Source organism: Dermacentor andersoni, chromosome 6, assembly GCF_023375885.2.
Source record: "Dermacentor andersoni chromosome 6, qqDerAnde1_hic_scaffold, whole genome shotgun sequence".
Classification (NCBI taxonomy): Eukaryota; Metazoa; Arthropoda; class Arachnida; order Ixodida; family Ixodidae; genus Dermacentor; species Dermacentor andersoni.
In genome coordinates this window covers 45914435-46202792 of record NC_092819.1, presented here as the reverse complement: position 1 = coordinate 46202792, position 288358 = coordinate 45914435, and the positions used below count along the sequence as shown (strand labels likewise).

At 45.9% G+C, this 288358-nt stretch overlaps 3 protein-coding genes and 1 long non-coding RNA gene across 6 annotated transcripts; 3 read left to right on the top strand and 1 right to left on the bottom strand.

The window, feature by feature from the left end:
• Window positions 1-12975: 12975 nt before the first annotated feature.
• On the top strand, window positions 12976-17131 carry LOC126522018 (uncharacterized). Of its 2 annotated transcripts, XM_050170791.3 has the most exons (3): window positions 12976-13442; window positions 13859-15893; window positions 16958-17131. In XM_050170791.3, coding segments are annotated over exons 1-3 (2046 nt in total). In that variant the 5' UTR covers window positions 12976-13433; the 3' UTR covers window positions 16960-17131. The 2 variants fall into 2 exon arrangements, with proteins under 2 accessions (XP_050026748.1, XP_054922191.1); XM_055066216.2 differs by lacking the exon at window positions 12976-13442 and having other exon boundaries at window positions 13717-15893.
• An 11623-nt stretch (window positions 17132-28754) lies between these two features.
• On the top strand, window positions 28755-30379 carry LOC126521797 (uncharacterized). Its single transcript, XR_007597289.2, has 3 exons — window positions 28755-28808; window positions 29117-29170; window positions 29979-30379. It is a non-coding gene; the product is annotated as an uncharacterized lncRNA (long non-coding RNA).
• An 11171-nt stretch (window positions 30380-41550) lies between these two features.
• LOC126522117 (uncharacterized) lies at window positions 41551-82504 on the bottom strand. Its single transcript, XM_050170899.2, has 3 exons — window positions 82472-82504; window positions 69523-70068; window positions 41551-46895 (listed from the first exon to the last, which is right to left on the bottom strand). Exons 1-3 carry the CDS (start codon window positions 82502-82504, stop codon window positions 46530-46532), a joined length of 945 nt encoding a protein of 314 aa, XP_050026856.1. The 3' UTR covers window positions 41551-46529.
• Window positions 82505-95119: 12615 nt separating this feature from the next.
• On the top strand, window positions 95120-251404 carry LOC126521796 (voltage-dependent calcium channel subunit alpha-2/delta-1-like). 2 transcript variants are annotated; one of them, XM_055066215.2, is made up of 38 exons: window positions 95120-95269; window positions 197118-197199; window positions 198123-198236; window positions 199407-199466; window positions 203910-204045; window positions 208034-208165; window positions 213933-213993; window positions 214230-214280; window positions 220817-220916; window positions 221441-221509; window positions 222872-222961; window positions 223602-223721; window positions 223976-224054; window positions 225062-225111; window positions 225418-225501; window positions 225585-225641; window positions 226360-226434; window positions 226540-226614; window positions 226695-226766; window positions 226851-226922; window positions 227013-227074; window positions 227624-227691; window positions 228109-228157; window positions 229493-229581; window positions 230270-230363; window positions 230875-230937; window positions 231036-231139; window positions 231655-231747; window positions 232509-232606; window positions 233402-233476; window positions 233653-233723; window positions 233947-234022; window positions 234434-234492; window positions 234628-234654; window positions 235639-235812; window positions 239766-239881; window positions 241096-241172; window positions 242126-251404. In XM_055066215.2, exons 1-38 carry the CDS (start codon window positions 95178-95180, stop codon window positions 242234-242236), a joined length of 3177 nt encoding a protein of 1058 aa, XP_054922190.1. In that variant the 5' UTR covers window positions 95120-95177; the 3' UTR covers window positions 242237-251404. The 2 variants fall into 2 exon arrangements, with proteins under 2 accessions (XP_054922190.1, XP_050026451.2); XM_050170494.3 differs by having other exon boundaries at window positions 226357-226434.
• The last annotated feature ends 36954 nt before the right edge of the window (window positions 251405-288358 follow it).

Sequence of the window (288358 nt, the reverse complement as noted above, 5' to 3'; positions counted from 1 at the left end):
TAAAGTTGATAACGACCGATAAAGGTTGATAAGGGTTTATACTGGTCGTATCAAGTTTCATAACATTGCATAATGATACCGGGTTGCGTAGAGATGAGCAAGTGACACAATGCTTACGTATACTTAGAGAGCTCCTAGAGGAGTTTGTGCGTGAATTTTTATTTTTTAGGTAGCGGAAAGCCTTCCTGGCAGAAAGCGGGTAGAGACAATTGTGGAACGCCAATGTATGTCATGCGGCGTGGTGTGCGAGCCAATACATTAGCAAATGGTGCTACAGTCTCAGAATTTCACTAAGTGGACGTGCTTCGAACGCTGATTAGTTCTTATTTCGCAATTATAAATGAATCAAATTAACAGCTTATGATTATTAACACCAATTCGGCATTGAGATGTGCGTTACGAGTGATTCCAGCTTCCAAAGACCATACCACAATCAATGTTGTGCGTGTTAATATTGGGCGTATTTTCCCTATAAAAGCGATGGCAGAAGTAATATGCCGTGCGTCGCGCTATCTGCCACAGACGAGTTCTAAACGTTCTCCAAAGCCTACAAAAAAAAAAAAAAGACAGCAACACATAAAGAAAACATCCGGCGTATACGATTTCCAGCGGGCGAATACTGTCATAATTTTTTTACCTTTGGCGCAAAGTGCTCCCCACACTAGTTTCAGTTATTGTTTCGATATTCTGAGCACAGGAAGGTAAAATTTGTCAAGAACAGGAGCAGTGGAGGCAAGCGTAAAGAATAGTAAAATGATCAACCTGCTTGAAAAGAATGAGAAGACGCATCCAACAGAGGTGACCCGCCTTGAACGTATATTTTTTTTCAGGAAAAAGAAAATACCGCTTGGAGTCAGATCCGGTATCGTACAGTGTAATCCCTACTACGGTGCAAGTGGCATATAAAACTGCCAAACTGCCTCAGCGATAAATTTCTTTCCTCCCGAGTTAACGAGAAGCGGACGACGTGCTGTATAGACTAAACAGGGAGAAAGAAACATATTCGAATTCGTGGCGTATGTGTAACAAGGAAACGTGCAGTTCCTGATACCAGAAACGGGGCTTTCCTTCTTCTTTTTATTCTCTTCAATGCATCTGTATGGCAGCGCCGTTCTCGCTCGCAGAAGCTGATTTATTGCTTAGGAATTGGTAACGAGAAATCATCGGACGTTTTCAGAGTGTACCGGATACGCTTACTTCTCTGTTGCCCTCCCGAAGGGTGGCCGCAATATTAACGTAATAAAACATACGCACATACACATACATGTATGTATATACACAAATACAGCTATATGGTCAGTCAGATGTTAGACACTGTGCCAATGGAAGAAAAATGTGGTCCATACAAAGAGCTGGAAGATTGCAATTAATAATGAATTGAAACAGCGCGTATATAGCGTCTGAGCTGTACCCGCTGGCTGGCAAAATTGCTATGACGTTCTGTTGCTCACACAGAGAGGGTGCGTTCGGTTCCCGGCGGCAGAATCCGCATTCCGGTGAATTGAAAGGCCTAGGTGGCCAAATTAATGTGGATCTCTCCACTAGGCGTCTCTCACAGCCCCTGCATTATTGGGGCATTGAAATCACTCACTCAATCAATCAGTCAGCCTACCTGCCTGCATTTATTCAATCAATCAATCAATCAATCAATCAATCAATCAATCAATCAATCAATCAATCAATCAATCAATCAATCAATCAATCAATCAATCAATCAATCAATCAATCAATCAATCAATCAATCAATCAATCAATCAATCAATCAATCAATCAATCAATTAATTAATCAATCAGTCAGTCAGTCAGTCAGTCAGTCAATGCATATAATACATACTGCCAGTTGTGTGCTGAGAACGTGTAGGGCAACGACAAATAAAATGGCGGAAAGGCACAAGCTGAACGAAGATTTCTAAATTCTTGAGAAGTACTGTGATGTGATTAGTTTTACCAAGCAGCAGTAAAAAAATACGATTTCAGATTTGAAATTTCTTGGTAATATGCACCATGGGCGGAGAGTTATCATTAATTTTCCTTGTGGGAAGAGGGTGCCAGGACTCGACGAGCCTTTCAATCCCGCCCCCCCCCCCTTCTCGCTCACTCACTCGCTCCACCCATCTCTCTCTCTGTCTCTCTAGATATTATGTATATACAATTACCCCTGTCCTGCGCCAACCAATTCCAACTAGCGCCTGCGAATTTCTAAATTTCATCACCCCACCTAGTCTGCCGTCGTCGATTGCGCTTCCCTTCTATATATATGTGTGTGTGAGGACATTCATACGACATCATTATTTTCTGACGTCCTATAGGGAATCTCTATATTGTCAGACGTTTTTGCACGTACGTACTCTTCTATGTAACTATCTAGAAAAGCATTCTATGAATATGTATGTTTTCTTTATTCTGAGCCTTCGTCAAGTACTTAATCGCGATTATAATCAGTTGTGTCGATTGCACTGCAAGACATATGAATTCATAAAACGCTACATCTTAAACTACATAATTGTTTGAAAGATGCTGTGTAGTGAAAACTTAAGGGTTGTAAAACTTAAGGGTTAACAACCGCATAACCCATTTAACCCATTGGAGCACTCGATGAATTACATCGTCCGTAATTTATGAACACACATTTAACTACGCATGAACGTTGGTTAAGGAGTTGCTTAATGAGCTTTTTTTGCAAAGGCTGTAATTAACTGACGCTCTCGAAACTTTGCCCACGCATCACCCTTAATATGTCTCTTATTCCCTAAAAATGCCAACTGCCAACTCTGTGGCACGCTGAGTTCTCTCAGAAGATTCGGCAAAATTCCTGGGCGGCCCGTTAAAATGCGCTTGTGAAGCTTTCGGTACGCACAGAATTGGGGTCGTGTATACAAGTTCCCCTTTTTGCGTAAATGTAGAACTGCTACCACATTCGGTATTTTTTTTTCGGGGCAGCGGGGAAACGTCATGAAAGCTTTTATAACACTTATGCACAGGTGAAAAGCGAATTTTCAGTAATTGTCGTTTAGCTCTCAAATACCCAACACAGTTGAATATGTTTCTGGGCGTAGCTGCTAACATTTCCTCAAAATGTAACTTAGTTATAAGCAGCGAACTTGAAAAAAAAAAAAAATCATGGACACACAAGTAAATAAAGCACAGAAAACGTTCAGCGTTTCTTGTGTGCCTTCATATTTTGTGCACATCTCTTTTTTTTTTCAATTTCGCTGCTAAAGATCGTCATGAATTATCGACTAACCCATCAGTACGGCTTAAAGGGACACCAAAGAGAAAGGCTAAATCACTGTAGATTGATAAAATATTCTCGAAGGACTTGTGTTTCGTTTATGTCGTGGTAATATATATATATATATATATAGCTTGATTGTTAGAAAATGAAATAAAGGACAAAAAGACTTTTTTTTGTAATTTCGCGCCGGCACCCCAGCGCCGATACGTGAGTGTAACGTCACGTATTTCAATATGTCTGCTCTGATTTGAGCTATATTGGCGAAGTGAAAATTCTGCGGCTGTGGCAGTGATATCACGTACCACGAAAGAGTGATGGACTCTAACTGACGATGTGTGTGCTGTGCTATGTTCTCTCTCTCTCCCCCTTCTCCATCTTTCATCCCCCCATCCCGCTTCCATGTGTAGGGTAGCAAACTGGTCGAGCTAAACTGGTTAACCTCCCTGCCTTTCCTTCTCCACTTTTTGTTTCCTGCCTTCCTTCGTGGAAACTTGCTAAGTTAAGGTTTTGGCATATTTAGGATTCAGTGTAGTATCTACCAATAAAAGCTTATCTAGGCCTGAGCAGAAGTTGTCAAAATCACCGATTAAACTGGTTAACCTCCCTGCCTTTCCTTCTCCACTTTTTCTTTCCTGCCTTCCTTCCTGGAAACTTGCTAAGTGAAGTTTTTGGCACATTTAGGATTCAATGTAGTATCTACCAATAAAAGCTTATCTAGGCCTGAGCAGAAGTTGTCAAAATCACCGATTAAATTGGTTAACCTCCCTGCCTTTCCTTCTCCACTTTTTCTTTCCTGCCTTCCTTCCTGGAAACTTGCTAAGTTAAGTTTTTGGCACATTTAGGATTCAATGTAGTATCTACCAATAAAAGCTTATCTAGGCCTGAGCAGAAGTTGTCAAAATCACCGATGTCACGGGCCGGTTAGTGCGGGAACACAAAGCAGTGCCGCCATATGTGTTTCGTTTCCGAGTCTTTTTCTGGCTTACCGAAGGTCCTCTCGCAGTAAGAGTATTTTCAGTTGGGAAATTAAATTTACTAACGTCACTTAAATAGTCTTTATTTTTGTAGTGTCCCTTTAAGGTGCAGGTGTAAAAATAGTCCGTGAATTATCTGATTCTCTCAGGACACCGTTAGTACAGGCATATAACGTTTTCAAGCGCTTTTAGTCAAACTAAGAGCACCGCTATAGAAGCTTACGCAACAATGGCGAAAGCAATGTGAGCACATAGCAACATATTAATTCCTTACAGTTCGAAGATGCCCATACCAAGAGAAATAAATGGTAGTTTGCTGAATTCCTCTTCAATGCGCTTTTTCCTCATTATAAGGATTCGCAGAAATTAGTCGAATATACGAATTATTAAAAAAAGTAAAGCCCGCCCGAATTAACAATACCATAACAAGCTTTTAGTCAGTTGAAAGATTTAACGAGTGAAAATTTAGGCGCGGCTTAAAAGAAACCTCAGATGTGAGAAGCCTGGCAATGACTAATTGGGGTGCGGGAGGGGGGAGTGCTTCGTCATCACCGGGGGGTGGAGGTTATCTGCCCCCTCCGGGAACGGTGTGAACAGGGGATGGTGGGGCCTCGGGCACGCGATTCACTCCGCAGTTGGCGCCTATGATATGCATTAGGACGCCATAATGGCGGGTCATGTGTGCTCATCGATAGTTTTCTATGGCTCTCTACGTTTCCTTATTGCAGCCCTACGGTTTGGAACATAGGTAAGTGCATGTTTGTCGTGGTATGCTTTCGTGCCTTTTGCACGTGCTTTTATTTATTAGCTGTTAGCTTTGGCACGTCCTACATCGTTCCATATTCTCATCTTTCTAACATAAGCAGCGGTTTGTTGACACAAGGGGCGTTTGCTGTGAAAACCTGCATACAACGCTTTGTGCGAATTTAGTCTCTTTATCGTCGTGTGCCGAAGGAAACATTAAATCCTATCTAGAGCTAAAGAAATTACTGCTTTCTGTATTTCCTACCTAATGCACCAAGAAAGCCGTGAAAATTTGATTACCGTGACCTGAGGTGCCAAAATATAGAGAGAGAAAGAAAAGAAAGAAGAAAAAGCTATATATTATAGACTACAGGACTACCTCAACGCCATAGAAACCTGGTTAAACAAAATTCGCCTTTCAGTTAAGGTTAGAAAATGCTCGATATTGGTTTTCCCTCTTAACAATCACGTTAACATATCGATATCCTATCGCCTCGAGACTATACCTCAATGGGAGTCGGTGAAATATTTAGGTGTAGTGCATGACGGTTCCCTCAGCTGGCTCGGCCATATTGACCATATAGTTAAAACAGGAGTGCGAGCAGTTGGTATGTTACGTATGCTCTGCAAGAGTCGGTCCAGAATGCGGAGACATCCACTTCTAATGATTTACAAAATTTATGTGCGGCCCGTTTTAGAATTTGGATGTGTTTTATTTTCTGGTTCTCTAGCTTATAAATTACGTCCCCTTGTTCTACTTGAGCGGGAAGCCCTACGACTGTGTTGCGGATTACCGAAATGTGTTGCCAATAACATACTACACCAAGAAGTCAGGTTGCCCTCAATATTGTGTAGATTTCGTTTACTGATGGTGCAAACACTTTTAAAATTGTATGAATCCCCTATTACAAGATTGGAGTACATATTTATTTCCCAACCTGCACTATTTTCGGAGTACACTGGCATCGTTTTCATGCACCACAGGTGGTCTTCGTACAAACATCGATCAATCCCTTAAATGTACGTCTCTGGGAGGTAGCCACTATTTGTGATGTCCGAGAGAACCTACAAAATATATATGATGACATCTACCCAAATAATGCAAAACTTCTCTCTTATAATATATTAAACGGCTTATTACAGGACCATTTATTGAGTTTATCTATAAGCACGGTCATTGCGACAGACGCCTCACAGTCTGAAGAAAAATCTGGAATTGGCATTTTCTCTCCCGCTGTAGACTGGTCATTTGTAATCAGAATTCCGGACTTCTTTTCCGTATATTTGGCTGAATTTCTAGCTATAGTTCTAGCCTTACGCAAATTAAATTCGTCAATATCGGCGGTAGTAATAAAAACAAATTCTTTATCCTTATGTTCCTCGCTCACAGCAAATGGTGTCACTAACCTTTTACGTACATTTCATTTTCTAGTGCCTGCCCACATAAATTTAATTAGATTGCTTTGGGTGCCTGGACATAAAGGATTAGTCATGAACGAAATGGCTGACAGTCTCGCGAGAGCGGCCCTCAGTGGCCCTGTATTACCATTACTTCCTACAACAGCTTACACAACGACTACTAGATTCAGGAGATGGGCAATTATTCAAGACTTTTTGAACCCAGCTGTAGCTAATTTTTCAGAATATCGACACTTCCTATTCCCTTGGCCCAAAAATTCCCTTCACACCAGAAGAACTGAAGTCATCTTTACCCAATTACGTTGTCGAATACCAAAATTAAACTGCTATCGTCACAGGGCTGGTCTGGTGCCCTCCCCTCTGTGCCCAGTCTGTGGAGAAGATGAAACAATAGATCATTCTTTCATATTCTGCCGCCGTTTACTTTAAGAAAAAAATATTCTAGAATCAAGATTTACACAGCTTGGTTTAAGCTTTTCAATTATAAATATCCTTTCTCTAGGAGCCTCCTCTCTTGGAAAGTGCCACAGGGATATTTGCTCAATCGTGGAGGAATTTATAATTGCTACAAAGAGATTGTCTTGAATTCTTAAACATTTTATTTTTGTTCATTTCCGCCAGTTAGCTTTACCAATCTTAGTATTTAATAAAGATTGCCTAATTTCATCCAAATCTTGGCCAATCACCCACAGTGGGTGCGCCCTCGCATAAGGAATACCATACCATACAATACCCTGTTTACACAAACATCGGCAACATTAGAAATGCAGCCTATAGCAGCAGATGGCGTATACACGATAGTGCCGACACTCACAATAATTATAAATCACTGCAGAAAGGCCCACTGATTATTAGAAAAGTCTTAACCAAGCAAGCACCATGATCATTTCTTTAATTTGTCGACAGAATATCACCATATAGAGTGATGGTTGCTGTAAAATTGAAGGGCATACGTTACAAACACAACTGAATCGCGTTGAACTTCAGCACTGAGGCATCTCCGCCTCGATTTTCACTCAGCCGCAAGCAGTCGTCTGTGTTTTTTCCAGCAAGGCTTCCCTCACACACGAAGCCTCAATAATGCGCGTATAATGCGCCTATTGGCATGCTGCACGACACACACGCAACAAACAGGGCTGAATGAAATTCTATGTGGATGTGACTCAAAAGCGACGGCAGCAATGAACGCATTTCAAGGTTCGACTTAATTTAAACAACGCTGCAAGTTACCACCAAATGAAGCTCCATTGAGCTCCCATTGAATGACTGAATGGTTGAACGATTGATTGATCAATTTCTCTCCCGATTATAGTTAGGCATCGAAGATCGTGAAATCGAGGCAGCAAAAAAAAAAAAAAAAAAAAACAGAGAGAGAGAGAGAGAGAGAGAGAGAGAGAGAAAAGAATAGTTGCAGACGTTTTCCACAACGGTGCCAGAGAATCCTGGAACGCATCGCCGTATCGTACCGTAAAGAGCGGATGTAGTACGTTCTGAGGCCAGCCAGGAATGCCATTTTCCGAGAACGAGGTATCAGGGCTGAGGCGCCGGGGAAGTTCTTGAATAGAAATGGCCAATGACGGGAGGGAAAGTGACGACGCGTGCAGGCGGTGGCGGCAAATAGGTCAAGGAGGCGACAACTGTGCGGATCACACGTCTTGGCTTTAGTGTGGGGACCGGATTTACAAAGTCATTAGGCGACGCTCGAAACAAAGATGTCGCAAAGAGGCTGGAAAAGTCATATCTTGAGCGCCGGATACGGGAATACGGACCCAGCGACTGCATTTTGATAACAGTTTAAAACTAGAGTTCGCAGTGATGCGGCTCACATTTATATATACTTTGAATCCGTGGCAACAGTCTACGAAGTTTTGATCTTGCCCTAATCACGTATGCGTGGAGTCTCCGCAATGCCGGGTTGAGCGTTTGTAGGGGAATGTGCACTTCACATTGAATTTTTGTTGTAGAGAAAGACTGAGAGAGAGAGAGAGTAAGAAAGAAAATAAGAGAGAGAAAGCAGGGATGCTAACCAAACTAAATGTCCTGTTAACTATTCTGCACTGGGGAAAGGTGTAATAGTTATTAATGAGAAAGTGATAAAGAGAAACAGAGAGAAGTGCAACGTTTAATAATATGAGGTCACATGGAAGTTCTCTGTGAGAGTAGTTCTTACACCAGGACACCTGTTCGCCGCGCGATGTCTTGAGCTCGCCAGATCTATCAACGTTGTGTTTCGAGGTGCGAGTAGAACAGCGCAGCATCCCAGGAGGAATAAATGGGTGAGGAGGTTAGGACAATTGGTGGGAGGATTGGAACTTGCTCAGGAGATGTGGTAAAGGGTGGCGAGGTGGCTACCGAAGGCTCAGGTGGATGTGTATTCTTGTGGATAGAAGCAGCTGAGCGTGACAAAGTTAGGGGAATGGGTCCGTTTGAAGTTGACTTCACGCGGGATGCCTCAGGGGTGGGGAATCATTGTATAATAACATTAGAAGCCGGATGTCCAAAAGAATTCAGATATCTGCGCCGGAAATAGCTATATTTACGCCGCACCAAATCATTAGACAGACCAGTGAAATGTATCCATTGCATTTTCCAATGCAATTTTCCACGTGCCCCACTTTAATTGCACCGCAAGTCAGCCGTAGTGCTACCTGTTTTGCGACTGAGTCGCTAGATGACTCTGCGTTTCAAAAGTTTAATGAGTACTAGTATAGTTCGTCAGTACAATGACACTACATTAGATGAAGACATGTGGCGTTTTTGCATAAAGTTACGAGACCAGTGGTTGGGCTGTCCTGACGCGACATCTGTAGTTTTTCTGAAGATAGGCAGAACATTTCTACATATTTTTTCTATTTGCTTAACACTATCAAATTTTATAGACTTGCCACATAAATGTATAGACTGTAATTTAGAACATCTTGCCTGCATCAAGAGCAAGAAAAAAAAAGAATAGAAATGCAACGATTCTATACAGTACGTACCAGACAGCACATGCGAACACCCTTGCTGACGTCGCCGGAGAGTTGGTCGCAGCGTCACCTTCTGTTGCGCCCGAGGCAAATAATTCTGCAGGACTTGAAAACAACGAATGGGTTGGCAGACTCGGCACCTGACGTTGGTTTTCGCTACCTGGTTCAGTATAGCAAGAGGAGATGGTTGCGAACACATTGACACGCGTCATCTTTTTACTTTATGCCGGTGCTCGTTTTTATCGAATTATCACTGTTATCAAATTAACGCTCGATGTGAGACGCTCCTGCTGTATTCGAAATTTACTCAACGTTGTTGAGGTCTGGTCGAAGTCGGGAGAAGCAGACATGTCTATCAAGAGGCGCGCCGCAATCGGTCTTGTAAATTGTTGAATGAACTGTTGTCACTTGTCCCTGTGTGCTGCTAGGAAGTTCCTGCAACTTAATCTTGCTCGAACTGCGCTTAGTGATTGCTTGTTTCAATTCAATGTTAAGATCACAAAGCTGTCTCTGCTGGAATTCTGGTCAACCGCGAGACTAGATTCTCTTCTGCAGTGGTCGTGTATTCTGCGTTCACAGGATGCGCTGTGACGTAGTGTGCTTACCTCTTCCTTTTTTTCCTTTCTTTGTCCCCGTTTTCTTCACTTTCATAAACTTTTTTCTCTCCCCTTCGAGAGAGTGGACGAAGTGTCCCTATAAGCAGGCGATAGGTAGGCCGCTTCCCTTTCTTTCTTTGTGGCGCGCATATACTGCATTTATATGTTTACACGATTAAGAACAATAATAACAACGTTGTGGCCACTTTTATAGCGAAAAAGATGTGGTGTAATCAGAGGCGCGCGTCGTGATTGGTTTTGTAAATTGTTGAATGTACGCGAGCAACCGACGATTACTCTGGACTGCGTGGCGATACAAGTGTGAATAGCGGATGGCCTTCACCCGTGAAGATTGCACTCGACGACGAACGGCCGTGCCCACCGCTGACGTCGTGCTTTGAGTGTTGCTTGCACTTCTGGCCACAAGTTCATCCATCAACTAGGTAGCTAGATACCTAACCCAAACTCTCGGCGGTGTTTCAGATTCTTCACCGGCATTAGTTTTTGTGCTTCTTGAGGACGACGGGCTTGTGTGAACGTCTGTGACTATTAATGCAATTTTTATTGGACCAAACGCGTCAGCGAACTCGCCGCTAATTTCCTTCTTGCCTTCCCTCCTCTCTCTCCCTCTCATTTTTGTTTTCCCCTTTCCCATTCCCATGGTGTAGGGTAGCCAAACGGACGCTATTCTGGTTAACCTCCCTGCCTTCTGCTTTTCTCTTTCCTCCCCCCCCCCCCCCGGCATTACAACGGGACATATGTATTTACGCATGACGTGACATGTAAGCTAACCTTAGCGTCTCGCCTCCATATATTCTGCGGGAAGCAAGGACGCTCTCAGTACGCGGGACGATGTGTTCAAATAACGTGGATTTCCTCGATGTGTGAGACGTGATTTTAGAAAAGGAAACGGAAGAGATGAGTGCAGCGCCGTAACTGTCTCTCACAGGAGGACACCTTAACAGCACTGCACGGGGAAGGGGGGAATGGGAAGAAAAAGATGAAGGAGAGAAAGACAGGACGAACGTGGCAAGGGAAAAAAAAAAGTGAGTGCGGGGCTCAGAGCCGCGGTCTCAAGTGCGTCGTATTGCAGTAGTCTAGCAGTGCCGAAAGAGCGTGCTTCACGATGGACGAGTGGGCTGCAGGGAATAGCAGCGCGGTCGCCGTATCGCAAGTCAGTCCCAGTCGCCGATAGACTGTACACAAGTCCGTGCGCTCCACATCGAAGGCAGGGCAGCGAAGTAGCAAGTGGTCGAGCGTCTCCAAATCGGCGCAGTTGCTGCACGCGGGGTCGCGAATTCCCTGCAGCCTGTGTGTTCTAGCAGCCGTCTTGTAGCAGCCGACGCACAGGATTTCCTCGATGACAACGCGTGCTCGCTTGCCACGCGTAGGATCCGGGTGTAATGTTTCGAGCCCCCCCCATATTGAGGAAACTAGAAAATTACAGGAGCAGCATATAACATACTACTGAGTGAATCAGCTCACGCACATCGGACAAAGTCGAATCAAATCATGCGGTTGTTTGACGTACCACTGCAACGCACGGGTACGAGAGATGTCGTCACAGGAGAGGGAGGGGGTGGGGAGGGGCTACTTGTTTTATTTAAAACACATGGGTTTTTTTCAATGCGCATCTAAATATGAGTACGCGAGCCTCTTCGCATCCCGCCGCGTCGGAATGTGGCTGCCGGTGCTAGGCATCGAACCTGCGACCTACTTTCTGCTCAGCAGCAGAAACGAGTAGTCCATGATCTACCGCTGCGGGTAGCTATTGGACGCCCTCACACCATGAATGCCACCGATGTGATCGCATTGAGAAAGTTTATTAGCGCTGAACGTGCAGTATGTATGCTGCAGAATAAGTCAAAGCTGAGCTAGTTGACTCGTTCTTCTCGACAAGCAGACATATAACACTGCTCAACAACGAACTAATTTTAGTAATTACATCCGTTACGAAGAAAGTTCTTAATTTCTTTAAAGAAATAATTTATTGTCTTCAACATATATTTTTGTTAACGACGTTGCTGCGTATGACTAGAAACTTGCGCAGATTCTATAGGTCTGAGTCGAAATGACAAAATCTGGGTCGGTGTGGTTAATATGCACAGCTGCAGCGTTCAGGCGCACTATAAATAGCAGCACTCGATGTCTCAGCCGTCCTGCTCGCGTATGCCACGAGCACTGCGCGTTGCCTGCCGCTGGAATCTCTTTGCCTTCCTGCTTAACGTCGCGTCACCGCTGGAATGCGTAACGATGTTTGCAAGTAGATCACGGAGGACACAAGCTCCTGTGCGCTTCAAGGTTGCGCCAAGTGACGCGCACAAAACATAGCTCGACGTTTAGCACAAATGACGCACGCCGTACAGTCAGTTATCAACAAGTTTTAATTCGCCTCATCGCACAGTGTAGACAGGAACGCCGCAAAGGACACGCCTTCGAAATGAGCATGTGGCAATGATAGCGTGTACAACACGCCACTTATTCGAAGGAATGTGCTCAAAACAACTCGCTGTATAGTCCTGTCATGCAACTTGCAGTGCGCCCGAACTGAAGGTCTGGTCGCCTTCTTTTTTTATATATATAGCGAAAATATTTTGAAGGCCAAGCGGCACCGGGTACAAGATTGTCACCGGTTTGGTGTTTGGATTTCGACGATGACGCCAAGGCGATTAAAGCGGGCAGGTAGGGGGTAGGTGAGATATAGCTGTTAAGGACCGCAAAACAGACGCGCCCAATGCGACGCGGCACTTTTGCCGGCGCCGGTCAAGTCCTGCGACGAGAGAGAGAGGGGACAGGAGTCTCCTCATATAGACCGCAATCGCGGCCGCTTTTCCTCCTCCCCTATCACGCGAACTCGCCGATCGCATAAGACGGGATAGACGTGCTGTGCATCGTCAACGAGTGCGGAACGTGAATAGGAAGACGCAACAGGCCGCAGAGCAGCAGGCAGGGAAGAACGCGAAAGAGAGAAAGAGAGATAGAAAGCGGTAATGTAAAGCTCGGGAAGACGTCGCGAAGAAAGTGAAAAAGAACGGAATAGAAAAGAACAGAGTGAAGAAATCACATTAAACTCGTGTACGGCGCTGAATTTCTGATATCAGGGCACTGTAGCCAGATGGCGACGCCATGTGCCTTGTTCTTTTTTTTTTTCGCCGTAAGAAACCGTATCCCCAGCGAACAAGCTCTGCCCTCGGCCTTCAGAGGCAAGGTTAGGGAGGCGCAAGTCCAGCCCTTTCTTTCTTGCTTATTTTATTATTCCTTTTTTTGTGATCATTTGTGAGAGAAGCTTCGACGAGCGGAAGAAAGAAAGAATCTGTGCGAAGTAAAAGAAAGAATGAGAGAGAAGAGTCCGACGGAGCGATCAGGAGCGATAGACACTGGAGACCGCCTATAGGGTATCGGACCCCTCTCGCCCGAAGACTATATAAGGGTCTAACCAGCGTCGGCCACGTAGCCAGTCTGGTACCCTCGGTAGGCTGGCGCAGTGGTGCTCAAAATGATTGGAGTGAGTACGGAATCTCGCGCGAGGGTGCCTTTGGGAGCAATTGACGTTGAGTTACGGCCAAACGATTACAAGAAAATACATTAAACAGACAGCGCCGAGTGTATTTTCGCACCGCTGGTCGCCGTGACTGTAGTTTGCCACGTTACAAGAGCATTGCTTGCACTTCCGATTGGCAACGTTATACGAATAGCTCACTTTTCTCTCGGGAGAAACAGGAAACGCTGACAAATCTAGACAGCCTGAGAAATATTAGCTGCGGAAGAAAACGAACAGTAACAAACGAGAAAAGAAAAGTGACACTTTTAGTAGATCCTACGGGGATGAAATGTGGACATCATAGGCTGCGTGACGTGCAAAGTACGACAGCAGAACATAATCTTTTGTTTCACGTGGGTGTGTCTTCTACTTTTATGCAGATATCAGCCCTGTTCCTGCTGTCGCTGGCATCCAGCGTCCTGTGCGGGGATTACCACACTACCGTCACCGATACAGCTGCCCCGGTCGGCGTATCCCACGCTGGCACGACGGCTGCTGGTGCCACCGACCACGCTGCTCTGACCAGCGAGCACAGCGATGTACACGCTGACGTGCACGCCGTTACAACGGGTTCGGCTACAGTGGGTTCTGTCCAGGCGGCGCCAGCAGTTGGGGCTTTCCACGGGGACTCGACCACGACAGCTGTTCACGGTTATCCAGGTGTGACTTCCATCCACGACTCAGCGGCGGCACACGCCCTTTACGCTGCTCCGGTGGTCAATGCCGTGCACACTTCTATCTCCGGCGTACCGGGTGCAGTGAGCTCTGTTCACGAGTCCTCCGCAGCCGTCACTAACGTGCACGCTGCTCCAGCTGTAGCGACGCCAGCCATCGGGACACTGCACGCTCCAGTTGAAGGTGCGTCGGCTGTGGGCGCCGTTCACGCTTCGCCTACATCCACGACCACAGTCCCCGGCGCGCCAGCGGTGACGACGGTGCACAGCTCTCCAGCCGGTGTTTCTAAGGACGACACTACTTCGACCTATCCTGCCCCGGCGGTGACTGCGTACCAAGATGGCTCCGCCTACCCAGTCTACTACAACCCACAGTTTCCTTACGGTCCGTACTACCAACCCTTCCCATTTGCGAATGGTGGTGCTGCACCGAATTCGAAGATGACCTACCAGGTGCCGTATGGGCAGAGCGCGTACCAACCTGCTCCGGTTGACTCGAGCTACTACCAGCCCTCCCCTTACTTTGGCTATGTGCCTGGCTTTGGTAGGCCCTCTGCATACCCAACGGCCCCGGTGTTCCCTGCTTTCCCCGGATCCCAGGGTGCGAACGCTTACCAGGCTGGCTCCGCCATGACGCCTGTTCAGAACACGCCATCCGTTACCAATGCCACAACGGTCGGCAGCTACCCGAGTCCTCCCGTTGCTTCAACCGTGTTCCACGACGCCGCTGCAAGCGTCGCAGGTGGTCACGCTATGCCTGCTGTCGCCACCCCATCCACAACTTACCAAACTTACCAAACAGGTCCAGGCGTTGCCACAGTTCACTCCACTCCGGGCATTGCGACTGTGCACTCCACTCCAACCATGGGCACTACCTCAGCCACGTACCAGGCCACTCCTGAAGTGGGTTCCGTTCACATGGGTCCAGCTGCGGCCACCACTTACCAGGCGGCCGACCATGCTGTGTCCAATGTTCACCAGACACCAGCTGTGAGCCCCTTTCCAGGATTCGCCTTTTACCAGCATTCGCCTTTTACTGCTCCCCCAGCGTCTCAAATGACGAAAGTAGACTCGTATCAGACATCTCCAGCCGTTGGCGCAGTTCATACGTCCGCACCAGGTGTTACCTCTGTTCACGAGGCCGCCCCTGGAGCGGTCACTCTGCACTCAGCGGTGCCAGCCGTGGGTGTTCACGAATCGACACCTTCGTTTGCCACCTTTCACTCGGCCACTCCAGGCGTGACCACCGTTCACGAGACTGGCTCCGCAGGGCCTAGCCTGCACGCAGCGTCACCAGCCGTGGCGACCACAACCAGCGCCGTCCACGAGGCTGCTCCAGCTTTGACAAGCGTCCATGGCGCGCCAGCCGCGTCGGCTTCTCCAGCTGAAGTCACAAGTGTCGGGACCCATCACGTTCTTCCAGCCGTGACCGCTGTTCATGGCGCCGACACTGGACTCACCGTGCCCACGGCTGTCCATGCAGCTCCTGCGGCAGCCACGACGTATGGTGCTGACCCGACGGTGACGGGCGTCCAGGGGTACCCCTTCGGAGCAGGGTATGGCCTCGGGCCAGCCTTTGACTTCGTTCCTGCCTACGGTTACGGCGTGCAAGACCTCGGTTACGGCGTGGCTCCCTTCGGTGCTGAACTTAGCCACGCCTTCCCGCACTATGGGCTCAACTACGCTTATGGCATTGGTCCCATAAACTACAACGCACTCTACCTCCGCCGAAAGAAGAAATGTAAGTCATGAAAGGGCTATACACCGATTTCTTTGTAGTTTTTCGACTGTCAAGGTACCGATGAATATCGCTCGAAAGTTGCTCAGGAAGAAATAGGAGTGTACTTCGTTGTAGATTTGGTAGTTTCGCCGAAATGGCGGAGCATTGAGCGCGGTAGCAAGGCTTAGCGTTGCAGTTATCGAAGCCCCAACACGGAGGCGAGTGCCGGCTCGTAGCAGCACTCGACCGAACGAACACCGTCGGGATTCGTAGCGTGAAGTTACTGTCCATCCCGCTCAGATCACTGTGTGCACCATTGTGTATTATGAGCACAATCGTTCAGCAAGAACGCTTGAGTTTGTGCACGCAGCGATCATGCTAGAATCGGAAAGTATAACCCTGCCCTGATTCCACTGCAAAGCCGATTGGTAATTAGTGAGTGAGAGAGAAAGAGAGAGAGAAACCTTAAAAAAAACACGTTCCCCTGCCCTGCCCGGTGTTCAAGAGCCTAATGAGCAGAGTGTGACGGTGCGTCTACTTGGCATCGTCGCTTCTGCAGCCAAACGCACTGCGGATCTTTAACGCGTCTGGAACAAGAAGGTTAAAAAAAAAAAATTAAAGCCTTCCTCGTCTGGAAATCTCCTAAACGCCACGCACAGGCCGCGCATGCGCCGTTGGTACCGTTACAGCACGACGGCGGCGGCGCCGATGGCGCGAACGTGCTTTAACATTTTGTATCGTTACTATCGCAATGATATCGCTAAAGAGTATATGTGTCTGTATGTTATTGCTGTACTGTGGTCTCTGTTGTTATGAATTGGACAAGTCCACCGTAGTTAAGAAACGCACGTCCTGAAAGGAAGAAAAGGTTTCTCTCCCTAACCAAGGTTCAAGCATCTTACAAGAAGCATCTTAATGACTTACGGCTTGCTTTTTTGTCGTACTAAGTCTCGTAAACAAATAATGTAAACTAACGCTGAATCGCAGATTGACTGTTACTGCGCATTTCCGTGTTTCTCATCTATACATCGTAAAATACCTTGCTGACCTCCCACCTCTTTTCCTCCTTTATTACTTTTTTTCAGGAACCAAATATGACATCTATCATCAAAGTCATCCACATCACCCTGCATCTCACCGTCCAATAGACAAATCCGCCGAAGAAGCTCAACTACTGCCGGTTGTGAACAAAAATCTACCGAAAAGATCGACGCGTGCTACTGATGGCGGTCAATAAACTTTTTTCACTAACGTGTCAATGGTTAATTATTTCCCCGAGTGGTTTATTACGGAACCCTGCAACATTCGTGCGACTTTCATTATCCTCTGTTGTTTGTTGCCCAAAGATAAGTCATTTCTGTCTGCTCAGTTCCTGACAACACGGTTCTCTCAGCATTCTTCAAACCGGCACTAAAGATAAAGTAAACAATCCAGAGCTGCGACTCATGTTTTTTTTTCTAATGGTGCATTTCGGTTGGCGCTATAAATAAGTTGCTACGGCATTTGGCCGCTGGGTTCGATTCAGGGTTACGGGGGCATCGTTCAGGCGCACGACGTAATACAGAAGCGCCTACGTGCTGGTATTTCGGAGCTTGTTAAAGAAGCCCAAGTAATCAAAATTGCCATGAATAGATGGCAATTTTGACCACCTGGGCTTCTTCAAAAAGCTCCGAAATACCAGGATATTCAGCGACGCGGCGGCTCCCATACTCATAGGTGCACATGTAAAACACAAGACGTAGATAATAAATCAGAGGCCTTTAAGCAAGCGACTGCTGCCTGTAGTGTACGGAAAAGAAAAGTTGATAAATCACCGTCCTCGTAGCAGCGTGCTAGCTAATACTTACGCGTTCTCACTGAGCTCGCGACGTGTTCCTGAATCGAGGCTGAGCTGCCTACGGCGATCACCGATCGTACCTTCCCATACACGTTCTCAGCTGGTACGCTTCTGCGACGAGAGAAGCTGGCTTTTTCCGTGCGGGACGGATTGTACATGTCCGGACGCTTTTTCGCCCAGCTTGGTAACATTGAGGGAACTTGCTCTATTTTCACTAGCCCTAACGGCAACGGTAAGAATTCAAGCCCCAACGCGAGAAGTTTTGAAAGTAATACAACACGGTGGTAGTATGGGACACGGGAACAGAACGACGCACTGATGCGCCAGCGTTTTCACTTGAAGACCTGTCTTAATCCAATCCTGTTGGCACCCTTGGTAAAGACAAGCGCACTGGTCGAAACGTTGATACCGGACTGAGGCATCTCGTGCTCTTGGTTTCCCATATTTGCGAGCTATGGTACGATGACTTAGAGATAATCTCCTCAAAAATCAAAACTAAAAAAAAAGCAGGACACACTTTGCTGGACTCGTAGAGTGAACATGAAGCTCGTACGAAAGTGATCACGAGTTTTATATTCACCTTCGAAAGACATATACGTGCACCGTGCAGGAAAAAGAGGAATAAGTGCAAGACACGTAACACGAGCATGACATGGTAGTAAATGTCGCTCGCACCCGGGGAAATAAAAAAAAAAAAGAAACCCGACAGACTTGTGCGGCGTTGCAGAATTGCAAGCCGTATTCATGAGTAGCGGTGTTAAAGGCGAACATTCTTTTTTCTCCGGCAATGAAGAGTTTCCCGTCCCTTCGAAACGTACTAGTGGCATTCATGCGTCTTCCTCACCACTTACGCGGGTCGTGAGTCGATCCCGTGGTGTTGCGTAGATGTACAGATGGCGATGAGCGCGCGATCGCTTCCAATTAGCGCTCTCAGATTAATACCTATGAAGTATAAAACGATCTAATAATTGATATTAGGCGTATGATGTGTCTCGTATAAGTGTGCAAAGTTCCAAGCAAAAGTGGCGAGCCATTTGCTTACAGGAACGCTTGTTTCTGTAATGGAACTTTTGGAAATTTTCAAGACCCCATTGTACCTAGATTTTTAATTGTCTTGGGCACTTTCTTTCGCAATGCAAATTTTATGTCTACACATAGTTATCCCAGTACAATTATAGGAGTTCGCAAATGACAGATGTTTTAGTTTCCCAGCGAACATCGAGGATAACTACAATAACACAGTGCTCACTGTCTCCCACGGTTCTTACAAATTGGCTATAATATTGAAATTTTGCTAACTTGTTCCTTCTAATACAAAGTATCTTCCCGCTAATGTTTATATTGACACATCAGATACTTCAAAAAAAGCGTAGCTTTGAATACCCGAAAGAGTTCCAGAATACGAGTATAACATAAACTTCGTAATTTCTCAACAGCACGCCTAATTACCATCCACACTACTAATTTTCCCCACACATCATGCACCCGTGACATTCCCAACATTTCCTCCGAGTTTCATCGTGTTAGCTCAAGTATTTTTAAATACAAGTTTTCCTGTACATTCACACAGCGTACGTTTGGAGTGAACATCCTCTCTACCGCATCTACCGGACATGACCTCGCTCTAAATTCTAACCCTGTTTCCTCCATCCCTCTTTCCTTCTCCCCTCCCTTCCGCAGGACTGCTCCAACCGAATACATTGGCATCATGCGCCATGTTTCGTGTAGTATATAGGGACTCTAGTGCATGTTTTACATCAGATGGGTACTCTCCAAACCCGATGAACCACCTGACAAATTGTTACCAGCGCCAATGACTCTAACAAAGAGTAATTTGTTAGTTAATTTTACACATACATCTGTACCACACCTAGTCGCAATAACAGGTTCGCAGTAAAATCAGTAAGAAGTCTAATGCTTGTACGTGTAACATGCAAATGACTCAACAAAAATAGTGTGAGAAGAAATGTGGTGTGCCTCGGCATGGAGTCAATCACCTCGCGTCTAACGAAGATTTATAGGGCCACTAAAGCGAAACAATAAATCCGTTGAGACTCCAACTGATGAAGCATTGTTTGAAAACCCTGCAGGCAGTCTTTTCAAACTAATAGTTTGCTTATTAGATGAGAAAATGAAGGTCGAAGTATCAATATTTGAATTTCGCGCCGAAACCCCAACTCCGGTACGTCAGTGGGACGTCAGGGATTCCAAAGTATGTTTTTGCATTTGGGCTGCGTTGACTGAGTAGAGGTTCCCGAAACTTGCCATGTTTCATATTTCGTTCCTTTAGAACACAATGTAGTCTATCCGCAGCGCTATATACTTAAGTAGGCCCTAGAAGATGCCAGCAAAATCCATGACGTCACAGTGACCAGGTGCGGGAACTTCAAGGAGGCGTCGCCATCCGTCTTTCGTTCTTGCGCTTTTCCTGGTTTACCAAGCGTCCTATCGTAGTAAGGGTGGTGTTCTAGGTGTCCTAGAGAGGTAATTTACTGATGCAGAAGAAATCATTTTTCACTTTAGCGTCCCATTAAACTAAGCTAAATTGAATGTTTCTATCGAAGCAGATTGGTTTTCTTCGCACGTGTCACAGTTTCGACGCGAAGTCAGTGTAGAATTTGTAGAAGAACATAGCTGGAAAATAGATTCTTAAAAAGAAAGAACTGAAAAAAACAGACATGCAGATCCAACGCAATGTTGGAGGGATCTAAGTAACATGAGCCTTATTTGGTGTAGCCAAGTAGCAGCAGTAGTGTACGTCACCAGCACCGTCACGTCGCATGTAGTTGTTAGTTGCCTGCATCAGGAGAAGGAAGGCAAAAGTATAATGCTTGTCGTGGGAAGAATGTTGGTGAGAGGCGTATGCGCAGCACGACACACACGTGACTACACTTGAGGCTTCATACCTCTTGTGTCATGGTGGCACGTTTCTTCAGGGGGATTGGCCAATAATCGACGCGTACCTAACGCCGAGGCGTGGAACATGATGCGACATATATATCAGGAGAAGGTAGGAGATCAGTGGGCCAGTTGATATTTCGAGAAATGATGGCACTTGAAGTTTACTTATGCCAACAGTTTCGATAGTGGAACGCTCTCCCTCAAGGCAGTTTCAAATTTTGCGTCCACAGACTTTGAAACTGCCCTGAGGAGTGTTAGGTGGTGATGACTAACCCTCCCAGGGTTAGTTATAGTAGATGAACTTCCATTTCCACAATTCATCACTTCCTCAATTCAATTAATTGGTACAAGTAATTTCCCTATTGCTGTCCTCGGTGTCATTGCTTGTTGACTTATGATCACCTCGGTTTCCTTCCTTATATATATATATATATATATATATATATATATATATATATATATATATATATATATATATATATATATAGCTGAGCTATCTATCTATCTAGCTGAGCAATCGGGGTTGCTGCCACTGTGCTTCTAGGTGCCGCTTGACGAGTCCAATAAACCTCGTCAAAGTGGCTCGAGCGACCAGTCGCGTGTCAATTTCGCTTGTATTCACGGCCTTCTTGCACGCTCGGAAAAACACTTTTATGTAGCACATGTTTAGCAACAAAAAGCTGTGTGGGGAGTTCTTTCACGATGCTCAGCAATTTTCTCATTGACACTCTTAATCTAATTATAATATTTGTGAAGCTGAGTAACTCATCAAGACTAATTCTGTAATTAGGCGGGATGCAAATAATAATCTGAGTATCTACAAGCGCGGCAAACAACGTTACCTTGGTTGTGTCCAGCTATGTGGCATTCGCACATTCTTAAATCGTGGTTCATTATAGTGGGGACACCCTGCACACAGGTACATTTACAAGCGCATATGCATGTAAAACTGTTGTTGTTGTTGTTGTCCTAAGTGGCCGTGGCACATACCCTCAGTGGGGGATTGGCCAAGAATCGGGTGGTTCAATTAGGTGCATAAAAATAATAATGATAACAAGGGCGGTAACAATTTTAGCGTTGGAGTTTAAAAGTAAAATTGCCCAGAATGAGCAGCCCCCGCCAGGTTATAACTTCGTCGTACCCATCGTCCTTTCAATCATGTCCCACTCTGCTCTTGGTGATAGAAATAAGTCTTCCGTAAGAAAATATTCACAAATATATCCAGCCAAGAAACGATGACGAACTCCAAACCTGGAGAAGAGCCAAAAAAACAAAACAAAAAAAACAAGGAATTATATGGACGGGAGGGGGGGCTGCTTTAAGAAAAAAAAAGAAAGGACGCTGCAAGAAAGCACAAGAAAGAACATATAAAACTAGCATAGTCGGTGGCTGCATCATTAGAGCGAACATCACGGGTATAGTACACCGTGAAATAAATCACGTCAGCAAGCGCAGGCACAGAAAGGGCAAAGATGACCCTTGAAGCATCACGAAGGGTTGCAAAATGCTCCTTTATAGCGCACCATTGTGCATCATAACGCGATTGTTCGGCGTCATTGCAGAAATACTAATTTGTCAGTTTAAATTCTCTGAAGCACTCGGTTGTTACACTGTACGCGTAATTAATGATGTAAGGGTGAATTAAATTCAAGGGCGCAAGGTAACGAGGTCATGGATTCGATAACTTGCACAGCTTGTCCAGCTTCTCGAACTAGTAACTGCCACAACTGACCCCGTCGGTCGTGTCCTTGAGTAGGCGCACTTTTGACGGAATCCGCGGAAAGAGGCCAAGAGAGAAAAAAAATTAGGCGTGCGTTATGTTTCTGCGTTGTATAAATAATTGACCGCTTGATCCTGCGGCACCAGCCGCCTGTCGGGAATGTAAAGGCTTGTTCTAAAACCTGGTTGTACGGGCCTGAGAGACAGACGCGTCCCAGTTTTCTTTACACTTGGCTATAGTTTATTTTGAATAATATGACCTGCCGACTATTGCCGTGTAGTACCAGTTACGAAAGTTAGAGAGGCCGCGAAGTGGGAGGGGGGGGAGGGGGCAAATGTCATGGCGTGGAACACGATGCGACGATACGACTCATGTGAACGTCACAGAAGCCCAGCTAATCATGTTTCAAAAAAAAAAAAGAAAGGATAAGGAGTTTTGGTGGAAAAGATGAGGTAGCTGGCGAAACAACTAACAATGTCAAGCTAAATCTGTGGAGCTCATTAGCAGTTAGCGGTTAGGCGGTGGGTGGGAACAATTTATTGTACTTCAGGTTATTTTCATTATTGTGGTGAGAAAGGCGGTGGCCTACTTTTGGATTCTATATTAAATTTGCGCAAATCCAATACCGAAGCGTCAAACCACATTGACTGCAATACCCTTTCGTGGAACGCTAGTACTTACCGAAATAGGTAGGCTGCCGTTATATCATTTCACACAGAACGGGCATAAGCTTTCATAAAAGGCTCGCTAACGTCGAACTTACAGAGTTGAGAAAGAAAAAAAAGCGTTAAACATCGTAAGCCAGACTTGTTTCTGTCTCCTGCTGCTGTCCGTATTAACATGTTCTGCCCAACTTCACTTGCACGTCTCATTCTCAAGTAGAATATTATCTATTCGAGGCTGCTATTTAATTCATACTGTCTTCTTACTTTTTACTGTTATGTTAATATTCATATTTTCGTTTCCTTCGCTGGTTGTGCAGTGCAAGCTTAGTTAAGTCCGAAACCACACTGCAGCGATAAAGCCGGACCTTACGGGAAAATGCGGATTCCGTCATAGACACGCTCTAGTGACTCACGCTGCCTTGGCGAATATCCGAAATTTTGCGGTAGCGAACCTCATAAGTATCCACTAATGCCGGATACGGGGCAGTAGATCTTTTAGATGGCGCTTTTTTTTACGGTATGCAGGACAAACTACCTTCCGAACGCTCCGGCGAAGAAGAGTGCCAGGCAAATCATTATCAGGAGCGCGGCACGATAGACATGCCTTTGCAGCGACGTTCCTCGGACAAACCCACGGGTATTCCTCTTGGCAAATCAGGAAACGCGCCCAGTATAGGAGCCTGGAAAAAATGGAAGCCGAGCACGTTCGCAAGCGGAACAGAGCTGTGGCAGAAGAGGTCGTCCTGAAGACCTCTCGGTGACGCAACAACGGTGGCGCTTAGCGCATAATAAACCGTTGCTTTAATATACGCACGGCCAGACAAGTCTGGATGCCCCGACCACATTTTACAGGTTCCGGAGGAAAGATGGCACCACTGCCTATGCATATATGCTAATCGACTATCGTGTGAGAGTGTACACTTGCTACGTCAAGTGTTACACCTTTAAAAATGCCCACTTTTGCAAATCGTCGGAGGTTAACTAGTGGAGGCTATTGGTTAAGCGAGTGATTACTTGCGTCGATACTCAACGAAATTCGCAATGACTTACTGAATACTGCAGCGTCCTATGTTAAAGAACCTGTCGTGATGCCTATAGAAATAAATTAGTGTGCATACGAAGTAATTCATTTCCTACTTACACTCAATTTAGGAGACAAAGTATACCGGCCTATGTTTGTAGCAAGTGATACCTATATCAGACAAATCTAAACGAATGAAAACCGAAAGGCAGGTGTTAGCAGCATGTATGCAAGTGCTGTGACGTGACATCACTGCCGGCTAAAGCTCACTGGCGTCCTTATTGCGCTTAGAATGGACGCGTCTGTAAATATTGACCAGCATTTGCAAACTTAGTTCACATATGTTTATGTAAATGAGTGTTTAGGTTGTTCGTGCTAAAAGTTCGTTAACGCTTTTTTTCTACTTCTGCCAATGTTATTGTCCACGCTGTTGTGCGGACAACTGCGTTGTAGAAGATGGACAGCGTTGTAGAATGTATAATTTGTCCCCCTGTGTACAGCTTTTACATTTTAATTAAATTCATTTCAAATCGAATGTTTTATTTCATTCGCAACTTGAAGTTTGCCGTATAAAATTTGTTGATTTCCACAGGGTCCGATAGTTGAAATTTCGCATGGGTTTGGCAAAAAAGGATAACTTGGAGGGGTGATGTCACTTTATGTGTTCGCTACATACAGCAGGGCGCGTATAATAATTTTTCTTCTTTTTTTAAAGGCAGACCAGTTTGTTGCTTCTACTTTGAGCCACAGAAGACGGAGTTTGCAATCTACTTTCCAGCTCGCGGGCTGGGGGAATCGCCACTTGTTTTCCGAGAATTTCTGCCCCTGGACTTGAATAACAGTTTCATTGTGATTGGGCTGGCTCTTTGGCCTGTACTTGCGGGAAGTCTATACTTGCGGGTCTATACTTGCATCTAGTGGTGTTTATACAGCATGAACATATTCCAAGGCAAAAAATAAAATAAATGAATAATGAAGTCGGGACGCGATGTCCGTGCCCAAAAACCTGCTATGGCAATCTTTTATTTTATGAATGCGAAAGCCTATTGTCTATTTTCTTTTCTACTTCTCAAAAATCAATGTTGCCCAAGTTTTCCAACGTGCATACAACCGTCTTCTTGAGCAGACGTTTTCTTTGTCCCTACTTACGTGATCCACATTATTACTGTTCTTTCAATTGTAATGCCATCCGTGGACAGGCTACAAAACGTTGCTAATGTGAGGAATATGCTTTTGGCTGGAAAAATTTAGCAGATAGGAAAGCTTCGATTGTATGGAAATGCGGCGAACACGCTCTTTCCTGCCAAGGTCTGGCCGGAACGCGCTTTGTGAGTGAGATCTCGAAATCGACGCATTGGCTGGTTTGGAAAGTGGGGGCGGCAGCTTCTCGCTCAAACCCCGTCGCAATAATTCATTCATCGCACGTACATCTTCATAGCTGATGCAAGCTACACGCGACGAAGGAAAGACTGTCCGCAGAATAGCACCATATGCCACAGATGTAGCAATGAAAATTAAATATAAAGAAAGGAATCTTTTATCTATCTTGATGTTGGCAGTGAGAAAGAAAGTAAGGCACTGATGGGCTTCCGAAAATGAGCGTTACACTAGTGACAATTAAGGACTAGACAATTTATTGTTTAAGTTTATTATTACCCGAATATTAGGTTGAATTAGCACTACACTAGTGACAGTTAAGGACTAGACAATGAATTGATTAAGTTTATTAGTACCGTATATTTGTTGGCTAATGTTCATGCTTTGAACACAAAAATTACTTCTGGCAACCTATTCGAATAGAATCAAGTGTGTATTCTTAGACATTATGTATGCACTGTTTTGAGACAGCTTGCATGTTGAGATAATCTGGTTTACATCACAACAAAATTGTGAGGGCAGTTACAGTCTGTGTTCACTGGCCTCAATGTAGCAGAGCGCAGTAACGGAAGCGGAAAGCCCTAAAAGCCTGCATAATGTGGTGCTAGTGTGACATAGCGGACAAATTGAAAGGTAACATAACATTCCAAACACGGAGAAGAAGTGACAGAAGTGTGTCCATGTATTTCATGTAAGTGTGCAGTTAGTTTTCTCCAGAAAGGAACGATGAAACACATGGCAGAAGTTGTAATCAAGCTCTCAAACCCATCTCCAACTTCAAACACATTCACTTACGTTATTAATTTGATTTGAATTTTTAGTTTCGGACTTCACTTGCTCCTGGTAACACGTAGCTCTAAACAAGCGATGAACTTAGACCAACTCGCCCAAATCGCTATTCTTATCCAATGTTTTCTAAACATCTGTGAAACGTTTGCCAAACGTCAACAAGCCTAGCTTCAGAAAAGCAGCATACGTGCTTTCGCATGCAATATTCCTGCTTCATCTACGCCTCAGCACGATGTATGGTGGGCGAAGAAGAGGAAGAAGTTTCAGCTGACAGTTCCACGACGTGTTGTCATTGTTAAGGCTGCGACAACTGAAACGAAAACGACCTCAACAATCGAGGCGTTCGTCGGGGCAAGCGTCTACGGGCATGCGTCTATGGAGCAGAGCGACGGCTGTAATCCTGTTTTAACCACCGTCACGCTGTGCTTGGTAAGACCTACGATGGACTCGGGCCAAGGTGATTCTGTGCCGCTGTGGTGCAGTCACCACGCAACACAGAGATCTGGTTTTCGTCAAGGCTGGCTAGTTGCAGAGAGTTACCGGAATACGGAGATAAAAAGTAGCCAGCGCGCCTTTAGGACACTTTTTCCTTGTCCAGACCTGCATAGTAAATCGCATTGTGTGAAACTAAGCAAACCCTCCAGCTGGATACGAGCTGGACACGGACTAACCTGCTAAGCTTCTAGCCTCACGTGCCAGCTATAGTAATCATCTCTATTGATGCCATGTCACAACTCGGGTTATCTGTAAAAAATTTCAAGCATTGCCATTCCATTGTTTGTGCTACGGGATGGTACTCCAGTCCTAGACTCGAGCATGATGTGGATAAATGTCGTGATAGCTGCGCGGTCTTATGACTAGTCTAATTTTTGGCGAGATCGCCGCTTTCTTCTCGGTTCCTTGCATTGTGTCGATTTTGCAGTTTTATCACTGGATGGTAATCGGAGTCATCATGGGATTCGTGTTCACCCTCGCTTTGGAGCCCGAAAAGATAGGTGAGCTGTTGAAAGTGAGTTCTCTAATAGACTTTAGATTGACTCTTTAATGATCTCTTCAACAATGAAAGAAAATGAGTACCCCTAAAATATGTAGAAATTTTGCAATTTAGGGCATAGCACTTGTTCAACATTACACCAAAGAGCCCGCTATTTACTTCTTGCACGAGTCACTGAAACATTCGTGGTGAAACGCTGACATCATGCGTCTGAATTATTACAGAAAAGGAAGACTATTTCGTTTTGATTTTGGGTAAGTCAAAAGATCGAATACAGGGGTTGACAGCGTTTCTACTACGTACTAAGTTTCTTCAGTCGATATATTTTTGAGAATTTTAAATCTTTCGACACGTTTTAGCGCTTCTTCAATGGCAACAACATGGTCATGTGCTACAATTAGCTGGTACCTGCACACGTTTCACTCTAGACCGCCATTGAATTAAGCACTTTCTACTCAGGGAACCTCCGCCGAACAGAACATTTCAATGGCTGTAAGTAGTCAACCTGTTTTTAGACCTACTGAAAAAAAAATGCCTTCGTTTCAAACGTGCTCGAAATTTGCTCTTTTTCTCTTCTCGCAGTCTTGTGGGGCATAACAGTAATAGGCCTTTCCATTCAAGCAGTCAATGTTGCCGCCACCCTCAAGGTGTTCCGCGCTGTGTACCATGTGAGTTGCACTGATCACTATACGTCTTTTGCAACACCTCTACGTACAGGCAATATTTCTGTGCATCCTTTGTTATGTAGCTTAGCATCGCCATAGCTAGCACTTGTAAGCAACAGAATGGCAGCGTACACATGCTGTTCAAGCAACACAGCTACTCATCCAAACAGTGATTGTGTTCAAGCCACTCTTGCTCGAGCTCCGCGCTTGTATTAACACAATTGCTCTGTCATGGGTCACTACTCGTCACAGAACGTGCCGAGAAGCATGAGCAGCGGTGCTGTCCTCCTGGCCACATCGAACGCCATAGAAGCCATCTTTGGGCTGGCGTTTGTGTTCGTACCACCCTTCTTACCCAAATCGGCAAGTAACACTCATTTTTTCATCTGTTGAAGGAGTATAACGCCCAATTGTGCGGCATAAGAAAGTTCTTTTGAATGGCTTTTGTCTATACTGTCATCCTTGAAGTGAGCAAGCTAAAAAGAAAAGGAAAATGATTATCACGAAGGAGTCTCTGGTCGCCTTCTTTTTCTGCTCATCTTTCCCTCTTTCTTTTTTATCTTCTCAGTTATTTTAGAAATAAACAGGCCATCTTGCTCGAAAATAGCGTTCGCTGATGCATTGTGCCCATGATAGTAATATTATTATTATTAATAATCATAATAGTTTAAGAGACACCAATGAGGGCTTGCTTTAAGAAGGCTAACAATACTTTAAGGTGAATGTTCTTGTCATTGAATGACATCGTCGAAAAAGTTATAAAGGCTAATGTACATGCAAGCTAGGCCGTGATGTATACATTGTAAATATTCTCGCCTGAATTTGCGTCTTGTACAAGCAGTAAAAGTATGTCACTTACGTTTATGACTGAATAAATGCACTTGACTTCTGCTCCACTTACAAGGCCTTCTTTTCTTTACAGATAAAGATTCCCAGGCTAATATGGCTCGCGAAGCTTCTGATTTCTGTGAGTGAGTTTTTTGTGCAATGAAGGGTCTTTGTGGTAGAGTAAAATGGTGCAAGTCAAGGCTTCTGTGTGCGAGCAACCAGTACTGCATGTTTAGTTAATTACTACCAGAGTCCCTCAACAGTCTAAAGAGTAATAAATGAATCTGGTATTGCCCAGTGTGGGAGCTATGTTGTTACCTACTAAACATGTAATGCAGATGTTTCTGACGTGAGGAACGGTTTATGCTGAAAATATGTTTGAGGTCTGTCAAACCTCTAAAAAAAAAACTGCGTAATAATTGTTTGCTTTCTTTTCTTGCGCTACAGACACCCCTTGCAATCAACGTACTGTACTACGCTAATTCGAAGACGGAAGAAATCGTAAGCAAGAGGGCCGTACATTGCACGGTTCACATTTTCTTGCTATGTATGACTTGAGGCTTCTCCTCCATTTCTTCTTTTTCTTACCGGAACCTTCACTTTACCAAACAGTCACCTTGCAAGACAGCCATAATTTTGGACGCCTTTAGTGTGGCGCTTTCGAATAGGTGAACAGGAGAATTCGGTACTTCACTAAAATGATCTTGTGAGGACTTGTTCCTGTCACGCGCGTTATCGTGAGCGAGCTTTAGGAGCAGCTGCAAGTGAGCCTGTTCGCCCACTTCCATTGATCGCACGGCCATGTGCGTACGATCCACGCACTGGCTACGGTAAGCCAAGTTGACAGTCGGTGCTGTGCTGTGCTTGCTTTCTTCGTGGTATCCGTTCAAACTTTCAACTGCTTTGATCTTTAACAACTAACTTAGTTGTGTCTCATGGTAATCATCAAATAGGATGATCCTGATGATGACTGTGATGGTTATGATATGATTGTGACAGGACCGCGGCCACGTGGTCTGCCATATTGCAATAGGTGCTGCTTAGGGAGTATTTGGGTATTATCATCACCACAGTCATCGTCATGATCAATCTATTTGAGTATGATGGCCCTAATAATCATCATCGTCAACTTACGTGATGATTATGAAAAGACCCAATGGACCCCAATGCAGCCCCTGTGGCAATTTGGCCGATCACGTGGCCACGGTCGAGTTAATGGCTGTTGATACTGCGATCGGCCGCAACGAATACATCAGGTGCTTCTGACAAATAGTACTTTATTCGCATATTGTTGCCGTTTGTTCCACAGAGGGTGAAGGAAAAGGAGAGGCGACGTGCCGCGGCAACCGACTTTCCTCTGGTCTATGTTCATCCGGACGACGCACAGAAAGAGGCCAGGATGCTGGTTGCGCTTCCGGTTCAGACGGCTAGAACACCGGCTCTCGAGTCGACCCTGTTGGAAACCACCCGCTCGGCGTTGGAAAACAGCGCGGCGTCGGATGGACGCGACGAAAAGGCGGATCGGCACGGGCAGGCAAACGCGGAACCTGAGTCGAAGGCCGTCGAGGAAACGAAGGAAAAGAAGCTACGCGGCAAGACTACATTTACCGTTGCCTAGTTAGGAAAAGGGGTCGATTTTTTTTTTGGCACAGCACTGCCGAGAATTGTGTAAAAAGTACGAAGCGAATATTATAGCATTTTCGTTTATTTTTCGGCTTGCTTTACTGGTACTGTACACCCTCCAGCAGAATTTCCTGGAGAACAGGAGAGGTGTGCTGGATACGAATATTTTTGTCGTCCAGCTGAGTGTGCCCCTGGTTCGAGAAAGTTTCCTTTGAGCTTCCGTTAAGACAGGGGCTTGTGGCTGCTTGTGCTTCACACACTACCAATGCCTATCGCGGATTTCTTTTCGAACTGCTGCGATGCGAGCCTCAGCAGTCCTCATGTTTCCAAGCAAAAGCATCGACCGTATGGCTTCGAGGGGACCTCTCGCTCACTTCACGTGCGGTCTCCTCCGCGACAGAGGGATGTCTCGACCCCGCGACATCCAGCAGATTGCACGATGGCACCTGCATGCTGCACACAGTCCGCTCGCTCTAGGCACGCCTGCCACCTTAGCGTGCCACCGTAGCGTGCCACCGTAACTAATAACCTGACCTTGCGAACTAAGTGCGAAAGCAAATGTAACTAACAGTTCAATCGTTCCGTTTCCAATTAAGCGTTCAAGGAAGTCTTATCATTTTAATTGATTAGCCGAAGGAAGTGCTGATTTATGGTAAAATGTCGCAGATGCGCGTTTCTGTCAAGTTAAGCGGAATCTTCACTGAATTCACAAAAAAGAAAATCATGTTTTTGTCACACGAACCTCAAGGGTACAGCAGGCAGGCATATCGTTGCGAATGTGCCTGTAATGTCACTAAACCGCCCGTTGTTCGTACACGTTCCACAAGCAAGGCAGGGCCGCGACACTCGACACCAAATTGGCTGCAGCCATTCTTTCCCTTCGCAGCAGCGAGAGGCATGAACAGGCACGCGCCCGAAAGCGGGTCGTATGACAAAAGAAACATTCGTGCGACCTCACTAAACACTATAAAGAAAGTGACGAGAACCTCTTTCTTGGTCGGGATTCTTTTATTCACGTCAATTTTTCTGGCGCACAAGGACGAGCCGGCTGCACTAGTCCGCGGTGCATTTCTACGGCGGAAACGAATTTCCTGCTCGCAGGATGCAGACAGCGGTGCATTAATATCGTTCAGAGAGACGGCGTCCGCTCGGAACAGACCACCCCGCCCAGCTTGGATTCACGATGTCCGGCAGTATTCTGCCTGATAGATACGTCTTCTCTCTCTCTCTCTCTCTCTCTCTCTCTTTTTTTTTTTTTTTTTCCTGCGCAACCACGGCTCCACAGTCGGCGTGATTGAGGATGACGCAGCAAGGCATTAGTCTGCAAGGTGTCCGTGGGCAGGCGTACGCCCTACCCTCCTCCCCTCCCTCACCTTCCTCCTCCTCCCATCCCACCTACACCGGAGCAGTGTGGGTGTGTACTATGCACAGTGAGCATGTCATTAAGCTTACTTTATTGTTTCGTTCTCTTGCCAAGCTGGGCGCATTATTCAGGCAAGAATGTGGGTTAGGCCGGACTCGTCCTCGGGTCGGTTTCGTCGCCTGTTTCCTGGCGTGTAGGTGTGCCATTAATAAAGGACTCTGGGAGACAGTATAGTGCGCACTATGCAAACAATGCTGAACATGTGCAAGCGGGGTGTTCGTGATTAGGGTCAATTATCAATGAAGGCTGCTCGCGAGGTGCAGTGCTGCTCGCTTGTATTCTTTTTCAGTGGCATGAATGAAATATTTTTTTTTAAACATTCCCTCGAGGTACATACACGTACACAAGAAATTCTTTTCTTTTTCATTTACCTCTAGGAGACAAGATAGTTATGGATGACTTCTAGTTTTGGTGCGAGGAGAAGATTTACACGTAGATGCGAAATTAGTACCGTATCCGCCCAACGCCGCTTCTCAACATGCTTTTTAACCTAATGGAACAATGAATACTTAGCGCAGGAGGGGATTAACCGGAAGTACTCAGCGAATGGCAGCCATCTCAACAGGGCACGAGAAATGAGATTGAGTTTTCGCTTCTTTGTTCAAGGACTAATAATTAAAACAATTCGAACTATATGCAGGTTGTGAGGATAGGCTTGGAAACGCACGAAAGTTTTGGCAGTTACACCTGTTTATTACAAAGCCCAAAGCTTACGAAAGTGGACATCACGTATGTGTGCCAAGTTCGAAACCAAGGCTAGGGCACAACGATTTAATTTGCGCAAGAGTATGGGTTGTAAGGAGAGGGGGGTAGTCAATGGCTCCTAAGTACCAATACAGCTCTTCGCTAGTTATGCCACGTGGCAACCCAGGTAAAAAAAGATAGACGTTGGCCTTGCGGTTGGCTAAATAGGGGGTGAAGCTGGAATTTTCTTTATTATCATGCGATTCGTACAAGCTCGTATTAACGTTTGCAAACTCATTGTAGGTTAACAAGCTGGGCTTGTTGCTTTGAGTTCAAAGGACGAATTTTTCCAGCGGTATGTTTCAGCACGTAGAGAGAAACACAAAGTACAGACCAAACTGAAAAGTTTTCGCAATTATTTTGAACCTTGCAACAGAGCCACACCTTAAATCACGAGAAATGGTTTAATAATTGTTTCGCCGCATGCCATTTCACTCAATCAACCAATGGGAACTAATAAATTTGTAACAGCTAATTTATTACACCAGTGTGTGTGAGGTGATACATACACTGAACAGCATCTTTATGGAGGTTTGACGGTGGAGCTACATTTTTGGGCTCTTTTAAAGAGGCTTCTTTTTGTGATTGTTTCGTAGCGTTGTTTTTGTTAACTACTAAACTAACAAAAAATGATGCTATAAATATAGAGTCAAAGGGTACAGTATTTTTGGTTCCAAACACATTAAAGAGATTCTGCACAGTTAAGATGTGCTCATAGAAATGTTGCCCTAGGGATATTAAAATCAGTGTCTAATTTTTGCAGCAGCAACTATGAATCAACCTGAAGCCTTTATGTTGGCTAAATCAATGTGGCTCTTTGTCCAGGACTACTCATTTTACAGAAGTGTTCCTTCTCGCTCTCTACAGAATTTGTCTTCTTTTTCACCACGCCATCTTAGTCATCACACTAAGGCTGAGTTCGACGAACGAAAAACCGTCGATACGTCGAGTTACTTGGTGTTTTACCTTCGCAGTCAATTTACGTGTTCACTCGAAAAGCCACGCCTTTGCTCAGACCTTACACAAGTAAACAGGTCTTGGTTTCAGCCGTTCAGAATTGGCCGAGAAGCCGCAACATCGCCTCGGTGACAGACTAAGAAACCACAAGCTATGCATGCCAAGAAGCAAAGATGTGCGACACGTGGCCGCATTCGGTCCTACTCAATAAAACGGTGATGCAAAAGAGTGCCGGCTGCCTGTCCTCCGTCCCGCTGAAGGTGCGTGCCATGCGGCTCACAAAACGTTGAAAGCTGCCCTCCTGCACGTGCCGCATCTCAGCTGGGACGTGACGCGAATATCCTAACAACTGTTTCTTCGGGGCAAAGAAGATTAGCGGGAATATTCTGTCCGGAGCGGCTTGTTTTATCGCTTTTTCTGCCGGCCGCTGTGGCAGAGAGACGTAGGAACAGGCAGAAGCCAGAGGAAGCGCGCCTATTCAGTATATAAGGGCCACGGGACAGCCTTTCTGGCTGTTCCCGTGTTTAGTATAATGCGTCTTACAGCGTTGATGACGTTTCAGCTGGAGACAACAAATCAGAAGCCGCATTCACAGAGACGTCAAACAGAGGATCACCAACTATTGACCATCGCCAATGTGTCATAATATTCCATAGTAAAAAACGCCCAAAAGACATGGAAGAGTAAGAACACAATTTAAGCGCTGCTTTCTGTCTGACACCCAACCAGCAAGTCCCAGTCAACACGTGGCTTAACTATCAAGTTGTTGCCTAGTATCCATATTTCAATAATTTATATCAATACGCACAAACAGTAGACATGGTTATCTGTGAGTGAACGTAAGTGATTTCTACGTATCTTATTAACGCGTAGAATGTTCGTAGAAAACCTCGTAATTTAATAGGATGTGTAAGACTTCGCGTTTATAGACTGTCTAAAAACAACATGCGCGCCTGTGGCCCTAGGCTTTGTGTAACTGCTGTATGTAGATAATATATATGTCGACTGCGCATAAATACAATCTATACAAGAACGCCGTCTATAAGATTCCTAGAAAAGATCTTAAGACTGGCAGAACTACATTTACGAAGACTAATCTCGATCTTGTATGAATATTTCTGTGACCACGAACCCCGAATTCTTGACGCCAAGTAAAGCTTCTACGACAATGCACGGTTCATGTCACGGTGGTACAAGCGCGCAAGCAAAGCGAAGCTTGCAAAAAGCCATCAGCTGAAGCCTCTTCTTTTTAAAATTCTTACGAGTCAAGCGACACGCCATCCTATTTCTCGTTTTGCTGGTCTGTCTTTAAGCGTGTACCTCCCAGAATAAACCGTCACACTGTGTTGCTATGTCTGGATGTGCGTCATTGCCACCTTTTCCGAACTGGATTTACCATCGCGCCCAGTCAAGGCCGTCTGACTGAGATATAATCATTAAGAATTAATTTTCACTCGTAGTTCAGTGCATGCGCTTTTAAACGAGCTAATGTACATAAGTGTTCGAGGTCTGCATTTATACTCGACGAACCCCATCCCATACGAACCATGAAGCTATAAAAAGAGGAATCTCGTTCATGTTTATGGTGTTTTAAGGTTTCTTTTCTCGTTCTTTCGTAGCCAGTAAGTGACCGAGTAGCATGCTTTTTTGAGTACCTTGCAATGGTGGGGCGGACCGGCAAGATTTTCATGGTCATGGATAGGCATCAAAGATGGTATGTTTTGACGACTGAGCGAAGATTTGGATTGGATTGGCAAGACGTGCACTCGTCCTTTATGCCAAGTGTGTTCGCAAAATTGTTTTTGTGACTTAGAAGTGTATGCATTTTCAATAGTTTTTAGACGAGCAAACCTGCTAATGCCAATAGCCACTGTCTCTCGATGGAAGCAAACATAACCAATATTGTCAGAAACATGAGAGAAAAAAGACAGACGAATAAACGACATGATCGCAGGCGAGAAGAGAGGGGGCGCAGGCGTGTAATTTACAACTACCGCAATGCGGACTAGAATTAACAACTTCCTAGCCAAGACGCTATATTCAAAAGATGACAGAAATCGTCAATAACGCTTTCGATCATATAGCCTTAGAAGTTGAAAGAGAGAGAGAGAAAAACTGTAGTCGTTATTTTACACAAACCGTTAAAAACAGCCTGGAAGATCGTCTAGCATATTACCAAAAAGCAGTCGCGAAAGTTCCAAGGGAAATTATTGTCTGATGGGTGCACTGGTCATTGGCCTGGGATGTTCAACAGACGGCCAATCTCGCAGAGATCTCAAGAAGGGTATTCAGCTGATCTTGAAGGACGTTTTAACCCCTCAACTGCCTTTCCTTTCCAGAATCTGATTAGACCTCTCTCTGACTCACCGCACACACACGCGCAGCTCTCCTTCAGTGAACCCCACCAGGCTACGCTCAAGCAAGTCAGCATCGCAGCACGGTTCCCAACTAGGGGCTTTTATGACGTCCTCACTCCGTTTGCAGGTGCCCCACATGCCCTATGATTGAAAGCCACGGGCGAGACAGAGGGAAGCGGAAAGCCGTAGCCGAGCGGGCGAAGCGGTGGAACTAACGAGCTCGTAGCACGTATAGGGCGTACCTGCAGTAAATGAAATTGCGGAGATAATGCTCCGCCATGCTGGGGGCAATAAACCGAAGCGCTTTGGGAACTTTCAGAAAAAAAAAAAAACTATGGTGAGCGGTTTCCGAGCTTTGCCTGGCCTTTGCTGCTTTTGTGTGTGTGAGTGCATGATAATTACAGATACATCTTCGTTCGCTGCGTGTCATGGCTCCCTCGTGGCTGGCCACTATAGACCAGTGGCAAGTCTGTGACCCCATTACTTTAAGCCACCGCTGTTTCACCGCTTCTATTTCCTATTTCACCCGTGCGCGAGCTCTCCCCATTTCTGCAAGTTTGCAGGTGTTACTAGCCCGTTCGTCTTCTGCAGGATAGTGAATGAGAACCGAAAGGTGTGCATACGTTGTATTTCGAAAGCATCTGAACAAGTGCAGTGGTGTGCTGTGGTGTAATACTAGTGTCTCCTCTAATACTTACAACGTTGGCATCACAGGTGTTAGGTTTGGTGAAAGGCCCCATGTAATTGGTGCTATACGACACACAGTTTACATACTGAGTTCATACATTTACGGACTCTCTCGACAAGTTTTGTATTAATCGTGTTAATGCACGTTAAAGAAATAAAGTGGTGAACCAATGGCGGACTCAGATCGCAGCCAGCGTCTTGACTAGGAAACTTGTCTTCGACGAAGACAATGGCTTCAGATCGAGGCTGCCTGTTTCCCCACTGTTCATCACTTAAAGTGTATTCCACTTTCTGCGAGCTCCTAACTTATGTTACCGTTTGTTATTACTAGCTCTGCATTTTAGCTTGAGAACATTTCTTCATGAATCTCATCAATCCGTTAAAACATCGCAAATGGCAGTGTATTTTAGAAATATCTGTTAGAATAGTTCTTGACGAGCCAACTTTGTATTGCCTTGCTTTTAGGCAAGTAAGTCATGGCTCCCGTTAGTGCTGTAATTCTGTTCAGTTCAGAAGCTTATTAGGCCAGTGCGGACGAAAAAATAAGAATAAATAAATAAAAACAAAACTGCGTGAAGGGCTAACTCCTCAAAGATACTTGTTTTTTGCGTTTTCAAATGCTTCCAAAAACTTTGTAACCGTCATCGGAGCGATTGATCAATAAACTGAAACATTGCCTAATTGCATTTAATCATACTTTTGATCATTCACAGAGAAAATGTAAATACTATTCCGGTGCAAAACCTCGGCAAGAACACGGTCGAGTACACGCAACCATAATTACGCACTATTTTACAACGATAACTGTTTAGGGTTTTTTCAGCCCTTGGTGTCTACGTTTGCATAAGTTTGCGCAGCAACCATCAAGATTATCATGATGTATTGATGTCAAAAACAAAGAAAATAAGATATAGAAGGGAACCAGTGGTGTCCGCATCGCAGCCATCAGCGACAGCTCTCTTGGAACATTGAAAATTTATCTCAATGATCATGCTTCAACAACAACAAAAAATATCAAATTTTCTTCATAAGGGCGAAGCGATGATAACATGTTGGAATATTACGCGAAGTGTAAGACTCGTAGCTGTAGTGGCAGCACGAATGGAAGTAAACGTAGGCTGACTGAGAAAAAAACGAGCTGTTGCGCAAGGGGTCCTCTGTTTGAATCCTACCATCAGCCAATTTCCTTCACGTTTATTAGTTAAAACCGACGTCTGTCTTAGCGACTTTACCACAACTTTTCCCGTGTCGGGTATGTTTCAAACCTCTTTCCTGAGGCGATCCCGGAGATAGTGCCAGCCGCGCCGATAAAATTACGTCACTTTCAGGTTTGAGCTGTGTTATTATTTCGCACTTTTCATATTTAAGTCTCAGAAGAGTTAAGACAACAGGCGTGCACTGTCGGAGTTTTGTTTCATGACGCTTGTTTGTGGGCTGCCGTGCTCAAAATTCTGAGGAATAATCTTGTCAAGAATGTAAGACCAGGTATATGGGCAACTTTAGTGTTAGAGATAGTGCGGCAATGTAACCCGCATATACCCCATGTCACATAGCAAGGCTTGGCATATATCATACCTACACCTAAATTTAAACGGAGCCTCACGGCGACACCGACGCCGACGGCAAGAATTCGCTTGGGGTAGCCATTTTGCCCCCTATGGGGCTTATCTTGCACCAAACAATAATCGACATCTATATTGTACGCACTTAGTGCTGCGCTCATGGTACTTCTGGGAGACGAACGACGAGGTTGCATCACTGTGGCATAGCCTTCCTGACAGGACAGCGTTGGTCGTGCAGCATTAAAGAAAGAAGTGCATGCGCAACGTGAATGACAATTGTTGCTTGGGAACAAGATGCACCTCAAAGGGTGTAACACAGTGTTTTAGTGTGCAGGCTTTTAAGTAATGTAGGCGATGAAAACACGTCACCGCCGCCATGTATGGAACGCCACCGCTAGAGGCAGAAGATGGGGAAAAAGATAGACCCGAAAGTAGGGAGAAAAAGACGAAGGAAGAGAAACAAATAGAAACAAAGAAAAAGAAAAGCAGCAGGAGAAAACAAGAATGTTGAAATGCATTTTTGTAAATTTAGTGGTAATACAGTAGTTAGTCGCAGACCAAAGAAATTGTTCTTGAAGCATGTCTTTTTTTTTTTTTTGACACCACGGGGAGACCAAAATGACAACCATTGTGCGGCGATAAGCTATTCTAGCGGGAAACTTCATCCAACATCCGGATTTATCTGACACTGCATTCTCTGACTCCTGCTGCCGTTTGCCCTACTTACACTATTTGCCCATCTTGTCATCTCTGATTAGTCCAAAGAGCGGTTACGCCGCGCGTAATTGGCTCGAAACACCGACACAGCGGAACTTGACAACATGGCGGAATTGGGCAGTCCGAAATAGGAAGCGCGCCTCACGTGCCGTGTGCAGCATGTGCTTCATGGGCCATTGTCCCGACTCTATTCCTTCTGTTATACTTATTATACTTATTATTATCTGTCGCCGAGATTTGACAGTAACGCACTTACAGCGGCGGCGTGAGAAAAAATGGCGAATGGCGGGAAGAAAAGAAACTAATAATTGTGATAAATGCACGGACGGACGGAAAAAAAACTTTAATGGGAAAAGAACCTGCGAGGTTGCCAGCCCGGGCTCAGGCCACCCGGGCATTATGTGCGGTGAGGCATTGCCTTTCCACCGCTTCCCGGGCCCTCTGGATAGCCCATAATTGGTCGTGAACTTCCGAGCTAGTCAGAGCGCTTAGCCATCGCTCCTCGAGAAGGTCCGGTTCTATCTTGTCCTCTACATATACTAATCTCATCTGTGTGCACTTCCATAAGATGTGTGCCATGTCTGCGTATTCGTGTTTGCAGAGCTTGCAGCTCGCGTCTGGGTATTGTGATGAATTTATTCTGTTTAAGTGTACTGGGTTTCGGAATGTTCTGGTTTGCAACCTTCTCCAATCTGTTTCTTGAGACCTGTCGTGTTGTTTGTGGGGTTGTGGGTATGCTTCTCTTTGTTTCGTGTAGTGTGTCAGTATGTCGTGGTACGTGACCAGTCTGTCCCTGTCGTCTTTTATCGCTTCTTCGTCGTCGTCGCCTCCTCCGTCTTCTCCATCTTCTCCGCCGCAGTCCTTGCCCCTTCCCCGGAGCTTGCAGGGTGTTGGGCCGTCACTGTCCGTGCCGCGGTGGGTTGGCCTTCTTGTTGAGGTTGGGAGGAGCATTCATGGTTACGTCTCCCATATGTGCCGGGATCCATCTGAGGTATTTGCGTGTAATTTTGCTGTTTTTGAAGTCTTCTGCTCTGCGGTTCAGAATTTTGGCCACCTCGGTGGAGACCCAGCCCTTTGTGAAGTTCCTAATAGCCGTCTTCGAGTCGCTGATTACTGTTCTGTATTGCACTGCCCTGGGTGAAATTGCTTTAGTTCTGCGACATCTCCTTCTTGAGGAGAATGTTCTCCTTTGTAGAGTCTACTGTAAATAGGTGGGTGACAAAAACAGTTTGGTTAATTAATGTCGAAGGATTACTGATGGTAAGAGGGATGGATAGGATAATGGGCTGTAGAAGGACAACCTGAGTTTTCTCTGAATGCTACAGAGAAAAAAAATGACAGAAAGAAGACAACGACGACGATGAAGCAGTAGAAAAAGAACCCTCAGTTTTATTTTTTTTTTCTTTGTAATATGGTCTACTAATACGAAAGGCCACGAAGCTCGCCCTAGGACTACCGACAACTACCTCCACTGACCGATTGCTTCACATGGGAGTTCACAACTCTTGGGAAGAACTCGCGGAAGCGCAACTTATTAACCAGATCGAGAGACTCAAGCTCACAACCACAGGCCGAGCAATCCTCCGACGCACAGGATACGTAACCAATCAAGAACACGATGACGAACGTAAGGAAAAGATCACATCGAAACTGCGAGAATATCTACAAGTTCTTCAGATCCCTCAGAACATGCATATATGGATATATAGAACACCATTAAGGCAGACGGCTCGCCAGGGTAAATGCCATCAGACACAGGCACCGTAACGACCCGCAGGCACGCTACGTGGACGCAGTCAAGTATCCGGGCCGAAACGCCTTCGCCATCAGCGTCACAGACTACAGGGGGACGACCCTGGCATTGGCGACAATTCTCGCCAAACGCACGGACACGGCTGAGGAGGCCGCTATAGCACTCGCCACCCATACAAGCGAGGATGCCATAGTGGTCATCACCGACTCTCAAGCAGCGGAACGCAACTACATGAAGGGTAGGATCTGCACTAAAGCGATCAACTTACTGAAACGTGGCGATACTCCTCCCCCCTACACCTGCATCATGTGGGTTCCGGGACACGAGGGACTCGAGGGGAATGAAGCGGCACACACCGCGGCCCGCGCAAGCATCAACCGGGCTTCCCCGCACGGCATTCTAGACAGGTCCCACCCACACAAGTCAGCGGAGGAAACGGGAACAATACCGTTAACTTACCAAGCACTACTACAACACTATCGGCTTGGACGCAGGGTGTACCCTCCACCACATCCCAAACTAACAAGAAACGAAGGCACCGACTACAGGCGACTCCATAGCAATACCTTTACCCACGGAATCTTGCTGCATCATTTCCACCCGACGCTGTACAGCTACACCTGTCCACACTGCAACGTGCCAGACACTCTGGCGCACCTCCTCCTGCAATGCAAGAACACCCGTGCAAGCGTCACAGCACCGCAACTAATAGCAGCAGACGCAGACCCAAACCTCCTCGCTGAAGCGTGGGAGGCTGCGATCTCCAAGCCGGACCTGGTCGACCAGCGCGAACTCGTCGCCCGGGCCCGGAGGGCGATCCAAGCCAGAGATTTCCTGGAATAAGGGACCCTCCCACCTCGACTGAGAAGTCACTACTTCAAATAAAGGTTTCGTTCTCTCTCTCTCTCTCTTTGTAATATGGTTAAAGTGCTCGGTGCACTTACCTGGTTTTGGTTATCAATGCTTTGTCAACTTGCTGAACGATCGAGGAAAACGTCGAAGGCGCTTAATTCTCGTGATAATAAAAACAACATGCAGCGTGCCTCACGCAGGCAGCATTCTGTTTAGATATAACATTCATCTTTATTGCAGTACAAATCGTGGCGACACGGGACATTGCAGCAGTATGAAATATGAAGAAAACAGCGTCACAGCTCTGTACAGGTTTCACCCACCACACAAATATTTTTTTAAGATGTGTGTATGTATCGAGGTTTTGAGTATCACTCACAGGGTTCATCTGGGACACATGCTCGTAAGGCCATAACAGCAAACATTTCTGACGTTTCGGTGTACACTAATAACAAAGGTAAAAAACGTAAATTGGTTCGCAGTACCAAATATTTTTTGTTTGCACTACTATAACAAATGTGATCCCTATATGAGATAATATTATGGTGAGAAATGCTGAAAACTATTTTTTAAGTGAGATTACCCTTATCAGTCGAATAAAGAAATGATCTTGGTTTTGCTCAGCTAAATAACAAAGAAAGACAAAATTATCTTACGGCAGCAAATGTGACACCTGCCTTAAGTACCATTATAAGCACTTACTCGCACGAACCGAGAACCACGTAAATGTATACCTGTAGCCATTGCAAAATGCTTTTCAAAATGTTTTCGGTACTTTCTGCGTCGCAAGGACACGGCGATTTTCATAAAGCATATAAGAGGCTCTAAGCTATCGTTCCAAGCAGGAATTGCCCGCTATCCTGAGTAATTAATTAGAGCAGCCGGAGGCTGTCACATTGCAAGGGAACGGTTATACATTTCTGAAGAGTAAAACTACACGGGGTCACATACATGCTTGAGAGTGATACACTCCGTACGTCATTGAAGACACGCAAAATGACTAGATGCACCAAACTAGGCGCCTACCTGGGTAAAGACAAATCTTTCACAAAAACAACAAAAACAACAAAAACGAAAAATCCCTATAGTGGTATGCAGTCAGAATATTGCATCTACCCGAAAAAAAATGCAAGTTGCATGCCCACTTCTGCTGCAGATATTCAGCTTTGGGCTTTTACTTAACTGCGTACATTTTTGTGTATGCAGTGCCGTTCAATAGTGCTAGAAAAAAGAAATGTCTTAGGAGGCGCTATATCAACGCAATGTTGAAAAATGACTGCCCGGAACGTTGAAACCCGTTATAACTTATTGGAGCAGGTTCAACCTTGTAGGAACCTGCTGTAATGGGACAGGAACTCACTGGATGCGGTTATTGGTGCTATATAGATAAAGTCAGATCGCGCGCAGAATCGTATCATACGACTGCTGCGTCCTTGATCAACTTCCCGTAACACTAACCTCCTTCAGCGCCTTGTTAGTGAAGGCATGCAGTCTCAAGGCACGAAATAGTGAAGCACATCTCATTTGAGACAATGATTAAAAGTGAAGCAGAAACAGCGTTAAGGTTCAGGGACATTGGCATGTCTTTTTTTCTTTTACAGAACCGTGATAGCTAACAGCTGTCTTAACAAAATTAAATACTTCAGAGGCGTTTTCTCGAATGTACGAACTCTGAAAAGATTGTCTTCTGAAACGCGTCTCAACAGCAACTGTTCGAATGCGGCACTAAGTTCCAGTTGCTCATCACATGCATGTCGAGAGACGAACGAGGTAAGAATGAAGCAAAGGAATGTGTTAGCACTAAAACACGTTTATAAGCAAAGACAATACAGCCATTTAGATTAGTTTTAAAGGCGACGGATAGCAAAATAAGTGCTCATTTCTGACGAAAATGTGCGGCAAGTTATCCTTCGCGCAGTCGAATCGAGTAATCTCTCACGTTAAGATACGGGTAGAAAAATAGAAAAGAGGAGCGAGAGACAGAGAGAGATAAGTGTGGAAACCACGTGGATGGAATTTTACTACCTTTCAATATACTTTGTAGCGTCCTACGGCTATTATAGCCAATGCCACCCATTCTGTGCACGTTATCCGAAAAGGGTTGCACATTATCTCATTTCACGTGATTGTTTTTCACAAGAATAAAAATGATTCTCTTTAAGAACGCATAGGCAGTAATATTGCATGTTTTCTTTCTTTTATTATATATCTTTGCATATCTAAAATGCACAAAGTGGTTGGCATGACAGAAACAAAGGAGAAATAAAAAATTAAACATTGTATCCAAGATGCGTTATGCAGCCGAACATGTAATTAGTTGTGGAGAACACGATATGTTTTAGCTAACCACGAGTACATATATTTATTCTTTCAGATGACAGGCCTTACAGTTTAAGTATAATACATATAAAACACTATGTCGTCTGAGAATCCTCCATCGAAATAAAAAGGTGTAATTGTGGGCGTTAAGATGAATTCTTGCTTGTGCAACTTATTGATAACACAGTGTCACCCACGGAAATACTAATACTGCTAACTTCACGCAAACTCCCATGACATCACTGGGGAAATGACTACAGACGTGACTTCCAAAATGCCTCCCCCCCCGGCTATCTTATCGCTCAGAAAACAAAACTTCGTGATAGAATCCGAACTACAGTTTCACAAGGAAAAGTTCGGTAGATGTCGCCTTTTGTTACAGTCACAGCAGCAAAGAAAGGATATTACATCGATGGCGCTGCTTTCAGGCACCGAAAACAAGATATGGAAATGTTGATTTACGTGCTTGGTCCCTGTGTATGAAACATGTGTGACACATGCACCGGTTATTTGAGTAGATGTGTAAATACGATAGTCGAGCTGAATGACGACATTCAACAAGGTGACGATACGATAGCTAGGTTCCGTTTCTTCGAAGGTGAAACTGAAGGCTTAGCTATATTAAGCATACAGTCTAACCATTAGGACTTTTCGACTAAGATATTTCTCTAGGCATTCGATGAGGGCTGTTTTAGGGCACAAAAAGAATGCTGGTCGGACGCCATGAGTATTTTAAAGGTGAAAACATGGTTGACAGAGCTTGAGTTTTAACTGATTAGCACTCGGTCTTCCTAGCTGCATAAAGCGTGGTTATCTGCAATTTATTTAATTTTCAACGGCTGTTAAAAACGGATACCAAAGGTGTGAATTACATGTGTTGTTTTGCTTCCAAGGCGGTCAAAGTTGTTCACTTCTTATAGCGGAATTTATTCAGACTTCATAAATGCGCCGACTTCAGATGCATCTTCTTGCTACATTCGTGGGAAGCGCTGACATTCCAAGACTATAAAATGCGGCAATCCATTTACCTGATGCACTTACGTAAGCGGGCTTCACCGCGAAGGTACTTCCAAATGTTTTACCCACAACCAATCACTCGGCGAACGGTCTTGTCGTTGAATTCAGTTAACTTATCTGTTTGTCGGGAATGACAGCATTGCTTTAGCAATTATAAAGACCTTCTCCCAATGCACAAAACATTGTAGAAAGAAAGAAAGAAAGAAAGAAGGAAAGGAAGAAAGAAAGAAAGAAAGAAAGAAAGAAAGAAAGAAAGAAAGAAAGAAAACCGGCGTCTTTTGTTTTCTGCTAGTCAAGCAGGTGACTATATCCAAACCTAAAGGCATCTCATGGGCATCTGCTTAGGCAATGCAAGAGAACACTCGAGTCCGAAGGCTAATACACTATGGTGGTAATCGCAACGCAATGCCCTTAGCTTCACCTACGCTGAAGCAGAACACACATGGTAGGTACGAGACATGCTGGTCGCGCGCAGCACCGGACAGTCGACGCTCTTTTTGATGACAAATGTAGCGTCATTCAACAGGGCGAGGAACAGTTAATTAGCACGGAAGAGCTGAAACTGCAATCAAGTGGCTTACAATCGAGTACACTTTCAGCTTTGTTAAGTCAAGCTGGAGAACGCACCTCAATGTTAAAGGCGCAGCCAAAAACTTTTTGTCTAATCGAGCGCGGAGGGAGTACAACGAACCTCGCTTTCTGTAGCATTGTAATGGGACGAGAAACGGTTTGACAATGTCTCGTGGAGAGTGGGGGAGATGGGACCGGCACGAGCTTTGCTCGCCGTCTACCTCGCTACATTCGTGTACGAGGCGTATTAAAGAGGAAAAAACTTGTCGTTTCGACGTTACCACGTAAGAGCCAAGTTTAGAGGGAGTATGTATTGACGTTATCGTAGCCGCTACAATTTTGTACAGCTAACACGGGAAGAATCTGCCATCTATACTGATCCACTTGTCTCCAACTATGTTAGGAAAGCTATAGATAAGTCAAGACGTTCATGACGTCAGGTGGTGCCCGTAAAATTAAAATTACATTGTGAGGTTTTACGTGGCCAAATCGCGATTTGATTATGAGGCATGCCATAGTGGGCGACTCCAGACTAATTTAGACCACCCGGGGTTTTTTAGCGTGCACCCAATGCACGGGATGCGGTGCCGGTGATACTCCTCCGAATTGTACAAGGGAAGTAATCTTTGACCGACCGCCAACTCGCTGGTCCCTGTCACGTTCAACCGGGGCTTTAGTATAAGGATATGCTTCAAACGCGAACAATTCCGAAACTACTGCAATGCATTATTCTGTTTGAAATTTCACCTACATTTGTATCAGTGGCCCAATTCAAACTCGAAAACGTACAATTTGGACTTCTTCATGCATAGAAAGCGGCTACAGAGTGATTAGGCGTCGCACTTCCACGTAATTACGCGTAAGAGGCGTTCGTTACTGTTCGTGTTTAAAATTATGCTGACGGTACGTTAGCGTGACATCAACAGTTTTGTTAACCGTAGCATTACTGTATTATCGTTACCATTACCGATGTCGACTGCTATGACTCTGCCCGGTAAACTGTGTGCATGTGCATGCTGTGGGACTATAGCCTCGACGTGCGACTCAGGGGCCATTAAGCGAGCCGAGGAGGTGGCGGCGGCCGGGCACCGCCTGACCCCCATGCCTCCGTGATACTTGTTTTCACTTTAATAAAGTTGTTTCTCGCTCTCTCTCGATGTGGATGCGCAGTCGTCGCCGCCGGTACCGGTAACGGCAAGACCGTACAAACGCTGCGCTAAAACTGCCTATTATCGTCGCCCTGCCCAGCGCGCCGCGACCGGTGTCCACCGGCCCCAGACTAGATGGGCTCCATGTGGTGCCTGTCCCCGTTCTGGACGTGGTGCACGCGGATCCTGCTGAGCACCAGGCCCATCTCGTAGAAGCACGGCGCGCAGCACGACTCGAGGATGATGCGCATGTACTGGCGAACCACGTGGCAGTTGACGCGGCAGTGGCGGATGGCCGGCCCGATGCACCAGATGTGCTGGAAGGACAGGCACGCGAAGCTGATGCCCACGATCAGCGCCAGGGGCACGGCGCACAGGAGGCTCAGCGCCCGGTAGCAGATGTTCTTGGTGTGCGTGAAGGTGAGCGTGGCCGCCTTCCAGACGCCGTTCAGCGAGTACGTGCCCTCGGGCTCGGCGAACACGTCGTCGAACTCCACCTGCGCGTGGCGGCCACACACGTGCAGACACGCGTAAGGGAATCACCGTCACATCGCTCTTCCACTCGTGGTAGGCTTGAACGCACGCTGAGAAATTTGACCAACCTCGCATGATTCGTTATCGAAGGCTAGCAGTCGCTTTATCATCACCGTCATCATCATGGTTCACATAAGGTTGGGAATTTAATTAAAAAAACATAAATTATGAGTTTTACCATCCGTATTGTTAATTCCATTGTGTTTACGCGCTTAATTTAACCACACGAATCATGGCCAATCCACGACCACTCAGGCAAACAACAACAACAACAACAACAACAACAACAACAACAACAACACTCATATTCTATCTAATGTATAGTAGGAGAGGAAGAAACAAGCGGAATATAAAGAAAGATGTAGCTGTAACAAATGTATTACCATCAATTTCTGCAAAACGCCCAATTACTGGCCGTTCTCCCACGGTGGGTATGCGCCACTTGTGTAGAGGAACAACGACAACAATAATATTAGCGCGCAAGTGAATGAATGGTTGAAAACATTGTGCTCTGGCGCACAGCGGCGTCAGTTAGGGGTCGACGCGCTCCTAGAAAACAGCCCCTGGTAGGCCGATTTTCTTGAATATTTTTTTCTGAATGAGGCGTGTGTCATCGATGACGTTAGTGATTTTACCTAATGTAAGATACAGGCGGGAGACCAGGTGAGAAACGTTTGCCCACTAAAATTGAAACTTTACACACAAACGGTATTAGTGTAACAGCTTTAAAACCTAATTAAGGAGGGAATGATCAGCGAGTCATTGCTCCTAAGACGACGTTATCACCGTGATGAAGCAAACAAATAAACTCGTACAAAATACTCAGTGCCCTCTGGACCCTGCTTCTTTTACTTGACAGGGCCTTTCGAAGGAATCGTTCGTTCGTACATTGTTTTGTTCCAGTATCCCTTCCTTCAAACTAACATGAATGGTCTTGCCAGATACCGACAAAATGCGGGTTTGAATGTAATGCATTGTTGAATGTTAGGTTTCTGAAAACGGACATAAACAGCGAAAAATTTAAAACTCGAGTGTCGTTCGCGTTTCAAAAACACATCCGAACTATTGCATTACAATGTAAACTAAATTGCATTTGTCACACACACACACACACACACACACACACACACACACACACACACACACACACACACACACACACACACACACACACACACACACACACACGCGCGCGCGCACACGCACACGCACACGCACATGCACACACACACACACACGCACGCACGCACGCACGCACACGCACGTAGAAGAGGAAGGCAACTAAATTTGGCACTTCTTTATATTTCCATGTAACTGTAACAGATTGGTAATGAACAGGCGTGTTCTTCATACTTTATCGGTATTCAACATGAACATGAAATGAAAAACTAAAAGATAAAATAGATCCAGTCATCATTATCAGGCAAAGAAGAGTCTTTTGGAAGGACGTTGCGAAATAAGTAGCAAACAAAAAAGTTAGAAGTTTAAGGCGGCTAGTATGCATGCGAGTGAATCGTGTATTCATACTTTCCGATGGTGATGTGATAACAAAATATGAAGATGTCAAAATCTGTCCTTATAGACGCGCTGGAACATTGAAACTAAAACAACAGTGCATATCGCTGGGTGTGTTCTGCATTATGCTATACGTTTTCATGGAAACAACTGGCGCCTTCAGTCTCCCGCCAGATAAATATTCACAAGGTTGTCCTACATTATTCATTAAAGAAAATACTCGGCACAATCTGATACGAAGTACTTTATTGCGACCATTTATTGACGGGACGGCTGTCGACGACGAGTGCAGCTGCAGGACGAAGAAATCGTGACTCGAATGTTAGAAAAGATTCACGAGACGATTCCATTTCAAATGCAGTCTTGGCACGAAGCTCTAGCGACAGCGTGCATACGTACAGCATTGCCGTGAATAACATTTGCACCATCGTTACTTCGTAGCTCGTTCTTTCTGCTGGGTCTCGTCTTGAAAGATTTATGGAAACATGCGATGTGGGACTGTGTGCATTCCACTGCTGACATTCTTCAAATAGCCTCGACTATACGCGGTGACTTACCCGTAATCTTATTACTTATTCCGGTAATAACCCTGCAAAATAGCGCTGGCGGAATCACGTTTCGTGGGAAGACTTGTGAAAGACGACCGACTATGTACGGTGATTGCGAACGTCAAGACAGAGTACAATCCGGAAAAGGGCGTTGTCGCCTCGCATCAGCGGAAGCAACGTTCACGGGTTTGCGACACGAAAGCAACGGGAAAAAAAAAGTTGCCTACAGATCAGAGGGCCTGAGTCGTCAGAATATTGACTAAAATCGGCACGCAGCATCAAAGAATGATTTGCATATATTACAAAAGTAGGACTGTGATGAAAAGAAAAGAAGACGCACTGACGTCGTAATGAAACCGCATAGGCTTGCTTCACAAATCAAGGAACCGAAATATCTGGGCTGAATAGTCATGCCTAAGGCAACCTCTTCGCGTTACGGAATGCGAATATATATGTGGCATTAGTGGTGCAATAGTGTCAGCTCACAGAGGATTCACCGCAAGAGCAAGTCATCGCTACGTGTGGTGTCCTTTTGTCAAACGCCTGTCTAACAGGACCGACTGTGACGCCATAGAGTGGCGTATACGGCTCTGATGTGACCGACAGTAGGCTCAACGTTGCGTCACTCGTATTTTGGTTCCTGCGTGAAATTTTGGCCATTGAAGACCTCGGTGGGACAGCCCTACGTAAGACTCAAACTGGCGGCGAGGAAAGCATATGTCGGTATACATTCTGGACTTCAGCAATGAAACGCATTTGAAGTCTTCCTTTAATTCCTTGGCTTCTCTTGCACTCTCCAACAAGGCCATGGGCGACTCATTCCTATGATATGACGATTTGTTAAATAATAAGATCAAGGTCGATTGCTTATTAATTAGATCACAAATATTGCGTGGTGCCTATAATGGGTATCTGAAAGCAGATATTAGCTTAGAAATGAGCGATGCGCGCGAACGCGTTAAATGATTCTTACGCGGCTGCACTTGACAAAAGTCACTTTCGCTTAGCAGTGACACTTACTGCCCCAACCGTTTCTATTTTTGATGCAATTATGCAATAGGTGTAATAGCACAAATTACTTTCTGACCAGATTGTTCGAACAATCAGCGTATTTCAACACGAATCATACAGGAGCGTGGTCGCATCACATTACGCCACACGAACGGTAGGTGCCGCGAGCGAACTAACGACAATCAGCAAGAGACACCCCGTTATTTTGAATTTTTGAGATAATATTTAGACCAGAACACGGAGAACTTTAGGGAGAACACGTCATACGTAAACAGCTTACTGCACAAAGCAGAAATGTTGCGTCAATTTTTTGCCAATGAGGAAAGATTTTACTTTGTTTAAGAACGACTCACTTGGATTTGTGTTCTAAGACCTCAGTGACAGTTGGCTTCAACTTTGTTCAAGCAAAGTTCCGTGCCAAGACAAAAGAGCACGACCTACGTAAGACACTGCGCAACGGAATCCACCCTTGGTCCAATCTCGGGATCCTCTTAATATAGGATGCACGAATGCAAAGATAAACAAGATAAGGCTGACAGCTTTTTGTTCTTTCCCCCAGACAGAAGCCAAACAATTACTAAACCGCACTCGTCAAGGCTTCACGCAGAGGCTTATACGATCAGCGTGAATCCCCAAGACTGCCGAAGCCTCAAGTGCGCAAAATAGGCGTGTCTTATATATGTAGTCCATTTAGTTATTAAATTATTCAATGCGGAATAATTGCTGCTTAGCGCAACGCAGCACGACCTGTATTTTGCTAATGAGTGAAAAGAATGGAAAGGCTCAGCATTTTCGTTAGTTCAAACAAGGGAGGAGGAAAAGAGATAAGAAGAAGGCAGGGAGGTTAACCAGAATCATGTCCGGTTGGCTACCCTACACCGGGGGAAAGGGAAAGGGGGATAACAAAGATAACAGGGAGAGAGAGGAGGGAAGGAAAGAAGGAAATTGCAGTGAGTTCGCTGACGTGTGTGGCCTTACAGAAATTACATTAATAGTCACAGTTGGTCGCACAAGCTCGTCGTCCTTAAGAAGCACAAAAGTGCCTTCACCGCTTTATGGGCCGACGGGCGATGGGGGCGGTGTTCCAGCAGCACCTGCACAGAAAGCGGCCGATTGTCCAGTTTATGAAAAGCTTTGGCAAGTTCTTGTCTCTCAGGGGTGTATCGTGGACAGTGGCACAGCAGGTGGTCGATGTTTTCTTCCGTGCCACAGACCTCGCATGCTCCACTGTCAGTCTGTCCAATTAATGTAGAGTATGCCTTTGTGAAGGCAACTCCTAACCAAAGGCGACAGAGAAGTGTAGCTTCACGTCGAGGAAGTCCGAGTGGAGGCCGGAGTTGCAGGGAGGGGTTTAGTCGATGCAGTCGTGTGAGTCGTAAGTTTGGTGAGTTCCACTCGGTCAGTGTGAGACTGCGTGCCAGGTATCGAAGCTGCCTAGCGGCGTCTGTCCTCGAAAGCGGAATTGGAACGCTCTGCTCTTCCGGATGTGCTGTGCGAGCAGCGTTATCGGCGGAATCATTGCCACTGATTCCACAATGGCCAGGTACCCATTGAAAAACGACCTCGTGACCTTTTTGTTGGACATGATGGTAAAGTTTCGCGATTTCGTATGTCAGTTGGTCATGGCATCCGTGTCGGAGAACTGACTGCGTGCACTGTAATGCCGGTTTTGAATCACAGAACACAGCCCATTTTCTAGCTCTTTCAGATTCAATGAATTCCAGCGCTCGACGCAGGGCCGTTAGTTCTGCCGCCGTTGAGGTCGTGACATGCGATGTCTTGAAGCGCAGTGTCATTCCTCGCGTTGGTATCACCACGGCACCACCGGAACTGCACGACGTAGTTGATCCATCGGTATATATGTGGACGTGGTTGCTGTACTTTTCATGCAAAAGAAGTAAGGTCAACTGTTTTAGAGCAGAGGCCGGTAGATCTGTCTTCTTCTGTAGTCCTGGAATCATTAGATGTACTTGTGGACGGCTCAAACACCACGGAGGAAGCGCTGGCTTGGCCGCAGGTGCGTACCCTGAAGTAAACGACGCACGATGTGCACTGACAATGCCGCTAAATGTCGAGCAGGGCCTTGCAGCAGTGAGGCTCGCCAAGTGGTGGGAAGGGGTCCTAGCATAATGCCTGAGGTGCATGCGCATTGTCTCAACGGTAATGTGCGTCGTGATTGGGTAATCCTGCGCAAGGGCAATGGTTTCAGCCGTTGATGCACTGCGTGGTAAGCCAAGACATATCTTAAGGGCTTGGGCTTGAATACTCTGTATCGTACGTAGGTTAGACTTGCAGGTGTTGGATATTGCAGGCAGGCTGTATCGCAGGAATCCAACGAACAACGCCATGTACAGCTGTAACATAGCGTGTACAGATACTCCCCAACTTTTTCCTGCAAGGAACCTGAACAGGTGACAGATAGCAGTCAGCCGCTTTTTCACGTAATTGACGTGCGGAGTCCAAGACAGGTCTCTGTCAATTACGACTCCCAAGAACCTGTGACTTCTGCTGTATGATATAAGTTGTCCGTTAATAGATACGCCGTAACCAGACATTGGCTTCCTCGTGAATGCCACCATTGCGCACTTTCCGCATGAAATTTCGAGTCCTTGTTCACGAAGGTAGCAAGATGTCATTGTGGCAGCCTTCTGAAGCCGAGCGCGAAGCTGAAGTCGTGTCACACTTGATGTCCAAATGCAGATGTCGTCCGCATAGATCGAAAGTCGTACGGTGCTTGGCAGGTTGTCAACTAATCCACAGAGGGTGAGATTGAAAAGAGTCGGGCTAAGCACTCCGCCTTGAGGGACTCCTCGGCTACCGTAATGCTCGGATGTCGGGCCATTTTCTGTGTCTACATAGAATGGTCTCCTCTGTAAGTAGCTGCACACCCACATATACATCTTACCACCAAGTCCGACAGCTTCTAACGTGCTAAGGATGGCTTCATGGGTGACATTATCATAAGCCCCTTTAACGTCTAGAAACAGAGCAGCAGATAGTCGCTTACAGGCCTTTTGGTGTTGCACAAATGTTATCAAGTCAACAACGTTGTCTGTTGACGAACGACCGCGTCTGAATCCGGCCATAGCATCTGGGTAGATTTCATAGTACTCTAAGTACCATTCTAGACGTGTTAAAATCATTCTTTCCATTGTTTTTCCGACACAGCTGGCAAGTGCTATCGGACGGTATGAGGAAATGTCCAAGGGCGACTTGCCAGCTTTCAGAAGTGGAATGAGGCGAGTTGACTTCCATTCTTGCGGAACCGTACCCGTCTGCCAGGAGTCGTTGTACAGGAGCAAGAGTGCCTTCCGAGCTTGGTCTCCTAGCTTACACAGGGCACGGTATGTAATGCCGTCAGGTCCTGGCGCTGAAGAACGCCTGCACAAAGCCAGCGCAGCTTCTAGTTCTTCCATAGAAAAAGGGCATTCCATGCGGGGATCGCGTGAGAACGGTGGGTGGTCGAGCGTTCCCGTACCCGTTCCATCGGAATTTGTTTCGCCAGCAATCTTTCTGCAGAGAGATTCAGCGACATCAATATCTCTACATTGTAGATGGAGTGCCAGAGATTTAAACAGGTGGCGCTGACCAAAGGTTGTGCGAAGGCCACGAACAGTCTTCCATATAAGCGACAAAGGTTTTCGCGGATCCAGGGACTCGCAAAAGGATACCCATTGTCGCGAAGCCAGCTTGTTCATGTGACGCTGTATTTTCTTTTGTGTTCGTCTAGCCAATCTCAAAACATAATTGGACTTCGTGCGTCTATATCTTCGCTCCGCACGACGGCGAATTGCTCGAAGTTTCGCTAGTTCGATGTCGAAATCGGTGCGGGAAGAACTCTTCGAAAGCAAATGCGTGGTTGTATGTATGGCATCCTTTATCGCGCCCTGTAGGTTATAGGAGGTGCCGTCACGACAACAGTCTTCCATTATTATTTTGTATTTATGCCAATCGGTGCACTGTACGGTTCTGGAGGACTTGGAGCTAGTCAAACCTTCGATCTTCAAATAGGTTGGGATGTGGTCGCTACCCCGCGTTTCTAAATCCGAGAACCAGTGCACTCTTCTCGAAAGCGAACGTGAAACGAAGGTAAGGTCCAAGCAGCTACTATACGCTGATCCACGCAGAAAAATAGGGCTTCCATCATTTGACAAGCATAATTCGAGTTCATAGGCAAAGGACACCAACGTTCTGCCTCTAGAGTTCACTTTGGAGCTTCCCCATAGGTAATGGTGGGCGTTAAAGTCACCAGTGAGCACCCACGGCTGTGGAGTCGATGTCAAAATTCCCCGTAAGCGCTCACAATCCAGACGGCTTGTTGGAGATAAATAGGCTCCAAGAATTGTGAACGTGAGCTTTTTCTTCTTCACCGTTAAGCAAACGTATTGATTTGCTTCGTCAGGAGGCACTGTGTGATGTACATAAGTCAAGTCACGGCGTATAAACACAACGACCTTGCTGCACTCTCCGTGGGCAGAGGACATAAAGCACTCATACCCGGACAGTCTGATGGGAGCTGATAGGTTGGGTTCGCAAATCACGATAATGGGGAATTGGTGCGTAAATACAAACTGTCTGAAGTCGGACATGCGTGACTTAAGCCCTCTGGCGTTCCACTGAAAGACAGATGCCTTCTTGACCTCCTCTTGAAACGACGGCAATTTTCGGGCCGTGGTTTTACCCTAGAGCCGCAAGCACCGGACTCAAGGTGTCCAGCACCTGCAATGCGCTCTGTGCAGACGGGGTTTTCATGGTGCTCAGTAGAATACGCATGGCGTCCATAAGTGATTTTAGCATCACTATGACTTGGCGATCCTCAGTCGTCGTCGCATCCTCGGTTCGTGAGGTCATTGAGGGCGGCGCAATTTGATGTGACTCCGATGCAGGTTGTGCTCGTGGAAGTGTTGGCCACTCTTCAGGAGGTGCGAGTCTTGCCCCTTTCTTCGTTTTCGCAGTGTCTGTCTTTGTGGAAGTCGGCGTTGATACGGTAGCCGCTTTGCCGGAAGATGATGGTGTATATCTTTCAGTAGATGTTACTCTTCGTGATGCTCTTCGATGGCGATGTCGTCGTCGCCTGAGAGTAGCGGCAGCCTCTCTGTGTGTTGAATGGTCCCGTACCATACGTTTAAGCACTGCTCGCTCGTTCCTCACCCGCGGGCAATCATTGGATGAGGCCTCATGAGTACCATGGCAGTTAGGGCACTTCAACACAGTTGCGCGGCAGGCATCTGCTGAATGAGATTCAGCGCACCGTGGGCACACGAGTTTATTCCTACAGACTCCTTTTACGTGTCCCATCTTGCAGCATTTGTAGCACTGCAGGGGCTTCGGTACGTATGGGCGGACTGGCTGGCGGACGTGGCCAACTTTGACGTGTGAGGGAAGGCTGTCGCCCTCAAACCACAGCTTCAGGCAACGTGTGTTGCCAAGTCTGGTGATGTGCGTGATAAGAGTGCCTTCTGTAGTTGGCTTTATTAATATAGGTAAGTCGTCGGTTGGTATAGAAATATCGACATCATAAATGACGCCGACAGAGCCATTGCAGCCTGTAGGTATGATGGATCGCACTTGTATTTTGTCGATCTCCGTTACGTGCCGTAGGCTTTGCAGTGCACTACGGTGTAGAACATCTACTGCGAGGACATTCTTCCGCGAGTTTATTCTCACGTCCTTTATCTCGTTTGGCGCGATTCCCTCAAGAAACGCAGAAAGGACTTGCCTGTTTAGGAGTCGCAGATTGGACACTGGGTCCACAGGCATGAAGAGCATGGTGTACGGCCAGCGCTGTGGTGTTGTCTTCACGGTGGAGACACTTGGCGACGATGACCTCCGTAGCAGTCTTCTTTTTGTGGTTCGGCTCATGACAAGTGTGAAATCGTCGTCCGACGAGTCGACGCTGTCCGAGTACAACTCGGTTGCCTCGCTGTCCATGTCACTTGACGCATTTCCACGTTTCCTGGACGCGACATCACGTGATGGCTTGACTCCAGGAAGGTCTTCGAGGGCTTCTTCATCCATTGGCGCAACAAGGGAGCGGCAGCTCCAAGAGTTTGGAAATAAACAAAGCGAGACAAAGGTACAAGCGTTCTATGATAGAAACACTTCGTCGTCGTCCCCCTAGTTAAAACAATATGAAGCAAACAGACAACGAAGCCGGCGAAGGCATAGGGGAGAATTACTAGTTATATTTAACATGCTGCTAAAAGAAGAAAATCGACACACTTTCGTTAGAGCACGGGAAAGAATAATTTCTTCCTTTTAACTCTAGCCCCATATACTCCGTTCTCGTGTGGTCGCTTTATATACGCCTACACTACTTTTCCACTGCCTCGCTGATTTACTAAGTGAAATCTTGCATAATCACTTCAATTATTTCTTTCGCTTTAGGGGTCTAGTTTTCCGCTGTTAAACTACCTTAACGCATACCTAAAGAAGGCACTGCAATGCCCCTATTTCTGCGTATGATGTTTATTAACAGGAATGCATATGAATTAGCTAAAGGCTGACAGCATATGCTCGCAGAAAACTGACAACATTATTATGAAGCTCACATCCCAGGCAGCCCGTGATTTAATCAATGCCTCCGTAATCACAGCCGTCATTTGTGTATGCATGGTCAGAGTTTTTCGAATGCAGGTTTTATCTCGCTCCTGTTAGCGAAATGGTGGAGCTAGAGACGGTGTGCACTGCCCATTCGTTATCGATGTTTACAGTGACATGCTTCTTCGCAATGTGCCCGTGTGTCTGTTCCTCTGTCTTTCTCGGGCTATGTCCCCTGCGTTGGGTCAGCTAACAAGCATTTCACCAGGAAGCAAGAAAGGATCGTAACCGGCAACAAGCAGGTGCGGGTCAGGCTAGCTAAAACGCTTGCAGACCTCTGTAGCATATGTACATAGATCGCTGTAGTTAACCCTCACCATCACTGCCATCCGACGGTCTCTCTCCTTTCTATTTTCTCTCCCGTCAAGCTTTCCAGATGTTTCCCTCTTTCAAGATTTCTCTCTCTCCCTTATGCCCTTCTCGCATAACTGTTGTTCTCGCCACTCCGGCACAGTCATGCACAACCTCGCTCACAGAAAAAAGGAACAAAAAAAAAGTATGATCGGCCAATTTGTGGTGAGTGATGTCGACACCGCTTCCGTCAACAAACACGTCCTTGAGGCTGGCATCCAAACATTCCAAAGAAACACCTATGTAGTGCCCCTTTATAAGCACTGCAGTAAAGTCAGAAAGCTATCTCTAGGTCGTATCTTTCTCTCACTCTGTCTCTCTCTCTCTTGTACGTCCTATGATCACACTGTTTTCTCGTGACTGTGCACATGGTATTTTCCGCATGAACGAGATCTAGCCGATGGCGGCTACGATCACGCTGGCGAACACATGAGCACACGCTTGGTCACACTTTTGTGGATACATCTAATATTGGTGCATTATTTACGCACGCGTCTATTTTGTTGACTTACACGCAGCCTGCGGTTTTCCGCTATTTCCTGCGAGTCATAATCTGTTCGTGGCAAAATATCACCTCCTACATGCTCTTACCACACGGCTTATTGATTCGACCGCGCATGACGAAAACAAAGCCTCCAAGAACCATCCCAAGATTGTACCGAAACAAATGAAACCAGAAATGAAACAACAAACCTAAAGAAATAGAAGAATCACTCAAATAATGGTGAGTTTTTTTTTTTCGCTTTCTGTCCTACACTATCGCCGATACGCGCTACACAAGCCACTACGTGAGCTTCCGCCCCAGCGACGGCTACACACACCTCCGCAACACCACCGCAGATTATGAGCCGAGGATGGGCTAGAGCCCACTCGCTGAGCGCGACACCGCAAAAGAAAAAAAAGAAACCCCACAAACATTGCTATAAAGTGGGTCACGCGAGCTGCGAAATCATGCGCTCGCTGGGACTTTTTATACTCAGGTAAAGCGAGCAAAAACACTCTGCTGGCCTTTCACGTATGCGGAGTCTAATAGCACCTCTCCCCTTCCCACGGTCCCACCTACAAGCGGCTAAACCCCCATTCTCTTTCTCTCCTCTAGCTACCTTCTCTCAAATGAGGTACAAGGCTCCCCGCGGGCGGTTGGTTACGGGTCAGAAAGCCGCGGGTGTTCCACTCAAACAGCGGAAACCGCGAGTGCCAACAGCTATACGAACAGCCCAGGAAAGCGCTCGTCGCGTCGATCGATGGAACGGTACGGGTAGGCACGCGCACCGAGAACGACGCTATGAAGAGCGTCATTATGTGGAGAGTTGTCGCTTTTTTGGAAACGACGCCGGCCCGGTATTGTGGTTGCATGGCCTCGTGCACGAAATAGCAATATAGCGTAGAATCACCAGAAGAAAGTAACAGAGAAAATCTTGAACCAAATGTGCGGAAAAAAGAAAAACCTTTTGCTACCTTTGCTGTACAGCCTTTATCACGCCATAGGTTAGTTTCTGCGTTTTTTTCTTCTTGTTTGTTTTTTGCTTTAGCCTGGAGGCGTGTGACAGTGGTGTGTAATTTACGTAATTTTTTTTATATTTTTCTCGTTGTTTTGTCTTTTGGTGCTCGGCTGGCCGTCTCAAGCTGACGCTAGCACTGGCAGTAGGTAGGCGTCAGGTTCGTCCTTAATTACGTGGGCGCAGCCAGAAAGCTGTGCCATTACTTATGTCTTATCGGGAAGGTTCAGCGCAGCACGTTGTACCCGTCTGTCCCCCCGCCATCTCTTGCGCCTGCAGGGGCCTATATAGCAGGCACATAATACTTCTTGGCGTCCCACTTAAAGCGTACACATGCTTATCACTAGACTTTATACTGCAGTGAGAGTACGCTGGAAATATTATGGAATGTATATTTAAGCGAGTATGTAAACGCATAATAGAAGCGTGTCGTATCTCATTTTGCTACGCATTACGTATGTCGGGACAAACGTTACCACACGGATCGTGCGCTGATGCACCTGTACACGGCATCGACGGCACTTCAGACAACAACGTTAATCTGAGTGCAGGACGTGAGCTGAAGCTTTCTCCTTTCGTAATTTTCACACTGCTGTGCGTAACACTGGTGTTATCTTCCAAGCTTAGCTGTTCCAAAGAACCTAAACACTCGAATTACATCATCAGTGCTTTACTGTAGTCGCGTGCGTAGCGGAAAAGCAGTGTCTTGAACGTATGACCGGAGTTAGTGTTAGGAACGTGGTAATGTAACAGGGCAATGTTCACATAACAAGAAGAAGATCAAATAACCGGAAAATGCAGACAAAGTAAAATTAGGGGAAAACAGTCAGCGTTCCCTTCAGGTCGTATGAACGCATTGGGGTGTAACAAAGTTGACGCACGTGTTTTGAAATCGCTATTGCGGGCGCTCAGTACTCAATCTCGCCTAAGGGGGCGGGGTTCTGTGCGTTCAGTGGCCCGATGAGAAAAGAATTCCGTTAAAAGGTCTCATTCAGGAGAACGTAGCGCAGCTCGAAAAATAAAATACAAGAAAAAACTAACTAAATACGAAAACAAATAATCTACCTATGCGTCCAGTGCACACGTCGTCTTTGTGCCCACAGAAGCGCGGAATCGGCAGTTATTTGCTGAACGACTCGTTGTTCCAGACCTAATTGCAACAGCGGCGTTTCGAATTTCAGTACAGGCGGAAACCACGAAAGAGAGCCGCCGAAGAGGCTTCGCTTCATCATGGCTGAATTCGCGGTGGGGTTGTTGGGCGTGACGGATAGAATCACGCTTAGGTCTGTATCTGGAGCCAATTGAGAGGAAACTGGGGTTATGGGAAGTAGGAAGGGTAGGATGGATAGTACTGGCTCGTTAAGTGGAGACAACAGAAGGACCATCGTCTCCCTTTGAAAATAGTTGTTAACTAATGTTTCACATATAATGTTTAATAACACATTGCGTTCACTCGTTATGGCAGCTGAGGGATTCGCGCAGAATGGTTGAAAGCTAGCAGTGGATCCGATGTCGAATAATAATTCCAGACGTATAAAGTGCGAAAAAAAGTGGGGCGAAAATGAAAGCAGGCAACACATGGGACACGGTGTCTATAGCGAGAAACTGTGTTAATTTGAAGGAAAAAAGAAATAACGCTTACTAAGGAATCACATCATGTGCGAGTTAGAGAAACATTTATGTGGTTTTATTGCCGGGCTGTTTTCTTTTTCATATCACATTATCTTATCAATCTTTGCTGATTCGACAAACTATTGTTTGTGGAAAAGCCGGCGACACAATTCTTGCCAAGGTTTCCTAGTGTTCTCAGAACAAATCACTCAGAGTCACTAACCTCGTTCTCGTTCGCAGGGCTTCTTCAGAAGATTGTTCTTGCCGAAAATTGCACTGCCGTAGTTGTACGTACCACTCGAATTCCCCACAGGGCGATGAAGTAACTCTGCCAACCAATATCAGTTTCGGGCGCTCTTGCAATATGAATTAGGATATGAGGAAGCCAAGAAAAACGAGTTCCCCTATGCTGTCCCTGACGTCATTGTTGGTTGGCTTCTTATGATATTGCTAATAAAAATCGAGCCCCTCGCTTTCCTTTCATCGTACAATCATAAGATCATGTGAATGTTAACGATAACGGACCAGCCAATCATTGCCGGTAGAGGTAAATCCAGAACCGAGCTTACAGGCAGTTGTTCACTTGCGGGGTCGGTGCACTAACAGGCAGTACGTTTATCAAGTTATCTGTCGAATTGCAGCAACTTCAGTTACTTGCAATGCCTTACACTTAGCATGTCAGTAGAGAGATTCTCTATTAAATTTTTTTTTTTGTGCGTGTGAAAAGGTCGAGGAAATGGTACAAAATTATCTATGACCCGCACATGGCCGGTATAACTGCGAAAATAATTTTAATTATCGTGGTGTTGTTTGCACAATGCAAATTCAAATTATGGAGATCATTCCTGCTGGCATTTGGCGTTATCAGGAGCCTTCTGAATAGCTTGAGTTTACCTCCCCCTCCCCTCTCTCCCCAGCGTAGGGTAGCAAACCGGATCGCCTTTCCCTTTCCTTTGTCTCTCTCTCTTGATTAACCGTCCCGTTAATTACACCACCTGCACGGGACTTCACAAATATTCACTTTGGGCTCGGCGCAAGGCATGGAATATGGGCGTTCGCACAGCTTAGGGAGCTCGTCGCCGGCATTCCTCGAATGTCGATTCCCGAATGCCATTGTTGTTCATCCGAACTGTGCCTAACTTGAACGTGGCATAACTGGGGGTGTATCACGCATCTACGGTGATGTGCGACGTGCATATGTCTTAGTGCCTGTGATGTGTTTATGAATGCGTTATAAGCTTCTCGGTTATTTTGTTATCAGATTTGTTGATTTACCACAATCTGTACGCGTAAAAACGTGTGACTTTGCCACCAGAAAATATTGAAACGCGAATGGGAAACAGAATATGAGAACACGTATAATTACATAAAAGTGAGACATGAAATCACTCTGTAACCGGTTTCTAATTGTTGAACTTTCTTCCAGGCGCCCTGTTATCATGATCATCATCATCCTCACTTTGTTTTCAGTAAGTGCGACCATGTCCCTGAAGACCATCTCGTAGAAACCCGCGAAGGTCGACACAGGCAGAGCGGTTGATGTATAAACGTTTCGATATTATGGAACAACAATGATGATGAAAGCAGGTGAGCTAGGAAGAAGTTTCAGCGCACGGAGGTGTGCCAGTTATATCTTTTGGAGTCTGAATCAAGCCACTGTTACAAATGCAGGTAAACCTAGAAACCAAACAGCGCACCGGAGTAGTACTCGGAATTGTTCGCGTTTGCATATATTCTGATAGTACCTATCGCCCTGCGTAATGTGCTCGCGTGAATTTGCTATGAACTGCCCATGAAATCCAGAACGACGTCTTTCTGCATATATATTTTTTATGTATTTCTGCAACCTTCATTAATGCTAGCTGCTATTTCTTGCTCAGCTAGACTAAAATGACTTGCAGGCACCACATGATGCCAGTGTCTCATATCCATACACGTTTCATGATAATAATACTTAAAAAATAAATTCGCAGTGTACCAGCACAACCAACCATAGTTGCGGAGAAATGAGAAGCGGCATGTCCGAATGAAGAGCGCCACTGTTGGGTTAGATTATTATTATTATTATTATTATTATTATTATTATTATTACTATTATTATTAACCATGCAAACGTATATAAACATCACAAAGAGAGGAAGAGAAACGGGCTAGCAATTTTCTACCAAGAGCGACACCACGCCTACCCGCTTGAAGAGAAAAGAAAAATGAAGGGGAAAAAAAATTGGCTGGGGCTTTGCTAAGGTTAAGCCTGGATATCTCGAAGCGAAAAGGTTCGGTGATGCTTATGGTTTAGCTTATGGTTATGCTTTATGATTTAACCTATGGATATGCTTACAGTTTAGCTTATCGTTATGCTTTATGATTTAGCCTCTGGTTATGCTTACGGTTTCACTTATGGATATGCTTTGGTTAGCTTATGGTTATGCTATACGTGTGCCTTGTGTAGTTATGCAAATTGCTTATCAATGATATATACCATAAGTTATGCAGGATTGTTAAACTTCTTTATTCATCATTTCTGTACAGCCATAAACACAGCTCTCTGTATCGGTAGTATCACTCTCTTCTCCTTCCATGTTGAATGCGCACGCCTATTCTCTGGCAAGCGCTTATATAGTCGGCCTCCGCGATAAACACGCGCTTGCGGCGAACGTCAAACGATGACGCATAGCGCGCGGCAGTGGCCACCTGCACCGACTCCGAATACGCTTACGGAGCCAATTCCGACATACGCCGGCTCGCGCGAAGCGCGGTGTTGTCTAGCGTAGTGAAGTTTTTCGCTTCAAAAGAGGAAGGCACACAACAGTTACATATTACGGGCCGCATATGCGAGTATTAGAGACGAGAATCGAATCCCGTGGTTGGCAAGAATTCCATCCCAAGTTTGTGAACCTCACGTCGAGTTGTTGAAGCGCGATCTTTGGGAAGCGAAATGTCGTCAAGTGTTGCTCGAGCAAGATTAGGTTGTTCGAACTTGTTCAGCAGCACACAACGACAAGTGCGGAGAGTTCGCCGTGTTCTAACTTCGAGAACTGTTCAACCAGCAACGCGCTCACACAAATGCACGCGTTCGATGCCCTCCGTAGAGCGCGTTGCACCCGATCTGCGATGAGGCGCAGGTGAAAAGCGGCACCAGGTGCTGGTTCTTTTCAATGCACGGCACGATCATTAGCGGAATGCAATGAAGCCAATTAGCCTCCGCCCAACCCACCGCGTCTTCCCCCTTCGCTCTTTTCTGACTCGCGTCGCAAGCGTTCAATTAAGTGGCCGGACGCCCGAACCCTGGGGCAGCTGTTAATACATATAGGATACATATAGGGTGGAGTTTGTGGGGAGTTGTGGGAGGAACTTACGGCGCGGTCGTCAGCTGCGGCGTTGCGTACGTCGAAAACAAATGGGAGTTGTACACTTGCGCACTGTCTCGTCACTTCTTGAAATGTGGCGGAAAAGTTCGAGAACGAGCATAGTGACAGATAACGTGATATATAAACAAGCCGCGGTCGCTTAGCGGCTATGGTGTTGCGCTGCTAAGCACGAGGTCGCGGAATCGAATCCCGACCGCAGCGGCCGCATTTCGGTTCGGGGTGAAATGTAAGAACGCTCCTGTCCCGCACATTGGGGGCACGTTAAGGATTTCCTGGCGGCCAAAATTAATCCGGAGTCACTCATTACGGCGTGCCTCATAATGAAATCGTGGTTTTGGCACGTAAAATCCCAGAATTCAATTCAATTCAACGAGACTTATAAGGCCTTCGCATGCTGTCACATGTTTGCTTATTCGCCGTTTATTTCTTTATCTTGTTACACATAAAACAAACTATTTCCAAAACCACATGCTGACTAAAGTCGAGGTATATTCCTCAGTAGCAACGCACGACTGCCCAGCTGTCGTTAACTGCTTGATTATATATCGGGTGTTTTTCTTTTAGAAGCAGTAAATTTCAAAAAAATATCTGGGGCAGACAGCAAATTCTAACACTTGATCTAAATTACTCGCTGGGGCGGCCATTACTTCCAGCAGAAATCAAAATGGGTAATTTAATAATTAACATCATTGCCTCATTGAGTATGTCAAGGGTTAGAATTGTGTTATCTGCCACAGGCAATAGTTAAAAATTTGGTGGATCTAAAAAAATACCTTGTATAGCTAAGCAGAAATCGGAACATCCAATAGAAATGCTTATAAGTATTGTCTGACTTATCATCCGGTACTGAACCTATACACAAACGGCCGTTTCTTGACCTGATTTTTCTCAACGAATCTGATCTACGGTAATATTTAACTCTGCTTGCAAAGAGACTGTCACATATCAATATCCCCCCCCCCCCCCCCCCAACTCAAGAACTCTACATTCTAAACTTATTTCTTTGGTGCTTATTGCAAATTTCCTCTAATGCAATGTTTCTTTTCTTCTGTATTCTTTCTGAGACGTATCTTAAGGGAGTGTTTGTTTAAGAGACGCCAACAGCTTTCCTCGCGTTTTTCTACAGCTATTAAATAACAAACCGCTGTTCCTGTCTGACATGTGCCAGATGGCTAAGACTAGCAACAGACATTAGTACACTGCAATAAATGAGCTTATTGCAATGAATAGACAAACTTTATGCGCGCAATATACTTGGCATTTATTACCTACAACTTATATTGTGAATTATCGTCAAGGAACAGCAAGGGTAGAACGTCTGCGAGCTGCACGGGTTCAGCATTTCACCTCGATGACACTTCGAGCGGTTCGAACCGGCCACAGAGTTACTCGGATATGCGCAGCACTCCGCCGGTACCGAAAACGAGTGACCAGGCGTCTACAACTCTGAACGATCGGCAAATGACCCACAGTGGGCTTATAGTGCATTGGACCTTCTTCCGTTATCGACTGCTATAGGAGCGGGCCAATCCGAAGAAACCAGCCTGTTGCTGGAGGCCCCGTAATGCGAAGGCGATTAGGTTTCTTTATTGTTTTCTTTTTTTTCCCGTCTCGTACCTACGTACTCCGAGGAGGGGACACGCGAATAAAATTATTTAAAATAAAGGACGATGATTGGGAAAACTTTAGGAAAGACCCAAATGATATGACACAGCGTAAACACCGGAATATTAAAAAGAGCGAGAGAAAGATAGAACGAAGAAAAGAGGACACCTATTGTGTGCTTCGGCCTGCGCTTTGTTGGCACGAAGTTGTCCCATAGACACACACACAAAATAAACACTAAACAATAAACAAGGTAGAAGTAGGTTGATCGTGTGGAGAAAGTATGGTCGGCAACAAGAATAGGCGAAGATGGCGCATGCGCATTCGGGCTCGCCAGGTGGACGCTGGTCGATTTGTCAATGCGCGTGTTTGTGTGTGCCGAGACGTGGCTGGCTGCGTGGGACACGCGGTGCGCTTCCACGGCGTATACGCGGGCGTTCCACAAAATGGCGCGTGGCACGTGAGGGGCCAATCCCATTACAGGGAAAGCCTTGCACCGCAATCGCTCCCCTCTCGCTCTATCGTGAGCGAGCGTAGCGTCCTTCGCCACGTGCGGTTCGCGAAGCCCAGAGCGGTTAGTGCACTTCTCTGCGGGAGGCGGCCGAGTTACTTGCTGAGAGATAAAGTATATTGTTGCATCAAAGTGCATTCGCCCGGTTTGTTTCGATGACCTTCATGCAGAGGCTGTATAAACAACAATGGGCGGTCGAGGTGGAAGCAAGGGTGGACGTTTTATTTTTTTTTTTTCTGAGTGCGCACGTGAAAGGTAACTATGGTAATTGGGGGGTCGTGGCCGAACGACAGATGTCGAAAAACGTATATTTTGTTGCAAGTGTTTGTGATTTGGAAATAACTAGTCTGTGTTGGCTTCTCGCGGTAGTAGCAGCGACACGCTCGCTTCCGACTTTTATAAAGTCAAGTTGCACAATTGTGTAGGGGCCCCTTCGGCAAAGAACTCTAAATTTGACCCTCGGCGAAAGTTAACTAAATAAATAAAAATTATGGGCTTTTAGGTTCCAGAGAGAGAGAGAGAGAGAGAGAGAAGACATGGGTCTTGATCAGACTTTCAGGTGCACTAATCCAGGTACAGCCTATCTCAAGTATGCCGCTTTCAGCTAAAGCAGAGCTCGAGCGACTTTCTGGGCTGGTGAGCTGTGAGACCAGGCTCCCGGAACCTTTTCTTCTGTAAAAGGCCTATGATCCTCAAAACATGATCTGATTGTGATATGGGGCATGCCGTAGAGAGAGATTTCGAATTAAACATTAAGGGGCTTTACGTGCACAAAACCACTTTCTGATTATGAGGCACGCCGTAGTGGAGGACTCCCGAAATTTTGACCCCCTTGGGTTCTCTTACGTGAACCTAAATCTAAGTACACGGGTGTTTTCGCATTTCGCCCCCATCGAAATGCGGCCGCCGTGGCTGGGATTCGTTTCCGCGACCTCGTGCTCAGCAGCCCAACACCATAGCCACTGAGCATTCGCTGCGGGTAGATTTAGGAATAATTTTGACCACTTGCGGTTCTTGAATGTGCACCTAAACCTAAGTATACGCGCGTCTTGCAATGCGGCCGCCGTGACCTGCTATAGCGACGCTACGGCGAGTGAGCAAACCTGGCGGGTGACTCAGTAAAAAATGTGTATGTCAATTAAAATACTACTTGCGCACATCAGTAAGAGGAACGGGGTCTCGCTACACATTTGTTGTAAATTGTTGTGAAGTGAAAAATCCACTTAGATATCGTATTATCTAGTCTAGTACAAAGTCTGGTCCAAAGTCTATTCTGTCATCTAGTCTGTGTATATAATTGGTCTTACAGAATGTCGACATCATTATGGATGTTGTTAAAGAAGAACGTGGTAAACAGAAAACAATAAAATTAAGTGCAAGATATGGTTGACTGAAGATAACACCCTTACTTTGAATTTGCGGGCGGGAACATGGATCCAAGATGAAGGCGCAATATTTAGCTAGTTAGGAATAAGTGCTGGCAGGAGTAATAAGCTTGACATGAACGATTTGTTCATCAATGCTACTTATGAAGCATTTTTTTTATTGAAATGAGTATTAGGAGAGGTTGGCGCCTTTATGGTGGCACCGGCTACTCCTTGTCACTTGGAAAAGGAAACAAATTTGCGTAAAAAGGGGAGAATAGCGACACGAAATATGGCACTCAGTAGAACACTGGAGGAATAAAAAATATACAGTCCAAAAGTACATGAGTCGCAAAGCTCTGTGCATTAGTTCAGTCCACGTACGCATATATAAAGTCAGATATTTTGAACAGCCAAAACACACAACACATGTAATACACTGCAAGCACAGAACAGAATTATACATATTGCGTAAAAGTTGCGATCACAACATAAACCAGTTATGAAACACGAACAACGTTTATGTTACTCATTTAGCGTATTCGGATCATCTGATACTTAATGTTTTCCCAAAATGTTGGTGTCCTGTAAAAACTTTTTCAGAGCAAGAAGCGCTCTTTTTTGAAGGCCCGGAGTTGGCCATGGGCCAAGTATCTTTTTTAGAGTGAATGGTCTTCTGTCTAATATCAACAAATTTGCTTGCGGTACCCTTCTTTGTGGATCGTATTTCGTGCACGCGAGGAGAAGATGATGCACATCTTCGTCTGCATGACCACAAGAACACTGCGGACTAGAGACACGTTTTATCCTGTACAAGAAGTGTTTCGTAAATGCAGTACGAAGACGCAGGCGGTGTAGCAATGTTACAAACTTTTATGACGCATTGTTTGACTAGCGCTGGAACTAAGCAGAATCGAATTAGGTAAACGTCGATAATCGAAAAATAAATCAGACGCTGCGCTTCGTCAATTGCAATCTACTCAGCTAAAACAGAGAAGAATAAGAACTTTTAGTTACATTCACCAGGAAATCTGAAAACAAAGCACTGCGCTGTAACAAAGGTATGCAGATTATCATCATCATCATTATCATTTTTATGTCCACAGCAGGACAGAGGCCCTTTCCAGCGATCTCCAATTACCCCAGTCTTGTCAATTACCAATGTCCTATAGTTTCATCGGTCCATTTATACTCGCGGACAACTTTCAGTGGCTATCAAGGGAAAGCTACGGACGCAAAGCGACACAAGTGACAGCGCTTCTGAAAAATAGTCCCGCGTTTTAACTCATTTTAGTTCAGGCTGGGGAACAGAAAACATAAGCACCTTGTTAGCAGCAGTTAAATAACACAAAACACACCAATTAGCGTAAAGGTTTGCTTATTTCGCGGTTTTTCCTTTCCACGTCTGGGCAAACGCGAGACCGTCGCACGTGGAAGCTACGTCGATCCAGCGTCTGTTCCGAGGAACCTAAAGCACTGTCAACGTTGCCGGACTACTTGGGGCGGTAACACATGTGCATCAGCAACGCTCCCGTAGCTTTCCCTTCATAGCCACAGAAAGTTGTCCGCGAGTATGCATTCTCTGCCGTCCCCAACTAAGCTTCCCTTCTCTTGGCCACCCCTTTCGTAACTCTTATGAACCCCGGGTTACCTGTTCTGTGCATCATATGGGGTGGTGCGAAATTGTGGAATCGGGCAAGCTTCCTTATCGCTACTCGATTTCACATGTGAAAAGACATGAAAGTCCTAGTGCACGCTGAGACGACACACTCTTCTCCTTCGGCCTGTGAGCGCTTAAGCACTATACGAATGACCAAATCTATTCATCAAAGAACGTAACTCTATTGGAAGACGAGTTAAAGCACAATATATGAAGTGGCTAAAAAGTGTACAGCTTAAAAGCCCGAGCACATGAATGTGTAAGGTCATATTCTCATGCAATATACCCCCAGCTGTGGTTGAGTATTAGTAATTTGAGTTGTCAACCTTTTGATAAAGAGGTTTTTACTGAGGCTGGTTCAACAACTCGGGTCGGCCACACTGGCGGAGGCGATAAGAAATGGCACGGGAGGGTTGCGCAAGTATCTCACAAGAACCTGAAATGCCTCGTTGCCGCGGAAAAAATTGTGCTGCTCTGGGTGCTATGACCTGTCTCAGCCTCAGCTTTGCTGGAACCTGGGCACTAATTCTGGATGTCACAGATATCTGCCAGTCTTTTTTCTCGCGCTCTCTTTCTACCAACATCGTCGTTACGTCAGCGGCTAACGGTGTGACTTTGTACATCATACACCTACACTCACATGCACGCGCTTCGGTAGGAACGTGTTGCACCAGCTTGGCAACCAAACTTCCACACGAACGTCACCAATGCAAAACTCCCTGTTATAATGCTAAATTTGTTATATCGAGCATCCCCAGCATCACTTACCTGCAGAACGCTTACCTAAAGGTTCTTATTGACAATGTGGGTGCTGACAAAGAATGCGCACGACGCTTGCGCAGAAACCGTTCGTCCTATCTAAAGATAGCGAAGAGCGAGACAGTCCTTAGCACCACTGTCGTTGCAATACCGAGAAGACAGCGCACCCGCGAACATCCACCGCTCACCTGTAGGTACTCGCTGAGTACGTTCGGGTCCCTCTCGCTACCTCCCCGCATCATCGTCGTCGAGGGCCCCCCTGCGCCGGCGCGCCTGGCGCCCGCCGCGTCCACCACCATCACGCCTCCTCCGCCGGCGTTGGAAGAAGGCGGCGCGGGTGCCGTGCCGACCAGGGTGGCCGCGCTGCCCAGCATCACCTCGGGACGCACCGAGGCCGTGCGTTTCTTGCCCACCGCAGCCCCGACAAAGCCGGCGTCGAGCGGGAGCGTGGTCGCGTGCACCGCAGCCGAGAGCCGCTTCTTGTTGGAGCGAGCCGCGGCCGCTCCCACACCCGTCGGAGGTCCGGAGACCGAGTGGCGCGCTCTGGCTTCGGCCGCCGGTGCCACGGCCAACACTGCCGCCGCCGCGGCCGCCGTGGCCCGCGCGTCCTGACGACGCGACGCCGCCGCCAGCGCGGGCCCGCCGTGGGCCGACGCCCCTCGTTGGCCGTCAGTCACCCCGCCCTTACTTCCCCCTCCTTGCCTTTTCGTCTTCCTTTCAGCCGCCTCTTCTTCCTTTATTCATGTCCCCCGCCGCGGCCGATTAGGGATCACGCACGCGCTCCAAGACTGCCGACGCACACACGCACGCACGACCACGTGGGGCAAGGCGCAGGTGGAGCTGGGGGAGCAAGACGACGGCGGCGACGACGACGGAGAGCGGCGGGCGACGGCTGAGGGCGACCGTGGGGAAGCCCCTTTCCGGCGCTTCCCTCCTTTTTCAGACACACGCACACTACCTCTCTCTCGCTTCTGCTCGTGTTGATTCCTCCTTTCTTCCCCACCGCTTCCCCTAGACCGGCGTTTTCGCTGACCGGACGGTCGTCTCGCTGGCACACCGGGTGTCTCCTGGGGGAAAGCGACGCTTTATCTCCGGCCCTCCTCTGCTCACTCAATTCCTCCTCGCCGACGAATGTCGCCGGCTACAATCGTGACCAGGCGGCTAGCCGCGCAAGCCGCCTTTCGTCGTCGCTGGTTGTCAGGTTTCTTTCTGCCGGACCCACCCGTCTTCCTGCTCGCCACATCCGGCTTGTCTAGCCTAGCCACCCCCGCACCCGAGCGCAGAGCTACTGAGCTGCCGCCGCAGCGCGGGATTCGTGCTCGCGCACCGGGCCCGGGTTCTAACCTCGATTGAAACTGAAACAAGCCGGTGACCTGGTCGCAACGGCGACGCAGCCGCCACCGCCGCCACAGCAGCCATTTGCTAAACCTTTTCTCCCTTTATCATTTTTCATACGCACACGGGTGCAGTATATATTGAGGAAGGGGTCACCCGGGGTCCAGCTCGCTTGATATGTTGTTTCACTTGTTTTTATGTTTTATTCTTGCCTTTAGGTTTCACTGTCCCTGCCCCGACTGGTTTATCTTCGTTTCTTGTTAGATACGTGCTTTTTTGGCGACTGTCTACCTGCCCTCACGGGTTTATGGATGGTTCGCGGGCTCGGCGCCGAAACGCGTTCGGAAAGAAAACTATAACGGCGGTTCGCTTGCAAAAAAAAGAAACGAGGCCTTCCGCTCCTTTGCTTCGCACGTTAGGAACAGCTGGACTTTTTGTCGTTTCTCTTTGCCAATAATTGGCCGAAAACGGGAGAAAGATGAGACTCATCAAAATTCATTCCGCAAACAGAGGAGGTGGTGGGGGAAGGTGCCGCTGAGAACGAGTGGTGGGGCGCCGGTGAACGCTTTCATTTGTTTTTTTCGTTATTCATCTTCTCTCGCGCGACATGAAATTAGAAAAAGGCAAAAGTGAGGTAAGCTTGTTATAAATCAGCAATCAGCGCCGCTGTCATCAGTGTTATAAATTTATATTTTCGTTCGGAAATACCACTCCTCGCAGCGAAGTGACGGACCTTTTATAGGCAAAGGTTTTTGGGTGACCTACCCCGTGAATTAGGGAGGCGTGTCACAATCTGCTGTCATGGAAACAGGAAGATCATGGCTCTCGTCGTTGCTTCGCTTCTTTGTATGCATTTTCTTTTGCGCTTTCTGCATTCCGTGTCATTTTTGCATTGACTGGGAAGTGGAAAATTTAGAACCCTTTTCTGGCATATACGTATAAAATATTAGCATCACCATAGGCTGTTTTTCCGCGTCAAACGTGGCTTGAATAAATGTGAAAAATTGAATAAAAGAACGTGTCAGTGTGGAGTGTACTGCAAGATGGAAGGTATAATTTTTTCTTTTGTAGCGCAAACGCAATTCAGTAAAAGATCACGCATGCCGTACGTTTACATGCCTACGAGGTCAAGCTGAACTGAAGACGTGTGAGGTGTGGTAAAAAGGACTAGTCATGACTAAGACCAGAACGACACAACTTCGTATGTGCTAGTAAGATAGTTAGTAAGCAACGATGATCTTAAAGTACAGCTAGCGCAAGAAGCGAACAGTGAGAGACAAAAAAAAAAAGGAAAGAAAAAGACGAGAAGATTGACGATGTCAAAGTCATTTGGGCTTGGAAAATCGTTTACCATATTTGTATTCTCACTACAAGAAACACGTCTGATATAACGGAAAGGGGGGGGGGGGGGGGCATTACATATTCTGGTTATAAGGTTTGTGAGCTTTACAATGCAGCCATGCAAGCTGCGTGGCCGACAAAACTGTACCCGTATTCACAGAAGCCTTATATAATTGTTCTTAAGAGAAAATTTAGGCCAATCCTGACGGTGTTCATTTCATTAGAGAGGGTGGCCGGTCAATAGCTAACAGCATTTACGAACGAGAAGCTTGATCTGGAATCATTTAGGGACACAGGGTTTGATTCTTATCTGTATTGCTTTTTCAATCAATCAATGAATATTTATATCTCAGGAAGAACCTACCTGTCTTCGTACTGGCGGTGTTGGCAAAAAACGTCAATACGGGTTACCTGAATAGGAAACTATACGCAAGTTATTGAAAGACAAACTGAAGACAATGTGATTTCGTGACATAGAACAGTTTCACATATGTACGAGACATATGCACAGGTCGGACAATGCTTTCTATAATGTATATGAAGAGAAAGTAAGCGCAATCGCGGACGGCAGGGTGCTGTGTGCTTTGATGAAATTAAGAAATTTGCAGGCTGGTGTCAGCCGACACGAGACAGAGATAATTAGAGAAAGCTGAAGGAGGCCTTCGTCCTTATGGGGACATAACTATGACGCTTGTGGTGATGATGCTCTTGTTGTTTATGACGATGATGACAACGTAACGAACATGTTGTTCAACAAGAAACACTGAGACTGCTAAATGTACAGAACAAATATATAGACACGAAAGAAGATAAATGTGAAGTACGAACAATAGATACCGTGAAACTATTAACAAAAATTTAGCAGCTGCAACGATATTTGAAAGCAACTGGAATGAGTCAGCGTCTGTGATCCGGACTGAGTGACCGACTGATATCTCCAGTGGACTTTCTCTTTTTTTTAATCTTTCCGTCCCCCTTTCCCTTTCCCCAGTGTAGGGTAGCCAACCGGGCTCAGTCCTGGTTAACCTCCCTACCTTTCATTTATCATTTTCTCTCTTTCTCTCTCTCTCTAGCAGCTGCAACAAACAGAGAACGTATCAGACATTCAATGTTCCGTAAACCAGGCTCAAGCGCGCACAGTTTAATTTCTGCCTTATTCGCAGAAAGGGTTGAGGCTGGTCTAGTTAAACAGACGCCCTCATCTTACTCGTTACAAAACTACTGCACTGAGCTGTGGAAGATATTATACGTCAGAATGGTAAATAAAAGCTTTATAAATATGTCTTTTGTAACATCTTATTAGAGCATCGTGATATGGTGTAGAAGTGTCCGTGCACTCTTCTGTGTCTTTTTTTTCTGCAGTCCCAAATGCAATGTCAATGAGTAGCTCTGGGCAGTCGACGTAACTGAATAAGTTTGAGTAGGAACACTGCGTCAGCTTTTGTCCGTTGGCTGTCCAGAGACACTAAAACAAGTGAAGTGTGCTAGAACATGGCGCGTATTCTGACGTTGTTCTTTGCTGCAGTAGCGCTGGTTCGGGACAGAGATAACTTTGGTTGAATCCCCTCAATGCAATCTTTATTGGATTGCCATGTGCCATTCCCCACGGCAGATACATACTCCAAGATATGGCGGGACAGAAAGGTTGTAAGTTCTCTTGAGAAGCCACTTGCCTTGCGCGGGGAAAGTAGAGCACGCTTGGTTATGTAGTTTGTGTGAACAGCGAAATTGTGCTTCGAGTGACAAACAACCGCCAAGTAAGTCACACGCACTCCCAAAACAAAAATAAAATTAGAAGAAAGAAAGCCATAGGAGAGGTAGATAAGCAATAAGCATGTGCCTATTAGGACTGTAAGAGGTCAACAACGACCATAACTGCCTCACTGTGTTGCGGGCACCTGAACTATCTCGCACCCAAAAAATGGTAGAGTGAATGTGCAGTGTCGTTGCTTATTTGATCATAAGAAAGATGTCCTCTTTATTGCGTGTTGTTGCTGTTGTAGTAATAGTAGTACTAGTCAGAAGTATTAGTGAGCAGTAGTAGTAGTAGTAGTAGTAGTCATAGTAGTAGTAGTAGTATGAACGAGGCACGTGATACTCCTACCAAGAATATTGCACATCACACAGGACCTTAGTAAACCATTTGATATGATATATGATCTTATTGACTACACCTGAAACTCGGTCTCCAACCTCCTTTCGATATATAATCTCGAAACTCCAGAGCGCAAGTATCCATTATAATGCATAAGAAATACGTTTTCCATACTCAATTGACTATGCAAGGCATGACGCTTACGCGTTTCATTAATAGCAGAGAAAGTGGTGGGTAAAAACCACAGACACGAACGTTGTTACCAATTGGTATCAATTCGTTATCACTTGTCGTTTTCTCCCGTCGTAAGAGACAAGAGTCGACACTAATGCCTCGGTGCGGGGGGATCAGAAAAAAAAAAAAAAAAGGAAGAGAATCATAACCTAGCGCACAACTTGGTCGCTTTACTATTGAGCTCCGCCAGCCCGCCAAAGAACGGTTTGTCCTCGCAGACACACACCCCGCCAGCCTCTTTCCCGTACGGCTCTCGGGTTGGGCCATGAAGCACGTCCCACGCGACGAGGGTGGATAGGGAAAATTAATCTCGGGGGGATTCTTTCATGGTCCCCCTTCCCCTACAGCCTCCTTTCTACCTACCCATCAGGGGCAGGTGTTCGCACGGGGAAGTTAGCGCATTTTGACGAAGCTATTTTCACTATTATTTTTCTTTATTCCGAAACATCGGCTCAGCGTCACCGATCTTTTTGCTTTGTTGTGCGCCGATGTCTTGACAGCACGATGGGAAAACGTGAAGGACACGACCAAAGACCGCAACAGCGCGCGCAAGAAATATGTGCTGAATGAACACTCCCTACGCATATTTTTGCACGTGAGTTGAATCACGGCAGCATATTAGAAGGCTTCGTTGGCAAACTTTGGGACTGTCGAACCTGGAGATACGTGCAGTAGAATTTCGCGGGAAGCAGTATATTGCTCTTTTTTCTTGCGCCCAACAGTCGTCTATGAAATGATGTCAATACACTCATTGCAGGGTAGCAACTGCTTTCCTTTTTCCAGCATTTATACAGCTAAAGCACTGCCACCCGTAAAGGTAGGGAAGAACATGTAAGCTCCCCCTCCGCTCCTCACTCCTTCGCTACGTCATCCTTACCAACTTCCCTCCCCCTATACTCTAGGCAACCGCTTATTTTGTTGGAACCTCCGGTGTATCACATACTGGAACAGACTTGAAGCATGAACTCATAAAACGAGTACCAAGATGATCACCACACTACAGCAGAAATTCACAATATATCGCTGCGTGTCGTACCATCTGTATGTTCACCCTTTGTTTGCCGTGCTGTAGAGTGAATAACCTCACTTTACGAACGGGAGAATTTATTAACTTTACACATATGATCGCCAGCTACTGTTCTTTTCGCTTTGTTATTCATCGTGTTTTTTTTTTTTTCATCGCGTGTCAGAGGAACTGAGTACAGGCACCCTTAACAGGAGCAAAGTCTACTGACATACATTTATGAATGCAAAAAAAAAAAAAGTCTACAGATGCTTCAAACAAGTGTGGGATCCCGCACTATAGTGTCCCTTTAGGAGCGGCTCGATAAGGTAAGTGTTTTAAGCAATTAAGTTTAGAATTTGTCCTTGAATTTGAAATCGTTCTTCATAAAAACTTCATCGCAAACTACACTTTCAAAAACACAACGATTTATAGGTTACCTCATAATAAGCCTCCTGGCACCTGGGAGGGGTGGAACAAGTATGGCGGTCCTTTCCGGTGCCGTATATAAAGAATTTGCTGAAGGCGCCAGGAGGCCAGAGTACACTGAGAAAGGCAAGACGGGCGGGCATTCTCGGTGTTATTATTCTTAGGGGACTAATAGATGTTATTTAATATCCCTCCGCCTTTTCGTCGCAGTCTCCGGTGACACTGTATAGGCATCCTAATAATATAAAAAATATTTGGTTTCTTTTGTCGCGCACGAGCTTTTGATGACACACGCACCGCGAGGCACTCGAGGGCGCCACCCTGTTATTTTCGCATGCCGAGCTCGCTACGCCCATCAAATACGGAGGCTACGATAGAAAACTGGACCACTGAGGAGCCATTCGTTTTCCCTTTGCATTGTGTTATACACACCTAAAGAAAGGTCCAGTAGCTACTACCTAGTGTCACTACATTTGCTACCTTGGTAACCATAGAGTTAGTAACAATACTGACTAAGCAGAGAGAGAGAGAGAGAGATAGAGAGAGAGAGTTACAGGAAGGCAGAGAGGTCGGCTTGAGCTATAACTTGCTCTGGTCTGCTACTCTACACTGGGGAAAAGGGACGGGAAGGAAAAGGGCTGATGAATGATGATGACGGTAGGAGGAGGAGACGCGTATATACAAGTTCACAGAGTTGTGGCATCTCTAAAGCCGTACGTCCAGCCCAGTGGCTTGGAGAAATGCTATAGTGGCATTTGTTATCAGGGCTGCGCTGTTTGCATTAGGCCAAGGACCTTAAAGACACTCGTCTGATAGCGGCCTCTTATCGACGTTTGCAATGGAAGATACCAGTTGCTGTTGTTCTTGCGCGTACGCGGCACACACGCAAAATGTATGATCAAGTGTTTCTGGTACCTTAGAGTATTCACAGTTTGGGCTAGTATCAGTGCAACCTATCAGATGTCTATAACGGTTGGTGAATGCGACACCAAGGCGAATACGGTGCACCATGCTTGTTTGGCTTATCAGGGTAGTCACTGTTACTAATGGGTCTCAGCTACCGATTCCTAACACAATTAGAAACAGTGGATTCAAATCTTTTGTTTTATAACACACACATCGGGCCTACTCTGGAATACGTCACAGCTGGTCTGATACGTGCAGAAGAGGCCAGAATCGATGTATCAGGTGGTGATAACTGCGTCTGGTAATCTTTTTTATTTCTCGAGCGTGTAGAGGTATAATCAGTTTGAGGCTTTGGAAACAAGGTGTTTCTCGCCGTCGAAAGATTTGTACTACTGCGACAATAGTTAACATTTCGAAAGATGGTTTGCTGTGTCCGCTTTTTCTGTTGCTCCTCCAGCGAAAGCGGTCATATGTCACGTAGGTCACAGATCATCATCAAGTCACCGTCGTTATCGCGTCCTCACACAGGAAAGTACTTAATATGGCCCTCCCGCAAAGTTTTTTATTCTTTTTTAAATTGAGTTGCAGCATTGTCATTTTTTCGGCGCGTATTATCAACATTCCAGAGCACGCCGGGCCTTGTGAATTGTGCAACTATATTCTGCATGTCTGTCATTGCCAAACTAATTGATTTATTACCATCTGGACGCTTTTAGCCAAACTCTTCAAAAACCTTTCCAATTGCCATATTGAGAAAGCCTGCCTGAGGTAGTCCACATCTTTTGTTTTAGGAATCAAAATAGCGCGCCAAGTTAACGATGGTGTAAGGAGGTCAATGACATAGGCATTGCTAAATAAAAAAGTCAAAACTATAGCAATGTTATGTGTGATTACATTAAAAAACGCATTGCTTTTTTTTCTTTTAAATAAACGTTTTGATATATATTTGTGAAGCAAAGACACATGTCACGACATAGTTGGCGCAATGCAGAATTCGAGTCTGTAAAAAAACTAGTACGACATTCTTGCAGATAAAATTATTAGTCTGAGTGGAACCGCAGCTATTGCCGCATGCTAGGGAACCGACGATGGTACCATACGATCCAGCCGGGGGAGACCAAGTAGCTAACAGGGAGGAAATAAAAGAATTGCGTACCCCGTGGTGGAGATCAAACCTCGACCGATCTCTGAGCACAGGAACTCAATGCTTTAACCATTATGCCACAATGGTATCATACTTCTCTCGTGCCAACGCCAAGTCGCAAAGTTCCCAGAACATTGAGCAAACATCGTAAATGTATGTTCTGTTAGAAAATAGACAGCGGCCTGAAAAGTGTTATCATATTCACTGAAGAATATAGTGGGCAGGGGACAAGCTCAAAGAAATAAGCTACTGTGAATTCGATACTTCAGCCACCTGGTTGAGAGCCCGACAAAGAAAGTGACCGGCATCGTAACTTTTAATGCCTGTACAACCACAGAGCATCTACGAAACAAGAAGTGCGATTATATAGAAATATCCATTTAAAGTGCCTAATGTAAAACTAGTAATAACTTATGCATGACTGCCTCTGCCAGCGTTAGGTTTTGAAACGTGGCACTTGGTATTTGCGGTGCACCATGGCGCAGAATATTTTTACGCGATTTGAAACAGTTTAAAAATATCTATAAGGCACCGGTCTAACATGCTCGACCGAAAAATATGAGGTGCTGCTGTACAGACCAACGCTAAAGGGGAGACGACCCAAGAACTACAACACACAAACTTACAAAGACATATAACTCATGACCCAAGATGGACAACCCATGCCCAAAGTCGAAAAGATAAGGGTGTTGGGAATGATCATAGAAGCCAAGGGCATCAACGGGGAAACTATTCGAAAAATCGAAGCCAAAGTTTCTCAGACGATGCGATTGATCAAGAGAATCACCAACAGGCACGAGGAAATGAAAGAAGCAAGCGTCATGAGAATCATCCAGGCGTTCGTCATAAGTCAGATCACGTATGTGACGGCATACCACAGACGGGGCGCCGCAGAAAAGAAGAACCTAGACGGCCTAATTAGGAAGATATATAAACAAGCGATTGGACTCACGCTAAGCACGAGCACGGTGAAACTGCTAGAGCTGGGACTGCACAACACGCTGAGGAGCTAATAGAAGCGCTACGTATATAGCGCAATACGAACGCCTCTTCAAGACGACGGCGGGCAGACACATCCTAGATAAATTAGGGAGCCGCTACCACACACAACACGGAGACAAACGGGACATACTCAAGGAAGTAAGGGCCAAATTCACGGTACCCCCCTTACCCAAGAATATGCATCCTGTGCACCACGAGGGCAGGAGAAAACGCAGGGCAAAGAACATGGCGAGGAACTACGGAAGGAACAAGGACGCGGTCTTTGTAGACGCTGCACGTTACAAACAGAAATGCAACTTTGTCGCAGCAGTACTTAACCACAACAGACAATGTTGCACAAGCTTGACTATAAACCCGACACGCATCGAAACGGCGGAGTAAACGGCTATAGCGCTAGCCATATAGCACAAACCAACGCATACTATATAATCAGCGATTCCTAGATGGCAGTACGCAACTTCGCGAACGGCCGGATCTCAGCTGAGGCACTAAACATACTCAGCCAAGGCAAACCAGCAAGGGAAGACAGATGCGTCCAAATCCTATGGATACCAGCCCCCACCACCGACTCAACGGGAGAGGACAACCCTAACGCGGCGGCAGCACACAACGTAGCTCGAGGACCGACTTCCCGAGCTGCGACGAACGTAAGCCCCTCGACAGAGCCCTCCGAAGTATGGGAATGGGAAGACAGAATGACCAGGTTCAACGACATCACCAACCATTACAAGATGCAAAGATGCCCTTATCCACCACCCCATCCACAACTCACTAGATCGCAAGCTGTCCAGTGGCGACAACTACAAACCAAATCATACAAGAGGCCGATACAAATGCACGCTATTTATCCAGACATATACACAACGGATAGATGAAAAGTGTGTGGCACCGGAGCCAGAATACATGCTATGGGAATGCCAGGAACTAATACAGGGCAATGCGAGCGAAGCCTCCATCGACAGCCTCCGCGCGCGATGGCAGGCCGCGCTGCTCCGCTCGAACCTGGAAGACCAATTATGGGCCGTCCAGCGGGCCAAGGACGCCGCCGAGAGGCAAGAACTCTTGGCCGTAACCTCGGCGGGTGCGCCAGCCCACTAACTCGCCGGACGCGAATCGTTCTGATTCGAAATAAAGTTTTCTCACTCACTCACTCATTTCAAAGCAGAAGAAGAAGAAAGCAAGACTAAGAGAGAGAGAGAGAGAGAACGTAATGCTGCACTGTAACATGAGAATAAATATATAAATTTTGTTGAAAAATTAAACCATGAAGAATAGAAAGTATAGGTATACAGTGACCTGAGCCATGGTTTATGTTTTGCTTGACTGTTGACGAAAGATTATTTATGAAGACTGCGTAATCATTGCACAACATGAGATGTGCGCTGCCTTACGCCGAACACGGGGAACAATAACATTGTCATCAAACCAGAATCGTTTAAAGGGAACTTGAAAAGAAAAGCTGTTTCATTCCTATATATTGTAACATAACCGACGTGGTAACCAAGGTGCGCAAGTTCGGTTTTCTTAATAAGAAAATATATTGACATCTTTATCCCCCTTACGCCGCATCTTGGAGAGTAAATTTTAGTATATTTTTTTTACATTACCTTTCCAAAAAGGAGTCAATAAATAAAAAGTATATAAGATGCCTTCTACTTTCTTGTAGGGAAGGCAGAATGACAGGGGCATGGAAAGGCAAATTAGAGAAACACACAGCGCTAACTTTCGACAACCTATTTATTTCTAGTTCTCGCAGGCGTACTTACATTCCTCGAAACGTCATAAGAGACGCTTACAGTGCTAGGCAATGAACAAAACCGGGAAGACCACACGCAGACACTTTTGTGGCCACCCTTATTTTTTAGAAGGGTGTCCGTTCAACGAGAAAGGAGATAATCGAGCTCTTTTCTCTTATTGATAAAGAAGTACTTGCGCATGCGCTTGAATTTTGGGTGCCATAACGCCGGACGGTCAATTTTTTGAGCCGTGAGCCATCTAAGGTTTTCGCTTTAGGAATACGCGAGAGATTTCCGTCATGTCTCGGTGAAGTGAGAAGCCTACATCTGACGACACCACACGAAGTACTTGCTATCATTAACTGCTTGTGGCTCATTACGATAAGAAATCACGGTGCGTATCAATCAAGATAACATGTGTCGTGAGAGATGATAGAATTACAGCACCTCGTAGCAGATCCGAAATAACCTTTGGAACTATGAATAACCTTTGGAACGTTGGAAATTGGAACTATGCCCGAATCGTCCGCAGTTCCCTGAGCGCGACAGAGAAGTGTCGACGTCTCGTCGAAAAAAAAAAAAAAAAAGTGCCCCGAGACCTTTATGCCTCGATTACAGAAAATAATTGGAGTTTGTATTGGATGGAGCTCTAAGGACGAAGCATGTTAAGTTCACGAGATAACGGGGACGCGCAAGCGCGAAGTGATCCTTCGTCGAATATTCTTCAGCAAAGCGTATTGCTCGCATGTAGAACATTAATAAACTAACAAACATGGCCCAATTAAAAAAAGATTGCCTTAGGTCAGAAGTGTGGAACAACGACGAAGAGGGCCTCTATGAACCCCTTGAAGAATTCTTAAGAAAGAAATAACTTATTAGAAAGGGCAGATTGGCCGGAGTGAGTGTGCTCTGGCCTGATACTTAATTTGCGTAAGTTGGTCAAGGATTTTCCTGCACTGATTTTTACTTTCTAGGCCACTCTTGTTTCGCTATTGGATCCCGGCCATGGCGGCCGAATTTCAATGGGGGTGAAATCCGAAAACATCAGTGTACTTAGATTTCGGTGCACGTTAAAGAACCCCAGGTGGTCGAAATTTCCGGAGTCCTTCACTACGGCGTGCCTCATAATCAGAAAGTCGTTTTGGTACGTAAAACCCCATAATTTAATTCAATTTTTGTTTTGCTATTGGCCGAGTGCCTTTTTTTTTCACCGCATCTCAGAGGGTAAGAATAGCGGGCGCCTCCGAGAGGAGCGGCCATTCTCTTACATACATTTATTAATAATAAACAAAATACACAGATGGTTAAAGCTAATGCAGGACGCCGCATTACGGCGTCCCTAATTGAGAGTGGCTTGAGGGCGTAAATGCTATTAGCAATTTATTTCACGCATCTCGTTTCGTCGCTGCCTCGAAGTTGAATTTTCGAAAGCTAAGCTTTCTATGGCTGTTATTCCCACTTTTCAGAAAGGAGCTTGGCAGTCCTCACTCTGGCGTCACCATTGCATCGTCATCATTTTTGTGTCGCCTTTCGTATTGTCACATGCCGTATTCGTCACTTAGTCGTCGGCGCGCCATTATCATTCTGTCATCTTCATTCACTTCGCTGTGTGGTCGCCGCAATCACCTCGTCGCACCTCGTCGCAGTCATGATATCGTTGGCGTGCCGTCAACATCAGGCAGCTGACGTCGTTTCGTCGAGGTTCTCATGCATTCGTGGTTACATCGTCATTGTTCCACCGTCGTCCCTCATTCATCGTCCCTCAGTCGTCGTCATTCTATCGTCGTAATTGAATTGTCGTCGCTCAATTATTGTAACTCATACGACGTCATTCCTTGTTCACATGTCTGCACGACGCCTCCGCAATTAGGTAGTCGACGGCAAGCCAACGTCGCCATGCAACTGTGGTCACTCCGTACTCGTCATGCCGCTGTTGCTGGGCCATCGTGGCTATATCGTCATAAGTTTGTCGTCATTAGAGCGTTGCCCATGCCATTGCTCTCAATATCGACTACCCGTATTCACAGCCACGAAGTAAAGAAGAAATCGGCTACGTCATCCCCATAGTAATTGTTTGCATTTAATGTACTTTAAGACAAAACAGCGCTATAGAAAGACCCGGGATAAAAGAAAAACGTGTACGACGGACAGGCGCTGTCTGTCGTACATGTTTTTCTTTTAGTCCTTGTCCTTGTAGCGCTGTTTTTCCTTCAAGTACGTTACACCAACTCGCCCACATCAAGCTCCTGCTGCATTTAATTTGCATTTCCGGCACCGTTAAACAGAGGCCGTGGTGCGCCTGCGTCTTAAGATGCGTCTCATTACCTTACACTTGCCTGTCTGCATTGTGTTTGCTTAAACACCGAGTTTTCCTTGCGTCATTTATATTTTATTTGCGTAAAACAACACTTCATTTACGCAATTTACGCAAGGGGGGAGGGGTTCTACTCCAGGCTTCCCGAGCGGCCGCCTAATGAAACAACCTAATGGAAGTGTCATACTTCCAATAGGTTGTTTCAATCGGAGATATATTTTTTTTATAATTGGTTGCCCCGCTAGGCTGATGAGCGTTCTCGTCTGCTACGTTCTGCGCATGCTCTATTTGTCTATATATGGCCACGTGTTGCCGTGAATAAACCAGTTAAAAGTTACCGCCCGTGTCGTTCTTGTGTTCTCTTCCGCTGCCTCGTCTTTATTTGCGGTCAATATGATATGCAGTAAACACCAACTAGTCCAAACTGAAGTTCTTCTGAAGCCAGGTGTGTTCATGATTGCTTGTGCGCGCGTGACGCCAGGCTTGTTAATTTAGTTCGTATACCTATGCTTACAAGTTCATACGGCCGATAAAACTACTATCCCTACTTCGTAAAGCTATCCATTAATTTGCTATCGCAATGGATGCTTCGTCTTTCTGGTGAAACTGCAACTTTTAAAAAATAATTATATAAATTAAAATTTTTTTTATCCGCCACCATGCCGCATCTCCGAGACTAGATTTTAGTATACTGTGAACTTCAGGTTTCCAAAAAGGAGGTATGCAACCCGGCAAGCGTTCTTACATTGTGGAAGGGAGCCTACACGAAGCGCCAACTGGCGCAAGACGCATTGACAACTGGCGACGCATTCATAAAATTAGTGAGTATTCTTAAACATAACATTACATTCATGTCCACAATATGCTATAATAACTGGTTAATGCTTAGACTATCTCAACTATAACAGGATAGTAATACCTACGATAGTTGCGAACACGCTCCCAATACACTGCAATAAATTATGCGAAAGATTTTCACCGTCTATCACTGAAATGTGGCGATGGCGCCTCATGTCGCCTTACGAAATAGTATCACACAAATAAGTCAAATTATGGCGCATCCAAATCACACTCAGACGTGCCACAAGAGCTGATAGAATAACAGTACCTTGTGGCCTGAACCGAATTTGAACTATGCCAGAATTGTGAGCAGACCCGCAAATATAGTTCTGTAAGTGCCGACGTCACGCCAAAGAAAAGCTGCAGTCGCACAATTACATCACAACAACATTAAGTCGTTGTAGGTTAGATTGGATGGAGCTCTACTAAACGTGTTTTACGTTCACGAGATAACGAGACAAGGAAGTCTGAACCACAGCCTTATCCAATATTGTACAACCAAGCACATCGATCGTGTAAAGAACATTCAAAAATTAAGAAGCACCAACCGACTTTACAAATTTCCTTACCTCCGAGGTTAAAAAAAAAAGAAAAACGACAAGTTGCGCCCATATCGATCACCTAAAAGATGCTTAAATTACTGACGCGAATGCATGGACCGCTTGTACTCCGCAGGACTCCTTGCACGCTGCTGACACTGTTACGAACGAAACGGTGCAGGGGCGTATACTCATACGGGTGGCCAGTATGCAAAGCTGACAGTTGAAATATTTACTTCTATAGAACAATCGCAAGCAATCATACGCAATGTCAGAAGCATGTTATTGTCATATCTTTGCTTTCTTTTCATGATGATTCTTCAAAGGTGTGTTTTGTGGTCTGAGATTCCTTTGACATTCTGCGAACAATATTCGTTACAAAGGTTGTAACTGCGCATATCGCCTCTTCTGTTCATACCTCCTGCCGAACTGTAATTTTTGCATATTTTACTCAGCTTTCTCTGTTTCTCGCTGTGTCTTTCTTCTTTTTTTTTTGCCGCAACGTCGTTTTTAATTTTCGACATTTTTTTCTTCTTTAAGCTAAATGCAGGAGCAAGAACGATACAAGACGGCCTAACCTTTAGTAGTATCACCAGAGGCGTGACCGTGCTGGTAACTTGATCACAATGAACTTGATTGGTAGTTCGAGTTCGATAGGTAGCTCGGCATGGGCCACGATGCCACTGGTGGCATCGTGGCCCATGCCGACACCGATCTCTCGGAAGCGAAAGGTCCGGACATAGATTGAGCTCCAGCGGGGGTTCAGTTCCAAGCGATGCCACCTTTTTTCGTCACTGTTATTATAGTTCTTTAAATTTGTTGCTCAGTTTTACGGTATGTTGCGCTATCCTTAATTACAGCTACGAGAGATGTTGTGAAATACAGAAATTGAACAAAAATATTTCATAAAGATGCGTGACAGCAAAAAAGAAAAGAAAGAAAAGAAATGCGGTATTATACCCTTTCTGTATGTTCTCGTTAACTTAGTTTTTCTTATTGCTTTGTTGTTACTTTGTACTTTAATTTGATTCGTCGCTTCCTGACCAATCGCCCTTGTGGACACATGCTGTGTTTTTTAGGACTTAACATCTACAACTTCACAAAGCGAAGTATGGAATTGGATTATTTTCTCCTATTCTCGATTCGTCGTTCTCGCTTCACCTTCCAGACATTCTGCCTGTCTTTCTACCTGAATTTTTAGCTGTAGTTCTACCCTTCCATGAAATAAACTCATCAAGGGGTTCCGCAGGGTTCGTGACGGATTCAATTCCTTTGTGCTCCTCCCTCACTTCTCCTGGTGAGACACAAATTTCGAGAATTATTAGTGTGTCCTAATTTAGCTTTCATTAGATTTGTTTGGTTTCCTTGGCATAAAGGTCTATTTATAAAGGAAATGGCAGATTCGTTCGCGAGGGTGTGCATGAATAATCCCGTTGTTCAAATTACGTCATCAGCTTTCATCATAAGGGTTAGATTTCAGAGACAAGTGATGCTGCGCAAATGTCGCGCCCCATCTCTAACAAACTACTTAAATTTTCAGCACTTGTCACATCCTTAGAGCAGTAAGTTCTGTCATACGCGAATACTTGAAGTCAAAATCGCTAGACTACTTTGTCAAATACAGTTTCTAAATTTTTATTTGCGCAGTGCCTTTCTGGCCCAACTGTTCCTTTTGTGGGGAACATGAAACAATACATATTTTATTTTTAGAGCGCAGCTCTTGGGCGCCCACTCCTGCGTTGAGCGTCGGCGTCGGTGTAACCGAGCGAACTAGCACAGAGAAGGATGAAAGAGCGTACGCGGAGCGCAGTGGAGGATGAAAGACGGCGAAAGCGAATATAGCGCGAGGAGGAAAGTGGAGGAGGAGGGTGCAGCACGCTGTTGAGGCGCCCGCTCCAAGCGCTCTCTTCAAGTTACATACGAGTGTAATGTTACACTATCACAGCCCAGCACGCCACTTCCACAGCCCAGCACCTGCATTTTTGTCTCATAGGAAAGCAAGCACAGCACGTGCCATACGCACAAACTGTGAAACGCTGCCGCGAAGGCCCTGGCCGGCATGGATGAATGGATGCTATGAGCGTCCGCTTTTTAACGGGGTGGTAGGTTGCGGCACCAAGCTCTTGTTATTATATTGGCTAATAGCCTACGTATGTTATAAAACGAAAAGAAAGAGAACCATGAAGAGCTCCTATCACCAAACTTTCTGAACCCATACATTGAGAACTTCGTTTATGCACGCTCCGTTGTTTGTCGTTTCCCCACGTTTTTTTACCAATCTTGCAATCGCCTCTTGCTAACCTCTATTGCAGACATGTTTATTTTCCCGCTGCTCTCGCTGATCCCAAGGGCTTCAAGGAGGCCAGAGGTGCCCAAATCGACCGCTGGGCAGATATCTTCACATTCTGATAAAACATGCTTCATAGTTTCCCTAGCTTTACCATTGCAAGCACAGGCTTCTTCCTTGTTGTTACGCGGAGGCGAGCGCCACCTGGTGGGGTTGCAAGAACCCTAACGGCACGTGCGAGCAAGACTACAGCAGCATCATAAGCGCCCGGAAAGTCGGTAGAAGATGCACAGAAGCTTCGCTTTAAAGCAAAGACTGATAATAACGAGTGCAACTCCGCATCGTGATTAAGTCCAGTAAGATTTCTTTATGATCGTCATCCTGACTGCACTTGCTGAAGTCACCATGATGGTCACTGCGGAGGCCAGATCGTCTGAGCAAGGGCTCTCGGGTATGCGTTGTGTGTCCCGGCCAGTACACAACGCGTGTTACACATCGGTGTCTTGTGCCAGAATCGCACAGTTGGGGCAGGTGCCGTCATCCTAGATGAAGCCCTTCCACTTGCAGGTGACAGCAGGAGTGACGGCTACCCCAGCTCATATTCTTCTCATAGAAACTGCCTCCACCCTTTGTGGTGTTGGGGGGGAGGAAGCGCGCACCTGGAGGGACAAGAGCACGTGATGTGCCTGGTCGGAGGAAACTTTTTTTTTTCTATTTCCTGGCGGTGAAATAAAAAAATAGTAAAGTCCTGTAGTGTGCTTTGTTATCTGCCGCTTCATTGAAAGGTTTGCCTATCCTGTCTTCTGTATCGTAGGCCAGATAACCCGCTGGACATGGCAATGCACCAGTCTTGAACTTCCCCTGACGACCCAAGACTTCGCGCAACGCCACAAAATTCATCGTGCTCCGCCTTCCCGAGAGCCCACGCTGCAGGTATGTTTTACAAATATTTCTTTAACTGGCTTCTCTACTCTAGGACTGGTCATAACAATGCACTGTCTTAATATTCAGACTCTGCTTGCGCATGGCCTGCTCTTGATGCTCTTCGTATGTTAGTACTATAGCGGACGTGCGTCTCGGAGAAACGTGCGTCACGCCAGTTGCAGAAGGAAATGCCTCGTATGGTCTATTAGAAAGACCGCTACTCGGTCTCCCTCTAGGTAATCGATCTACGTAATCGATCTACGTAACGCACCAAAGCATCGACTGCAAACGGTTCCTCAGATGGAGCGATACTGCCGATTGGCGGCAACTTATTCACGCACGACTTCGACGCGTTCTTGGCCTCAGTAGGCGTAGCAGTTAAAGGAAAGCATTTGATTAACTGCGCACATTGCGTAGTTGCACCGGAATTTGAATGTAGGAATAGTTATCACTTAATTAATTAGGCGATGCTTACTAATAAAATGTAAAGTAAGAATAAACCATGGAAACTGCGGCTGGATATTCGTTCTGTAGAAATTTCCCCAGCCATCATTCTTGTATAATAAAACGGTCGACAGTGGTGCGCCCAAATCTGCACCGGCACCCTTTTCTCGTGCTAAGTTCAAGACAAGAGTGATGTGCTTGTTAAATAAGTAAATAATTTGTTTGCATGATCCTCAAGCAATATCTTGCGTCAGCCACGGGAGTTCCTGAAAACAATCATACCCAGGAACGTGCTATATCTATTCTATTGGAACTCAGTGTAGTGTATACCATGGCGCCATCTCGTACGCAGCAGGCGAGGAATAGCAAGATATCGATCACTGATGCAACTGGCTTCCTAGCATCCTAGCGCCCTCTCCTCGGCAGATTCACAAGCTCAAGCCATATTTCCTGAACCTGGCACTGAGGTAGGCAAACAACTTTAAGCAACGCATAAAAATTTAGTAAGATATTATTCTACATACCAGGCACTTTGATACAACCATAACCACGTGTACCATCAACAAACACAATTCGATTCACAGTAAACAATAAATATTAGTAGAAAAGTTACGTATTCTCAGCGGGAAGCCTTTATACACCATTTGTACTGATTTTACAGCTGTTCTGTTGCATTAGTATGTTCTTGTATATTTTCACTACACCCGCTTCACACCTTCCTCTCCCCATTTCTTTTTATACGCCCCTTATTTTCAGTTTTCTAATAAAATATATGACGAAAGCTGGAAAGAAATAAAGGTTTTAATATACTTTAGGGATAACATTAAAAGAATCTCTTCTATTTATGAAAGTACTCTGAGACACAAAGCGTGAAATTATTAAGCATAGAAGTTATCGAATTTTAGCATGAAAAGGCCCTGGCAAATGCCATTTGGTTAGAGCTCTGCGCGCGTACGATAACTTGAAGTGCGCTTGAATGTACGATACCTACGATACCACCAAAGCAGTTTCAGGACAAGAAAGCTGCCCACATTCACCAAGCACCTGCATGCAATCTAACGTTATTTATAAAGGTTCGTTATATTCGACTCGCTGCTACCTATTACATTTACAGTTTACACTCACGAAGTTCTATGGCTCGGAGATGTTCGGAGATGTCAAAAGTTCTCAGTGTCTCTAACGTCGTCAAAACTATGCACGTATTTGTGCTTCTTTTTTTTTTTTTTCGTGGTACACGGCGGTCAGGGGATCGTATGTTTATGGCATCCGAGATAACGGTAGGCTTGCAGCAGAAAGCCAGTGGGAAATCGTGTTAGCGCGCTGCGTCAACAGTCTTGGAGTCCTTAATGTAGCGGAGGGGATCTGTTTCCTGCCACCAGATGTCATGCCAGGCCTACTTGAAGGAGAACCCTCGGGAGCGGCCAATGCTCGCGGTATTTTTAACGTTGAAAAGCCAGAGGAGCAATGTCGCTAGATTGATTTTGCCACTGGCTCGCACGGAACGTCGTAGATCACGGAATGAGCGAAAAGGATGTAACGATGTGACGTACTCAGGCACGTCGACCAACGCCTAAGTATTGAGCTCTCTACCTTTGTAATTACGATGTAATTTATAATGAGACGGCCCAGCACTGTTCTTTGCTTGCTGAATGGAGGCTGTATTGAATTATGCGAACAGAAAGGTTCTGTAATAATTCTGTAATAATAATGTGACACGACCACCTAAGAAGCTGCGCCCGAATTTAGACAAATGCATTTTTTTATTGGGCTAAAATTGTTGGTAAGAGAAGATATTTATCAAAAGTGATATCGGGCATGCTATTAGCGCCAACTACCTACTAATTACCAATACCGCTTACGTACGAAAAGCTTTGTAAAATTGAACCCTGATTATTAAACATATGGAACCTCCTCAGCCCATTCGGTGATCCTTAAGATAACTCCTATGGCTACAGACAATGACCACTCTAAGGCAGAGTTCGAAGATGAAGGGACGCTCGTTATGATATTTGCAGCGTTCTACAATGCGAACACAGGAATCTACAGTTAAATGTGACAAGCATCTAGTAGAGCATTTCACGAATAAATAAATAATACTAAAATAACATGCCTATATAAAGACGTAGTTGCCACTCAAATCCTAAAGGGCCCACGAAAAATTTGTTTACGTGGCCAACAAACTATATATGCTCCATGCAGTTAGGTCATTTTGGTACAAACATCTGCCGCAAACGCCATCTTTTCTGAGCGCAGTACAAATTCAGGGCTTTAGAGTTGAGACGTTTGCTCGCGTTACCTAAGCTTTCCTGAAATCCCTGTCACTGTGAAGCTGCTCTTGGAGCGTCCTAGAAATAAATGGTTGTTGCTTATCCTTTTACAGAAGGAGGTCTCAGGTGGCCCGAGGCACGAATGCGTGCTTATCGAATTGGAAAGCGCCTCAGTGAGCAACAAAGCGCGGGGAATAGACACACGCTACGGGTGAGCAAGAATGTGCCGCCAATCACTCGTTTGTCAGTCAGTCACGCACTAAAAACCAGCTTCATTCGATGAGCCGTACCGAAAACGGACGAGATCCGGTACCGATTCGTCCATTGTAGGTCACGGAGCGACGGAAGCATAAACGCAATATCACCTTTGCTGTGCGCTGCCTTTTTTTTTTATTGCTGGTTCTTTTAATCAATAGGTGTCAAGAGTCGTAAGAATAATTCAATATGGTTTCTTTCTTTTGCGTCCATGTCATCATTACGCTATTAGTAGGACAATGCTCCGCCGACCAACAAGACAGTCGACTCTAGCTACATCCGACAGGACGCAACAACTTATTAAACGCACAGAAAGGAGAGAAGGAAGAGAGAGCGAAAAATAAGAATGCAAGAAAGAAAGAAAGAAAAAGAGAGAGAGAACAAACAAACAAACAAACAAGCAAACAAAAAGAACGTAATGTTCTTGATCCTGCGAAAGTGCTGCCCTGCAAGCGTGCCTTTACTGCGAGAAAAAAACCACTTACCCAGAAATATGGCAGCCTGTGTTATTAAACGAGTTCGGTGATTATGATTACCTAAAGAGCGGTTATACGTATAAACCAGAAGGTGTAAAGTCAATAAATGAGCAAATAAATAAATAAATAAATAAATAAATAAATAAATAAATAAATAGATCTTCTTGTTAGATGCCATGGCGAAATTAGAGCGCAATAACTTAAGCTGCATAACACGAAGGACAGAATCCTGAATGATCTCGACGTGCCATTCAAAATACTGTCCCTAATTTGTTTAAAATTAATTTACCTCGCTTGCTGAACGACTGTGATGCACTGGGTCTTGATATTTCACAAGTAGAAATGCCGGGCATTTTCAAATAATCTTTTTGAATACGTGAAATTTAGGAGTTGTTGGCGCCCTTAGGTGGCACCAGCAACTTCTTTGTTAATAGAACAAGAATATACTAAATATGACATAACAAGCCGGAATTTAACAAAAGAAAGGTAGCAAAGAACGAAAATAGATATTCAGGTGAGGTAAGTAACCTGAAACAATTCACCTCACAAATCACACCAAGAACAAATTTCAAAATAAGTTTGCCGCACATAAATGCAGAAGAGACAGCTCAAAACACATTAGAACGGTAAAGTTAGCTCACATAAAATAAGTACAAATAACATAAGACACCATAGAGCGTAAAGTCAGCTGTATGCATTAAACAAACAAAATACAAAGTCATGCCACAGCAATTCGAGTGATTATGGACACAGAAAGGGATAGAAACTGCAATAAATGATTTCCAACAATATTGCCCTCTGCCAAAAATCATCAGAGGCCCTATAGCGCTCGAATTTGTAATGCATTTGTTGGTCATGGGCTTAGGACCTTCTTAATGGCTATGGGCCTGTGGTCTACTTCCCCTAAGGGGCGTGCCAGATTAGCCCATCTATTTATTTTCTAATGGATTGTTGTGTACACTGTAGACTTGCATTTCCTGTTATTTTTGTCTCTATACGTTTCATGTATCACTGCGACTATTCTGGGGTGTACATGCTGTGTTACCTTTCTTTTCTTGCGGACATTTCGCACAACAGATTCTAGTTTAGACTCGTTGATTATAAGTTTTATCCTCATCGTCCATTTTTTTCTTCAAGGACATCTGAGGCTACTGATGTTGGTTTATATAAGATGTTTCTGGTTGCAATTAACCTCAGTATTCTTGTTGTAGTAACTCTTGCTTCTATCAGTTCTATAGACGTTTTATTTTTTTTCTTCAGTGTGCGATTTTCAAGTCTTCTTGTGGTGTGATGTTGCCAGAGCTGCTGTAGGAGGTTGAAAACTTCTCAAGTTGTTCATCGCGGCTTTTTTTTCTACCTCCTATATTTGCTTTGTGCCTCTGAAAAAATGAAATAATGTTTTATCTGATTTGATTTGATACAAAGAAAGAACTACTTTGGTGAAAGGTGATGCGGGATCCATTAAAAAGCTGCTGACGCAAGGATATTTTGTAGGGAACGAGGATGAACTATCCTCTAGAATTCTTATTTATTGTTTCAACGAAGGTGACGTTATTGCGAGTTGAGTAAGTGCCCAAACGCTAGACAGCATAGCAGCATGACACAGCAATGTTGAGATTCTCAGAGGCTCTTCTGTTTGTAATTGGCAAGGAGCGTACTTCCCGCCATGACGTGCGCTATAAACTGAAGCCTCTGAATAAACGTCGGAAGCTCGTGGTCCTCGAGATGTATACAACATGACCCCTGATGGGTTTGACCTATAAATATGGGTGGCGTGTCTCCTTAGGCTCCCAAGTTTTGCCGGCGCCTTATAGCCCCAAGCTTTGACGGTAGATTCTTTATTAAAGAAAGAAAAAAAAAAGAAGGCTACAGTGCACGCGACGCCTGGAAATAATACGCAGCGCGAAAGCACTGATGACCACACCAGTTTCTGAGAGAGAAATATTATGCAGGCCTCCATGAAGTTTTCGAAACCCGTTGTTTCGTTGTTGTGTCAGGTGACCAGTGGTTTATTTTTAAAATTATTATTAACTGATTGTAAGGTGATGGTGAGTGCCTGTCTGACGGCAAGAGCTACTTACTCCTCTTATGCCAACTTATGATGAGAAAAAAAAAAAATCTGTCATACGAAGAATAGAGAAAAAGGCTGTAGTAACAACATCTATAAAGTTCACATATACACAACAAAAAACAATTGTTTCTGAGCATTTCACAAGCGTTCGAGTGTTCATGTTGGTGGATATGGTAAAAAATATAAAAACATACATGAATCGCCTGGACAAAAATAACGTCGTGATCAAAGTTACAATAATATAATTTAGCAACTTTTTAGATATTCCCAAATTTTCAACAAACTGTACTAATGCGCGTGCTGCACTGTGTCGAAAGTTTTGTGGTGGCTTCTTAATATACCTTATTAATAAATTCTTTAAATAGGAATGAAGAAGCGATACGATATGGCCGAGTGCAGTCCATGCGTACAAGCCAGTAAATTTCTACGTATATGCTCAGAATACTAACGTGTAGAACACTCTCTATGTTACCTCACGCACTCTGATTCGTATAAACCTGTGGAATAAAAATAAATACAGATACAAACTAAAAAAAAAGGAAATGCACGACGTGCCATTTCTCTAAATGGCAGGAGTTATTGACTTGTCCAGGCGTCATATATAACTCTGCCATTATATCTCACTCACTCGTTGGCCTTTCAGCGTGACAAACAGGAGATGTCGGCCAGTTCAAGGAAATGCTCCAAGGATCTGGACGATTGGCCGTTGTCTGGCCAGGTGCTACTTGAAGACCGTCCCCATCGCTCATCGGCCCACAAAGCTATGAAGGCACTTTTGTCTTTCTTGAGGACGACTGGCCTATGTGAACGCCTTTGACTCGCTCAGGCCCTCCGCGTGGGTGCGCGAGCTCACCGCGGCCTTCCTCCCCCTCCCCTCCCTCTCTCTCTCTATCTTATCTTTCTATTCCCTCTTTCCCGTCCCCCAGAGTAGGGTAGCCAACCAGACGCACCTCTGGTTAACATCCCTTCCTTCTCTCTTTATTTTCTCCTCTTCCTCCTCCTCCTCCTTCTTCTAGGTATAGCCTAGAAGTTCAGTGCGAGCTCCGCCAATAAAGCCACACTGCGCTTTCACGCTGTGACTCCGCGCTTCAAGATAGTCCCCGAGAGACGACGATATTGAAATAAGTTCGCCTCCGCCGTGACGCTGCGTGACCAGGCGAACGCAATTGATTAACGCGGCTGGCTTGTCGATCAAGACAAGTTCTATGAGCTTCTCAGCGGTGTGCTTGCCGATTCATTCGTACGTTGTCACCCGCTATTTATAGGTGGTCAACAGTGACAGGTGATTTTCACTCGCGAAGTATAATTGGCGATTGCAGTAATATGCACTGAGATTGCGCAGCGTTTCGAGCTGCTGTTCGCAGCCCACGTCAATTGTACTATAGCTGGCTAACTTAGTCGTGCAGCATTAAAAGTTAAACTAATGCGTTTACCTTGGAACTCCCACTTTGCTGTCTGTTACATGAGCAGCGTAGGAATACTCCCTCACAGGTACGCTTATCTAAAAATTATTTTGCTGGATTCAAAAAGAACCGTTCAATCACGGTGTCCGATAGAAACAAAATTGCGGTCATTATGTCTATCCTAATTGCGCAGACCTTTTGATTAGGGAATACTGAGAGCTTCGAGAACTGCGATTAGAAAATGATAAGGTCGCACGCGTTTAGACTGCGTGGCTAAAACAGAAGCGTGCTCAACGTGGCAAAAATGGGGATTTAAGTGACCCTTTGCGTAAAAACAGCTAATGAAACATAGATATACGTTTTTCGGTTCAATACCATAGAGCAGCACAGAAAGAAGCCCGGCGGCCTGATTTTATGGTTTCCTCGCCTCATAATAAAATTTATACGCCACAGTGTAATCGGCTCGGCGGCTGTTAATGCGATTAATTTTACCATCCTCATGCGCATGGAGATAAAGAAAAAGTGCGGTAACGGGACCGAGGTTAACGATTTTTTTAGTTTGCGTCTCCTCTTCGTTGCCTTTGACTCGAGCCTGGTTAGTGCTGGCATCTGGTGGCGATCTCGAGAACCAGATTCGCGCCCAGCAGAAAAAAAGAACACGGCCGCTAGCGCCACGGCGCCGTCGCGGCCGGAGCGGGTGGCCGGCCTGCTGCTCGCGCGTCGAGAAGCCTGGCGTCGAGAGTGCGAGGTGCGCGCGCCTGGTGCCGAGAGTAAAAAGCGGCCGTCTGGTATGGCGAGATGGCGAGTCTCTCTGGACGACGGTTTGTTCTCTGGGCGATTTTCTGGAGCACGTCGACTCTGGCCGACTTGGATTTCCCCAAAAAAGATTTGTAAGTACACAGTACTCAACCTGTCCGCTTTTTGAAAAGCCTGTTACACGCGCATTGTGACGCATTCTCGTTTGTGCGGAGCAAAAGCTAGCACCTTTCGGTGCGTAGAGGTTGGGTTCCGTTCGTACGCCGTAAGTTTCCGCGCGGTACGGGCAGGCGAGCCGAGCCCCGTACGGTGGCGCTGTTGATACCGCGAAGTTCCAAACGCGTTATCGTCAAGGAAGACTCGAGAAATCACGAGGTGTTAGGTGTGACAGTCCGCCTCGGAAAGAGCTTGTTCGTTTATTGTGTGTAGTTTCGGAAGTGAGCTGCCAGACGTGAAGCGAAAGAAGATAGGATCCACGAACCGGCAACTTCGGGAAATTTTGCAGGTGCCAGTCACCTGCTATGATCCGTAACATTTGTTGTTTGTTGCTGCGTGTTTTGATGACTTGGCAAATTTCGCGCAATACTAAATGCAAAGCCCGATTGCAATTGTTCGGAAACAATACGTCAGTGAAAGCGCTATCTCTAAATATGAAGCGAATTTGCGTCCTTGAAGGCACCGGTAATTCCTTAGAGCACGAGCCATCACCTTCTTCGAAAGCGTTATTCAAACTACAGTGCCTTAAATTTTTCGTTCGCAGTAGATGAGTATGAAAATTGCGCTTCTTCGTTAGACTGAAGTCTAACGTGAAAAAACTGAAATCCGCATTAGGAATTGCCTCCTGTAAGGCGTGCTGCGCTGCAAGCACATACTTAGTGAGGGAAAGACAACTTACGCTGTGATACGGTGTTTGGGCTGCTGGACTGATTCAGTGATGACAATCGTGTGAAAGAGGCAATGACGTGAGCATATAAAAGGGGAAAGTGAATAATCTCAGACAGAGAAATGTACATATGTGAACGAAAACAGAGTCATTATGTAAAATGCAGTCACAGATGGGATCTGGTTTTGCAGAAAACATCGGCTAGTTTTCCGGCTTAGAACGGTGACAAGAATTCTTGTTAAACAACGCTTAAGGATTGTCGGCAGTTTTGAGTGCAATAAATGTTTCCTGTATCTGGTACGCTTTCTCTTTTCTATAACACGGTAGTTTGCGGGCTTCAATGGTTAAAATCAGCAGAACTAGACTGTCAAAACCGGTTTAGACGCGCTGTTTTCTTTTTTTCTTGCAGCGACCTCAGTAAGCTGTAGCAATACGCAGCGAGTAGACGAGTTTGGGGTACCTTCAATACACGTATCTGCACGTATATGATTCTGGAACGTTTCCAGTTCAGTAAAATATAACTCACCGATAAAGCAGTGCTGTCAGCATGGGCTATGTTGAACGAATATGGGAGTGTCGCTATTGCCTTTCGAATATCGGTGTTTTACATCCGTGAGATCGTCTGTTGACTTTCCTTGCAATTATTAGCAGGGAGTTTGTGGTTGTCTTACCTAAATAGACTTGCTCATCCAAGATTCTTTCTTTTAATTAAACATATTGCCCAGGTGGACAAGTGACTACGTCTATGCGCACACCTGTATTCGCATGGCATATCCTATGAGATGGTGGTGGGAGATGATATGAAGCCAGGAACTATGATCTGAACTATGTATGAAAGCTTCCTAGCATGGAGGAGCGCTGCGTTCAGGTGGTGACATCGAAGCACATCTGAGGGCAAAGCTTGATCGCGGCACCTCATATATAGCCGTTTTTGATACCTTCGTAGCATGGGATGTGCTCTACGCACTTGCTTCTTTTTCATTGTAGCCGAATGCAGGCAAATTGGCTCTGGTATTAGGCTTGCTGCAATTCTATAACTTCTATTTAGCGATTTTGCACCAGCTGTCAAAAAGCACAGATATAAGGCCTCTCATTGCTGCTAAATGAAACTTAACCTCTAAAACACTTCGGACCTTATGGCTTACTGCAAGTATTCGATATAGCTGATTTGTGCTTATTGAAAACGCTTACACGTGTCAGTATAAACGGCGGCTTTTTGACAGAAAAAAATTATAATATACCGTGTGCTCCTGGATACCACACTGTAATAAACATTGTACTCTCAATGACGTTATCGGCACGTCATCATGTTAGATGCAGGTGAGACGGCTCAGTAAGTGAAGAACGCGAATAATAGCTTTAGAGATTTACGAGGGAAAAATGAAAAAAAAAATGATTTTCCTTTTCTGACGACCCTGTTTCACAGAAGAGCCTCACCTTGAATTTGAAGCGGGTCACTGGTGCCTTGTTTGTAGTGCTCGTGCATTATCAGAGATACAGCCCACGTTAACCTTGTCCCAGGCAGAAAGCTGCGAAAAGAAATCATGAATAAGTGCACCAGAAACGGTGCGAAATAGCTCATGTATCAGTAAGTTTCAATATCAAGCTAGGCGCAGGTTGCAATCGAGCGTCAGAACCCGAATCACGACGTTACGGTACGCATTGGTGAAAGTGGACCGCAAACGTACACTGCAGCCCATTGGGACGTACGGCGCGTTCGAAGTTATGCTGAATGTACATCAGACTGTATCTTGTCTGAGCTGAGGCGAAACAATCCTAAGGGAAAGACAGAGAAAACATTTTCTGAAAACGCAATGTCCTCAACCGCGTCCGTCGGATATTGAGAGAAAGGCACAAATGACTTGCCGAGTTTACACGAATCGTGGCGTTCCCTTTCTGAATAATCACTTTTAGGAACGCTGTTAGAATTTCAGAATTTAGAGCAGCAACTGCTGAATGCACATGATTATGCCACAAATAACCACGGAAATACTAAATACTAATATTTGCTTACTAAATGTGCATGTCTTGCAACAGTTGCCAAACAAGAATAACTGGTGAGATTATTTTTTTACTCCTATTTGTGCGTAACGCGGTTTCACTGGCGTAAGCCACCGCTGATAATTAGTTGCCGAAGGAAAAAGAAAGACGCTTCTGAACTTTGTTTGCGCTATCTTAAAGAATTAATTCGTTTGAGTTGAGATATGAATGAAGACTAAATATGTTCTTGCTTTGATTCCACTGACTGTTTCTGTCGACAGTTATATCCCCTGTAGGATAGTAAAAAACATTGCAGAATACCTAAGCATTTATTATTAGTTGTGGATGCGAAAGCATTAATGTCCAATTGAACGCCGCTGAGCGATCCTTCGAGGTAGGAACTCCTCGCGGGCAAGCGAGCGCGTTGAGAAGCATGGCCGACGCCTCGTCGATAGCACAAGGCCGCAGCACTTCAATCCGTGACGTCATTATACCTAGCCCGAGCTCCATAGAATATAGTGGGGACACTCCCGCGTAAGCCGCGATGTGTTTGGCGTCACCGCTTTCGTCACGTCAGGTTTAGCAGCGGAAATTTCGGTCCAAGTCACATGATGTCATACAGCAGAGTAAGCAGGGCTGCTCTCTAGGAGGCGCTGGTCTAGACCAGTCGGCAAGACGCTCGGCTTTTGAGCGTGGGGTCGTAGGTTCGAAACTCCCTACCGCCAACGCATCTTTTAAAAAAATTATTCTGTTCTTTTTATACACTAATTTCTTTATAGCGATTACCAAGGAGAAATTAGAACGCAGGTGAGAGCTTGCGTCACAGGCGTCACCTGGCGCAGCACGCGGTAGGGCCCTGGGAGCTTTCCTGAAAGTCCGACGTGACGAGAGGGCGACCTCTCGACCTATATATATATATATGAGCGCAACAAGCGTCAAGACGATGGTCACATACACCGTATCCGGTTGTGTGAAATGTTTTGTGTTACCAAGGGCGACGGAAGGGCGTACAAGCAACAGGAAACTCCAATGCAAAACGTCGTCTACTCAAGGATATTTGTGTCATGCGTTTTCAATACATAAGCTGAATTTTGCCTCCATGACATTAGCACAACAATGTAAAACATATAGGATACAAAATGCACCATTTGAAAGTGTTTCGACTTTTTCTTCGCAAAATGATGAGAGTGCTGTTTTTAAAAGAAATGAAACTACGGTAGCGGAATTGTAATTATGGCAGTTAATTACACAAGCAAAATATGGCATGCAGTACTGTGCTTTCATCTGATTTCCCGTCTCTGGCGTAAGTTGCGGTAAAGTGAACGAAATTTTAAACATGTATTCGTAAACCTCAGCAATGAAGCGCGTTTCATGTGAGGAAGTGTTAGATAAGGAAATTCATAAATAATTATCAAACTAAGTACGCGGAAAATATTCAGCGTGAGATACTAGTGGTGTCTCCTCCGGTCCAGGCCAACCACCATATTAATTACATTGTCAGGCACGTCGAGTACCATAATGTTTGCATGCTAGGCAAACCACTTTTCAGCACAGTTATTATGATTTCCGTGTATTTATTACAAGTTTCAGTTCGCATTGTGTTTCCGTTATACGTTGGCATTTTGATGCCAAAGCATCAAATGACAGATTCAGCGAAGAAGCGGGTGTCTGTAGCAGCGAAACAGCACCTAAATTCCTTTTGGCTGTGATGCCATTTCACGTGCGCGCCTCGACGGAGCTGAACGGGATACCTGCTGCCGCGCTAGGTGTTGCGTAAGGGGAGAGGGCATCGAGGCGACGCCGCCACCCTCACTCTCGTAAGCCTGTGTTTTCCACGCCGAAATTGCTTCTGTGAGTTCAACCTCGTCCTCTACTCTGGCATCTAGTGACGTCGTGCACGTCAGTAGGCTCAAGGCCTACTACACTGCTTCCGAGTCCGGCCTTTAGTCGCTCCGGGACGGCGCTTTTGCCGCCGGGGGTAGTGCTACGGAACAGTATTTGCAATGACGAAGAGGCGAGCAGTGTGAAGACGACGACGACGATTGGAGTCTAGGGCGGGCTGTTGCCTCTTGGTCAAGTGCGGCGTATTTCCTTGTAAATCTACTTGTATATAGCTTTTCGTCTGCGTCTTCCTACGTAACAATTTATTATATATATATATATATATATATATATATATATATATATATATATATATATATATATATATATATATATATATATATATATATATATATATATATATATATTAATAAACACCAGCTCTATAAGCTACAGGGGCTACATAAGCTCTCTGCCAAGTGTCATCCATGTGACACCTGTTTATAAGCTTTCTTGGATGGTCGAATGGCGAAGAGACGAGAGCGCGGCATGAAAGTGAGTGATGTCAAAGGAGTCTAACAAGCTATATATGGAGAAATAGGTCTTCAAGGTCGGCTGACGAAAAAGAAGAAGGCAAAAAGAGGAATAGGTAAAAAAACTATAACCGCGCTTGTGGAGGCAGCCTACGAAGCCGACCTGCGTATTTGTCCGAGAGCAGGCCTTTGACTGGAATGTCCCCCTCGCGCGTCGTCTTTGATTACGTGGGGGCGTCTCTTCCTTGAAAGTGACCAGAGCTTCCACTTCTGAAGTCATGCTTCTAATTGGTTCTGGGGAGGAGCGGCTGTCTTTCATAAGCGTATGGGCGCATACGCGCGTTCTTGCGTATACAAAACGAGATAGTGGAGTCACGTTTCATGAGCTCGCGCGCGAGGACCATATAGTAGTGTATTTGGCAGCTTTAGTTGGAATAAGGTTCGGCGACTTTAGGCCACAATGAAAAGGCATAAGTGAGGAATGCCCGCAGCGGCTGCGGAAAGCTGAGCGAATGGCCAACGATTCTTGGTATTTAAAGGGAGGTGAGGGAAACAGAAACACTAGACGAACGAAAAGACCAGCATAAACGCTTACGCCGTCCTTTCCTTTCCTTTAGTGGTCTGCGTTTTCTACGCCTAACATTTCAAGTCGTGGCCCTAGTGGATATTATTTTGTTACATCAGAACTTCATTGAAGCGAACCTGATATAAATGCTTAGAGAAAATTTCTTGCTCCACGAACTATGGTCCGCACTCTTCAAATTTTGTATGCCGACATGAAGGTGTGATAAACAAAGGCGCCGGTGTTAATGTCTTTGTTTTCACCGGCGAAGCTTATCCGCACTACATTTCAAGCACATCATTTCAGTATTGCGGGTTCTAAACAAATACGACCCGCTGAACATGGCCATTAAACAAATGTCGTGCTGGATGTTCCAATGATGACAAGTAAGCTGCAAAATTGCGTTATTGTCAATCGCGATGTCGAGCGCCAGCATAGCAGGCAGGCCAGGGCCAGAAGATCTCGGTCTTGCGGAGTTGTCGATGAGACCAAAAGGCGCTGACCTCACGCGCGTTGAGCATCAACACGAGCATCAAAACGAGTTATGATAAGTTAGCCTACAAAGCTAGCATAAGTTATTGCTGCTACATGTAGAATATTCACAAGTATCTTGCATCATAATACAGTGATGAAACTACAGTGGAACTCAGATGCTTAGGAGCAATCAATGTGAAAAAAATTAACGTTCCTGTTTTCCCTAGCTATTGCAAACATTCATTGTTTCACTAACGTTTCCTTTTCTTTAAAAAAGCACCATCGTGAGTCGTAACAGTAACTGCAATTAGACATAGCTCTTGTTGGCGTTAAGTGAGCCGACATAAGTAAAAAACTGGCGTTGATCTGGCTGAAGCTGGGAGCACATTTTCGCGCACTCAAAACATATCCGTTGGAAGCCAGCTCTCGTATCCAAGACAAAGAGCTCTATCGAGTGCCATCTATGTCACATACGCAATATGAGAGGACATATAAAGTAAATTTGTCCGTATGAGATAACTAGATATGTGGAATATGTGTCATGATATTTTTCAATAGGGAGGTCTTTCAGAAAAACGGATACTTCAAGAGGGAAGTTCTTTATAGACATTCTCGCTAATTCGGTCTCCACGTTATACCACTATAGAAAACTTACTCAGGAAGTTTGATAGTGAGGTTGGTGACAAGGGTTTCACCTGAAACGGGGTTCTGGAAATTTGGGGGGCTGATAGAATATGAAGTACTCCCCTCCCCCCCTCTCCGCGTGCAGGGTAAGCAACCGGAACTGCCTCTGGTTAACCTCCTTGCCTTTCTATGCACCCTTCTCTCTCTCTCTCTCTAACAGTTCAGGTGATGCGGTACGTTTAAGAATACGAGATGCGAGTGGTGATATCCGAGTGACGTGGCTTCACCGACGACCCCCGCGTTTTAGGGCTGCGCTAAAAATAAAACTTTTAGCATCTATGCCCGTCGGTATTTGCATCGCAGAGACACGGAGCCATCACAGCCCATAATTTTCGAAGCTGGGGAAAAACGGTCTAGCGAAACGCTTTACTTGCAGCGAAAGCGAGCGAGAGAGAGAAACAGAAAACGAGACAAAAGAAAGATAGGGACATCGTGGACGGAGGTTGTGAAAGAGAGACGTTGGGAAAGGCACTATTCACACAGCGGCGAGAAGAACTCACGCAAACACGTAGGCGTACAGAAACAAATCTGCCCCTCCAGTGCAGTGCATCGCGAAAGCGGCGGCGAGCGCACAAACTGAGTTGCGAGAAACGCTCTGTTCTGTTCTGTCGTGATTTTTTTTTTCGTTTTGCTTTCCTGGCAGTGTTTCGCATCTCCCACGCGCAAACAAAGCCGACATTTAGACGTGCGAACTTTATTCGGCGTCCCGTAGGAAAGGCAGCAACGGGTCCACGTTCGGTGTCAAAAGCAGCGGAGACACTCGAAACATAACCGTCATCTCGGTGGACGCTTTGCTGGATGCAACTTAAAAGACGAAAAGAAATTGTATACTAAAAGGAATGTCGAAGGAAAAGCGACGCGACATCCGCTCGATGAAAGTACGGGTACGGATGGAAGCGGATATACGGTGGGCGTTTTTTGTCGTTCAGAATAAAAACAAAAGAAATGGAACGAAAAAGAAAATAGGAAAAATTACAATAAGCAGTCTGTCTTCAAATTTAGCTCACGGATGCGCGGGTTTCCGCAGGGCCTTACTTTTAGCATCCATTTTACACAGAAAAACAGAGTAATAAAGAAAGAAGAAAACCGAGAGCTTTTTGCGAGACACGGTAGAGTAAACGAGTACACGATTTTCGGGCGAAATGGAAGACGGCAATGGTGACAGGTGGCACCGCACACGTCGTTTCGTTTGTTTTGCTTGTTTTATCATAATGTTTTTTTTTTTTTTTTTTGCTGACGGACGCTGCGCTCGTCCACTTCTGGGTCGTTGGTTCCTGTCTGTTTGCACCTGTCACAACAACAGCCAAGAACAAAAGTATAAAAAAAAGCGGCGTCTTAAGTCTTGGTAAGTGGGAATAAAAAAGAAAAAAAAAAAGATACGTGTTTTCATCGGTCGAAGCAAGTGTGCGGAGATACACGACCGAGAGCTAACAAAATAAACATCGCAATAATGCTGCCGGGGGATCAATTACGACGGGCACGCGGTGAAGTACGAGGCCACTGGGGGCGAGTGCTTTTGGGAGACGTACAATCAACGTGAGGCGACACGGGCGCAGGCGAATATAATCGACAAGCCCGAAACAAACGATGCGTTGCAGGACGTTTGCGCGATCGAAACGAAGAGTTGCGAGGACGACAGCGAAAGCGCGCAACGGAAGTGCGCGTCTGGATGTGCACCTGTAGGCTGTAAAACGAGTGTCCCGTTTCAACGCACTTACCGCATGGCGGGGAAAACGCTGAAGACAGGACAATTTGATAAGTTTCCGCTTAATGGCGTTCGTTGAGAACTGTACCGAGACCCCAATTGGTTCGTAAAACGGGAGGAAGGGGTAATGACAGATGACAGTCTTGTTTCTGAAATGACAGAAGCGCGCGCGCGCACACACACACACGTACAGCAAGGAACACGCACAGCAAGGAACAGAAATAAGAGAGATAAAGAGAAATAACGTTACAGAGTCCTAAGGCCAAATAGAGGATAACTGATGTATACGCACTGGACATTCAAGAGATAAGCTAGTGTAAAGACAAGCAAAAGATAACGAAGACAATACAGAACTTAACATATCGCATTGCACGACCATAAAATTCGCGCAAATAAATTCGAAGACAACGAAAAAAAGGAACCCTGTGGTAACACATACACACACACACACACACACACACACACACACGCACACACACACACACACGCACACGCACGCGCACACGCACACGCACGCGCACGCGCACGCGCACGCGCACACGCACACGCACACGCACGCGCACGCGCACGCGCGCACACGCGCACACGCGCGCACGCACACGCACACGCACACGCACACACGCACACGCACACGCACACGCGCACACGCACACGCACACGCACGCACACGCACACGCACACGCACACGCACACACACACACACACACACACACACACACACACACACACACACCGAAGAAAACGTACTTGTTTGCTGCCGAAAATAGCAACTTAAGGCGCAGGGCACACTTTTGATTAAAAAAAGAAAAAAAAATGAAGAAAAAGAAAAGCGCACACAGCTTAGGGATACAAACCAGGGGCCAAGTCCACTAAGTTTCTAGTTCGTAAGAGCCGTTTGCCATTGATCAGCGGCTTACACTGATAATAAATATGGCATAAGAATTTGCTGCCACGGGTGCGTAATAACAGTTCCACCGTGATATCCTTTGTTAATGCGGTCTCACATATTTGGTTGATTCTTACTATTTGGATATCACTGCTTATCATGATCAAGCAGGTCGCGCTTGAATTTTGTAAAAGGGACAGCGTATTGTACCTCTTCGGTATTTTCGTTATCATATTATGTATTTTGGCGGCACTTGCTGCTTTTTGTCTGTTCTTATTTATATTTGAATGTTTTCCCTGCAGAATAAAACGTGTGAAGCGTGCATGCTATATGCACGTGTATTATTTATGTTCTGTGAAGTCCAACCGCGATCTATGGTGCGGACCAAAACGCAGTCACGAGGGTGGTTTGGGTGCAGCACTGCCTCTGACAGTTAGTGGCGTGTTGATGATGTAATCATCCGTGTTTATCTGGACGGACGGACAGACAGACAGGCAGAGACAGACAGAGGCAGGCAGAGACAGAGACAGAGACAGAGACAGAGACAGGCAGAGACAGAGACAGAGACAGAGACAGAGACAGAGACAGGCAGGCAGGCAAGGCAAGGCAAGGCAAGGCAAGGCAAGGCAAGGCAAGGCAAGGCAGGGCAGGGCAGGGCAGGGCAGGGCAGGGCAGGGCAGGGCAGGCAGGCAGGCAGGCAGGCAGATTTGAAGCAAGACGAATTTTTTATTTAACGAAGTTGTGGCGTGGTTGTACTATCAGCGTTAAATGAAACGTAAACAGCGGAGCGCGCGCTGTCCAACCATCACCACTGACAGGCGCACAAATCCGGTTTGGCTGCACCGCGCGACCCCCCTGTATAGAGAGATATTTTTGCTTCGGTTCTGGTTCTGGTATTTGAAAGGGAGAAAATAAAAGAGAACCAAAGCTAAAATATTCCTGTTTACGGCGAGCACATTGTCGCACAGTTTGCCGAAACCAGGGCCGGTATCTTGTAGCGATGCCTTTTCCGATTCTATGCTTTTTCAGCCTTTTCGCGCTTGGCCAGTGGTCAGAGTGACGGTCTGCCCACATTATCAACGGGATCAGGCGGCCGCGTGTGGTGGATGATAAGAATAGCATAGAATAAGGCATAAGGCTTCATGTGGTTTGCCGCTTGCGCGCCACAATCGTTATTTCAATCTGCCAACTTGCTGGCAGCCGCGACAGTGTCCGGCGCAGGCGTGCCGAGCGCGTTTGGCCGCTTGACTCCCACAAGAGTGCAGTGAGGCCAAATCGGATGTGCGCCCCTGTCAGTGGCCCCCAATGACTGGACGACACGCACTACACGTTCGCTTATGCTTTGGCCACGCGCTCCGCTGTTCAGGTTTCATTTGACGCCGACAGCGCGGTCGCCAAAGTGTAGGAAGGAAGGAAAAAGTGGAGAATGAAAGGCAGGCAGGTTAACCAGTTTAGCTCAACCGGTTTCCTACCCTACACATGGGAGCGGGATGGGGGGATGAAAGGGGGGAGGAGAGAGAGAGAGAGAGAGCACATAGCACAGCACACACATCGTCAGTTACAGTCCGTCACTCCTGTATGGTACGTGACACCGCTGTCAGGATGTTCTACAATGCTAAGTGGACCTTAACGGTAGCCTGACTTTCATTCGATTCTTACGGAAAGGTCAAGGGCTCGCTGTCCTGACAAGACGGGAAGATACCTGACAAGCGCACTTGCCTGATTAAAATGGGATACGTGACGCGAAAAACTGATAAGAACAAAAAAAAAATGTGACCGGTCGGTTGAAGGGACGGTTAACTTCTTGCCATTCTTGCGGGATAAGAAATTACCCGGAATGTGCAGGCACGTTACATCTGTGACCTTTATCTGCCCTAAGAAAAAAAAAAAAACATGTTGGGACGAACATAGCTGATCTGCATAACCGCATTTGTGCGACATTCGTGCCACGTTGCTGGGGGAGATATATAGCACATTGATTAATTTGTTTTAGCCTGTTTCCATGGAGATGAAGTTGAAGAAATGCATACCAACAGGGCTGTTTGGTGCGGGATATCGAACGTGAATAATTACTGCGGACTCGAGAGAAAGCGACGGGGACATATGCAGATGTTCTGAGTCCTCTCTTTTTTTTTTCCATATAACGTGACTGAAAGCTTAGCAGATCGGCCTGCCCCATTCGTTTCTCTCGATTGACTCATTTATTATTTAAATTTAGGTGTACGTTAAAGAACCTCAGGTGGTAGAAATATAATCCGCAGTCCCCTACTATGACGTGCCTCACAATCAGATTGGGGTTTTTGGCACCTAAAACCTCGCAATTTAAATGTAAAAATACCACGTGTGTTGCAATGCTGCACGTGAGGATGACGCCGCAACACTATGCGCACGATTTCGAAGTTCAGAGCTTCTAGCGTTTGTCGGTTGTCTTGTTACGCACCGCGATATGCCCGTTACACGGAGAATGTTTGCATAAGGAAATATTGGGAGAAGCGAGCGATCGGAATTCGAGCCAGGCACATGTGCATCTTACGTGGCTCTTCTTTTCTGTGCACTCAAGGAGAAACGATGAGCGAAGGCGGTGTCTTGAAAAGAGCGAGATGACATTTCGCTGTGCAAACGGCGACGCGTCCGCACCAATTTAGATGGCGGTTTCTTCTTACGAACGACTAAATGTCAGACGGGTTTTTCTTTTCTTTTTTTTTCCTGCGATAGTTATCCATGCTGTGAAACTGAAGGGGCAAAGAAGCGAGTATCGATGGCGAAATTTGCAGAAGTCGTACTGCGTGCTACCTGAAAAGAGAAAAACCTGACTATGTCCATTACGACCGAAAGCGCCTTTCAGAGTGATTACAAAGAGAAAGCGGGTCGTGTTGCAGTTATGCAACCTACTGTTTCGCCGCCGTCTTTCGCAGAAGACGCGGGCGGCAAGCATTCGTCGAAGGAAACTACGGCCTCATCGCAAACAAAAGGAACACCAATGGCAGCAACGCAAATAACTAACACATATTTTAGCGTGCGAAGGAATCAGAGTGAAAAAAGTCGAATATGTTCCAAATTCTTGGAAAGACGTATAAAGTTGGTGCATTACAGCGGGGCTAACGTATGGTGACATACGTTAACACCGACGATGACAATAAAACGTTATAGGAAAGTAAGGACCAACGAGCCATAGAACAAGAGATGGTTGGCGTAAAGTTTAAGCGACAAGTAACAGACAGTGTCGATAAGAGGACAAGTGGTTGTGTAGCTGGTACTCTAGTTGAGACGAAGAGAGACATGTAGCATATGTCGCGAGTAAAGGTCAGCCAAACCAAACGATGTCGAGCATTGCTTGGAGCAGATGACTAACTAGTGGTCTACTAAGGTGATAGAATGCTAGTCGCGGAAAGCACGATGCAGCAAATAAAAACAGAAAAGTGAGGGGTGTGATGTGTTCTAACAATTTTGTAAGTATGGGATAGAGACTGCTTACGTTGTAGATCGCCGGGAGCGCCTTTGTTCTGCAGTGAACATGAAATAGGATGAAGGTAATGAAGACGACGACGTAGAAAATTATGATGGCGATAATTATGAATAAGTGAACGGAACACGGCCTGAGGGTATCAAGAAACAGGTATGAGGCACAGTCTAACGGCAGGCATCTAATTGACCAAAATAAAATGCCAAGGAGCACCTCAAGCGGGACTATTGATCGTATTGGTTCCTCATGCCCGTTAAGTTAGCTTAAAATGCGTAGGATGTTGTTGCTATAAGGGGTCTGTAAGGAGAGCAGACAAAGCTTGTGGGGTTATTTCTTGTTTCCTTACATTAGTGCTTATGCCTAAACATCCTTGTGTCGCAAGGATTGAGAAGCATTAAATTGGTTCTAATGCATGCATGACACAATGAAAAAAATATTAAGCCAACATTTTCAATTATTGTTCACCAGAGTGAACCGGTGCATTGCTTGGCATGGTGAACTTGTTCGAGCCACGTGTTTTACAGTTGTTTAAGGGAGAACAGCACATACAATTTGACGGTTGTGTTAAAGCCTTGTTGTAACTAGCCCAATAACGACGTCACATTTCTGCTGAGCAAAAGCAGTTGAGTGGGTCCTATAAAATAATAACTGTAACATGTCACAAAGAGGTACTTCCGCCGTTGTTAGCAACCATCTTTGTCTAAAATGCAATTATTATTATTCTTTCTTTCTCGGAAATCTGACCCCTTACATAAGACCAAAGCTGCAATACTAACGGCGGAGTTGCTAGCGTCCACAGATGGCCCCTGATTACACAAAACTGCCTTTATTGATTTGTGTCTCACCTCTTACTAGCGCTTCCCTATAGTATCGGCCAGAAATTCACGACGAACCTTGCGAGACTTATTATGAAATAGCCCATCGGTATCGATTGAGGCGTCGCGCGCTCCCACCACCGGCCAAGCAACTCGACAAAACGCAAGCAGTCGCGTTTCGGCTACTTCAGACAAATACATACCCACACCCAAAATACATTAACAAAATCACAGGGGGCAGGGAAAGCGACAAATGTAGGCTCTGCTCAGAAACAGGAACACTCACACACATAATGTGGGAATGCACCTCGCTCCCGTTCTCTCATCCCCCCGTCAGCAGCGAGACTGACTGGACAGCCTGGCTCAGTTCCGGGGACGTCGACCGACAACTTGAACTGGTGGACTGGGCGGAAAAGGCCAAGCAGGCCCAGGGCTTTACTTGAGCCCTAACCCTCAGCCACGTCCCTCTTTACCCTTCTCCCTTTTCAATAAAGTTTATCACCAACACCACGACATAACGGCGGACAGTTTCTGTTACACCTTACGAGAGTGAGCACTTCCGAGACGCGACAGTAAGGGATGCATCACGTCCATTAATCTCGCTTTGGCCGTACAAGTCAGTGTCGGTGACCTTTAACGAGTTGCCGCTAATTATGCACGCAGCGTGTCGCCAGCGAAGCACGCGTCCACTACTGCCCTTCAAGTACACGGCGACAGTGCGCCGGGGCTTCGAACGGGGTCGCCGTATTTGCATATTGAGCACGCTCCGGTCGATCTGGAGTGCCGGTCGAACACGCAGACTGGAACCCTTTATCCAGGTTGTAGGCTCTCGGGGATCTCAATGACATCAATAGCACTGCTCAGTGCTATACAGCGGCTGTTGTATAGCGTCTCTCTTATTGCAATAGCATTATAGAGGGACCTCACAGACTTTGTAAGTGATCCGTCTGACGAAAAACGTGGGCCGATCCCGAAGGCAGTGCAATCTATGGCACAGCGTCCTAAAGCACTTAACTGTCACGATGGAAGAATGCGACAAACTCGAATATGATGCACGCGCCAGACGTCTCACAGAGCGACTTTGATGCGAGAGAAGCATGCCTGCGATGGTGGCCTAATGCTTAGTGCATTAGGCTGCCGTGCTGGTAGACAGAAGTTCGATATCCGACAACTGGTCACGCATTTGTTTATAGCATTATAGGCTGACGTCACCCACTTTCGATATGTCTAACAGCAAACTCGAGCATTGCTGAGCGTATGCCATCACGTCACAATGTGCGCGAAATCGCAAAAGAGACATGTGAGGTAATAGACACGTCGCATTTGATAAATGTGCTTGTGCAAAGTGGTCCGCTACACAGGCGCCCGCAGCTATCAAGTCGTCGCAATTATCACAATCTTAGTATGCTGTCGCATCGCTTACTTAGGGAGTTAGCGGTGCTAAGTTCAGGATTAGTTTTTTTTTTCTTTTTTTTCGTTCTCGTAACGATGGCGGCGACAAACTAGCCTGACAATAGCGCGTAGTGCAAGAAGGGACATGATTTCTTAATGATGTAGATCCTTCTTTTAGGATAAGTATTTCTCCAGTGCTCACCGGTCGCTTACGAACGGTGGCGTACGCCCTGCTTTGCACGACGTACTGTTAATATTGTTTATAATGAAAGCAGAAAAAAATTTTTTGGGGGGTTCGTGTATCACAACGCGGTGATCCTGGGCATGAGAGCAAGAGGCAAAAAAGGAAAGGGAAGAAAAGCAGGGAGTTCAACAAGGCGCACGATCGGTTTGCTACCCTACGCAAGGGGAAGAAGAGGTTCAACGGATTTGAATGAGGGAAAACACTGAGGATATCGCTTCGTGCTGAGGTGCGCATCGAAACTGCAGTAGTCCACTGAAGTCTGTCGACTTCAGGAATTCCATTACTGCATGTATTGCTTTTTAGACTAGTGAGGCATGCGACGACGATAAAAGTACGTTTGTCACTGTGAATGATCTTGATCATAAGTGATTTAGCGTCGTGCGGAGCAGAAGGCGTTTGTGATCACAGCGGGGACAGATGGCGAAGAGATGTCGGATAGTCTCTGACCACAAGGCTAGTTCCGCTGCCGTGGAACATTATTGTATCGCTCCGGCCTGGGTGTGACATTCACAAAGACGTATTCGTTTTTTCATTGAAACACACATAGTGACAAAACATAGCGCGACAGTTGCTCAGTGGAGGTGAAAGCTTCAGAAAGCATGCGAAGAGGCTATGGGGAGTTATCAGTCAATGTTATTTACTGTTCTTGATGGCAAGAACAAGAAAAAAAAAAGAATTAGAAGTCGACTGTAGCTCAGACCGTAAAAATTTAAGGATCGAGGCTGGATCGATGCATTAAATAAGAAAAGACAGGCAGCGTGCAGGCGGCACTGCCTCGTGCCAACACATTCACGCCGATAATTAAGCAAGTTCCTTGAACCACAGGTCATAGAAGAACGGTAACGTTATTTAGTTCAAGAGTAATTTAATTCTCTCGGTCAAAAAGAGAAATAGAATACTGTACTAGATATATATTATTTACGCTCGAGTCTTCATGACGTAGCTGAAGACTCGAGCTAGAGCAACGAGCTCTCTTGACAATGTCGGTATTTTTGCTCAACGTTCCTTCTCGGCCAGTATTTATGTTGAACTTTCGTTTCCATGCATTTTTATGCGCAGTTCGTGCTCCACTGAAATATGCAACACAGCCGACGGATGCGCAGCGTCGCCTTTTTCTGAGCGTGCACGAGTTAATGCGTAACCGAGTACTTAAAATTAAAGGAGCATAGGCTACGCTACTGCCAGCACATCTTAATTATTTGACGAAGTAACATAATAACAGATAGATAGAAGAAATCTCTAGTTTTCCAACTGTATATGGAAACAGGCAGTACGTTTCATAGGTGTCGCAAAAGTAGCAAGAGTGCCGGTTCATTCTCTCATTCACCATGTTTTCAATTCCAATACTCTTGACCTCTTTCCGCTTAAGTTTTATAAGTGGACCATTTTCGCAATGATGTTCCACTTAGTTGGTGAAACATGTGGGGTTGGATTAAGACGTTCTATACTTACTCAGTGAAACTTAGTTGGAACAATATTTAAGGGTGATATACAAAAACGATGGCACTAGGCTCTGCCAAAGAAGAGCGAACACTCAAGGAGACACGCGCTCCACATAAATTGCACGTATTAAGTGGAACGTTTTGCAAATATGTACCATTCACTCAGTGAAACCTACGTGGAACGGCATTAACCGCGAAGAGTGAGGTGCAGGAGTGACTCGATTTTCCTCCGTCGAAGAGTGAAGCATAGACGTGTTGCGGGAACGACGTAAGCGCAAAACGCACGGCTTTGGAGTTGGGTTATTTAATGCCGGGGAAGGCAACATTTAGCACAGTGCTACGGCGGATCTGCTCTGACTCAGGTCATCGTGTAAGGAAGGAAGGAAGGAAAAAGTGGAGAAGGAAGGCAGGGAGGTTAACCAGTTTAGCCTAACCGGTTTGCTACCCTACACATGGGAGCGGGATGGGGGGGATGAAAGATGGGGAGAAGAGATAGAGGGCACATAACACGGCACACACATCGTTGGTTACAGTCTGTCACTCTTGTGCGGTACGTGACATCACTGTCACAGCCGCTTGTCCAAGCCCGTATCCTTCATAAACCGAAGTAGTCCCTTCGTCGCCTTCAGTTGCGATGTCTTCAGTCGGCGATATGTGAAAAGGGTTGCAACTGACAATGGTCTATTGTCAAGGTGCGCTAGAACGGACGCCATGGACTGTCTCTGAACATTATATTCAGGACAGTCGCACAGAATGTGTTCCAGCGTCTCCTCGCAAAGACAGGCATTGCAGAGAGCGTTGTCAGCCATTCCAATGCGAAACGAGTAAGATTTCGTGAAGGCCACCCCTAGCCATAAGCGATAAAGCAGGGTGGCCTCACTTCGGCGGAGTCCAGTTGGCATACACAGATGCATCAAGGAGGGCAGGTCGTGTTGATGATTGCTGCGGTTGGTCTGGCTGCTTGGTGTGCACCATAGAGAGAGCGTGATCTCCCGTGCAAGCACTTGAAGTCTGCTGGCTGCGTCGGACCGTGAAAGTGGTATGGCCTCTTCCTGTGTGTCTTCAAGAGCTGTCCGAGCGGCTTTATCGGCGTCTTCATTTCCGATGACGCCGCAGTGACTTGGCAGCCACTGAAACGTCACGTGATGTCCTTTCTCATGTGATGTATGGAGTAGGCATCTAATATCGAATACGAGCTGTTCGAATGGCCCGCGACGCATAGCTGATAGTACAGATTGTAGGGCTGCCTTTGAGTCGCTGAAAATTGACCATTGTCGAGGTGGTTCCCGAATGACAAAACAAAGTGCAGCTCGAAGAGCAGCTAGTTCCGCAGATGTAGATGTCGTTGGGTGGTCAGTCCTAAAGCTGATGGTAATACCTCTTTCTGGGACGACTACAGCACCGGACGAACACTGGATGTTTGTGGAACCGTCAGTATAAATATGTGCACTGTCTGCGTACCTCTCGTGCAGAAGAAGCAGAGACAGTTGTTTCAGCACAGGCGACGACAGCTCAGACTTTTTCCCGATTCCTGGTACGCTGAGATGGACTGTGGGGCTGACAAGGCACCAAGGGGGTATCGATGGTTTAGATGCAGCGGGAAGTCCGAGGGAAGTTTGTCGTTGTACTTGACGATAGTTTTTGAGAATGATGCTTGGTGCCTGTCTGAAGGTAGTGTTGCAAGGTGGTGATAGGGGGCCCGTGCCAAATGTCTGATATGCGTTCTCAGGGTTTCCACCGTGATGTGAGTCTGCATTGGATGGTCCCGAGCAATCGCAATAGTTCCCTCAGTTGACGTGCATCTCGGCAAACCAAGACAAACTCTGAGTGCTTGAGCTTGCGCTGCTTGCAGAACACGAATGTTTGTCTTGCAGGTGTTGTTCAGTACAGGTAGACTATACTGGACATCGTGTATATCGTAAAGCACTGAACGACAAGAAAAGTAATGACCTTGCATTCTCTGTGGCGCGCGGAGCATGACGAGTTTGTACAAGGAGCTTAGCTCGAATACACAGTCACTTCAAAGCCCCACGTCTTAACAAAACAGCGCACCCTGCGAACGAGGGCGGTGGAGAGGGGAGGGTGCAAGAGAGGGCTGCCACGGCTGCGCTGGAGTTTGCCACCGGCAGGTCTGGCACAAGTAGTTTGTGACAGCTGAACGCTTAAGGAAAGAGATAAAAAAAATACCAAACTAAGAAAATGGCAGAGTGTGGAAGGACCGTCGCCACCAAGGTCTTGCTTAAAAAAAAAATTAACGATAACAAATTGAGCACAGGCTACTGTTTTTCGACGGCCCGTCCACATGGCCGAAGGAAAAACACTCGTGCCGAAGTTCATTTCCTACCGTTCAACAAAGCCCGACGAGAGGGGAACAAGCTGCGGGGCGTTGCCCTGTTATTTTTTAGTCTGCGTGTTCCGCCGGTGCTTGTGAGGTTATACTCTCAGTCCGTTTTTGTGCTTTGTCATCCGTGCTTGTCATGATACTCTAAACTGCAGTTGCTACTTATCAGACGATCCCTGAAGGATGCGTTGCACATGTACAGCGTCTCTACCTTGAAACCATGGGACCTTCTTGGCCCGTTAAGAGACATCGCTCGCACATTGCGTGCAGCGAAAGCTCGTCTAATTTTTTTTTAAACTACGGGCATTAATGAGGCTGTGAGCAGGTTGAGTGCCTATAGCTGCATGTGCCGTTTGTGTTTTCGTATTCACGTTGTGCGTATAACTTTCACTGAACAACTGAAGTAGAATGCCATGCCGTCAGCCAGACAAACATCTCCATGCTTTTCATTAAAGACAGCAACTCTCTCTCTCTCTCTCTCTCTCTCACTCTCATTTTTGTCGTCCATTTCATTGCAATAACAGTTGAAAGTCCAAAAACTGCGTTCGCTGTGTCCGTTTGTTCCTTCGCATCCTGATCGAAGACGTGTCATTTCTTTCGTCAGATAAACTTCTGCTGTCCTAGCCAATCAACACGTACAAAGTGTGACGTTACCGAACTTGTTTACCTGGTAATACCTTCATTTGGGAGGGTTGCTTGATCGTGAATATATGAAGCTGAGCGACGGGACGAGAACAAAGGCATACGCAACAGAACTAGCACTGCCTACCAACAAAATTTATTGAAAAAGGCACCAGCAATTTACATGTCATGGCGATAACAACAGAGAAAACCATTCGGTTTGACAGGCATCCGAACACGGGACAACACAGACGGACATGTTTATTCATAAATGACGTCTCTCGTTTAGATAAGCTAAACGACGCAGCACAGTGGTTCAGGGACGGCCGTCTTAGCCAACAAGCGAGAATACAGAAATCAGTTAAGATAAGAAAGAAGTCTTCTGGGGTACATCCTAATGCTTCTGCATGCAATCAGTTTATCCACAATTTCTCTTTGTTTCACACAAGCTTCGGAGAAATTGAAATCCAGAAAAGCGAAATAGGAAATAAAAGAGAACATGCCAAATTGAAGGCTAAGTGAGACAGGTGGAAATTTAATTAAACCAGGGTGTCTCCAAACAACATTGGCAGGTTTCCACGACAACGCTTACAAAAAAAAAAAAAAAAAAAGAAAGAAAGAAGAGAGCACCGCACCGCAAGACTCACACTGAAGGAATATATCCCAGGAGGGAAACCAAAAGAGTTCCTAGGCCTGGTACTATTACAGCTTCACGAACGACCCACGTGGGTGCGCTGATATTCCATGTATCTAAGCGCCCCAAAGCGTAGTTTTTTTTTGTCGCTGTTGAATTGAGAATTCGACGTCTTCGTCGTATACGTGCGCAGCCAGATGGTGAAAGAACCGAAAGGGCAGCGAAAGGTAATACGAATCCGCGTCGAAAGCTTTTCTAATAAGCCGACGGGCTCTTTCGCGGAGCTGCTTTCGAAAAATGCAGAAAACGGCAGGCGCGAAAATTAAATTGTGAACGAAAATATAAGCTAAATAATAGCGCATCGAAAAAGTGCGAGCTCTTTTCTTTGGAAGATGGCCTTGAGTGCAAATAATAGTAAAAAAAAAACGGCATTCACTCTGTTCCGCAAGAAGCAAGACGCGACGAAGCCCGTGCTTTTAGATGAAAAAAAGGGCAACGACTTCGAGAAATGCGCGGAAATCCGCAGATTATAGCTCGTAATCGGATCAAGTCTCGGTATTTCGCTTTCGTTGGTTTGCCCTCTGGCACGCACGAAGAAAACGACCTGAAGGTCGAGCGGTGATAAGTAAATACCTTCAAATAAAACGAACACAAATCTTTTCAAAATTGTCTTGTCCTATCATCCAAAAGACAACAAAAAAAGAACGAAAAAGAAAAAGAAAGACAGAAATTGAAAAGTATTCACGCCGTGCGGGTGGCGGTGTGAATAATGTTAGAGAAATTAAATTAAGATTGAAGGTACGGGACCATTCCAACATAATTTTTGGCACTGTAGGGTAAGCTTTGCTTGATCTAGCACACTGCGCTGTCACGTCGTTATGCATCTGTAAGTTTCGACATACCACGTAAATTATTACAAGATACAATGAAAATGATTATGATAGAATATTAGGACGAGCTAGGCCGACGCGCATGGCAAGGCGAAAGAAAGCACCTTGCATTATTCTGTGCAAGATCATATCTAAAGGTGTTGTTACTCAAAAGTAGCCACAATAGATTTGTACGCTCGTGGGAGTGCATTTTGTTTGCGACTGACACAAGAAAAAAAAACCCATAATAAAAAGAAAATGTTACTACGAGCGTTTTAGAATCTTAAATAAGAGTGCACGGCAAGCAGGTATTTGAAGATGGGAACAGCTCATCGGGAAATCAAAATTCAAAACATAATACGCACTCGAGCACGTGAGATATTGAAATGCGTACATAAAATGGGAATTTAGAAGCCCAGAGAGAACAACAAGAAAAATTACGATATCACAGAGTAACCTCGTCACAGGAAAACTCGACGACGAGGAGACTCAATTTATACGGGCGTTCAAGAGACAGTATTTAGAGTGGGTTTGTCTGAGTGACAAGAGAGATACCGAAAGTGCGCATTTCTTGCCGAGCTACGCTGCAATCTAAAAGGAAAGCACAAGTCAATATTTGACTTTCTCCGACTTTCTCTCCTTACTTCGCTTGAGAAAGTTGTCCTAAGTTTGTTGATAGAAAACGGCAGCCTCTGAAGGAGTTTTTATGAAAGGTGGCGAGGTAGTGAGGCTTGTAGCAAGAGCACAGTCAGTTTGATTCCTATGTGTTGCTACATACTCCAGAGACAGTTGGTTGCTTCCGCTGGTTTCAAAGGAAAACCTAAAGGTGGGTGGGCGAGTGGGTGGGTAAGTGGATGGGTGGATGGATGGATGGATGGATGGATGGATGGATGGATGGAAAAACGTCATTGAAGTCCATCTGAACGTGCATTAGCACGTAGCGGGCCGCTCCCACGTCGGGACAGAAAGGCCTGGCCTCTCCGTCACGTCGCGGGCCCGTTGGACTACCTATATTTGGGCTTCTACATCGGGACTGCGTATTTGTTGAATTAAACGAAGTTTTGTTGGGAGGAGTGCAATGCGTTTGTAAAACACGAAAAACGAGAAGTAATGTTCACATTGATGAAGTGAACGAACAAGAACGATTGGAACCATTGAGTACACTTTACGTACGTTGCTTTGGTGACGCGCGCATTTCTTGATGCACTGTCCCGCACATTGCAATGTAATACTTACGGTACATCACGCTTTATTTCAGTTTTACCAGCGCGCGATCACTCATGATAATCATGCAGCGATTTTAGCTGTGGCATATGACGACTATAGTGCTAATTTCGTTTTCGTCTCTGTCACCAAACGTGTGTTTTCCAGATGGTTTCCGGGCAGCGTCACATGAGTGACTATATTAAATATATCGAGTTGCTTTTGTTGGTAATACGATCTAAAAGCAGCACTATGTCAGAAATCAGAGCGTAAATGAAATTGGTCGTTGTCGTACACGGTAAACTTTGAGATGACAATACCAGCTTAGATAAGAAACCAGAATGCTCGAAGCTGAAGGTACGAGGCTTAGGCAGATCTACGGACTGCCCACCATTTACTCGTAGAATAAAGCGCTGTGCGTGCGAGGGCTGGGCGTAGACAATAACGACGCAAGATTTCTTTCCTGCAAGTTGAATACGAACCTCTACTCCAGCGGGAACGTTTCTCTCATTTCGGCGCTCGCTTGTGACTAAGCGAGACTAACAAACTAGGCATGAAAAAAAAAGAAATATTAGGAACGTCTAGGAGAGGGGGAAGCGTTTCCCTTATTGGAAAGCGAGCAGGGAACGCATGGAACACTAAGTGGGGAAAATGGGACCGGAACTAAAGGTCTGGCCTCCCTAATAAGCGCTCGCGCCTCGTTTCATCAACGGGCGGCTCGCGGGCCCGCATACGTATAGATCGGATTTCACCGATCGCGCTACAGATCTCGGGCAGCCTTCGATCGGGCCAAGCCGAGCCAGATTCAATTTGGCGAAACGCTGCGGGGCGTTTGCCTTGCGGGAGCGTTGCTAGCTGCTCGCGGCCACGTCGCACGAGAAGCGCGTGCCCGCGTTGAGGGACGGCAACGCACCACGTGCACATACACACACACACCGCGCGCACCGCGCTCGCTCGCTCACTCACACGCAAGGCTTGCGCGCACGCACGAACTTAACGTCTGGAGCAAATTGGTTCGATTCTCATTGTGCGCTTGCGTCGAGCTCGCCCATCGTCGCATTAGCTTTTAGCGACATTGTGCAACCTCTGCAGTAAGCCAAGGGTTATTGTTCGTCGGAAGCGCGGCGCATGGGGGGGGGGGGGGGGGGGGGGCTATTAGCTGAAGTTAACGCTATTCAGTGCTGGTTTAATTGCACGCGCAAGCGCGCTGTGATAGAGAGGTGTTTCTACCTGAATAGGAGGTTTGTGTTGGGCTCACTTGTGCAATATTCTAAAGGCGGTGGGCGTCCGACTAACGTTTCTGAGGCGGCGACTGGACAGCTGCATGCTCGTAGGTGTCAGATTTCACTTTTTGTATTCTCGACGTACGGTACTGCAATGCTGTTTGAGAGGCAACCATTATAACCAAGTCAGTGAAATGTGCTCTATTTAAGTCATACCGCTGTAACGAACTCGCCTGAAGGAAAAAAAGAAATTGCGGTGTCATTGTCAAGCTTCGTGTCTTCGATTTGACCTCGTATATATATATATATATATATATATATATATATATATAGAGAGAGAGAGAGAGAGAGAGAGAGAGAGAGAGATGCTATTTAATGAATCCCAGAGAGACCTCACCTTGGTGCTACTGCTCAGTTCGAGTTCTGCGCCACGCCAACGAGACAATTATGTAACGCAGCTAAAATAAAGACTTCCGCGAACTACTCATTTTTGGATCGGTAGAGGGATAGCGGAAATAGCCTCCGGTCGATTTTCTGTGAATTGTTTGTCTCGCCACCGAGTGGTCAATTCGCATCGATAACATTTCACAAGCTCGCCTAACAGCCAGTAAACGTGAAGCGTACCTAACCAAAATGTCGTAGCACATTTTTCCGATGCAGTATGCCTTCTTTTTTTTTAAATAGGACACCTTATGTGACACGTGTACGTTTGTTCTATAACTAGCGCGATTTGGGAACGGTTCACGTAGTCTAATGGTACGTGTAGACGACATTGACAAAACCATTATTTTGTGGGTAATATGTCAAGGAAATGAGAAATAAAATGGATTGAACGATAAACCGCAGAATTTCGGTGGTATGGTTGGCGTGGTTAGGAATCAAAGGCACGTGTATGAGAACTGGAGAGAGAAAGAGAGAGCAGGAATCGTAAGGAAAGGAAAAACGGTTAACAAAGCTTAATGTTGTTAGCGACCTTGCACTGGGGCAGGAGGAACGTGGAGTCATAGTTGAGAAGAACGAAATGTTCCTGGTATGGACACGCACACGTGCAAAAGCGTTCATCATTCACTCTGTCACAACCAGTTATATATATGCCAGTGGACCACAAGAAGCACATCAGCGCTTTCTCGACCTTGAACATCGCAGACTCACGAGGCCGGGATCCGAGGATCTTCTGTTCTGCAAAGAGCCTGTCATGACGGGACACGTGTACGATTTCATATTTGGGTTTTGGATGCAAATATGTATTTATTCTTTAGGGCGTGGCCTCGAGGCCTCCAAAAATGTCGACAAGATTGCTGCATAGTTAGTTCAAGGCGAAGATTTCGATTTCGGTTGACCATGCAATGTGTAGAACAGATAACCGGTGGATTAGATAGCGAATCAACTTAATGAATGTCGCGTACTGGAAGGAGCATGCAGCCGATAGTGACGGAAAATCAAGTTTAAATGACGAAAGTCGCAGTTTCGCCCGAAAGGCGAAGCATTGATTGCGATAGCAAATCATTAGACAGCCATGCGGAGGAAGGTTAGTAGTGTTATGCGTCGTACGAATTGCAGTAAACATTCGCTTACTGACTTGGTAAACAAGCCCAGTGTCACACACCCACAGGAAAACAAGAACATATCTCACTCGATGACCACGTTTCGTTCTTTGTCAGAAATGCTGGCGTGATGAAGAGCGGAAGCAGTGGCGAGCGAACCCTTCTTGCCTCTGACTTCAACGCGTCCCCGAAACATAAGGTTATGTGAGCTCTAACAGTAGGTATGCGAGGAGTAAGCGCACATGAAGCAGCAATGCATCTAGGCTCGCGTAATCTTTGTACCCGCCGCCGATTATATCGAGGATAAGGCTCACGCGAGGCCGCGCACAGCAATGACCGGTCTACTATAGAATTGTAGACGCGCGGTAACACACGAGCACGTCGTCAAACGCAATGTCAATGCACGTTGTCGCGAAGGCAAAGATGAAATGCGGTTCCAGACCAATGAACAGCGACAAACCAATGACTTTAAGTCAGTGAGCAGCGACATTAATTATAGTCGTGCGATTGAAGCGCGACTACATCTCGCGGGGGCAAGACACTAGTTGGCGAAAATTATCCATTCAATGTGTCACCGATCGAAACATTTCAAGAAGTACAAACAATGTCGTTAGAAGAGGAAAATGTGAAGTTACAGGCTGCTTGCTTCCATCCGCGAATAATTATAAGTACGGAACTGTGCAGGCTTTCTGAAGTTTGCTCGTAGCGATGCGTGTCGAGATATGCCGAGATTGTATTATCGTATTTAACACTGTAATGTCAAAAATCTGTTATGTGTAGCCATAAAACTATAGGCAATATATACAGTATTAACATTATAAGATATGATCAAAAATTTTATTTTTTTTTCCTGCCTTTTCGCTATATAATATGCTTTAGTTATGTCTTCAGTCCCAGGAAAAAAACGACAGGTGGCACGCGTACTGTGTTAGCGAAGATTAAAGTGGGGCTTTTTTGAAATATTTCAATCCAATGTTTATTTACTTTAACACCGAAATAACAGATGTGTGTTGGTACTAATGACACAAGCACGTGGTACTTAGTTCACCATCTGCGTGAACTAAGCCTTGAATGAATTCAGAGCCTTTGCTCTGAATTCGAGCAATACTCTCCTGGTTCACCGGTGTGACACCTGCCGTAAATAGAATGATGGCTATAAATGCAGATGGGTGCATTCGCAGTTCACTGTGACACGATGTACAGTTACGCTTCATTTTTACTGTTGTGTGCTCGGTGTATGCGATGTGATGTGAGCTGGCGCAGTAGACGTCTTGACACAACAAGCCTCGAACGGCAAACGCTAATTTTTTTCCAGCGAAAATTTGGCACCGCGAAATGTAGATGGCGCTGCCGTGCCTCCACAAGCCGCCATTTCACGACGTATGGGCTTCTCTGGGAGCATCACTACCATGTGTAACTAACTTGGTCAATCGTGCTTATTAATCGATAACCCACCGCTCTTGCAGGTACAGTTGCAAGACATGGGGTGCATTACCTGGTATCTTTTACGGGCAGTCAATCACTATTTTAAAGCAATAAATCTCCTCTCTCGCAACTATTTGCTGCTTGAATTTTGGTAGATTGCCTGCTATCTTGCATGGCCGGTATATTCCTCCCTAAAATACCTCGTAATGACATTACCTACTAAGATTAAATTAGCTACTAATGAGACCGTCCTACCTTCTCTACGAGCAGCTTCTTCCGGCTGACCACAAAGACCTAGATAAATCAACGAAGCACCAAGGATCTACCCAGGGTAGCACAGCGGTCGATTTCGCTCTCTTAATCACGTAGCAGGGCCCCTGCGCGAAAAATAAGCAAGAAAACACCAGAAAACGAATTAAAACATGGAGCCCGAGACGCGGAACGGACTATGCAACGTAGGCAATAAAGAACACAGTGACAAAAAGCCGCCACGAATAAACATAGACCGAACAGAGACCCTCACGCATTACACTGAGGCAGGAAAACGTCTCCGTCACTGAACGCAAGTAAAAGTGCCAGAAGAAGAAAAAAAAATAGAGAGAAAGGAGGGCGGGATAGGCAGAAAGCTGGTGCGCCAGAGCGGAAGGCAGAAGCGGCTATAGCGGATATAGCGCACCTGTTTTACGTTGGCCCGGGCTTCTCGGCATAGTTGTTTTGTTCCGTTACTGTTCATTTTTGGTTTTCCTCACACCCACCTTCCCTTCTTTTAGTTTCTTTTTTCTTTCTTCCTTTTTGGTGCCGGCAGGAACCTTCTTATATGCGCGCGCTTTCTGTGCGGGCGCCCCTCGGCAACAAGCGTACGACGAAACGCCGACAATGTCCGCGGGCCGTATTATAGGGCGATGTGCATCGCGCCAGCAGCGCCGCCTGGGCGGGAAAACAAGACAGCACCAAAAGAAAGCCCAGAAAACTGAAGACGGCTTGCTAGAAGACGGTTGGGAGGATAAAACAAACAAGGGTATGAGAAAAACCCGTGCAGAGAAGCCAGGCGTGTAATAGCGCGCATCGCTCACAAAGCAAAAAGAAATGATAGATAGATAGATAGATAGATAGATAGATAGATAGATAGATAGATAGATAGATAGATAGATAGATAGATAGATAGATAGATAGATAGATAGATAGAAACAAAAAGAAAGAGCGGTAGATAGCGAAGTAGAAAGAAAGAGAGAGTGAGAGAGAGAGAGAGAGAGAGAGAGAGAGAGAGAGAGAGAGAGAGAGAGAGAGAGAGAGAGAGAGAGAGAGAGAGAGAGAGAGAAACAAGAGTGCTGTTCACTTTCGATGCCAGCGTCAATAAAACGTTGCCATATCGGCCGGCAGCGGAGGACCGGAACGTACATAAACACGAGGGAACCGCACGAAGCCGGCAGCTACACAGGAGGCGGCCAGCTCGAAGCGTCGGTACCGTTCGCTCGAAGCGGGAGACGCCGAATGCTGCGGAAAGTCACGCCCGTTCCACGGTGGGAGGCGAGAAGGCGTATTACCGTTGCCGTGTACGATGGCATCACCCCCCCCCCATACCAAGAAAAGTTTTTTTCCACCAACTTTCGGCAAAGGCCGGGTGGAAATACGGTGGGCTCGACGGACTTCCTTTTATTTCGTCTACGGAAGCGATTGAGTTAACTGCGGGGGAGAGAGAGAACGTTCGGCAGACGGCCTCCCGTAGACGGAAGGTGGCCTATGTTGGCTCTGCATGGCCACAAACATCCCGGATCGAAAAGAATGTAGGAACACTGGTTGTACTTCAAGGCGAACCTTTTTTATTGCGTACCTTGCTCTCAGACACTGATGGTAGCGCGCCAGTAAATAATTGAAAGCCCGTGGCGATTTCTTTGCCACCCCTTTGTGACACTCATGGGGCAGAGAGAGAGAGAAAGAAAGGAAGGAGGCGCTTGGTTAGACGTCGCCGTCGAGCTGGTCACGTGCGGACGCGCGTTATAATACCGAAGAGGCCGCTATGAAGCTGTTGAGGCCTTGGGGTCTCGTAAATGGCAATTTCCTCCACGTAGATGATTTATTTGTGTGCTACGATACCGCGTACCTCAGGACCTAGATTAAGTTCTCTGTCTGTCTGTCTGTGCTGCGTAAGTCGTGTGTAGTCGAAACGGGGCTTACAAGTCATCGCCTTGGACTTATTCTTGCTATGAGATTCTCCGATTCCTGAGGTACAAACGGCAAAACGTCATAGAGAGAGAGAGAGAGAGAGAGAGAGAGCGAGAGCTTTAATATAAGAAAGGCAGATAGTTCAGCCGTAGAAGCTGGCTCCCTCATGCCAATTGTCGTAGAGGGAAGGATTTGAGGGCGAACGAAGCAAGCTGAAGTGATGGTCACGGCAGTGAATATCGAGAGCTGCGCAGAGGTGCATAGTACTAATTGCAACGATGCGTCCCATTGCGCTTTCGGCGCACGTTTCATTAACGCTGAGAAAGCCGAGACATCTAAATGGCTGCTGTAGCCTATAGCGGAGGCGAGTCTTGCACAAAAATGTGAGAGGCACTTAGGCGCACAACGCAATATTTTGATTGAATCAGCACAATACCACCGGTTTACCCTTATACGTGTAACCCTCGGCCAGCGTTGTTGGTTCCACTGGACATTGTGAACATTTTGCTATACCGTCTAGCTTCCCGTTCGGCTGATGTCTTGTGCCATGCATATTATCTTTTTCTTTTTTCTAAACGACCTGTACAAGTGAGCGAGAGGAGCTGTTAAAAGTTAAATAAAATCATTAGGATTTGGTGAATATTCGAAGTTTCGAATGCGAATAGAATATTACAGACTAACTGTTCGTACTCGTATTCGTGAAGGAACTATTCGTTATTCTTGATTATTCAAAACCAACGACGTATTTCTGAAAAACCGACTGTTCAGGTCTTGTTTCTATTCTCCATCTGTTAAGCAATGTATCGCAAAATATGAGAAGTATTAGGCAACCAGAAATGTTTTGACTGCATTGTGCAAATAAATGGTTAATGCAATCTTTGTTTTCTGTTTCGTGGCGGAAGCTTACGTGAAAAGGTCTGATTTTTGCATGCAGTTTGTCATTTAGTGTTTTTGCCAGTAAAGTCAATAAGGAGTTTTATCTTTTACGCTACAATCAGTGATTCTTTCTTAGCGAAGATCACTTTTGCACGTGTTGACGGCACGCAAGTCCTTCAGCGGAATTTTTTTTCCCCACACCTTCTGATCTTTGTCTCGGCAACCATTTATTTAGCGTTTTCGGAAAGCCTGTCACACAGCAGCCAATAATTCTTGGAGAGCTTGTTAGAAACCAAGCTCTAAAGATGTTGAGAGGCTATTCGTGCATTTCTTTAATTACAATTCGTAATGTTGTGTTTAAAACTGTTTCTTTGTCCTTGATAGTGAGCTGTCTATCTCGCTCTAGATAGTAGAGGCGTGGCGCCTAATTATACTGAAGTAAGTATTCTTGACTATTGCCTATGGCTTATTGTGTTTGTCTTTTGGATGTTCGATACGATATTTAATAGTTACTATTCGTATTCGATTTGTATTCGAAATAAATTTATATTCGCCCACCTTTGAGAATTATCTATCCCCATGGCTAAGATAAAGACAGAGAAACAGAAGTGATGAAAGATAGGCAGGTAGGATAACCAGGCTAAGTCCGATGGGCGTTCCTGCAATGGCGAAGGCGCAATGGGGACTGAAAAATGTGAAGAAAGAGAGAAGTTCACAGCATGCACGGACAGACAGAAACGCAACGAAGCGCGCATTGTTCAGAAGAGATGAGGCTGTTCTAATAGCGCTCACGCGGAATCCCGCTAGCTGTTCCTGCCAGCGGAGTTGCGAAATCTTTCTTTCAAGTGGTTTCCTTGTCCCGATATTTCTGCTTCTCCGTACACCTTTCCCTATTATTGCTGACTGGCAGATGGTTATGTGGAAGCGTCATTTGCAGTCTTTGTCAAGCTAGGCACGCCGCTCTCGCTAAACAAGAAAGAAGAGAAATTGACAGCGCGGAACATTGAGAAATAGACGAAATTACATATTAACTGTTCGTGAACGCGTGTGTTATGCGAAAATAATTGTGGATGCTGCCTTCGGCGTAGGTGCTCGCTTAAACTTTCCATAACGATGTTGCGACTGCGATGCTCTTGCTCCAACCACACAAAAAATATTATATAAGTAGACGGTAGTAAATCACCAAACAAAATTTCTACAGAGACTGCGTCATAGACTCGTCACGCATCTTGAAACACAGTGGCAATGCTAAACGAGAAGGAAGGGGTTTACCGAGGGGCCCGATATTATTAGCCATATCATAAGAAGTCAACAAACACTGACACCGAGGAGAACATAGGGGAAATTACGTGTGCCTAATAAATGAAATAAAGAAATGGCAAGTTGTTTTTTCATCCACTTTCAGTTCCATTAATTTATCGTTTCTTTATTTCACTTATTAAGCAGACGTAATTTCCCTTATGTTCTCCTCGGTGTCAGTGTTTGTTGGCTTCTTATGATATCACTAATAAAATCGGGCCCCTCGGTTAACCCCTTTCTTCTCGTTTACTACATAACGAGGGTCTCGAATCCGGCAACATTGATGCCTTCAGGTAGCATGTGTCGGTTTGTTGACCGGTGGCCTTCACCCAAAAAGATCACGTTCTCGCAACGCCTGCGCTAAAAAGGACGTTCCACGTCCACCGCCAAGTCTGTGAGTGGTGGCGCTGGCTAACACTCCCAGGGTTCGTTCTACAAGCAAATATAAATACCCAAGAAAGTGGACGGGGAAACGACTTCGCGGTAGCCCAACCGGTAGAGCATCGCACGCGAAATGCGAAGGTTGTGGGATCGTTCCCCACCTGCGGCAAGTTGTTTTTTCATCCACTTTCATTTGCATTAATTTATCGTTTCTTTGTTTCATTTATTAAGCACACGTAATTTCCCCTATGTTCTCCTCGCTAGTGTTTGTTGGCTTCTATTGGCAGTGCTAAGAACACATGTTTTGGTGTGCACAGCTTTTCACGCGACAAATGTAATAACACCGTTAGCGCCTACCAAATACACAACTGCGTTCTGTTAAATTCAGGCACCGATGCAGCTCGAGACCTAACAAGTATAAACTCGCATTTTGTGTGGCCGGGCGTGTAAATATTCTTTTGCTGTCAATTCTTTTCTCTCATGTACGCGTAAATATTAGGACAAAATATCTAAACCCGCGTAATGTTCGATATCAGGCTGGCTCTGCTTTATACGAGTCTAGCCTGAGAACCAAGAAATAACAGTAAGAGAAGGCGCGCCTATACAGCGGAGAGCGTAGCGATTCTGCTCCGCCTTGCCTTGCAGTCAGAAAGCCAGCAGGCCTGGGCACCGCTCGGTAGATTATTCAGGAACCGCCCAGGGTCCTACACTTCGTGCAACGCGCACCCGCGCAGCCAATATCTGCGGCCCCGCTGTTCGATATCTCAGGGCGCACGTGCGTTCGTGCCTATTGCGACGCGGTGCAGAGAAGGTACAAAGGGGCTGCAAAAAGGAATAGTAGCAGTACCAGTGCAAGGGTGTGGTGTGCGAGTGTGTACGTGTGTGTGTGTGAGGGGAGGTAAACGGGAAAGAAGGCGACACACACACACGCACGCGCACGCACGCACAGGCACACACACGCACACGCACGCACGCACGCACACGGCACACGCACACGCACGCACACGCACACACGCACACGCACACACACACACACACACACACACACACACACACACTTTCTCTTTCTTCACTGGTTTGTGCTCTGTCTCGGTAATTCTCTTACTCATCTTCGCGTGAATTAATAGGAAGGGCGATCGACCTCAGTAAATAAAGTAAGCGCAAAATAAAACGCCACGCAGGAACTGTAAACGACGCACAGGAATACGACAGACTCACTGCACGCGTAAAGGGTGGTTGTTATGCAACAATTCCTTCCATTTCTTTCTTTTCATTCTGTTGTCCTCAGTTACTGACTGGCGTAGCGCCACTCCTTCGTTATCGCCAGCATCCACCACTCGCTGCGACGGGCGATAAGAAACGAGCGGAATCGAACAAAAGGGAATCCTTACATAATGCAGGCGCCATTCAATAAATAAATAAAATGAAAGCAGACCATACGCCATCGAAGAGAGCGGTACACCTCACGAGACCGGCCAGGCGTTATCGCGACTAGTAATCGGTAGATGCGGTATTGTTGCGCGTAGTGGAGAGGAGGAAGCGAGAGGGAGGGACCTCAGCGCGAAGAACGCTGCAACGCTTGCCTCCAGTACGGAGCGGACCGATCGCCCGGAAAGGTTTCCGCTTAATTAGATTGCTTTCAGATGGGGGCGCCGCACTCGTAGGTCGTCTTCGCGTTCGTACGGAGCAGTACGGAGCAAGATCGGCCAGCGAGAAAGGAAGCGTGGTCACGGGCAACCCGGACCTCGCCGCGCGCAAATGCGATTCCCGCTCACGCTGTCAGTGGCGATCTCCGGACGAACGGAACGACTCGCTTGTTCCGGGAAAAAACGCACGCTGTCAACCAACGTTACCTCGTCTCATGCACCTCGCGGTGTGTACTCCGTTATGACGTTACGACGCGCGCTCGGAGAGATTGCGTGACAGAAAGTGTCGCGAGCAATTTCAGTTGTGTCAGCGTAGAGCACTCTTTGAGCGTCCGTCAGCGCACGTTATACCTATAATAACAGCCCCCTACCCCTCCCTCTCCACATCCCCCCTCCCTTGCCTCTCACATTTTTTTAGTACATTCTAGTGCGAAAGGAAGAATAGAAGGAGAGAGGCAAAGGTCTCCTATGCTGTTTTCACGTACACGTTAGCATTGAACGTAGTACAAATGCCGTACTACATTGAGCTGCAAGAGATTACACAGATTTAAAGAAATAATTTGCATGTATGATTAGATGGTTAGTAAAACTACGCTACTGCGCTGTATACGGTTGGTGCACGTCACCAAAATATTTCTGTATTGAACGCTTTATTAACTGCTGGAAGAAAGGTCACCCAAATTTTGCTTTTGACTGTTCTCTTCCTGTTTCTTTTCTATATACTTTTTTGCCGGTGGCATCTACAGCGGTGTGTGAAAATTCCTCACATTCACGGGGGCCCGCCACGGTTATACTCTCAAGAAAATCTGGGGTGCCGCAAAGGTGGAGTCTCAGACAAGAACAAATCATCATAATACGAGCTCAAGTAGATTACTTTTTTTTTCTCTTTGTAAGCATTCCTAAATTTTGCGATATCAATATTCTTCTTAATTTCTTTATTTTCGTGCGCGAAGGAATCTGCCGCAGTGCGGTCAAAACCAGGTATTGCTCCGCGCAGAATACAAAACCAGCAGGGTCCCAACTTTTTACTTTTATAATTTTCTTTCTTTAGGCAAGGCGAAACCCGGTGCTTCCATTTCAGGCTGTCACGAGATTTCGACAGGGGGGCACGAAATGACAGCCGCGGGAAAACTGATTGAACTGTCTTGCAAGTTCAGCCAATTGGAAACCGAGTTTTATGCAGGCACGTTTGTTTCCCTTTACCGACTTTCGTTTCCAATTCGTTACACTCCACCGTAGGACCAGTTTGCTGCTTAAGTCTCATTTCTATGCGACGTGTTTAGAAACAATAACATCGCAAGAAAAATTGAGCAAAAAGAAAGATTAAAAAGTTAAACGTATAAAAAACATTACTACGGAAAATCTTACGTCACGAGGAAGGCGATTTATCTTGGACCTGGAATCGTTTGCTCGTTTTCATCTTGAAGCAATAACAACGCGAGCAACAAAATATAACTTCTTCCTTATATGCATTTCTTTTTTTGTGAAATGAGGAAAAAAAAAAAGAGTGCGCGCAAGCAGCTCGAAGTCTAAATATTGCCGCAGAGCTGGAGAGCTTTCTAGCCACACACACAAAAAGAAAAGTGAACACGTTATTTAATCATTAAATCAATTTCAATAAGCCGGAAACAAAGCACTTGGGTTTTTATATAAGATGTCATTTAATCTGATCTGTCTTCAATTACCGTTTTCCTATGCACCTGCAATGTGGGCTAGTTTCGTAATATATTAATATTCTTTTTGTTTTCTTAGTCTACGGACCCTTCAGATAACGCTCCGGGTCCTGCCTATGCGCACCATTTTGTAAGTAATTATGTTTAATAAAGGTTTAATTAATAATAAAGATTTCCCACCAGAATATTTGGCTAAATTGATCGCTTTTCGACGTTCGCTGTTCTAAATTCTATGTATTTATTTCTGTAGTTTTTTATGTGAGACAGCGCCACTCTAGCTATATTTGCTATCTTTATAATGTATAGGCTGGTTACGTACCCTATGTCGTGGCTCGGTACTTTTGAAAAATAAAGCAAGGAGGAACCTTAAAGATATAAAAGAGGTAATGACGGGATTTGATTTTTTTATTTCGGATGATGCAATAGGCGGCATAAAGAATAACTTAAGCGAAAGTGAACTAGCAGACAGAGTCAAGCAAGCGCTAAGACTTGTGAAATCACAATAAATAAATCCGGCAGTAAGTGAAAATTTATATGTTCATAGACATGCATGAACATTAACACGAACGCAAATTGAAGGAAATACGCTGTAGAAGCATAAATGAGATAACATAGAAGTCATTATTTAGAAATAAAAGAAGGTGAAGTAAAAAAAAAAGAACGAGGAAAGAAAAGAAAAACCAGAAAGCAAGTTAGAAGTGGTCCGCAAGGGAACAACCACGTGGAGTTCTGTGTCATTAATTTCCGCTAAACTTAGCACGATCATGTCGCACGTATCCCATGCCCCATTGCGGCGCATTACATAAGCAGGTGAAAACACTGCCGCAAGCTATTCAAACTGCTCATTTTCACACCGGTGGATCAAGCGGTTTAAAAAAAAGAATTATGGTGTTTTACGTGCCAAAACCACTTTCTGATTATGAGGCACGCCGTATATAGTGGAAGACTCAGGAAATTTTGACCACCTGGGGTTCTTTAACGTGCACCTAAATCTAAGTACACGGGTGTTTTCGCATTTCGCCTCCATCGGAATGCGGCCGCCGTGGATCAAGCGGTTTGGTGAATAAAACCAACGTTATAGTTAAATTCTCATTCGTATAACTTCGACAGTCCATGTTTGTTTAGGTTGAGCGTGTGCGCTGTGGCTTTGTATTTTACACTAACACCTTGATTTAGAGCGTAGCACGCTCGGCGGACCACTCGACAAGCCTGGGTTTTGTTAGATAACTCTTTTTTCTTACGTTAAAGCCTCGTCCTGCGTGCGATACGCGAGGCAGAAGAGGAGTCAGTGCTGCGCTTCCTGGTAGTGATGACTCATAACTGTTTGTGTTTGCGCCTTGAAGCTACACAGTGTGCTGTTCAGACGCACTGCAGCGGCCAAATGTTGGCTATACTGGCGATTATTTAACGATCGCTTCGAGAGTTGTTGCTATTCATATTCCACCAGAATGAGGCCACCGTGGCTGAGGATCGAACCCGTAACTTGCAGGGCAACGAAATAGGTGTTTCGCAAACGTATAGGGTGACACCCCGTCGTGCTGAGCGGGGGCGGCAACGTGGCAGACATGGTTGATGCGACGAAGAAAAGCCCTGAGCGTTATGTTACACTCCTGCTTAAGGCCTTGTTGCTGTTCTCTTGCGATGTCTTTCTTCCGGAAAGCGCAGCCCGCAAGGCGCAATATTATCATTGTCGTCACCGTATATGGTCATCGTCGTTATCATATTCAAAAACAAGATATCAGCGAACAAGTTAATTGCTAAACACCGCAAGGTCTTCTTGGACTTTTGCGGCGTTCAAAATAATTCCCGGTGTAGCTGTTTCCTTGTTTCAATTTTGATAAAAAGGCAGCGTCGTAGAGTTGCTGGTTCATTTTTTTAGCACACTGATCTAAATTCGCTTTTTTCTGGGCGTACACTCGGAGTCGATGGCGAGACCCGCCCACTGGCACAAATATTCCAGGGTCTGCCTGCGGCTGCAAAGCAAGCCGAGCAAAAAGTCAGTCCCCATGCTGTGCTCTCGCACTGATTGTCGCAAAAGGGGGGGGGGGGCAGTGGAGAGAGAGAGAGAACGAGAAAGAGGATGAGAGAGAGAGAAAAGCAATTTGTCGCAGATTCCGCCTGCTGTTCGAGAGTCCCCCTCCCTCTTTATACGGCATCTTGGTTTCCTTGGTCTTCATTCTTTGTTTGGAGGAGAGGGGGGGACGTAACAGTGCCCTCATTTTGTGCTCCTTCGTCTTTGGGCCGTTTCTTTTTCCAGCTGCTCGCCTGAGAAGGCTGGAAAATGAAACTCTCGTTTCCAGAAGCACGGGCGCGGTTTCCGTTCTTTTGGATCCTCGCGATAACAGAGAACGGGATGGGAAACGGAATGAGAAAAACGAACAAAATAATAATAATAAAAACGACGGAGTGTGGAACGCAAGCGGAGACACTTGGTCGGGCGAAGAGCACGCGACCGATGCTCTTTGAAACTGCGCATCGATGCACAAACAACTGCGGTGCCAAGAGTCATGAGTTGGCTCAAATGGCTGCGAAGAAAAAAGAAAGAAAAAGGTGCTTGGTTGCAGTACATTATGCAATTGAAAACAAACAAACCAGCGGCCTCGCAGGCGGCGACTAGAGTAAAATGCGGGTGAATGTAACTGTGATCTGGAAATGCTTTGCCGCCAAGAAAACAGACTTTCCGTTGCTCGCTAAAGAATATTTGTGTTGGAAAGCGCAGCCGGGTGGCGATCATTTGAGGTTCTCCGCAATGTTGAATGGAAGATTCACGCCAGGCCACGATGCTTGAGAAGGAAATAAGATACAAATGCACGCAAATGAAAGCAGCCATGACGCTTTAATGCTGATAAGAAATGTCTTTCGGAACCATTTTGTGCATGTCTATCGTGGAGTACGGGTATCACTGCAGTAGGAAAGAAATGCTCGACATTAGGTTCCATTTCCTTTTTTTTGTGTCCTATATTGGCGGTACCATCCCTCGACTGCGTTTAGGGAGAGAAGAGACAAATTGCCTGAAGTTCGGAAACCTTTTGTTTTGTTTTAAAAGCGTCTGTGTGAATAGCGCGTGCAATAATTTCAAAATTAATTCTTATGGCGTGCACTTACCTTAACATTACAACTCGAGTTTGGAGTCGCATTTTAAAATGTTCTAAATTATTAGTTATGTTACGCTCATCATATTATTCTATAGATTCTTCCGCGCTGATTCCTCTTTCAGCAATCGCCTGTCGGCTGATGGCACGTAGAAGGAAAAATGTAATTGCTTATGAACATGAGTAAGGATAGCTAAAACCAAGAATAGCTAGGTCTAAGATTAGCATTAGAACTAACTAACTAACTAACTAACTAACTAACTAACTAACTAACTAACTAACTAACTAACTAACTAACTAACTAACTAACTAACTAACTAACTAACTAACTAACTAACTAACTAACTAACTAACTAACTAACTAACTAACTAACTAACTAACTAACTAACTAACTAACTAACTAACTAACTAACTAACTAACTAACTAGTGCGGCCAATCAACTGCGCTAAAGTCCTGGTGTTAGCGCCTGACCTAGGTTTCAGCGATTGCTTTTACTTTTACGTATGTGCCTGCTGCTCCAGGAGAGATTGGACATATTCTTCGAAAGCCAGCGAAGTGAAATAATGCGGACACGTGGGTACGCTTCCACTCTATAGAAACGGCTCCTCCCCGCACCACGGAGTACGCTTCTTTTACTAGCTGCCCTACCCAGTACACGAAAGTGAACGCTATGTCTGCATGGCCGCGCACCTAGCTCCCACAGCTAGATGCGCATGACTGGTTTTTCTGGAGCCAAAACTTGTCCAGAGGTGCGTTTTGCCACCTCTCGCACCCAAGAAAACTTTTTTGTCTTGCCCATTCAAACATTTGTTATTTCTCTGTCTCCCTTGTCGCCACCGACGACATAGCGCAAATAGACATTTCTTCTTCTATAGACAATTCTTCTTCTTCTTCTTCTTATTATTATTATATGTTAAAACATATATACATTGGATAGGAAAGGGAAAGCGAAGAGCAGGCTGGCAAGTGCCACGGGAAGGGCCACAACCATAACTTCCCCAAGCATATAGATTTCCCAAGCGTAGAAAAAAAATAATACAGAAGAAAAGCATAGAAACCACAGAGCAGTTAACTGAAAAAACAAAAAGTTATTCGGCATACCTTTTTTCCATTGACCAGACAACATTATTATCGTTCGTATAATATGGCATTACGTTATCTTGCGGTAGTTCCATTTTAATTGTTCGTTAACTATTTGCTCAGTACCCGCCGAAATAGAACGAAGCAAACGCCGATGGCGGTGCACGAGCGTGGCGTGGAACAAGCTTCTGCGTTTGTAACCTTTGCATGAGGAACTGAAGCCAAGCAGGTGCCACATCTCACTTCTTCCAAAGCGAAGTAGTGTTATATCGCAGGCTTTCGGGTGCTTCCTACTCAGCTATTTCTAGCTTCATATTTTACACCACAGCTCTTAGGCGCGCGTTCGTGCTTTGAGCGTCGGCGTCCTCGGTGTAAACGAGCGAACGAGCCCAGCGAAGTATGAAAGAGCGAAAGAGGAGCGCAGCGAAGGATGAAAGACGGCGATGGCGAAGACAGTGCGAAGAACAAAGCGGCGGAGTAGCGTATGGCGAAAGCGGGAGAAGAAAAGCCCAGTGCCGTGCAAGACGGGCTCTGCGGTGACGACCGCTACGAGATGGCGCCAGCGTAGCGTGCCGTGTCGTCTGTTCACCGATGACGCCGTCGATCAGGCAGACGGCGAGCGCGTCCAACGATATTTAAATAAAGCGCTGCATGAGCGGAGGTCTATCTGCGACGGCTGCTGTGAATAGCGCCCACGCGTCACCCACGCGCTGTCTCTCGGGATCTCCCGATTAGCGAGGCAGTCGTGCGGCACGAGACAGATTGTCCGCGTCAGCCACGCTTCAAACTGTGTTCTGTTCCTATACCTATTCCTATGTACCTATATAATCATAATACAAAATATTGACACGCATACTGCTTTCATGCCATGGAGCTGCGCTCAAATTTCACGTTAGGGAGTATCGTAATCGCCAGTGAATTTTTGTTTTCTTCTTCAGTTTTGCCGCGCAGGTAGACCTTCTCATTCAAGAGAGAAACGAACAGGCTCATTGCAGCGAAAGAGCAGTGTCGTTAGATCAACGTCGGCTTTCTGTACCCACTTCTTTAATCAGTGGTTTCTCATTAACGAGCGGCATTTCCCGGGCACTGAGCCGTTGCTGCGCGTCCCGACCGTAGCGTCTATGCGCCTACGCAGCGGCCTTCTTGCTGTTGCAACGCGCATAAAAGGGTGGCCACCGATGCGCGCAGAGGAGGCCTGTATACGTGACGTGAGCGTCGGCATCACAATGCGCGCCCACAACGAGCGGCTCTTATGCGCTTCTTCCACGCAATGTGTAGCGCGTACGTGGAAAGCTCGTCTTCTCCGTGATCTATACAGCCCCACAAATTGAGCAAACGTATCACTTGCATGCTGGTAGCTAAGCGGAGCTAGCTGTATTGAGAAGGTATCAGCGTGTACTGTGTTTTGGGCCAGTTATGATACGGTGACTACTTGGAGTCGTTTAAGCCCTTCTTCGCTTGTTTAGTCGTATACCTCTGCTCGCTTCCTTGTTCACAAGAGCCGGATGTAGTTGTGACTGCTACAGAGAGAGAGAGAGAGAGAGAGAGAGAGAGAGAGAGAGAGAGAGAGAGGATTCATATAGAAATGCAAGGATGTTAAATAGAGTTAGTTCAGGTTGGCTATACAGCACGGAGAGAGAGATAAAAGAATATAAAGGAATAGGCAGAGCAAGGCAAGTGAAATAAACCACGTGTGCAATGACGTGATAAGAATGATTGTAGTGTTCTCAAAGTCTGTGGCGTTGGCCGTGGACCTCAGGAGCTTGAGCGACGCAGATGTAGCCCTCTGCTCAGAGTCCCTTCGTGAGTTCTGAGGCAGCACTTTTTGTTTCGATAGCGGACGTAAGCGTAATGCTGATTCACAGTCGACAGCATTTAGAGGCGTCTTAATTTAAAAAAAACAATGCCTTGTTTTTTAATTAGCTTTGAAAGATAACAAGTTTGGCCAACAGGAGGGGGCAGCTGTCCCCAAATATTAGCCAACCAAAAGAGTTACTAGAGGAAAGAAGCAAGGATTAACAAAACGCCATAAAATTATGACAGCATATAATTTAAATTCTGCTAAATAGTGTCGCATTTTGCCGACTATGAACGCTACTTTTCATAAGCAGTCAAGTTGCTGGTCAATAAACAGTTTGAGACTTATATTATTTGAAGCACGTGGTCAGAATAATGGCCGGCAGGGTAACAAGGAACCCAAAGGAGACAGGTTACCTTAGGTGCGGCGCAGGAAAAAGCATAAATTAATCTCTTGCGTCTACAATAAACATAAGATGAACAAAAAGAAAGTATTAGATAAGATCAAGGAACAGTAATAGAAGCTGACGTTGCGAGACAGCCTTTAGAAAGATAATTACTAGGCATGGTGACCACTGCCTAACGACGAAACAAACTAATGGCCGTTTCAATGCAGAAAAACGGACATCTGGTCACAAGTTTTCTGGTTACGGTCGGGCCTTACAGTGAACACCACAGACACGCTTGTAATGTAGAATGAGTTAAGAAAAACAAAAACGGAATCAGCCACGAACACATGCAAAATGTAGCCACGCGGATTTCCTGACGGGCACAATATTGACACGTGTACTTATCTTTATCGGGCGACCACGCTTCGCCGCCTAACAAATGCTATCACACAGCGCGGGACGCGCCTGCATGTATCCGAAGTTTCTGGAAAGTTATCGATGCTTCTATCCGCGGTCTATTGTCGCCGAACCTTGTGTTATCTGATTTCATCGCCTGACGCGAATGGTGTAGAACTCTGTGGAAGGCACGCGGGTCCCAACGATTAGTCTGGAACATTCGATGACTGCTCTATAAAAGCCGACGCGCTTGACCCGCCGATCAGATTTCCGACGATCGCCGACTGTGTTCGCCGCTTTCGTTGTGCTATAAGTGTAGCCTGTTTTGTGGGCACAAGTTCGCCCAATAAAAGTTAGTTTTCTCGTTCACAGTATTGCTACTGTGTTCTTCTACGTCACCACCACGTGACATCTGGTGGAGGTGCTTTGCGTTCATGTACCGGACGCCCCCACAAAGCCGTGACCCAAGCCCTCACTCGGAAGACACCAACGTCGCCAAGAACCAGCGAGGTAGCCGCAGGCTGCAAGGACTGCCCACGGAGCACGGACTTTTGCCTGAGACGACTAGGAAGATGGCCACCACGTCCACCCCAATGGCAGCCCCAGTGTCACCCGTCATGCTGCAGCAGCCCAGGGAGCCTCCGACGTTCCGCGGTTCAACTTTCGAGGACCCGGAAAGCTGGCTCGAGACGTACGAGAGAGTCGCTACCTTTAACAACTGGAACAGCGACGACAAACTGCGATATGTCTTCTTCGCTTTGGAAGACGCGGCCAGGACGTGGTGCGAACTTGTGCCCACAAAACAGGCTACACTTATAGCACAACGAAAGCGGCGAACACAGTCGGCGATCGTCGGAAATCTGATCGGCGGGTCAAGCGCGTCGGCTTTTATAGAGCAGTCATCGAATGTTCCAGACTAATCGTTGGGACCCGCGTGCCTTCCACAGAGTTCTACACCATTCGCGTCAGGCGATGAAATCAGATAACACAAGGTTCGGCGACAATAGACCGCGGATAGAAGCATCGATAACTTTCCAGAAACTTCGGATACATGCAGGCGCGTCCCGCGCTGTGTGATAGCATTTGTTAGGCGGCGAAGCGTGGTCGCCCGATAAAGATAAGTACACGTGTCAATATTTAATTGGTTCAATATTACCTGCAAGCCTTAGCGGCCACGTAAAGAAAGAGTGCCATATTACGAGAAGCATAGCGTGCCGTGACTCATTAGCTTCCGATGTTGCAGCGGAACATTGAATATGAAGAATGAATGTCAACTGAAATAGTAAGATCGAATAGGCGCCTGCCGGGTTCCGGGATTCACAGTCCTCGTAAGCATGGCTCCCCCTCTCACGACTAGAGGGCTCTTCTGTCAGGAACGTCCCCGCATATATTATACATCAGGGCTAGGCAGTGTGGGACACAGGGAAACGCAACGTCTCTGCTCTCGCAGAAGAGCTATGGCGGCAGAAACAAGAAGAGAACATACAGACAGGGCAACAGGAAAAAATAACCGAGCGCGTAAGCACGCACGCTCAGAATATGGACCACGTAGGCGTGCCTCTGAGCGTGACAGGTGGAAATGCGCGGTCCGGCGGAGCTTTTAGACCGGCCAGGCGTGACCGAGCGTCGCCGCGAAGCCGCGGCTGTGCCTCGTGCGTCTACTCTCACGTGACGCCCGTTTTTGGTGATGCGGCTCGAAACTGGACGCTGGAGGTGCATGCGCCGTGCGTTAGATGCGAAACCGTTTCGTCCCTAGTAACCGGCTCGGTAAACAGCGTAGAAAATGAATTGCAAGTGGCAGGTCCTTTTGAACAACGTGTAGGGCCAGGAGACGCATAGCTAGGCTGAGAAGTCGGACCACGGATTCTTTGATTCTTGGGGGTGCTTCATAGGAAGGTCACTTAGATCGCATGGGTAACTTCTACATATACAGAAGTGGACTAAGGTAGCGGAGTTATATTTCTTAGAATGATTGTAAATTTAAACCATCCATTCATATCGGACCACAGAGGCAACAATTTCGCCCAGCCCAATGCAAGAAAAAGCGAGGTGATAAATAAAGTTTATATCCAAGTTGAAATGTATACAGTTTTATTTTAAATGTAACGCTTGTGTCGTTTAATGAGCGTGTCTTCCAATAAGTCGTACCTATTTATTGACTATATATAGAGATCGAAGTTGGTAAGGTTATTCATTAGCAACATTGCGCTTCTGCGAAAGGAGCACTCATGACACATTGAAGCCACTCCCCCCCCCCCCTTTTTTTTTTGCGCGTCACCTCCACACTGGCACGCACGCATGCGCACACAAGAAGGTGCTCGTTCAGCGCGTGACCTGTCTATACGAAGTTTCAGCGAGGCTTACTAGGCTGCTCATGCGAGCGTTGGGCCACTAGGTCACAAAAATCGATCTGCCAAGGTTATACCCTCAGCCACGACTGCTTTTCAATGCTCTTTATTCTGCACGAAGCTCGCTGACAATGCGCGAGCTATTTTTCAGCCAGGGCACTTAGGAACACTCGCCGCAGCGGACGCGACAATACATTGCAAATTATTTATGCTCTTAGTTTTTCCTGAGTTATCGTTTTTTGAACGCCCGATGCTGGCAGCGCCACGAAGGCCTCGCTTCGCCCAACGGAGGTAAACGGGTTGCTTTAATATTTCCGACAATTTTTTAGCAGCAGGATGAGGTCAAACTCGCGGAAAACTGCAAACAAGAAAGCATCCACATAGCATTCAAAGCTACTTGGAGCCTAAGCGTGTATCATACAACTAACGAAAATTTTTTAGACGGACGATAAGCTTTTAGCTTTTGGTAGCTTAGATGCAGTTGGCGGCTTTTATTATTATAGCGAAGCTTTAATCAATCTCAAACATGATATCATTTAAATGGAGTAGTAAAGCGTCCATAAGAAGTTCACGTATGTCTCGCGTACTTTAGGCAAATTCGCTAGCGGGTCCCCAAGTTTATTACAAGGTTGCATGTAGTTCTATTGCCTTCTTTGTGCCAATTCGTTGCTTTTGTTACACACTTCATCTCTCTCTCTCTCTCTTTTTATCATTACTGCCGTTAATCGCTGTGGTGGATAAGTGGCTATGACCTTCTCTTGCTCAGCAGAGGCGCGGGTATGAGTCTCAGCCGAGGTGAAATGCAAACACTCGTAAACAGACCACCGTGTACCTAAATTTAGGTGCGCGGTAAGAAAACCCGGGTGGCGTTCTTTAAATTGATTCGGAGCCCCTCACTTAGCAGTTCGTAATAACCCATGTGTGATTGAGGGTGTTAAACTGCATAATTTGTTTGGTTACTGAGGCCACTTTGTTTTTTTCGTAAACGGTAAGCAAAATAGAAGACCTAGTCTTTGAGGCCTACAAGTTGTCTTTTCCTCAGAAATTGTCTTGCAGTGGCAGAGCAGCCTTAACAGGATAAACAACACGCTGGAGATTGCAGTTGATGAATAAGCGAATAGCGCGCGCGCGCGCGCGCGCACGCACACACACACACACACACACGCGCACGCACACACACACACACACACACGCGCACGCGCACACACACACACACACACACACACACACACACACACACACACACACACACACACACGCACGCACGCACGCACGCACGCACGCACGCACGCACGCACGCACGCACGCACGCACACGCACGCACGCACGCACACGCACACACGCACACACGCACACGCACGCACACGCACGCACGCACACGCACACACACACGCACGCACGCACACGCACAGAGAGAGAGAAAGAGGGGGGGGCAGACAGACAGACAGAGTCATACAAGTGCTATGAGCATGGAAATTACCAGCTGATATGTGATGCTGCAAAAATAAAATGGACATTTACGAATTGCATTTATTGATGTGGAAGTCAAGCTGTATGAACAGAGCAATATAAAAATGGGCATACAAAATATATAGGTGATCACAAAGGAGGAGGAATACCGCTACATATTTGCGTATATAAGTATAGATATACTGCGAATGGCGATCAAAAGATGCTCATATCGTTGTTAACAAAGCTTTTATCGTCAAAGCATTGACGCCGGACGAAAATATTTTTTTTCGAGGAATATATCACCCCTTTTCAAGCTCTCGTTAACAGAATGAGACGTTGGTTCGAGTTAAATGAAGTAAAGCCCTGATGTTTGTTCGGAGAAGCTTCAACTATGAGAGATCGCCCTTTCTTGCTGTAGTAATGCAAACTAAAGAAGTCGAGCTTTAAGAAGGACCAATGCCCACTAATGAGCGTTTTTTGTCGTTATTCTAGTGCAACGTTACAAGAAATGTACAAATACAAACAAACAAACAAACTAACCAACCAACTAACTAACGAGTCAAGTACAGAAAACTACATGCGCTCTGCAACTACAGCAACGGCTAGTTAACTACTTAAGAAACAGTATACAGCTAGCAGATGTTCAAATTTTTGTTCTCGGGTACATGAATTGCGTTACACAATACCTGGTGTGAGCAGCGAAACAAAGAATAAAGAAAATTAAAAAAGGCGCACAACTGCTACATTTCTAATAAAATAACGCTATTGTGTTTCCTGAAGTTGAGCATGAAAGATCTGTAAAGTGCATAAACTTCGCCCACTCCCAACAAAAAGACGTGACCGCATTATTATTTACAGTCGCGAGCTCTGCTCGCTGCATTCTGGTCTTTAATGCAAATGCAAGAAAAGAGAGAGAGAGAAACGAAGAGGGAAAGGTAGGGAGGTTAACCAAGGACGTGCCCGGTTGTCTACCCTACATTTGGGGAGGGGAAAGGGGAAGAATAGATAAGGAGAGAAAAGAAAAATAATAGTCAGTCATTAACAGTCAGTCGCAGAGGAATCTCCACTGTCGTAAGCGTTCATACAATCCAGTATCCTTCACGAAGTGCAGAAGGGCTTTTGTGGCCTTCTGCACGCAAGAATACATAGGCTGACGGACGTGCAGAGCTCTGCCGTGTGCAGTTGCGACTGATCTGTCGTGTGCAATTGTTTAAAATTTAGTGAATTGTGTGAGTGGACAAAGCGTCTGCTCCAGCTGTTTTTGTTTACTGCGAAGTGCATGCAGAAGTCCAGTCTCCGTATCTAGAAAAAGAAAAGAACGAATAAGGCGTCACACGACTGTTATCTTTTTTTTCCGCTGTACGGAATGAGCTGACGTAAAGACCGTCATTTTCTGACAGCCTTCACATAGTTGGCCAACAGCGCACGCAGTGCCAGTCATGCCAGTAATAGCGCACGCTGCCTATACGAGTTGGCAACTTCTTCGTGTGTTTGCACCAGTTGCGACACAGTTCGGGCATGGTCAGCATCTTTTTCATCATTATTATGTTTCTGGTCTGTCGCAGCGTTAGTGAGTCTGGATACTCGGCGCACCACTCATGCAGCCTCATTTGCAAGCACCCATTTCTTTTTCTTTTTTTTTTGTACTCTCACTACTGAGCTTACTGACCTCGTTCGCCTAACGGCTCTCGCTTCTCCATACGCTCTTGTTGTTGTTCTTTTTGACAGCGACTGCCGCAAGCACTGGCGTTTCAGCTACAGCTAATCCAGTCTGGAGACGCGACGAACGCGTTAAGCCTACTACACTGCGAGGGTGCTACGACCTCTAAACTTTCAAAACCTTCCGCGCAAGTCGTCTTTGTTACTTTAGGAAAAAAGGCATACGGCTCAGTAATGTTCAGAATCCACGGGAATAATGTAGATAGCTAACTGGCCACATCCTTCGTAGCTTTATCTGGATTGGGGAACATTTGTTACTCCTCCTTGCAGGAGAAAAAATTTTGCTTAGTTTTCTTAAGGCGAAAGCGTTAGATGGCTCATGGGCCGAAAAATTCGTTGTCCGGCGTTATGGCACCAAAATTCAGGCGAACCGTCTTGGAGACACGGGCGAACCAGCCATATCTCCAAGTTGGATCCCAGTTGACATCTTGAAGGTCGAGAGTCCAACGCACGACCTTTGGTGGGAGTCGAACATTCGACCTTTGGTGGGAGTCAAGCTGACGACCTTTCGTGTTAAGGCGAAGTCAATTAAGGTACTCGAACTCCCGACTCAGCTTGGAGATACGGGCGAACCGGCCATATCTCCAAGTTGGATTCCGATTGACATCGTGAAGGTCGAGAGTCGAGCCCACTACCTTTGGTGTTAATTAAGGTGAATTTATTTAAGGCACAGTTAACCAAGAGAGAGTTCATTCAGGCACTCGAACCCTCAACATTTAGTGGGAGACAACAAGTAATAGGACGTAACAACGCGTTCGAATGAAAATGTCAAGTAATGTAATGAATATCTCGTGAGCGCGCAGACTTTCGCTTTCATCCTCTTAGGGTACGCTGAAGTGACTGTCAACTTTTTAAAGCACTTTTGAAGGCAAGGTTGTCCACAACGTCTAGTTGTTGTAGAACTTTTCCAAGTCACTACAATCAATGATGCAGAGGCTTCGCTATACGAATATGATACACAGTTTTCTCGGTATTTTACACATCGCTCGAGAATTGCGGAGCTGCGACGCAGATCCACGTTATCTTTTTGTTTGTGCACTCTACTGCATGGTTTTGCGGCTTTTTTTTTTCTCGTCGCGTGCTTCGTGCCGAAAGCCAAGCGAGTACCACTATATTCCACGTCTGGCGACGGCGTTGTAGCCATTCCGGCCTCCCGAACCCAAGGGCGTATTCCCCGGGAAGCAGTCGACGCAAGTTTCCGGACGACCAGGAGATGCGGCGGTACCCCGAGCGTCGTCATCGTTTCCTTCGCTAGTTTTTGTACTTGTTTGTCCCGCTTCGCTTGTTGTCATTGTCTGCACGGGCCGTTCTCTCCTTCTACTATCTTTATCGGCTTGCCCTTCGGGTCCTCTTATCTCCTGGCCCCTTTCCACTATCCACGCGCGGCGCGTGCCTGGTCTCTGAAATGGGCGTCCCGCAATAATGGCTCCGACATGGAACGAATGGCATAACCACGTCCGCTCTCTCGCAACAAAGCCATCGACGGGGTGGGGGGGAACAGGCCTACATCTTTTTTTTCTTGCTTTTTTTTACTTGTTAGGCGTAGTACTTCTTGCTTGCTCTGCTGTTCGTTACTGGCATACATTTTATTCTTTTTAGATCTCGTCTTGAGTTCGGCAACTCATCGCTGAATTTTTGCGCATTTTTTTTCCGTCCTAGAAGCAACTTGCCTCTGATCTGCTTACTTCCAACGGACGAATAGGAGAAGGAGGCGAAGAAGCAATGCCTGGCGTCTTTGGCGTTGTTCTTACTTTTCCCTTTGCGATTGGAACAGGGTATTGTTTTCAGTGCTAGTGCCGTTCAAAACAAGTGGGTTTAGTGGGTTTATGTCTGCCGTTGCATGGAGAAAAAGAATCAGATGGCGAACAACAACAACATATATATATATATATATAGATAGATAGATAGATAGATAGATAGATAGATAGATAGATAGATAGATAGATAGATAGATAGATAGATAGATAGATAGATAGATAGATAGATAGATAGATAGATAGATAGATAGATAGATAGATAGATAGATAGATAGATAGATAGATAGATAGATAGATAGATAGATAGATAGACAGATAGATAGATAGATAGAAAATTATGAACAGTCTTGAGTCGCAAAAATGCATTACAAAGTAAATCAGTGCTGATGTTCACGCGACATGGCAATGTGAGGCTTTCATGCTTGAGAAATCAGGAGACTGCTATAGTAGAGCGCTTGACTTATACGTGTAAATGCGTCGAGTATCGAGTCGAATATCTTGACTGCGCCACTGCAGTTTCATGGGGTGAGAATCGATTAAGAAATAATCTAAGCGGGCCCACGTTTCCAAAAACACTTATTATGCATAAAAGCGTCTTTCACTATTCACTTAAGGACTGAACAGAGAGCTTGAGAGAAAAAACGACCGAGGGGGCAAATCAGTGATAGAGGAAGAAAAAACAGCAGTGACAAATAGAGGGAAAACAACAGCAACGCAGTGCAGTGAGAGGGTGTCCGAAAATATTGTGCCTTCCTGGGGCCCTGTACGTTCAATGCAGCTACAGCAATCTTTTTCGGTTCTTTTTCTTGCGTGCAGATTCGATGTAATGTTTGTTATTAGTAGTCAGGTTCGCAAAAAATATAATAAATGCCCTTTAAAGGCCCTTTGCGCAGGTGTAGGTAGATGTGAATTTTGAATGAACTTTCCTGTGCTTTGAAGATGTGGTCTTAAACGAACGAGTTGCTATGGGTGCATTTCAATATAACAATTTCTTCACGTGATAAGCTGATGTTGACGTCCCCTACAACATAGATGCAGTCTAGCAGCCTATCGCACGCCCGAGGAGACAGACTGGCTCCCTCTGGGCTCGTCTTTAGAAACCAATGAAGACAAATTATAATTTTGCAAAATCGAGACCGCATGATTGGAATATGTTGACTACATAGAAGTTTTTCAAATGCTGACCGACAACGTATTTGCAAGTGAATATATTTCGACGATGTGAAATGAAAAGATATTGTTCTCCTCTCCTGAAGGGCAATAAATCGAAGTCTTGTCATCGTTACACGTGTTATAGGTTTTTGCCCGCGCCCAATTGGGCCACAGCGTTACAGCCTCCATACGTTGTAGAGTGCAAAACAAAAAGAAATAACAAGGCCCTTCCCAAACAAGGCGCAGAATGTATACATTTTGAATAAGAATAAAAAAAAAAGAAAACTGAAGAGCAGGATGGCAATATGATACCACATGCCACACGCCGCTGTACGCCTGCAGGGCATACGGCGCGAGGTTTGCATTCAATGTACGCGCGGCGTAGTACATGCGTAGCGTATGTAGCGTTTCAGCGTGCGGTGCGTTGCTCTAACTGTTGGTTCTGCTCCAGGCGCAGCAGCTCTGGCCGGGACTTGCAGAGGGCGTCTAGCGGAAGCCCAAGGTCAGGCGGCGACAGACCGCACGAGGCCTAAGCACGACTGCGTACACGCTTCGCTCGCTGCAGCTTGCCTCTTTATCACTACCACGCGCCCACGAGAGAATGCCAGCGTCTCGGTAGTTCATTGTTACAGCAGGGACAAAGAAATGTTGAACCTGTTGCCTTGTTTTCTTACGCGCTCATCTCGAAACATCAGGCCAGAAATGTGACATCTGCAAGTGGGAGGACGCTTTGTGACGAGGCGATACACACATCATATATATATAGCTAGATAGATAGATAGAGAGAGAGAGAGAAAGAGATAGACATACAGACAGATTAGATAGATAGATAGATAGATAGATAGATAGATAGATAGATAGATAGAGAGAGAGAGAGAGAGAGAGAGAGAGAGAGAAATGAGACAGAAGAAATCTTTATTTCAAGAACTCCAGTCCAAGTTCGCCCACTTTGTTCTGGTCTGCCAAACCGAGGTATGTTAGCAGCTCAGTGATAGGGCTTTTTTTTTACGACGTCGAGGGGAGGAAACCGCAAGCCACTCCTCAAAGTCTAGAAGGCCTACTGGGCGCGAGTTTGGTCAGGCTCTCCTGAAAAGCGGGACGGCTCCCCGGACAATCCCACAGAATGTGGACATTGTACGGGAACTCGCCGCGTGCCATGGAAGCGGTTTCGCTAGACAAACCCTGCATTTAGTGTTTGAACTCTTGGGGGCACGAGTGAGCACGCTTCGCACCTCTACTGCCCGCCCAGACGGCCAGGCTCGGTCAGCCTTAAGCAAACACCTTAACCAACCAGCCAGCACCAGACCGGAACAAACGCGCTGAAAAGAGGTCGCGAGACAGAAGTTGAACCCGTAATCCTTGCATGTGGGGTGCCTGCTCAGTTTTCAGTAGTGTATTATATATACAACCACTCATCTTGCAGGTAATACGTAACCTTATGTAAACGTGAGAAGAACATCGTGCTGTGTAAACGTCACGGAAAAAAGAAACCGACTCAGCTTAACGAATAGCTTTCATTCTCGGTCCTTGTAGTTGCTGCGAGTAAGACTACTGGAATAACTCCCGGCTGCACACACGTGGCGAAAGCACAGGTTCAGCTTAAATAAAAACATTCAATTTCAGCCCCTCTTAAGTTTCTTGCTGCTGAGTCACTAGGGGGCTGTGTGACTGGCGTTACTGCGCTCTAGCCTCAATAATATTAAAGTAAACATAAATGTTTATATAGGTAAGTACCTCTTGCCACGTTAAAAGAAGCTCGTGATAGCACTTCAAAGAGACATAAATACCGGTATTATTTTAGCTGTAGTTGGCGGGCTATATGAAAAGAACTTGCATTGAATTTAGCAGGGCAGAGTGGACAGATGGCAAAGCAAAAGACTGGGTTAAAAAAGATTTCACGCACACTTGAAGGGTAGACATGTTATGCCCGTTAACTTACATACAAAGCATATGTCCGTTCATATCGAATTTACGAATTGTGAAAGCCGGAGGCAAGGGAAACGCTATGTTCGTAATCTGGCTTAAGCACCCTTCCTTGCAATGATCCTGCTTTTTATCAAGCGTTAGAAGCTCTACCGAGAGATTATGAAACAAGGAACATAAATATAAGTCTCGATAATTGTAATTGTCAAAACGTGCCTCTCAGGATGAAACCAACGACGTAGCTAACCTGGGATAGCATAAGGAACCATTTTTATTTTTTTCAATGCGTAGAAGCTGGCATCCTCTGTGGCCGTTTAACAAAAGCCGCTGCCTGAATGAAGCTCGCGCTGTCACCTAGACTAGATATACGCGTGCACAAGCCATAGAACACCAAGTGTGCTTGCAAACCTGCTGCATCTTTTTTGGCCACTGCAAGCAAAAATCAGCCACGGAGCCAAGATACAACAGCTTATGCGGGCTGCTGTAGAAAGCAGTAGGGCGGGAATTCACGCTTTTAGAGTGCGCTTCGCGGTCTGTAGGACCGTTTTCTGCCATTTCAGCTAACTTCAAGAGCTCAGTTTACACTTTCTTAGTGTCTCCAACTTCAAGACATCGGGACGTGGTTTCGTTTACGTGGCCTAAGGTGAAAGTTCAACTTGTTTTTTTATGATCTAACGTCCTAAGCCTGCACAGTGGGTCCTGATAGATACCGAAATCGATGACTCCAGATTAATTTTGACTACTTGTCTTTTTGAAGGTTACCCAAAGCTAAGTAACCGAGCATTTTAAAATTTCGCCCCCACTGAACAATCAGTACCGAATTGACGTGCTGCCTACAGGAGCTTAAACTTAAATAAATAGGAAAAATAACTGCTCTCTGCCTGAAAGCCGATTGATTGATTGATTGATTGATTGATTTTAATGGCCAAAAGCAACATAAAGGCTGTAAAAGAAGGTGTAATCGAAAGCTCAGGGATATTTCTTTACGAGTTTGGTTTAGCTTATATCGGAATGCATCCCCCGCCTCCGGGTATCGGACACATGACTTACTGTTCGCAAGCAGAACGTCAAAGCTTCTCAGCCACCTCAGCGCTACAAGTCTGAAAGCAATAAATGAGAGAGAACTTACACACCTTAACACTGATGATTACTCGTGCGTCAGAGATCATATTTGTCGCTGTTAATGAGACGAGCAATATGTATAAATTCATACAGCATTTGTTATACATTGAGCACTTTCGCGTATCGTATGTTAGGTTATATATTTGCCACCATGTCATGTTTCAGGATGGGTAGACGTGTGGCACTTAAGAAATGTGGTCAAAAGTAGGTCCAAAGCGTCAGGTAGCAGATATTTCTTGAAACTCCGGGCATTTTTTAGTGGACCTTGTTCAGAAGCGTGCATTTATTAATTTACCGCTGAAGCTTGAAATCTATGCCCTGAGCATGAAGTTGCGGAATCAAATTCTGCTGAATACAGCGGCGGTGCTTTGATGAGAGAAAGCCTGTTACCTGAGACTTTGTCGGATGGTAAAGAACTTGAGCTGATCAAAATCAATCCCACGCCTTCCGCAAATACGTTTGTCATATCCAATGTGCAAGTTTAGGACGTAAAATGTTACCGATACCTATTATCACTATTCATGTTTTAACATTTTCTTGTTACTGTCTGTGTGTTACAAACATTCTCGAGCGACATCAAGTTCAAATGGCAAAAGAACACATGGATAAACATCAACACCATGGAAACAAGGAGTTGATAACCTGGCATATTTTAGTACAATACATGCTCTATTTCCAGTTGTTCGATTATTCGTGATTTCCTACACCAGCCCACTGTGAGGACACACCAAGAAGAAGCGTGCCATTTTGGCCATGCAGCATTCAGCATCAAGTATCTAAATTATAAGTTTGTAGATCAATCTGCTTGGGTTGCAGTGTGGTTGCCGTGTATAATCTAAAGTTCTCATGTAAATATGATATTTATACAATGTAATGAGACAACGCTATGGTTATATTAGTTAACATTTCCGAAGTGGAAAGAAAATACTATTCTTGTATTTCCTGGAGCAGAATTCGCATACAAGCAATGTGTTGTGGATTCGTGCTTGATGTACATTTCTCTACAGAAGTGTCCGTTTGATTTTGAAGACGTAAGCAGGTTTCAAATGTCCGCTCCTCTTCCACCAGGACTCCCGCGGAACCCATATAAAGAATCGCTCCACTCGTGCCAAAAAATTTTTTCACCGCCTTTCTAACGCGAAAATACGTAAAGGGAACGAATGCAGTTGCTGATGCAGACCTAAAATTCGCCATTTCCGCAGCTCAGTTTTTTAATTGCACCAGTTTTCTTCGCGTAATGAATTTTGTGAACTTCCTGTACTGAGCGTAACTGCATTAAACACTTTCGACTCATTAACCTTTACATGTAGCATTTCACGTAACATTTACGCTCATTCCACTGAAGTGAAGATGAACATTTCGAGGGCGTCATAATAGGACAGAGCCCATAGCGGAGATTGGTGAAATCAAAATAACAAAATTTCAATACTCCGCTAGTAATGTTCACCTAGCCTTTGAGAAACAAAATCCAACCGATGAACACGCTGAAAAGCACGTTGAAATGTGTGTTAGAAGAAAGCGAATAGTCACGGGAGTGACCATCGTCCGCGACGTGAATAAGTAGATTTAAATATCCAACGACTACGTTTTCTTTCTTTTTTTCTGTTTTTCGCTGCTGTCGTTGTATTTAGCGAGGTCGATCGGTGACACCTTGACAACGAGCGCCTAGCGTGCGAGCGGCAGGTGTTCCAAGAGGGGGTGAACGCAAACTGGTCTCCGCACTCGGTGAACATGCATCGACACGACGCTCTCTTAAACCCAAACTCTATATATGGAGCATCCTCGTTCGCCATTTGGCGCACAGAGCTATAAGCTAAGAAAAACAAAAAAGAAATGAAAAAGAAAGGGAAACGGACGCGTCAAACGCAGTGTTCGAATCTAAGTAACCCAAACCTTGTTTGAGTTAGCCAAGCAGCAGCAGTATAGCGTATTAGGTGAGCGCAGATTCGACGCCTTCGGTTGTTAGCTGTCTGCGTCAACATGACGGCGTCCGTACCCCTAATGCCACAGTGGCACGTACCCATTCGGAGGGATTGGCCAACTGAATGTTCACACACCGAGTTCCACATACACAGTGGTTCTTGTTGTCTTATCTTATCAGCTTGTCTGCTGCGCCACATACTTAGTTGCACATAGGAAGCGACCTGAGTTGTCTATTACTTGCGACCGCGGCACCCGCTAAGTTATGAGAAGGGGCGAGAAAAAAAAAACGCCACTCATTTAGTTTATGAAAGTACCTACACTCTAAAAAATGTTTACATCCTTTGGGTCGTATTTTGTCCCCAAACAATAATCGTCAGCTGTCTTCCCTGCATTTCTTTTCTTTAACGCTGCGAGCCCGGTACTTCCTAGTCACGAATGGCTTGCGCGTTATCAGCTTGACAAAGCATTCTCGACGGGAAAGTGGCGAGCGCGGAGTTTTCAAGAGAGGAAACGCAAGCAAGGCAGATGACGATTATTGTTTGGGGATAGGATAAGCCCCAAAGGGTGTAAACTTTTTTAGAGTGTAGAATCAGCGCACGAAAATGTGGCGAAGGTCACACGCAGCTTCTATTTGAAAAGCTGTTTGCTTTAAAAAACACCATCGCGCAATGTAGCGTTACTAAAGAGAAAATTGTCTTCGACACAAATGCAGCACCAACTTTCAACGCTCATTTAAGGTTTCCGCGCGCACTTGGAGTTGTCAATTGCTTATATCTCACCACATTACGAAGCGATTGATTCGTAAAGGCTTTGGTGCCACGTTCTATTCCCGCATAAGGGCGAATTTTTCTTCAGATGCGAAGCTTTCTATTTGAGAAACATGCATGAGTTTCCTTTGTATCTTCATAATACTTTATGGTGGATGAAGGCCTTTCCCTTCTGGAACCTTCTTCCACGTTGCATGTTTCTACAGAATTTATTTTCCTATTCGAAGTGGTATAAGAGACAAAGCCCTAAAGCGGAAATAGCGCCGCTATTACTTCGCACTGTTGCGTTCTTCTTTTGTTTTTCCACGTTACGACTCGTAGTTTTTTATCTTTCCCTCATTTTATTCGCCCCGATAGTTTAAATACAATACAACACACAGATGCAAAAGCCTGGAGAGCCAAAGGATAAAGACAGTCAGGCTCATCCATATCGCACACTGTTTGCTACTCTACACTGGGAAAGGAGGAAAGTGATGAGAAAGAATGACACTAGGGGAAAGGTACGACGCCCGCACCCACCCGAGTGTTCGATATGTCAGGCATCGAGATGTCACGCATCGAGATGTGCTCACACAAAACAGTGGTTTTTAGGAACCGTGGCAGTACATATTAGAATATAATTGTAGGCACCTGGCGAAAACCCATTCTTTCAGAGCCTAATCATATGGACTTTTTTTGTTTTGGGCTGTTGTGCGGTCGATACAATTTTTCGCTTACAAGGAAAGAAACATGCAGAAAAAAAAGGAAAGAGAACCAAGGGTGCCTTTTTGTTTTAGTTTTGCCTACTTTGTCCGCCACCCATTTAATACTTTCTTTCCCTTTTTTTATACTTTCTTCATATCAGAATTCTAATAATCTTCGTAGGGCGGAAGACTCCCCCCAACCTTCGTCAGCAATAGGTGCGATAGGCGTCCGGTATTTGTGTACACCCATCCGGTGATCCACGCACCTTTTTTTATCTTTTCTTTCCTTTGTCTGGTGCTGCGACCCCATACTATACCGCGGTGCATCGGGCGCATGTAACGGCTTGTGCGACGTTCAGATATTTTCCTGCCTCTAACGTCTCCCTATTTCCGTCGCCCAAGCTGTCCAGTCAGCATCTTGCGCCGACCAGAGAATCGTCCACGGGGTGCCATAAATCACCCGGCGCAAGCACTTCCCGTCTCAGCCGCTAATCTCGCCGACGCGCCCATTTTTGCCGCACGTATGGTCTCCAGGCCCGGCCGTGTGTTCGTTGCTGCTGAGATGGTCATCTCCTCTGTGAACGTGGTCTCCTCGCGGCCACAAGTCAGAAAACTGCTAACACTGCCGTAAGATCCCGCGTGTAACACAAACGCGCATATAATAGCGTGATAAATTTCAGGTCCGCAAAGTTGAGGGTGTATATATATATATATATATATATATATATATATATATATATATATATATATATATATATATATATATATATATATATATACATATATATATATATATATATATATACAACAAACAGAACAACGGTCACCAGGACATAATACGAGTAAAGAAGAGTTTAGGTGTGGTGATACTGTCACGTTGTAGTTATGGCGCAGAAGAACCAGTCAGTGCCTAAACGGCAAGCCACGAGTCTAGCTGTTAAATGGGCAAGCTTTTGCCCTTAAAGAGCAAGTAACACTCGCTGTACATAGATAGCGGCGAGCATAACAGTCGGTCGTCGAAATCTGATCCATGAACTAAACGCGTCAGCTATTTATGCATGCATCGTAGCAAACTTTACAATAATCGCTCAAATGCGCTTACATTCTACAATGTATAGCTGCATTCGTTATGCGCGCGCCATCTGATTAGAGAAGACTATTTCGCTACAAAATCCGCGACAACATTAAAGAACTTTCGGATAGAGTATAGCTGTGTCTTGCGACAATATCAGTCAAAAAAGAAAGTACATATAGTCTGTATACTCTGTAGTAATGTCGAAAAGACGCCCGCCTTCTTTCTGGAAAAATAAAACAAAGGCGGGATGCGCCTGCCCTTTTTTCCGTTCCACTCTATAAAAATAGTTCCCTGACAGAACCGGCGTGCTGAAAATATCACCCACTTTTTAGGAACAAACAGCCCACCGCACTTAAGCCCCACGCGAAACATCGCCAGCACAGTCGTTGCGCTTTAAACGTGATTAAAAAAATGGATTTCTCTTTAACTCATGTCAGGATTAAAACCCCGCTAATCGGACAAGCTTCCTTGTCTATCCACGTGAATGCCTACGATAATTTATACCAGTGCGATTTCTTTAGCATTTGAAGATAACTTCAAAATACGAAATGCTCTTGTCATCTGTATGCTGTCAAAGTAAAGGAAGGATGGAATGCCGACTTTCCGGTAAGAGCGCGGCAAGCATTAGCAACCTTTGTGTCTTCTTTAATTTGGACTTAAGATAGGCATATGTAGGATGAAAATTCGAGGTCAGACTCTTTCGAGGCAAGAGTGCAGATCCAAGCAGATGCTGGACTCGACCCCCAACGGAGTTCCTGACGCAAAAGGAGATTTACATGGCTGTAAGTAAGCGTTCGTACAGAGTACACATGCATTGGGTTGCCAGTGGCGTCTGTAAAAACAAGACCTTCACGACATGCCTATTTGAATTTACTTGAATGAACCGTGAAAGTACCAAAGTCGTGTGCGAATGAAAAAAAAATAATTTGTTCAGTGGCTTGCCTTGGTAGCTTAAGGTTTGAACCAAGAACTCGGGCCCATTTTTGTCATGGTTATGTTGAAGCACCTGCACTGTAAGACGGGCGAATTGGGCAGGAGAAAGAAGATGCCCATAAATCATACATGTCGCTTGTTCATATGACTGCCACGATCATTAACAAATCAACCGTGGCACGTAAACAAGATCCCAAACGTATGATTTATAAGTATATAAATCATTCTCAAGTAACTTTCAAGGTTTGTTGCATATACTTCCTTTTTTTTACCATCGTGAATCTATGCATCCCGACAACGAGCTGAACTATCGGCAGATACGGCGAAATGTGTTTTAGTGACGCTTTCCCCCCATTTACATGTTCAGTTGGCTAAAATCAACACCGACACTTGTAGCACATCCGCGCATAAATGCACAGGTCTTGAGGCGCGAGCATTTCGAACCATTCGTCTATGTGACACTCTTGTTAACACAGACGAAGAGTGTTCGTCTGTGTAACACTCACTGTATCTTGTTCATACTCATATTACCTTGTGCTACGTCGTAGTTATTGTATCTTTGCGCTTTCGCTGTGCTTTGCACAACGATAGCAGTGTCGTCAGTAACTCGAATTGAAGTAAGTACATAAATTTTATGCTTTTTACAGTTACCGTGCACTTTGGCTTGCAAGCGCACACATTCGAGTGACAAACACTCTGCGCTGCAGTTCACTGTTAACCATAAAAGGAGCGCCATTACTGAAGGGTTCGCTGTCACTTTGTTAGGACAGCCTTAAGGAGACTACTTCCACATGCTTGGAAAGTCGCCAGCAGCTGCAACGACGCCCCTCCCCCCCTCCCCCCTCCCGAAAAGAAGGGAGAAGAAAGAAGCAAAGCAAAGAAAATACGAAACTAATGATGCGTGCATCTTCGGGAGCCGCCTATAGAATGCAAAGACGACAGGACGTGAAGGAAGCAGTGATCGTTAAACCAGTTATCTGGGCACGAAGGTGTAGCGCACGTGGGGTGCTTCAACGGCCGGGTTGTTCTCCCGAAACTCAAAAAAAGAAAAAAGAGCTAGGTCAGCGCTGCGTAAACAGATCACGTCGAAGTTCAAGCGCTTGCAAGGCACCCCAGAGGACGTAAATAATGAATCAGTGCCACCGTTGCGCACGTTAGGGCTCGGAGAGGCTTTGTTTGCGCAAGTGCTGAGGATTGAATGTTGGCACGGAAAACATTGCCCAGTCGCTAGAAGGCCGGGATCAAAAACGGAGGAAGGTCTGAAAAAGTGAAGATGAAAATTAACGGTGATGGGAAGAGTACGGCTGGCACAGCTTGGGAAAACACGTCGCGAATTTGCTTAGGCGTGTTTGTTATGAACAGCCTAATTTATTAATTTGCTTTATTGCTTTGCAAAACTGGAAATATTGCTGGCTTTCGCTACCGGTTTCTCGATAAGCTAATACGCAGATATGTAACTAAATAAAAAAAAAACAATTATAAAAACAAGCAATGGGGGAACGGGAATGCAGGGATGATTTCACTCAGGAACTGTCATACAGCCGAGAGCTTGTAAGCGTTATGTCCATCCCGCCCTACGAAGGCGGTCTTATCGTTTCCTAGAGGCACTGGTCTAAACAAGACACATTCATAAAGTAAACACACATAAATGTCGCAAGCGCGGTAGCAGCAGCGAGGGAAGAGACCTTCGTGCAGTCTATCGCTTCAACGCAAACTCGGCGCCGGCAACACACAGCACGCATTAAGCTATGATCCGTCGACGCACCTAGGCTCTGTCATCGACGCAGATTAAAGTCCCTCTATAATTTCCAAGGTAGCGACATCTGCCGCGCCCGCCATCTAGGAAGTTCCCGTAGCAGACGGCGCCCACGCTAAACCGCGGCGCCGCGGCATTCGTGAGGTGAAAAAATATCTGCATACGCGCGGAAATAAAACCTACTGGTGCCTGACTGTGGCGAAAAACGAAAGAAGGACCCGAACTGCTAAATTTAGTCCTTTAATTTCAAATGAGTGCTCCAAGAAAATAGCTCAAGAGAGCGTAATGAGGGCTAGATCGCCTCGATTCCGTTTGTTTACATTTCGTTCGTTTGCGCTCAATCACCGCGCGAGCCTTGGTGATTGCTTACGCTTAATCCCGTACGCTCTGCGAAATCTTTTGCATGCAAGTGTGCTGCGTACACATAGCGGTTGCATTGAACGAAGAAGTCGTGTAAAAATGAAGGCTGACAGTCGCTTGGACTGGAAAACTTTCGACATAACGTCGCTCAAACGTGCGATTCTCAAAGCGCGCGACCCTCACGGCAACTAAACAACATCCTGTGTGTTTGTGGAAACGAGTGCGCCAACAGTCTTCTTGTCGCTGAGTGTGTCTGTCGTGTAGCGATTACACGACGACTGCTGTGTCTTGTGGTTCAATGCTACGAGCCAGTGCAACTGTCGTGACATGATGAAGAGGCGGTATGGATCGTGTCAGCGTGTCTCCTCGATCGTGTTCGGGCTGCCAGCGCGATCTGATCTCGCGGCACACCAAAATCGAGCGTAGTGTGTGCGCGGGTGTGAATGTGGTTGACTGTTCTCGTGAACCGTGCGACGTCGCCGCGTAAACTCGAATCATGACGCGCATTGTTGTGTTTATCCCTTTTCGCCTCCGTGCACCGCTGAAGCCCCGTAAGAATTATAGGGCCCTTATACGAAACGCACGCGGATTGACCCAGCTATTACTGCACTGTGTTTTGCTGGCAATCCGTGTATCGCTTGTGGCGTTTTCTTATGTTCATTTGCAGTTGTGTGTTTTTCATCAGTAAAATGGCATTGCCGATTACTGAAACATCTTCGAGTGTAAGGGAAACTTGGAAGGAACGAGCTCGCAGCTGTATGTAATGTACTTTGATATACTGTATTACGCTTTATTATTTGACGGCCAGTAGCTGTGGCTATGCAGTATTCGTTTTTAAAAACAGAGTAATGCAGGCACTTAGCAATATATTTATTCAGATATGCAATGCACAAAATACGATTAGGATATTGGAAATTACATTTTAGACATGTTGTAAAGCGCAGTTAACAACGCGCGCACAAACAGAGGAAAGTGCAAAAGTAGAATTCGCTGCTTAGTTTTATTTTTTATCGCACGTAACGCAATGCGGATATTTGTCAGCGAGTTAATGCGTTTCTGCCCCACTATTTACTTGCATGCTAGGTCATACTGCACTTGCTAAGTCAACGGGCTCGTAATGCGCTAAAATCAGTAATCTCCACAAACTTCGGCCGTCAACATTCATGCGCGCGAATGAAATAATACTGCAGCTCTGCACACACAGGTGTATACTTTCTCTCGCACCTTCGTATCGCTCTACGTTACTTTCCTCGCATAGTCGTGCAGTTACCGACGGTTCAGTCTTTCCGTCCATTTCTATGCAACCAGAATTACCTTCTGGTTAGGTTTTGTTTGCTGCGCGGGATGCAAAATAACTTCTTGTCGTCCTCCGTCTGATCTCGGCACCCATCCGCACAGCAACAAGGTATTTCGGTCCTTCGCATCCTAGGTCATACCGATCTATTCAGCGGGCTCACAGCGAACTAAAATAAATATACTCCACAAACTTCGGCCCTCAACATTCATGCACGCGAGTGAAATACTATCACCGCTCGACACACGCACGTGTATACTTTCTATCGCACCTTTGTATCGTTGTATGTTACTTGCCTCGCATAGTCGTGCTGTTACCGACGGTTCAAAGTTCGTCCGTGCAATTCTGTGTAACCATACTTTTCGTCTGGTTAGGTTCTGGTTGCCGCGCGCGATGCAAAATAACTTCTTGCCATCCTTCGTCCGGTTTCGGCACCCAACCGCACAGCAACAAGGCATTTCAGACCTCCCAGAACGAAATTATCGCAGCGATGTGCAAAGCACAACAGGCTAAACGCGCGCTCTTCGCCCGGCGCGCAGGAACTTTCATGGCGGCAAAGGGGCGGAGCAAGGTCACATGTCACCGATCAGCCTATCGCAGGCGTTGTCGGCTGGATCAAAGCCTGGCGGTACTTTTAAATGATTGAGAGATTTTACGCAGATCGCTCTCAAGACATGGCCGCGCGACCGCGCGCAGCAGCCACATACTCAGTTGCAGCCGGAGTAGAAAGCCGCCCCCTCTTCCTTCCCTCACCCCGGTGCCTCGCAAAGTTGGGTGCCTCGCGCGTGACGGAAGACGGCGCGCTTCCTCCCTGCTCTCCTCGCTGTCGCGAGATTGAGCCGCCAATCGTCGGCTCCCCTCGCACACTTTCACTCGCACATACAGCGAAGGGCGCGCGGCGACGGTGTTATGCCCTTGGACTTTATGCTGAACATCCGGGCGACGGCGAAGGCAGAAATGTGCCTGGAGAGTTCGTATGATTGCTATCACAATAAAAACTCCTTCCTGCAAGTGTAAGACATTTTCATCGGCCGTGGAGGAAAGGCGCGCGAAGAGCCTTTCCTCCTCTCCTACTTGTGCGAGCCGGCGCTGCGCTGCTTGAATGCAGTGCCACGAGTGTGATTTACGCTGAACGGTATACTGTTATTAGTAAAAAAAAAACTAATTTATTCGTGGGCAGATACCTCGTCTAACAAACGAGGTAGCCGCGCAATCCATCTGCAAATAAACATCTGAACTCTTGTCAAAGTAAACAGCACAACTGATTCTCCAACAGAACGGCACCCACACTGTCAGGATCGTCTTATGTTTCGTAACCACTGACTGCTGCTAAACCACAGCTTATAATTAGAAGGAGAATGCTGCAGTAAGGTAACATTCGCGAAACGAATTTTCAGAAATATATAACTGGTCTCTGAGGCTCATTGCAGGCTCAAATGCACGCACGCACACATCGCCCTGGGCGCTCCGTCCGCCTCAACGCCAGCAGAAACTCTGCCCATGCCGACTTAAATCACTTCAGTACGTCTCACAGAACCATTTCTCACGTAGAAGACGCCACATCATATTGAATAGACACCCCGAGCACGAAAACAACTACTAGAAACTGCCGCCGAGCGTATACCTGGTTCGCCCAAGCTAGCATGCTGACTGTCCTTAGATGGCGCCACTGCTTACGCAATATAGCGGTGCCCATGAAAAAGTGTCTATGCTTCGCTCTTGGTGTAGATTTACGGCAGCGGCGAAGTATTAACCCTTTTCATGGCGGTCCCGTTGGCGCTGCCATGTTTGATCGCGTGGTGACTTGTCCATTGTCTCCGTTTCCTCTGAGTTTACAATGGATACACACGAGGCCCGTGCGGCTCCGCACTCATCTGTTTCGGCCGTTATCGTAGACGGTGACTATGTGGACGACGCGCGAAGCTTTAGCTACAGCTCCAAAGGACATGTAAGCGCTTTCGCAGCTTATTACGCCTTGTCCGAATGGCGCGAGCAGCGTGTACGGTGCTTGTAATAAAAGCGGGGCTAAAGATATATTCCAAGCTATCCTAACTTTCCGCTTATGAATTGAATCAGTATCAGTGTGTTTAGCTCTTCGTTCTTTATTAAACAAATACTTTTAAGCAGTGGCTTGTCACGTTGCTAATTCAGTGAAGTTCCCGGGATGGATCCTGATCCTTCGCGGGTGTGCCCAGTTACGATAGATTTGTTCTCGCAAATACGTATCATTGCTAGTCACTCGCTTACTGTGTGGACTGTTACGAAATGTTCAGCTTCGAACATTAGTGTGCTATCGGTGTAGTCGCCGTCACCCATGCTTCCGTGCATTGATTCGAGTATACGCCCGCTCACTTATTCTTGATGCGTTGGCGATAGAGTGGGCGTAAGTTTGCGTCTGAGCTGGGGTGGATGTGTGTAGATAAAGTGAGAGAAGCTTACTATAGGCCAAGAAGCGGCGCTACTCCCTTTGTCACTGTGTAACGAGCGGTACTCACTCGTGCAGACGTTCCGGAGTTGAAATCCTTTCTTTGGAGGTTAGTGCCACAAGTTGGTGGATGAGTGAATTTTTTCATCCACGAGGGAAGCCGTGCATGGCGAGGAGCCGACAACAAAGAAGACAGCCCTTATGTAGCAGTGGTCCGTGAGCTTGGACACACAGATTCATTCCATTCCTCAGTATGCCAGTCCCAATTTCGCAGCCAACTACTGCACACGTCTACACTCCACCGCTCCATATTTTGCAGCACGAATGCGTTAGTTGCAGCAACAGTGCGTTAGCAAAAACCCAGTTGCATTTCGGGCAGCTGATGGCACTGAAGCAGGGCAGAAGAGGTAATGGTTTCGCATCAATGCGCTTTCGCTGAGTCAACGTGCGGCGCGCCGCCGGAAGCGCCACCTCGTTTCTCTAGAGCAAGCTACTTCGCGAAAAGGGTCAATAGTGCACTTGGCAACTGCAGTATAGCTTCGTGTTTGCCTGGTTGAGCTCTTCGCCACCTGGTGGCTGCACAGTGCAGGTCGCTCACGCCTGCGCCTCCGCCCATCCGGCAAAACGCCCACTCCGCCTGCGTTTAGCAGAATACCGGATACGCTAAAGCTTCCTAATGCTCCAAACTCGGTGATATGGAGGGAGGACAGCTACTTTTTCTGCCCATTCTTCTACCTAGTCCACTAATGCATCAAAGATTTGCCTTGTAAAGTAAGCTCTTTATTATCTGCCATTCTTTAATCCTGTGACGCACATATTCCGCCTTACACCTATTAAAAAAAAAGACAAACAACCGTTGTAAATAGCGTGGACGCTCTCTAAGGGTTTCGTCGCAGCTAGTCTGCAGAACATACCTATTTGTCTTTTTTCTTGGTAATATCATATTCACACTTGTCTGCTACTGAGCACGAGGTCGCGGGATCGAATCCCGGCCACGGCGGCCGCATTTCGATAGGGGCGAAATGCGAGAACACCCGTGTACTTAGATTAAGGTGCACGTTAAAGAACCCCAGGTGGTCGAAATTTCCGGAGTCCTCCTCTACGGCGTGCCTCATAATCAGAATGTGGTTTTGGCACGTAAAAGCCCATAATTTATTCACACTTGTCTGTGGTTTATCGATATAATCAGAGAACGATTACAGCAAATCATAGGGCATGAACCAATTAAAATCAAAACTTAAGCACTGAAAGCTACTGACACGTGCGAAGAATGACAACAGTAACAGTTTCTTAATTGAAAGCTATGTTCCCAACAATATTTCATAGCATTACTGTGGCATTGTCGTCAGGCCCAATAAAAAGCTAACAACAAGAATAACAAACAAGTACAAGAAAACTGTATTTATTCCGAGGGAGAGAGGGAAACTTGGATGCAGTACACAAGCGAAATTTTTCTCTTAGTTGCCCATCTTTCTTTACTTCCTTCTGAACTTGCAGCTTTCATAGAAGCTCAATTTATTCCATCGGAAACCACTACCATTTTTTTTAGCAAATAGCAGGGTAACTGGAAAGCGGTCTGCATTACCCATCGCTGTGGGCATTTTGGTCCCTCTAGAGCCTGCGACAAGTTCAGCGTGAAGGAAATAACAAAATGACGCTTTTCGAGGCTCCGCAAACCAAACAAACAAGTTCATTTAGGAGAATCGCGGCACATGTGCGCCGCAACACGCCTTTCGACCCGAAGAAAGTACGACTCAACGCATACAAAGGTGGGAACGATGGGAGGACCGTGCGTATACAATGCATTGCGGTTACGTCTTTTCGATTCTACACGTAAGCAGAAAGGGTGATGTGTTACCCCGTGGCGTGTTGGGTATTTGGCGACCCTTCGAGAAAAGCGCGCATTTCGTCGCACCGCGCCATAAACGTCCCGGAGGGCTGCAGCTCCTGAACCGGAACTTGCGTGCCGGGCGGGCGTTCTCCCTCAGATAGCGGGAAAGCGTTATGCGTCTCCCTTGCGAGCTGTACATTAGAAACCCTGTTCAGCGAGAATATGGTTAGGACGTTAGCACTCGGAGCTAGTACGCCTACGATTAGACGCGTTATTCTTGGGAGAGACAAAAAGCAAAAGAAGGAAGTAAAGGAGCATTCCGGATACGCTTTTGCAAACTGAAAAAAGAAAGAGAAGAAAGTCGGCTGTCGTGATAAAGGTGAATATTTTTTTTTGTTGACGCCGCTGTCAGATATTGTGGGTCGGACCGGATAGACGAGATTGACAGATCAGGAATGAAGTTAGCTAGACGGCCCTACCACAAACTCCCGACGCAGGAACCGTGGCAGTTCAATCCTGACTCGTTTACTTAATATTCTGCATCTCACCTCATCCGTTGTCATCTGTTTCTCTGGTGAACAACAACAACAACAACAACAACAACAACAACAACAACAACAACAACAACAACAACAACAACAACAACAACAACAACAAAAGCAGCAGGTTCAGAATAAAAACGTAGGGCCTAATAACATTTATTCATCCGAACAGCTTGACTTGGCTAAGGTTTACAACCTAGGTGACTGCAGCCAAGTTATTTTGTCCACGAACTCATTAAGCATTGGGATCCTAAGCATTAGGTTGCGTAGGAAAGAAAAATGAAGGAAGTTGGCTGTATTGTTAGGCCCCTAAAATTAACAAAAAAGGAAGTATTTCTCCATTTCGTTTCCCCGTGAGGCTGCTAGTTGGCGCTTTGAAGAACACGCCCGAAGAAAGCAAGTGCGTGGGTAATCTTCCTGAAATTGAGCGGCGGTCAACAGCTGGCGAGGAGGAACAAATGAAAGCCGCGAGACGGAGCCGGAGTTTTGCCCCGTCGCCCCCCGCCCTCCCGTAAAAGCAGCCGAAGGAACGGGACTAATCGAAATGGCTATTAGCCGCAGAATTAGAGCAGAAGATGAGAAAGCCCGCACGGGGCAAGCGGCAGTTGAGCAAAGTGCGCAATCAGCGGTGTGTGCAATGCCACGGGAAACGTGAAGCTCGATGCTCAGAACTCCGTTGCGAGGTCTATTATAAACACTCGTTCTGATTGGATGAGGCTTTTCTCTGGAATGAGCTAGAGGAATCCTAATGTGAACGCCCGGTAAGAGCTATGCACAGATAGCCTCAGTAGCGTGCACATTTGTGGCGGCGATTCTGATAAGATTAGATGCCTGTCTGCGGGAGGATACCTCGTAGAGAACAAAGGCGCATTATTGGATGGATTAATGGACGCAATAATGGAGGCATGAACATACGGATGAATTAATGGATTGATGGACGAACGGATGAATGAATAAGGAGGAGAGGCACGAACGTTGCAATCACATAAGAGAAAGAGGGGCTGTTTAATAAGTACTGCGGATGCTTGTCCGCTGGCGGACCTACCGTAGCGTGCTTCTCCAGACGAATACGATGAGATGTGAAATGACAGACACTGAACTTGACACACTAGGAGCGCGTGAATATTCAGGCGCACTCAAACGGTATCCAAGCATCTCGCTTGAGGGTGCTGTCAAGCAGCAAATATGAACCATGTCTCACTAGCTATATCAGTGTGTGCAGTTACCTGCACGGAGAAAACTTTTCTCGAATGTTTGTTCAGGCCCGTATTGTCATTCTCGTTAAATCATTATCCATTTTTGTAGACGCAAGATAAACTGTTACACCCCTATAATTTGAAGGGCATTCTGCCAATACGCTCAGAACTATATGCCATATGCCACTGCTTCACTTGCATCTAATTTCGCAGGCTTAGTCAATCAGGACGCACTGAAACTGACGGGGAGCACGCCTCGAGAAATAGATCGCGCCCTTCTTTGCTCTTGCTGGAGTGAAATCTAGATAACATTAGTATATCATACAAAAAAAAGAAGAGCGTAATAGGTTTGGTTTGTTCAGAGTCGAAAAAAATGACACCGTCAAACAAAAATAAGTGTGAGTAATTGCTAGCACATGCAAACTTCATCAATGAGTTTTTTTCCCAAACGTTTTCTATCCCAGCACTGAGTAGATATGGGCTGTCTTCAAGATAGAATAATGGGACTTACCTCGGATATACTAGCTCAAACCGAATGCCTCCAAGGAGGTACATTCGAGAACAAAGCCTCTTCGAAAGAACAGGACACCGATGAGCGGGATCAGGGATTGAATTCTCAAGCACTTCGAAAGAAGTGCACATCATTGGCCAACTCGGAGCTTTGGAGGCCGTTCCCTTCGCACAACGCATCGAGCAAAGAAAACAAAAACTACGCAGCAACGCGGCAGGGAGATGTATGTCTCATTCCAAGTCCATCTTGTCACCGTTTCTTTCGGAGGTACTCAGAATGACCATCACTGAAGCAAAACAGCAATGTCGAAACGTGTAGCTGTAGCAGGGGAGCAAGGAGAAAGACGCCATCAGGCCTCTCGAGATAGAGGCGTACTGCGCACGGCGAGCGCAGCGCGAATTTAAATGAGGACACGTGTGCGGCGTCTTTCGCATTTGAGCCTTTTGTTCTGCGTCCCCGCTTCTTTTCTTTTTTTCGGACTATACCGACACCCGTACAAATTCGCACCCTGCCTCCGTCCGCGCACACTGTACGTTTGCTGAACGTCCATTCTTCGGGAATCTTACAGCTGTTTCGCACTCCCCGAATGTACTACTATATACCCGCAAAACATAAGCCAGAGAAAAGGAACACGTATGAAAAGAAAACAAGCCGATCAAACCAGACACATGTACCGGGAACCAAAAGAAGGAAACTCCACAATCCGAGAAAAAGAAAAGCAACACACAAAAAGAAAACTACGTGTTAGGACGATGATGACGCACTAAGACACGTTTTCTTTGTTCCGGCAGCAACACCACCTTATGGAGCATTGAAATGAATCTGAAAAGGAATACGAAGAAGATAAACGAAAGGGGACGGCTCGTAGCTCGGCCAGAAAGGCGTGTTTTTCTTTTACTTGGCTCCCATTCTCACCAGGAAAGTCTTCTCTATGCCGAGTTTCCAACGTGGTAGTTTTGTTTGAAGCCAGTCGCACAGCGCGAAAGGGTTGGTGAGAGGTTTCAGCCCTCCCGTACATGTAACGCTCACGGAGCGTGCGTGTCGACTGCGTCGTTTTCTTATATACGCGCGTTTCCTGCGCTCACCGCGGCTCGCCCGAGTATAGGAAGTCGTGGCCCGTTTTCGTGTCTCGTTCGCTATCCCGGGTTCTGCCACGAAGCCGGGAACCATGGAAGGAGAGTAGCGCGGGCCCGAAGTGTGTACGTACGTGTGTTCGGACAGGGGGGGGGGGGGGGGGTCGTGAGGTATAAACCACGTGCCTGCTCTGAATTTCAAATGGCCCACACGGTGGTCCTAAGCGTATACGGTACAGGTTCGACGCGCGACAGTGTGTCGTCAGATGGGAAAACCGGGCGAGCGGTTGGCTACTTACGCTGCCGCCTGCACTGCCGCCCGCCTCAGCTGCTTTCGAATTCATAAAGGAACGCCTTCGCGTACCCTTCCCTTTCTTTTTGTTTTGTTTCGTTTTCTCCTTCTGTTCGCTACCGGAACGAAGAGTACCTCTGCGCGAACAGCGGAGTCGGACGTCGTTTTGCTTTTGTCTTAAGCAAGGAAATATGAAAATAAGCGGAGGGTTACTCAAAGAGCAGCCTTATACGCGCCGAGAACGACGCTTAGCTTGACGACAAAGACGGCAACAAAAGCACCCCACGACAGTGATGACGACTACGGTGTCTTTACTACGACGACGACGGCAGGCTTTGACGGCACGACGGTTTCAATGGCTCGACGAAATGGAGGATGGAAAATATTAAGATGAAGCTTCACGGGACAATTTTGAAGCTAAGTCACAAATAAATGTAGAGAAAAGGCTTACGACAAATAGGCCCTCACCACGTAGTATCCAAGCGCGGCGATGTCTAACCACCGAGTGCGTCGGGAGTACGGGATGGAGTACAGCGGGGTGCAAGAGGCCGTCACTAAGAGCTGCCGCGAACCAAACAATGTCTTTAAGGTCCGGCAACTATCGAGAGCCTACTTCCCAAGAGTCAGGGCGCATATAGGACCCGGAGAGAAGGAGGGCGTCATCAGAGAAGGTTGGCTTGCCGAGGATAGCTACCTGAAGTCATGTTCCCTCCTATGTTCTTTCCGTGCTCCATGCCCGAAAACAACGGCCGTCATAGTCTGCACGACTAAACTACATTTAAGACGGCATTGCGATCATGGAAACAATGATGCACAACGGCTCACTCGTCACAGATTCAGAATCAAACTTTTGGTGAGGATAAGTATTTTTTGGAAGACAAGGACCTTGCCGACTTCACACGAGTTTAGAGTATTTGGGATCTGGATATCATGTAACCAATTACGGAAAACAAAATGCTGTTTGGCGCCTCCAGAGCATCGTAGCGAGTCTGAAAAGGTATCAAAATCTAGATCTCAACGAGTCAAGAAGCGAGAATTAATCGCAGAGTAGGTAAAATTAACGGTGCGGGCGTAATTAGTGCCAATACAGTCTAAAATGAACCACATTGCTCCACAGACTGCACCATCTCCAGTATTGGCTCAGCTGGACTCTTGGTAAAAAATAAAGGGCCAACGAAGTGTCGATGCTAAAGAACACAACCTTGGCGTATTTGCGCGTGAAAAAGGAAACGAATAAAATACGCAATGAGTGAATAATGAGCATGAAAAAGAGACAGGATAGAGATATAATCAACATCCGCTCATCGACCTATTTGAACCACCATACTCACCTTGTCTTCTTTAGCATCAACACTCAGTTGACCCTTTCATACTTTTAATCCTGACATAGACTTCCGCAAATGAAACGCGATAATAATAAACAGAATAATTATACTAGAGGCGGGCTATACGAAAAGGAGACAAAACACCTTTACAATAAATAGTGTTTGCAAAAACACCCGAAGCAGTGGTCGTAGCGGGGCATTTTTGATGAGACTGTCATATGAAGATCCATCTTGCTCAGGCGTCAAAAATATGTATAAATTCGTCCCAGGAGACCAAAAACAAAGATAGAGCACTACTTAGACTAAGATTTGTCAGTTATTTTTTGTGCAATATGTACCGCAATACTGTCGCCTGACAACGTCATTTGAATTCTCTTTTTACCGTTACGTGCATTCCGTTTGCTAACGCCCTGTGTTCTGTATTTTCGTGACTATTGTCATGCACTATTTCCTTTATTACTTTCATCTTGCTCGCAAAATGTTACACTGTATTCTTGCTTTTATCCCTTGCTTTTATTATTATGTTCTTCGCAGCAGCTCTTGCCAGTCAACGTCACTGGGAGCGCGGTGCCCTTCAAGCCAACGTTATTGATGGCTTTTCTGCCACGTTCCCAGTATTCCATGTATAGAAAGATGCGAAATGAAGTTGAAATTGATGTCCATGCAGTCTAACTGCTGGGTAACTCACGCGGGTGATACACTTATACAGACTCGTTGTGCTCAGGCAAAAAAAAAGAAAAAGAAAAGAAAAGAAACACCTCTTAGGTCGAGACATCTACTAGAGGGCATTCGAGATATGCGCGAATCTGTATTCTGCCACAACATGGTGGCGTGTAGACCTCAGTATCGTAACTAACTGCTGTAGCAGCGAATGTAAGCCCCCTGGCCACGGCGGTTGCATTTCGATGAGGGCGAAATGCGGAAACACCCGTGTACTTAGATTTAGGTGCACGTTAAAGAACTCCAGGTGGTTGAAATTTTCCGGAGTCCCCCACTACGGCGTGCCTCATGATCAGATCGTGGCTTTGGCCCGAATTGATTAAGAACGAGCGCACCAGAAGAGAAAAACAAGGAAGCGGACAATGTGTACACAGATACGGCAAAATGACCTTGCTGGTTGATTTCACTTCCTCCGTCATTTGATATCCATCCATCGCTTCCGTTTCTCAAGCTCGCCATTATGATGACGAGCACATGACGCAAGACTAAAAAAAAAATGAAAAACGTATGAGGCAACGAGAAGGCGCGCTGTGTTCCAACTACACGGAAGACAACAACATAAATATAAATACGAAATTCATTATCAATAAAGGTAGTTGGTAGAGAGCGCCTTTCCACGTCACCTCGTGTGGTTTTGCGTCGCACGCCACTCGCTGGTCGTCACATTGGGGGGATGACTCAGCCAACGCTACGCCTAACTGCTTACGTCGCGCGCGTGATGAGTATTCCGCCAACTGCGGCTCCGGCCGCTCGAAACTAGCGTTTGCGCAAATCCACTACAGTCAAGGCGCAGTGCGGTTGCAGAAATACCTTGCGGTATGTGTTGCACTGTCGCGTGATTTGCACACACGTACAGAGTGCGGCATGCGTGCACGTTTATCGCGTCGCTTTATCGCGTTATCGGTTTATCGCGTATGCGAGCTTTGATAACTGTTGCTGCAATGCTACCTTGCTGCAATGCTCTATAACAGGTATTGCTGCAAAAAAAATAAAATAAAGAAAAGCTGCGGAAACGTAGTACACTATAAGGAAGCTCCAGCCGAGGCCAACTGCAGGGAAAAAGTCGCATCCTAAAGAAAAAAAAAAAGAAAAATGCTATTGCGATATGACTTACCGTATTTACTCGATTCTAACGTGAACTGTAGATTGCGATGCGCACTTGTATTTGACGGCACGAAATGGAAAATGCATTGCCCTCAATTGTAGCACACACACTAATTTTCATACTTCAAGAATTAAAAAGAAAAGTACAGTACCCTCAGTTGTAAAACGGCGATTTAATATTGATTGGAGAAATAGCATTAAAAATTGTGAAGTCGATGGAATGCGATTCTGACGCCTACTATATGCGGTGTTCGGGTCAACGCTCGAAGGGTGGTTCCCTCTGTGTAACTGATGCGAATCTGAGAGGCTATGCTCTTGGTGGCTGCATTCGCCGGACGGTAGGGATTGCGGGAGCCGGAAACGCGTCATGGCCGTCACGTTTTGGAGTTTAATGATGAGAAACTTCAGCGGCCTTTGAAGCTTCCGGTACGCACAGTACGACGAAGCACAGCCTTCTAGAGGCCATCACTCAAGCTGCACTTTTGTGCAGCTTGAGTGAATAGACTGTAAAGAACTTGAGCACTGCATTGCTCATGTATTTTCCGTTTTCTTTGTTTCTTTTTTTCTTCTTTTTTTATAGCTGGTGACGAGACCTCGGGCATAATTTCTTCTATTTTATAACATTCCTCTAGTAGCGCAACTTGGAGTCACTGACCATGCTCTATCTTTTGTCATTGTTCTACTTTAACCTTTCATAGTTGCCGTAGTGTTCATTGTTTTCCTTTTTCCTTCACTTCCTGTGTTCTATTTCTATGGTTCTGCCCCCTCCTCCTTTCCGAAGAGCAGGGCAGGCAAGCGTTGTGCCCCTTCCCATGGCAATTGCCAGCCTGCTCCTTGCTTTTCCTTTCCTCTCTTTCAAGTGTATATAAGTTATTACGCAATAATAATAATAATAATAATAATAATAATAATAATAATAATAATAATAATCTGACGGACAGTGGAAATTCTTATCTTGAAGATTGAACAAGAGCAAGCCAGTACTACGTGAAATGACATCTTCTACGCAGACAACCCGCCCGCGTAAGCTTTTAGCGTCGGTAGTTTACATGACCATGCTCGGAGGGCTTGTGCAGTTTGCAGAATAAATTGTGCACAAGAGGAAGTGCGCAGAGCTGACGGGTAAATTCTGCGCCGTGGCATTTTTTTTTTATTGAAGTGAATGTTAGGAGAGGTTGGCGCCTTTATGGTATCACCGGCTACTCCTTGTCCCTTGGCAAACGAAACAATATTTGCGTAAAAAGGGAGAATAGCGACACAAAATATAACACTCAGTAGAACACCGGATCAATAAAAATTATACAGTCCAACAGTACATGAGTCGCAAAGTTCTGTGCATTAGTTAATAGCTCGGGCCCAACTCTGATGCTGCCCATTCAAATACATGTAAAACGCAGAAACGCTTTTGTGAGATAACCACCGGGTCGATTTTAATGAAGTTTGTTGTATCTTAGAGAGAAAGTTAAAAGTTCTAGGTACTATTGGAATCGGAATTACGATTTAGCGCCTGATCTTTTTTTTTTATGAAATTTTCAAAAAATGGTAAGCTAGAAAATAAAATAGAAGCACGAAGTTTGCAAACTTGTAGCTCTGCACCTAGAACAGATATCACAGTTCTCTAAACTCAATCCATTAAAGCATCCAACGCGGACAAATTTGATAGGCCTTACGTGAATTTGTTTCATTGTTTACAAGTGTATTGCAAATGTTCTACTCACAAATGAGTGGTCTATTTGAAAGCCATGTATAATATATCAATTTTGTCCGCTTGAGATGTAGTTTTAGGTGCAATTTACACAACTGTGATATAGGTTTTGATTGCTGAGTTAGAGTTGTAAACTTTATAGTTCTAAAAATCTGCGATTTTCGTCAATTCTTATTAAAAAACTGACGACCTAAATAAAAAATTCGCAACCAACAGTCACTAGTTTTTATCTTTTTCTTTTAAATGTAACAAACCTGATCAAATTTGGGGCACTGGTGGCCGAGAAAAACGATTTCTCCTTTCCCATGTAATTAGATAGGAGGCCCCAAGCTCAAGCTTCCTCTTACACTGTCAATGCAGATGCAGTACTGCTAGAATTGTGGCCGGAAAACAAGGAGCTTCGCCACAGCTGAATTCACAGATTTGCTTCAGTCCCGATGAAATCAAATATTACACCGTTCAACGGCGGATGTCTTGCTAAACAGCCCCTATCCAGACGCAAGTCCAAGCTTGCTGAAACAGTACACTTGCTGACGGAATCAAAGACGTGACAATAAAGTCACCAACGGTTAAAAACAAAAGAGGAATGGCTGTATGCTTTAAGCGACCTGTTTTGTGCCACTGCTGAAACCTGCACGACGCGATCTTTTTCTACGGTGGGATGAAGTGAACACACAATGGGGAAATTCGAATCCTCACTCCGTATTTATTTGTGACTGCTTCTCTGCAACGCACCAGCAAATTGAGGAAGAAACTTGGTGGACACGACACGCAGCAACCTAGGCGACAACTTTTCGATAGAATGAGCTGGAAACAGTAGACGTCACGAGATGTCGGACCGAAACGCGAAGCTTGTTATTTCTGTTTCAAATACTTCTTTTGTTGTTGTTGTTTGTTTGTTTTGACGCGAATTGTGTTGAATCTGCTCGTCGGCCCTTTTGCAGCGCCATGGTGTCGACTTTCCAGTCCTCGATAGTATACGAAGTCCGACGCACAATACTCAAGCTGAAAATCGAAATGAAAAGTTGTTGCGCACTGACTTATTTATTATTATTATTTGTTTTCAAAACATATACGCACTTGACAGGAAAGGGAAAATGAAGAACGGGCTGGCTACTGCCACCGGAATGGGCACAACGCCTGCCTGCTCTTCAGAAAAAAAGAGGCAGAAACGGAGACTGAATGTCGTCCACATTTGACGCGAAATTTGGCCTTGTCATGCCAAATTCGTCCAAAAATCTAGGCTGGAATAAGTCAGAAAAAAAGCAGAATGTACAAGAAAGTGTGTCGTACACTTGCGAGCGATGTACACCGTTTGCCAGTGTTTTTTCATGGGCCTAGCTAGACTTCAGCGTATACTTTGTCGTCGTTTTATACAGACTTATCTCGTGCCTCGTGTGCAATCGTGTGGTAATAGAGGAGGCTAACATGTCCCTAACGTACATGTAGCGTAAGATTACGCGTGTTCTTGCTAGCAGGCCATCACTTATCGGTACATGAATCACCGTCCTTTCAGTTTGTGGTTAGGGTGCATTTGAAAATTTGGCAGATACCATGCTTATGTGGGAATCGCCGTTAAGCGAGATACTTTCTTTTATGTTGGTGAAAATGTTAAAGCGAATGTTATGCAAGCATAATGCCAATTTAGGGAAGTGTCTGCACAAAATTAGGCAGATGGCATGTTAACTTTCGTAAATGTGACGCTAATGACAAAATGGGGATGCTATGATCTGGTACCATTTTATTCGCATTCCTTCTTTCTCCAACCCTCAGCTGCTAGCTTTTGCTGACAACTCTCTCTTCATGCCTCCGAACCGACCTCGATTTTCTGTCGCTCACTACAATCCTTGCCTCTTGTTTGGTTTGTCTATCCGGGTACCTACCCAGTAGGAAATAGTGTTTCTGGTGCATTAGTACAAGAATGGGCATATATACCTAGTGTCACGTGCCCAGTCACACGTGCCCACTGACCCAAATTGTCGATTCGGCCGCATGCGCAGTGGCACGCTGAAAGTGGCCGAAGCAGTTGTCCGCTCGGAGGAAGAGGAGGAGGAGGAGGAGGAGGAGGAGGAGGAGGAGGAGGAGAAGGAGGAGGAGGAAATAAAGAGAGAAGGCAGGGATTTTAACCAGAAATGCGTCTGGTTGGCTACCCTACCCTGGGGAACGGGAAAGAGAGCATAGAAAAATGAGATAGAGGGAGGGGAACGAAAGCTGCGGTGATCCCGCGCACGCACACGGAGGGCCTGAGTGAGTCAAAGGCGTTCACATAGGCCAGTTGCGCTCAAGAAAGAGAAAAGTGCCTTCACAGCTTTGTGGGCCGACGAGCGATGGGGACGGTCTTCAAGGAGGACCTGCGCAGACAATGGCCGATCGTCCAGCCGTCGCAATGCGATAGATAATCTTTGTCTTTCCGACTGAAATCGATGACATTGGCCCAATAAATGTTCGATGCTCTCTTCGACCCCAAGACGTCGCATGAAGCACTGTTGGTCAGTCCAATCAAAGTAGTGCACGCCTTTGTGAAAGCCACTCCCAGCCACAATCGGCACAGAAGCGATGCCTCATGTCGGTGAAGCCCGGGTGGAGGTCGGAGTTGGAGTAAAGGGTTCAGTTCGTGCAACCTGATGCGCCTTATATTTGGAGTGTTCCACTCTGCTACAGAGAGGTCGTGTGCCTGGTGACGAAGCTGCCTTGCAGCGTCCGCTCGGCATGACAGCAATCGCAAAGTGGGAGAAACAGGCAAAGTAAGCTTCGCTGTAAAAGCTTTCTGCGGGCCGAAGTACTCAAGTGGTTGTTCTCATCTCTCTTCAACATTTGAGGTGAAAAGAATAAGCCCCCGTGTTCAATCAATCAATCAATCAATCAATCAATCAATCAATCAATCAATCAATCAATCAATCAATCAATCAATCAATCAATCAATCAATCAATCAATCAATCAATCAATCAATCAATCAATCAATCAATCAATCAATCAATCAATCAATCAATCAATCAATCAATCAATCAATCAATCAATCAATCAATCAATCAATTAATCCTTATTCCACGTCTGTACAGAGCTATACCAGAAACCCACTTCGATTTTCCTGAAATGAGTCGGATTCAATGTTGCCGTGATCCCGGAGGTGGCGCCTCCTCCTACCGAATAAACCTTTCAGCAGAGTGAAATTTGGACATTTACCATCAACTTCAACGCGAGTTTGATAGTCCCTTGTTCACGCGCATGTTGGCTGCGAACAATTTTCCTGCCTTGAAACGCAGGAGGAAGCAACATGCGGCTTCGCGAAACGTCTTATACGACCCCTCTGCTCTCACTCTTACAGCTGCGTGCAGGCCATTCCGAGAGAACATCGGCAACGCAGGTCACGCTCGCCCAGTACTCGTCCGGAAAGCCCAATCACCGTCCTTAGCGCGTAAAAACAGAGGCTGCCTATCGCGCCACCTACACGCGCCGGCGCACACATATGCACCCCGCGTTCTTCGTGACCTGAATCGCACAGGCCTATACTATAGCGGCACGATGCGTTCGGACGCTTTGAACCGTCCGTGTTGCTTTTTGCTGTGCGACATGCGGTACATATAATTTTTTCGCCTTAGTTCTTATGAACCACAGTCACACATTACACTCTGGCTTCTTCTGTATTAGTGGCTGTTTGAATACTGGGGTTTTACGTGCCAAATCCACAGTTTGATTATGAGGCACGCCGCAATATGGGGGGGGGGGGGGGGGGGGAGAGGGGGTGGATTCAGGATTAATTTTGACCACCAGGGGTTCTTTTACGTTCCCCCCAATGCACGGGACACGGGCGTTTTCGCATTTCGTCCCCCATCGAAATGCGGCCGCCGGGGCCGGGATTTCATCCTGCTACCTAGTGCTTAACAGCGCAACACCGCTAAGTAGCCGCTAAGTATCCGCTAAGACACCGCGAAGGGTTATTGTTGCTTGTATATGTATGGTCAGTAAGCAGGTCAGGCGCACAAAATGGAGCTCAAAACGACGCAAGCGAGTCAATTTTGAGAACCAAACAGCCGCTGCGAATGTGTGCGGCGGGCTAGAATTTGCTGTCAGAGCGTTCCTTCGTCAAATGTATGCTGTGTGTCCTAGCTAACGCGGGCCAAGCGGTCTAAAAGAAAGGGGCGGGGGGGGGGGGGGGCGGTCTGCGAGATACGACGATGGGAGCAATTAACGGTGTTTTGTGAGCAGTAGCTTTGCGCAGGCACGCTGGTGAATTTTCCCGTTGTCATTGATTAGCTACTTCGTCAAAGTTAATTGCCTGTTTGATAGTGTACACATAATCGCTTAAGCCCGAATGTCAAAAAGTGCATCACATTCGAAAACATCACATTCAACAGTTTACAACTCGCTACATTTCCTTCTGTTACTTCTTTTTTGCGTTTCAAAGTTCTGGCACACAACAAGAAAAAGAATGAGCATTTCGCGCGCGCGAGAGCAGCGTTCTCATAAGGTTTCTCAAGAGAGAGAGAGAGGGAGAGAGAGATAGAGAAACGAACAGGGAAAGGTAGGGAGATTTTTCTCCTTATCTATTCTTCTCCAGTGCACTTCCCCAAGTGTAAGGTGTCTCAAAGACTCAGCATTACTCAATGACTGACTTGTTGACCGCGAAAAAAAGTGACAAGGCGATGGCGCAGCTGCTCCCTCAAGCGAGGAGATATTTTCGTATAATTATACGAAAATATATACTAGAGGGAACCGTGGCACTAGTGTCTACGGGAACTGCAAGCAGGTTCAGCCCGCACGGGATTGATGGTGAGTACATGAATTTGGCCTAAACTTCGTCCTTCGTTCCTTTAAACGGCTGCGTGACTTTGCAAACTTATCATTTTTCAAGAAGTCGCGGCGTCTTAAATAATTACATAACCACCATTAAAGCTTTCCCAACGGCAGGATTCAAACACCGGAGCTCTAAGCACAAGGAACCCGATATTGAAACCATTACACCCCGGATGCATAGGTAAGCGGAACTAATGCAGTAAGCAGCGATTATGCGCGGTCGAAGACGCTCATTGCCTTCTGCATAAAAAGAACATAAATTGCTTCGAAATTTAGGTCAATGAAAGCAGATAAAGTGTAGTAAACGAAGCCACAAGGACGTTTAGGCCACAAGCACGATGATCGGCCTAATCCATGCGCTAAACACCATTCCCATGGTGGCTGAACGATCGTAGCGCCAGATTTACCTCCAGTAATTATTGCACGAAACCCGCGCTAGCAAGCAACAGTGGCTTCGTTTCTTTTTGTTCCACTCGTATTCTAAAGCACCGCCCTAAGCCGGTGCGCAGTGCTCTATACCAAACAGTGCGACGCGGCTTGTAAATGGTAGCCGGCAGCTACGCCGTCGCCTTGTCACTTTTTCGCAGTCACCAAGTCATCCATCGAGTAGCGTTGGCTCTTTGAAACCCCTTTTGAAAGCGGTGCTGTCGCTCGGACAATGCGTGCGAGCCCGCCTTCACTTCGCATTTTTTTTCTTTAGCGCCACAACTCCTGAAAAAAAAAAAAAAAAAAAATATATATATATATATATATATATATATATATATATATATATATGGGGATTTGCGTGCCAAAAACACGATTTGATTATGAGGGACGCAGTAGTGAGGAACTCCGGAATAATTTGGACCACCTGGGATTTTTTAACGTGCACCTGAATCTAACTAAACCGGTGTTTTCGCATTTCGCCCCAATCGAAATGTGGCCGCCGTGAGCTGGCTTTGATCCCGCGACCTCGTGCTTAGCTGCGGAACACCAAAGCCACTAAGCAACCACGGCGGGTGTGTTGTAAATAAGCCGCCGAGCGGATTGGCCAAGTATCGAGTGATACAGGCAACAGTGCCTTAATGGAATGCGCTTTTAAAGCTCAGTAAATGAAACGACGGAGCGCAGAAAGTGAGGTGCGATTGAGCAGCTGAGTGGCAACGTGCATCATTTGTGCGTTGAATCAAAATTACTGAATCACTGAATCAAAATCAGGCTTTCTGTACGAAAGAAAAAGAAAGGATAAATATGAGAGGACTTGAAGAAGAAAACAAATATGACAAATTTTCCTTTTATTTTGTTCTATTCGGGGTTACTTACTACATTCATGCTATCGCACTGAAAACGCGTGCACTGAATGCACTGAAAACGTGGTGTTTACACGTAAAACAACTTTGTTAGCCTAAGTTATTTTTTGTCATTGTTGTCAAGTACAAACACTTCTGTGGCACTCGGCTGTAACGGCTTTACAAGCTTTCACTGCAACTGCACCGGAAGTCTAGAACTTTGAATTGTGAGAGAAATAGGAAGAAAAGCTTTCGTAACGTGATTTGAAGAGCCTGAGCTGAGAACTTCGTGTAAGCTTCTTACGAAAGCATCCAACCAAGGTGTCAAACAGACTCTGTTTTTCAAGAAAAAGAGAACCAGGACCTCGCGAAAGGCTTCAGAGGTGCCATCAGGCATAGAACATACAGTGCGGAAAACTGCCGGAGGCACATACCGATCAATAATATATGAAAAGCTTCTTACAAAAACGCCGTGCCTTGGTTTGCGTGAGAAGCTTATGATTCGCATGGTTCGCGTTTTAACGGTCGTGTTTAACTTTCGTGAAACTTGCGCATTATCGCTTTATCTTGAACCGTTGAAGCATTCTGATGGGCTTGGTTCTGCAGCATAATTGGATCAGGCTTGCCTCCTTCCGCTAATTGTTTTGTTTGTTTCAGTAAGGCCGCTTAGAATACAAGCACTGAACTCTTTCTAAATACTTTACGAAAATAAGCACTTTGCAAAGTAGATTATTCGGAAAAGCTGTTAAGTCGCGTTATCGTCTCACAATGCTACATGCCTACACGAAACGAAGAGCATTTAGTTAAGCGCATCCACTGTTCAGGGTAGAAGCTCAAAAGGACAGACTTCAAAAGCTGAGGAACGTGTTCAACATGAAGACCCGGAAAACGTGCAACAACAGCAACGGTACCTTACCTTGTGACTACACTGAAGTAGCGTTTTAGTACCTCGCCTGTTCCGTTCGCAAAACTTGAGGTGCTGTTCCATGGATAGTATTGCTCATAGAACCGGCACGTGGAACATCAAACAAAGGTGCACCTCTTTTAAACTTCAACAGACGGTGAGAGCTCCTAAATGACTCGCACAAAAGCTCCAAAGTTGGTGTCATTATATAGGGTGTCTTTTCTTTAGGTGCGCCAAATTATTAAAAACTATCTGTGGCAGATAGCAGAACACTAACCCTTGATCTAAATTACTCGATGAGGCGGCCTTTACTTCTGCGAGAAATTAAAATGATTAATTGAATAGTTAACGTATTTACGCGAATTATTTTTAATTAGTTATTTGCGGCAAATATCTTAATCTACGAATTGTTGCTAGTGAGCTGGCAAGGTGCATCCACTTGTAACGAATTCTAACGAATAATTTTCGAAATTTTAAATATAGAGCAATGTGATCTAGAATAATGTCTTAAGCAAATAATTTGCGCTATTTTAATAGTGCTCCGAAACTTTTTTGTGTGGACTAATGCCCTATAAGCGAAGCACTGCATGAGTCGTTCTTATTCAGTAGCATAATTTGAACAAAAGAAAGAAACATTGAATTATTTGGCACATGACGCACGCGTCATAGTCGGCTTTGGCACGAAAGCAGCGACCATGGCTTGATTTTTTTATGCGTTAGAGTTCGCAGTGTGAAAGTGCAAGTGCCAAAAAGTGTATATGGAGTGTGGGAAACCGGTCACGTGGGTGAGGTATGTACATCCTATATATATATATATATATATATATATATATATATATATATATATATATATATATATATATAAAGAGAAGAAAGAAAACCGAGGGGCCCAATTTTTATTAGTCACAGCATAAGAAGCCAAGAAACAATCACACCAAGCCAGCATAGGGGAAATTATTTGTAGATCTTAATAGAATTAAAGAAAGTATAGATAACTGGATATGAAAATGGATGAAAAAAAAGAAAAAACAACTGGCCGCAGGTGGGATACGAACGCATGTCTTCGCCTTACGCGTGCGATGCTCTTACCAAATAAGCTCATCTGGTTGACCGCTCTTTCTTTCCTCTCCCTCCTTTTTCCCCTTCTGAGTGTATTAGACACGAATTCGCATAGCGTCTGTGTGACTTTCTGATTCTACAGGCATTTATAAAGTGGAATCGTTCTTTCGTCACCACGCACGCAAAGTCCCTGCGAGGTGGTGAAAACTTGGCTCTGCAGCTTAGAAAAGACCAGACACTTAGCGATTTCCGCACTTCGAATTCACAACGGTCCGCTTCACAAAGTTACGGAAAGCTTGCTCTAACGGCTAATCTAATGTACCTTCGAACAACCGAGTTATCGCTCCATACGACAAGGCCACGTTGCCAGAGTGGCCTGCTTCGTTTCCATCACTGTCAGAGAGCGGCGTCATTGCGCCGAGTCAACGCGAAACAATTACTCCCCTACTTTCTCGCTCCTACGCGGGCAGCCACAAGACTTGTCAACGAAGAACGCAGACAAAAGGAACCTTTACTCCGCCTTCGTCCCCACTGAGCCATATTGCGGAGTGGACACTTTTGCCACTCGCGCCATGAGACGCACGCACAGACGTGAGATGCGCTGCCACAAAGTCCATCGTGCACAAGGGACCAGGGAAGCGATTGATTTCAGACCTCACCACGGGAGGCATCCATCAACGTCGGTGACAGTCTGGAATTTGACGCTGACCAACGATACTGTCTCTCGCGCTTTTACTTCGAAGCCGCCCCGAGAGAGAAAACCGGATGTCAACGAAAACACGAAACAACGAATTGGCAATCGGCAAAGAAATGAGGGTAGAGAGGCCATCGGCAGGAAACACTTTAGTTCTCTTGCTTTGGTTTTGTCTTACGGCGGCCACTCAAGTTAACGGGTAGTAAAGGAAACATGGAGACGGCCGCGCACTGGCGCATATACAGTTATACATCAACTAGTTGGTTAAGAAACACTGCTACGTTTAGTACTGAAGTTTCAGGAGTGTCGCGCTCTCGAGATGATTTTTGGGTCTTGTGAAGCTAAGCGCATTGAATATTTCGTGCGTGCTTCCGTTACTATACCCGGTTTCTCAGCGTAACACTCCTCGTCATGCAAGCGTGTTGACAACTGCTTGTATTTTTGGACAGGTGATAAGTTCTCGTTGGTTTCATCTTGTTTATGAGGCCTTCCCTTGAGCAAGGCCGCAAAAAACGTCAGCTTATTTCCAACGTTGATAACGCTGAAATAGACGTTTCCTTTTAATGCGATAGCGTTAAGGACCCCATGTCGCAGAATATCCGGCGTCGGCGTTTCTGAACTAATTGTATTTCTCAAGCTAAAGTACGTAGAAAAAATTGCAAAGTACGACTTACGCACAACCTGCAGACATGATAGCTCTCCGATTGTAATTTTAATATACGAGAAAGCATGATTCTGCTACGTGAAAACTCAAACAAACCCATTTTCCAGCATTTCTACCATCCCTAGACTGGCAACGGCGTCCGTCATCTGCGCGCGCCGGCGCGTGAACATCTCGGAGTCCAGCCAAGGAGTGGCTGGACTCGGAGAAGAATGCTTCGCATTTATAGGATTGCGTGCGTTTAGAATTCGTCCCGCAGGACTTCGAGATGGAGCGCTTATTGACCAAGTGTCGAATACAACACTCCTTTTCGCTGAATACACCTTTGGATATTCATAATTAAATCCACTTAAGTTTGATTAACTTCGCTGCGTACCAGTTTACAAAAAAGGCTCAAACTCAGACGTGTCCCAGACAGGTACAAACTACTCTTGGCGATGCTGCATCGGAAAACGAGCCCACATCTTTTGCGTTGTGTGAGATTGCCCAGAGCTGAAAAGCATTCTGATGCTTCGCGCATCAGAATGCTTTGCGTTGTTAAGCATTTGCTGAACAGCACAAAACTGAATCCCAGATTACTACATGAAATATTCACAAGAATCACAGCTTCTGATTCATTTTCAACTGTACCTCTGCCCTAGGACGCCGTTCCCTTTATCTTCCTCTTCCTATGAGAAATACGAAGAGGGGCTGCTGTACCTGTATACATACCCGTATATATAAACAAGTAAGATACAAACCTTTGTCAAACTCAAGCAATAGGTGTGAAGTGGCAATAAATCTTCAGTAAGGGAATGAAAAGTGTTGTGTATAAGGCATTTTGATGCAATAAACAATTTTGAGAGGATATGTACACGAAGACTTGAGAGGAAAAAAAATAGAGCGAACGACTCACGAGGGCCAAAAGTTAGCGGTGCGCTCATCACACGTCTCCGTGACAACGGCATGTCGAAAAATCACGCCGAGCTAATTTTAACCTCATAAGACAACGTCCTGTTGTGTTATCGAGCCGTAATTGATTAATCAATATCAAGACCACGAGCTATGCACGCAGTATATTTGCTTATGCCTTGAGACAATGTACATACGAGGCGTCACGCCACGCTTGAATTTATTTTGTATTTATTTTAGCTTTCTTAACATTAACTTCTATCGTTTTGGCTATCAAGAAAACACAGAAAAAAATTGTCTCCAGCAGCATTTTTTGATATGCCTCATATTACCTGCTGCACTTATTGTTCGCGATACTATATATGGGGCAGAGGGTAGGAACACGCGGGGGGAAGGGAAGGACGGGGCGGGGCCAGGGCTGTTCAACGACATGAGCGTCGATCTTCTTTCAATGTATTTAATGATGACATGCTGAGTCAACAAGCTCTGCGCTAGGAAGCGATCAATAAATTAGAAGCGTTCTGTTAGATAGCGGCTGTTTTTTAATCGTGGCAGCAAATAGCTAATCAATGTCGAGATTGACTTACTTCCCAAGTGTGGTAATTAATAGTCCTACCACACGGAAAAAATACGTGAGCATACTTTCTTTTTGTCCCGGAGGTAATAATGTTGTAACGACGGGTACGCAGATTTTATCATTACGAATCAATACTGCAACACAGCCTTTGATTGCCCTTGTTCTTCTCTAATATCCGAAAATTAAGCTAATCGAGCACAAGGACTATTTGGACGGGAATCACTGATAGGCGCTCTAAAGGTGATGCACTAACCGGAGCAGATGGGTCCTTATGACTGCCAGATGAATGTCAGCGATAGCACAACTAGGACAGGACTGACTAAAAGCTGTAAGCGCATCTGTCCTACCAGAGCTAGATATGATAGCATTTTGATAAGTAAATGATGGCGTGAGCTAGCTCAGAAGATGAAATACATATCTGTGACAGGTGTTGTTTTATTCCGGATTAGATGGCTAGTGATCGAACACGAGGATTTGGTTACCTTGAAGTGTTGATAGTATTACAAAAAGTGTGCTCTCCTTTAAAGAAAAAGTGAAAGTATGGGGTTTACGCGCCATATCCACGATATGATTGCGAGGCGCGCCATAGTGGGAGACTTCGGATTAATTTCGACTACCTGTGGTTCTTTAACGGGCCCCCAATACACGGTACATGGACATTTTTTTTTTCATTTCGCCGCCATCGAAATGCGGCCGCCGCGGCCGGGATTTGCAACCGCCACCTGCTCTTTTTTGTACCGCGAAAGAAAAAAAGCATGCATGACATCTTCCCACTTGTTCTGGCAGCAATAGCTGTGTGGTATGAGTGTCCTAATGGATCCTGTTGATAAGCTGTAGTACAAATGAGTAGCGACTATCATGTCTACAAGAAAATCTTTTGTCAAGCTTCACCTTGGAAGTATCGATTCTAAGGCCGGCTCTTAATAAATTAAGCTATAAGGCCAGATGGAAATGGCGTTGAATGTGCACGTTACATTTTGGCGATGAGGAGACCAGCGTTTACAGTCTTGTGCCTGAGTATAAGCGCTGTAGTTTAGCAATCGTTCTGGTGCAGTCCCTTGAGTCTATGGCATTGCCCATCAAAACAGCGATAAGCCTTGGGCTTGTTGTTTTCGTATAAAGAATCGATAGGTTTACTCTCTAAACTATGACCCACACACGTCGTCACACGAAGACAGCTTTCTTTTTCTTTTGCACTAACCATCAACTTTTTAAAAAATTGCCTACTTTAATCACCTTGGACGCTTATTCAGCTGCCGATAAAATCGCAAGACCGGCACCCTTTCCTTTTACTTTCTTTCCTTTTTTCTTCTTCCCACCTTCAAGAGCCTTTCTTCTCTCCTTCTTCCCATTCCCTGTTGAGAAGCATGTAGTAGAATATATGATGGCTAATCACTCTGCTTTAGAATAACGAGTTTTCTCTCTTTCTAATGCATTGACCGGCTTTATGGAGCAGAAGCTGCCGAAGAGAGAAAAATAAAAAAAGATGGAAAGCTACGGCACGGTGCTAAGCCCAGAATTAGTGCGTTGTTGGTTATTGCTGCTGCTCACACGTTCCATGTGATGCGAAAAGATAACCCTAAAATGACGAGCGACAGGGAGTGACAGCTAACGGCCAGTGAAGGGTTATTTGTCGTCGTTCTTTCTTAACTGCCACAAAATGATAATTGTGACCTACAGAAGTACCCGCTATAGCGAAGTGGTAGTTAAGACAGTGCACTCAACTAAAGTGCTATATTTATAGAAAAAATATATAACTTCAAAATTTAGAAATTGCCTGGTATAAAAGAAACACCGATTAAATACTAAGGATATGAGCCAAAGTACCATATATTATGTAGGGATGCATCCACGCAGAAACTGACAATGTAGAGACTACACATCCTACCGCAAAACAGTGAGCAAATAGCATCCCTTTTTGCCTCCATTCCTCTCTGTTTTGCTTTGCATAGCTTTCGGCAGCGAAGTGGAGACAACGAAAGTTCCAAAGTACGCCAGAGAGAACGACGACAGATCACACTGCCCTCGTCGTCCATGCAAATCCTGTAAAGCTGCGGATATCGCGAAAACGCGAATGCGAGGTTGTTGCTCGGCATAACACCAGCGTTCATCGGGGCGGCTTTCAAAAGCGAGCCATTAAGGCATCCAGCCTTCCCCGCGTCTTTCCTCTCAGGTGCATCACGTGGCATGAAATATGCAGCCGAACGGCCTGGCTCTGGCTCCCCGTCGGTTCGGCGTTGCTTAGCGCATCCCTTTTAGCCCCTCGCCTTGGACCTCTGCTCTCGGATGCGTGCGCTCCGAACGCTATTCTGGAGCCGCCGAGTTAACCTTCGCAACTCGCCTGCAATTACGAGGTCCCCACTCCCGAAAGTTGCTACCCCCGGTGGACTCCCGCGCCGCGCGGAGAAGCGCGCTTTCAGTGCGAGGATGATGCTCTGCAGACACGAGGGAGAACGCGGTGCTCCCAAAAGGGGGGCGTTCCGTGCGCGCGCGTTCGCGCATGTCTCGGTTGACTCCACAGTGAACTTCGCTGCCACTAGGCGTCGTTGTGTGCGTGCGCGCACAACAGAGCACTTTTGCAGGGGGCGCGGTGCGTGTGAGGAATTTTTCCTGCTGGTGAGACTATTGATGCGGAACCACGCACCGGGGTTGGGAAACAGATGTCGGTGGCATTCAGGGTGAGCTTACATCCAACTTTTGTTTAGCCAATTTCCTTCCGAAGAGAGCGCGGAGAATCGCTAATAGAGGCGCAGTGCTGTTTGCCGACCTGAGCGGTTCTCTCCTGCTGCTGCTCTTGCGGAAACGTAGTTAGTCAAGTAAAGGATAGTTTCTGGTAGTGGTGGCGGCATATAAGGCGGCGGTTCAGTCAGAAAAAAAAAGAAGCTTCAGAACACCAGCGTGACGTGGTTCCGAAACATGCTGAAAAACTTCGAGAGGTGGAAATAAACGACATCAATAAACCTGCGTAACACTAGACAGGTTTAGTGTAGTGTAGTGGGGTTAGTTAGTGTTTATTCTAGAACTCAAAAGTACTGATATGGTTTTGGAGCATGAAACTAGAAGCTAAAAATGAAAATAAAATCATAAAGCACGTACTCACGGAAAGGTAGTTTAGAAGCATACAAAAACGCTCAGAAAATTCACAGTGTAATGCGCAGACGCATGAAAAATTTAGGCCAACGGCGCTGGCACGATTTCTGTGGCACGCTGTCTCCTCACACGTCTGTCCCACGAATATTTCTGGTAAGTCGTTCTTTAAGCGAACTTATAACGCAGATCTTCCCGTGTCGTGCTCTCTCTGTAGCTCACGACACGGTGAGGTAATAGTTGCAGAAGAATTTTGCGAGCTCATTACAAGACCTGTTTTTTCATCACAATGTGCAGAATTCCATAAGTAAGTAGTGTTAGCTAGGCTCGTAATCAATGAAAGCTATATATAAGGGTTGGTTATATTCCGCACATTTCTCTATCACCTTATTGATAGTGTGAATATGGTATGTTGCTGAGTAGCCTTTACGAAATCCTACTCGGCCCTTTGGTTGACAGAAGTCAAAGGTGTTCCTGATTCTATTTGCGATTACCTTAGTAAATACCTTGTAGTCAACGGACAGTAAACTGATCGGTCTATAATTTTTCAAGTCTTTGGCGTCCCCTTTCTAATGGATTAAGATTATGTTGGCATTCTTCCAAGATTCCGATACGCTCGAGGTCATGAGGCATCGCGTATACAGGGTGGCCAGTTTTTCTAGAACGATCTGGCCACCATCCTTCAACAAATCTGCTGTTACCTGATCCTCCCCAGCTGCCTTCCCACTTTGCATAGCTCCCAAGGCATTCTTTACTTCTTACGGCGTTACTCGTGGGATGTCAAATTCCTCTAGAATATTCCCTATTCCATTATCGTCCTAGGTGTCACTGGTACTGTATAAATCTCTATCGAACTCCTCAGCCACTTGAACTATCTTATCCATATTAGTAATGATATTGCGGGCTTTGTCTTTTAACGCATACATCCGATTCTTGCCAATTCCTAGTTCCTAACTTCGGCATTTATTATACCGCACCTCAAGAAACAAGAATCATTTAAGTTATCTCGTGCAACTTCATCCGCAACGGCTGAACTATTCGCGATCCTATGTGCGATAAAATTAATAACGTCAGTAAGAGATGCGCCAAAATGGGTAATTTTCAGCGATTCACAGGCGGCTCTAACATAACTCTGCAGCACAAAAGGAAGAACAATCAGTGACAGCATAATATAAGGGAAGCTAAGCGAAGCATGAAATGACATTCCAGTGGATTCCAGGGCATTGTAACATTCCTGGCAACACAGCAGCCGATGAAGCAGCGCGACAAGCACACCTCAAAGATGGTGTGGTTCCGCTCCCAATGTCAAAGAATAAATTACGCTGCAATATTAGGACAAAGTCTTTAAAGATGTGTAGAAATACGTGGTTTGATCAGAATTCTAAAAGCTCGGATTTGTGTCATGTTGATCCGTTTATTGAATCCAAATTTTCATTGTCATTAGACAGAAATATGGAAACCCTTATTCATTGATTAAGGCTAGGCTCTCCCTGCACAAAACATTTCTTATATAATATTGGCCGCGCGGAAACCCCCGAATGAGAGTGGGGATTTGGAGATGAAGATACACGTCACCTCCTTCTAGATTGCCCGCATCGCGACACACCACAACGCCGACTTAAATCAACCCTAATTACGTTAGAGCGCAGGCATTTCAGTTTAAACAAACTTTTGGGTCCTTGGCGAACAACGGCCTCTCAGAAGAGCTCTTTAAAAGTATGAAAAACTTTTCTCGAACACAGCCGAATTGTTTGGCGTTATTAATGCTTTTCATGTTCCTTTCATGTCAATGTCGCTGTATATATGTATGTGTTTACGGATTATGTGACGTCGACTGTTCTGTTATCACTATATGTGATAATGCATTTACATGATATATGTACCACCCGCTGACTAGGGACTGTATTATTAGGCGACAGTATCATTTGTATTTTTCAGACTTTCTTCTACAGAAATGTGGAGTCGTTTAACTTGCATATTGTATGCACCATATATTTCTTACGTCATAGTGTTACTGTGAAAACGTTGCTTGATAATTTCTGGTGCTTGTATGAAAAGGGTATTCGATATGTAATCTTTAACCCTGTACGTTGCAGGCTAGACCCATTCAAGACCTAAGGAGTAGCCGGCGCCTTAACGCTTTCCGTACCGCACCCACGGGGCATAGTTAGCCCGCTAACGATGGTTTGAACCGCCGCTTTCGGGGCCTTACGCGCCACTCACTGGCACACTGCGCTATCGGAGGCGAAGGAATAGAACTATACTTTTGTTTTCTAAGCAGTTTGCTTTTTTCCCACCAAGCGGTGATTTTTGAACGCGCTTTGAAGTTTCGCGGTCATCAAAGCAGAAAGCAAAAATAGCTACCGGTTATATATGGTTTGAAACGCCGGTTTCGAGACCTTCTACGCCACTCATGGAGACACTGCGCCATCGGACGTGCAGGAGGAGAACTATATATATATTTTTTTCTGAGGAGCGCAATTTTTTTCTCAACAGGCGGTGATTTTGGAACGTGCTTCGATGTCTCGCGATCGTCAAAGTAGAAAGTAAAAATGGCCGACTACGGTAGCGGCGCGCACGCTTCGAGAGATCGCTGATCTCGCGATTCCGCCGCGTCTGTGTGCTGATTTTATCGATGGATCGAGCAGCAGCGAGTCTGAGGATGGCGCCTTTTCTTCGGAGTTGGACACTTAAGAGTGACGACGACGCAAACCAGCCCGTAACATCGGCAGCCGCAGCCCTGCACGCCCAACCGCGCTGTTTGCAGTTAAATTTTTGTAGTGGAATATTTCCTCAATAAAAATTTTTTTTTTCGGAGATAGTGCCTGTTAGACAGCAATATATTTTGTATATCGAATAATTTTTGTCACATATTTTTTTCTTAGTAGATAAAAGCGTGTCTTTACAAACATTGTTCAGTCTTATCCAACAATACTCATACTGGCAATTTATATCTTTTTATAAGATATATATCTCGTTAATAAAACGTTTATGCGTGAAAAGTGCAATCATTCTGCTTTTTGTTTATACATCATATAAAATACTGAGTCCAGTTGTTCCTTCAGGAAATATAAATCTGGCGTAACCTACAAAAAACACCTATTTCCCCATGGTAGGGAAAGATTTAAATTGTGCGTCGGCATCACCTTATATCATATCAATAAAGAATCATAAAACATACCAAAAAAGCTTGCCTAGCTGCCTACAGTTACCTGTACACATACTTATTTTGTCGCTTGGAATGCTTGAAGTCAAAATGAACCGATACCAGCCGATGGGAAGTCTACATTTTGTCGATGCCTGGAAAACCTGATATTAAAATAATGCAACACAAACCACTGTTTAGTCAACATTTAGTCGATGTCCGATGTGCCTGACGTCGAAATAAGGCAACATCGAGCACTGTTGAGTCAGCCTACCGATTATCTCGAGTGCGTCCTTTCTACCTCGCCCATTCGGTTTGATACACGTTTATTCTTGTACTCTCCAATTTATAAAGAATAATTAGGAACGACACGTTTACAGCATTGCGGGCTTTGACGTGCCTTTTTATGGAGAGAAACATCCCTCCCTTCTTCCGTGAAGTGGAAATATTAGGAAGTTTTCACTAAGCGCTAAGAGCAAGCATGTACGACTAAAGACGTCGACTGTTGGGTTGTAGTTCGTTCAGCCGCCAGTGGAATTGATCAAGAAGCTGGAATTTTATAAGAAGCTCACATAACTATATACGCCATATATATCTCTTGATATGAGTCGCTGACCTAAATTCCATAATTTCGACGACATCTGCCAACTTTACGCGTTGTTTCTTCCCTGCCTTGAAGAAAAGGTCGTACGCGTTGATGGTCGTTGTCTAGACCGGAAGTGTGTGGCGTCAGGATACCGGAAGTGTGGACTAGTCGTCGCGGATGTCATCAGCGACGCGCGAGGTCGTTTCCTGTGTGCAGCGCTCATTTTCCGGTCGCTTGCTGTGGCGCCCTCTGGTATCGATCACAGTTAGCAATCGTCATTAGAAGGCAAGAGACCATTACGAAGACGAGCTAGCAGTGACACAGAGTGAGCTAGGCAGCTGATGCTGCCTAGCTGACTCTGAGTACTTTGTCATGGCAGCGCCTTCAAAGAAAAAGAGACAAAGAGAGAGAGAAAAAAGAAAGAGCTCTTTGTTGACCTGCTTACAATATCGAAGCACTGGCGCCGACTAGGCAGATTTTCTGAAAACTGCGTATCGGGTGTTCCTACGCGAACTAAACAACAGCTACCCTCAAGAAAAGGCACATGCGACTATATGTGAGAAGTCTGGCAAAAAAGAAAGAATCATATAAAAATCACAAATGGAATATTCTTTGTGGATACTCAAGCTTTACTTATTTAGCATGGCCTTAGTCGCTTTCGCCCCATTAAACTCGGACTAACTTATTTAGTGCATAACACAATTGAGGGCCAGATATCTTGCAAACCTGACAGAGCTTGCACATGGACATTAGAATATTGTGCACTGATGGAGGAAAAAAGTTCTCCTGAAACAGCGAAGAAGTGTTCAATTTTCGTGGCCTGCTTATAGCTCTGTTAAGCTTTTGAAGTATCAGCTTGTTAATTTCAATCGCAGTCTATGCTACATATATACATACACATAGAAGTTCTATATATCTACACACGCGGACAAGATGAATAGACAAGAAAAGAGCAAACTGAGTCCTGCACAGATCGCCTATATCAGGAGGGATTCATATAGCACAGTCTGCACAATAACCGAGAAATTGTCCCTTCTCGTAGTAACTCTTTCACGCGCGGACTTTGTTTTAGTGAGAAAGCTGAATATCGCTTGAAAAAATGGCAAAAGACTCCGGGAAAAAAACTGTTGAATAAAAAGAAGACTCATTTTACAAGAACTAAGAAAATTGAGAACACGTGCAACCGTGCACTCTGCTGGAATGGTTCTTTGCACACCCGTAAAAACTACGCGAATTGTCTTTGTGTTTCCTAAAACTGAGGACAACGTTGTAATTTCTGCTCGCACAAGCCGCTCCATTGACCATTATATTTCCTTGACATGTTTTTTTTTCCTACGAATTTTCCGTGATTTATTAAGTCCCCGGCATCGAATTCGCACAGCTTTTCAATAGTAAGATCTGCTCGCGATTGGCCCACTCACATCGCTAATAAAAACTCAGTGCCATTCCACTTTCTGAAGAATGACCAGCGAAGCTGTGTATGTGCGCCCCTTAATGGCGAACTGCACCTCCGCCGCGGGTCGGCTCAGTATTGCACTAGCTTCGGGATCGGCTCACGTATGGGGAGTTTTGTGTCTACGCACGGACAAGATTGTTGGGGAAATAGCCCTTAACAACTTCGCTGTAAAAAAAAAAAAAAAGCTCTAATTCACACCGTGAAGGTGGCTGGCCAGCGAAGCTGTGATATCACGCGATCCGACAGACCAATTTGACGTAGCCTTGAACAAGGTATTGCCAAGCGTATGCACAACACCCTTGTTGATATTGACCTCGCTGTTCCTTTCGTCGCTCATCGTATTCCCGCTGCTCTTCAGGCCTCTAACTGTGCGTGGCTTGCTTTAAGCGGAAACCGCTGCGTCCTGCCAATCCGGTACACGACGCTGTTATGCCTATTGACATTGCTGTTCACGTCGCCGCTAATCGTGTTCACGCTGCTCTTCGGTAGTCCTAGCTATGCGTGGCGTTTCCATATAGCTATCACAACACAAATGAAATCAGTTGCTGGGCGGGTTCTTCTTTTACATGCGAAAGTGTTGTCGCGTCATTTCCTGCTTCATATCTTACAATTGCGGCTTCCCGGCAACTGCAGCTTATGCAACCATAATGTTTACCGGGAAACGCTTGCGGCGAACGCTATGCGCGATGGCGAGCTTTCTGGTTCTTTTTTTTTTATTTGCTCGCACGGCCGGCGCCACCACCGCCGGGGATGCGCGGAGGCGAGCGTCATCTGGTGGGGCTGCGAGGAACCCATCAGTACTCTCAGCGCGCGCCTTCCGTTGTGATTGGTTGAGTTTTTAGGTACGGAGACGAAGAAATCCCAGGATTCCTGTCATATGCAGCTTCGCTGTAACATGTCTAAAATCTCGATTGGTTGGCATCTTTTCTTAAGAACAGATCTGACGTAATAAACTTCATGCGAATACGTGCCTAGGTGGTCGCAATAGGCTCCGTGGTTGTTGTCCGCCATAAAAAAAGAATTCTGTTACCAATAGCGTCCGTGCAAAGCTACAAGGTTACTGCCATCTGGGCTCTACGAGGAACTCTAAGCAGAAAATTAGAGCAGAATAATGACAACAAAAATAAAAAATAAACATACAAGCAATGAGTACCTTGCAGCAAAAAAGAAAAGAAAGCAAGAAGTATGAAACGGTGGTTTCCTGTTGTGACCACCACGCTTGAAAGAGTTAAACGTGCACGTATCACTTAAAGACCCCATCAGAGCAAGAAAACATCCGCAATACTGCTCTTCTTCTCGCGTGAACCACACCGGATTGTTCCTGATCGATCTGTAGTCGTCAGCAGGCGTGTACGCAATATTTCTCTTACGTGAGGGCGTTTGCTTGTTGTTGTTCTTTTATTAACTGCGACAGTATAGGAACTTTGGTTTCGTGATTGACCAGCGTTGAGAAAATCCTCACGTAAGGCTCTGTTCACCAGTTCAGTTAATCCTTCAGCGGCTGATTAACGAAAGCAAATGTGCACCTTTGACACATATCTGAATGAAAAGGGTTCTAGCTAAAGATATTCTCTTTAAAGCATGCTGCCAACCACTGATGCGACAGCAGATTCGTTCAATTAGGACGCGATCAAAGACAGGCCGGTTGTGTCTTGCCATCTCGTGCTACGTGCCTTCTTTCTTTATTTCTTTTGGGGGGGGGGGGGGGGTCGTCGCGTTCGTCTAATGCGTGACTGTGGCGCGTGCTTGTATTCACTAACGTCCGCAGAGATAAATCGTGCTGCACAGACCGGTGCACTCGGAAGAACAAATATACAAGACAGGTTCTAAGCGGTTGGGGCCCCATTTTCCACCTAACGAGCCACGTCGGAGAACACGCTGCGCCGCCGACCACGCCAACAGCGCGCGCGGCACGTCGTCTCCACGATGAGAGCGCTGCCACTGCGGAGCACGTCTGAATGAGTCCATAGCTCAAGTCGCAATGTTCCTCTTAATCATTTTCCGCGTTGCAGACCACCCGGCACGTCCCTGCTCCACCTGTGCGTGCTGCCACTAAAGCGTGCACCTGGTGTCGCGCACAGCCATCCGTAGGCTTCTCTAGAGCCCGCTATAAAGGTATATACGCGTCATGTGGCATTCGCGTGGAACGTAGTTCAGGACGTATTTCCGAAGGGGCATCTGGCGACGTCGGCGCGCCCATTTCTCTCTACGAGATAACCGCGAAGTTGTCGTTGCTGGAACCCATGCGAACCCACACTGTACCTCAGTGGCTGTGGAGCTTAACAAAAGGAAATACAAAACCAGAGGGCACCTAACCACTCCTTATGAGTTGTCAATGCGAAGGCATTAATGCCCAACTGAACACGGCAGAGCGGTCCTTCGAGTTATGAACTCCTTGCGTGCACGCGAACGCATGAGACGCTTGGCTAGCGCCTCCTATAGATAGCACAAGGCCGATGCACTTCGATCTGTGACGTCATGCTTTCTTGCCCGACTGCCACAAAGACCAATGGCGACACTCCTGAGTCAGCAGCGGGGATTTTGACGTAACCGCTTTCGCCACGCCGGACTTGGGAATGGAAAATTCGGTCGAAGTAGGATGACGTCATAAAGCAGAGCGCGCAGGCCTGCCATCTAGGATGCGCTGGTTTAGCCCAGTGGGTAAGACACTCGGCTTCAGGGCGTGGGGTCATAGGCTCGAAACTCACTATAGTGAGTATGCCGCCAACATTTTTCCTATCGATTATATTCTGTCATTTTATGCATGAACTTCTTGATGGCGATTAACAAGGCGAAGAACGCAGGCGAGAGCTTGCGCGGATAACACAGGGCTCTCCGAGAGCGAAGTTGACGTGGCTTCGCGGCGATGACTTCACGCAACACCTGGCGCTCCAATGCGGCAGCAGGTTGTTCCCTTTCCCGCGCCAGTGCTCCGTCGAGGCACGCAAGTGGCGTGGCGTCGCAACCAGTGGGAATTTAGGTGCCGTTTCGCTGCTACAGACGCCGAGGTTTTCGGTCAATGAGCCATTTGATGACCATAATCTGATCACAGCCGCGTTTACGCGAATGCGACAGTGGCGCATCGCATTCATGTAAACAGCGGCAATGTGCTGGGAAGGCGTTTCGAATTAATGCGCCAGGCGAGGGTAGATTTACGGACGTGAGTAGACACGCATGTGGAGCTACGTTTGCGCGAGACAGGATGCGCTACGGTGTAAACGGTGTCGCATCGCCTTTCGCAAATGCGCTTGGAAATGCGGGACACGCCGTAGTGGAGGACAACTCAAGTTGGAGCCAGCTTTGTCCCACTGGCACTGTAAAATTAAGATTCAGCATATCTGAATTCGAATAAACTACGGCGCGATTGCATAGGCGCTATCTCAGGCGTAAGTCTTTCATTCATTGCCAGCTGGAAGAGCGAGCGTTCTGCCTTTAATCAGATGTACACGCGTCCTGTGTCGCGAGCTCGCAGCAAATAGACAGCTGTTGGAAGGAAAGATGTCGTAAATTTTTCCCTACAAGCGAGCTTTCGTGGCGCAGCCATGGGTCGTGCGACCACCACGATTATCGCTATCTTAATTCGTCTTTATGCTCCCCTCACCTTGCCCAAGGCGCCTTAGGGTTCAAGCAAAGGCTTCAAAACATCAGACTTCGAACACACATTTATAATTTTCCGCATAGTATACGGCGAAACTGATTTATGACTTTGCGGCAACTTGCAGAAAAAAAAACCGTTGAAAATCTGCGGGCTTCTGCTTTGCCACACAACTACGGCTCGGCATTGTCTCTCTCGCCTGCTCTACTTCTGCGGAGAAAAGCGGAAGCTTACCGGTGTCACCGTTTGTAAACACCCTAAAGTTTAAGGAAAGGGGAGACGAAGGGGAAGGGCATGCGACAATCGGTGTGCTCCACTCCAGTGCTGCAATATACTTTGGAACTAAGTGTAATTGATGCTGACTTGTGTCTGCGGTGACGTCAGTTTCATTGGAACTGCTTGACAGTGGCGCGAGGCCTCGTCACGAAAGAGCATCCCCGAGTGGAATCTGTTAATTCTCTTTCCTCTCCACGCACTGCGCGCCGGACGCGGCATCAGCGCTAGTTTCGAATCTCCGCGAGCGCACCTTCTCCTCGCGCGTGCCATTCCAAAATGAGGCTCAAGGAGAGCGGCTAATGGAAAACGAAACGGGCGTTGCGCTTGCTTGCTGCGGGGCGTCCGCGTCGGTTGCCATTCCCACCGGCGCTCGGCAGTTGTTGACGCAGTAGCAGAGAAAATCGCGCTCGCACTCGACGTTGAGACGACGTGAACGGCGCGGGAGAATCGAATTAACCTCGAATTCCGCGCGCGCTCTCTCTGTCGTAGTGTACCTTCTCTCCGCGCTCTCACTTTCGTGCTGGCGGCCGGGTGCAGTCAGCATCGCTTTCTTCCTTTCTTTCGTGCGCCTCCAGTTTGGTTCTGTTTCCGCCATTCCCTGGCACAAATTACAGAGCGTGCCTCGAAAACAGGCAGACTGGAGGTGAACGGAGGTAGCAGAAGCGCAAGTGATAGGGAATTAAATAGAAAGAGAAACTCAAGCGCCGAGAATTGAAAGGAAAAGAGCAGGAAAGGTAGGTTCCTTAGTTCTGGCAGTGTAAGAAGAAAGGTGTGGGCAACCTGGCGCGGATACGAGGAAGCGAAGGCGCAGTACAGCGGTATACGAGCGTATACGCCTACGCCATTTCACTGTGCCCTGTGCGAGCGCTCTAGACTCCCGCTGCACACCCTGCCACTTCCAGCAGCGTTCCGTTGCTCGGGCGAGACTTCCTTTCAGCGGCACGTGTACCTGTGCTGGCATAGTTTGCTTTTTCTCCCCGCTGTTGTGTGCCTTTTGTTCGAGCCATTTTGACCCTCGACACTGCTGGCACGAGCCGGTATAGGCACAGGCGCGGAGGCGTGTTCTCTGTTTACGCCACTCATTAGCCGAATATCAAGAGTACACGCGCGCTCACTTTCGTCGCCGCTCGCCGCCGAAGGCAGCGTTGCCGCGACGACATTTTGCAAGGTGCATCCTACTCGTCCGTTCCCTATAGCCCGCGTACTGTGCCCGCTCTGGCCCGAAGCCCATAGCATACACCCCGGCAGTATAGGCCGCGCGGCTAAAGTAATTTTCTGGGCCCAGCCGCGAGCGAGGCTCCTCCGACGCGCGCGCAGTAGCCGGCTCTGGTTTGTGGAGTCGTAAGGTCGGCGCACATTTTCGTTCCTCCTAGACTTTTTCTTCTTTCCTTCCTTCTTTCGTTCGCTAATTGTGTCTTTCCCTCATTTCTACCCTGCTTTCTTATCTTCTTTCCTTCATGCACGTGTGCAATCAGGAACATGTAAATTATGACAGAAACAAATATCATTTGCTCTTTCTTTTAAAGAATAGTCAGAATTCCTCGTTTTACTTTTTCTCAGAAATGAAGGTACCAAAATGCACAACGCAGTTCGCTCCACGGCAACACCAGTGTGAAATGTGCAGTTCGCTGTAGATTTTCTGAGCCCGCTACATCACTTTTTTCTTGCACAATCAATCAATCAATCAATCAATCAATCAATCAATCAATCAATCAATCAATCAATCAATCAATCAATCAATCAATCAATCAATCAATCAATCAATCAATCATGCCCAAGAACAACTCTGAGGTCTGAGTGCTTGCACATGCATACTGTAATAAATAAATAATAATAATGCGCAAAACATTAAACGTCACCAGTGTAGGTTGACTAAATCTATTCCTTTTATTTTCATTTCAATAACAAGTAGAGAGAAAGTATACAGAAGAGAAAGTATACAGAGAAAGTATAGAGAAGTAGAGAGAAAGTATACAGAACGAAGAATTATGCTGAGCTTCGGCCAAGGGAATCACCTTCAACAGCTAGGACGGGAAGAGAGGGGACGCTTCTAAACTTAGTCGAGACATCGGTACCTGTCCTGCCTGCTTACTTGGAACAGAAGCAAGCCCATTAATCTACTTACGTTTTCCTACTTTACCAGCGACGAGCACCGAATCATCCTATTCGCTATTTACCACAAAAAGCTCAATCTACGAAGGGCGATGCCTTCTTCCGTTTGCACCGCAAAGCGCATAGAGGCTGGCTGGGCAGCCATATGACAGGCATATTCCTTTTACCGAGCACCGGTTTTCCTTGGGTTAAGCGAGTTTTCGAGTGGGACTTCTGATCAGCTTATTACATTAGAGGTAATTCCCCTCTGCGCGTTCGAATAAGCTGGCAAATCCTACCTCAAAGAACCTATAGTGCTGTTTGACTGGTTTCACCCCTTTTTTCTAACCCGCCGATAAAAGCAAGACGCACAATTCCACGATAATGGGTGAACACCGAATAAATTTGTATAAACACGCTTCATTTCCCGGCACTGGAACCTGGAGGTCGAGGGTATTAACTTGCGTTGCGCAATTCACTGCCGAACCATAAAAGCATGTCTTTCCTGTAAACATTGCTCTTTGCATTCGGGCAAGAATCACGCGTAGGCTGAAGAAATAATCTCTTTCTTTTTCTTCTCTTTCGCAAGCCCATTCGAACTTGGTCAGCGCTGGTCGTTGAAGCACAGAGTGCGCTACGTTTGCTCGCGTTTACTGCGGAATTTCGTTGGGTACAAGCATGCGTGTTAATTGCTAGGTACATGAATAGCGTACGCGTGCGTGGGTTTGGATTAAAAGCGCAAAATTTTCTCCATGTATAATAACGACCGCCTTCAGCACGCGTGGTCCTCGTACGCGTTGAATGGATGTATTCGAAAAGCCCCAGCCTTGATATGACTCAGTGTAGAGTGCCCAAAACGCGGCGGCTTGCACATCTTTTGAATACTGATAAATTGGAATGCGGTGTTCTGACTTTTGCGGATTAGAGCAATAGTGAACGAGGTGCCCAGTAATCACTAGTTTGAAAAAAAAGAAATATGAAGAAAACAAAACACTTGTTCCAATACTTTTTCCAATTATGCATTGCGAGAAAGCCAGCTTGCCTCTTTTCGGAAGGTTTAATAATGACAGTGTAGTTCTGCAACAGTGTATCTGAAATATCTCGTGCTTCAGGGCGAACAGTTTCGCATATCAGCCGATAGGATAAAGAAAAGCGCCGATCTGCGTAGCTAAGCTGTTGGGTCAAATAAAATGCAGCTTCATTAGGCTCCTTAATGATCAGCGCAAACAACATGAGGTAATCTACAGCATCTGTTATTATCTAGTCTGTTGTGTTTGTATATAAATGAAAGTGCAACCTTGAATTGTGGACAGCTGAGTCACGAAAAACATTTTCTTTTACAAATTGCATTTTTTTTTTTGCATGAAGCACTGAATATATATGGCACGTAATTTGACAGCTAACATGAACTAAGACAAAGTGTGCATGTCTCCCTTTTTTTTAAAGGAAGCCAATTAGCGTTATATAAAAGTGGCTTGGCCATGGTTAAACTCCAGCGTTTAGGTCCAAAGAAAACGCTTAACTTCAAAGTTGAAGCTCATGTCGTGTGTCGCTAAGGGTATGTCCGGCATCACTTTAAATGACACCTACCCTTACGAACCTTTCTACCCGTAAGAACGTTTTACTTTTTTATGAATGCTTGCCCAGATCTTTACCACACTTCTGCAGCCGCTTCGCAAAAGTATTCGGTAGGGAATTCTATGAAAAACAGTCTTCGCTCGCAACGCCATTTACAACGCCGAAAAAAAGAAAGCGAATATTCTGAAACGGCAACAGATGACACTGGCAATCGCGCAACCTTTTCGATAACATCAGTATGACGCAGTTTTTTTAGAAGGGCGAAATGTTCGCATTAGCAGAGGTCGGCAAGGAGAACGAACAGAGTTAGCAAAGCCGGGAAACCATTGGCAGCAAAATAGCGTTTGACGTTTGTGTTTCCCATATTGCCCCCTTCCGTCTGAGGTTTGCAGTCCAGAATCAATCAATCAATCAATCAATCAATCAATCAATCAATCAATCAATCAATCAATCAATCAATCAATCAATCAATCAATCAATCAATCAATCAATCAATCAATCAATCAATCAATCAATCAATCAATCAATCAATCAATCAACCTTCTATGTACATTTTTTGCATTTATATTGTTACTGCCAACTGTATGGGTGCCGGGGCCTGGTCAGGCCATACCGCCTTTTGTCCCGGTCCCCTCTTTTCCTTGAAAAGAAGAATAAACTTCACTTCACTTCACTAAGTAAACGCAGGAAACGAGTGGTCGTCGAAACGGGCACTTGGTCATTCATGTGCAAAAAAAAAAGAAGTTCCACTGATGTTCTAACACAGAGTCTTCGTTTGGCATATTTCCAGGATATACCGATGGGCGAACGAGCTGGATACGACCTTGGTGACGAGGTTAACTTCGATATCGGGCATCGAGACGCTACGAAATGTGAGCATGACTTGCGTATAAGCTGTTTATCAATTGTGGCTTCCAAACTTATAATTGTTGTCACCTAAGTACGCTCAACGGGAGAAATACCAGAAAACAATAGAATTGTTTTTCTGAAAATATAAAACGTGCAAGGTCTACTCAAGAGAAGCGAGGGAAAAAAAAAATATCTTAAATAGAAACCGCAGTGAACGTATGGCCTGAGGCCTGTGAGGTGTGCTGATTGACGGCTGATGTAAAATAATGTAAGTGGAGTAAAATTTACTTGGTTGATCACACGCTAAACTGCCTCACTCTGAAATTATCACACAAATCATTTTGCTAGTAGCACGGTTTGACGTTGCGTAGGGTTTGCACTGTGCATACCTCTTATGGTTTATTGTACATAAAGAAGATGCATAGACTACAGGAACTTAGTGTTTCGCAGGATCGTAATGTACCGTAGCACTAGTGGGGGCTTTGTTACGTCTCTGACCTCTTGTACTGTATATCCCCCGCTGGTTAGAAGCTCAGGCATTACGCATAAGGTCGCCGACTAGGTTTTTATGAATTTATAAAAAAAGATGTAAAACGAAACAAATCAGAGTAAGCAAGAAAAAAAATTGTCAAAGACAGCACAGCCTCTTACGACATCAACGTCAGGTAAATACTAAAGAAACACTAAGCTGAGAATAGACTTCAGGTAACAGTAAAAATCATATCCGCGAAATGTCTTCGAAACGACAATGGAGTTGTTCTCATTGACTTACGAGAGAGGTTACGCACAGTGTGCTTAGTATACAGGGACATTTTGTTCTTTCGAAAGTACGAGAATATTGGATGAAAGTACTACAAGACTGCTGTCCCGATCCTCTCCTGCCAGCAACGTTTCTCTTTTCCTTGTCTCTTTCTTTTCCCTGTCCTCGTGTTGGCCGCATACGCAGAGCTACGAGAATGCCGACAAGTTGAGCCTTATGGAAGTGAACGGCACGGAGCTGCTGCTGAAGATGACCTTGGAGATGGAGAAGAACTTGCAGCGCAAGAAAAACGCTCTCAAGGTATATGCCTCAGCAATTTTTTTTTATCATACAGCGGCCAGTGATGTAAAGTGGCATGCTAACAAACAGGAGAGGTTATATTGTTTGTACCAATAAACGGAAATGTTTCATAGACAATATACCGTGTCAGAAAATAACGATCCAGGTACCTCAAAGGATTATTAGTTAGGCGGCATGGCTTTTTAGGGACAGGGCCTGTCTGTTCCTTAGCGGCACTGACCCAGGCCTCTGTTAATGGAGAACCGATAAAATGCACATGTTCCTATTCGCACGATTCTATTGCTTTCTAAGCAACCACCGCTCAAAAACCGCTCGATTGCGGTGCTAATGTACGCGTGGCGCTAGTCGCATCACTGTCAAAGCGCGAAAAAAAAAAAAGGAATTGGAATAAAATAGTTGCAACATACCTTCCCACATATATCTGTCAAGACAGTGCGATTATGGTAGCTCCACAGCAAAGAAAGTCCAACTGTGATGAAGATACTTGAAAGTGTGATAAAATTATGCATAAAATGAGCTAACCGGAGAAAGAGAGCCGCGCTATGACACGAATAGGGGGCGTGACGCAGAATTTCCGTGATTACCGTTTTAATGCCTTTTTTTTTATGCCAGTCAAACATTTTTGAGCTGAGAATATAGTGTGCTTGACATCAGGTTGTGTTTTGTTTCCCGCTACCCACAGTGATCACCAACCATATTACAGTAAAGCCTTATTAGTACAGTTGGTGGCACGGGCAGCTAACTGTGGTGTGGAAGCACTACGAGGCCAACTGATCGTTCTCTTGTTTTCCCCCATGTTTGTGGCCTAGCATAGACTGCAACCCTAACTTTTGTTGAAGCAAATTCACTAATTCTTTCAAAGACGCCGAACCAGGCGTGTTGAAATGCATTCATGCCGTCTGGAGTTGTTTACTGGAGTCATAAGACAGTGGTAGTTCCGCATCTTTTTTATGTGTACATTGTTTGCTGTGTGCTGCTAATATAGATGATTAATCAGTAAGTATGTATAGATCAGTCGATATATTATTTAATTACTTCTATATTGGTGAATGGGACAATTAATTAACGACGAGTTCATTAAATAAATAATTTCATTAATTAAATAGTTTAATGGTGCTGTTAGTGCGAAGTCGGCTTATCTGTGCTCACTCTCACTGTTGTCTATCGCAGCGTTTGGTGAAAAAGGCGGAGGAGGCAGTAGTGAAGCACAAGTATGCGTCCGATCTCACGGTAAGACCCTGCGTCATTCACAAACACCATTCTCTTTGCCATGTGTCGCTGTCGCTGGCGAAGCGGAAACACCCAAACTTTGACACGAGTAGAACTTATGCACCTGCGTTTCACGCGGATTTGAGAACGTCGTATGCAACTGTCAGAGTCATTAAGCTTTGAAGCGAAGTTATCTCCTCCTCCTTCTCCTCTTCCTCCCCCCCTCCCCTCTTGCGGGCTCTAGCTGCCAGCCGCTGTCGAGCCGAGTAGAACATGAGCCGCCTCGAACTCACTACCACACCGTTCACTACGTCTCGTTGTTTCTTCTCTTTGTGTTCGTCTTTATAGCGGTGTTTCATCGTGCTACCACTCCAAGCTAGCCCAGCTGTACTCCCTTTTGCAAAGCGTAACCAGGCCACGATATACGGTAGCACTCACTAGTCATGGTTCTGTGCGGCAGTGAGCCCGCAGAGGTGTCGCCTCAATGCTGTCGCGACTTTCGATTGCTGACAGCGCGGTGCAACTAGGTCTAATGTTGCTCTGTTTACTGCGCTATACTGTTATACAAAGGACAAAGAAAGAAAGAAAGAAAGAAAGAAAGAAAGAAAGAAAGAAAGAAAGAAAGAAAGAAAGAAAGAAAGACTGTTCTTTGTGTAGCAGTATGGCGCAGTAAACAGAACGATGCCATACCAGCTGGCCTCTGTCGAAGCCTTATTAGGGTTAACGCCTATTGCGTTCGCGAAAGTAGGAGCAGGCATCAAATAATGGGCATTGGTTTCATGCTCTCTTCTCAACCACGTCTTCTGGTTCCTTGACAAGTTGGGAGCTCTATGTAGGAGCTACGGTAGGAACACTTACTTTCTTCTCTTCTTTGCCTAGCACACTCCTCTTGTTCTTTTTTTTTGTCACATTGTGCTTCTGTGAGACACACAAAAGAAGCACTGTGACAAATATACAAACAAACTGAGAAAAAGTGTTACGATTGTGCATACATCATCACATCACCTGCAGCTACATAGGGCAGCAAACTATTTGAATTCAATGCCTACCGCCCTGATTGCTTAGTGGCTTCGGTGTATGTCGCTGTAAGCACGAGGTCGCGGAATGAAATCCCCGCCGCGGTGGCCGCATTTTGATGGGGGCGACATGCAAAGACGCCCGTGTTCCCGGCATTGGTTGCACGATAAGGAACAACAGGTAGTCAAATTTAATCTGGAGTCCCCAACTACATGGCGTGCCTCGTAATCAGATTGCGCTTCTGGCACGTCGAACCCGGGAATTTGCATTCTTTTTTAATTCAATGCCAAGGCCTTGAGTGCGGGAGTCTTTTGCACGATGAACTTAACCAGTGGATCAATTTTTAACCACGCGTAAGAAGGCTACGAGCCCGTTACAGTAAGCTGTTATAAGTGATTATGATATTACTGCAGAAGAATAAGTTTAACGACAAAGAAATAATGCGTGTTAGAAAGATTTTACAGCGGTCACTCGTCAAGTTAGCCTGCGTCAAGTTATTGCCACTTGCTTTTTGCAAGTGGCCCCAAGTTTCTTAACGTAGCGCATTCCACCGGTAAGGCCAGCGGACGCGGAACAAGAAGGGATCGCGATATAGGCGGGGGACTCGTAGCGTCTTGATCCGACTTGCTCAAGTTGTGTTAGCAAGCGAACTTGCAAGGCTGTGACTTCGTAGAGTTGACACAAAGAAGAAGAAGAAGAAGAAATAACGGAGTGCAAACGTGCAGGTCGTCTATCATTTTCTTCCTGTGGCACGCATGCTTCCGCTCAGAGGAACTCGATAGCGCGGGTCAACCTGCATCGGCCACCAAAGGCGAGGGGCAAGAGCTGCAGCTTCTCTGTGGTCGCCGTCAGCCACTTCTAACCCGTTTCTATCGTCGTTTTTTTTTTCTTCTTTGCCTCGTGTGCTGCCGTCCGCTTATTTCATTTCTCGAGGTTAGCGTTCACGCTCACACGCTAGCAGAGAAAGAGGAAAAAAGAGAAGGAATCCCTCGTCATGGTCGCTTTCGGCCATTCATCATGGCGGGCCTCGTCGGTATCGGCACCAACAGGACAGGGCTTTTCATTTCTTCCCGCATCTTCCAGGGGAAAAAAAAACGTGCACAATAAGAAAGGAAAAGGAAGAAACGGCACGGGTCTAAAGCCAGGGCCAACGAAAGGGGTCTTCGTCGGCCCCGCTGCTCGTCTACGGCTATACCGCCTCCGGCTGATGTATGGCGCCGCCCAAACGAATGACCGCCCGAGCAGAGAACAGCAGAGAGAGGGCACGCGGCATGCGTCCGGAACGAAGCGGCAGCGCTTATCGCCGGAGATGGGGGAAGTCGGTGAAAGTGCGTCCTCGCTTCGGGCAAGCGGTCCGAGTCCGCGGTGATTCTCCGCCTCCTCCGACTCGTTCCTGCACCGTCTCGGCAATACCACGCAGCGTTGGTTGAAGGCCTCAACAGCCAGCGAAGTGTAGGCTAACTACATCGATTCTGTTTGTCGAAGGCAACATATTCTCGATCACCCGCATGCCGTTAGTCGCATTTAGTGCGTTACGGCTGGCCAAGCTACATGAGGCAGATGTGACGGGAGGACTGGCAGGTATACGTTACAGTGCAACACAAGAAGAGGACAAAAGAGGGTATAAAACGATGACATGGCGACGGAAGGCGCTGGAACGAATTGGCAAGAATCCTGTCGCAATTACGAGTTGTCACACTTGTTACGTTGGAAATGACGGTCACGTACTAGTGCCCACACTGTAAACGTATAATTATAGACGATAGGAAGACCTGCACGGATTCATTTAACTGCATTCTGCCGTGCGGTGAGCAAAACGGAGCGAGAAAGTATACTAGAAAGTGGCTGTGTGAGAGCACGGCCCTCTGCTAAAGGCGCCCCGTGATTAGAGGTTATCGTAGGCATTTTATTGCTTTTACCGTGATTAGTCAGCACAAAGACACCATGAAGTAAGGAAACAGTACGGTTTGCGCGTAACTTTGGCTATCTGGCCCCCTAGTATGCTTGCGTAAGTATTAGCGTTGCATTGCTGCACGGTATTATCGAGAAGAAGCAAGGATGCGCATGGAACCGCGTATAGAAAAAAAAAAAAGAAGGCCATAACATTGGTGCCGGATGCGGGCGAAGTGAATAATTTAGCGAAGACAAGGACAGGGCCACTCTCGTGATTTTCGTTCTGAACGCTCGGCGGCTTAGAATTTCTGATGATCTACTACCGACTTCTTCATTGATATCGTTATTATTGTGATGTTCATTGGATGCAGATAGGGACAGATGTAATGATAAAGTGTGTTTAAGGTGGCTGCCAAACAAGCGAGCAGCATTGCATGAAGCCTCCGTTCAAGTTTCAATCTAACCAAAAAATTTCATTGATATTAGAGAACTCGAACTTTGTCTGATTCGTTCGCTCCCTGGATCAGGACAATCCATTGCGTTTCAGTGTAAAACAGTCTCGACAGAAGCCACTCGAGTAAATTCTATATATATATATATTTAAGAGGAGGAAGAAGGAGGAGGCGTGTGGCTTGCTGCAGGCGGACCTAGCGTTGCAAAAGTTGCCGGCAATTACTTCGCAAGAACGTCACCTGTCAACCGCGATACGGTTTGGAACACTTTGGAGTTTGGCTAGCAACACCAGGTATGCACAAGCGCAATGCATTGTGCGTTTTCCAAACCGCAAGGATCCCCTCACGGCTCCCCATTCACTTCCCAACCACGCATGATGGAGAAACTTTAGGAGGAGCCGATGCACCTCCCTTCCAAATATCGAATGTCCTCACGGAAACAAAATATCGCTTGCCTTTGAGTTTGGTGCCGCCTTGCACTTGAGTTTATCTATTAATGTCCTAAGTTCTACTTCAAATTCGGGACACTAGTACAGGGTAAGTGTCAACTCCATCTTGGCGGTGCAGGACCTGGCCCATAATCGTCGGGTGTGCATTATCAAGCTCTTGGTGACTTTAGATATATATTGTTTAGAAATAAGGACCACACATATAAAAAAAATCATGTTTAGTTACTAATGTTTCGGCTGCGGCACTATCTTCGTCAGCTTTTTCTTTACTATGACTGACTTACTTAAAGTAGCACTTACTCTACAGTTCACACTTCACGCTTACTCCATCGCGCGCAACACGACATGCAAGAGCTCATGTTTTCAGCGCCATCATTGTTTCCAGCCCCTGCGTTTTCATATTCCTACAGTAATTGCTCCTTGCACGAAAACACAGAGGACAGAGAAAAGCGTAAGACCGCACACCCAGCGAAGCGCTTGATTCTGTCAACGTTAGTGATGACTCGAAGGAACCCTTGCTTTCAATATTGTCCTGCTTTACAAAAAAGTGGCACGCACTCTCACACCTGTAACTATAGCCTACAAAGGCGGAGCGCGACGGACCGCACCGACGTCAGAGGTCGTAAACGGGACCTTTTCTCTCCCCCGTGCAGCGGGACGAGGTGGGCGCCGTCCTGATGAAAGAACTCACGGAAAGCGACGGCACGCTGCGCTACAGCGAAAAGTTTCACCGCTTCGTGAACGAGACTTACTCTGGCGTTCACGTCCCGCTGGAGATCTTCGACGAAGGTGGGAATCTCTTGTATTTATCCTACTCTCCATTTTCAATAAATAAATAAATAAATAAATAAATAAATAAATAAATAAATAAATAAATAAATAAATAAGTAAATAAATAAATAAATAAATAACTTGTATTCCCGAGGGTTAATAGATGTTTTAGTCATGTTAGATAGGCAGAACACGAGATGTGGTACATTAGTTGCGCTACTGATCTAATAGCACGCGTTGACAATACGTATGAGTCAAGCAACTACGGTAAAGGACAGAAGCAGTCAAGAACACATGCGTTACGTGAGATTGTAGCAATGTTGAGGGACAATATGGTCGTTAAAAAAAAGCAGTTGTTGGCTGTGTTTTATTCGTTTTTACTATAGTCAACCACTCATGCCTCAAAAGGGAGCGTATAGCAATAAAGAGATCGCGGCTCGTAGCCACAGTTTTTTATTTCGAGAAGCGAAACGGAGGGAGGGGAAGGAGGGCTCGCAGGGTCCAGGTGGGTGCTGTCGGATGTTCTCTCTCCCCCTCTCCCTCTCTCTGAGATACGGCCCTATCTCGAGCCCTTCTAATCAATGGCTCCTTCTGAAACTCGGAGTTGGCTTCCATATAAATGCGGCCTTCTATGGTACACGATGCCCGCCCTAGATGGCACCTCGACTTCGCATCGCATAGCGCCACGAAATGAGTTCGAAACCAATAGACTAGCTCCGGAGCGGAGGGTCTTGCACGGAAGCCTGAACTCATATCCGCTCTAGTGAAGCGGTTTGTGAGCAGGTGTATTTCTGAGAATGCAGACAGGGCGCTGCATCTTTCAAGTTGGCATCACGTGTGAACTTCGGAGAGGCTGTACTCAAAGAGGAATTCATGTGCCGAGTCCTCCACGGGCAGGCGCATTCTCGTCCATCTCATTTTTCGGGAACGCTATAGCTACCACGAAACCAGCCTAACTAAACCTATTGCAAAGCCGTTGCCTCATCTCTGCTCCTGCAGTACATATTGTAATACATATCAGCAGCCTCTCGCTAACTGTATGCTGTTATGCCCAGGTTATCGGGAGCACGGGGCGTACATATATATTAAAAAATAGTTTACCCGCGTTTTATTAGAAACGTGCGTTTAAATCAGCGTAGAGGCCGCGCAAAGTGATGGAGATTAGTTTGTTCCCGCCTCAACATTAATTACAAACTACGCGATGCTTTTACGTTGATGCGGAATCTCAATCGAAATTTGGAAAGCAAACAAACCAAAACTTAAGATTATGTTTAGTGTAGCTTTAAACAGGTATAGCTGTACAGTAAAACTTCATTTCAGTTATCATCTAGGGGCTTATAGAAACCCGTTCGCACACTAGAAGTTAATTGAGGCGCAATGTATATGCCGGGAAGATCAGCGGGCACTGTTTCTAATGGTTAAGAAACGAGGGATCCGAGACATAACGATAATTGTAGTCAGCGGAAATTCACAACAGCAGTGGACATAAGAAACCATTCGATAATGGCTACTAGGTTCATTAAATCTCACAAATATTATTGTGAAATAACTTAAGAACACAGATTGCAATTACTGAACCGAAGCCGATCATTCCTGAAAGCATTCGGTATCAACGGTAAGGCTGCCACAAGCTCCAAGATAAGCGTCTATGGCATCACCAACATACATCAATGCTCTACGTAATACTTCTCCTCAGGTTTTCGAACGATTTTGTTGAAAAGTCGAAGTAGAGTTGTACGTAGTCGTGTGGCAAATAAAGAAATCGAGAGCGCGCCCGCGGCTAGGTGTTCTGGATTTAGAAGCAGTGTTTCCGCCCCGGGACATTTCCCTTGGTGGCTACACCCATGCTACTACCTAATGGGGGAAGGTTGCAATTGAAACAGGCATAAAGGTGTTTGGTTTGGTTTGTAATGAAGTTCACCCCTCACTACCATACGTTGAAGGCTTTGCTTTCAGTCGAGTCACGCTATACCACCGGGTCGACGTTTGATCGAGTGACTGTTAAAATACAGAACTTCGGAGACAGTCGTCTGTGAAAGAGCAACAGCAGTACCTGCTGAATACTTCAGCTTGCGTAAAACGCGAAGATTTTCGGGCCGCACGTCATTTAGATTTCGCAAGAGTGGCGGAAATTGAGCGAGTTATGCCTGTTTCGCAAATGCGTGCTGACGACAGCGTCTGCACATGAATGTGCTGAATGCCTGAACGATGATGCTCTGGTAGTTGGGACACGATTTACCAGTTTTTGCCGTTTTATTTACCTACCGACAGAGTTTACCGTAATTATAGTTTTATTGCATGCGTCCTAAACAAGTGGCCAAATTCACACAGTTTTTAGTTCATAAGCACTCTTTTTGAATGGCCGGCCGTATTCACAAATGATGTGTCCGATGTCACGACTGGCTGCAATGCGTTCTTGCGAAGGATTCGAGCGAATAATTTTTGCTGTTGTTGTGAATATGAGGCCAATGGCATTAACAACCACAGAAAAAGGGATGTTCACACAGCTATGCTGTCTCTGTTTCAATAATGTGGAGAAAATATTTAATCCTGCAGATGACAACATGTAGCGTGGTATACAAGAAACTTCACGTCTTTTTCTACTTAAAAGACAAAGAAAAATAATTTGACAGCTCATATCATTAGTAAGGGTGATGAGCCAATGTTAAAGAGCACTCGCGAATGAAAAGCTTCTATTCGGCCCCAGTTCAGTAAGCGACAAGCAAAAAAAAAAAAAAAAACAGTGCCCTTCCACTCTGTGAAGAAGGATGACCAGCGAAGCTGTGTATGTGGGCCCCTTAATGGCGAACTGCACCTACACCGCGGGTCGTCCCGGCATTGAGCAATATTCGCGAATTTTTTCTACACGCGGACACGACAGTGGGGAAAGCAGCCCTTAAGAGGAAGCTTTAGCTCGGGTGCTCCTATCTAAATACATGTAAAAGGAGAATTCGTTTTTCTCGGCAACCACGGCACCAAATTTGACGAGGTTTGTCGCATTTAAAATAAAAACACGAATTTTAGTGACTGTTGGTCTCGAATTTCTGATTTAGGTCGTCAATCTTTTATGAAAGATTGGCAAAAATAAAAATTTTTCGAGAAACGAATCTATCAAGCTTACAATTCTGTAACTCAACAAGGAAAAGCGATAATACCGTTCTGTGAATTGCATGTAATAGTACATCTATAGCGGACAAAATTGATGTGTTACACATGAATCTCCAAAAATTTAGTAATATGAAAATACAGCTTTCGCAGAACCTTTGTAAACAACTTAACCAATTCACGAAAGATAAAAAATGACATCGAATTCGTCCGCTTTCAATGATCTAATGGACGCCGTTTACAAAACCGCGATGTCTGTTCTTCATGCAAATATATGAATTTGTAAACTTCGTGCTTCTATTTTTTCCAAACATTTGAATTTTTCAAAATCTTTTTAACCAAATTCATGACCCAAATCGGAATTCCGTTTCTAACAGTCACTAGAACGTTACTTTCTCTCTCAAATGCAACACATTTCATTAAAATCGGCCCAGGGGTTATCTCAGAAAAACGTTTTCGCGTTTTACATGTATATGAATAGGCCGCATCGGAGTTGGGCCAGAGCTAAAGCTTCCTCTTAACAGCTTCGCTAAAAACAAAAAAAAATGGCTGTGGCTTAGCTAAGGTTAAGCCCAGGATGCGAAGCATACTAGCCTTTATTTTAGTTGCTGAACCACTGTTTAGCCTGGTTAACTGCTGTTGCTTGGCTATATTTGGTTCGGCTAGACGAAGAAACAACTCATGCAGGCGAGCGCACGAGCTGAGACCCGGCTATGTAGCTACGCGGCCACAAGCGAGCGCACGAGTTGAGCCTCCGCTTTTGCAGCTGTTATGACGTCATATGGTAGCTACGCGGCCGCGCGCGGCGCAGCAAGGAAGAGCGTGGTTGTGCGGCTAGTATGCTTCGCATAAAAACCGAGTAGAAGGAGTCGGGGAAGGTGTGACCGTCACTCCCTCGCAGACGCCGAGGTACTGAACGGACTCAAGTGGTCGCAGGCCTTGGACGCAGCCTTTCGACAGAATGCCGAGAAGGACCCGGATCTCCTGTGGCAGTACTTCGGAAGCAAAGTCGGGTACATGCGGATGTTCCCAGGTACGTGCTCAGCACGCGCATAAAGCTTACTCCTTATGGAGAGCGGCAGGGTGTACGGCTTTACAAAAGCGCATTTCGGCACCTTACATGACATTTACGGACGCTTCGCTGTAGACTCTGTAGATTGTACATAAACCACTATAGCACTAATCTTTTTTGACAACTCATGTCTGTTGACTTTCTGCAAACAATCTCAGGAGCCTCGACACCACAACGTACTGACGTATATAAGTTTGCGAATGTCTTTTGTTTACAGAAATTGTAGGACGTTTCAAGTGTATAAAACAGATACAAGAATCAAGAAAGCGAAACGGTTTAAAGAAATATACAGATAACTCGTAAACTGTTTAGATTCGTTTTTCAACGGTGATATGGGGGGGGGGGGGGGGCGTATTCAAGTAAGTTTCATTATTCATTATCGAAAGCGAGGGTTCGCAGAACCACGTGAACCACTTTGTGTAACGGTAGACGAAGCTTCTATCTAGGCAAAGCAGCGCGGGTAGAGCATCCACACACGTAAAAGAAACAGCTGTCGGGACAGTTTCACGACATCTTTAGAATTCTGAGAGCTTTCGTGTCATTCGCTTGTATGCCCGCTTAAATCATACAATTCAAGTTTGCATCAATATTACACCGTTTGAAGCCAACTTTAACATCTTAGAAATAGCGAACAAACTTTCTTTCCGTGACGTTCTTGTTGCGACAATAGTAGCGCTTGAAAAGCCATCTAAATGCATTGGTTCTAGTGTAAACCAACACGCGCAAACACGCATGTGCATACGTAAACGAGAGACGCGCGCACACGCGCACAGCGCAAATACGCGACGTGTAAAGAAAGACACGCAAGCTCAAACACGCGATTGAACTAAACGCCGTAGAGTGCTGAAAATTGGAAGTAACTTGCGAAAGGGGGAGAATGACTACGGGGGATGCGTGAGGGACGGTTACGAGTGCGCGCTCGATTAAGCGCACTGTGGTAAATCGTCAAATCCGCGGTAAACGCTTGCCACGAACCACTTCGAGCTTGTGAAGAGAAAGAGACAAAGTGAAAGAGTTTTATTGGAAGGTGAAGATGGCAGCCCTGCTCTACGCAGATCTATACTTCAGATGAGGTGTTTCAGTTAGTATACACTCCAAGCCACGCCGGCCGCATTTCGATGGCCGTGGATTGCCAAGAACTCGCACGAATACCGGGTTTTTTGAAGGCTCGTTGAAGAAACCCACAAGTCTAACTCAATTCGGAGCCTTCTGTTATGCATGTTTGGACCACGTAACTCAAATGTGAGTTCACTCCTTTTTTTTTTTTGCAATATCTCTTTTCTATTATCTTTTATTCCCCTTGCCCTCTTTCCCCAGCGCAGGGTAGCCAGCCGGTCTGGGAACTGGCTAACCCCCTTGTCTTAACGTCTGTTCCTGCTTTTTCCTATACTCCTTGGGAACTCTAATTCCTTATCTTATGTTTGCTGTCTCTCCACGGAGGTCCGCGAAAATGCGTTAGGAGAGTTCGCGGGAGATGACGAGCTCGCCTTCCCAATATCATCTGTCTTGTCGTTCAGCCCGACCTGTCTGGCGTACTCGAAGTCTGATGAGCCTCAAACGTTTTGCCCTTCAGATAAAAAAAAATAAAAAAAATTAATAAGCAAGAGCGAGAGAGAGAGAGAGAGAGAAAACGGGTCAAGCACGGCCTAACACCGGCGAGACTACGAAAGCTAAGCCAGAAAAGAAGTGCCGACCGGTAACGGGGAAGGAGATGGAACCTTAACGTTTCGAAAGACGTCAGAAATACGTGGTACCTCTGGCAAAAGTGAAGGAAAAAATAAAACGAAGAAAGAAAGAAAAAAGAAAGAAAGAAAGAAAAGATAGAAAGGGAGAAGGATCACGATATCGCCGCTGTCTCTGTGGCTGCGCTGATAGCGGCGGCGGCGGGGGCGGTGCATTTCCTATGCCTCGCCGGCCACAACCTTTCTTTGTGCGGCTTGGCCGAGCGTGTGGGGAAAGGTCGGCCGCCAAAAGTAGTCGTGCAGTGGCCTGGTTTCCAATCGAAGCTCGTCGGCGCCGCGCACAGCGGAGCACCGTGTCAGCCTGATCGATTTTGTCTCTGGAAGCAGTCGGCGAGCCAGGCCGAGGAGGGGAAGCGCAACCAGCTCTGATGTATATACGTCCCTTGTTTTCTCTCTCTCTCTCCGTGTCCTCGCGTACGACGCGACGGCAAGACCCTGCGCTATGGGCTCAGGTGCAAGCAACGTGAGTACAGCGTAACAGACAAGTGAAAGCAACTCGGAGACTTAACGGTCTAGCGTGCTGCGTGGGCTCGTCGGGACGGGACATTTGGGAAGGAGCAGTGCGCCCTCCTGGCTTACGTGAACAAAGATGGCGCAGTGGCACAAAAGCTTCCAATGTTTTTAGGTGACGAATGTGTTCTTACGTTTTTTTAATGTACGAAAATGTACAGACATTTTTTTTGCCGGCTATACCACAATCCGAAATTACGAGACAAAAGAAAAGCAAGCAAGAAGAAAAAATCTGAGTAAGGAGTGGACACACGATCACATCTCACAAGTACACAAACAGTGTCACTATATACTGACACTGGAAGCACAGTCCGGCAGTTGGGACAGTCACCCATCACACAGCGTCCATGATCGAGCATAAACGTGCAGTTGGGAATGGACTGCGTTGCCGTTACATGAACATTTTAAAAAAAGAAGACGACGACCTATGCTGAGTGAAGCTTTCAGTTTATTTTCATTTGTTATTTATTTAGCTTATGTATAGGTGCTTTCAAAATCTGTGTTACCAGTTATTTGTCGAATGCTTCGTTCTGAATGTTCACCTTTATCATTTTAGTATGCTGTTGGGTGTACGTTTTAATTCATCCAGTGTGGCCAATCCTCCCTCGTGTGTACGAGCCATGTTTTCAGGTAACAACAACAGCTCTGCAATGCCAGTGCTTTGCATGCAGACCATGAGATTATTATTCTGTAACCACAAAAAAAAAATAATAAAAGTGGGAGGGGGAGGTCAGGTTGGCTCTGACGAACACTTGTAAGGGCATGGCCGCGGTCCAAGAACGTGCGTTACTGTGAAAGGACGTCTATCAACCCGCTTCTGGTCACATATTATATTGACACGTGTACTTATCTTTATCGGGCAACTACGTTTCGCCGCTTAACTGTAATCACACAGCGAGGGACGCGCCTGCATGTATCCGACGTTTCTGGAAAGTTATCGACGCTTCTATCCGCGTGTCTGTTGTCGCCGAACCTTGTGTTATCAGATTTCATCGCGTGACACGAATGGTGTCGAACTTTGTGGAAGACACGCGGGTCCCATCGGTTAATCTGGAACATTCGACGACTGATCTATAAAAGCCGACGCGCTTGACCCGCTAATCAGATTTTTCGACGATCGCCGAGCGTGTTCGCCGCTATCGTTGTGCTATAAGTGTAGCCTGTTTTGTGGGCACAGGTTCGCCCAATAAAAGTTAGTTTTGTCGTTCACAGTACTGCTACTGTGTTATTCAACGTCACGACCACGTGACAATATTTTGAGCAATCATTGATAACCTGCTCCGTTGAAGCGTAAGGGTGCTATCGGCCGAAAGTGCAAGAATAATGCAGCACTCGAGCACTGCGAAGTACTTAAGAAAAAAAAGGGGGGAAAAAAAGGAAAGGCGACAAAAACACAATGACGACGACGACGAACCTTATGGGGTCTGCTTCTCCTGTTATGACCATTAATGGGTACGCAATTGTCAGAATGTAGCATAAGTTTAAATTTATATATTACGTTGAATGTCTTTTCCTTGTTGGCACTTCAACATATTATAAATGCAGAACGACGAAAGGCTATCGCAAATACACAATATGTCATTAAATCCCACTGTTGCAGCCTCTGACCTTTAAGCTTTTGATCTCTTCAATAGTCAATCGGTAATATATAGTAATATAAAATATATAATAACATATAACGACATATATTAATATAATGCCAATCGGTAGTAGGAATCAGCAAGGAAATGTACACCCGCAAGCGCCTTTGCAAACCATCGCCATCGGAGTACAGCCGATCGAATATGCCGAGGATCGAATATGCGACGTCGTGCTAAGCAGCACCACGCCATAACCAGTGAGTCACAGCGCTGAGTATGCAACAGAATAAATGAAAAAAAAAGAAAATGGAGAGTAAGGGTGATCGACTAAAGAAAACAAAGAAGTGAGAAAGGATGGTTATAAGAACCGAAGAAAAGGAGGACATCCTTCGCGCCGAAAGCGCAGGGATCGGCTCCTGCGGGCGCGTTAATGTTCTCTTCCATCATCAGTCTCCACCGGAGCTCAACGTGCGCCTCTTCTGTTGGTTCACGGAGTGGAACCGCGCCGCCGAACAAGTGTGCACGCATGGAAAGCCGCCGGCGCCATGGCAGGCGGCGTTATAGCTCGCCGGCATCGACATTCGCCATTACTCATGGGACACTATGCGCGGCAGTCGCCGGATTCGAGGGGTTGTTTCATTCTCGGCGCACTTTACAGCAGTTTTCTGCGCTCATCTATCACTCTCGGCGACGTTAATTCAGTTGCCGGTTCATGCCATAAGGCGCAAGAAATCCCTATAGGCAAATGTATATATACGAGTATATGTATTTTTAGCTTTCGATGTATACTGTCTAAAGATCTGGTGGTGGCTGTCGTACTGGGAGGCATGCCTTCTCGAGGCGCACTCAGATGACCAGACAGACGGAGAGCAGCAAGACAGAATTGAAAATGGAGAACGGGAAAGAGGAGGATGGATGTCGTGAGGAGAACTAGAACGACGGGTTGAGGAAACAACAAGAACAACATTAATGCGGCGATCGAGTAGTGTTCCAAGAAGTGTGTGAGCGGAAAGAGAGTTTTGTGTAAGTTAGAAATTTAATGATTCGTCCATCGTCTACAGGTCCGCTATTAATCTCTGTATTCATCGACTAATAAACTGAAAAATTTAACAATTAGTTTTGTTCGTTACGCTTCCAGTACCACCGTCACACGGCCGTTTTCAATGATTACTGAAACCGAACGCCATTGAAATCCACGCGCCTAATTCGCTCCTTTGTGCGAGCTCTCGGAAGGAAGCCAACATGATTCACAGATTTCAATGATAATTTACTTGCATTCTCCTTGAAGTTACGCGTGTTTTTGTGGTATATGCCGTGTTACGAGAAACTTCAGGAAACGCTGCGGTTATGTTTCTAGTGAAGTTGTGCAACGTGTAGTTAGGATATGGTGCACAGTATCACTGATAAGCGCCTGTGGGGCTTCCTTTGTTTGTGAGAGTCGTTGTAAATTTCTCTGTTAGCAATAGAGAACACCGGTAAACGGTGCAAATATATTAATGTCTCACAAACAGAGTGCTATCACTGAATAATGTCAGCTAAGAGGTTGGAAGATCTCACCATGTATTAGATAAATGGTCGTAAGGATTCTTCAACTATCACTCTTCTCACGTCTGACATATATTTTGTCGTACTTCTAGTTTCTTAAGGTAAAAAAAAAAAAGAAAGAAGATAGCTCATGACAGGCGTATGAACATTACGTAGAGAAGCTCAGGTTACGCCTAAATCAACGTCGAAAATTGGTTGAATTGTAATTTTTTACGGGCATATCTTCTTCTGGGGGCATTTTTTACATATAGTTCGCCGTGTGTCATTCATTCTTGTCCGACTACACAATGACCTATAAGTCAATACAAAATATAAAGAGCATTCTGAATTTCAATTTACTTTGCATTTCAGCAAATCGTTGGAAGGTCGCCCCTGGAAAGCCCGACCTGTTCGACGTCCGAATGAGACCTTGGTAAGTTAAGCTAAATTCAGTCCGGTAAGTTAAGCTGCTAAATTCAGTCCGGTAAGTTAAGCTAAATTCAGTTACGTTAAGTTTGGACGCACGGATAAATGGTCATTTCGGCAAACAACTATGAGATCGTGGCTGGGGTTTTATCGCTGATGAGACAGACTATAGCTGTAGATGTTAGTTGTAATTAATTGCCGTAGCTCTAAATATGTTCGCTGAGAACATTTTTTGCCTCACAGGTTTATAGACGGTTCCAGTTCACCGAAGGATGTCATCGTATTGATGGACACGTGAGTTGATCTTTCTCTATTAGATTCACAATCAAATGATAGCCAAGCCTGATATTGTCACGTGGTAGTGACGGTGAAGAAAGAAGCAATACGGTGGAATACAAAACTAGCTTTTATTGGGCGAACCTGTGCCCACAAAAACAGGCTACACTTATAGCACAACGATAGCGGCGAACACGGTCGGCGATCGTCGGAAAACTGATTAGCGGGTCAAGTGCGTCGGCTTTTATAGATCAGTCGTCGAATGTTCCAGATTAACTGATGGGACCCGCGTGTCTTCCACAAAGTTCTACACCATTCGTGTCACGCGATAAAATCTGATAACACAAGGTTCGGCGACAACAGACACGCGGATAGAAGCGTCGATAACTTTCCAGAAACGTCGGATACATGCAGTCGCGTCCCTCGCTGTGCGATTACAGTTGTTAAGCGGCGAAACGTGGTTGCCCGATAAAGATAAGTACACGTGTCATTACCCCCCTCTTAAAAAGCATCGACCCGATGCTGGTAACAAACGAAAGTAACAAAGAAAAGCACGCGTAGCAAAGAAAACAACAAACTAAGGAAGTTAATCAGCGTCCGTAAAATGGTTTAAGGCGCACCACGTGGACCACTTCAGATCGTGCGCGGCGCCGCTGTGAGTGTGAAATGCCGTCTGGCACGACCTCATAGTCTAGTGCGCCAATACGTCGGATGACCTTGTAGGGTCCGAAATAGCGTCGCAGCAGCTTCTCACTGAGTCCTCGCCGGCGTATCGGGGTCCATACCCAAACACGGTCGCCGGGCTGGTACTCGACGAAGCGTCGTCGGAGGTTGTAGTGTCGGCTGTCGGTACGCTGCTGGGTCTTGATCCATAGGCGGGCGAGCTGTCGGGCTTCTTCGGCGCGCTGGAGATAGGTAGCGACGTCAAGATTCTCCTCGTCAGTGACGTGCGGCAGCATGGCGTCGAGCGTCGTCGTCGGGTTCCTGCCGTAAACCAACTTGAATGGCGTGATCTTTGTTGTTTCTTGCACCGCCGTGTTGTAGGCGAAGGTGACATACGGCAGGACCGCGTCCCACGTCTTGTGCTCGACGTCGACGTACATTGCTAGCATGTCGGCGAGGGTCTTGTTCAGGCGCTCCGTGAGACCATTCGTCTGCGGATGGTAGGCAGTTGTCCTCCTGTGGCTCGTCTGGCTGTACTGCAGAATGGCTTCGGTGAGCTCTGCTGTAAAAGCCGTTCCTCTGTCGGTGATGAGGACTTCTGGGGCACCATGTCGCAGCAGGATGTTCTCGACGAAAAATTTCGCCACTTCGGCTGCGCTGCCTTTTGGTAGAGCTTTGGTTTCAGCATAGCGGGTGAGATAGTCCGTCGCCACGATGATCCACTTATTCCTGGATGTTGACATCGGAAACGGCCCCAACAAATCCATCCCAATCTGCTGGAATGGTCGACGAGGAGGTTCGATCGGCTGTAGTAATCCTGCTGGCCTTGTCGGTGGTGTCTTGCGTCGTTGACAGTCTCTGCATGTCTTGACGTAACGGGCGACGTCGGCGGTCAGACGCGGCCAGTAATACTTTTCCTGTATCCTCGACAGCGTCCGGGAGAATCCGAGGTGCCCAGCGGTTGGATCGTCGTGTAGGGCGTGCAGTATTTCTGGACGGAGCGCTGACGGCACCACAAGAAGGTAGCTGGCGTGGACCGGTGAGAAGTTCTTCTTCACGAGCAGGTTGTTTCGTAGCGTGAACGAAGACAACACGCGCTTAAATGCCCTAGGGACAACGTCGGTGTTCCCTTTCAAATACTCGACGAGGCCTTTTAGCTCCGGGTCTGCTCGTTGCTGTTTAGTGAAGTCTTCCGCGCTTATTATCCCAAGGAAGGCGTCGTCGTCCACGTCGTCTTGCGGCGGGGGATCGATTGGGGCGCGTGATAAGCAGTCGGCGTCGGAGTGTTTTCTTCCGGACTTGTATACTACCGTGACGTCATATTCTTGTAGTCTGAGGCTCCACCGCGCCAGCCGTCCGGAAGGGTCCTTTAAGTTAGCTAGCCAACACAACGCGTGGTGGTCGCTGACGACTTTGAATGGCCTGCCATAGAGGTAAGGGCGGAATTTAGCTGTAGCCCAAATGATGGCGAGGCATTCCTTTTCAGTCGTAGAATAATTGCTTTCCGCTTTTGACAGCGACCGGCTAGCATACGATATCACCCGTTCAAGTCCTTCTTTCCTCTGGACTAGGACGGCACCGAGGCCTAGGCTACTGGCGTCAGTGTGGATTTCAGTATCGGCGTCCTCGTCGAAGTGTGCAAGTACCGGCGGCGACTGCATGCGTCGTTTGAGTTCTTGAAATGCGTCGGCCTGCGGCGTTTCCCAATTGAACTCGACATCAGATTTCGTTAGATGTGTTAGCGGCTCCGCGATGCGCGAAAAGTCCTTGACAAAGCGCCTATAGTAGGCACACATGCCAAGGAATCTGCGCACTGCCTTCTTGTCTATTGGCTGCGGGAACTTTGCGATGGCAGCTGTCTTCTGCGGGTCGGGGCGCACTCCAGATTTGCTGATGACATGGCCTAGGAATAGAAGCTCATCGTAAGCGAAGCGACACTTTTCCGGCTTCAGGGTGAGCCCTGATGACTTGATGGCCTCTAATACTGTCGCAAGCCGCTTAAGGTGATCGTCGAAATTTCCGGCGAAGACGACGACGTCATCCAAGTAAACAAGACAGGTCTGCCACTTCAATCCTGCTAAAACCGTGTCCATCACGCGCTGGAACGTTGCAGGCGCCGAGCACAGTCCAAATGGCATAACCTTGAATTCATAGAGGCCGTCTGGCGTGATGAAGGCGATCTTCTCGCGATCCCTTTCGTCGACTTCTATTTGCCAGTAGCCAGACTTGAGGTCCATCGATGAGAAGTATTTAGCATTGCAGAGCCGATCTAATGCGTCGTCTATCCGTGGGAGGGGGTATACGTCTTTCTTCGTGATTTTGTTCAGTCGACGATAATCGACGCAAAAACGTAGGGTTCCGTCCTTTTTCTTCACTAAAACAACTGGAGACGCCCACGGGCTTTTCGACGGCTGGATGATGTCGTCGCGCAGCATTTCGTCGACTTGTTGTCTTATAGCTTCGCGTTCTCGCGTCGAAACTCGGTAAGGGCTCTGGCGTAGTGGTCGAGCGCTCTCTTCGGTGATTATGCGATGCTTTGCGACTGGTGTTTGTCGAATCCTTGATGACGTCGAAAAGCAGTCTCTGTATCGTCGAAGCAGACTTCTGAGCTGTTGCTGCTTAATCACGGGGAGACTTGGATTTATGTTGAAGTCTGGCTCGGGAACTGCGGTCGTCGGGGTAGATGCAACAGAATCCGAGAGCACAAAGGCATCGCTGGTTTCCTGTATTTCCTCGATGAATGCGATCGTCGTGCCCTTGTTGATGTGCTTGAACTCCTGGCTGAAGTTTGTCAGCAACACTCTCGTGTTTCCTCCATGTAGTCGAGCGATCCCTCTTGCGACGCAAATTTCACGGTCGAGTAGTAGACGTTGGTCGCCTTCGATGACGCCTTCTACGTCAGCGGGTGCTTCGGTGCCGACCGAAATAACGATGCTGGAGCGAGGCGGGATGCTCACTTGATCTTCGAGCACACTCAAGGCGTGGTGACTACAAGGGCTCTCCGATGGTATCGCTTGATCTTCCGACAACGTTATTGACTGCGACTTCAGGTCGATGATTGCGCCGTGTTGGTTCAGGAAGTCCATGCCGAGAATGACGTCTCGTGAACACCGTTGCAGGATAACGAAGGTGGCAGGGTAAGTCCGGTCATGAATGGTAATTCTTGCCGTGCAGATTCCAGTCGGCGTAATGAGGTGCCCTCCAGCGGTCCGAATTTGGGGGCCCTCCCATACAGTCTTAACCTTCTTCAACTGTGCGGCGATGTGTCCACTCATTACGGAGTAATCGGCCCCTGTGTCGACTAAGGCAGTGACTGCGCGGCCGTCGAGAAGCACGTCAAGGTCGGTGGTTCTTTGTCTGGCGTTGCAGTTAGGTCGTGGCGTCGGATCACGGCTGCGTCGTGTTGAACTGAAGCTGGAACGTCGGTTCGTCAAGTCGTCTTTCGTCGGTGTAGTCTTGGCTTCCTGACTTCGTCGGGACGGCGGCGTGTCGTCATTAGGTCGTCGAGATTTTTTCTTCGTCGTCTTCGTCGGCGGCGGAGGATCTTCGTCAGTTCGACGAACAGCAACCGCACCTCCATCGGTTGCTGCTTTTAGTTTTCCGGATATGGGCTCGCAGAGCGGCCCCGGGCTGGGCCGGTGTATGGTCGGTGCTGCGGCGACAAGTAGCGGCCTGGTGACGGCGAACGGGACGGTCGTCGAGGGCTCCACTGAGTAGCGGCGAGGTAGTCGGCGATGTCACGAGGGCGTTCACCTTCCCTCGGGCGCTGTGCGTTCACGGCGAAGCCTCGCAATCCCAGGTCGCGGTATGGGCATCGGCGGTACACGTGGCCGGCTTCGCCGCAGTGGTAGCAGAGCGGGCGGTGGTCGGGGGCGCGCCAAATGTCCGTCTTCCTCGCGTAGGTGCGCTGGGCGACGGGTGGGCGTGCTGGCGGCGGCGGCGGTGGACGACGGAATTGTGGCGTTACAGGGCCCTGTCGTTGTCGCGGAGGGGGAGCTTGACGGCGTGCGACGGCGGCGTAAGTCATCGCTTCTGGCTGGGGCTGCGGTAATTGTGGTTGCACCTCAGGAACTCCTAGCGATCGGTGCACCTCTTCTTTCACGATGTCGGCGATCGAGGCCACTTGAGGCTGCGACGATGGCAAGACCTTGCGCAGTTCTTCGCGCACGATGGCCCTGATGGTCTCGCATAAATCGTCCGTGGCCAGTGATTGAATTCCGGAGTAGCTTGTTGGCTTGGTGCGTCGGTCAAATTGCCGGTTCCGCAATTCCAGTGTCTTCTCGATGCTCGTCGCCTCACGAAGAAACTCGTCGACGGTCTTCGGTGGGCTTCTTACCATACCGGCGAAAAGTTCCTCCTTTACACCACGCATCAGTAGACGTACTTTCTTCTCCTCGGACATTTCTGGGTCGGCGTGGCGGAACAGACGGCTCATTTCCTCAGTGAAAATCGCGATCGTCTCATTCGGCAGCTGCGCTCTTGTCTCCAGTAGAGCTTGGGCTCGCTCTTTTCGCACGACGCTTTGAAATGTTTGCAGGAAGCCGCTTCGGAAGAGGTCCCACGTCGTCAAGGTGGCTTCTCGATTCTCGAACCACGTCTTGGCGGCGTCCTCCAATGCGAAATAGACATGTCGTAGCTTGTCGTCGCTTGCCCAGTTGTTAAACGTAGCGACCCTCTCATACGTTTCCAGCCAGGTTTCCGGGTCCTCAAATGTGGAACCGCGGAACGTTGGTGGTTCCCTGGGCTGCTGCAGCACGATGGGGGACGCTGGGGCTGCCATTGCGGTTGCCTTGGCCACAATCTTCTTGGTCTTCTCAGGTAGAAGTCCGTGCTCCGGGGGCAGCTGTTGAAGACGGCGGCTTGCTCGGTGGTCCGGGACTACGTTGGTGTTCTGTTTGTGGTCTGGGCTGGGATCACGGCTTGTCGGGGGCGTCCTGTACATGGACGAAAAGCACCTCCACCAGATGTCACGTGGTAGTGACGGTGAAGAAAGAAGCAATACGGTGGAATACAAAACTAGCTTTTATTGGGCGAACCTGTGCCCACAAAAACAGGCTACACTTATAGCACAACGATAGCGGCGAACACGGTCGGCGATCGTCGGAAAACTGATTAGCGGGTCAAGTGCGTCGGCTTTTATAGATCAGTCGTCGAATGTTCCAGATTAACTGATGGGACCCGCGTGTCTTCCACAAAGTTCTACACCATTCGTGTCACGCGATAAAATCTGATAACACAAGGTTCGGCGACAACAGACACGCGGATAGAAGCGTCGATAACTTTCCAGAAACGTCGGATACATGCAGTCGCGTCCCTCGCTGTGCGATTACAGTTGTTAAGCGGCGAAACGTGGTTGCCCGATAAAGATAAGTACACGTGTCAATATCAAGGTTGCTTCTTTATACACCCAATACTTTCTTTCATTAGTCTACTATCATCGCCACTGAGCTACCAATATTCCAAATTGCAATATGGCAATTTCGACACTCACTACTGAAACAGCGTAAGATTGGACTTAGGACCTCACAAATGTTGAGTCTTGTGGCTACTTGTCGGCTAACAAATATTAGTCTCTGGAAGTGAAGATTTGAACGTCTGCCCGCTGAGAATTGGGGGCCGACGCTCAAGGTTTTCGTAAGAGAATGAGTTCTCTTGCAGCTTCCTATACCGTAAGTTAAAATCGTCGTTCTCCCAAACTTATTGTTTTGAGAAAACTTTCAGTTTACAAACCAAACTATGGCTTACTCTAGAGCGGGGAGTTTCTATACGTCGAAAGGTCGGTCGTGTAGAAAATGACAATATTTAATCTGAAAACACACCACAATTGCTTGCACCCTTATTCGGAGACTGCATCGAAAATATGTTTGCTACTCCTGTTGTCGCGCTTTCAGGAGCGGAAGCATGCACGGGCCATCCATGGAGATCATGAAGTTGTCTGTCAAGTCGGTGTTGAAGACTTTTGAAGAAAACGATTTCGTCAATGTGGCCTCGGTATGAATCAATTAGTTTTCTCTGTAAGATGCGATCAGCGTGGTCGCCTCGCTAGTATAGCTGAAAAAGAAAGAAACGATAAGTACTCGCCTATGCATCTCAGTACGTAATCAGATGTTTTGATGCACTGATGAAGGAGCGCGTTATTACTTTTGGCATATTGTAGTCGCAGAAAGAAAAAAAAATAAAGGTATTAAGTTATTCGGCTGGACTACGTTTGAACTGTATTCTGCTATAGCTATCTGCAGATTGAAAAAGAAAATAAAGAACCAAAAGAGAGAAAGAAATAAAGACAATAATTTTAAGGCAGGGAATATAAAACTAAATTGTTAGATCGTGCGGGCTTTTATGCGGTAATTGTAAAATATTTTGCCATGTTCTTGAGAAAACGTCCTTTCCATATGCATGAAAAATCCCCGCAAGGTCGCTCAAATAAAACACACAATTCTGCAGGGTTTGCTCGGCATCATCGCTGTTGCGATATTTGCTGTGTCATTATTCATTCTCTTTGTTTTTTCTTTCAGTTCGCGGGTGAAGTTCGATGGGTATCCTGTTTCGACACGCTTGTTCAAGCCAACAGGCGCAACAAAAGGGTAAGGCATTCCCGCCATAATAAGACATGGACGATGCTGCGCAGTATACCGCGATGTTTTCTTTTTTCTTTTTTTGCAAAGCGGGGGTAACGTATTAAATGAGCACTCACACGTTAAATAGAATCGGTAATCGCTAGAGAGAAACATGAAAACGAAGTGAATCTAGAGAAGCTAGAGAAACATAAACCCTCACTTATTTTTGTTTTACCCAAGCCCCAGTTCCAGCTGCTGATTGTTCTCCTGTGAGCTAATGCTTCAGAGTTTCTAGAAGCTGATACTTCTATTGGTTGATCCAGAATACTTCTCGTTTCTATACGTGCCACTACTTCACCCCAATGCGAACGCCATTTGCATACGTAGCTGTCTGGCCCCAGATCAACATCGATGACCAGCAGTGTAAGTGAATATGTATGAGGAACGAAGGTGACTAGAATTTATAATGTGAAAATCCTCAACACAAAACGCGTAAATAAATTCAAGAAAGAAAGACGTTGGGAATGGTGATGTTTTCTGCGGAAAATGAGAGGTGACAAACTTGAAATAAATTTTTTGCTTTTACGTGCGAAAACTACGATCTGATTGTGAGGCACGCCGTAGTGGGGGACTCGAGGTAAATTTTGGCAGCCTGTTGGTTTTTAACGCGCACCCAATACAAGTACACAAGAGTGTTTTTTTTTTTCAGGATCGATCTTAGCAAAGCAACGTCATAGTCACTGGGCTACCGCGATAAAGCAGTGGTCACGCCTTGCATTACTCGCGAAAGTAAGTTTTTTTTCAGAAGCGCCACAAAGTAAACAGAAACACATTTTGCCACCCAAGAAATAAATAAAAAATCTGCAGTTCTCAGGAATCACTATACCTCCCATATTTGCTGTCGTGATAACCGGGCAAATGGAGTCAAGCTACTCTTTCAAAGTTAGTCGGCGAACCAGTACAAGGACGTTAAGACGAAAAAGACGTTAAAGCGTATTATGTGTCCAGGTGCAGCAGACTTCAGCGAGAGGGGTGATACGGTACAGAATCAATTTATGCAGCCAAAGATCATTCCCAATCATAATCCTCGTCTGAGCAAAGCAGGGACAGTGAAGGCGAAAGTAACTGTACAAAAAAATTTATGAAAGAATATCGCAGAATGCTTTCAAAAATTTTTAGCGAATATTTCGCTCTAATAAAAAGAAATTGCAAGCAACCCGTTATTATTGCAAGCAACAATTGTTATTGCAATAACAAAATAAAAATTTATTTCGTTATTTCGCTTTCTCGAGCAAGAAGCAAGTCCCATTTGTGTCTTGGTTCCTTCCATGCTTGCTTCGTGCCGCCCCCAGGCGCACATTTTACGACATTTTCTTCTCGCCTCGCCAGATACTCTCCAAGAGCATTGATCGGGTCACCGACGGTGGTACGGCCAGCCTGACCCATGCACTCGACTTCGCCTTCCGCACGATGGCTGATGTAAGTGACGCAGTGGTTTTGAGTTCACGCGAGACTCCAACGTTAATTGCTGCTGAAAGCGTCTAACAATGTTCGCAGGGCGTTAGAAATTATCCTGACAATGTGAGTCTTAGCGCTTTGGCGGAAATGCGCAAAGAGGAAAAAATTATATGAACTGAAATTTCGTTTGCAGTTCATTTCAACATCTCAATCCTATGAGCACAAACTTTGAATCTAAAGGCCAAGAAACGGCTTGACAAGGTCTGTGGTTTCTTTAATATGACGCAGGCCTGCCCGCCTGCGGTATTGGCTCAGTGCATGAGGACTGAGCCAATACATTGCTTGCGTTTAGAAATAACAAAGAAAGAGAAAGAAAAGAAAATGCAACAAATAGCACTAATATTTCACTCGTCAATTCAACATTTTAGCGAGCTTTGGCACGCGCTTGGCAGCTGACGCATTTTGTTCTATATATATATATATATATATATATATATATATATATATATATATATATATATATATATGCACAGCCAGGCGACGTTCTCGAGGAACCTGTTGTTTCATATGCCTACTTTGTCAAAGCAAGCGTGGAAGGTTGAAGTTACCGCGGCAGTAACTGCTATTTATGATGTCCTCTTTAATGTCCGGTTATTTGCAGTTCCAAGAGAACAAGACGGGCCACGCTGGTGCGGAGTGTATTCAGATGATCATGATCTTCACGGATGGAGGAACCGAGGACCCCACGCCTCTGATAGAAAAGCTGAACGCTGATCTCAAGGTGCGTGCATACCATTGTCACGTCATACGAGGCGTAAAGAGAAATAACGAGACAGATCATCAACGGAACAAGAAAGAGGGAGTACCACATCAAAGAGAATTTAAACATGTACCACCACCTAATGTCTGAAAATGTGATCAATTTGAATATGTGATGTGTGGAATTTGCCTGCTTTATTCTTGTTTCTATGTAGATACCTGTGCTATAAGCATCGGAACTTATGTATCCTAATCAATCGTATCTTTGATTCGCAGATTCGTATCTTCACCTACGTGGTCGGTCCACACCCGATACCGTACGCTACACTCAAGGCTCTCGCTTGCAAAAATCGAGGTACGGTCTTCTGGTCAATGTGTTTTACGATGGTGTGATACGCGTAGCAGTGCAGTTGGCCGTTTCCTCAATGCAACAGTAAAATCAAGCGCGTCTGTTTGCTGCTAATGTACAGTTGGCGTTCTCCGGCACTTAAGGGGGCGCTAACATTCAGTTCTGATATCTAACGTGCCAAAACCATGATCTGATTATGAAGCACGCCCTAATGGGAGGACTCAGGATTAATTTTGACCACATAGATTTCGTTGGAGTATCCCCATTGGCACGGCGCACGGGAGTTTTCGCATTTCGCCCTCATCAAAATACGGCTGCCGTGGCCGGCGTTTGATGCCGCGGCAATAACGTGTCCCTGGTCAAATGAAAAAGAAGACAGAGTGGCTCTTATCTGGTAATTACACTTTCTAGGCTTGTCAATCCGCATCCATCGCACCCACAGCGCTCTTTTGCTTTTTATCACGATATCAGTTATACGGAAACTCCAGGCGAATTTTCGTCGTTTTCGTTGCCTTGAGGTTCCGCATATGTATGGTCTATGCTTATTCATGCCGTATATGCAGGTTATATTCCAGCACTATTCAATCCCTAAAGTTACTCATGCCACTTCTTACGTCCCTAACTAAATCATTCCTCAGAATTTTGAGAATGGCAACCCGCAAACAGATGTCATGAAACATAACGTTCACAGCACGTGAATTTAATCCTAAATCTTCTCAGACTATTATAAATTAAAAGTGCGAAACAATATCAGTACTCAAACCTGAAAGCGCTGTAATTTTACTTGCCCGGCTCTTTATTGAAAACGTAGTGGCACATTTGCAATGTCATTACAGGCCCTATAGGGCGTGTTAAAGTTTTAAAGTGTGCCAAAAACTTTGGCGTATCCGCAATGTCACGCACACGTTAGTCCGAGAAGCTCAAGCGAAATGCTAAACCTTGCTATCGTAGTCAGTGCTTCGTCCTTCGGGCAAATCTACCAATTTGTTTTTGTTTGTTCTTAATTGCTGCAGGTTACTTTACTGCCATCACGTCGTTTGGTGCAAGCAGGTACAAAGTACAGGTGAGCAAGGAATTTCCATCAAGTGGAAACGTGTTCGAGCGGAAAATGATTGTGCCGGTCTCACAATAAGATGTAGACAAACGTTGAGTTAAGTGCAAAACAAGAGAAGGCTTAGTCCGACAAGGAATGGATCCAGCCTGCTTCTTGCACACTAAAATAATAATTCTAGTAGCGTGAGGGGGAGGCTGGCACAGAAAGAAACGCCAATGCGATAGCGCCGATAAGTGTTAGAAACGAATGGACGGCGCCAAAACAGCGCTTTATTTATCATCGCTCATTAAAAAAAATAAATGTATTTTTTCGCAGGAATACCTCAAGGTGCTCAGTCGGCCAATGGTGCTCTCTGGGGACAAGCAATTCACGTGGACAAACTTTTACCAAGACTCCGGGGTGCGAAGAATATTCCTTATACAGCACATGCGGATTCATCCGAGTGTAGAGAGAGGTTTCTAATGCCTTCTTCCACTTTCCAGGGGATAGGTCTGCTAACAACAGTCACACTGCCAGTCTACAACAAGACACATGGAACGGTCAGCGGCTTGTTTCATCTCACTCACATGCTAGAAGATATATAACTATACACTTGAGTAAACACCTCTATATGTTTCCTGTACGACAAATAGCAAAACAGGAAATCCTGATGGTTATCCCTCACTCTTGTGCTGACGCTAGCTTTTAGCTTACCGTTTGTGCAGGTTATGGAAAATCCTACTGCATTTTGATTTCCCCTTCCGTAAGCCTGTTCTCGGCCAAATTTGCAAAAAAAAAAAAAGAAAGCAGCTAGTCCCTAAATTCATAACAAGAATGCAGGCTTGTCAATTATATGTGCGAAGCCTAATTAGAAATTTAATGTGTGTCATATTTTTGAACTATCCTTTGCATTTGACGTGCTCGTCATCACAGACAGGTCACAGCTAAACAATCATCAATAATCTACGGATAAGATTTGCCGTTTGTTGCGGAATAATCATTATCTTGAAGTCTGTTTTTTAATTTTCGGAAATCTTACAGATGGGCGAAAGTGCTCTAATTGCTGACTGCTCCGCGCTCACAACTCTGTTAACAACCACAACACTTTTCCGAAGATCTAGGATAAATAATAATAGGGTGTAAGATGAAAGCACAATGAGCCCTTTCGCGCAATTATTTTGGACTGTTTACGCCAGTATGTTCACCTACGTGAAAAATGAGATCTTGCGTGCAGTGCTCGCATTTAATGTTCACCCTCGACCTCAATTTCACCAGAAGGACCAAACCATTGTAGGAGTGATGGGCGTGGATGTCTCACTCGAGGAACTGAAGGATCATGAACCCACGTACAAGGCACGTGCCGAATGTATTACAATCAAATTATAAACGCTAGTGTGAAAAGCAATTTGAACAGTTCGTACATAATCCTGTTTTGCTTTCGTTCGGTGTCACCGACAGATTGGTCCTTCAGGCTATTCATTTATGGTCAACCGAAACGGTTACGTCATGTATCATCCCGACATTAAGTTACAGGTATGCATCGTTTGAATTTTGCCAATGAAGCCGGCAGAACTTGAATAAACCTTAATGAGCCGTTTTTCTGTATATTTCAGTTGGGCTCTCTAGAAGAGCCCCTAGACATAGATTTTCTGGACGTTGAGATCGAAAACTCTTTAAAAGAGAAGGTACGTTTCGTGCAGCAAGCGCTTCGATCTTTCTTCGATCTCGGCGCAGTAAATTGATAGCTTTCTTTTATTGGATGCATTTAGATTCGCAGAAGAATGATCGACGGCCATTCTGGGCACGAGACCGTGGTCAGTCTGATGAGGATGCCAGACGAGGTGAGTGGACAGTGCGAAACTGTTGACTGGTGCTACGGCGAAACGGTGAGTGGCAATGTCGTCTCACTGTGTTCCTCCCGCATTCTGCAGAAGCATCTTGTGCCGCATAACATGGTCTACTACTACAGGCACATGAACGACTCGGAATTCGGGTAAGACCGATTCTTGCACTACGTTGCCCGCCTAGCGTGTGGTCTTGATTTAATAATCTACCTGCATGATAGATCTGCAGCCAGGAAAAAAAGATTTAAAAATTCCGGTTTTTATTAAGGTTAGCACTTCTCCCTACATTTCGCTCCCTTTAACAATCACCATATTACTAAAACAGTTTAAAATATAACTATTTCATAAGTCATGTCTAACTATACGAACCTAAACATCATACTTGGACAAAATAACTTCGTTGTCTCCGTAGCGAGTCCTAAAAGGAGATATGACAGAACGTTAACATCTTGCGCTGATAAGATTAATAAGTGAGTCAGCGCGCACTGCGTAGCCGTAAGGTTAAATATGGGCGCTCTGTATGCAGCCTGTGACGTATCTTTCTGAATTCATACTGAGTTCATAATACTGCTACTGGTATTATATTCGCACTCTGTTAGTTTAGCTTTATCCTTGCGGTTTATACGAGACGCAATTATCGTAAGATCTGTCAAAAAACAAGTTGCTATATGGTTTTGTTAATTTCTTTCTTTCGTCAGCGTTGCTCTGGCGCTCCCAGAGAAGAGGAAGTTGTACGTGCGTGTGGAAGGGATGCGCGCTGATGACGGTAAGCAACGGGCGCTTCGATTTAACTAAGGTAAATGTACGGAGTTGAGCACCGATGTGTTATGGTGCAAACTATAAACTCTGGAAAACAATTTTAAGGATGAGCTTTGCTATGTTCCAGTTATCTGGCCAAATTAAAGCGACGCCAATAAGTCTGCGTTCCTCGGTTTTCTTTCTTACCTTGTTACCCGTATTGGCGCGCAGTTTGTACCAATGCATTCGTATGAACTAGCCCAGCTATCAAGCCCATTAAGTTTGCTTCAAATAGAGACTGACATGAACAGACTGAAAGAATAGATCGTCCCTGAAGAAGTACTAATGACTAAGCACACATTTGAACACTAATGCTCTTGTCAGGTGTTTTAATTGCATGCGGGAGCTATTATTGGCAGTTATATTCATTTTTTATGTCCGACAGGTTTCAAGCCAGAGACAGAGAAAGGGGATGGTGTCCTTTTGGCTCCGTGGTCAGTATGCTTTTCATAATTCGATCTCGCTTATGCGGTCTTTTTGTACCGTGCCATATGCAATTCACGACGATGAGACGAGAAGCTTCGGGCGGCAGTTTATTGTTTATCGCCGAGTGTTAGGAGACTATGCCTTTCATATTCATTTTTCCTATCATTTACGTATAAGCAGAGTTTATAGACTTGGCATAGGCATAACGCTGAAATCTCGTTCATTAATATTTATAAGCAACGCCTCTCGCTCAAGTACATGGTAGTGCGCGTGTAAGAGCAATGTACATGTCCTTAACGATCATTCCAAACAAATATTGAGCTAAATTAAGAGCAGCGTCCCAACGACGTAGTAGCGATCACTGAGAACTTTTCTTGACTCAGCGGTCGATGGAGTGCTTCAATAAGGTGTTTTTGACAGGACACATTTGCGTAATGGTTGTTCTTTTTGGTGGGGGCCAACGGAGGCACTATTGTGGAGACTTACCGATACACCTCATGATGACCATTGAGAAGAAACACGTTAGTTTTTTTACCAAGCAAGCAACACTTTATCGAGCTGTTTGTCAAGTTAAGAGGCATGGATACATTGTATTTATGTACGCACCATTTATTGACCGCAATCCGACTTCACTTAAATACACAATTTAATTACAATATATGTATGTAACGGAAACCATCGATGCAGGTATTGCCTGCTGGCTTTTAGAATGTGTTTTGCATGAAGCTCATGATACAAGTGAGCACTTCACCGAAAGTAGTTGAAAGACGTAAGCTCATTTGGGGGACAACAGGAATCACATTAGTGCACTAGTGGCGGCCCATACTACTTCTGAGATCACCCGCTACATTTTGCTCGGTTATACGAAAGAAAACTGCGCTGTAAGCGTGTCAGCCATCAACGTTGCTTTTCCGTGCCTCAAAGGAAGTTTATCGCGGACTGGGGATGCCGCTTATTTTTTCAAAACGGCGCCTTGAACATAAACATCCCTAGCCACAGGAGCTTTGCATCGTCAATATTACAAGCACTATGTATATCTTCGTTGTAAGCATTAAAGGTCACTTTTTCTTGTGGCGTCTCAGAGCCCAGGAGATGCCCAAGGCGGTAATATACGTTGTGCATATTCCACTCGTTCGAACATTGTTTGCAGGTAAAACATCACAGTTTGGTCCATTGAGAATCATTGTAACTTAGCGGAAATATGCTCCGCTTAGTTATGCTTTCGGAACAAACTTCAACTCAAGCTAACGTCTTGATCACACTTCCGTCGCGCACCCTCAAACTACGATATTATGATGCAATTCCCAACGCATCTATTGATCTTCCCAAATTGCGTTTTATAGGCGCTACTGCAAGAACATCCCGCGCCCCAAGGGACTCACGGGCAACATCAGCCAAGTCCTGGAAGCGTACCGGGCAGACCATCGTCAGTGTGAGCGGATTTACTTTTTTTTTTAAAAGCTCGTCAAGGGTTTAACGATATATTTAGTTGACCTCGTATCCGCTGCTCTGCTCTCAATAGGCATTCATTATCGCGGGGCTAGCACAGCCAGTTTAGCCTTCTGAATTTAAGAGTCAAAGCATTGTGCGATGAAGACTCCATATTTTGGCACGTGACAAGTGAGACCAGTAAGTCTGTGCAGAAGTGGCCTCGTGGTTGATTGTCCGCATCGGCTACGAGAGGTCATGTTCTGAACGCCGCTGGCGCCGGTGATTTACCGATTAGAGAGGGGTACAGGTGTACCTCGGCCCGACATTTCGGCATTTTTCAGGGATTAACAGTTGGAAAAGAAGACTCCGTCATACGAAAGTTTCTTTGATACACTATACGTAGAAACAAAGACTGTAAAGGGTAGAGGGTAGGGTGAAATCGTGGAAGCAACCTGTCGGATACAATGAAGGACCTACCGGATAAAAATGAGGGCAGAGAAGTATGTTCCCCTAGGAACTACGTGGCTCGTATCATTTCAGCTACGCGGGAGGCTTGTTTTTTTTTTCAAATGTTACTTGACGGGTGGCACATTGTTCGAACGGTTTTAGAAGCATTTTGTCAGCCGGACCTCCTCTGTAATGTGGTGGCAAGCCTTACACATTGCTGACTCGCGTATTCATCTTTCCAGGTGATCCTCTACTCATGCAGCGACTACTCTGGGACATCGAGAACACGCGAGCTGTAGTCAGCAATTGGACGAGCGATGCTTTCGCTGAGGAAAGGTGTGTTCACCTGAGACCTTTAATAAAGCACTGGCAGCTCTCTGGTTGGACGTAAAAAACGCATAACCCCTCAGTGTCCACATAACCGTTAAGCGCGAACAGTTCGACTGCATATAGGCCAATGGTTTTCCATCAGCACTCCAACCTTTCTCATTGCTTTCGCGCTCAGAAGAACGCAAAATGGTCTACATTCTTGTCGTTTCTTACACTTGTCATTTGAAGGTCGTACTAACCGCGCTGCGCTAGTATGATGGCTCTAAGCGCGTACAGAAACCCCAATCAAGGTATGACCCTACGATACGACCCTAATCAACCCTACGCCCATATATGGAAAGTAGAGTGAACCGCGAAATACGCTCACGCTGTTGACTCTAATGCCCGAGAAGCCACTGAATACCCTGTGCGCTACCTATTTAACGACGTAACTGTCTATGTAACTTGTGAGCCGCGCCTGCAAAGACAGCAATGTGTAAATACGTAGTACACTATGGCGTCCTTTCTCTCTGTCCAGAGATGGAATATTGGGGACTTTCGTTGGAACAGAAGGAGGACTCATACGCTACCACCCTGATGCGTAAGACCATCCACATGTATAAAAGCTCATAACTAGGAACACAGTGATTGCAATCATATGAAATGACCTTTTCGTGTATTTTCTTTTTTTCTCGGCAGGATTGCGGAATACCTGGAGCCAGAGGCAAATCCTCAAAAAGCGTCGTACTTTAGGAGAGCACTCTACGCTGAAGACTTCGTCTTCCTCATTAGTGACGTTAAACGTAAGCTACGCACATTGAAGAGCCGTCTGTGAGACTGAAAAGTCAATACACTGAGCTAATCCCTCTTAACAACGGCTTAAAAATATTTTATCTTCCCTGGTAGGAGAGCGCTGAGCGTTCCGGGTCTTAATCAGATAAGGATGCTGGGCCTGCTGATGTCTTTTGGCCCATGAGCCGCGGGTTGGCTTTAATTTAATTGTGTCTTCATATTACTTCATTTAATTGCTTCTATTTTGTGTTTGTTATTTATGTCAGATTTGTGTATTCCTTTTGTACGCATCGAAACAGTGGCACCTTCGCGGTGTGTGATTGTAGACTCTAAGGTCCCTTATCGTTTTTTGTCTAAGACGCCTTAACAACTCTCCGCAATCGCTGCTGTTAAGCAATGCTCAAATTCCAGTTTATTTATTTGCTTGCGCGACTAGTCGCAGGTAAAATTCATTTTTGTTTGCTTGGCGAGCATGTGAAGTTATTTATTACTTGCGTACTAATCAGGTGTTTCTCTTTTTATTCAGGAACATATGGACCCAACGCAACTCGAGAAAGCGTCATTATGGCAGCCAAAGCAGTCGACATCTACATTAAAAAGTCAGAGCTAACTCCAGCAGGTAAGGAATCGGAGACAAACGCCAGCGTTTCATGGATAACGCAAGTAGACTTAACATGTATTGTGGGAGAAAAGGTGGCCGTTCAGTTTAGTGAACTATTCGCTCCCCTGCTGGCTAACAAAACGAATGCATCATAATCTTTATTGATTGGAGGATTATTGCATTTTTGTACTCACGAATTAAAGTTGAGTGGCTTTTAACGCACTCAGAATAACACGCTACGTAGAGGCATTCCGAAAGACACAAGTACTAGTTCTGTTCGCCAAATGCTTACCATTAAATAATCTATAGCCCTGGTATCCCCAAAGCTGAGCGGTTTCTTCTAATCCAGTGCTTTGTATCTGTGGCTCTGCGACTAGACCTTTGTTCAGTCTGAGCATTCTTGCCTTGACATATGTTTTATAGTCAAGGGTAAAACGGACGCTCACCAAAAATATTAAGAGAGAAGAAACCAAGACGTTTCGGCTCCCATGTGGAGGCCTTGTTCAATTTCAACATCGTGAACAGGGGCCCCGTATGGGAACCCAAACATCTTGGTTTCTTCTAATGCTTTTTGTCGGCGTTTTTCCCTTGATATATGAGCAATCCCGGCCAGACGAGTTTTCGTCGAACTCTTGATTTCATATAAGTTTTATTTCAATGCTTCTGTTAAAACCTAACACGTGCACCGTAGATTTTCATGTTCATAAGTTGGTTACTGTTGTTGCGGTACTGTTCGCGGTTGCCGTAGGCTTAGGAGGCACTCAATCTCTGCATTTCAGTCGTCGGTCTCATCGTGGAAGAGCGCGTTATCCACGCCTCCCTCATGACAATGTCTGCCAACGGAAGTTCAGGCGAGCACCTCCGTTGTGCTGACGAGGTGAGCTCGCAAACCTTTTTCTTCTCGTTCTTTTTTTTTACTACTCTTCCTCTTCGTTTGAACCCTGGCGTTCAGTCACTGGCGAGCAGCCCACCTTCAAAATACACGAAGTTGCTACACGCGTAGTAGAAACTGGCTAAGGGATGTGCCGTCAGCCTCCTTTCATATCGGCACTGGTCGGAAGTTCTGGAGAGAGAGCCGAACTACCACCTTCGCCCTCCAAAGCTATGGAGAGCCCAGAGTCTTAAGGCGTGGCAGGACACGGCGAGGATTCTGAAACACCGACGCTCTTAGCGACTTCCTTTCTTTTCGCACAAGCTATATAGTTTATAAAAGTACAGCAGGGAAAACAGTCCTAAGTCAGCCACTCTTCAACCTCGAAACTTTTCATTGTACATGTTTTTGATATGGGTCGTGGATATTTAATATCATCAGTGAAGCTTCACTGCTCGCAGAAAAGTTTGAAGTTCGTCATAAAGTGCGGTCCAGTCTCCGCTGACGAGTGTTCCCCGCATGAAGCTTGTTCAAATATATAAAGGTTTAGCGATGTTATATATCGCGTGGTTTCTACAAGTTCATTTACATGCATAGTGGAGGTGATTTGAAAGAGGGAAAAACAAACAAACAATCAACGTCTTGTTCCCTATGTCGGGATTAATAGGCTATTTTCATTATGTGGGCTAGCAGCAACCGGTTTTCATATGAATGGTCACCAGTGATACCACTGACACCTTAGAATGTTGACTTCTTGTCTGCAAACCATGTAAGGCAAAGTGTTCTATTCCTTTCTTTCAGGACTTTGTCGTCTGCTACCTTCTGGATGAAGGAGGTTTCATTCTCACCTCCAGCACGGACGACCACTCTGAAAATGTACGTGGATAACCAAATTCAGCGATAGAATCTAGTGTCCGCGCGACAATCTCTATTGCACAAACTTCTAAACTGTTTTTGTTTATCTACATTTCGCACATTAGAATGCACTCTCAGCTTCAGCTGCCTAAATTTCTTCTGAGAAGTGCATGAAACAATCTGTATTATAACCGCAGGTCGGGAAGTTCATGGGAGCAGTCGATCCTGAACTGATGGATGACATGCTGAAGAAATCGGTCTACTTCAAGTAAGTGTTTCATGAACATGAGAGGGAAAACCAGTTTATTTTTTTAATTCAGTAGCAGTGCTTGCATTCTTGCAGGTCGCATAGGTTCCTTCGGGCACACTTGAATTCAATTCAAGTGTACTTTACTATATGAAGCGCGATAAATAATCCAGTGCCCATGACGGCATCTTCGAAAGGCTTTGAGGTTGAACACCAATGCATATTCAGCGTGCCTTTATTTCAGGGTGGAAGAGCTGCATACTGAATCTCGGTGTCCCAGAATGCGCCGATACACAGCAGGTGCCCGATCATCTATTCTGGTAAGCCAGCAACCCCGATAAAGCGTGTCCCAAATTTTCGGCCTACGCGACGATGGTTTCAAAGCAGGTCGTTTCAGTTAATGTTAAAAGAGTTTGTTTGAAGCTGTTAACTACTCTTCATTCTGAAGTAGAATATAAGTACCAGCATTATGCTCGATTGTTGCAGCGACTGCAATGGGTGGAACAGTTCTGATTTTAGGGTGCCGGGGCCACCAGCGTGGTGATAATGTACAACACTCTCGAGCACATGTCGCACTATGAAGCCGTGCGGACGGACTTAGCTTGTTTGGCACGTGGATCAAAAACACGTAAATTTTTCTAACCCCCGAAATTGCTTCAACAAAAGCTGATTGGTCAGAATTGTATATCGATAACGCAAATCTGGTATTTTGTTGGCTCTCACCAATGCAGCCACTTGAAAGCCTTGTCAGAGCATTCGACATCAGCTGGATCTTCGAAGCATCGTCCTGGTAAGTGTATCATGTTAACGTTATAGTTCAGGTGACTAAATTTTGGCAAAATATTCTTTCCAAAGATAACGTATATTGAACTTCTTTACAACTAGAAACATCGTGCATACATTTCTTGTGTTTCTTGTATTGCAGGCAACTGATCAAGATGTGGCTATACGCGTAAGTATATGGACTCACTATTGGCGAGATTCACGATATATGAAAATAACCGATCCAATCTGGACAAATCTTTATGTGCACTGGCAGACAGCAAACGGGGGTAGCCGATATCCAAGTTGAGGTAAAAAGTGAAAGATAGGGTTAGGTAGATAACTTAATGCATAGAACAGATAACCAATGTTGAGTGAGAGTCACAGAAAGGGCGCAAACGGAAAGGAAACGCAGTGCATGATGACAGAGGATAAGATGGTGTGATGGGGTTAGTAAACTTTTAATAATGGGGTAGATTCGGGTGATGCAAAACGGACAGCTGTAAATTTTCAGAAGAAGCCATCAACATGCTGCTGTTAAAATATCTTTGATACAACATCGTAATGGGAAGAGAAGAGTGAAACATGGCCTCAAGGCGCACAATAATGTCGAAAGTGCGACTGAATCCACTGCCAGAGACCGGTAACCATTGATAGATTTAAGGGATTCTTATATGGACTGAAACCCGTTTACTCCTCTCTCAACGCATTGGATTCATTTTTTTTTCTGTCTCTTAGCAGCCTCACAATAAGCCGCGCAGTTCCACATAAGTAGACTATAAATGACGACGGGGATCACGACGTTGTTGGTGTGGATAATTTAGCCTTATAATGCACACAAATGGATCAATGAATCAATAGCCTTGCTCGGCAATTAAGGTTAAGGCACATTCACGTGCAATATGACTTGCAACACCCTTGTTCCTGCTCGAAGGGGCTGCCGGGCTGTGCGGTGGCTCCGACACGTGAAATTGCGGTTTAATAAATACCACTAATCGAAGCTGTGCTTAGGTCTGGAACTTACCCTGTGTCTGCAAAGCCGCACAGTCTTGGAGCCCCTTCGACCACGGGCACCGGTGTTGCAGCTCATATTGCCCGTGACTGCACATCCAGAAGCACATTCACAGCCCGTGTACCTCAAGAGACCTGTGGTCGCTTTCGTTCGGTTACGCAGTTGGCTGCCCAGTTTGGGCGGTGGCGGTGGTTGGGGTGCAGAGTCGGCGTCACCGGATCGCGCCCGCTACATTCCGGACGAGTACCGCGTCTGCACCACCCGCGAGGCCCTGTACCACTTTGGAAACCGGAGCAGCTACTTCATGAGCAGCCTGGACTGCGGGAACTGCTCCAGGTACGTAAGTGCGGATGCCCGGCTTTACGATGGTATGGCGCGAGCCAACTGTCACAGCTGGTTCTCTTAGCTAGTTAACAAAGCAAATGGAATGACCGTGCATGTGGTTTAGAACAGACAGCCGACCGCACAGCAAGCACGTGTTGTTTGTCGAGGGCGTCAAATGATTTTGACAACTTTGGGGGCATTTTTCTTTTATCGTGTGCCCAAAACATGGTACACGAGCGTTTCTGCATTTAACGCACATCGAAATGCGACCGCGGCTAGCGGAAATCGAACCCACGACCCCCTGCCCCGAAGCAGAACGCCATAGCTAAGGCGCCACCGCGGCGGGTAGCCGCCACTTGTTGAAATAGGGGGCAGATTCAGGTGCGGCTATCAATTATAAAGTGCATTCTCGTCTGCGACTGCGACAAGTAAATACTGTGGAAGCGTTATAGTTCATTTCTGCTTGCGCAAGGCAAGTACAGAGACATGATGCATAGAAAGGCATGGAGGTTAACGAGAGGTAGTTCTGGTTGGCTACCTTGCGATGGGGGAAGGGTTAAGGGGGTAAAAGGGAAGGAGTGGAAGGAGGAGACAGATAGACAGAAAGAGAGACGAGCACAAACAAACCGCGTACACTATGGATCGGTAGGGGGCAACGTTCTTAAAGTCTATCATGAAGCCTCGTAGACCTGACCATGTTTCGTTTGCGTTCGTTGTCTCCGGATATACGGAGGCATCTACCGCCTGGGTTAACAGGACGTGAACAGACCAGGCGCAAGGAAAAACTCCAATTGATGGTAAGGAGGTGAACTTATTTAGGAAAAAAGCGCCAAAATAGGAGAAGAAATGGGAACGACAAACAGAAGAAATTACTTTTAGTGTGGATATGGTTTGTCGTATCGCTCTATAAGAAATTGATGTGGAAAAAGTGTCGCCCGTCAGCTTAATTTTACGCACACACTCACACTATTATGCGCTTCCACTTCACCCTGTTCTTTCTTGCTGCACATCCGCGAAGATGTGAATGAAAAATAGTGTTTGAAATAAGTATGCAAGAGCCTAGCGTGGCAGGGTTTTATAGGGAAATATCTTCTCGCATGTGCGTGTTTATTAATGGTGCCCACCATTAGTGTGACGAAGAAAAATGTCTTGTCTTCCACCAAATTATTGAGCAGGCTCTAAAATTGCGCCTAGCAGCGAAGCGATCGATGAAGTCCCGAGTCGAACTGCCCAGCTTATTATTATTATTATTATACTTAAGCTGGTGCCCTTCTACTAAGCGGGCGTTAATTTCAAATTTTTTTTTCGCTCAATTATAAAGCCTGCTCTTAATATTAATTTTTGAAGAGCCAGAACTTTCTTGCCGGTTTAGCACGTATTTCTAAACAAAACTTCAGATCATTTGAATTTACGGACTTCGAGCTTCGGAAATGCAAGGCGTATTTGGAAAAATACATATTTCAGAGCTTCTGAAGTTACTTAACTAATTAAGGGCTTTTTTCATTTCCTAGAAGCGACCAGAATTAATTAAAACTGATACGACAGTGACCGTACCAGTAGCGCACGTAAATTTTGAAGCTGCTAGCGCAGTGTGTGTGCGAGAGAGAAAGAGAAAGAGAGAGAAGAAAGGGGAAAGGGAGGGAAGTTAACGAGATGAGAAGGTCCGGTTTGCTACACTACGCTGGGGAGAGAGCAGAAGGGGGTAAAGTGATAGCAAAGTAGAGATAAAGAAAGAAAGGAGCATAGACATACAATCACAATCGGCCACTGTAACCGCATACCGTCACCACACAGTACAGAAGCACTTGCAGCATTAAAGGAAACACGTTTCTATGTCCCTGCTGCCCTAAAGCACCCATGCAGCACCACCGCGTTCTTCTTGTTAACTGAAGCGGTCTTGCTTGCGTCTCGTACAAAGTGTGGTCATCAGAGTACCGCCATTCCGTTCTTACCATAGCACATCTTAGTTTATTTTACTACAGTACCCGTGGCCGTGCGAGCCACGAAAGGAGTTCAGGCACTCCGAAAGACGGCGAGGCGTCACGATTCCTCAATAGTATAGAAAGTAGAGGTAAAAAAAATAACGTGTGTTATATAAAGAAAAAAAATGCAAGGAGGTTAACCGTGGACGTGCCCGGTTGGCTACCCTACATACGGGAAAGGGAAACGAAGAAAAGAAAGAACCAGTGGGCGCACACCCGCAGATAAGTGTTCGCTCGCGTAAGTCTCAAGCATTGGCACGACACAGTTCCCGTCGAGAAGTGCGTTATCACTTCGGTGGCCTTGCGCATTCTAGAGCCTTATTTCTCTCATGGGATAGGGCAACAGCTCCGCCTGCCATTCTCGCGGATATAATGAATCTTTAGCGCATCTCTGGTGGCACTGCCGATTTTTTCCAATCTCAGCGATACGCTTGGCATAGCAGTATCAGCAACTTGGATGGCAGAATGTAATCGAAAGCAAGTTTACCAGAACCTTAGTCGAACGAAAACGTAGGTTTAGTCAGAAGAAAATGTTAGCAGTTGCTTGCTTCTTTCCGTAGAGTTTTCTATGACGAACGCATTTAAAAGCATTTACCATTTAGTCAGCATGTAAAATGATGAACAGTGAAAGAAATACTTAAACAGTCGTCATTTTGGCTTCGAAACGACTTTGCACATTTCTTGTTGTGGACATTTTGAGGTTCACTTATGATCGAAAATTGGTTGCATGCCAATAATCAGCGTCGCGGCCTCCAACGTTTACCGCTCGGTTGTTTTCGAAACATTTAAGGTCACTAATTTCGATCAGAATGAACAAATTTGTTAAGCGTGCTGAATGTTACCAAATATCATTTTTATGTGGTGAGACGCCTACACCTATAATGTAGTTGTATATATATGCCTATGTGGTGAAATTACCTGATAACGGGAACTGCTTGTAAATGTAAGGTATACAGCTGCTCGAATAAAACGTTGTGAGGTTAGAAAGAGACATAACTGAAAACTTAAAAGAAATTAGCGTGATTTTTCAACGAATTCATGCCAACGCTTAGAGAAGATACACGTATTATTGATGTTGCTATGGCGGCTCAATGATCACGAGGGCGGTCATTCGGACGCGTTAGCACATATGCGTTGCGGGAAAGACTGCAACCTGCCAACTTGATGGAAATATTAGCATCCCAGCACCAGAAATACAGTAATACTCGCCTTATAATAGAACCCTATCATATTCAGAAGAACAAAGAAGGATGCATCTGTCGCACGTCCCTTTCTATGATTGAGCAAGAAATTACATTCGTTGATAATTGTCAGTTATGTTGAAATTATGCCCATGTGCCCAAAGGAAGCGTTGTTGCGAGTGAAAAAACGCAGATAGATTGTTCTTGTGTTGTCTATTGTATGTTGATCTCGATAAACGTAATTCATGCGCGCGTGCGCGCGTACACGCACGCGCACACGCACACACTTAATCTCGTCTCGTTTCTCCCAGGTTCAAGCGAGAAGTGGGCAATTTTTACAAATATTATCCACTTAATTAAATGCAACGGTGGCTGCCATAAATTTACAATTAATGTAGAGCGCCGTTTCATTTCAGTTAAAGGAAGATATTTGCGAACTTTTCCATTTATCGCTGGAACGTATGTGAAACGAAATTAAGAGTACATTGAGCTGCCTTCAATAGAAGCGACGTCTTCGAACAGAGTCTCTCTCTCTCTTTCTATATATAAAGATATAAAGATAAAGATATATATATATATATATATATATATATATATATATATATATATATATATGCACACACAAAGAACACATCACTGCCGCGTGTCTTTTTTTTGCTTTTTGCTACGTCTGTGTGGAGTTCTCACCACGTGGCTGTGCAGGATCGCCCAGTGCGGGAGGGGGATAGTAATTTCGGCAGAGAGCCCCATCGTGCCACTGACAGTATACTCTTTCCTCGCTGCACGCGGCGGCCCACAACAGGCAGTACGGCGTGGGACGCGTGGGCTACACCAACGTGGTCCTGGTGATATCGACCGTGCCCTGCGCGCCCGTCTTCTGCGACCCGCCGCCGACGCCGCTACAGGCGCCAGTCGAAGGTTGGTTGCGTCGCACAGGCACAGCGTGTGCCGTCCCATCGTCGCCTGACCCACTTCTGTTCGCTTTGTTCGTCAGTGTATTTTTTTTTTCTGAGATAGCTTATTCCGGAAGGGATGAATGGCGACTTGAAACAACGTTTAAACTCTACTTTCGCGGCGGTTAGAAGCGACTGCCAAAACTTAGCGTCTGGGTCAATACCGGCGCCGATGCGCGCAAGAGTACAGCCGAGTACAACATCCAAGACTTCAAGATCATGCTGATACATGCACGTTAGGTGTCGATTCGTACTTAGTGCTGTTTCTGTTTTTTTTTTTTGTGACGTAGACAGAGTGACTCTTACCAGTTCATCTGCCTCCACGGAGAAAAGTTGCTCCGCATCGCACACTGCAACAAAGTGAACAGCATTTAATAATTTCGTTTTCGCCAACCCCTGCTCTCATCTCATGTAATACCCTTGAGAGGCACCGTGAAAATCACTGCACGAATACACAAACTCAGTAAAGAGGACGGCACCTTGCAGGAGTCGCAACTAAGTTTATTTAGAAAAACCAAGGAATATGTACATAAAAAAAATGACGAGGTACATGCCGAGGTGGGCGCAGTTCACGAGATAACCTCACGCAGTAAAACCGAGTCATAATAATCTCGGCCAGAAAAAAAAAAAAACAGAACAAAAGGATAGAATTGTTGTTCATTTACACCATTACAACTGCGCCCAACTTTCATAAGTCGATCATACCAACTAGCCCAGCTTACTGTGCTTCTATCCGCAACGGAGATCTTGGAGGTATAGAGTGAAAGCGACTATATATAACAAAATATGTCCTGTGTAGTTTCAAGTTGTGTTTTGTGGAATTTCAGGGATACCGCGTGCTTAGTCCATACATCTGCCTGAGGAGTCGCGCATCTTAGTCAGGAATAGCTTTTTGCTGTTTCATAAATAGGCTATGGCAGCAAGTTGAATCAGCTACAACATGAATGACAACTGACGTTGTCTCGCTTCAGTTTGCCCTCTCACAGGAGGCAACTGTTGTTGGCTTCCCTGCGGCCAATAATAATTTCATAAATTTCTAGCTATACCATCGCGGGAGCATTACTGGTTTTTAATTATTGGGAGCTTGTTAGAGCGATTATTGAAATACTGCACGCTGTGTGAAACACGATCGACAAGCAGTTTGAGGCGACAAAGACTTAAATGTCACTTTGCTCGCAGTTGAAGACCCCGCACCATGTGACCACCCACTGAGGTACAGACGTAGGCCCGACAAATGCTACGCTGACCATGACAAAGTGAGTTTGCTTCTGTACTTCCGGTTGCGATTTCTACATTGAAAATTAGTACATTACAGTTAACAAAATACAGAAGGAGATTGTTTGCACTGCTACTTTGGAACATTTCATTAGCTTCATAAAGCGCTCGCATTCCAGTTCCTAATGTTTGAAACCGCGAACAAATCTCTATTTTTCCCGTGGTTATATTTGTACGGGCCTAAATGCAACATGGTAAAGCCTTGTGTTGGGTTGATTGGTTCATTGTCTAAGTATAGAGCCAAGCAGCATGCAAAAAGAAAGCGGTTACGAAGAAGAAACACGTAAAACAGGACTGCGCCCATTCTGTTTTACATCTGTCTTTGTTCCTGTCCTTTGCGCACTGCTAAGTCTACAGCGCAAAAAAAAATTACACCCTTCCCTTTACACCTTTACAGTCTACAAACCACACCCTTATTCCCTTTTGAGTGTAACCAACAGTGTCCACTGAATGTAATGTGCGTCATGCGAGAGAGAAATTGAAGGTAGGAGAACAGATTTATGACTATCCAAATACTCATGAAGAGAAGATGTAAGCCCCGCATAACTTTCCTCTTACCTGTCAAACTAATTAGCCCAGTTCTTTTCTTTATTGAGAAAGGGGATACCGAGCAACACTCGCATGCATGAATACACGTGTATATTAGCGCCCGATACGTCACGTTTGCGCAATTTGCAGTTGGACGTGGCGCGAGAGAACCGGCTTAGTGTCCAAATCACTCGAACGTACAGGTCCTTGATATACAGCTCCTCTGTGTGCCTTTTGAAGCTGCCGTTACGTTGTCACGCTGCAGAACAGAAAAGGTCGACTTAAACATTGGAAATCTGAGGAGAAAAAAAAACGAAAAGAGAGAGAAAATTGACTATCATTCGTTCACAAGTTATTTTTGAAATATTTTTCAATGATGATAGAATATTTCCATGTGGAATCGCAGGAGGATTACCACGTGTGCGGCGGAAGCGCCCGGCTTGCAGCGTGTTCGACACTGCAGCTTCTGATGTCGGCACTGGTGCTGGTGGCCCTGGCCATTGTGACTAGACCGTAAGACTGTGGATTTCACGGCCCATGCCACAATGTGGGCACGGCGCCGCGCCTCTAGCCGCTCAACGGCCAATCATTCCTTCGGAGAAGCGCCGCCTGGCAGTCGGCAACAAAGGACCATCGACGGCCATCGGCTTTCCTCTCGGCGATTTGACGAGCAGCATTCCACGCAGGAGGAGAGAACGGAAAGCAATGCATCGTGCACGCGTTGCTTTGGTGCAGTGGTGTTGTGTCCGACTTGCCGCAAGCGATCGGCGGAAGTCAGTGCAGTGAAGAGTCGCTCGACTGACCAAGAACAAGAAAGAGACAGGCCTTCTCTCCCTTCCCGCCCTCCCCGTCCCCTCTCCCGATGTGCACCGCGGTGACTGACGCTACCTGCGCGCGGCACAGCACGTGTGTTTAAAAGCCCTGACCCTACTGCCTGAGTTAGGCGACCATGTCATCCACCTTGCCTTGTCGGAGCGGTGAATAATCAACAAGGACACCGGTCACAGATGACCTCAAGTTAACCTTAAGGCTGCAAACACATCTGCATGCACGCCTTGCTTGCTGTTCTGCGTAAGACGACAAATATAAAGTACTTAGGTTGATTTTCCACACTTCGAGACGCGCGCAAATCATTGAGTTAAATGTAAGGATGACCTCGATCAGACAAAGATTCGGCACCCAAAATTAATTTTCGAGATGTAGTAAAAGGAAAGATAAAATATGTGATACTCTTGCCACTCTTGCATAAAATGATTCCAGAAACTGCACCTGAAGCCTCTGCCTGGCTACTTAAGAGAATTCTATCCAATTGACCGACGCATGGCGTGAAGCGATAGCAAAAAAGGGCACGGCACTGAGGGTGACATGGGCACCGCAACGGTGAAGAGAGCCTCCAATGGAAGGCGCATACCTTTGACATAAACCGTCGTCCAGTGAGACCCACTAAGAAGATGAAGCGAAGAGAGCGCAGCTGACAAGCTGCCCGTTATGTCCGTCACGTCGCGCCGTCTGGTGGTGGTCGTCGGCGTGCAGTGTGTGGTTGTGTGTGTGTGTGTCTGTGAGGCTGTGCGCCTATTGTGCTGGCCACCGCGTCAAGAGTTGCGCGTCCTTCCGTGGAAGCCGCGAGTGTGATCAAAACTTGTCCAGTGAGAAAGTGGGATGGAGCGCCCTACTCCGCCGTCGGCGACTGAAAGAAGACTCTGCAGAATACGCATTTTCAGGATGAGTGTTGGGGCATGCTCGCCGCTCTCTTTCACTCTCCGTGAATGCTTTTTTTGCGTGCAATCGCGTGCGAACACTTCTCGTTGAGTAGCGATTAGTTAGCTCGTTGCTTCGTTTTCCTTTTTGGCTGGAAGCTGGGAGACGGACTTGTTTTAGTCTTGTTCGTTTTACATTTGGTGTAGAGTAGCAGGTTTCTCACATGGTTTGTGTATGCGCGAGTGCGTTGGCGTACGCATAGAGTTCAGTCTGACTGACTTGCCGTGTTTCGTGTTGTTATAGAAGCGAATCCGTAAAGCGTGTTTCTTTTAGCCTTGTATGCCGCGGCAGCGTTCGCTTCTGCAATGGTATACGCTCGAAGAGACGCATTGGGAAATAATCCTGACGGTTGTATGTGGACAAGCATTTACCTGCGTACGCGCCATTAAGCTTTCAAACATTCTAACGCGCTCCGCTCCGCTTGCGTATGCGACGAGTGTTGCACAAGTAGGTTGCTTGACACCTCTATTCCACCTCGAGCCACGTAAAATCCTCCAGTCAAATACGCATGTGAAAACAAAAAAAGGAAAAAAAAACCTGATGACCTACACTCGAGAATTAACCACTTAGAATAATCCACAGCTGGCGCATATTTCATAGTAACATACAGACAGAAGGTAAGGTTAAAATAAAGCATTACAAACAACATTTCGAATCGGATGTATTCCGAAATTTCTTGTCTAAATCTGCCGTCGTCACATCTTGCGAAAATGCATGAAAAGCAGTCTTAAAGATGTATTTTTGTTTTGTTTCTGTGCATGAATGTTATATGTATGTGTGTGAACTGAAAATCTATGTTCTAGGAGAAAAAAAAATGTCATGCGCGCAAAACAAGAATTTTTATACGCACGCCATTACCTTGAGATTGCGCGCTAAGAACATGCTACTAGCACAATTATGGTTGCTAGGACGATGGGGAGGGAACGTACCGACCCCAAAGAGAGTTTTGCTCGCTCTTCAAAAGCGTGCAGCTATCGTCACAAAAAATTCCTTGCGGATAATTTTTTTAGGCAACTATAATATACTGCCATGTTATGGCAATGCACTGAAACATACCTTGTAGGCTCCTTAAATTAATGAGTGATTATCAGCGTTGAATTCAAATTGCAGAAACAGATCTTTCCAACATAAGCGCTGCTCCGAAAAAAAGAAGGAAAAAAGAAACCTGGTACCAGAGAGGTTTTGGTGAATTGTACGTCCCTCCCCAGCGCCCCACCAAAGCTTAGGAATCTTTGACGCTTGCTAACGGAACAATCACGCAGTTAACATTTCCGTATTTAGGCAAACTACTTTTGTTGCAGCTCTTACAAAGCGCCAAATGGTCTAGTTTATTAAATCTGCAAGAAAAAGTCTGCTGGGAAAGCGGCAAACGCACAGCCGGGTCTCGGCTGTGTGTTTTCTTCAAATATTCTGAAAAACGTTCCAGAATAGCGTGTAAGAATTCTTCCTCTAAACACGCGATTGCTGGCAACTGATTTTCGCGAATGCGCATTTCAGTAACAAGGACTGCGCAACGCGCTTGCTATAGGTCAATGCGTTATAACATTCTATTCGCTGAATATTCATGCATGTAAACTATTTGCTGAAAATTTGATAATTGTATTGTCCCCTTTCACCCGATAGCCATTGGCTATTGGAACATCTTAAAAGTCTGATCGCTGCGAAACCAGGTGTGCAGTTTGTGGTTAACTTTTACGTAAACCCCAATTTTTTTTCACAGTACTTCACTACTGTGTGGAAGAGCTACACATTAATTTGAATGTCATACCTTCGGTTTAGGAAGTCATTTTAAAAGTTCACAAATAATTTGTTGAGTAACATGTAAACTTTCATTCACACCTTACCGGGTTGGTCCCAAAATCAAGCTGTTTTCTTAAAATTTTCGGGAGCAAGTTGGTATGGCGGGAACAAGTGATATATGCATTGATATGGCAGCAAGCTCTAGATTCCTAAGCCAAATTTTTGTTTGGAGAAAGAGTGTCATTTTGTTGATTACGTAAGGTATCTGCTAAGGAATATGCTGCACCACCGCTTTGCAACAAATGGCACTCCCCATGTTTGATAGTTCTGTTTAAGGTAACGTTTTGTTTCCTCACATGGGAAGCTAGACAAGGGAATTGAAAAAGGCACATTCGAAAGCTTCTGTTAAGCAGTGCTACGACAGGTTATATTTAAAGCTTTCGTAACGAGCTACAGATTTGAAGAAAGATTGATAAAGTTACTAGTAAGTAGCTGCCAATATTACGCAGAGTGAGTGCTTTAGTGGGTATTTCTTCTTTAAAAACTCACATGGTCTCACAACAGGAAAAAAAGAACTACATCGTTTATTGTAGATATAAACAACAGTCAGCTACTGTAAATTGCTGCGCTAAAGGAGGGTGGTCGACGCTACTTGAAATGTCAGGAGATTCATTCGCATTCTACACAGTCGCCTGAAATATCACCCACGCATAAAAGTGCTCACAAAATTGGAATGAGAGTACAGCACTTATGCACATATTATTAAAACCAAATCACGCATGCCAAAGCAGATATTTTTTTTTATAGCGATGATGGCAATTAACAAAAAAATTTGCTGCTTTGCCTTTGCTGTCAAGTGCCACTAGATACTAGCGAACGGCATCATAACGGTAGTATCGCCAGTATAAAAAATGCTAATAGGACGAGCTCATTGCATTGCTGATTTAACCCCTTTAGTCAAGAGTCATGATAGGCCGTCAATAAACGTGCCGTAGTTACTTAATTCTATTCCAAGGCGCTTGACACACCATTGAAGGATAGCCGAGGCTGTAGTATGACGCTCTAGTCGTTTTATAATAAATTTTTATTATGACAAAGCAAATAAATGCCTCGGCAATGCGAAGCCAGTCATGTTGCATTTTCTTTTTCTTGTAAAAATTGAATTACGGGCTCGTTGTGTATGCACAAGATGTGCGGTAAGCATTACGAAAAAAAAAGTTTTTTTTTCCTTTCGCCATTGTTGAAGGAACACGGCACGTTGGACACGGTAGTGCCTTCAGCAAATTTGGCCATTTGCGTAGCCATACGTAGCATATTGAAGTGAATTGAAGACACAGAGATTACGTAGGCGTAAAATCCACCTAAAGCTTCCGGCCAGTGATTTTTTTTTTAATTTGTATTGCCACAATTTAAAAAAAAAAGAAACCTAGCAAAACAAGTCGGTGCACACCGCAAATATGCGCACCGCGACTTAAAGGATTAATGTTCATACTAATACATCAGAAGAGCTACCTCACATAGGTGGTGACCAAAACATGGCGGCCATTAGGTGTTTCCGGCTCATGTAATTGCTTCCGGCGCATGCTGCTCGCAAAACCATAGCCTTCGAGATCTATTTCTGTTACTCCGGAGAAACGGTCACCGGATTCTGGGTTTGGACACCGTCTACTGTTGAATAAGACTTCCGTGCAATTTCTAGCTAACTGTGAAGAATTGTGCGGTGTTCACGTAGACCTCCCGGAAATACTAATTCTTTAAAACATGTGACGCCACATTTAAAAAAAAAAAAAGAGTGGCACTGTGAAAAGGATGAAACGAAAGCTTTAGAGAAAGGAAGATGGTACTGTTATTGAAAACGTATAATTGTTGAACATTGACACTGCTAATAGGCATGGTTGCACAGCAGTGTTATCCCCCCCCCCCCCCCTCCCTAAAGAACAGTGCATATATAGCTTGCAGAGCAATTGCTCTTCTTTCTGACAATAAGAATTGGAATTCCTGGATAACCTTAAGGAATGATTGCTTGCAACTCTCGCACACAAAAGGAAAGAAACACAGTGATCTACATTCCAGGACAGACACGTGGATATTTTTACGTAGTACCAAACATTTTGAAAAGCGGTTGGCCAGCTGTGGGCGTTCCATTTTCAGCCCCGCTTGCAAGCGCGTAGCTTCTTGTAGTATCGCATTTCCTTCAACAACAAATGGAATGCGATTTTACACTCTTCAAAGCAAATGAGAGTTATATATATATATATACATACATACAAGTATATGAAATAATGTGTATACCCAATCTATACTTGGTCTTGTGTGCACGCGCGTGTGTGTAGATGTATCGTACGCATGAGATGAGTGCAACTCTACAGGCTGCCAGTTGATGTCCCGCGTTCGTGTAACACGCCACAAAGAACACGCGCATACACCCACCTGCGACTCAGACCCGGCACACTTTGAACACAGCACAGACACACTTGTCAAACTCTTTCTCGGGCTTCCAGAACACTCCGGCAGAAACACACGAACACCTACCCCAACCTCCTCACTCCACTTAACGTGCAAGCCTACCGTGCAAGCCCCAGAGCTTAACGCCTTGACTTCCTTGCAGTTTCAGTTGTTCATCAAAAAGAAAACGAGCCCAGCGTCAGTAGCATCAAGCACAAAAAAGTAACATATGAATGGAGCTTTATTTTTTCTTGGTATCTCTCTCATTAAAAAAGAAAGAGACACGAACAAATGCTAGAACTTCTAGAGCATTAGTAACGTTTTATAAAGCATTACAACAATTTCCATGAGCTGCTTCAGTTTACCTTCCATTTTAACCGTTTGTTTTATCGCGAAGAGCTGCGAGTAAATTTAAACACTAGTCAAATTGTGAATCAGATGAAAATTACGCGCAGAAGCACAAATCGCTCTTCATTTTGTTTTCACTGTTTCTTGGTGAATTGTTTCTCGCCGTGCGAAAGACCTAAGAAACCAGCGCCTCCAATCGATGTTAAATAGAGCTTTTTCGTTGTCAGGTGATGCTCCTGCCCGCGCTTTATTGAGGCTTGAGTGATAACGACAGATAAGACAACATTAAGAAACTGACTGCTTTCTATTGCGAAATTACCCGGTGCGTGAATTCAGCAACCAGGGCCAAGGCAAGTGCGGGAATATTTCAGCTACGCTTTCCCAATGCTTTAATCCCCTTCTCCCACGTAGTACACCACGAACACCAGATATACTGTCGAAGCAAAGTTTAAAAGTGTATGTGGACCATGAAATCTTATTTTTGGACATGATGGTCAAAGCTTAGGTTCTCATTTTCGCGAACGTGTCATCTTTTTTTTTTACTTATATAAAGCAAATATTTTCTAGGAGGGAGAAACATCGTCGTCTATCAAATGACTATGTATACTCTAGCGTTAACAAACACTCTAAAAAAAGATCGGCAAACATTAAGTACGCTTGTCTGTCTATTACGAGGAACAAACAGTTCAAGAGAAAACTTGAACCGCTTAACTCTTGTCGAAGTCAAGATTTAGCAATTATCCAACATTAAGGGTTAGGAATTCGTGGCTGAGTGAATGCTATTCGCAAGAGATGATTCAGTTAACGGAACCTGCCAGTGGACTACTCGTATTCTGGCTTCAAAAAAAAAAAAAAAAATCAGGGCAATAATACCAGCCCTTGTTAAATAACCTCTACCCGAAACTGATGAGAAAGAAAATCACTTTCGGGCACCATGTCAAATGTTACGTGCTAGGCTGAACAAATGCACAAATGTACGTAAAGAAGCCGCTAAATAAAAGCACTAAAGATGACGTTATCTTGTAAACGCATATGTAATCAAACAAAAAACATCGCGACAAAATTTGCGACGGTCATTCGAGTAGCCAAGCCTTTTTGGCAGCAGTGATACTGAGATAGACAGCGATGCGCCCTCGCTTATATTTTGTACAGCACATAAACCTACGCTCAGGCTTTCTTGTTCATTAGGTTCGGTTAAAGGGAAAGCTATTTCATTACGTGTATAGTGAAGTCGGACGTTACTGTTGTGTCAGGGCAGGTTAGGTCAGTGATTCCTCACTGATGCGCCGAGCTAGAATGGATGTGCCGTTTTGACATTCCAGATTTTAATCCTGTCGAGAGTGTGTCCGTTTCGTGCGTGTCCGTCGATGTTTTCGTGCCACGTGGCCATACCACCTCGTTCGCTTTTCACACGGGGTCCAGGGAGGCCATTGCTGCTCTCGTTGCTTGCTAGTAATGAGAACGAAAAGGTCTTGTATACAAACCATAACGTTTCATTTTTAATGTCGAAACGCGTCACCAGAGTCCTCTGTCAAGTGCTGCCTATGCGTGAGGTGACAGTGAAATACAAAGCGAAATTTCCGAAGATAACCAAATGAACGACAATGTGTCACGCACCCAAAAACTTCGACAGCTGGTAATGAGGTAGCCTAGCAGTTACCTTTTTACGTACTTCTTTTTTTGATTTCTCGGCCTTTACTATGCTGTCAGCTCATTTCGTGCAAGCACACTCTGCCATAGTGTGAAAACCCACACCTCTCTAGGCGAAGCCGGGGTATATGTCATGTACAGCTCCCAACACGTTCCGCCATAACTGAATACGCAAATACACGCGCTCTTCAGCCAGTTTGTGCGTTGCCACGCCGCATAATTATTTTTCGTTCTTCGGTCGTAATCGTGATACGCGAGCTATGCCCCCAAAAAGCTATATTCCACTGGCTACAGTGATTACCCACATTACCCAGTCGTAACGGTGACTGTCACGTCTTGCCCGATCGGTGGCCCATTAATGTAGAGCTCGATGTTGTGCCCTTAGCAAACTTTCTTTTTTTTTTTCGCCTCTGAGTCAGCCAGTGTCGTGGCGATGAGATCGTACCCTTCAAAGCCGACTCTAGAGTCACGGGGATGCCCCGTATCTGCTGTATTCGGGCCTCCGAATGCGTGTACATAGCGTTTATTCTGTATGTCCTTCCGAGTGTTTCAGCTTGGACGATATGAACAAAGCAAAGCACAAGACGTTTACTGTGAGAGGCATCAACAAGAATAACAAGGTAAAAAAAAAGAAAGAAAGAAAGGCCAACATACCTCACCCTCCCTTCACAACAGTTACACAGGGGTGAACAGATTTGCGCTTATTGCCCGAGAATATATAATGGGCTTCAGCCTTGCGCTGAATGTTCATTGTGAATATGTTTGCTTTCCTGAATGCTACAAGCTAAAGTAAGCCCCCAAGGTTGAAACAAAATACTGAAAAAAAAATGGATGAAGGGTGCTAAGTCGTGAAGCTTGCCAAGCGGGGAGAATTTTCTTGCGAACCTATAGCGTGAAAAGTTACGGGTGCTCGCATAATCACTTGAGTTGTTTCATTTTTAATGGCTATATGCATGGATACTGAGTGTCTCCGTGAGGTTTCTTTAGTGGCTTGTTCCAGTGAACTCGCTGGCGCAGCATTTCTTGCGCATTTTCATTGCCAGAACAGGTGCATAATTACGTAACACGGTTCCTCCTGAATAATACTTGCAGCATTGACGTGTAATAAAAATAGATTCTTGCACTAAATTTTCATTCTCATGCTCCGTTAGGCGACTTCATCTGACAAACTGAACACCGTGTAATTGCAACTATAAGAAACTAGGATCGGCACTCCTGAAGTCCTTTTGTTGTTTCCAGTTTTGCTGACGCTGCTTAAATGCGAAAACATGAGTGATTAGTTGTCCGCTGCAGACAAGGAGTGTTGTCAACGCATCGTACGGCAAAATGTGCGCACTTGGATTGATAAATATTTGTTGCTTTCCGACCTGAGAAAATCAGAAACATTGCAAGAATTGGGGGAAAGCGTGGAGAAAAATGTCACTCACACTGAGATTGGACGCGTCGTGCTCGCTACAAATGTATCACGTTACAAACCCGTGGTGACGACGCTGTTTGTGCATGTTGTCTAATTCCTGAAATGTTGCCCCCAAACTTTGAATGTTATTTTTTTTGGTTGTTCAAAAGCGGTGACAACACGTTTTTTCACTAATGTAGAGTCTGTGAACTTTGTTGTTACGCAAATGCGTTGTGTCGGTGCGATGACGTTTTGCCTCGGCGATTGCTCCTTTGAGTTGAATGCCTTGAACCCCGAGTTATGTGTTATTGCGGAATGGGGGAACAATAAAAGAAGTTTAGAAATGTCTTGTGTCTTCTCCCTCTCTCTTTCTTGATTGTTAGGACTTACATTGTAAAGCAGCTGTTATAGTGTGAAAGCAAGATTGTCAAGCCATGAAAGAACAGCGCTGCGACATGGCGGTATGTTTTTGCTTTTCTGGCTCAATCATTCATGCATTTACTCTTGAAAAAAAAAAAATTCGCCGACGATTCTCATACTCCTTAATACGAAATTTGAGCGGAATTCTTTACGTATTTTCATTTCGCGATATATTGGCTGCTGCGGACAACCTGTCTCGTGCGGCACGTTGCAAACGGAGCGAAGTGTGGCGCAAGGGCCTCGCTAATCGGAAGATCGCGACAACGAGCGCGTGGGTGACGCGTGGGCGAGATTCGCGGCAGCCGATGCAAACAGACATCCGCTGATGCAGCACTTTGCTTTCATATAGTATCGTTGGACCCGCTGAGCGCATGCCATCGGTGAGCAGACGACGTACGTTACTATGGCGCCATCTCGTAGCAAGCGTCGCCGCAGAGCGGTACTACTACGCTTTCTATTACGATATCAATTATGTGGACACTCCAGCCGTATTTTGCCGTCGCCGTGATGTTCCACTCGAAGTTCAAGGGCGATATCGCCCTCGTCGCGCGTCGTACACTACATGTGTGAGCGAAAGCACGCGAGGGAAGCCGACGATCACGGCTCAATCTGGCGCACGCGAAGGAAGAAGGTGGAGAAGAAACGCGCCGTCTTCTGTCGCGCGAAAGGCCGTGCGACGATGCTAGAGAGGGAGCGGGCGGCGTTGTGCTCCGGTAGCAACTGCGCATTACGCGACCGGGCGCAAGGGGTACTGACCGCGGTTCAATCTCGCGCGCGATTTATGAAGGAAGGCGAGAAGGCAGCGCGGGAGGGAGAGGGTAGGGGCGGCTTCGACTTCGTCAACAAGTGCGTACTTCGCACGGCCGCGCGCGCATGCGCGCGCCGTATTATTAAACGGATCTGCAGACAGCTGGTTACTTTTGTGCGCGCTGTGTTCTTGCGTTGAAGCGATCGACGGCACGATGCTGCTCCCGCGCTTGCTCACACCAGCGTTTCGACAGCGAGTGTCTCCGTTCAACGAGTCTGATGTGTTTGTCTGCTTGTCCGCGCTGACACCATGCTTTTTAATTCAGTTAGTATGTTAATGCTTCCAAACACGCACGGCCGATAAAACTACTATCCTTACTTCGCATAGCTGTCTACTAATTTGTTATCGTGATGGATGCTTCGCCTTCCAGGCGAAACTGCTACTTTTCTTCTCACGCTTTCACCATACCCTCCTCCTCTGCTTTCCGCCTTGTGCTTGTACTGTAGCCTCCTCCTCCGCTTTCCTCCTCGCGCTCTTTTCGATTTTCATCCCCCGCTGCGCTCCGCGTTCGCTCTTTCATCCTTAGCTCTGCTCACTCACTCGGTTGCGCGGACGACGACGATGTCCAGGCACGCCGACGCTGAGCGCAGGAACGCGAGCTTAAAAGCCGCGCTCTGAAAGAAGTTGCAAATCCTCGTTTGAAGGTTTTATTTCTGTCCTCCGAGCTCTTGAGGTGTTTCCATTTGTGGGAAGCCGCCTACCTTAGAGAAATCCTAGTGTCATTGTGTACGCTGTCCCTCCCACACGTACTCAGTACATACTCTCTCCCTTTCTTCCTCTTTCTATTCCCCTTTCCCACACCCCCAGTGTAGGGTAGCAAACCGGATGCTGTTCTGGTTGACCTCCCTGCCTTTCCTACCCTTGCTTTCTCTCTCTCTCTCTCTAGCCGAAAGCTATTTCTGTTAGTTTGTTGGCTGGACGTGAATAAAAATTTCTTGATCAATATAAGCAAACCCCAGCGACGTTTCTTTCCCTCCCTTCGTTCCGTGTCTGTTGCCGCTTGGTTTTCTAGCTAAAGAAAAGGTGTTTGTAAATTAGAACAACTCAAATAAACAAAAAAGAGAAAGAATACGCCATAAGTTTATCCGCAGTTAGCTGAGAAAAACGGAGTTATGAATTAGCTAAGAAGGAATTCTTTGAGTCACATGTATGGCTGTAATGGTAAAATTTGCCGCATATTAACTATCACTCTTTAAAAGAATTAATGACTGTTGATAAACGAAACAACTGTCCATGGTTTCTCCAGTTTTTTTTTATAGGTCTTACGCTGATCATTTTGCACTTACATAACCTTTATCAAGGGATGCCTTCAACTCTAAAATAAATTTGGCAGAATGTTTTTTGCCTTCGAGCAAGGTTTCCCAAATATGCTGTAGTACTTTGCATTAACAATTCGCGGTAAGCAGCAGACAGGTGCATTTGACGCTTAGTCCAATATAATCTGGCTCTGTCGAATGCGGTCCCCATCACAATCCCAACACATCTGTCTGAGGCACAAACGCCGGAAATGATTTCCCCGAAATTGAGATTGCCTTGTTCCCCGCCGATGTGATATGCTATACCTCAGTGCACGCCCATCTCCTACAAACGAACTGTCCGGAATATGGCCGATCTCTTCCAGACAACGCATCCCGTACTACACTTAGCGATTAGATGAATGCCTGCTCTATTCTGGGTATGTCATTTCAGTGTGATTCCGGGAAGAAAATTGAAGATAAAATTATTTTCCTGTTTTAGTTCACGTGTTGAGTCCTCGTGAACATGGCGCGCTCTAGGATCTTTGTTCTGGCTCCAAGTTGCAGCTTTCCTTAGGCTTCAAAAATTTCCTTCTTTTTGGTTCGGACATACAGTGAACATATTCTACGTCTCAGAAGCGCCCTCCAGTGCTGCAGAACCTGTGAACCGCCTCAGCCAGTAAGGAAATCTTACAGATGCAGGTGTGTACACGCATATGCTTTGCTGTGGCCTGTTTAACTCGTGCGCAGCTTTTTCCCATGGCACCGGCGAATATGTGAATACAAAAATAACAAATGCGTGGTTATCGACTTTGCATCTTGATACCTAACAGTGCTGTCATAAGCAAAAAAAAAGTCACGACAAAAACTGCCGGACCATACTTCTCAATAAAGTTCATTTACTTTCTCCTTCACAGGCCTGCACGGCACACTCAGCTAAAGCCAGTTGCACCATTTATTGGCCAGGAAGAGATTTTCTTGGTGGCTCTAAATGATGACACTTGGAAAGAACAACCCGTCAGAAAGCAACGTGTAATTAGCGTTGTTATAAGTCGTTTTCGCTGCCAAGTTCTCGTTTTTGTCGTCGAGTTAGTGATACTCACTCATTTCTACATCTTGAACGCGCCTTTTATTGCGGCTCTTACAAAGGCCACTATGAATTTCGATCGTTGACGTCACATTCTCCATAAATAATCTGTCCCTGCCCTTACGCCAGAGGCGTGTCAAAGATGTCCATCCGTAAGCATTTTTCAGCCTCTCAGGCCTGTAGAGAGACAACATCGATCAAGTAACGCTAAGTTCGGCCCTCCTTTTTCCTACATTAACTGCAGCTGCAGTAAAAGCAGCAGGAGTAGAAAGAAGCACAAAAAAAAGATAAGAAAAAAAAGGACTGGGTGCAGATAATAAAGACAAATGCAAGGCTTCCGTACCCGAAGCGCGTAAGATCTTCGAAGCAGACACCACCGACACGCTATCGTCTTCTGCCAGGCCGAGATCCTAATCCGCCCCACGGACAACACGAAGGATTAAGGGGCCACTCTAATGGCGTGTGCACAGCTTTGTCGTGTCTTTTCCCTAATCCGCGAGCATTTTTTCTACAATAAAACTGCCTGTCGTTTTATCGTGAACTATTTAACACCGCTTTTAACATCGGCTCCTCCAAAGACCGGCAGAGCGTTCTGAAAAGCGTGCCTCTAGCTATCCCAGTCCTGACAGTCTATCGGCAGCTCATCTTTTCTACTAAGCCCTGCTGAAAGATGCATTGGAGAATGTTACACGTGAGGGCGGTGGAGGTAGCCCTTGAGAAGCTGTGTACGCAGATGGTTCCAGTTCGCAGTTTATAGCAAATTTTAGTCGTTGCCTGTTTTTGGCAACCGAGTAATCACTACGCAATTCGGAACGTGTGGACATGCAATTGTGGCCAATAATTTTTTTTTGTTTATTGATACTCTTAACACCCGAAGGTTCCTGTGATGACCCGGTAACGTAGTGCACTTCTTGTGGCACTGGATCTTGAGACGGCGCACGAGTTTTGGAAAGCGTCACAAAAATTTGCATTAGAATTATTTATTGCTTCTCGAAAAGCTGGAAACCGTTGAGAACTATGCGCTTTAAAACAATTTTTGCTTGAAGCCGTGAGAAAACGCATCAATAATTTTACTCCCCATTGGTAATACCTTCTATGCATATTAGGAACAACGAAAAGCAGGACCGATTAGAAACTTCCGAACAAGATGGTCCTAGTAAGTCCTTTTTGGGAGAGAAATCGAGGCTGAAATGAGAATCTAAAAATATTTCTTAGAATTAAGTCTGCGACCACAAGACTGCGATGGTGAAATAGACTATTCAGTAAATACAACAGCCATGAATGTTGTGAGTAGGAAAGATCACGTGAGACCCCTCACCTATCGAGCGTTAGGTGCTTTATGTGCACAGAATATTTACACGTTTGTACCGATATGCATGCATATTGATTCTGTGACTAATAGACATGAAGGCACATGGAAACCAGTCTAGGTCCAATAAATAAACTGAATAGAATTAGCTAAGCATGGGTTGTTCAGAAACGAAAGATTGAAAGAACCATCCAATGCGGGGCCATCAAAGGGTGCCGTACACCCCAACATTACTGTGACCTGCCTCTGGAGGCGATACTCCGTGGTCTATTTCCGGGAGTGGCGGATTATCGATTTCTGGTTGCCTCCTGAGGCAGCGCACATCGCCACTGCCTAGAACGGCTATACATAGCTCAACACGCAGGAGCCGAAGCCGTACGAAACAACCGCCGCAGAGCAGACCATCAAGTGCGAAACGTGCACAAAGTAGCACGCTTGTTCTGTGCTCGTTTGTCGTGAGGAAGAACTAAAGAGAACGTGACTAGTTCGTCCAAGTCCCCCTATAGAACACAGACAAAAAGTAGTAGAATGGGCAGAAAGATACCCAGAGGTGTTAAACTAGAACGAGACTTGACTGAAACGAGAGCATTCTGTAGCTCTCTCTTCCAAAGCTTTCGCACGATACTCAGAAGAACAAAAAAAAAAAAAGGAGAAAGAAAGTGATACGCGTGTCGTCACACCATTTACACGAATGAAAGTTCATCTGATTGGATGACGCGAATGTTGCGGATGACGCGGTGGTGCGCGCGGAACAGTATTTGACACTTTGTAAACATAGAGGCCATCATACAGACATACCGCAAGCATAGAGGAAGTCGCTAGTCAGAAAACGACGGGAAAAACACGCATTTCTTACCGCAAGCACATGTGAATGGGCTGTGCATAGTTTCAATGTAAAAATGTAAACAGCTAGAATGTTGGAGACGGACGTAACGTGGCTGCCTCGAGCTTTGGGGTAACTCCAGTCCCGTCCTTTGTGGCCTGTCAGGACGACTTGGCTTCTTGATCTGTTCCTCTCAAGAGATTGGGATGGCAGTGAATCGCACAGTACGGGCGATACGACGGATGTCTGCCAAATTATCTACGTTAAAATTGAGCAACTACGACTGTCCATAATCCGCTTAGTTAGTTTCGAGCAATATTATTTCTATTTCCGCAGCCAAGAAATGACAGACGTTATCGCATCTGTGCCCCACGCTGGATAGGTTTCGCTAATAGTAGCCCTGACAACAGTAGTTATACTTTTTAGGTCTTGAAGAAATGTCACTTTGAGAGCCATTGACTGGTACTAAGACATTCTGTGCTTTGATGCGGCGTGCTTGAAGTGAACAACTCATTCACCCTCAGGTTTAATGTAAAAGACGGTTTTCCATCTATTTATAGCTTTCCTGTTTCTCGCTTGACGCGTTTTTCGTTTGATGCGTTTCTCGGTCGCATCTTGTTCTATAAAAAAAAAGCCTGTCATCACATATTGAGTTACTTGCATGTCTCATTTCCCTATTCTCTTTCTCTTTCTTTTTTGCTATAGCAACGTTAAGTCTTTGCAGGGACAAGTTGTGCAAGGAGGTCTCCTGAATAACACCGGAGAGTATGTGAGGGCTGCTTCCAGCTTCGCAACACTTAATAACGCCGTTAAGATGGCTCAAAGCAAGTAACCAGCTAAAGCGGCTAAAGCAACCAAATGTCGCGGTACAACCACCATCATACTTAACCCGCACAGTGAACATACGTCTATAGCCATTTTAACATACACCAGCTGTAAGGACCAAATGATTGAATGGCTTGCAAGAAAGACGTATTGAGCTAACACGTCTGAGTCAAAATGCAGGCGACTGTTTGCGAAACGTTGGTTTCTACAAGGTCAATAAACAAGTCACCTTCGTTCTATATTCCACGAGTCTACAACGCTACCTGTGACAATTGCGGCTGTGATGAAACAATCGCGCATATCCTGTGGATCTGGCCACATTATAGTACGGAGATGGGAGTGCTACCTACAACGCTATAGTCACTGGGCAGCCAGATATTGTTAAAACAAAATAAGTTAGGACCCTGACAGTGGTGACAACCAAAGTATGCATTAAATTCAGCTATACGTAGAGTGCTAGTTTACTTGTTGGGTCGTATCGGCCTTGCGAGATCTAGAGACCGCAAAAGTGACGTGTGCCGCCTCCGAGTTCTGTGCAGCGATTTTCGTTTCCTTACTCTTATCTTTCTCCATTCTTCTTCTGGCTAATCCCCCTGCCTCTATCTTTCTCGCTCATATGGAGTTTAAGTTTAGGAATTGATAAACGTTACACTTGTTTTCCTAACATCATTTCAGCATGTTGATCAGAATGATTTTTTGTTGATCTTATCAGGCGAGAAAGCGGCGTTATTCTCTGGCAATTTTGGGGAAGGAAAAGCAATCGAACTTGGCACTGTGACCAGCATTCGATGATGAACAATAGAAAAGTCAGCAGGTCTGCCCGTTCGAAGAAAGCCGTTAATCAAATTTATATGCAGTGCGTTCTTATTGAACCGCACTTCCTTTCCAAATGTCCTCAACAACTTGAGACAAAGAGTTCTTACCGGGTTCTGAGTTACCAAAGACAAAGCTCTCTCTAAATATAAGTCGGCGAGCACCTCAACGTCCTCAGCTATAACGTTCTTCTTTTTTTCAACTTTCAGTGGCAGCACACTCGAGTGCGCAGCCATTCAGGACGATTTCCTTACAACGTTCGCTCGACGCAAGAACCGATGCAATTGGCAGTTACAATGGAAATGCATTTTCAGCTCGAGAGCTGTTGAACATTCGCCCCGCAATCACTGGCCTGTTCCCGCTACCCGAGTCAGCCGCCTGCCTGCACTACGGCCATTCCCAACTACTTAAGCGTTTGCATATTTAATGCTACAACCGGCAAAAGCCCAATGCTAATTGCGAATTTATTACATTAGCAAACTTCGTTATCGCCCCGTTTGTGCTGTGCATGTTTTTATGCAAGACGAGGTCGAGCACACGGGTTAACTTAGGCCGATACGACTATTCCTTTAGGTGCATTCTTTACTCCTTCCCTCTCGGCTGATTATGTAAACTAGGTTGAGACGCTGGCGCCTTAATATGCATTAATTGGTTCGCTGTTTAACAGTTCAAGAACAAAGGAAACGGCAGTTTCGTGACATCGAAATAGCGCTTACACTGCTTTTCCTGAAAAAAAAAAATGAAAAGAAAAAGAGAAAGGGAAGAGCACTGTGTATCTAAACGTACAGTATGAAAGGGCACTTGATATAAATAATGCTTTCTGAAATGTGTCTCGTACCAGTCTTTTATGTCTTACTTCGTTATTATTCTTTACACCTTCGACAATTTCGACGCTTCATAAAACACTGAAAAGCAACAAAATACGAGCTTTCATCAATCGTACCGCAGGAAACGGGTCACTTTCACGCCCCGCTACTCTCTACAAAATCGACTACGAGAAAATCTATTTAAAACACGGCAAGGTTAGGAACTTTCTGGATTTATATGTTCTTTGATAAGTTTCCTTCTTATGCACATTGGTTGCGACGAGTGCCACATATTTATGCATGCATAAACTTGCGACACCAGAAGCGAGCAGAACCCTTAGATAAAAGTCAGTTGTGAGATTTTCCTCATACGTAATACGATAATATAGATAGTTTTATGATAGTAGCAGAACACATGAGCAACTAAGAGTTTTTTTGTGTATCGCCGTCTGGACCTATCTCATGAATATATCTTAGTCTGCTGCTCTCGATACCAACGTGTGAGAGTAAGAAAATGCATAGGACTTTACTCCGTGCACAGGATGGTACTTTGTAGGTAAGTCGGAGCACTGTACGTAAGCGTGATGGGCGTTTCCTGGTATGCCTGAAGGGACACGCCCTTTGCCGATCATTTGTTGTTAGACGCGGCCGCTTCCATTGTACGCTTTGTCATGCAAGCACGGGGTGTGAGCGTCAGCCATCATAATCCCCGTAGGCAGAATAGCGCTTTCTTTTACATGCTGGACGTTCGTGAATATGTAATTACCAACGCCCGCTCATCAGGCTCTACCGTAGGAAGGAAGGAAGGCAGGAGATAGAATTGTCGCGTTCAGTGCTTGGAGAAAAAAAAAGCTAGGTGCATGTACGTATACATGAGTATTAGGAAGCATGGTTGTGCTTCAAAGAGCAATGCTGGACATGCTTTCATTATTGCAGGCGGAAAAAATTTGAATTTGAAACTTGAAGAGACATTCGACAGGGTTGCCTCAAGCTTCGTTGCGCTTGCAGCCCCGTTTATTGATGGTGTTAGGAATGGACTGCCGAGGTGGTAACATGCAAGTTTTCGCAGCCAGCTGCGGCTGCGAGCGTGGCGAGCTTCCCCGAAGATACCATGGAAGCCTTCAACACCTGCCGCGGTGACTCGTTCCTCAGGGGCCGCGTCAACAACCCCTCGGCGCCGCATGACTAAACGCCATCAGCTATTGTTAGTGAAATCGCCAACGCCTTCACGGTTCGACTGAAGCAAGGGGATTTCCTGGAAGGAGATGCCTTGTGGTGCCTTTTAACGGGCCTTTGAAGACGCCAGACAATGGGCAGCGGCGGAGGCCACTGTGCGAGGTCCGCCCTGGAATTTAGAGGCGCCGGCTGGGGTCGGGCGTGACCACCTGGCTACGGGGACGCAGGACAATGGACAACAAGACGGCCGCGTTGCGAAGGTCAGCTCCGAGTGCAGTGAAAGTGCGCACGTGTGTGTGTAAACCGTCCCGCAGAGAGGCGGCTTGTTTATGATGGCGTTGAACGTTTTGCCTCACCTAGGGATCTGGGGAACACGAAGTGGATATAACCAGCTGTTGTCGGCTGCTAGAGGGTGCTCGTCGTCGTGCTCGTCAATGTACTCGTGAGCTGTGTGCTCGTTTGCTGTATGCCTCGTTTTGCGGGCTCCATTTGGGAGTGACGCTAGACTGCGTAAATGTATCACTTGTTTAAAATGTGAATACTGTAAATAAGCCCTGTTCACCTAGTTCCTCCAAAGTTCCTCTCTACGACCTACAACCCTTACAAATGGTGGCAGCGGCGAGGTCGTCCTACAACTCCTACAACTGTATGCCAGCGGTGGGATCGACCTCAAAATCTTACAATGGCTAGTCGGTATGACTTGGTTTCTTGATCTGTCCGTCTCGGGAGAACAGAATCGCAGTGAATCACACTATAGATGTGACATAATGGACGTCTAGTAATTTAACTACTTTGAAATTTGGCAACTATACAACTGCCAACCATCCATTTCTTATTTTCAAGAGCAAGTTTTTTCTGTTGCTACGCATCAAGAGTGACATTATTACATCTGTGCGCCACGCGGACGAACTTTCGCATATAGTAGCTGTGCAACACTGCGTTAGTCGAACTTTTTAGGCCTCTCAGGAATGTCACTTTGGGAGCGATTGGCAGGTGCTAAGACATCCTGTGATTTGATGAGGCGTGCGTGAAGCGAACAACACAGTCACCTGTCGTGCTTAAAACATAAATGTTGTCTTTCATTATAATATAGTGTGGCAACGTTAGTGTTTTCCTGACGTAACAAGAACACGATATAACCCGCCGTGGTTGCTCAGTGGCTATGGTGTTGGGCTGCTGAGCACGAATTCGCGGGATTGAATCCCGGCCACGGCGGCCGCATTTCGATGGGGGCGAAATGCGAAAACACCCGTGTACTTAGATTTAGGTGTACGTTAAAGAACCCCAGGTGGTCGAAATTCCCGGTGTCCCCCACTACAGCGTGCCTCATAATCAGAAAGTGGTTTTGGCACGCAAAACCCCATAATTTTTTTTAAGAACACGATAGCTTTTTTCTATCACTGCTAACCTCCCTGCATTTCATTTGTTAAAAAAAATTATTTGTATTGAATTCTGGTGTTTTACGTGACCAAACCACGATTTTGTTACGAGACACGCCGTAGTGAGGGACTAAGGATTAATTTTGACCACCAGAAGGTTTTTAACGTGCAACCGATGCGCTGTACGTTTTGCTGCCTTTTCTTCGTTACCACTTTCTCTCTCTCTCTCTCTCTCTCCACGAACGCAATGTTCGAGCTACAGAAAAGTAGCGTGGAAGTAACCAGGAGTTACTGCATTAATTTGTTTATACTTAGCCTGCGTAGGGTTAGGTCATGAGCAGCGATCGTGAACTCGGGAAAACGGGAAAAGACAGCTCCTGAGCACGTTTACAAAAACGAGCAATATAAACACAGGAGTGCGCGTAATTTACTGCGTCGTCTATTTCGTGACGCGTAATACTTAAAGTGAGGCGCGACAGATATCAGTCTAAAGAAAGAGAGTAAATAAAGAAAGGAAGAGAGAAAGGAGGGCAGAGAGAAAGAACGAAAGGACCGAATGAATGGAAGCGGGCTGGAACATCCTTTTTAGACCAACGCCAGAAAAACGCTGGCGCGAGCAGATGCGGCGCCAACTGCCCCGCGGGCAATCTTCCGCGTATACGAACAGCGCGTTGCGCGCACACTCGTTCTTCGGCCAAATGAGTGCCGAACACGCCATACACCAAAGCGCGCTGAGTTTGCGCGGGCAACTGCAGCGCCTGACAAAGGCAGAAAGGAAACGGCGCGTTGCTTACGGTGCCCTCTGAGTCTTTATGCAGGCCGGCGGTAAAAAGGGGGCCGGCGGCAGGGCTGTTAGGCGTGCGCGGGCGTGGGGCGCACGAGAACAGCGTCGTTAAGCTCCCGTCGTCGGCGCTTAAACGCCGCAATGTATTCAGCGCGGAAGGAAGTGGACGAGGTGAGAAGCGCTTTGTGGGAGCGTGGAGGTTGTTACGCTGTTGCGGGCTATCCACTTTTTTTTTTTTTTGTAAGCTCTAGGTTAGGTTAGGAAAGACATCACCTGCTTTCAACCACGCGCCCGCAACTGCGTCTTACTCACCGCTCTGCAGACGATGTGGACGCTAATAGAGCCGCTGAGATAATACGTGGATCGTTGCATAAATACTGGCAGAAGCTTGAGAATAACGGCTGAACCATGCCACGTGTCGTAGAGCAAGCGTTACTTACTAAATATATGGCGCAGTGTGTTGCAGCGTTCGTTTGTTGTGATTATAATTCAGCGACGTAAAACCTCTCGCGTTGATTATTAGAGCAAGTTGGGCGGGTGGGCTACCGTTCACAGTGAATGTTAAGAGCACAAAAAAAGGGGGAGGGGGAGAAAGACAAGAAACAAGACAGGACGAACGCTCTCTCACAACTGAAGTTTATTAAGGAAATTGCATGATATATATATACTTGTCACAATATCACCCGGCAGATAACAAAACGTACCCTACCCTTAATCTAAAGGAGTCATCAGGTTATAAAGTAACATGGGAATGTGTGACAGGCGGCTGTAGCCTGAACAGATGTTGACAGTGCTTCAAGTGTCACTGTGCTGTGCGATGACAGTATTCAGTGACAGTGACCGATTGTGATTGTGTGCCTATTCTCCTTCCTTTCCCTATCTCTACTTTGTTACCACTTTACCTCCCCCTCCCCTCTCTCCCCAGCGTAGGGTAGCCAACCGGATCTTTTTCTCTGGTTAACCTCCCTGCCTTTCCCCTTTCCTCTCTCTCTCTCTCTCTCTCTCTGTGCACACAGAAGTACAGTACATTGCCTTATATATATTGCACCTTTACCACTGCATTTCCAACTAGCCTTCGACTACAACCTTTAAAATAATCTGCGCTTAGGAAACAATAACACGAGATACATTGGCCACGAAACAGACATTGCCGGACCTGTAAATGTTGTGTTGTATCTTGTCTTTCGCAGATATGCTACAATAAGGATCCTTCATTACTCGGTTAATTCCCGGAAGAAAAGAAAATGTAACGACAGAAAATCGGTGTTATATAGACCGGACTAATAGGCCTGCCAATCAATAAGAAGCAGAGCTACATTCGCATTGATCAGGAAGGAAGGAAGGAAAAAGTGGAGAAGGAAGGCAGGGAGGTTAACCAGTTTTGCCTAACCGGTTTGCTACCCTACACATGGGAGGGGGATGGGGGGATGAAAGATGGGGAGAAGAGATAGAGGGCACATAACACGGCACACACATCGTTGGTTACAGTCTGTCACTCTTGTGTGGTACGTGACATCACTGTCACAGTCGCTTGTCCAAGCCCGTATCCTTCATAAACCGAAGTAGTCCCTTCGTCGCCTTCAGCTGCGATGTCTTCAGTCGGCGATATGTGAAAATGGTTGCAACTGACAATGGTCTACTGTCAAGGTGCGCTAGAACGGACGCCATGGACTGTCTCTGAACATTATATTCAGGACAGTCGCACAGAATGTGTTCCAGCGTCTCCTCGCAAAGACAGGCATTGCAGAGAGCGTTGTCGGCCATTCCAATGCGAAACGAGTAAGATTTCGTGAAGGCCACCCCTAGCCATAAGCGATAAAGCAGGGTGGCCTCACTTCGGCGGAGTCCGGTTGGCATACAGAGATGCATCAAGGAGGGCAGGTCGTGTTGATGATCGCTGCGGTTGGTCTGGCTGCTTGGTGTGCACCATAGAGAGAGCGTGATCTCCTGTGCAAGCACTTGAAGTCTGCTGGCTGCGTCGGAACGTGAAAGTGGTATGGCCTCTTCCTGTGTGTCTTCAAGAGCTGTCCGAGCGGCTTTATCGGCGTCTTCATTTCCGATGACGCCGCAGTGACTTGGCAGCCACTGAAACGTCACGTGATGTCCTTTCTCATGTGATGTATGAAGTAGGCATCTAATATCGAATACGAGCTGTTCAGATGGCCCGCGACGCAGAGCTGATAGTACAGATTGTAGGGCTGCCTTTGAGTCGCTGAAAATTGACCATTGTCGAGGTGGTTCCCGATTGACAAAACAAAGTGCAGCTCGAAGAGCAGCTAGTTCCGCAGATGTAGATGTCGTTGGGTGGTCAGTCCTAAAGCTGATGGTAATACCTCTTTCTGGGACGACTGCAGCACCGGACGAACACTGGATGTTTGTGGAACCGTCAGTATAAATATGTGCACTGTCTGCGTACCTCTCGTGCAGAAGAAGCAGAGACAGTTGTTTCAGCACAGGCGACGACAGCTCAGACTTTTTCCCGATTCCTGGCACGTTGAGATGGACTGTGGGGCTGACAAGGCACCAAGGGGGCATCGATGGTTTAGATGCAGCGGTGAAGCCCGAGGGAAGTTTGTCGTTGTACTTGACAATAGTTTTTGAGAATGATGCTTGGTGCCTGTCTGAAGGTAGTGTTGCAAGGTGGTGATAGGGGGCCCGTGCCAAATGTCTGATATGCGTTCTCAGGGTTTCCACCGTGATGTGAGTCTGCATTGGATGGTCCCGAGCAATCGCAATAGTTGCCTCAGTTGACGTGCATCTCGGCAAACCAAGACAAACTCTGAGTGCTTGAGCTTGTGCTGCTTGCAGAACACGAATATTTGTCTTGCAGGTGTTGTTCAGTACAGGTAGACTGTATCTTAAAAAACCGAGAAAGAGAGCTCTGTAGAGTCTCAGCATTGCGTCTACTGACATCCCCCACGTCTTTCCTGTCAGGTATTTAAACAACTGGGAGGTTGCTGTTAGGCGTCGTTTCATGTAAGCCACGTGCGGGCTCCAACAGAGGTCTCGGTCGATAATTACGCCTAGAAATCTGTAGGTTCTGACATAGGAAATGGTCCGCCCGTTGATTGAGATGACATAAGGCGTCATTGGTTTGCGAGTAAACGCCACTAGGGCGCATTTTTCTGGCGATATGCTGAGACCTTGTTCACACAAGTAGCTCGCTGTCAAAGTAGCCGCTCTCTGAAGCCGTGCACGTATCTGAGGACGTGTGACTGCCGAAGTCCAGAGACAGATGTCGTCTGCGTATACTGATATTTTGGTGGTAGTTGGCAAGTGTTCAGCAAGCCCAATAAGAGCGAGGTTGAATAGCGTCGGGCTGAGAGCACCGCCTTGAGGAACGCCCTTGCTGGTATAGCGTCGCGTAGTTGGGCCATCGTCAGTTAATACATAGAATGATCTTGCAGATAGGTAACTTGCAATCCATAAAAATACTCGGCCACCTAGGCCAACCGTCACAAGAGCGTCGAGAATAGCCTCATGCAATACGTTATCGTATGCCCCTTTCACATCTAAGAATAAAGCTGCAGATAAACGTTTACGGGACCTTTCGTGCTGGACATATGAAACGAGATCAACTACATTGTCGATGGAAGAGCGGTCACGTCGGAAACCAGCCATGGAACTCGGATAAATCTTGTAGTGTTCAAGGTACCATTCCAGGCGGCCAAGGATCATCCGTTCCATTATCTTTCCTACACAGCTGGCCAACGCTATCGGGCGGTAAGAGCTGAGCTCTAGTGGGGATTTGCCCTGCTTCAATATTGGCACCAGGCGGCTCACTTTCCATTCGTCAGGAACATTTCCCTCCTGCCATGAGGTGTTGTAGAGACTCAATAGTGCTGTCCGTGCGGATTCTCCGAGATAGCACAAGGCTCGGTATGATATACCATCTGGACCCGGAGATGATGAGCGCCTGCAGAGAGCTAGTGCCGCCTCGAGCTCCTCCATTGTAAAAGGAAGGTCCATGCGGCAATCTCGGGAATGGGGGACATCATCTCGGGCTGGAGGATCTGGGCGTGTCGCTTGGTCTGCCATTCGCACACAAAAGTCTTCTGCGACATCGATGTCTTGCCGCCCTTGGAAAAGCGCGAGTGCCTTGAATGGAAAACGCTGTTCCGGAAGGCAACGCAGACCTTGCACCGTTTTCCAAATGTGAGACAGCGGCTTGTGGGGGTCGAGTGTTTGGCAAAACGTTGCCAAACGTTCCGACGCTAATCTATTCATTCGACGCTGAATCTTCTTTTGTATCCTCCTGGCTGCCCTAAGGTCATGGATTGATCTTGTACGCCGATATCGACGTTCCGCCCGGCGACGAAGTGCGCGAAGTCGCTCTAATTCTATGTCGAAGTCGTTTCGCGTGTGAGAGATAGTCAGTATGCGAGTGGCGTTCCGCATCGTATTTTTAATTGTTTGTTCTAACCCAGAGGGCAGGCCCTCGCTGCAGGCATCCTCCATATCAGATTTGAAGTTGGCCCATTGAATCGTCCGAATGGTATTCCGTGGGCCAGATCTAGACATCAAGCCTTTGATGTTCAGATAGGTGGGAATGTGATCACTCCCATGGGTCTCAATATCTGGAAACCACTTCACATATCTGGCGAGAGAGTTGGAGACAAAAGCAAGGTCGAGGCAGCTGCCGTATGTCACGCCTCGAAGAAAGGTGGGGCTACCATCGTTCAAGAGAGTAAGGCCATAGTTGTAGGCGATGCTTGATAATCTTCGTCCTCTTGCATTTGTCTTTGTACTTCCCCATGCTGGATGGTGTGCATTGAAATCTCCTATGATGACCCATGGAGCGGGGCAAACACTCAAGATATCCGCTAATCTTTTAGTGTCGAAATTGTTGGAAGGCGATATATACACGCCTATGAGAGTAAACAAGAGTTTGTTCTTTTTAACTGTGACGCATATATACTGATTGTCGTCGTGGGGCGCAATCGGTTGCAAAACATAGGTGAGTTCCCGACGAACAAAAATGATGATTTTGCTGCATGCACTATTTGTTGATGACATGAAACATTCGTACCCTGACAGTCTGATTGGTTTCGACAAGTTGGGCTCACAAATGACGATGAGTGGAAACACATTGGTGTACACATACTGACGGAAATCTGAAATTCGTGATTTTAGCCCTCTGGCGTTCCACTGCATGACGGACGCTGCCTTGACTTCTTTTCGGAAGGATGGGGTATGGGTAGCCATCTTTCTAGTTGAGGGATTCAAGCACTGGGCTTAAGGCGTCCAGCACTTTAAGTGCGCTTCGAGCAGACGGTGTCCCCATCTCAACTAAAATCGTTCGGATGGCCTCCATGAGGGAACGTAGCACCGAGATGACTTGATCTGTTTTAGGTGAATCATCAATGGCCGGAGAAGGCTCCGGTGGCGCCATGACCTTCTGAGGTTCCTTAGCAAGGGAGCGGCTCGGTAGCGTAGGCCATTCCTCTAAAGAAAGAGTCTTATCTGATGCCCTCGTGGAAGTGGTGGGCCCTATCGCGTCGCGACTATGTGGTACCGTAGTGGAGCGGGTACTATCGCTTCGCTCATGCGCCTTCTTTGAAGACTTACGACGGTGCCGACGTCGACGCCGACGCCGGACTACTTCGGCTGCCTCCCTGTGGGCCGAATTGTCTCTGGCCATTTGCTTCAGAACCGCGCGCTCCCTCTTGATGCGGGGGCAGTCTTTCGACGAGGCTGCGTGAGGGCCGCTACAGTTGGCGCACTTCAGAACTGTGGCACCGCAGGTCACTTCTGCATGAGGTTCAGCGCAACGGGGACACAGAAGCGAGTTCGGACACACGCCCTTTACGTGTCCTAGCCTGAAGCACTGATGGCATTGAAGCGGCTTCTGGATGAATGGTCGAACTGGATGTCGAAAATGTCCGACTTTAACGTGGGAGGGTATGCAATCCCCCTTGAAGATTACTTTTACGCAGCGCGTATTCCCAAAACGGCGCACTTGCGTAATGATCGTGCCCTCGTTTGCCGGCTTGATGAGGCTAGGTAAATCTTCATTGGGAATGGCAATGTCAATGTCGTAAATTACACCGGCTATCGATGTGTCGTCGATCGGGATGAAGGGGCGCATTTTGATTCCGCCAAGCTCCGTGATTTCTTGAAGTGTTCCAAGCGCACTCGCGTTGTACACGTCTATGGCGAGTATATTCTTGCGTGGGTTTATTCTGATGTCTTTAATTTGATCCGGCACCGCACGTTCCAGAAAAATGGATAGGGCTTGCCTGTTCAGCAACCGTAGGTTGCTTGACGGTTCTTCCGGCATAAAGATGATGACGTGTGGCCAGCGCGCAGGCCTTGACTTCATAGTCGTAGTGCTCGCAGGAGGTGACGGCGCTGTGTTGGCGATCTTTCTCTTCGCCCTCTTACTCCGGACGGGTATGAAGCCGTCGTCGGATGAGTCGTCTTCCGACATAGAGTACAGCTCGGTGTCCTCGGTGTCGCTGGGGGAGCCAACTCGCTTCCTTGCGGTTGACAGCCGTGATGACTTCTGGCCTGGAGGGCCTGTGGCATGCTCCGCGTCCATGGTCGCAAGACGGGGAGGTAAGGCACCCCGAAAGGCAAAGAGTTCACCAAAAATGCAGAGAGCACAGAAACAAGCGTGACGGCGCTGTGTTGGCGATCTTTCTCTTCGCCCTCTTACTCCGGACGGGTATGAAGCCGTCGTCGGATGAGTCGTCTTCCGACATAGAGTACAGCTCGGTGTCCTCGGTGTCGCTGGGGGAGCCAACTCGCTTCCTTGCGGTTGACAGCCGTGATGACTTCTGGCCTGGAGGGCCTGTGGCATGCTCCGCGTCCATGGTCGCAAGACGGGGAGGTAAGGCACCCCGAAAGGCAAAGAGTTCACCAAAAATGCAGAGAGCACAGAAACAAGCGTTCTGTCAAGAAGACACTTCGTCGTCTTCCCGCATTGATCAGACATTTACATTTGGACATTAGCCTAACGCATAAGATGCACAGCTGAGTACGTAAATACGAGTTCAATCTGAGTACGTGAAGGAAAATACTTTAGTGCGTAGAATTTATCGGCGCAACACACTAAGAAAGTGGAACGTTCAAGTAAAACGAACGATGTTCCTTAGTTGCCTGAAAACTGTTCCAAGTTTGGGTACTTTCCTAAGTTATACCAGACTCTAGAGGAATGTTTCTCTCACCCAAGAGGAAATGATGAAGCTTATTAAGGACCAGACTTCTCAAATCCTGACAGTCCAGAGGGCCCGCGAGAGGGCCGCCATGTTTGACCTGATGGTCCCCGAATGGGCCTATAGCCAGGTGACGTTGAGTTTACTCGCATCTATTGGGGACCGAATAAAGTTGTCTCACTCACTCACTCACTCACTCACTCACTCACTCACTCACTCACTCACTCACTCACTCACTCACTCACTCACTCACTCACTCACTCACTCACTCACTCACTCACTCACCCTCCGCGGTTGCTTATTGTCTATGGTGTTGGGCTGCTAAGCACGAGGTCACCGGATGGAATCCCGGCCATGAGGGCCGCATTCAGATGCGGACGAAATGCGAAAACACCCGTGTACTTCGATTTAGGTGCACGTTAAAGAAACCCAGATGGTCCAAGTTTCCGGAGTCTCCCACTGCGGCGAGCCTCATAATGAGATAGTGGTTTTGCCACTCACATTCCATAAATTTTTGGGGGAATATCTGTCTGATAGTACTATAACTACCTTTTCTTAAGAAGATAATTTTGAAATCGCTGAGCGGGAAGGGCACGGTGCTTTGTTAAAACTCCGAAATCTCCTTCAGCCGGTACAGCTTTGTTGGTTCCCTTGTAGTGTAGTGTGGAGTAGTCAGTGTAGTGCATTGCAGCCAATATAATTTCGCAGTATGATTGAACGTGTGGCTACATCATAGCCTACTACTGAACAATGCCTGCTTCGCTAGGGTCAGTTCATTCTTAGAGTAACGTACTTTCGGTTTGAAAAATATATACATGAGTCATGAGGCCTCCAATTTCTTATGTCGTCATTTTTCCCTACCAACAGGAGAGAGACTGAACTTTAATCATAAGGGTGCTCAACTAGGGCCCTCAGTAGCTCCTTAGATGGTCACTGGCGATGGGCGGAAAGAAATAAAAATTACTAAAACACACTCATAGCCTGGCGACCAAGTCGGCCCAAATAACAATATACAGAGCATTCTTTGGCCTTCCCTGATGTCACCGCGAAATTAAACGAGGCAGTATAAAGAAGAGGCATCGGTTGAATGATCCTGATAATGCTATCGAATTACAGCCCCCCTCAGTTATAGCGTGATGATTTGAAATATTTAATGTCCCCCCTCCCACACCATTTTTTTTTGCAGATTAATGGGATTCACCTTGCACGAATAGACCGATTTTGTGCAGCCGCTCTGAGTGACCTGCAGTGAATACGACGAAGCACTTTTTTTAAAAGTGCTTTTGATGGCTGTTATCTTCCCGCCAAAGGCTATGATTGTAATAGTGCTCGGTTTGTCAATAATTCCCGCGTATACCGCACACCACGTGAAAGAAGAACGATATCAATACCACGTCGATCCGCTTTCTCTCACCAGGCTGTATTTCGTACCATTCCGTGCCATTAATGTTTGAATCGAACGCGAATTAGGATAATTAGCGGCACGTCTCCCTGGCGCGCCAAACGAAATGACGGGGTAGAAGGCGCCTTATCTCGCTCACATTCGAAACTGGCGGTCGTAAAGCGTATGGATCTCCTTCACTCTCTGTGTGCTCGCTTCTTTGTCGCTATAAAATGCGCCGTTCCTATGGCAACGGAAAGAACGTCGCTTCATCTGGAAAAGCCTACAGTGATAGATTGAAAGACGCGAGAAAAAGAAAAAAGCGATCGAAGAAAACGTCGATCGCGCGGAGGAAAGAAAAAGAAGATAGTTAAGAAGGAGAGACGGTCTAAACGATCCTCTAGAGCGCTGTGTTCCTTATTCGCGCAAATTGCGGGGGCGTTCATAATTCCGGGGCTGGGCGTAAAGTTTTGCCCCGACCGACCTCGCCTTTCAGAAGCAGATGAAAGATTACAGCGAATGGCGTAAGCCGTGGCTTCTTCGATTCGAGGAAGTGTTGTCTATGATTTGTTTGCTAATCTTGCGGGCATTTGAGGGCGTTGCGTAGAGCGGCTTCCGGTTGTGTTTCTGGTTAGCTATAAGGTACTTCATTTTATTTCTTCGTCATTTTCTCTAAATGTGAAAAACGTATGTGAAAGAAATCTGTTGGATAACATTGAACGTAATTTATTATAGAACGTTCACCTGTGAAAAAAAAAAAAAAAAGCCATCTCTGAAATGTATTGGCGCGGAGAGTTGCAGAAAAGTAGCGGCGAAAGCTACATTGTATTAGGTTTGACCATTATTAGGCTGCTTTTGCCATCTATGGCGTGTACTAAACCGAGGCAGAAGTGGGTTGAGGATGTTGTGCTTAATCTGTATGATGTCTGCTGCTATGACTGCTATCCCGAAATTGTGCTGACAAAGAAACATATATAAAATAGCGGGGAAACGGGATTTCATGCAGAATGTTCGCAACGCCTTGCAGATTTTTTTTTTATTTTTTTGTAGTGTCATCTGTCTTTTTTGCTTAGGCTTGCCACTGAACCAGGAATGCAAAGCGTAACACTGCCCAATACATTCTTTTGCGGAGTGCAGCAGATAATCTAAGAATATTTTAGATCCATACAACTTAACAGACATTTTAGCAAATCAATCCTACGAATTTTGACGTTGGCAATCTGCATAAACTACAAGCATGAGAAATAACAGGGGAAAGCGGAGAAGTAAAAAAAAACGTCACATTAAGCACATAGGGTACCTGAACATCAAGATCAATAAATTGTTCGCTTGTATTCAATGCACCAAGGTCACATAAACCAGTACCGCGCTACGTACACCTCTTCATTTTTTTTTCTACCTGCGTGCAACTTTCTTTAACGTGCGGTTCAATTTGCGAATCGTTCGAGTTAAAAAAATTGCACCTTATAAGAACGTGCACACTACCAGTTTATATCGTATTGGTAGATGCCGGTGAATACGTTCGGGGCCCGTAATCGCAGTTACAGTTGTCACGCTTTAATCAGTGGCGATCTTTTCCCAATCTTGATGCTGGTCACATTATTAGCGAAGGCGTCCGGCAGAAGGCGAACAGTACTTACGAGTGCCCTTTGTCGATGCGGCTACACATATTGCTTCTACCGTTTTATGGTGCCATCGGCGCAATCTACATGATATCATGGTGTGTTTCTTGGTTCCACCCAAGCGTTCCAAAGATGCAACAGGTGACTTGCACCGTATGCTTGACCTTGCGTGGTCCACGTATCATTAGCCCCACCACAACGGTCTACATTGTAAGCCGTGCCTCGATGCTTTCCACTTACGAACATGCAGAAGCCAATAAGAATAAAAAAAAAAAGCAGTGTGTCTTCCTGAGTTATACAAAAGAGGAAGCGTACGCAGGCTCTTTTGAGCGTAAGCTCAGTGCTAGATGTCTCCGGCTTAAGGGCTCCCAGGACGACACTAAAAGAGCTAGGCCAAAGTGCAAGCAAATTAGGGACTCGGAGGACGAGGAACGCCGGCTTAAAGTGCACACTGTTGATTCAGAAACCGCTTTCTCTCGAGATTTCACCTGCAAGAGTGAGAAACAGCGTGACGAGAACGAAACAGCGAGCGAATCCACCCCGTACACACATACACATGCAAAGCTATACTGTTCGAAATCGAAACTGTTTACGAAAGGCAACACCAGTTATTTTGGCGTGAAACGTCTTTAAAAGGCTCAAACGGGCTCGCTTGCTGACACGGATGTAAGAAAGCGTGTAAGATCCATAACGCCTACATTTCTTTTGCAAGCCTACTAAGCGAGCCCCTTACCTTGTTGTCATTGTGTAGAGGAAATAAGCCATTACTCGACCGTACACGTGTCGCACGTGCGGATGGGGCCGTCGTTGCACCGCGCACTACGCAATCGGAGCTAAATTTAGCCTTCCGCCACTGCGTTGCACAGAGGCGTAGCTCGGCAGTAGGTTTGTCCATTCGGGCAGGAATGGTCGCGTTTGAGAGCCAGTTCAAGCTGGTGTTAACCATGAGTTGTGCGGCCTACAAATTTGCAGTATGCTGCACAAGTCTCACACTCGCTAGGCTAGCAAATGGACCTTACACAGAGAACATACGTTGCGGAGGGATTTGTCGTAGTGTTTACATTGTGTTTACGTTATTAGCCCCTGCAAGAGAAATTAAGTGCAGACCGATATGTCAATGATCTTGTTTCAGTAACATCATTCGAGGTACGTCGCCGCGTAAAAGTGTCGTTCGGTATTCACTGCCCATTATGACCCTGGTTGGCACGCCCGCCGGTAAGTAGTTCCCTCCGTAGAGCGTCAAAAGCAAGGTCGTGTTGGTTTTTATTTCGTTTTACAAGTAAAGCCGAACAATGCACTTACGTGTCTAGAAGCAAAAACGCACAGAAAGAAACTGAAGAGGCGACCGAGGAAGTAACATAACATCAGGGGTCGCATAGTTGATAGACCCTTGCTGAATCCTGGGATCGTCTAGTAATGGTCCTGTACGCATTTGGCAATAGGGAAAGAAACGTAGCAGTGAGTGAGTGAGTGAGAAACGTAGTAGTAAAAAAAAACTGCGAAATGACGTGTGCAGATTACAGGGGCAGTACCTATCTGACCTTTTTGTTATATAGGTTAAGGCACCAGAAATGAGTCTATGGTGAGTGACCCAGATCACGCAAGGCAGTGAGTCTGAAAAAAAAAAAAGAAACGTTTTTGGTTCCCAGCCTGAATCACGCAAAGAATTGCTCTTTGGAGTTGGACAAGGAAACGTGGTGCCTAGGAGAGGGTGGTAGCGCAGGAGAGGTACAAGAATGGTATGGCAACTGCGTAAAGGCGAAGAAACCGATCCACAGAGGGGAAGAGAAAATAGAAGGGAGTGTAGGGTAAGATAGCGTTCGTCGCAATACGCGACAAGCAGGGAACACCCCCCCCCTTCCCTTCCCCCTCCACACACACACACAAAAAACAAAAACAAAAGAGGAGTGCGCCGATGAGCGGCAATGCAATGTCGGCGTGCGAACCAGTCGTTTCAACTGCAGTTGGAAACAGATGGCGCCATTTAAGCGGCAACGACGTGACGCCTGCCTCACAACCATTATACCGACGTTGTTCGCCGTTTATTTTATTTTATTGTCTGGGGCAAAATATATATATATATTTTTATTCTTCAATCTGCTTCTGCAGCGTTATTCGTATTTTACCTGCCATTGCTTTGACTGTGAATTATGCTTCTCCACGTTTTCTTTTTTTTTTTTTTTGGCACGTATGGTCATCGCTTGTGTTCAGGTCATTTATGCGAGTTTACAAACTGCACCCTCAAAGTCATATTCCTTCCGTAAACATAAACAGCCCGTTACGGAGACTGTGTTTCCGTATTCGTGATGTAAGTTCTTGCGAAGTGCTTTCATCAGAAGTAAAGCGGGTGTTTACCCAACTCTATCCCTTTGTTCTCCACTAATGCTATGAAAAGGTCTGTCGATTAAAACTCTAGTTGTCAACTGAAAAGCAATTGAAACATTTGGTGTTTAATAAAGTATATTTCCTTGACGGCGTTGCACTTGTTTAAGCCCGAAGGAGAGGAAGTATTTTAGAAGCAACGTATAATTCATTGTATACAAACAATAAAACCTTGACTGTCCTAGCTGCACGTCTATCATCTCAATCGTATTGGCGACCTATGTTTTTGTCGTTCAAAGAACTATCCCTAAATCTGTCTTACGATAGCCAAACTTTGTGAAGAGTCGGCGATAGCCAAATATGGTTCAGCAACATAGCTCAAGGGAGGAGAAAATGTCGCGCGTGCTCGTAAAATTCTTAACCGTATAGGTAAAGAGCGCCGAGCCTCTTTCTGTAGTCAAGACAAACTAGTTATCGTTCAAAATGCCTTTGTGCTTTGCACCTCAAATGGTCGATACATTCCTCCGGTCAGCGCGCAACCCTGAAGCGACAACAGGAACGTGTGTCCACCATAACATTCACTTACTGTCACACTGCTCTTACAGAAGAAATCCTGGTGGAAATGGAGAGAATTGGAGGGAGGTTACTAATTGATTTCCGATCTGCGACGGCTGTAGGGAAGTAAGATTGATCGAAACTCGGCCACCGAAGTTGGAAGCCCCCAGTCTAAACTTCCCTGCGATCCGGCGGTCCACCCAAGCGGCAGCGGCGAAGTAGAAAGTGGCTACAGATTTACCGCGTGCTCCGAATTCCGATGGCGGAGGAACTGAGTCCGCGACACCACCCGCTGCTTTTCTCGCGGTCCGCGCGCACCTCTACTACCAGGTGCGGCTTACGGTTGGGAAGGTAACTTTGTCTCAGGACAGGAGTTTTCACTCAGGCAGAGAATAGAGGAGGGTCGAGGGAATTCCCACTCAAATTTTTTTGGATGGAGGAAAACGGCAATTCTAACGGTACAAGCGCCACCTATCTTCGATTGCTGGGATTCCTTTAGAAAGAGGTGTTGTCGCCTGTGGACAAAGACGCTCGAAACGTTTTATTTTTTTTTTTTCTGCGAAATGGTTCTGCAGACAGGTTCGGCGGAGGGACAGACGACGACGACGAAACTAGCGTGGAAAAAATGAAGTATGCGGAAGGATGTTTGCCTCAAACTTGGCGCCCATTCCGACTGTGCAGCACTATGGGGTATGTGAACATGACATCGACAGCTAGAGAGAGAGAGAGAGAGAAAGAGAGAAGATGACCGTTGTCACGCCTGATACCCGACCTGTTATGGAGAGCGAGAGGTGGGCAGCAGGATGAGACAGAAAAAGGAAAGAAAAAGGAAAACGTTTGCAGCACGCCAAAGAGCAACGTTCGCTGACATATTCATATAGCGTCTGTACAGTCAACGTGCCTCGGAGAAGCACAATAAAGCTTCAGTAACCTTGCAGATACGTGAGCACATCTGCCAGGGTCCCATAAGCTGACGAGAACAGCGCTGTCTAGGCAGCCGACCGTAAAGCACGCAGCGGATCTCACTGACTGCAGGAGAAAAAAGGAGGTGCCGCCTCCTCCTTTCCTCACTCATCTTTTTCTCCCCACACCCCTTTCCCCGTGCAGTGCTGTTGAGGTGTCCTCCTGTGAGAGACAGTTACGGCACTGTACTTATCTCTTCCATTCTCTCTACAATCACTTCACAAAGGAGGTGCTTTATTGCTTCTTCACGATGGCGTCAGCATCGGTGGCTGTTAGGGATGGGTATCGTGTGCGGTAAGATAAGACACTTTGGAACATAATGTTTGAAGAACTTAAATGCATTCATTGAAGAGAAGGCGACGTGTCGTGGTAGGCCATTCGCTGCAACTTATTTATGTTAAAATAAAAGGACATAACGGCTTCCCTTATTTACTATACACTCTTACAGTTTACACTGTGATTAAGAGTGTAAACTGTCCGATATAAGATGTTATGAAACATTGACATTAGACAAATCCTTACGGTATAATCAGAGGGCTTGCTCGTTACCGCAATTGTTGATTAAACAGTCAACAGATTTTTGTTAAAGCTTGACTGAGTAGCCTCGCAGTCAATGCCTTTCATGCTAAGCGGGCAGGTCGGTTTAAACGAATCCTCTCAGGAGAGTCTTTTTGAGTGCCTCGGTGAGGCCAGCCACGGCAAGAATTAACGGTAAGGGGGGCATGATGCTTCCTTGTGGCACACATCGTGAAGATATCCTTGTGCAACGTTGTTCCTAATTTGAATTGCGCTGGCATGCCGCTGAGGAACGCACAAAGCGATAGCACTTCATTGTCCTGTTGATGATGGAAACCCCATGCCCACAGTCACACGCCTTGCATATGTGAATAAAGGCGGCTAGAGTAAAACGACCATAGGAATGCTGATGTTGAGCGTGGCTTATTAAGCCTAGGACGCCGTCTCGAGCCCTGGGCCGCGGGAAGGAGGTCGTCAGGTCCTGGCGCACACCGTCGGCGCAGGCGGCCTGTGACAGTGACCAACTGCCCCATTGTGAAAGAGGCGTTGGTGTCAGAACGTGTTGGAGTTAGAAAAGAGAAAGGAGGGGCGCTCGAGCTACCAAGTGTGTAGACCTTGGCGAAATCTCTGGCCAAGCAAATTGGGGACGTGTTTACGTATGAGTCCACGACATTAGGTGTACGCAGCTTATACAACCTGATTTACTGTTCGATTAGGCATAACATATTTGCCCCATTGACACTACTTTTACGGGTCGGAATTAAATCACACTAACCGGCCCTGCATACAAAAGAAGAACGAAAAACAAAAGGAAGAACCCATGGATCGAGCTCAGTAATATTTCGCATCGCAAAAAAATGAAAACCAGATGAGAATAAGAAAAAACAGGAAAAGTTTAGAAAGGAAAAGTAGATGGGGATTCTGCAACGGTAGATAGTCCGCTATATCACGCACATTTCCTCCATTAATCTCGCGAAACTTATGATCCTATCGAATGTGACCCGAATCGCCGCGCCTTGCACGAAATAGCGCGTATGTGGTGGCGGCCCTAACTAGCAGAAAGTGTGAGGGTATTACGACCGGCTTTTCGGCATCCGCCCTCTTTTCTGAAAGAGGATTAAATTGGGCCGGCACTGTTCATTTAGCTCGGGCACTGTTATCTGCATCGTATCGTGCACGTTGTTGCTTTTAAGTTTCTTCTATATTTCGCGGGGTACAATATCCGGAAGTGTTGCTGTATTCAAGGTGAGAGACAGACATTATGATCTGTCAACTATGTTTATAATATAAGCATACGCAATTGTTTCGTCATTGTGTGACGTTGGCAAGTTTTGGAGCTTTGCTTTTTTTTTGGTAAGCGAGAATAGAAGACAGAGAGAGAAACGCTTTATAGGGAAGCTCAAATTTTTACAGGCATGCATAAGAACATTGACATTCCTGTTTTTTTTTTCGACCGCATGGTTTGCCACATAACAATTTTTCGGATAGATAAATGCGTGCTATCCTGACACGCCACCCTGCGTTGACCTCACACCACGGGATAAGCTATCTGTCGGTCCCCAGCCTCAAAAGCTCACGAATCTATTACAAACATGCCGGCCTCCCCGCTGTGCCGCGTTGAAATCCGCACTAGCGGTGCCGCCCCTTCCATAACGTCAGTAAGCGCGTGTGCGTTTATGATTAAGGACACAAGATTGAACCACAAGAACAAGCAATGAACGGATGTATAGGGCTATAGAGAAGGTGGTCAGAAAAAATGGTAACGTTCAAGCTCAATTCCAATTCGCGCTAAAGAAACGGCTTCTCATGCTTAATGTTTTTGGTTCACTTCTGTTTGATACCCAGGCATTAACTATAACTTACTGCGAAAGCTTTATTCACTGTCACTTTGAGTTTCAGTATTGTTGAACAATTTCAACTTTTATAGGCGTTACTCTTATTAGCATGGACGACAAGTTGCTACGTAGGAGAGAACCATTCAGCTTTTTGTTAAAGCCAACATCTAGCAAAAATACTGCGCTAAATATGAGTTGCCACGACGTGTAGGGTGAAAATAGTTTATTAAAGCGTGAAGTGCGGGGACAGCTTAGAAGTCTGCAGAAACGCCAAGGTAAAAATTAAAGTCGACGCTAAATAAGAGGGGAGAAAAAGCGTTTATTTCTTCGTTTTTTTGAGCGACGTATATTTGTTTCTGTTGAGCACCAATCTTTCCAACCAGATGGGCTACCGCCAAATCTTGTTATAGCCCAGAAGTCAAAGTACGCTACACTTGAGTTATGACGTCACGCTGGACGCCTTTTTAGAAGCAATAAACCTAACCCCCACTGAATAAAAATAAAGACAACAATTTTGAGGCACATTCGATATCTGGGTACACTGCACCAGCTTTCAGCAGTGGCATTTACACCATGTGCAACACAAAGAAAACTAAAGCGAGAACGTCTGTGCCACTAATTCTTTGAGAATAGGTGAAACTTTTGGGAACTACCGATTTGAGTTAGGGATATAGTTACAATATCGTCATACTTCCTCCATTGATCATTCAACGTTCATGAATTCTGTATTTACCAGAGCATGGTCCTTTCGTGCTGTAAAAACGAACGCGAAAGAAAGGAGCAGAAGCAGCCGTCCAACTTGGTACGAAGTCCCAAGTTGGACTGAGGTAGAAGGAGAAGTGTCAGTGTATCTTCGGACAGTATCTCTCCGAAAACAACAAGTACTCTTCCCTATTCCCGTGGCTTTCCTTTGACGATCTCTGCTGCTTCAGTGGTGGAAGCACGGTTTCACGGTCCGTTACTTCAACCGCAATCGGTGGCCCATTTCTGAAGACCTTGATGGGCTACTTTTCCGGTTCTTATCACCCTCGGAGGAGTCCACAAAGCTTTCGCCCATCACTGACCCCAACCGAGATCATTTGCCCAATATCTTTGAGCTTTCCGTGAGCTGTAAAACACTTTCTTTGTTTCTTTCTGAACAAGTAACACGTGTGTCTTCAGCCGTAGTTCCTTCACGACCATTTCGGCTGCATGGCTGTTCCTATTCTACATCCATGGTTAGAGCTCTCTCTCTCTCTCTTTCTTTCTTTTACCTTGGCCACTGCGTGATTGCGATTACCACGAGCTCCCGAATGAAAACCACAAAAAAGGTGGTCGTCCTGATAGGCAGCGCCCTTTCATTTCTAACGCTTACAAAGAGGGCGTGGTGGACGAGACAAACACTGGCCCTGCTCACAAATTACAAAGTAAAAAAAGAAAGAGTCACCTCGATTACTGTTGGCCGCAAGGCCGTTAAGGAAAGATCAGGCCTTTCCCGAGCGCCACTCAGAATGGTTGAACGCTTTGGAAGTGGTGGCAGTGATCTTCACATAGAGGAGGCAAGGATCTTTTCACGGACTGACTCCGCACTGAAAGGACTCAATCTTCTGGTGCGCTCGATTAAGCTTTCGCGCTTCTGTGTTGCTCACGGAATTAGGGATCAGCAGCGTTTTCTCCCCTTTTTGCGTCCAAGGCAACAAATATTTCACTCCTTTAGTCTGCAATGGATAAAGCACTTTCGTTCCTCGGAGAGCGAAAGAGTGATGTGCTTAAGAGAATATTAGTGTATTTTGGATGGGAGTTCATTCGTTATATTAGCTGATCTCGAAGACACTAGGCTATGTAAAGGACAAAGAAAACAAAATGAACAAATTTTAATGATGTTGTATGTTGAAGGAAGTACCAGCAGAAAGGCAACTGTGTTTACCATTAGTTGTCGCCACATATTCTTGATTAGCTTGAGTCCGCCTAAACAGAGGCGATGTTATTTGTCATTACTTGTCTCCAAAATGTGCATTTGAAAAAACCAAATTCCTCCAAGAAGAGAAAGTGCAAGATTGTAGCACAGCAAAGAACAGAAATAAGAGAGACAAAGAGAAATAAAGTTACAGAGTCCTAAGGCCAAATAGAGGATAACTGATGTATACGCACTGGACATTCAAAACATAAGCTGTGTAAAGACAAGCAAAAGATAACGGATACAATACCTCGCTTAACATATCTCGGTGCACGACCATAAAGTTCGCGTAAACAAAGTCGAAGACAATGGCAAAAAAAAGGAAACATGTAACTAAAACACATACAGACAGACACGCAGTGTGTGTGTGTGCGGCAAGCCAAGCACGCGCTCTCGCATGCGCACCTATAATTTACGTAACTGTAAGAACTAAACTCCTAGCACAGTTGTATATAATGTGCGAGCGTCATGTTCAGATGTTTACCGTAGGCCACGGGATCGAAAATGGTTCCTTCGAGCAGGTGCTGGTAGATAAACAGGCCCTTGCTGGTAGACTTTCTCACTTTACAAGAGTTTCGGGCGTTTTATCATGTACGTTTTGTCAAGCACACCCTGCGCAGGCAAGCCTTTGTTGTCATAACGCCGACAATCACATGCGTGCCTTGGATCACCGCTTGGCCTACCGCTCAATACACCGGCCGTATTCGTTGTGGAGAGCACATTGTGATATGTGGTGTCCTACGAATCAGGCAATGTCACATCGACCAGTTGCTTCAGATAAGTGTGAGGACGGCTGCACATACACAGTGACGGAGATATTGCCATTGGCAGCTGCACTTACATTGCAGCACGGGAAGCTGTCTTGAGGGAAAAAAACAACTAAATTCGCTTCATGGAGAGAAAACGGGGCGTTGGTTCTTAGTCTTTTACAGTGATACCGAGTGGCGGGGCGAGCATGACGCCGATATGGATAGAATATGCGCTTTGCTTTATAAATATCGAAGAATACGGCAAAGATTTCGCTTTTCATTTGAGGCACGTCACGCTTTTGGCGCCCAGGTTCACGTATTAGGATTTGAGCCTGTATTCACAACGCATATCCTACGTTATTGCTGCCCGCGACTACCTATCATTCTTGCGAATGTGCTGTTACCAGAGAGAGAGGGAGAGAGAGAGAGAGAGAACGAGGCAAGGAAAGGCGGTTAGGTCAACCAGACGAGCGTCCGCTTTGCTGCCATACATTGGGGGTAAAGGAAAAGGGGAATAGAAAGAGGAAAAGAGGAAGAGAAAGATTACCGAGTGTGCATGGGAGGATCCACAGGGAGACTAGGCGTTGTAACTAGATTGTTACCAGATCGATCCCTATGGTAAAGCGCTGCCGCTCGACTACCATCCTCAGCCCAAACTATCTAAAGCACAGGAGAACTTTTGCATATGTGGGTACTGTTCTCTAGCAGACAGGCGGTGCTAAAAGCACATTGCTACCCTTAGTGCACAGTAAGTTAAATAATATTTCAGTCGAACTATTTACGAAAAATACGGGCATTACCACCACATGAAACGCTCTATAATTTGCACATAAAATTAATTTTGTCCCTCGATTGCTCGATTTCCATCCGCGCTGACAGCGGAAGTATACTTGCTACGCTGACGCGCCTACAGTGACTTTCAAACGAATGGATCTACAAGAGAAAAGGTCCACGCTAAGGAAATCTCTGCTTGTCACGTCGACAGGCCGCGCTTCATTATTTCCCGCTTGCGAGGCACATTTGCTGACAGTCAGACGCGACAGCAGATTGCGTTAGCAGAATTGTAATCGGCCGCGGCATGTCAGCGGTGCTCTTACTGCCTCCTTTCGGCTTCTCGTTATCGTTAGTTTGAAGATTTCCTACCTCCCAGAAAGGAAAAAAAAAGCGTAATATAAACTTAGGTTAGGGTGCCAGTTTCGGAAGGCCAGCTACTTGGTGCGGCCATCAGAAAGAATATAACCAAGAAAAGACGTCGTTGCTCTAGGCTAAGAGAAGGAAAAAGCAAGCAAAGATTGAAGGAAATAGATAAAAGAGAATGAAGCGAAACAAGGAACGGAAGGCCATCAGCTCTGTCCCTTGCGTGCCGGGCAAGACCACCTCTGAGGTCTGATCCTTTGGCAATCCTCCGAAGCGAGCCCAATCTCCCGAGATTTAGGCTTCGTCTCTAGAGTCCAGCCTTCCCATTTCTTTTCCTTTTTCTTTCCTACTGTGCGCGCACTAACATCACCATTCCTATTAATATTTTTTTTCTTTCCTTTTTACGCGTTTTTGTCGCGTGCACTGCAGGCGCCATTCTTGGCGCAACAGCTTTTCTTTTGGACGAGAAAGCTTTCTTCCTTGTCGACACTTGATACTTTCTTCTTGAGCTAGCTATGCAAGACAGTGACAGGGAAAAAAAAAGAATACAGCAGACGTTAGCGATACCTTCGGCTCCGAAGCCATTTACTGCGACAGCAGCAGCAGCAGCAGCAGCAGCTTCGCGCTGCACAAGAACCACAATCCTCATAAAAACATTTTTTTTTGTCGTGAAGGCCACAACGTCGTCATCGCCTACCACGTAATCGTCAACTCTGGCCTCCGAAATACATGTAAACACGCCACCGCGACCTAAAATTCTGAATGGCGCATAAAACCTTGGAACAAACAGCGAAGCGCCAGTGTTGTGCGATAGTGCAGGGATTATCGCGTTCACTATAGGTGCAATTGGGGAACACGTCAAATTCAGTCACACGGTCAAATTCGGAAACTGTGGCGTTTGGAGCCAATCGGAGACGGCGTAAGGACCCCATGTGAGCCGATTGTAGCCGATCACTCGACAATGTGCCGGCGTTTGTCAATGTTCAAATCACCACAACAGCTCTGAACTGTACGTCGCAAGTTTACAGCCGCAATGCACTAAGACGCAAGACGAAGAACGCAACACTCGATCTGTTCATCAGATCCAAAACTGCCGGACCATTCTTTTTAATAAAATTATTTTCTTCTTTGAGGACGGTGGCATTGTTTGGTGCCAATAACGGCTTACATTCACTATATGATTACGTTTCACACATGTGTTACATTTTTACTGTCATGCTATGCTTTACTTCTTGAGCGGTAGTGCGGTTTTGTTCACACTGTTCCGTTGAGAGTTCTTTCAAATGTCGTGCCATTGTAACTTATGTAAAAGAGCGCATGTTCTATATAGACAGTATGTTTTATGTATGTGTTACGTGTATAAGAGCGTTGAGAGCTACGTATATGTGTATAGCAGCATATCTGTGAATCACTAACTCTTCATGGGACAAGGGGCCGCAAGCACTGCATTCATGCGCCAACGGTTTCTTTTTATCACATCAATAAAAAAAAATGGACAAAGGTTAGTAGCATTTGTTTATGGTATATCAAAGTCAGATTATTTAATTCCAAGAACCAAGAAAAGTGCTAGAAGCTATCTTTATCGCCCCCCCTCCCTTTTTTTTTTGCCACGAGCGTGAATTTAATTTACCGTGAAGTGCTTAATGTGCTTGTTCACTTATCTAATAAGCCCCCCTGTTGAATAATTACAGGTCTTCGCCTAAGTAAAAACCACCGTGAGCGTAATTATGCAAAATGAATTAGCGATGTTACAAGGTAGAACACCCCCTTTCCCATTTCAATCTCCAACCACTCTTTCGATCCTCCAAAATAATGTTCTATCACCTTCTAAACGTGATCCATCAGTGGGCGCGGAGCACTAACGTTGATATGCAATTAAATTTATGCTTCATGGCGTGATGACCCTTACCGGTGAAATGAAAAACAATCAACGCTATCGGATACCCCCCCCCCCCCCCTTTTTTTTTCTCGTTTTTTTGTGCGCGCAGCGCGCGAAACAATTAAAAGACGCCTGCGCGCTCACTTTTTCAACCGAGTCATCCTGAACTCCATAGAGGGATTTAGGGGTAAAAAAATATGCTTGCCGGCAAATTGAAATGTTTTGGATGCATATCCAACGTTTCCGTCTCGGAATACTTGTACACGCCCAACATGCCCGAGTAGCAGGACAGTTATTCTACTCTGGTAAGGGAAAACCGTTATCCGAAGAAGCCACTCAACGGGTATGTAGACATCATCGCAAATCTCTTTTTCAACAACCGAAGTAGACAGCGACGGCTGCGTATCTCGCAGCGCTACGAATGTAGACGTGTTTACTTCGGTTTCCGTATCGCGCAAAGATGATACCGATGGAGTACGCAGCCCTCTGTTGCCCCCCCGCCCACACCTTCAGGAGCGTACGTGCGTGCCTGTACGTCTTCTGCCTCTATCAGGGAAGACGTGAAAGTTTTATGGGCACCCGCATCGCTGGACTCAAAAGCGAATCCCCCCACCCCCCCTTTTTTTTTTATTTCATCGTGGACGCGAGCACAGGTCCCCGCTTCTGGATTATCCTTTCCCAACTGTTATGTTTACGCGTGTACACGCTTCTGTCTTTTCCTTCTGCCATTGCTTTATGTTTTTCCCTAGCCTTGCCGATGTTTTCGCCCTACTTGGCGGATCCCCATTTTTCAGCGTTCACGCTGTATACATTATTATTGGCGCCGGTCCAACGCCGCGCCTTCCCCGCATTGTTCCCGTTCGGCATTGCCTTGTTACAGCGGAGCCTTCCGTAACGGCAGCGCATAAGAGCTGCACAGCTGGAAGACACTGTACACGCTAGAAAGAAGACAGATGGACGTAAAACAGGCTTTGTTGCTTTTCCCCGTTAGCACCCTCTCTCAAGAGAGTACATTTTTTTTTATCTTTTCCTTCTGTCCTTACGCAAACTACGCGTCTCACCCTCTACGTGTGCTCTAAAGAAGTTGTTACTCAACTTCAGTCGCTAGATGCTTTCGTACAATCTGGACCGCATAAAGCCAAGCCCGAAGTGCTTGCCCGAAGTGAATAGAACACAAGCGCTTAATTGTTGCGCGCTGTCCTAAAGAAAGAAGAAAAAGAAAGCCAGGTGACTCGGAACAAAAGCTAATTACTGCTACCGAGATTGGGTCCGCGCGTAGCCTAAGTGTACATTTTTCCTCGTGACTACGCAGAATTGCCGTAAGTAAATGTCAGGTTAATTTACTGCCTTTCCTACAACAGCTCGTATTTTTTCCCTACGAGTAGGCAACTAAAAGACTAGTCGACGAACTAGGCGTCTCTTACGAAACATACATGTCCTCCCTGAGCCTGTTCCTCTTCATCGAGATTGGAGGCAGAGGTTTGTTACTGCGACAGCCATACTGGGTATTGTTACACCCACACTAGCACTTCTTATAATATCGATACTTATATTTGTGCTTGAGAGCTACAGGGCCCGATCTCTGGCGAGCTACTCTTTAGTCTTAATTGCGAACAGGAGGCACAGTTAATTACGCGAAATGCCTAACGAGCACTTTACTTGCTTTTGCTTGAAAGAAACCTAGGTAATCGATTTTTTTAACCCTTACCCTTCCTTGCCACTTCAGCACTAATAAAACCTGCTAAAACAACAGCAGTGAACTTCGGAAGAGATCAGAAGGACTCGGCAATTTCACTTGCGTTGAACTGACTTACTGCTAAAGCAGAACACCCTCACACAGGCCAACATCATCATCTCAAGAAATACAGTTCAATCGGGCTGCGCACAACATCGTCCCGTTTCCTGTGGCACCCGCTGTAATACACGCATATACGCCGACACTCTCAGAGACTTTGCGGGACGCAAAACCTTCCACGAGTTACGAAGCGCGAATGTTACACATTAACGCGACGCGTACCGCTTCCTTGCGCAGAAGTGGTTAAGACGCGGTTAGGTCGTGCACTAAAGTGTCTGTCATGTGTGTTCGTCCTTCTTTAGATTGTTTCCTCACGCTAGCGCAAGAAGGGGTGGGACTTTACCAATTAAACTTGAGTTAAGGTGTCAGAGGGGGTGATAGGCAAAGTCGTGTTTCAAGCTTGCGCTGTGCGCTCAGTGCATACGCTCCGCACCTTTTCCCGACGTTCTCACGTGACACCTAAGGTGTTAAAACAGTGACGCCGCTGGATATCACGTGCTCTTCGATAAGCAAATGTACGGGGTTTAGAGATACCTACGAGCCGACTTTATAGTGCAGGTGTTATGTGGGATTTATTGTGTGATTACGCACAACAGATATGCTCTTACGGTCGCTACACTGGGGCTCAAAGTGCAGTGCTTTATAAAACGGTTGTTTGTAGCGTGAACAGTGGCCTGGCGTTGGTGGTTGAAGTTTTCTATTTCAGCAAACACTTTTGTGCGGCTACCATAGCCCTTCTCCGAATCTGACCGAATGACGTCACAGGCTCAACTAGAGACGGGAATTCCCCTATCACCTCCGCGCGCTTGACATGGTGTGGTGATGAGACATTGGATTACCCTTTTTGCACGGCTCGCGCTCTCTCCAATTGGTGCGGGCACGGGGTCACCTGTTTAGCGCACAGTACGAGGGAACAATCATGCGAATTCTCGCGTGCGGTAAGTGTGGTCTCCTTGCGCTCCCTTCTTTCTTCTCTTAAGGCAGCGTTCCGGGCTCCCTTAAGGGCAGCAGAAGTAAGCACAGAGTTTCCTCTCTAAGTCACAATCACCATAATTGCTCTGCACATTGGCGTGCCGCCTCTCGGCGCATGAACGACGGCATTGTTGCAATTTTTTTTTCGTTGAGGACATACTTTGGCGGCATACTCAAGGATATTTTGTTCACTGCGCTAACTTTTTATCACCTAGGACGCAGATAACACTGCCATTGTTTCATAGCGGACGCATGAAAAAGGTAACCCTGTCGCCATTCCCATGTAATCCTGCCGCCATTGCCACGCCACCATAAACTCCATTTCCGGCATGCCGCCGTAATCTTCGCCACGCTGCTATATCCCAAAACACGTCGACGGTAATTTGTGCCGCCAACACAGAACACCTTCCTCTGTATCTTATCTTAGTTACTTTGTGCGCTATGCAAAAATGGATAAAACACCGTTATGGAGGTCAGCAGCGTACCTCAAGAGCACCTCTATGGTTGTGCTGATCACCGTCGTGACTACGGTGAAGTTTCTTATTTTCTTTTCTTTTTCCGGACGCTCGTCTGGTTGACCTCCCTGCCTTTCCTCTCTATGCTATCTCTCTCTTTTCTTTTTACTTATTGCCTCGCAATTTGTCACCGCTGTTATGCCTCTCATATGTGCAAGTGACGGATCGTTTAGCGCTCATGCACATAAGAATGGAGCTAGTCTTCCTTGCCAGATTCTAATGATGTTGGAGTCCGAAAGAGTTGCATCAGCCGCTGCTCTTTACCTACCCGCTTTGTTTTTGAAACCAAGGAATCATGTATCAGCTCCCGCGCTTCTCATATTATGTAACATAAGTATAGTAAATACAGGAGTGAAAGAAACGAGGCATATCTAAAGTTAATGAAGGGCACAGTCACTTCTATATCTAACCGTCTAGGACGTTCTGCTGATGACCATGAGGTAGCGATCTCAATTGACGACCAAGGTGGCCACATTACAATTTGGCCGGTACGCAAGAAGGTT

Coding starts and splice junctions, on each gene's coding strand:
- LOC126522117 (XM_050170899.2), bottom strand. CDS start 82,504: ATGGCCCAGCAACAGCGGCATGACGAGTACGGA. Junction 70,069..82,471: donor AGCGGCATGACGAGTACGGA/GTGACCACAGTT, acceptor ACATGAATAAAG/GAAGAAGAGGCGGCTGAAAG. Junction 46,896..69,522: donor TACTCAGCGAGTACCTACAG/GTGAGCGGTGGA, acceptor CGCCACGCGCAG/GTGGAGTTCGACGACGTGTT.
- LOC126521796 (XM_050170494.3), top strand. CDS start 95,178: ATGGCGAGTCTCTCTGGACGACGGTTTGTTCTCTGGGCGATTTTCTGG. Junction 234,493..234,627: donor ATCTTCGAAGCATCGTCCTG/GTAAGTGTATCA, acceptor CTTGTATTGCAG/GCAACTGATCAAGATGTGGC. Junction 241,173..242,125: donor GCTACGCTGACCATGACAAA/GTGAGTTTGCTT, acceptor GTGGAATCGCAG/GAGGATTACCACGTGTGCGG.
- LOC126522018 (XM_055066216.2), top strand. CDS start 13,763: ATGAAATGTGGACATCATAGGCTGCGTGACGTGCAAAGTACGACAGCA.